Below are 287,622 nucleotides of genomic sequence, written 5' to 3' on the forward strand. Positions count from 1 at the left end.
CACTGAGTCAGTGGACACAAGCCCCAGGTTCTCAAGGCTGTTACACACCACTTATGTTTTTGGCAAGGTCTACTTCAGGTTCCTGTTAGGCAAATGAGATTCATAAAACTTGCTTTGAAACCAAACGGGTACCATTCAGTGGCATATAAAGACAAAGCTTTGAGGGAACGTACCCTCGTTTATTGTTATAGCCCAGAACTTCCTTTTCCTGTCCCATCTAAATCACAGGTATCTACTGTCTAATCCTTGGTATTCCAGAGTGGCTGTGCAGGACTAACTTCCTCATGTCCATGATGAGTTAAAAAGAAATGTGGCGCACTAGGACCCTTGAGCCTTGCCTGAAAGTGAAATATAGCAGTTCAACATGGGTGCCAACATCTAACCAGCCCTCAGATGGATTTACCATGAAGGTAATGAAGTTTAAGCACCAGGGCCCCTCACTTGCTCTGGTCTCTTCCAGGGTCCCAGGAGCAGCCCTAGTAATTCTATATTTCTACTGTAATATTCTTAAAGAAGGCTGCCGAATCGTATAACCCTCAGACCCCACAAAACCTGGATCTGCCCCTGTACCGAGTGAGCCTAAGATCCCCAGCCTGACGATCACAAGGTCACCTACTTGGTGTTTTGGGGCCCATATACTGCCTGCCCCCACGCAGCTCCTAGGAATTCCTACTCACTTCATTGGCAGTTACACTGTTGGGGAAATGAAAGCGGCTCTCCTTTCTCAGGACCTCCATTTGGTCTGAGGCCGTGCAGCATCGTGAGATAGCTGCACTAAGACTGTGACTGTTTTGTCCCCTGAAGTTTACCTTGTTCCTGGCCCTTAGATTTGCGTTCTGTGTAAACCTCCCCAGAGACGCACCTCCCTCTTAATTTGGTTTTCTTTTGCTTTAGCCACTAAGGCACAATTAGAAAAAGCCACAGCCCAGAGATCCCAGTTTTGATACATATAAGGATGAAAATCTCTGTAGTTAAGAGTTCTGCCCCGCTCCGCCCTCAGCATGCTGGTGTGTGACTCCAGCCCGTTTTAGGGCTGTGCTGGCGCTAGCGATGGATCCACACCGTTGATGAGTGCACAGGCAGCACCAGCCTGGCACCTCCTGGCTACATAACTAACTTAAAAAGCCACTTGTGCTGGAAAAGCTCCCGGCAGGACCAGTACCCCTACTATTGATTTCCAGGGCTCTCTCTCTGGGTCATGGCTGTGGCCTGTTCCATCCCCTTATTACTTTCCATTAGTCCTGAGGAAATGGCTTGAAGCCATCATCAGTTTGGCCCACTTGAGCAGACCATCCCAGTCCCATGAACCTCTCTGATAATGGGTCAGGGAGAAGCTCAAAATTCTGACAGAAGCATCATAACAGGTCTTCTCAAGCTCTGCAAGGCCTCAGTGAATGCAACTCGTCACATCTGGTTTCCTTTGGTTTGGGGTGTAGTCGGATCACTCTTCCCAGGGTTTAGCTGATGCTGCCTTGTTTTAAACCTGTTTTTTATCCTGTTTATGAATGAATATCCTGAACTACATTAGTATGCACTGGGAATGAGAATTTGTATGTGACCCTGTGGTGCTGCAAGAACTGTTGCCATAGTTTGAGCTCTCTGTTTGTTGCTGTTTCTCAGCTAGCTTTATCTTGGAAATGCGGAAGATGATTCTAGCACCCAAATACAGAATATTAGTCTTTCGGTAAATTGCCCTTTTTAGGAGAAGCACGACCATGGCAACCTAGGATTACACTGTGCTCTACAATTTGCAAAGGCCCTTTGAAGACCATTCTCAACAGGCTCCATGAGGTAAGAAGTAGGAATCCAACCTCAGTGAGGATCCTAAGGCTTTGAGGGGTGAAATGATTTGCCCAAAATCACCTGACTCAGAAGTGGCAGAGTCAGGACTGGAACCCTGGCCCAACTCTAAACCATAGGCTCTTTCCATGATATAAAGGGCTAGACTGATGGTAGTTAGTTATTAAAATCAGTAAAAGTCTTTTATTAAAGACATGCTAATACTGTAGCTGAAATCGTTTCGTTTCCTTGCTAAGTTACCCGCTGCTGTGGTCAGGTATGTCATCTTGCTGTGTTTGCCATCTCCCACAAGTGAAAGGAACGCTTTTCTTTTTAAAGATTCATCGTCTGAGTTTTCCGGCCCAGGGGAGGCTCTCTTGCCTTCTCCTCATTCAGTAGTCCTGCACAGGAATGGTGATCTTGCGGATAAATTCGTCATACTTCACTTTGCCATGAGGTTCAATATCTGCTTCCCTGAAAAGATCATCCACTGCAATAAATCACATTAATTTTTCAGTTTGCTTTAGTGTTACGTTATAGGACATCCAGTTGGGGGTTGGGACTCCCTGGAGGTCTTCCCTGAGCGTCTGATTGACTATTCCCGTAGATGAGGAAATAAACCAGTGGAGGGAACAGGACAACCCACCCCCTACCCCTTGGAGACCATGTATCCAATTTTGAGTTCATCAGGCTTTCTGCAGGGGCCAGGGTAGGGGTGTACTGGTAAGGATTCAGTCACTGAAACCATCTTGTGCTTTTTTTTTCCCCTTCAGAAAATGTCTGGCCCCTGGGCCAGTATTTCCAGAAAGCTTTGGCATGAATCTTACCTTCTACAGCCCACCGTCTCAGCCCCCTGCAGAACAGACACCCTCTGTAGCTCCATCCCAGGCCCCCCAGCGCAGTCTTTGGCCTGCCCCTGACCTGCCAGTCTGCCTTCCAACTTGACACCCACCCCACCCCAAGGGGGCTCGGTGACGAGTGGTACCTGCCACCATCACCTCTTTTAAAAAGTGTGCGTTTCGGGGGTGGGGTACTGTAAGAGAAAATATATTCAACTGTGTCTAAGCTCAAAGCCTACAAAAAAACTGCCACTGTTCTCTAATGTTGCTCAAAAAAAGAAAAAACCAAAACCCCAACCTTTACTGGTTCTGGATCCCTGGGACAAAATACTAGCTTCTCCCAGCAGTTGACAAAAAGAGCCATTTCAGCTTACACTTTTCCACGGTGGCTTCTCAGGACCATCCTCACCCTCTTACAAAACTATCACTGCTCTGTGTTAACTTCCCCAGCCCCAGGCATCCCCAACATAATCCTGGGTAGTTGTTAGAAAATATCCTGTGACTTCCTGCTTAACCATCCTCCTCCAAAAATGTAATTACTGTGCTCTGTGCTTAAGCTGATAGCACTTCTGAGTATTTTCAGAATGTTGAGACTGTAATTTATCTTATTGCATAGAGATGCTTCTACCCACCAACCACTTGGTTAAAACCGTCCCAATGGACAGGTCTAACACCAACCACTGCAGCCTCCAACTGTCCAGAAGAGGGGCAGCTGGAGTCTGATGATGCCTTCTGGGTAGAACGGCGGTTCCCTGTGAACCCACAAAGAACCAGGTCGCAAAGGAGGCCTCCCTCCCAGCCATCTCAGCAGCTCCAAGGATGCTTCTGTAGTAAAACTGAAGCTTTTTCTTTCAATCACTGAGGGTAAGGGAGTCTTACTTCTAGTATCATCTTTCCTTCTCCCACAGCCAGAGGAAGGGACATCAGTCTCTGTCTGGGTGACATTGTCAGTTTCTTTGAAATGTTTCTTTACTGGTTAAACAAATGAGAGATATGTTTGAGTTTGGGGGCCATGGTATTGCTTTAGAGATCATTAACCGTAAGAATAAGGCCCCTGCTGGCCCTCTGCTAACAAACACTCCACTTGGTACATAAAAGCCCATGCAGTGTCCTCAGAACCGGGGAGGGAAGGAGAGCCCGTGTTTCCCTGTTCGCATTAAAACAGACACAATGAAAGACGAGATCGTGATAGCTCCCGGCCTGAAAAAGCGGGGGAAGCTCCATCTGCCTTCTGTAGAGCTATTTTTACATGCTTTGCGCTGTGCCTTTGTGACTGCAGATAAAATCTCAGCAGACTGCTTTATAGAATGTTAGCTCTTGGAGGGACCTGAGGGATTGTCTGTTGTAACCTCATTTCCCAACGAGGAAACTGAGGAGGGTGAGAGAGGTTAAGAAACTCACCTGAGGTCCCCCAGAATGAGGGGGAGCTAGGATTCAAGTCTGTTTGTTGTGATTTAACCAAAGGCTAAAGGCCCATCACTACTGAAGCCTTTTTCCTCCTGCCTCAATCATAGGCAGTGGCCCAGCGGCCTAACTAGAAATCCCAGCCTCTGGGGTTGGTGGGTGTGGACTCTGGTAGCGACCTGGCATGGCTGCCATGGCTGGACCGAGGGGCCCACCAGGCAGACTGGGAGAACACCTGCAAAGGGCCCAACATTGGAGTCACCCTTACCATGGACATCAGGCTTTCCTAGAAGACCCAAGCCTCTCATCCTCTCTGAGGTAGGAAGGCAGGGAAGGTAGGAGTCAAAGACCACCACGGACACCCCTTCTGGAAAAGCTCTTAGAGCTGGCTGAGTCGTGGGGAAAGGGAGCAAAGTAACATCTCAATTTAGAAACTTGGCAGCAGTAGCAGCTTCAGAAGACAGCTGTGGTGAGAGGAAAGAGCCTGAGAGGGGCTGGGGGGCAGGGGTCCAAGTGTCTAATAGACCTGCATGTAGCTCCCAGCTCTGTTACTCACAAGCCACTCACTGCACCTGTTTAATCAGTATGAGGGGGACACTAGTGCTCCCAGAGCTGTCATAATCACTAAATGAAGGCCCACAGTGAAAGTTTAGAACACAGTGTGATGCCCAAGTAGATCATAACTGGGTTTCCCCAAGCCGTCCCTTCGCCCTGGCTAATTTCTCCTGCCACCCACAGCGTCCCTAGTTCTTTTCTGGGATCCAATCCAGAGTTCACTAAGCTCAACATCTAGTTACAACCTTCTGGGGCATCCACCAAATGCAATGCCTGCATAACCCAGGTGGCATGGATTGGGCTTTTGTGTCCTTCCCCCAACCCCTTAATCACCTCGTGCTGTTGGGAAAGAGGGACCCAGGCCATTACCTTCTTTATGGGTGAGCTTCTCTCCCAGTTTCATGAGTTTTGACCGCAGTTCAGACGCCATGATGTAGCCTTTCTTCTCCTTGTCCGCCATCAACATGGCCAAAAGAATTTCCTTCTCTGGGTCCTCTTGTTTTATTTGCATGTGCATAATGGTCAGGAAAGTAGAGAAATCCAGCTCTCCATTTCTGTCTAGGAAACCCCCAAACACAGCGGAGTGAGCAAGGAGGAAAAGGCTTCTCTTGAGGAAGGCAGCTGGGTTCCTGCCTTCATGGTCAGCTGAAGGGCCACCTAACTCAGGAAGCACCATGATGGAGGCAGTGGTCATGGGGAAGAGGATGCAGCCTGTCCTGCTGAGTTCCCACCATGGATATGCCTCATTTAATCCTCCCAACAACCCCTTAGTGACTGGTTATCGCATTTTGCCCACTAAGGAGACAGAAGCTCAGAGCGAAGAGTCACCTCAGAGCAGTGGCAGGACTAGGATGAAGCACTGCCTCCTCTATCCCCTTCTGGATGCTTCTCTCCTGCCCTGAACTGGAGGGAAGTGCACCAACATGTCTATCCCCCCTTTTGGCAGCCACTGTAACACATTTACAAAGATAGATGACCCCCACCTGGGGCCTCAAGCCTCTGTCCCACCAGGCTGTTCACCTCACTGCAGCCTCACTACTTCCCTCACTGCAGCTTCCACCCCAGTCCCTCCAGCCCACACCCTTCCTCCAGGCATGCCTGGGGACCTCAGCCCAGGCCCTGGCTGGGCTACAACTGCAGGAAGTCAGAACTGCCTCTGACCACAGCTTCCTGTTTGCAGGAGACAGAAACCAAAGGAAACCACCACCCGTTCGGAGATGGAAGCAGCAGATCTCAGTTGCTAAGCGCCCCATCACTGGGCTTGAGGCCTTCAGAGGCCCACCCCCAGGCCCAGGCTGGCCTCAGGACGGGCTCCCAGTGCTACTTCAGGCACCCTCGGATGGGACCTCAGGTTAACGCTAGCAGATGGTGGGAACCCATCTGAGAGATGAAGAAACTGAGGTCCAGATGGGCTCTTGAGCAAGTGTTCTTTCCAGGCCGCCCTTCTCTCCTTCCTGAGTGTCCAGCCACCAATGCAAACAGCCATCCTGGCCTCTGACATCCCTCCCTCTTTTTCTTTAAAAAATAAAAACCCAGCAACAACCAAAAAAAACTTGTTTTTGGTTATGAAAAGTCCCATATGTTTCCATTGTCAAAAACAGAGGAAACGAGGAGAATGAAAATCCCATAATCGCATCACCAGAGAACCATTTGGAGATCAGAATTGGGTTCCAAGCCTGATTCCACCATTGGCGTAAGCACTTGGGGAAGTTACCTAATGGGCTCTGAATCTTGATCTTTGTCTGTAAAACCCGGATTAGGATAGTGCCCTCCTTCATTGGGTTGTTGAGCTAAGCACATGACAAATAGTTAAGGGACATTGTTCTATCAAAACAACTTTGGGATCACTTAGCACTGTCTGGGCTGCAGGTGTGTGATAACCTTGTGGGAATGCCTAGATCCCTTGGTCCTCTGGGATGGGGGTGTCACCGGTTGCTGTGAGGATTCAAGGAAGCCCGAGTGATACACAGCACCCAGCCAGTAGCTCCAGCTGCAACCTACCCCTCAAACTTCTGAGCTGTTTACACCCCATCATCTGCACCTGCTTGCCGGGCCCTCCCCAGGACCACAGCTGTGGGGCTCAGGGCCCACCCTCAGCCCAGACTCCTCCTTCCCTGGCAACTGACCCGGCCCAGCCAACTCACCTATCCCGTGAGTCTGCAGGTGCCGCTGCACCTCCCCCGGCGTCGGGCTGGCCCCCAGGCACCTCATCACCATCAGGAGGTCAGTGGCTTTCATCTTCCCCCGCTGCTGCTTGTCGTACAGGGAGAAGCATTCCTTGTACTCTGCCAAAGCCCAGAAAGGAGAATCAGGAGCCGCCTTTCACCCTCCACCCCGCCTCTCTGTCCTCTCCCCCCTCTTTCTGCCCCTCCCCTCCCTTTTGCCTGCTCCCCTCTCCTCTTTCCCTCCTAGAGTGGCCAGACAGCAAAGAAAAAGACAGGGCTGCCAGGGTAAACCGAACTTCCGATATTCTAAAAAATGTATTCATTGTTTAAGTCGATCCCAAGTTTTGCATGGGACATACTTATAAAGATATTTGTTGTTTATCTGAAATTTACATTTAACTAGGTGTCCTGTTTCATCTGCCAACCCTCTCCCCTCCCTCTCCTGACTTCCCTTCTGCCTCCTCCCTCTCACCCTCCCTGCTCCCTTCCTCAGTCGACTAAAACCAGAGGAAAGCTCTCTCACCCTCCAGGGCCAGCCCAGGGAGACCAGGAGCTCACAGCAGGGCACCAGACTCCCAGGGGACCTTGGCAAAGACAGCTTATGTGGGAAACAGGGCCAATAATGCCTCGGGGCTACGGGTCCTCCTTTCTGGGAAGGACCAGAAATCCCCTCTGGGCAGGCCTGGCAGAGAGGCTCTCATATGTGATGACAATAATCACAACCGTGGGCACTTCTGAGCCTACTGCTCCAGCCGCTGGCCTCCAGGCTGCTGAACTCTCAAGCTGCTCTCTGACACAGGCCCTGGCCCCCTTCAAGACTTCAAGAGGCGCTGCCAGGAAGTCGTCCCAGGCTCTGCTGCTGCTCTCCCGAAACCCTCTCTACCCTGCTGGGGGCCAAGTAGCCTCCAGATCCACAGCCCCCCCAGGCCCAGCAGAACCGACCCCCACCTGCATCTCCCCCGACCCCCAAGCCCTGGAGGCACAGTGAGGCCAGCCGTGAGCTTGGGAAGATCAGGGGCCCCTCATAGAGGTTCTGACCACGGGCTGTGGGTAGGGCTCTCATCAGAATTGGTCAAAACTCCCCTCTCGTCCAGTCCCTGAGGCCCACAGGGTAGAGCTCCTGGCTTGAGCCCCGCTTGGGAACGTGCAGGGCCCTGTGCTGTCCTCAGCACCCTGCTCTCTCCTGCTTCCCACACCCAGCTGGTTCCTCAGAGGCCTAGACCAGTGGCTCCTGAGCTGATAACAAAACCAGCAACCGCAGCTCCCGCTACTAGCACTTGCCCCCCAGGCCCTTGTGTAATCCTCACTGTGACCCTGTGGGGGTGGTACCTTCGTTGTTCCCATGGTGCAGGTGGGGCGGAAGGCTGGAGCAGCAGAAGACTCACAGTGGGCAGCCTGCTCTGCCCCGGAGACCACACTGGATCTCCACTCCCGGGCAGAAGCCACCAGAGGGCAGCAGAGCAGGAGAGAGAGCAAAAGGAAGCCCAGGCCTAGGGCCCTTTCATGGTCCCTCCTTAAGGCCTCTCCTGGCAGGAGGATTTCAGGGAGGTTGCTAACCAAAGGCAGGCCAGGCAGTGGGGTTTAGAGACAATTAGCTGCTTTTGTGCCTGTGGAGAGGTTGAATGGGAACTTTCCACCCTTTCAGAACTTTGCAGAGCCTGAGCTTCGGAGGGGCAGACCACCAACAGGACCTGGTGGCAGGGGCTGGAGTGGCCCAGGGGAAGCAGGGCCAGAGCCTGGCCTAACCCCGCCTTTGGTTCCTGCAAAACCTAATTTCCTCCAAGAAGGCCCAGTGCCAGTGGGGATGGGGGAAGAGAGAGGGCCACCATGTGTGCAGGGCTTAAACTCAGCTCTCCCCTTCCCCCTCCTGGGGACCGCTCTTGGCCACCCACCTTGTCTTCTGTCTGGTTTGTCTTCTGTCTCTCTGCACGAGGGGTGGGCCCGCTGCCTTCCTGAGACCTCATCCTATGACAGTTGACCATCTTCCGACAGTGGCCAGGTGGGGACATCACATTCTTGGGGCCTGGAATCCACCAGGCTCTACAGGGGGGAACATTGCCCCCTGCCCCCATGCCCTGCACCACGGGGGCCCGTGGTCCCTGATATCAGCAGGGCTAGGGTCAAATGGGGGCCCACCTCCTCAGTTACATATGTGTTCTGTCTTCCTACCTTTAGATACCTGGGAGTCTGGCTCTGAACTTGGAGTTCTGCGCTGGAACAACAGGGCTCTTCTCCTCCCCCCTGCCCCGCCCCCACCCCACCCCCCCCAGACCCGCCCCCACCCCACCCCCCCCAGACCTCCATACCTCCTTCCTCTCCCTGCCTGGCTCTCCTTCTGATAGGCCAGCCGGCCATCCAACATCCTGTTTATGTTACTACTTTCCTGTTGTCGTCCCCCGCCCGCCCGCCATCCCTGCAAGGTGAACCCTGTGAGCACAGGAATTTGGGGCTATTATGTGCACTGCTATATTTTTAATGCCTAGATTTGGGCTGGCACAAAGAAAGGACTCATACTGTTGAATGAAAGAACAAATTGGGTTAAATAAATTGAATTAAAAATCCCCTTTAGGTTTTCCCTTTGAAAATACAAATACCCCAAGGCAAAAAATAATCCTCCCCAGGGCCTAGGATAACACCAGTTGTATGCTCGGAATGTAACAACCGGCTCTGATGATATATGTACATAGTTTAAGTTTTATAGACTTGAGGATGTGCAGCACACAATTTACAAATCATAAAATATACTCGATTATAAATTCCATCTAGCCAATTGACTATCACGGTGAGTTTTGACAGCTCTTGTAGCCATTGCCAACCTACAGTTTTGATTTAACCATTAAGTGAGGTAGGCTGCATGCCAATGAATGCTACTCTTTTCCCAATGACTATACTATCATTACATCTGATAAGTGATCTATTAAACTACTTCTCGGCCTTTGTGCAAATTATATTCATTAAACTGAAATCTTTGAAATCTTCAGCACTATTGACTGCAAGAGATTTTTTTTATATATATATAAATTTATTTTAGGCTGCATTGGGTCTTTGTTGCTGCGCGCGGGCTTTCTCTAGTTGCAGCGAGTGGGGGCTACTGTTTGTTGTGGTGCACAAGCCTCTCATTAAGGTGGCTTCTCCAGTGGAGCAAGGGCTCTAGGTACGCGGGCTTCAGTAGTTGTGGCTCACAGGCTCTAGAGCACAGGCTCAGTAGTTGTGGTGCATGGGCTTAGTTGCTCCGCGGCATGTGGGATCTTCCCGCACCAGGGTCCGAACCCATGTCCCCTGCATTGGCAGGCAGATTCTTAACCACTGCGCCACCAGGGAAGCCCCAAGAGATATCTTTTTAAAATGTTTATACAGATGGAGGGATTGGAGCATTCTTTCATCTTCCATTATTTAATAATGGCTGATTTCAACAACCAGCTCACAAATTTCTTAAAACTGTACCATCTGGCTCACACTAGCAAGAGCAAGCTGGCCCCAGCGTACGTCTGGGTGACACCCAGGCCCAGTGTCAGGCACATGGCTGACATATGCTGTGTCTCTCACAGCAGCCTAGTGAGGCAGTGTCATTAGCCCCACTTCACAGATGAGACAACTGAGGCTCAGAGGTGACTGGACCCCAGGTCCACTGCCTCCAAGGTCCCTGGTCTTCCCACTCCAGTCTTTCATTCATTAACGTTTGTGGTCACTTTCTTTGTGTCAGACATTAACATACGAAGGGGAACTTACCTTATTCCCTTCTGGGAGGTTCAGAGGCCCCAGAGGGAGGGTGAGCCTCAGAGCCAGGTGTTGGTTGGGGGAGGCTGAGGCTGACAGCTGGACTCCAGCCCTGAGACTCCTCAAGTCTTGCCTCAAGACCTGGGCAAGAGGGGCCCCCGCCCTGGGCCTTGTGTTTTAAGAGTCCCTGCTCTGTTCCCCCTCGTGGGGTAAGGATATCAAGGGGTCTGTAGGGAGGTGCCTACAACCCACCCACCCACTCTCCCTTATAGACCAAGCTCCTGGTACACAGAACTCTGGAATCCCTGCCTAGGTAACTCTCAGTTCATCTCCCTACTTGAGCTCGGATGGGCCTCCCCAGCCAGGTCTGGGCCCCTGAGTTCTGTGTAACCCAACCCTGTTGGCTTGGCCTTGTGGAAACAGAACCATGCACTGCGGGAAACTGAAGCCTGCTTGGGGACCAGCAGGTCAGGGGACTCCAGGAACAAAGTGCTCCAAACACCAAGACTAGGCTTGCTGTCAGGACAGAAGGGACCTCAGAGACCACCTAAGCTGACCTTCCCCCCTTTACAGATGGGGAGACTGAGGCCCAGAGCGTAGAAGCATCCTGCCTGAGTGTGCAAACCTGGGCTCTTTTCTCTTTCTCAGCCAGTTACAAAGCCCCCTCCTTTGGTTGGGTCCTCAGCCACAGCCGTGTCTCTCTGTCCATTCCCTTTCCCTCTCCTTTCCCAAATCCAGCTATCAAGTTCTGGGGGAAAACCCAGTGAGCTCCCTCTCCTATCACTCCCTCTTGTAAATCACACCGACAGGTGTGACACCAATATCTCTTACCTCCGAGCTTTGCCCCCCACCTGCACCTCCAACCCAGCCCTTCCCTGCAGTGGCCGGCCCCTTGCCTGTGGGTGGGCCCAGCTCTCCCACCAACCTCCTTCCCTCCCACTAACAAAAAATGAGCAGAGCAAATTGCCTAACGAGACCCACATTTTGCTGTGAGTTGCTAATGAAAGAACAAACCAAACCTACCATTAATTTGGTCCTGGGAAAGAAACTTGGCCTGCAGCAGAGAGAGGAGAACAGTCAGGGAGGGACTCCACAAAAGCCCCCTGGCCACCCCAGCCCAGGACAGCTCGACAGGGCCACACAGACCCTCACTCACCATCGCGGGGCCTCCGGTTGCCACCCGTGCGCTCGCTGCTCCCAGAACCGCCTTCCTGTTCTCCTTCCTCCCGGCTTCAAGTCGAAAGTCCGCCAAGCTGGGTGGAGGCCCGGGTTATAAATCCACGGCTGCCATGGAGACCAGGCCCAACGCCAGGGGTCAGATTCCAGCTTCCCGTGCACTGCTGATGCCCGGCCTGCCTGGGCTAGTGGCAGGTTGGATTCTGAGAGACCGGGGCTGCACGAGGGCTTCCCCAGCACTCAGTCTTGCATCAGGAGGCTGAAGCTCTGTAGCCAGAGGACAAACGCTGCTGTTTCTCCCTGGGAGCCCTCTGTGGACACTAAGAAGGGGTGACACACAGAAAGGGGGTCCCTGGCCCTGCCTCCGGGGGTCTTTCCTCTCTCTCTCCGGGGACTAAGCTGGGGGCTGACAGGCTCCTCCTAGGTGTCGGGCACTTTGCACACCGCCTTACTTAAGGCTCATCACACACCACCTTGCAGGTGGAAGGAAACCCCACTGTGACGGCACAGCCGCCTCCACTGCCAGAGCCTTGGGATGCCTTATGCAGAAGGGACACAGCCACTGTTGCTCTAAGGCCCCTCTGCTGAGTGACTTTGGCGTGTCACTTCACTGCTCTGTGCCTCAGTGTCCTGGTCGGGCCTCGTCACACGGCTGTCGATGGTCAAATGGCTGGTGCACCGTCAGTTCTCGGCATGTGTGTCAGTTCTCGCCCCTCCTTCTGGTGTGGGGGGGTGTGGTTTGGGGTGGGGATGCAGTAGATGCCTGCGTTGCGGTCTCCGGCCACACCACAGGCTGCCCAGGGGCTCAGAGGGAGGCCGCTTAAGTGACTTTCCCGGCCGGGAAGTCTCCCCCCTTTTCTTCCTTTCCCTCCTCTCCCCACCGCAGCCCCCACCCCTTCCAGCAGAAGCTGCTGACTCTCCCCACTTCTCAGTGGTTTGTGCTGCCCCCTACCCCTCCCCACACCCACCGAGGAAGTGAGGGGGCTGGTTCCCTGGAGATACAGTGCTGGGCACAGCTGGGTTCTCCCCGTTCTTCTCCCAGACACCTGTTATATCCCTTGTCCACGGCTGACGGCTGTCCTGCCTGTGGGCTCCGACTCCAAGGTCCAGCCACTTTGTCAGGACCGACACATACGGCTGCACATGTTGTGCACTGCACGAGAGCTCCCGGACCAGGGACAAGTGGGTCCTAGAAAGGGGCTGCACGTGCGCAGAGGGATGCGTTGGTAATTGGCACATGGACAGCTGGGGCCCTCCTTTGTCCCTTGACCACCTCCATGTGGAAGGTTCTCTTTTCCTCCACTTCGTGTCTCCCGAGTCACCTATTCACACCCGTTTCTAGACCCAGAGAATTTCAGCTGGAGGATTCACACTCTTCCCGGTTGGGCTGAGTAGAGGAGACACTGGAGGGAGGCAGGAGAGGAGGGGAACTTCTCACTGACAGCCTCACGGGAGAAGAGGAGACGGGACGTCAGGTGGGGGCTTGGAAGGGTGGGGAGCACAGAGCAGAGGCCTGTGGGGAAGGCCGGCAGGGCCTGGCCAAGTGCTTACTCGGAATCACCCTGTGTCTGGAAAGGGTCCCTTGGAGGAGACATGACTGTTGGGCCTTGTAGTAGCCCAGCCTCGAGACCGAAAAGCCCAGAGGCAGCGACAGAGATGACAATTTGTTGGACAGGGGATCTTACGTGTCTAAAACAACATCCTGCAGCGACTCCCCACTCTGGATGGAAGGTGGCAGGCAGGACACGGCAGCAGTGTTCACTACTCCAGGGGAGGAGGAGGCTACCAGTTACAGGGGGAATTGGCTTCAGGTGGGCTCCTCAGTTACCAGGCAAACCAGCAGCTGGGGCAGGGGCAAGCACATAGGTAGGTAGTGGTTACTGATTAGGGCCTATGATTAAGAGGATTGGATGGTCATGGGAGTGAAGCAGGGCCTGGTGGAGCTGGGGATGTACAGAGAGCAAGAGAACAGCCATCATTGAATGGCCTGACCATACACTCCACCCCTACACACCCTATATGACCCTTACCATCTTGGTCTGACCCCCTTCCGCCATATCCCTGGGGTCAGGTGTGCAGAGGGCACTGCAACCAAATACCACAAAGGCAACAGAGCCAACAGCTGCTAAGGAGTATCAAGAGGCCAAGAGGTGGGCAGACTTTGCAGCCAGGCGCTTATCGGGTCAACTTTTCATGGAAGTCCAGAGGAGGATGACGATAGCATCTCGCTGTAGACCCAGCCGTCAGACTTACCAATGGCGAGGCCACCACTGCTGTCCAGTTCCCAAACACATTCCCTCTGCTCAGGCTAGGCACGAAATATAGAGATGCTTTACAGGCACAAGACGGGGGAAGATCATGACCCTGAAGCCAAATACAAGCAGTGACAGCATTCTGAGATCACACCACCCCTACCTGTGGTCTGCATCTCCGCCGGCACTCCCACGCCGTCTGTCCACCCTCAGTCCCCACAGCCAGTGCCAAATACTGGAGAGGGCGCATAACAGACCATGGCGTTCATATAATGGTGCTTTCTCCAACAGGGGCCTGGACTAATCACCTTAGTGGTGTCAGGCAGGGCCAAGTGGAGGACAGGTGAAGCCTGTAGGTCCCTTTCTGATCCTATTCCCCATGAAGCAGCAAACCCAGAACGCCGGGGTCCTACCTGCCAGTCCCAGGCCATTTTGTACTGGGTTCCCCTAGGAATAGGTCCGGTGGCCAGGGTGAAAACAAGTTATTGTCCTGATCAGTACTGGTCCTTCGGTGGTCAACAGTTGAACTTGGATGGTGTTGCCTAGTTGCTTCTGGGTTAACGTGCTGCAGGCACTGGGTGGACTGCTCCTGGGATGTTCAGTTATAGCTCGGAGGGGCGGAGTTAGCGTCCTGGTCCACGTGTCAAGAGAGCGGGTTTCCAGTTTCACCAGCTGGTTAAGTGGTCCATTCATCCCGCGGCTTAGCCTGGCAGCAGGGGCGTCGTAGCGCAGGGGGAGATGCCAGTGTCTGTCATTTTATCAGCCCATGCCTGAATTGCGTGGCCCATAAAGTGGGTTCCTTGGTCACTATCGGGGTCCTTTCCCCATAGGGTCGCCCCGCCACCATCCACTCCTGGGCTATCCACTGCCTCCATCCAGATGCTGTCCCTTGCAGGCCGGCTGGCCACTGCTGCCCACCTGCACTGATTACCCCGGGCCAACCCATCGGTGTACGAAACCTCCCAGGGGATGGAGCCTGTGCCTTCTTCCACTAAAGGTGGTATCTCAGGAGGATCAGCTGTCTCCGTCAGGCCGGTGGGGTCCTCCGTGGTGTAGGTAACCAGGCCTCAGCGTGTAACTCTGCACTCGGTGGGCCAGTAGGTCAAGGGCTACGTTGCCTTCAACAGACACGCCACTTAGTTATGGTTCGGACTTGTGCGTGCCCGGACTTGGGCTTCTGGAAGGTATCCTTTAGCCACTCAGCTGTGGGATCCTGAGTACGTACAGTCACTGGGGCGCCTCCTGGGATGTCTTTCACCTGTCGTGAAGCATCGTCGATTGCCCAGAGCTGTTGTTCCAGCCCGCGGCATCGTTATTCCGCCCCCTTCCACGGGTGGGACCAGAAGCCCAAGGGCACTCTTGTGATTACGCTGTTACCACAGGCCCCAACCAAACCGTTTCAGGTAACTGGCCACGTCCAACTCACAAGCCTGTCCCTGAGTTCATATCCCTAAAGCCCTGGATCTGTTTAACAGCCACCTTGGCTTGGGTGAAGGCATCTTCCTCCCCCGGGGTCCTCTCCCACTGAGCTCCCTTCTTTACAGGCTTGAGCAAGGGTCAAAAAGGTTGGGCCAGATGCGGGACGAGAGGCCTCCAACAGCCCAACAGCCCTAGCCAGGTCTGTAATTGTTTCGGGGTGATGGGCCACAGGTGTGCTTGCATTTTGCCAGTAACTGCTGACAGTGCCACTTTGGGCTTACCTGACCAGATAACACCCAAGTATTTGACAGGTCATCCAGGTCTCTGCCTTCTGTCTGCATTCTCCAGCCATCCCTCTGCTGTCAAATGAGCTCCAAGCGTGGGGGCTGCTCCTTTGAAACGGGAAACAGACCCTGAGGTTAACAGAATATCACCATTATGATGGGAGAGAGAGGCATCCCTCCTGACGGTCTGCTGCCTCCGCTCTGGGGGAGAAAAGAGCTCTTCATCTGCGCCTGGGGGACAGGGAGCTCGATGACCTCGTCCCAATCTTGTTCCTCTTCATCAGTGCTCTCTGTAGGGTCCCACGCCTTGGGGTTCCCATCTGGATGGGCCCCAACCCTCTGGACTCCCTGTCGGGGAAGCTACCTTCCCTTCAGCCACGCGGCGTGGTGGGCTAAGTGTCTGCTTCCCATCTTGTTCCCTCAATCTGCCCATTAAAGTTCCGGCAGTTTTGGTTTGGGGCAGCCTGGCACCCCACCTGTAGGCCCCTGACCTGAGCCTTGGGCACTTGCTCAGTGTCCGTGGCCTTTCTCAGCCTCCAGAGCAGCAGCCAGCCCACAGCCACGGCCACCCCTTCCACCGTCTGGCTTCTTTCTCCCCACAGTAACGGCAGCGACATCTCTGCAGCACCCTCAGGGTGCTCTGTGGATGCGCCAGTCTCTTGGTGGCCCTCATTCATCAAGGACAGACACCACAGGGCCCCGCACACGAGTGGATGGCCATCCCCCGGATTCCTCACAACGTTCCACTCCCCGTCCTTCTTCCCCGACATCTCGGTGCGCCCGGGAGTTTCCCCGGCTTCTCGGCTGGCTCGCCAATTGTTGGGCTGCACTCCCACAGGCCTGCAAGCCTTGGAGTGGCCCAGCCTTGAGACCAAAGGAACAGCCCAGAGACAGTGACAGAGACATCAGTGATTTGCTGGATAGGGGATCTTACACGTTTGAAGCAACATCCTGGAGCAACACCCCACCGTGTGCGGCAGACGGGACTCGGCAGCCATCTTTGCTGCTCTGCGGGGGAAGGAGGTTACCAGTGTAGGGGGAATTGACTTCAGCTGGGCTCCTCAGTGACCAGGGACTAATGAAGCCCTACAATTAAGAGGATTGGATAGTCATGGAAGCGAAGCAGGGCCTGGTCGAGCTGGGGATGTACAGAGAGCAAGAGAACAGACATCTTGAACGGCCTGACCATACACGTGACATTTCCTTGAGTTTAGGTGAGTGTGCGCTAGAGTTTGGGGCTGTGTCCCCGAAGGCACACCAACGGAGACACCCTGGCCAACTCCTTTTTTAGGTGTTTCTAGGTGTCTCTAAGGGGTGTTTCTCATGACTGAAAACACCTGCACGGGGTGGTGGCTACCTGAGTTCACTGTACAAAAATTCTCAAGGTGTCTGCTTTACCTTGTCGTGTGTAGGCTACACTTCAACTCAGGCCGCAAAACAGAAACCCCCTCCAATGCCACTTGGGGGCTGAGATTTTGTTCACCTGAAGGGCCCCATCACCAGAATTTCTGATTCAGCAGGTGAAAGGGGGGAAGAATCTGCATTTTCTCCTGCCATCTAGATGCTGCCAGCCAGGACCATACTTTGAAAACCACTGGCCTAGAGTTTTCTAGGTGGAGGGAAGCCAGGGTGCAATTAAGAAGTATTTCTAGGGCAACATTTTCAGTAAATTGCCCAAAGAGATCTTGGTCAAGAGGGACATGACTCTCCAAGGCTCCAATAACTTGCTGTGATTTCTTTTCCATTCTAAACACTTGTTTTCATACCTAATTTTTTATTCACTGTTTTTTTTTTAACTGTTTTCTTATCAAGCACCCCCAAAATTGTATAAGCTTCAGACCCCACATAACCAGGCCTATGCCTGCTCAGACGATATCCATTAAGTCCTTCTATGGAGAACAGGCCTGGAGCAGGCTTTGCAGTTAACAGTGGCCTTGAGGTAGGGAAGGGGTCAAACGAGGTTGCTGGGCAGGTGGGGGCCCTTGTGTGCTGAAAGGCCGCAGCTGGCTTATGGATTAAGGATGTACAGACTTGTGACCTGCTGAGTCAGGGGGCACAAGCCACCCACGCAGGGGCAGCAGGCAGCTCCCTCGGCATCCAGCTCCCACTCTGGGGAAATGAAACCCATGGGGTCCTTTTGACTGAAGGCAGTTTCAATAGATCCACACGAAGGAAGTAGAGCCACAAGATTTATTGTTTCAGATCCCAGACGCCAGGGGGCGCAATGAGCCAGGGGAAGGACCATCCTCCGTCCCAGATCCTGAGGGAGAAGAGAGCAGGGTACCAAGTACCTATCTAAAGCGGGAGGGGTCGAGGTCACCAGCTTTTTATGGGTTTAAACGCTGAGTGGTTATTTTAAAAGGTGCCTGGGAAAGGCAAAGTGGGAATCCTAAACTCCAGTCTTTATGTCCACACTCTGGGCGTGAGGAGGGTTACCGTGCTGTAACATGCCTCAGCAGCAAGCCTGAGAAACAAAGCCGCTTTCCTCAAAGGCGTTTCTCTCATCACAACATGGCCGACAATGAGGCGTCTCCTGTTCAGCGTGGCCCTCCCCTGTGTTTTCTAGTAACAGTAGCCCAAAGCCCCCGGTGGCTGTGTGGTGAGGCTGAGACCCTCAGAGATCAAGAGCTGAGGCCCCAAGGGATTAAACAACTTGCCCAAGGCTAAGTGCCAACCTCCCACAAACCAGGCCCGCCACCTTCCCCCAAAGGGCACCCTCTCTGCTTCAGCCCCTGGAACGGGCTGGCAGCACAGCTGGGAGGCTCAGTGGGACATCTCTGAGGGGCAGGTCTGGAGATGCCCTATGCTGGTCCCCACCCCTGTGAACGCCCCCCAGACTCCTCTGAAGAGAGCTGGGACCTAGAGGAGGCCCTTCTTGCTCCTGAGGTGACCCCCAACCGCAGGATCCTACTAAGTGGCACGGAGGGCCAGCGGACAGTGGCAACACCTGCTCTCAGCCACACGGGGCTGAGTGGGCCCTTGGGGTCAGCCCAGGGCTCCTGCCTGGGCCCCAGACCAGCCACTCCCTCCCCTGCTCCAGGAACCGCCCTCCTCCTGCCTCCCAAATTCACTCCCAAAGTAAGAAGCAGCAGCAGCCAGCCAGGCTGGGCTCCACACCGCCTTTAGTCACACTTCTCACCCCTGATGCTGCCAGCAGACGGGGACTGACGGGGGCTGGGGGACCACTGCATGCAGGGTGAAAGGAGGCTCTGAGGCACAGGGCTCCCTGAGAGCACAGCAGAGGAGGCGGGGCCGGGGGAGGCGAGGCAGGCCCCCAAGACCCCTGCGCACACGCAGGCCGGCACTGCTGGGAAATGAGGCCGAGGGCCCGCAGCCGAGGGAGGAGACCGGGCCCCAGTGCCTCGGGGGAGGCGGGGGGGGGCGTCCCATGGGGAACGAGGGCCCCTTTCCTGGGAACAGGCCTGCTGGTGGCAGGCAGAGACTGAGGCTGAGACAAGGCTGACTGAAGAGCCTCACGACGTCCCCACCCCTAGTGAGCGGCTCAGGGAACAGTACAAGTGCGTGAGAACTCTGCCTTCGGCGGCCACTCAGAAACCTGCAGTCAGCCTCACACGAAGGGGTGCCACGATCCTGGAGTGGGGGGGGAGAGAGAGCTTCTGGCAGAGGGAGACCAGAGACCAGGCCGGTGGATGGCGGGGAGGGCTGGCCTCTGGCTGCCCACGGTCAGGTGGCTCGACACCCCGTGCAGCCTGAGGTTGGGCGAGGATCTGGGGTGCACATACCCCTCCGGACTCAGTGTCGGCTGCTGACGTGGAGGGTGTAGAAGGCCCAGGGCTCAGGGACGTAGATGACGCCCGGGTACTTCTTCCTGAGTACTGGGTCATTCCATAGCCAGGCGACCCAGAGCGCCACGAGCAGGAGGGTGAGGGCAAAGGAGGAGAAGAGGAAGAGGCCGTTGCTGTCCAGGAAGAGGCGCTTGCGCTTCTGGTGCAGGACAAGGGCCAGCATGGCGAAGAAGGTGAAGATGAAGAGGATGAAGATCTGGCCCTCGGTGACCAGGTACCTAAGGAGGCCCGTGCGTGAGCGGAGGTGGGTGCCGTGACAGCCCATCCTGCCCGGCGTCCCTCCCTCTACCCAAGTACCAGGCTGCCCACCCAGTGGGTCAGATTAGCACGTCAAGTGAGGGGCTGAGGCAACCACTTCACTCTGAGCCGTGGCCCATACGCAGCATATTGACTTGGCTTGTAGAGTTACTGTTTTTTAAAACATAGAGTTTGTTGCCAGTATGTAAATAGCAGATTACCTGCCAATGTGGAGTTCTGGTTTCCCTGCTCACCTTAGGCTTGTATTCCCACGTAACAATAACGGATGAGGAGAAAGCAGCTGCTGCCTTTAGACAGAGCATTGTTCTGCAGCTTTGCCACAGTCCCCACCACTCCCTACTGCCTCACTTGATGCCTGCTTCATGCATTTCTGTTACCAGCTTGGTTCCTAAAGGCATCTGAGTTTGGGAATGCAGTTTCAGCTGACGGGAGTTGTCATTACTGTCTCGTTGAAGGCTGGGACAGTCTCATCTCCCAGGGTTCTCTCCATCTCTTAAGGCAGTACCTAGCATGTGGCCAGGAACTCAGTAACACTGGCTAGAGGGCTTCTGAGAGGTTATCTCGTCCACTCCCCTGCCTACAGATGTTGACCCATCCCACTCAAGGAACTACATAGCTCTGCAACTTGGTGGCTGTGTCACCTTGGGGACTTTCCATGACATCTTGGAGCCTCTGTTTTCTTGCTAATAAAGGGGGCATAAATGGCCCTATCTCTCAAGAACTACATACTTGGAAAAGCATATTGTTCAATAAATGGCCTCCTGTAGCTATCACTCTGGTAGTGCTATGGGTAAGAACGGGCCGAAGCTCCTTCCCACGTCTCACCTCTTTCCCTCCACCCATTCCTGTTAATCCTGCCCTCAGCGGGCATGCGGATTTGCCCTGGTGGACCCCCACTGCTGGCCACGGGCAGCCCCTGGAGGTGGGCCGGAGCTGGCCCCAGGAGCGGAGGCCCTTTTCATTTGGCTGGAGGCTTCCCACCAGAGAAGGGCTAGTTGTTTCCAGGACACCCACAATCCCCAGGGGAGCCTTTCTCCAGAGCGGAAGTGACAGAGGAGGGGTAGGAGTCTGGCTGAGGCCTGGAGCCCCTGGAATGGGAAGAGAGAGCTGGAGGGAAAAGGAAACCAGGCAGGGAGCCCCTGAGGCCATGGAATTCCCCACATATCTGTCCTTGTCATCTCCATGATGCTCCATAGTTTACAAAGCCCCTTTCTCTCCCCCTGGATTCTCACCATGTCCTAAAAGGGAGACAGGTGGGTATTATTCCCATTTCACAGAGGAGTAAATTGAGGTCCCAAGGCCTTTACAGGGCCTGGTGTCGGAGATGGATTCTATTGGCCCCGAGGTTGCACTCTGAATTTGAAGAGGTCACACTCAGGCCTGGCTTCCTGGTCACAGAGCGGCCACCATAAGGCAGTCACAATCCCCACTGAAAGAGGAGGAAGAAGGGACCTCAACAGGGAGAGTCTCACCTGGGGTCACACAGCAGCCCTGTGGTCAAGAGCACATTTTCACTCCCTGGCTCACTAAGGGCTCCCAGCCTCCCCGCACCCCAGGTCCAGCGTCCACTCACCAGTAGTACAGGCCGCTGGGCACCACCAGGGGCAGGGCTGGCCCTGGCATTGAGCTCTCAGCTTTGGTGGGAGTGAAGCAGCCACTGAAGTACATGAAGAGGATGAGGAAGAAGGGGATGTACCTGCAGCAGGGAAACCAGTGCTGAGCCGCCCGCTGCCCCGTCCAGCTGCCTCTACCCAGGGCCTCTTCCCCGCTCGTCCTTGTACTGGTTCCCTGCACCATCCTATGCACTCACTTCATGGTTCACAAAAATGCCTGGTTCGGGTGGCACTCTTCCCTGGCAGCCTTTCCCGAGCAGGGGGTCCAGGAGGGAAGCAGGAAGATGAGGTCTGCTCCCTGAGCACATGCCGGTCAGAGCCCCGCAGGCTGGGGGGTGCGGGGAGGGGCAGCTCCCTCCCACGCGGCGCTGGCCACCCCACTCACTCCGTGTGTGTGTGTGTGTGTGTGTGTGTGTGTGTGTGTGTGTGTGTATCTGCCTCGTGTACGCACCCAAATACCAGCAGTCCCAGCTCCTCACTGCCCTGGAAAGGGGTGTACCCAGCAGGGTCGAGGAGGGAGAGGCCCGAGGTCCCAGCTTAAAATAAGGTGGGGGGGACAGCACCTGCCAGAGGACTCCAAGGAGCTCTGTGAAGCCCCTTCACCCACACTCAGCTCACAGCCTCACCCCCTTTCCACACACACACCATTTCACCCCAAAGGTACCGCCCTCTCTCCTCTCCACACACAGGCTGCTCTCCCCACGCACCTGTGCCATCACACCCCCCTTCTCTTCCCGCGCACCACCTTGTCTCCTTCTCCACCTTCCCTCCTGCCCCTCATGTGCCCAGTCCTCTCCTGCTCCTTCGTTTCTCCAGCCTCTCTTCCTCTCTCCTCCTCCCGTCCCCAGCCTCCCACCGGAAGGGTCTTCTGGCACAGGCCAGGGAGAACTGGCAAGAGGCCTGCCTGTCCAGGAAGCCCCTGACCTTCCAGGTCCCTAAACAGAACCTAGAAACACAGCGTAGGGCAAGTGCGACAAGAGTAAGCCCACCTCGCTCGGGAGTGGAGCCACCCAGGCCCAGGGCTGGCTCCGTCACTAGCTGTCAACCCAGGGCCAAACCCCCTCCCACCGGCCCCAGCTTATCCTGTGTAAGGTGTGGGCCTGGAACAGATGACTGCCCCCAGCTTGGGCCCTGCATCTGCTGTGGCTGAGCCCGCATTCGTGAGGTTTCCTCCACTGTGGGTGAAGGGGTGGGAGGGAGGCGCTCCCCTGGGAGTTAGGAGGAGCGGGGGCACAGACAGCACCCTGCCCCCGCCCCACCCCCGCCCCAGTCCAGCCGGACCTGCTCATCTTCCTCCCTGCCTCCATGCCCAAGACCGCAGCCCGACCCGGCGGGGTCCCCATCCCCATCCCCATCCCCAGGGTGGGGGAGAATGTTTATCAGCGCTGCAGCCTCGGCCCAGGGAGGACAGCCACTCGCTGCCCTCTAGTGGCCGCCGCGGGCACCGCGCGCTGGCGGGAGCGGAAGGCGGCGCGGCGGGAGCCAGAGCTGAGTGACAGCGCTCCCGCCGGGAAGAGCACGCCATTCCAGCCGCTGCGCTCGACACCTGGAGACCCCAGGCCCATGTTCAGTGTCACCAAGGCCGGCGGCAGAGCTGGCTGGGGCCACGGGCCCCATTACTCACCACATGGAGTGGCCCAGGTACTCGTCGTAGTAGTAGAGCAGCTCAAAGGAGTCGATCTGGGGGCGGCAGAGGCGAGTCAGGGGCAGAATGGGAGGGGCTTCAGGGGGGGCGCGGGACCCACGCAACCCGGCGGCCCCCCTCCCTCCAATGGCCAGGTCTCCCCCAGCTGCCCTCAGTCCCTCCCTACCCGGAGGAGGGGGCCCTGGTGGGAGCCTACGTGCCACTTCCTAGCAACACAGGAGCATCCTAGCTTGGCGGGGGCGGGGGGGGGGGGGGGCTGCCCTCATCTAGGGCATCGTGATAGGTCGGGCAGCCTCTTTGGGCTCCAGGACGGATCGCACTGCCGGGGTGGAGGCTCACCAGCGTCTCCGGCTTGAGATTCTTGATGATGGGGTTCTCGCGGACTGACAGGTGGTTCTGGTAGCCGCTGAAGATCAGGCGGTGGTTTACAGAGTCACCCACCAGGTGGATGCTGGCGCCCATGATGAAGGTGATGATGCTGACATAGATCATGGAGCGCGGCAGGGTGCGTGGGGACCGCTCGATGAGCTGAGGTCAGAGGGAGGCCCGACAGCATGACCCCCGCCTCCACCACGATAGGAGCCGCCCTCTGCTTCCCTCCCTCACACCCAGAGTGGGATGGATGCCACCAGCTGGAACGTCACTCTCAAATTGGTGGGTCCCTTTAGTGGGGCCAGTCCAGCCTCCAGAGTCTCACAAGATCCCTGTGAACCCAGCAGGGGCCAGGGATCAGCACCCTCTTGTGCTGGAGAGGAAACACACTCAGCAGGGCCAGCTCTGCCCAAGGTCACACACACCCACGGGCTGTGCTGGAGGTGACACAGGCATCCAGGCTCCAGGTCCTGCCCTCCCACCACCCCCAGTTCTGCTCCTGGGTCACTGGGCTGGCCTGTTGAGGAGACCCTCCTGTTTCTGAGCAACTGAGCAATCCAAGCAAACAAAAATGGAAACGACAGGGATGCGGCAGGTGCTTCTGAAACTAAATTCTTTTACTAAAGACCCTCTGAATTCTGAGATTACACCTTCCCTATTTTTTGGAGATCTGAAATGTCTCTCTAAAAACAAAATGATGGGGACAGTAAACAGCAAGAGTTTTAAGAGCCCTTATGTGGCACAATGCAAAGCCAGCATTGCCGAGAGCTACCTTGGAGATAGCCATCACCCAGATATCTATCTCCCGCAGCCATCTAGGAGATAGCTCTGTGTTCCCAGTGGTATCTCAAAGTCAGGGATCTCCAGGCCAGAGGAGAGAGTTCACCCTCCTTTGCTGCCCTTCCTGCCACCTGGCCCTCACCTGCCTTCCCAACTGGTCCCTGACCTCGCCCTGGGCGATCCAGCCACTCCTTCCACCTCAGCCTCCCCAGATGTCTTATGGCTCCTCTAGCACGGCCTTGTCTTCAGGTGCTCCTGCCTGAAGGCCTCTCCCAGTTCAACCCCAAGCACACCAGGCGGAGGCCCAAATCAAACGCCCCTCCTTGGGGAGGCCTTCTCCATCCCTCCTGGCCAGAGGCAGTCCTGCCTCTCCTGGGGCTTGACATGTCCCTCTATCACAGCCTTCGTCTCCCAGAGTTAGGCAGGGGACTGTCTGATTCAGGGCACTCCCGGGGCTTGGCACCAGCTCCCTGCCGGGTGGAGGAAGACATGAGGGTGGGAAGGGAGGGCAGGGAGCCTTGGACTGTACCTTGAGCAGGAGAAAGGGCGTGATGATGTTGTAGGCCATGTGGAAGTAGTCCCCCACGCTGGGCTTGTTAAGCGGAAACCACTCGAGAGGAAACACCAGCTGGGGAGCAAGGGGAGGAATGATTTTTACTAGGCACAGCCCCATGAGATCCTCAGAACCTCTTCTGCACACACTTCATTCTTTCTGTGATCTCTTGGGATCCTCTCAGCAGCACTGAAGTCAAGGTGTTTTCAGACAGACAAACTGAGTCCCAGAGAAGGTAAGCACACGGTAGACACAAATCCAGGGCCTGCCCCTGTGTCCCTCTCCCTGTGGGTACGAAATAAAGGTCCCTGGGTACCGGCCTGAGAGTTGGAGGCTCCTTTGGGACTCAGTTGTGCACCAACGTTCTGGGTGACCCTGGGCAAGTTCTTCCCCTCTTCAGGTCTCAGTTCCCCCATCTGTAACACGAAATGTGGCCCAGGTGATCTACATGGACCCTTAAGGATCTGGCACTCCAGGTCCTAGGATGATGACAAGATCTCCTGGCCACCCAGGTATGGAAAACCACTCTGTCCACTGAGCAGGTGGACCACTTCCAAATCAGGTCGAAACTATACCTTATGAAACAAAGGAGGAAATAAGTGAGTTCTACAAAGATTCAATTCTTCCTTTTCTACCTTCCCTGAGAAAGGCAGGCAGGCCAGGGCTGTTCCTCTGTCTAGAATGCCCTTGTTCCTCCTCCTGCTCTAGGCTGTGAATCCCAGCCTTGTCGGTGTCAGTGGGAAAACCCCTATTCGAGGTCAAAACACTTCACAACCTCCGCCCTGCCACACCGTACGCCCACTATCTGTTGATTGAGAACACGTGTAATGACCATAAATTTCTATCAAAAATTCACCCTGCAGAGATAAAACTCTCAGGATATAAGAATCTCAATCTCTTTCTCTTTCTTACTTGCTGGGTGCATGTATCTCTGTATCTTTACCTATAGCAAGATATATACGTTGGCTGAGACACTCTTTGAGTGTCTCAGAACTAGGCGGCTACCTGAATACACTACAGTCCATCTTTTCTACAGGTTAAGCAGCCATTAACAGGAATGACATCTCATGTGTACTGACAGGGAGATAGCCATGACATATTCCAAAGTAAAACAAGCAAGTTGTAAAATAAAGTATAAAGTAAAATCTCATTTTGGTTAGAGAAAAAAAAAAAAGGAGGTATACATATGTTTGCATGAGTAGAGAAAGGAGTGGAAGGATGAGCCTCAAACTGTCAGGGGTGGAACTGGAAACGGAAAGTCTCACACTTCTTTATACCCCTGGGTATGAACTGACTTGTTATAACTATGACATATTACTTTTAGAACTTGTAAAAGGTTTTATTTTGTAGTTATTACAAATTTGGGACTATCATGGGTACATTTGAAAAGCTCCAGTGTATACACGAGTTTTTCAAATGTATATTCCTGATAAGCCCACTTAGGGTTATAGTGGCCACAGCAACTCTGAGCAGGATGGGGGAAGTGATTTGCCCTGCAGGAGACCCCTATTAGACCTGATGAGGCTGAGTCCTAATGAATGAGAAGAGCCATGAGCCTGCCCCTGGCCTCATCTCCCCTCTCCCTGTAACACCAGTTTGATGGGCAGCTCCTTTGTCCCCCAGTATGTGGAACCTTCATGCTGCACGGGGGCTCAGAGCAGCTAGTCCAACCAGTCTTCTTACAGATGAGAGAACCAAAGCCCAGATGACACTGACTTTCCCAAAGTCACTTATGAACCTGACTGGGTGCCCTGACTCCTGGCTCAGTCCCTTTACTTTCACCTACGTTTAAAAAACATGTAAACCTTATGGCAAGCCTGCAGAAAGCCACCATACCTCCTCCCCGACACCACTGCCAGGAAGCTTTTCTTCATCCCCTTCAAGTCTTTGATCCCATGTCTACAAGACTGTTAGGGCCGTTACTAATTGGCAGGCAGTCAATATGCATGACACTTAGGCATGTTTTTTCTCCTTAAACATTCCAGGTTGCTCTAGAGTATTCGTAATTCCTGTCTAATGCCCAGGTAGCATCCTCTGGACTGCGTACAGCAAAGCTGATTTACCCAGTCCCTACTGCCGGACACTCAAGTCCCTTCCAAGTTTTGGCTATTATAACAACACTGCAATGAACACCTTCGGTACAGAGGCTGTCTTCTTGCTGATTACATCTTCAGGGCAGATGCTCGGCAGGGGTCGTACTGAGTCGGGAGGGATGAACATATTAGGGTTCTGGATAAAATCATGATGGAAGGGGGTGGGCTCTGGGGCCAGAGTGCCTGGGGGCAGGTGCTGGCTCCTCCACTTGCTGGCTGGGTGACCTTGAGCCGGTCATTTGCCCTCTCTATCCTCGACTCTTCTCATCTATAAAATTGAGATTCATGATAGCATTGGTGGGAGAACTAAGTAAGTGTAAACACATGAAGAGCTTAGAACAGAGCAAGCACTCCATGTATGTTAACCGCTATTTCTAGCTGTTATTATTCATTCAGTACAAGTATACTGAGCACATATCTTGCTAGGCACTATTCTAGGTACTAGTTATCGCCTTGACAAACTGCTTTCCCAAAGGGCTTTGCTAATTTGCATTAGCACTAGCATGTATGAGGTGTCAGTTTCAGTGCGGGATATTGTTATTTTTACCACCAACATGCAAAACTTAACACCTTAGTTCTTGGTGGGAACTCAATTTTTTTCACCTTCTGTTACCTGTCTGTCTATCTATCTTATTCGTGACCAGTGAGGGGATTTGGTGCTCTTCCAGTATTAATCTCCGTAGAGGCTCCCACTGGACACTGATGCATGAAGTAGCCTTGGAGGGAGGGGGACAGTTTCACCAGATGACACTAAAAATTACCCAAGGCTCAAGTCATACATGATAGGCAAATTCGGCCTATACTCTTCACCTCCAGAAAAACAATACTATCCCAAGGCTGTGGGGAAAGCAGGTGGGATCCTTTCTCATACCCCACTGTCTGAATTGGTGCTTTGGTTAAACCTGGGTGTGAGATATGGGGGGGGGGCGCAGTATGACTAGTCAGGGCCCCCCGGATCCCCCGCTCGCTGGCAGCTGCCGCACTGGTCACAGTCGTAGAACTAAAGGACATGAAAGCATCCAGACCTATTCTCACAGTGTACTGGTAGAGGCAATGACTTGTTTGAGGTCACTCTGACAATTGAAGTCACCCTGTCTCCTCACTGCTGGTCAGGGCTCTGTCCACAGCTTCACACTCACCATGGCAATGGGGCGGCCAAAGTCTAGAATCCAGTTCTGCAGGGTGAAGTAGAACCAGAGATCAAGGTGGAAGGGAGCCGTGCTGGCAGCCTCATCAGCCTTGACGGAGCTGTGCCTGGGAAAGGGGCAGACAAAAGGGGTCAGCTCTTCTCTCCTCCCATGGGAAGCTTCCCCATGAAGATGGGCCACAGAGATTTGAGAGCAGGAGGAAACACACATGATTAAGTTCTAGGAAAAGGTTTTGCTGGAAATACTGTGGTCCATGGGGAGGTATCCTGGGAGTAGACTCCATCTGCCCTGACCTTTGCTCCTCTATGATTCAGGCAGGAAAATGCCCAAAGGGTATAATAACTGTTGGGTTTTCTTACCTATAGGATGATGGGGAAATCAGATGGGGCAAAGGATGCAAATGTGGCTGAAAAGCATGAAACATGGTGATGGATGATGACAGCTAACCTTTATTGAACACTTTCTATATTCCAGGCACGACTATAGCTGTTTGCACGTACCATCTCATTTAACTCTCTTAATTCTCACAGAAACCATCTGAGGTTAGAATATTACCCCCATTACACAAGTGAAAAAACTGAGGCCCAAGATGTTAAGCAACTTGCCCAAAGTTACATAGCTAAATATTTGAACCTAAATGATTAGATTCCAGAGCTTATATTTTTAACCTCTAAACCATCATTGTATCCACAGTGATTGGTCCACGGAATGGGCATGTGACCTGAGCTGGATCAATCAGAGCCCTCCGGTGAGATGTGCCTTACAGACTATACGCTGAGATGAACAGGGGATCTCCCTTTCCCTTGGTTTCTGAACCATGAGGAGGTAGGAAAGGGGCTGCAGGTGTCCTTCTTCTCACCAATCCACAGTGAAACCTAAGAAGGAAGGCAGCAGGGACAAGGTGATGTGAGAGACGTGGCAAGAAGAGGAGAACCATCTGATGACACAACTTTGGATGCCTGTGTCTCCTGCAAAGCAGTCAGCCATCTGCTCTTCACAAATGAGCTGAAGCTAAAGGGCCAGTGCATGTGCCACCTCCTCCAAGAAGGCTTCCCTGATGAAGCTTTTCCCAAAGCCCACTACAGGGAGTGCATCATCCCTAACTCCCACTCAGGCCATGACATCACAGGGCTGGAGTTTTGCTCGTATCTAGACCCTCAAGAAGAAGGGTGATTTTAAGGTTCTCTCAACTCACCAACCTCCCCATCAGAGAACAAATCCTCTTTACAGTGTCCCTGCCACTACTTGCATACTTCCAGTGACAAGCAGCTCACTCCTCCTAAGATGACTGAGGTGTAAGTTGTGCTGCCCCATTAGTGCCAAGACCAGGAGCTGTGTGATGTGAGTCCATATTCTCCAGAGTTTTCAGCTCAGTACCTGATTTATGCTCAGTGATTACTGGTTGATATAAAACAATCTCCGTTACCAGTTATTCATTCGTTTTAGTGGCAAACAATAGCTTAGAGGCACCATGAAGATTTTACTCTGTCAACACTGCTATTGCTTCCATAACTTTCTGGGATCCTTTTTAGCCAATTCCAAGTATGGTCCACACTGGGCTGCTAGAGCAACCCAGACACAGAGAGGTAAGCTCTTGGAGGATCTCATCACCCTCTAGCGGCAGGCAAGGCGGGTTGAGTGGGCCTTTCCTAGGTCAACTAAGTCTTCCTGTCCCCTCTACTCAGTGCTCACCACTTACGGAGTGCCGACTGTGTGCTGTGCTAGGAGCTTCACCAGCACCATCTCATCTAATCCCCACAGCCAGAACAGGAGGCTGTTACCCTCCCATTTTACAGATAAGGATACTGAGGCTTAACCAAGGTTACCCCCGCTAATAAGAAGCTGCATCATAAGGAAAAGAATAAAAAAGAGTGGACATATGTAAAAAAAAAAAAAAAAAAAGGAGCTGCATCAACTATTCCTTTTGTCAGCCTTCCTACTCCCTCCTTCTTCTGGTGAGAGATGATGTATCCTGAGCCACAGGGAGGGCCAGTGACCCAGGCTGGAGCAGTGGGACTTTTCTAACTAGAGTTGAAAAGAGCATCTTCCTTTCTGGTGCTGGGATGCTAAAGATGAGAGCGCGGGGCTGCCTGTGGCCAAGGTTCCAGCCTCAAGGGACAGCCAGGTGAGAATGAAGCAGCCCTGCAGAGAGGAGCAGGGAAAGAGGAGAAGAAGGCCTGAGAGGGTTCACATTCCCAGTTCCAGGCGTTCCCAAGGCAATGGTTTGGCCACAAGAGCCAGTACATTCCCTTTTGCTAAGGGTGCTGCAGTTCACACTGGCTTTCTGTCACTCATAATCCAGGAGTCCTGAAAGGCAGAGAATTCAAACCTGGGTCTCTAAGGATTCAAGACCTGTGCTCTAAGTAGCTTCCTATTTTGTTGCTGATTATTATAAGCTTTGTGGCATATCAGGAGATCAAGATAGAGAGGGATCGGTGTAGCCTGAAGCAGTATGCAACACCTGCAGGAAGAAAGGGAGCCTGGAAGCATGGATGGGTGGATTCCAGTAGGCAGAAAAGCAGCAGGAGAGCAGGATCAAAGGCCTGGAGGTGGAAGTGAGAAAGGTGCTGAAGGGAGCTCAGATGCCTGGCTTATTGGTGGAAGAAGAGGAGGGGCTGCTGGGCCTTCCGACGGGGGCAGACATTCAGTCATTGTCTGAGACAAGTGACTGGTATAGAGGCCCCACCGTGCCCCTTCCCCTTTGTGACCATCAGGGAAAGGCCTCAAAAAGCAGATGGTGGCAACCTCCGGGCCTGAAGAACTTGGATGGGGAAGGAGAATGACAGTCCTCAGTGTTTTATTCTGGAAACCTTCAAACTGGGCAAAGAGCAGGATGTTTGGTACAGGAAGTAAAGGCGTTTTGAAAGCCTGGGAAGCACTTAAGTGTGGGTCTCTGGAAGCTGTGGATACGAAGCACACACTAGGGGCTCAGGGACTATTTCCTCCTCCACCTCAGGAGGCACTCAGTCAAGGGGGACCCCCATCAGGAGTCCAGCCTGGCTGAGCAGAGCAGGAAGAAAAAGGGCAGGTGCAGGGCAGACACCTAACTTGGGAATCAAGATTCGTGAGCATCTGACTGGTTTTCTCCTGTTGGGACTCTGAGCACAGGGGGCAGATCATGAAGGGTGAAGGCATCCTCTCCCCCAGCCCCTCTCTTGGGGATGAGCATCCTCAAACCTAACCCAACTTTCTGACTTCACAGACTTCACACACCTAGCCTCCAGCCATGCCAGCTCTAGGCCTCCATCATCAGAAACTCCTGCTGAGAACAACAGTGAAAGCACAATGGCAGGTAACCCAAGACAAGGATGGCCTTTAACCTCCTCCACGGCTTTACAAGTCTACCATCTGGGAAAACTGATACCACGACAGTTGGGGAGCGCATACCATAAAGCAGCGGTCCCCAACCTTTCTGGCACCAGGGACCAGTTTTGTGGAAGACAATTTTTCCATGGACGGGGGTGGGGGGGGCGGCGGTGGCGGGGGGAGGAGATGGGGGATGGTTCAGGCAGTAATGCGAGCAATAGGGGGGATGGTTCAGGTGGTGATGGGGAGTGGCAGATGAACGACTGCTCACTTGCTCACCTCCTGCTGTGCAGCCCAGTTCCTAACAGGCTGTGGACTGGTACCGGGTATTGGGGACCCCTGCCATAAAGCACATAACATATAGATGAAATATTCAAAGCGGTCAGCAGCTCAGCCATGGTGGAGTCAAGCAGGGACCTTGGGGACTATAGAGGGACTGATTTTGGTTCTATATACACGATGGGGAAATACCTCACATGACGACAAGTTTGAACAAAAAATGAGAAAATGAAGGCAAAAAATAAGAGAAAAAAAGGAAAGGCAATTAGAAACTCCAGGAAAAACAAAAGCAATATAAGAAAGCAAATGTAACTGTTAAACTTACTGGACTCTGTAGGGAACAATATTTACATGGCTTAACTAATAAAAACATTGTATACTGATTTCCAAAGTTCATAATCAATCCACAAACAAAACATGGAAGGCAATTACGGTTAAAAAACAGCAGGTAAATACTACTGTGAACCTTGACAACTTGAAAGTAAAACTACAGATGACAGGAGTTGGGGAAACGGTAAAGAATGCTAGAGATTAGGGTAGGAGACTAATAATCTTTTAAAAAGGAATCAAGAGATACTGCCCTTATTGTAAATCAACTATACTTCAATAAATAAATAAATAGGTAAACTTTGGGGAAAAAAAGATATTGCTTCACAGTTGACCGTAAAAGAAATAATGGTATATACATATTCCTTAAGGCTACAAAGGTAACAAAGAGCAAAACTAAAAATGGTGATACAAAACCATCTTGTGAAGACAGGAGCGGCATAAGTGAACCAAATCATAACAGGAAATTAGTGGGTAAACATTAGCTTAGAGGCAACTGATAAACCAAGAAATAGCAGTTGAGCATAGCTTTTTTTTTTTTTTTAAATAAATTTATTTATTTAGTTTTGGCTGTGTTGGGTCTTTGTTGCTGCTTGTGGGCTTTCTCTAGTTGCAGTGAGCGGGGGCTACTCTTCATTGTGGTGTGCGGGCTTCTCATTGCAGTGGCTTCTCTTGTTGCAGATCACGAGCTCTAGGCATGCGGACTTCAGTAGTTGTGGCTCACGAGCTCTAGAGCGCAGGCTCAGTAGTTGTGGCGCACAGGCTTAGTTGCTCCACGGCATGTGGGATCTTCCCAGACCAGGGATTGAACCCGTGTCCCCTGCATTGGCAGGCGGATTCTTAACCACTGCGCCACCGAGGAAGCCCTGAGCATAGGTTTTGAGTGTGGACTTTGGAGATTGCCTGGGTTCATATCCCAGCTCTACCACTAACCAAATCTTGAGCAAGTTACCTCCTGGGCCTCAATGTTCTCATCTGTAAAATGGGGGATAATACTAGATCTTACGTCAAGAGTTGTGGCTGAATTAAATTATGCAAAAACTTTTTCTTTTTTTTAAATGCAAAAACTTAAGAGCAGGGCCTGGCCCACAGAAAGTGGTATGTACGTAGTATTTGTTATTATTATTTAGAACTATGAATTTAATTCTGGTAGAAACAGTTAAAAGAAGCTAACATGGTTGTCTCTGGTACTAGGGAGAGGTGGAAAAAGGGCCACTGCTTTTTACTCTAAGCCTGTCTGTGCAGTTGTATTTAATCATGGGCATGTATTACTTTGATTACAATACAAAAAACTGTCAACAGAGCAGGTGGAAGCTGGAATAGAGTCCCTTGAAAGGTAGTGAGCACCTTGTCATTAGAGGTATGTAAGCAAAGCATGAATATAGCAGAGGAAATCCAAGCATCCTAGGAGTCAGACAGGATGATTCTGCCTACTGTCTTGTGCAGCAATGATATTGAGAACCGGCCTACAGGCACCCAATGAGGGGGGGCAGAGACACCCTGGAAGACAGCCAGCCTCTCATGCCATCCCCACGAGCAACCTGGATGGTGGGGAGCTCATGTAGGAGTAAAGAGGAATAGCCAGAGTGGAGCAGTAAGAACAGAAAACAGAAGCCCTGGGTTTAGGCCCTGGTTCTTGCCGGCAAATGATGTAAACCTCCTTAGACCTCAGTTTCCACATATACAAAATACAAAAAGACTGAGTAAGATGCTGCATGTGGAAACCCTGCATATGAGATAAAGTGGTGACCATATCCACTACTCACACACTGTTCTAATTGGGCTACCACAGTTCAAGGCAGTCAAAGACTCCCAACTTATAGGTGATCCGGAACAGAGATGTCCTTAGTAGCATGAAAAAGAGCTACTCTCGCCCAAGTCTCTCAGACTTCTTCTCAGATTTCATCCCAAATCATACCACAAACTTCCTAAAACTGAGCACACTAGTGCTCAAAAGCCTTCCATGGCTCCCCCGTGCCCTACAGAACAAAAGCTGCATCCTTAACCTGACATTTAGGGCAGGAACTAGGGTGAGGCAAGTGAGGCACACAGGGCCCAACATTTAAGTAGGCATAGGGGAGCCATGGAAGGTTTTTGAACACTAGTGCCCCAAGAGCATCTCCTTAATTTTTGCACTCAAGGCTCTCACTCTGGTCCCAGCTCTGCTGCCATTCAAGGCCCTTCACAATCCGTCTGCATCCTCCTGCCACTGTACACAAAGAAAGCTCCAGCACCACTGCAGTCTTTGCCTTTCCCAAGCTTTCCCCTGGCTGAAACAGCCTTTCTTCCCCTGTCACCTACTGAGTTCTTTGAGATGCAGCTCAAGCTCCACTTCCTCCAGGCAGCCCTCCAAGACGACCTCTCAGCCCCTGGACTGTTCCTCCCAGGCCCGCCCTACCAGACTGTGGGACCCTCCTAGCTTCACCTTACCCACCGCTTTAGTGCCTGGCACAGCGCTGGACACAACAGAGATGCTTAATGAATGCCTACTATGTGCAATGAATGTCTATAATTTGTAAAATGGTATGAAAGTAGAGTGGAGGGAAAGATTAAAAGGTGGCTTCTGTACCTTTTCCTCTGCCCCAAGCACCTGGTCTCAGCTACATAAACCAATAACTTCCCCTTACTGAGAGAAGGGAACAGCAACCATGTGGAAAAAGCCCTTCCTAATTCTTTCTCTGGAGGGGAGCTTCCACATTTCGCTGTCTGTTCCCTTTACATTCCCACATTCTTTGGTTCCTCGGGGCAAGGAGTGAGTCTCCTGTTAATATCAGAACCCAAGTCAAGTTTAGAGGCACCCCGAGAACTCGGGTTGGCGCCCGGGGCTTGCAGGCGCGTTGGGGTCCCTAGTGAGCAGAGATGTCCTCTGGGCCCGCCGCCGACGTTCCCACCCCGAGTTTCCTGGACCCCAGCTGAGCGACTGTCCTAGAGCCGGCCGGGCCGCTGGGCAGTTGAACCCCGCCGCTGAGCCTCCCTGGGCACGGGGTTCCCCCAGGAAGAGAAAGGAGCGCGGAGGCGGGGCTCAGGGGAGTGAGCGAGAAGCAGCTGCAGGGATAGCGCGTGGACTACCCACCCGGGCCCCGTGGCCCCGGTCCCCCGCCCTCCCCGTCACGTGGCGGGGCTGTGGTTCAGCTCCGCCCGCCGACGCGCGCCCACCTGGCCTGCAGGAAGGAGGCGCCCGGCTGCGCGCCCGGGCCACCCGCCGCTCCCGGGTGCTGCCGCCTCCGTGCCGCCGCCTCCATGGCTGCCCCGCCGGCCGGGCCCTCCGCCCCGCTGCCCCGAGCTGGAAACGGGCTTGGCTGGCCTGACTGCCGAGAAAGCAAACACCCAGCGCCGGTCCGGACCGGCGGGAGAGCGCTCGGCCCCAGAGGCCCGGGCCAGAGGAGGGGCCGGCGGGGGGCGGGACAAGAGACGCGCCGCGGGAGCGCGGGAGGCGGGGCCGGCTCCGCGCGGGGAAGGAGGGGCCCGATGACTGTGGCGTCCCAGGCAGTGGGTGGGGACCGATGCAGGAGGGCACAACGTGTAGCCTAATGGGGCTGGGATCTGCTGGGGTCCCCTGCGTGGCCGGTGGCGGGAAGCTTTGCCTAGGCTGCCCGAGACCCGCATATTAGATATTAGTCTAGGGTGGGCTAGGGACGTGGAGAAAGACTAATTCGACCCAAATGCTCCCCTGGGGAGGAGACGAGACTGGATTTCCGCTGTCCTTGGGGACGGGAAGGCTTGGGGGGACGGGTTCAAAGCCCTTCCCCACTGTGTTATGCACGTTCCTTCCTCAGATGGAAGATAGCACTCCTTAAAATGTCAACTCTATGGCCCTTGACGCTGGGAATCAAAAATCGGTGGGATAGGAGGGTAGGACGCAAAGAAGAGCGAATTCTTTCCAGGTTGGGGAGGAGGGTGATACAGAATCCATTTCCGGCTTTGTCACTTTCTTGGACTCTGTGGTTTTGTAAAAGTTACTTCCCTTCTCTTCCATTCAAACATGTATTAACTCCTGAGCAGCGCCCCATCCCATATGAGAATGGATGAGCCCTACCCTCGTAGGCTTACATGGGGTGTTCGGGGTGCGGATTGGTAAGTGGTGTGCTGGGGAAGGTACTGAGTATTGTGACGGTGGAAACTTGGAGGGGGTGGGGTCAGACAAGGCTTCTGGAGGAGGCCTTAGGAAACTGAACTCCGTTTGCAAACGTTGAGCAAAGCCAATTTACTGACAATGAGTTGTGGTTGTCCGCTGAAAAAAAATGCACAACCTAAAAGTTGAGAATTATGTTTTATTCGGGGACATTACTGAGAACTGTAGGCCAGATAGCTCAGATAGCTTTGAGGAACTGTTCCAAAGAGGTAAGGGAGGAGCCAGGATACACAGGAGTTTTTGCTGAGAAAAAAAAAAAAAATGTAGTCGAACGTCAAAAGATTACCGCTAATCACAAAAAACAGACATCTCAAGTTAATGATTTTAGTGTATGGGAAGATGCAAGAGTCTGGGCTTACTGACCTTTGATCTGCATCTTAACTATCTAGGGCCAGAATCCTGTTTTTCTCCATCCTGAATTCCCCTCAGGGTGCACAGTGGGGGCAGCTGCAGTGGCTGATGGCTTGATGGTGGACAACTTTTTTTTTTTGTCCACTTGGTGAAGGAAAGTACAGTGTTTATTGCAGGGTGCCAAGCAAGGGAGTGGGAGACAAGCCTCAGATCCACTCCAATTTAGTCTTTGAGTTAGGGGGTTTTTTTAAGGGGAAGAACAAAGAGGCTGGGATTAATCATCGTCTTGTGACATTTGTTAATTGTTGTTTCAGGAGTCGGGATATCTCTGGTTATGATTCTCCAACCAGGTGGTCCATGGCTGGGGGGCTCTGTTAGCTCATCTTGCCCTGGAGAAACAACCTGGGTTTGTATGTTAATGATGATACCTATAGTAGCAATTTTAGTACATTAACGATGTTAACAACAACAGTTTTAGTCACCTGACTCTGGCTGATTAGTGTTCAGTTAGCACAGGATTGAGGTCAGAGGGGACAAGAAAGGGAATAAAGTTTTGGAGAGATTAATCATGAATTCAGTTTAGGGGGACTGGGCTTCAGATGGACATCCTAGCTGTGACTTTGGACTTCTGAGCTGACAATGAAGTCTGAGCAGAAGTCCACCAAACACATGAGGAGTGGGGAAGAGTGTTCCAGTCAGAGGGGACAGCCAGCCAGGGGGCTTGGCATCCAGAGAGACCCTGATGTTTGGAGGAACAGAAAGAAGTTCACTGAGAGCAGCAGAGGGCAGGGAGGGAGAGCAGCAGAGGGCAGGGAGGGAGAGCAACAGGAGTTGACCTGGGGAAGGAACCAGCGCAAAGGAGGAGAGCCTTTATCCAGAGAACAAATGGGAAGTAGTTCAAGGCTGTTGGGCAGGGGAGTGGCACCAACATATTTGCATTTTAGACCCTTCCCTCCACAGCATGGGGGTTCGGGGAGGTGGATAAAAGGAGGCAGGACTAGAGACTGGGGCCCAGTTCTTCTAGTGAGGGTCCTGGACTGGTTACAGTGACAGTGGAAAGGAGAGAATTGATGACATCAAGAGTTGTGTGGGAGGTACCAAGGCTGTGCCTTGGATGTCAGGGGTGAGAGAAGAGTTCAGGCAGTGGCCAGTTTCTGCAGCTGGGTGGATGGTGGAGGTACCCCTTGGGAAGCGGGTTGGAGCTAAATGAGAATTCATCCTTGGACACATTAAGCTTGAGGTGGGTCAGGAAGGCTGATGGACCCATGGATCTGAAACTTAGGCCAGACTTGGGAGTTGGGCAGACAGACTTGGGAGTCACAGGAATACAGATGACAATTAGAACCTTAGAGGTTACCTGGGGAGACAGCTTCCCTGTGAGAGAAGAGAACGATGGGCAAAGCCTGAGAGCAAACAACAGAGTCCTACTGTATAGCACAGGGAACTATATTAACCATAATGGAAAAGAATATAAAATATAAAAGAATAAGCAACCTGTAATAAACCATAATGGAAAGGAATATATATATATATATATATATATATATATATATATATATATATATCTGAATCACTCTGCTGTACACCAGAAACTAACACAACATTGTAAATCATCTATACTTCAATTAAAAAAAAAAAAAAAAAGAAGCCAGAGAACAATCTGCAAGGCAGACTGCCTGGATTTCAATCCTGATACCGTTGCTAACTAGCTGTGACACTTGGGTAAATTGCTTAACCCCTCTCAGCCTCACTTTACTCATCTGTAACAGGGAGAAGCTTGTTGCATCTACTGCATTGGGGTTGTGATGATTCAGTGAAATAATGCACGTGAAGCGCTTAGCACAGAGCCTGGCACTGGTGGGTTTGTTATTTACAACAGTCTGTCCTTGGACCTGAGGTTTCCCTCCATGATGTGAGGGGTTTGAGCTATGCCTACTTCCATTCTATTTTCTTTCCTGTCTTTTCACTTGAGAGACTTTTATTGGGTTTATTCCTTCTCCTTTTGATCAGAGCCCGTATGTCCCATCTTGACTGTGGCTGGTGCATGCATCAGGACCATTTTCCATCAGGATCATCCTGGGCTCCAGCAGCCCACAGGTCACACCCCCAATGCCCACCCCAGCCCCACTAAAGGGCACGTTTGCTTTCAGCAAGCAGGGGATGTTCCTGTTTTGCATCAGGGAAAGCCAATGTCCTGAGCTGAAGTAGTGTACCCAAGGTCAGCCAATGACAATGCTCAGACTGGATCCCAGATTTAATTTTGGTGAGTCTGATCTTCCATCTACAGATTGATCTATGCATACACCAGAGAAGAAGGATTGAGGCTGCCCACTCTGACCCTAATCTCTCATTCTCTGATGGCTTTGCAAGCCTGCTGGGCTCCAAAGGTAGGGGTATGCCATACCTGTGATGTAATCATCGATTTAATAATACCCAGGAGTGGGCTTCCAGCCATTAGAGGATGAGGCTGTGCAGTGGGGGCCTCTCTGGCTCACTTAATCCTCCAATCCCTTAAATACCATCAAATCTGCCTCCTGTCTGGAGCCGACAGCTGCTCCTGAGTGGAGGGGAGTCCAGGCTGGCAGGGAGGCTGGGACTTTCGGAATGAACAAGATGAAAACTCCCCCAGCCTGGTGGGATTATCAGCCCCCCCTTTTTCCTGTCCCATCGGAACTCTTTAAAAATACGATCTGTGTTAGCTCTCAAATTGCATGGAAATCGAGGGGAGCAGGGCCAGGGGTGGGGGATAGAGCAAAGTTGGCACCAACTCCTGGGCACTGAGGGATACACATTTCCAGGAATCTTGCTTCCAACTCTCTGGGGACATGGTTCCTGCCCACCAGAAGGGCAAATGGTCTCAGCTGCAATTTCAGTGAACAGCATCAAGGGACTTTGCAGCTGGGAAGGTCCTTTGGGATTACACAGACCAGTGGTTTCAACTTTTATTTTATTTTATTTTATTTATTTATTTTTATTTATTCATTTTTTTTTCGGTACGCGGGCCTCTCACTGTTGTGGCCTCTCCCGTTGCGGAGCACAGGCTCCGGACGCGCAGGCTCAGTGGCCATGGCTCACAGGCCCAGCCGCTCCGCGGCATGTGGGATCCTCCCGGACCGGGGCACGAACCCGTGTCCCCTGCATCGGCAGGCGGACTCTCAACCACTGCACCACCAGGGAAGCCCTCAACTTTTATTTTAGCAGAAGTTCTCACTCTTTTCCAACTAGAGCTGTATGAGCTCCTTTTTAATGTCCACCTAAGATCCTCTCAGCTACACCTGTCTTCCAGGTCTTGCCACTTGTTTCACCAGCACAAGCCAATGGCACCCCCCGATCCCCCAAATTTCTGGCCTGAGACTGCAGGAGTGTCAGACACCCCATGGGGTGAACCTTTGACCCGTAAGAGACAGGGATTGGCAGATAAATTCCTTTCTCTTCCTCTTTCTGGGTGGACTGTCCTAAGCTTCATACAGCCTCATTAAAGAAGGTCCCACAAGATTTAGCATCAGGGGAGGTGTATAGCAGCCAGCTCAGCAAAGTCCTCTGTGCCCTCTCCCTCCTTTCCTCTCTCTCACCTCAGCTTCCCTAGCATCGTACTCCATCATAAAGTGTTAGCACATACACTTCTGCCTCAAGATCTGCTTCTTCGGAAACCTGGGATAAGGTAACATTTGAGAAGGAGGCTCCGTGTATAAAACAGGTACAAGTGGGGCCGCTCTGAGTGAAGAGAAACAGGGGCCCAGGTACCATCTCTCTTTCCCCCCTCCCGTTTCCAAGGCGATGACCAAGGCCTCCTTATAAGGCTCCCAAAAGCCTTTGATCTCATTCAACTCTGCCATTCTGCTGCTGAGGAAACTGAAGCCTGAGGTCACACAGTGAGTTAGAAGCAAAGCCAGGGCTAGACTCCAATCTCCTCACTCCTAATCTGGTGAGACGAACCCTCATCTTTCTATCAAGTTTACATAAGAACTTCTGAAAATTTTTCTTTTCCCAAAACATCTTCCCACGCTGGTCTGCCCCAGGAAGGCTTTCCCCCCCACGCCCGCAGTTTTGTTGAGAAATAACTGTGATACATCACTGCACGAGTTTAAGGCAAACGGCATCATGGTTTGATTTACGTATATTATGAAATGATTACAGTAGGTTCAGCTAATATCCATCATCTCTCTGGAAGGCTTTGAAGTCCCCTGTTAGGCTGTAGCCACCACCTGGGAGGCATGACACACAGCCCTCTGAACTCAGAAGCTGGGACTAAGGAGGGCAGACAAAGAAGAAACGGGACAGGGAAGGGGCAGTTATGCTGGGAGAAAGGCAGTCAGGAAAGGCCTGATTTAGGGACCTCTGCTTGTGGGAAACAGGGGTTACACATGGTCAGACCTCAGAGAAGAGAGGATAGGCCTAGGGGAAGAGGGAGGGACCATAGAAGGAGATGGAGAATGGCTTCCCCTATCAGCTGGTGTTGCCTGTAGGACACCCTCCTCCAGGCTGAGGTCATCCTTAAGGAAGCTTGGAGGGTGACCACACTGTGGGGGAAAGAAACAGAAGGAGGTGTTTGCCTCAAATTGCTTTCATTAAGAGTCTTGTGGGGGCTCCCCTGGTGGCGCAGTGGTTAAGAATCAGCCTGCCAATGCAGGGGACATGGGTTCGAGCCCTGGTTCAGGAAGATCCCACATGCTGCGGAGCAACTAAGCCCACGAGCCACAACTACTGAGCCCGCGTGCCACAACTACTGAGCCTGCGCTCTAGAGCCCACGAGCCACAACTACTGAGCCTGCGTGCCACAACTACTGAGCCTGTGCTCTAGAACCCACAAGCCACAAATACTGAGCCCTGCTCTAGAGCCCGTGCTCCGCAACAAGAGAAGCCACCGCAATGAGAAGCCCGCGCACCACACGAAGAGTAGCCCCCGCTCATTGCCACTAGAGAAAGCCCGTGTGCAGCAACGAAAACGCAATGCAGCCAAAAATAAATAAATAAATTTATTAAAAAAAAAAAAGAGTCTTGTGGTTGTGACTGCTAGAAACAGCTGGGGCCAGGTTAATGGCAAAAAGCGATTTTAAAGGAATCTAAGTACGAGGATGCAGCTGGCCCTTGGGGAACAGTTGAGAACCAGGGCCTGGACTTAGAGAAACCCGAAAGCCACCTCCCTCCAACTCTGCTTCTGTTCCATCCTTCTCTCTGTCTCTGAAACTGGCTTGCCCTGTGTCCTAGGGAGCATTGGCAGCAAATGGCCTCAGCTGACAGCTTCCAAGTTTACCTCACCTTCATCCAGGAGTTAAGCAGAATGAGCCTGGACTCTTCTGGGCCCAATTCTAAGTTCTCGTGGAGGGATTACGATTGGCTCAGCTTGAGGCAGGTGCCCACCCTGGGCCAGTCAGTGAGGCCAGGTGCTGTACAGTCACAGCTGCTCCCTCTCTGGCCAGATAGGCCAGGGAAGAAGGGGACGGTTCACTACCTTAGGCTTCAACAAAAGCCCTAAGACAGGAGATTCTGTGCTCTTTCCCCATGCCTTAATGGAAGAGATCACTCTTTTCTACGTGTGTCATAAACCTTGTCTGGAAGTCTGCCTCCCCCACTGAATTGTTCTCAGCTAGCCCCCCCTCCTTCCCACCTGCTGCTAACAGGGTCCCAGGGCCTGCCACTGCCCTGATGCCACATCCTTAGCTCTTACGTGAACATTAGTGAGGTTTACTTAAGTTTAATCTTAGACTCATTTTTAAAAAAAGGTCAGTGGGCCTCAAAATTACTGCTTCAAATGAATTTCTAAGCACTTGCTCCTGAGCCTGTGGTGGAAAAGGCTGATGTGAGCTTCTAAAACCAGAACTTACGTGGTGTTTTCTGCTTTGGGAGTCCATGGGTTCAAAGCCCAGAAAGGAATTCAGGGTCCTTTTCTTTCACTTTTATTAAAAAATTAATTTATTTATTTGGCTGCATCGGGTCTTAGTTGCAGCACGCGGGCTCTCTAGTTGTGGCACGCGGGCTCCAGAGTGTGTGGGTTCAGTAGTTGCAGCATGTGGGCTCTCTAGCTGTGGTGCGTGGGCTCTAGAGCACGCAGGCTCAGTAGTTGTGGCTCATGGGCTTAGCTGCCCCACGGCATGTGGCATCTTAGTTCCCCGACCAGGGATCGAACCTGCATCCCCTGCATTGGAAGGTGGATTCTTAACCACTGGATCACCAGGGAAGTCCCCCCTTTTCTTTCACTCTTAACAGCTAACATTTATTTTACAACTGCTATGTGCTAGGCCCTGGTCTCAGTGCTTTACGTGTCTGCCCTCATTTAATTCTCACAATAGCCCTTAGGGGTAGGAATAAATTTTGCCTTGCTTACAGATGAGGAAACTCAGGCACAGAGAGGCTGAGTCACCCGCCCAAGATCCCACAGCCTCTCCTGTCAGTGGTGTGGCCATCAATGAACTGGGCAGCCTGCCTCTGGCGCCCGTACTCTTCAGAAACCACCATACAAGCTGCCTGGCCAGACAGGCCATGCAGACTTGAGGGAGGTTTCTCCATGGCCATGGCGAGCAAGGAGTAATATCTGCTTTTAAAAACTATTTAAGAATTGTTAAGCCTGAACTCTGTGTGACTGGACTTTGAAATTAATCATCTATTCAAGAGACCCAGAGCTGTTAGTGTTAGAAAATCTAGGCTTTTCCCAGAGGCATCTTCATAGGCCTGATCTTTAAAAAGTAGAAAAGTCATTCATGTGAGTGGACAGCCATGCTGCAGAAAGAGAGGGCTTTGAAAAGATAAGCCTTAGATAGGCTCTGGCCCCACTGAGGTTGACTCAGGGCTGTGTGCTCTGGGAAAAGCCACCCAAGCTCTCTGTTCTTGGTTTCTTTACCTGTAAAATGGGATTGAGGTAGGAGATAGATGGGCCCCAGGTTAGACATTTACAACTAGCCTCCTGTTTACACTTTGAAAATAAAGATAATAACAGGAACGTGATAAGCAGCTGGACTTTGTCTCCTGTGGACACTTCAAGATGATGGGAATGAGAAAAACAAATACGGGCTAAGCCCTGCTTAGATAAAAGATAGGGGGGTCACATATTTCTCATTCTTGAGGTCAAGGAGACCCCCTCAAGCTACCCATGGACAGAAAAGATCCTCAGGGGAGGGGGCACTGGACTATAATATGTTCTGCTAACCTCCTAGAGACCCTCGTGCTGGAATCCACCTTGAGTAAAAGATTCTCTTGCACAGAGGGGAGGGCCCTGAGCCAGACCAAACATGGACTCAAAGACAGACAAAGCAAGAGGACTGGCCAGAGGAAACCTGGAAGAACTGCCCCCATATAAGTGATTTAAACCACCCCAAAAGCGTGGCTCGCTCTCTCTCTATCTCAGCCCACCCATGCTTTCTCTGAACTTATCTTCTCTCCTAATAAACCCTTTACTTGCCTCGCTACTTTTCATCTCTTTGATGAAGTCTTTCTTCAAAGCAGACAAGAGCCAGGGTCCTGCTCCACTAACTCCTGGTGGTCTAATGGTTAGGATTCAGTGCTTTCACCGCTATGGCCTGGGTTCGATCCCTGGCCAGGGAACTGAGATCTCGCTTCAAGCTGCCGCACACTGCAGCCACCACACAGCCACCCAAGATCAGGATGCTCATAACAGCCCCCTTCCAAGGTTATTGGGAAGCTCTAAGAAGGTGGTAGAAGCCTGAAAACTCATGGTCATTGTCCGGGTGGCAAGAATGTGTTTTCCTGGGTAGGAAGCTCGGGGAAGGCAATGCTCAATCCAGAGGAAGCATCAGAAGTTTAGCACCAACGTGGGGGCCATCTGAAGGAGAACTTTCTGGATCCCCTGGAATCCCACCAGGTAGTCTGTATCCTGCTCCATGTTGTAAGGGTGCCCCTGAATTCCTTTCTGGGCTTTGAGCCCATGGGCTCCCAAAGCAGAAAACATCACATAACTTCTGGCTTTAGAAGCCTGTATCAGCCTTTCCCACCACCAGCTCAGAAGTGAGTCCTTAGGAATTTTTCTGAGGCCCATTGATCTGCCTGGAAAATGAGTCTAAGATCACACTTAAGTAAACTTTGCTAGTTTCAGGTTTAATTGAGAGATAAACATGATAGCTTTAAGTCACGGTTTAAAAAAAATTAGCTATATTGCGGTATAACTTACACACAATAAAATTCTTTAAGTTTAAGTGTAAGTCAATGAATTTTGACAAATGTATAGTCTCATGTAACCACCACCACAGTCATGATACAGAATAATTCCATCACTTCCAAAAATTCCCTCCTGTCCCTTTGCAGTCCCTCCCTTCTACCATCGTCAACCCTTGACAACCACTGATTTTTTTATGTCATTATAGTTTTGTCTTTTCTTAAATTTCATATAAATGGAATCATCTAGCTTTTTCCATCTGGATTTTTCCACTTAGTATGATGCCTTTGAGATTCATTCGCATTTTTGTACATTTCAAGAGTTCAGTTCTTTTTATTACCGAGTAGAATTCTATTGTCTGGATGTACCACAGTTTGTTAATCCATTTGAAGGATACCTGAGTTGTTTCCAGTTTGATAAAGTTGCTAGGAACATTCATGTACAAGTCTTTGTGTGGACAGGTGTCTTATTTCTCTTAGGTAAACACCTAGGAATGGGATTGTTGGCTTCTATGGTAACTATACATTTAACTTTATAAGAAACTGCGAACTATTTTCCGAAGTAGCAATACCATTTCAAGTGATCTTTAATCTTAAAAACTTTAGATGCCCTGCCTTGCAAAAAAGATTACCTTCTGAATGACAGCAGAGGTAACCATGGCAGTATCACCCTGCTGACACATCAAGTTGTACATTTCACTCCCATGGCCTGGAGATTCCTCACCCCTGCGATGTGAGCGGGGAGTTCTAGACTGGGTCATTCACCACCATCCTACGTCTCATCCTCCCCTGCCTTTCCTGTGCAGGGCTCTGGCCTGAGTGCCAAGCGCAGAGGCAGGTATAGGCAGTCTATACATAATGTATGTATTATCTGGGAATTAAGTTTCCACCCAAAGCCAAAAGCCCTCGCTGCCTGACTTTAAATTAACTATTCATTTGTTTGGCTACAGGATCCCCCATCGAACAATGGGCGAGTCATAACTCTGAATAGACCCAGCAGGCAAAGTGGGATCCCTTTTCCTAGTTGGACAACTAGCCAGAGCCTGTTCCCAGTTACCTAGTCAGTCAATAAGCATTTGTTGAGCTGCACCAGGAGAGCACACATGGAACCAATATTTCTTGTAACCTTACTGTCCTTGCTCACCTACTCCGTGGTATTGTCATTGCTCCTTGACAGATGATTAAACGGAAACTTGGAGATGTGAGGCCAAGGTTACCCAGCAGAAGCCAGGATGGACTCCCAGGTCTTCCTGCTCTGCGGTCCCTTCCCTGGGGAAACATGTAAGGTAGCCGGGTTTGGGGTGGGGTGGAGGACAGGGCTAAAATACCTGAAACGAGACAATCTAGTTTGTTCCCCAGGGCATTCTTGAATTGACCATTGCATAAAACTCTGTCTTCCCCATAAGAACATTGTTTGAGTTGGGAGTTTGTTCCTGATTTGACATAAATTAAATGATGAAAATGTCTTACAAGTAAAGTTATTATAAACAAACCCTTATAATAACTTGTTAGTAAAGCCATGCTCAGTCCTTATGAAACAGGCATGGAGTCATTGTAGACATTAATTACACAAGGGGCCCTCTTCCACTGCAAAATTTTTTATGAAACACGAAAAACTTTACTATGTCTTTAATATGATTTAAAACTAATATGCTAGAAACAGTAAACAGTGAACATTTAATTAGAAATGCTTTTATTAATGTTTAGAAAAGCATTGTGAGAAAAATACCAACTGCTTTGGGCTCTTTATAAAAGCTGGACTGGGCTTCCCTGGTGGCGCAGTGGTTGAGAGTCTGCCTGCCGATGCAGGGAACATTGGTTCGTGCCCCGGTCCGGGAAGATCCCACATGCCGCGGAGCGGCTGGGCCCGTGAGCCATGGCTGCTGAGCCTGTGCATCCGGAGCCTGTGCTCTGCAACGGGAGAGGCTATAACAGTGAGAGGCCCGCGTACCGCAAAAACAAAAACAAAAACAAAAACAAAAAAAATAAATCACTGTGTGGTTTGTTTCCTGATTGGACACAGGTGGATACACTTGGAATACATAGAGTGTATGGCTTCTGTTTTCCCCAAGGAGACTGTGACTGATAGAGGCTAACGTAGCCGTAGGTCTATAGGCATCTTGGCACTAAGCAGAAGCAAATGCACATCGTCTCTGGGGTTTCCTTTCCTGCTTAGGTCCTTAGGACTCATTTGTTCATTCAACAACAATTTGTTGAGCACCTGTTACATATCAGTCACTGTTCTAGATGATGGGGATATAGCAATGAACACAAGAAACCCTACCTTATATTTTCACAGAAATATATCATCAAATACAAAAGGAAATGAGCTACCATGAAGAGAAGACAAAATGTTAACACATTTACATCCCTATGGTTTTCAGTTATTGCAATTATCAGATAGAAGAAGATGTAAAATAACTAGATACAAAATGTTTAAAGAAATAAAAGATGGGATCACAGGAATAAGCAAGGGATCAAAAAGACAAACAATAACAAGTGTTGGGGAAGATGTGGAGAAATTGGAACCCTTATACATTGCTAGTGGGATTGTAAAATGGTGCATCCCCTTTGGAAAACCTTCTGGCAATTCCTCAAACTGTTAAATACTGAGTTATCATGTAACCTAGATATACAGGTATATGACCAAGAGAAAAGAAAATATACATCCACACACAAAAAGTACATGACTATTTACAGTAGCCAGGTCATGGAAGCAACCAAACTGTCCATCTACAGATGAATGGATAAAGAAGATGTGGCACATATATACAATGGAATATTACTCAGCCATAAAAAGGAACGAAATTGGGTCATTTGTAGAGACGTGGATGGACCTAGAGACTGGCATACAGAGTGAAGTAAGTCAGAAAGAGAAAAACAAATATCGTATATTAATGCATATATGTGGAATCTAGAAAAATGGTACAGATGAACTGGTTTGCAAGGCAGAAATAGAGACACTGCGTAGAGGACAAACATATGGACACCAAGGGGGGAAAGTGGCAGCAGGGTGGGGTGGTGGTGTGATGAATTGGGAGATTGGGATTGACATGTATACACTAATATGTACAAAATAGATAATGAATAAGAACCTGCTGTATAAAAAATTAAATAATTAAATTAAAAAAAAACAAAACAGGGCTTCCCTGGTGGCGCAGTGGTTGAGAGTCCGCCTGCCGATGCAGTGGACACGGGTTCGTGCCCCAGTCTGGGAAGATCCCACATGCCGCGGAGCGGCTGGGCCCGTGAGCCATGGCCACTGAGCCTGCGCGTCCGGAGCCTGTGCTCCGCAACGGGAGAGGCCACAACAGTGAGAGGCCCGCGTACCACAAAAACAAAAACAAAAACAAAAACAAAACAACTAGTACATGAATGTTCGTGGCAGCATTATTCATAATAGCCCCAAAGTAAGAACAACCTGAATGTCCATCAACTGGTAAATAAATAAAATATGGTAGACCCATACAATGGAATTTTATTCAGCCATAAGAAGGAACAAAGTACTGCTATTTCCTACAATATGGATGAATCTTGGAAATATTTTGCTAGATGAAAGAAGCCAGTTACAGAAGGCCATATATTGTATGACTCCATTCATATGAATTGTCCAGAACAGGCAAATCCATAGAGACAGAAAATAGATTAGTGGCTTTTGGGAGACAGAGGCAGAAGGGAATTTGTAGTAACTGCTAACGAGTATAGAGTTTCTTTTGAGGGTGACAGAATTGTTCTAGAATTCATGATAATTGTTTCACAACTTCTGTGAATATGCTAAAAACCAATGAACTGTACACTTTCAAAGGGTGAATCTTATTATTTGCAAATTATATCTCAATAGAGCTGTTACTTTTAAAAAATAAGCAAGGCAAAGAGACAACTGCAAATGACCAGACACATCTGAAAAGGAAGCAAATAGAACTTAACAATTTAACTCTTGAGATTAAAAACTCAATGGGGACTTCCCTGGTGGTGAAGTGGTTAAGAATCCACCTGCCAATGCAGGGGACACGGGTTCGAGCCCTGGTCTGGGAAGATCCCACACGCTGCAGAGCAACTAAGCCCGTGCACCACAACTACTGAGCCTGCACTCTAGAGCCCGTGTGCCACAACTACTGATCCCACACGCCACAACTACTGAAGCCCGCATGCCTAGAGCGCATGATCTGAAACAAAGAGAAGCCTCTGCAATGAGAAGCCCACGCACCACAACAAAGAGTAGCCCCGGTTTGACGCAACTAGAAAAAGGCCGCACGCAGCAACAAAGACTCAACACAGCCAAAAAAAGAAAAAAAAAAGAGTAGCCCCCACTTGCTTCAACTAGAGAAAGCCCGCGGGCAGCAATGAAGACCCAATACAGAAAAATAAATAAATAAAATAAATAAATTTATTTTAAAAAACCTCAATGGACAGGCTAAACAACAGATTAATTAACCACAGCTGGATAGGGAATTAGTGAACAGGAGATAGATCTGAGAAAACTACCCAGAATGAGGCACAGGGAGTCAAGGAGATGAGAAATATGACTGAGAGGTTAAGAGAAGGGAAGATGGAATGAGGTCTAAAAAATATCCAGTCGGAATCCCAGAAGCAGAGAATAGAGAGACTAAAGGAGAAGCAATATTTGAAAAGCTAACAGCTAAAAATTTCCAGATCTGATAAAAGACACCAACATATGGATAGGAGAAACAGAACATGCATCGAGCAGGTTAAAAAAGACATACACCTGGACATATTGTAGGGAAACCACAGAGCACTAAAGGCAAAAATGTTAAAAGCAGCTAGAGAGAAAAGAAAGATTGTCTGCAGAGAAACAATTGGACAGTGACAGCAACAGTGAATCTATACTTTCTTTTTTTATATATTCTTTTCCATTATGGTTTATCACAGGATATTGAATATAGTCCCCACAACAGTGAATCTAAAAGATAGAAAAATATCTTCAAAGTACTGAGGGAAAATAACTGTTAACCCAGAATTGTGTACCCAGCAAAACTATCTTTCAAGAATAAATGTAAGATAGAAACATGAAGGTAAAATAGGGACATTTTTAGAAAAAAAACCAGAGATTTTACCACTAACAGACCTTCACTAAAACAACTTCTAGAAGATGCACTTCAGGAAGAAGGAAAATGAGCCCAGAAGGAAGGCCTGGAATGCAAGACGAAATGGTGAGCAAAGAAATCAGTAAATATGTAGATAATTCCAAACACACTGTCTGCAAAAAACAAGTAATGAAAGATGGTGATGGCATGTAATTTGTGGGGTTGAAAAATGACAGGCACAAATACTGGACAATAATAATTTATAGGTGGGGGAAGGAGAGTGAGGCTGGTGAGAGGAGGTAGAGTGTTCTGAGTTCTTCTTGAGAAGGTTCAAGTACTGTTGACTTTAGACTTTGTTAAATGTGCCTGGTAAAATTTCAAGGGTAATTACTAAAAACACAGAAAGTATAACTTCCACACCAGTAGAGCAGAAAATAGAGTAAGAAAACAAAAACAAAAAGTCGGTTTAGGGCTTCCCTGGTGGTGCAGTGGTTGAGAGTCCGCCTGCCGATGCAGGGGACACGGGTTCGTGCCCCGGTCCGGGAAGATCCCACATGCCGCAGAGCGGCTGGGCCCGTGAGCCATGGCCTCTGAGTCTGTGCATCCGAAGCCTGTGCTCCGCAACGGGAGAGGCCACAACAGTGAGAGGCCCGCGTACCGCAAAAAAAAAAAAAAAAAAAAAAAAAGTCAGTTTAGAAAAAAAAAGTTGAAAGAAGTTTCGAAAAGAGAACAAATAGAAAATAAAAATTAAGATGTAGAAATATTATCAGTAATCACAATAAGTATAAATGGGATAAACAAAAGACAGATTCTCAGACCTAGATTTAAAAAAAGCCCCTAAAAACTAGACAAACCTAATATAAAAGGACACAGAAAAGATGAAAGTAAAATGATGAACAAAAGTAAAATGCTAATTAAAAGAAAGCTGGTGCAATATATTGGTATTAGACAAAATAGACTATAAGGCAAAATGTATTATTAGGGCCTTTCATCATTTTCATGATAAAAGGTTTGATCCACCAGATATAATAGTCCAAAAGTTGTGGGCACCTACTAAAATAGTATCCAAATACATAAAATGAAATGTATAGAACTATGGATAGAAATTGACTAATCTGGGACTTCCCTGGTGGTCCAGTGGTTAAGAATCTGCCTTCCAATGCATGGGATGCATGTTCGATCCCTGGTTGGGGAACTAAGATCCCACATGCCACGGGGTAACTAAGCCTGTGTGCTGCAACTACAGAGCCCACACACTCTGGAGCCCGTGCGTCATAACTACAGAGCCCACGTGTTCTGGAGCACGTGCACCGCAACTACTGAGCCCATGCATCACAACTAGAGAGCCCACGCACCACAACTACTGAGACCACATGCCCTGGAGCCCACACCCACAACTAGAGAGAAGCCCACACACCGCAATGAAGAGCCCACATGCTGCAATGAAAAGAAAAGATCCCGCGTGCTGCGACTAAGACCCAATGCAAGGACTCCCCTGGTGGTGCAGTGGTTAAGTGTGGTTAAGACTCCGCACTCCCAATGCAGGGGGCCCGGGTTTGATCCCTGCTCAGGGAACTAGATCCCACATGCATGCCGCAACTAAGAGTTTGCATGCCACAACTAAGGAGCCCAAGTGCTGCAACTAAGGAGCCTGCCTCCCACAACTAAGGAGCCCACTGGCCACAACTAAGACCTGGTGCAACCAAAAAAAAGAAAAGAAAAAGACCCAACACAGCCAAAACTAAATACATAAATAAATATTAAAAAAAAAAAGAAATTGATAACCCACTAACATAGTGGGAGATTTCAATACAATGATCTCAATTATTAATGGGTCAAAAAAGATTTGAATAACACAATTAACCAGCTTGATTTAGTGGATATTTATAAGTCACTCTATATCCAACAATCAAGGAATAGACATTCTTTCCAAGTGCACATGGAGCACTTCCAAAAGTTGACCATATAAAAGGCCTTATAGCCGGTTTCAACAAATTTCAAAGAATCTGATTCACATAAATCACATTTTATGACCTATGATCATAGTTATAACTTATGCAATTAAATTAAGTCTTTAACAGAAAGATAAATGACACCCCCCTCCTGAGTTTTGAAAATTAGAAAGTACATTTCTTTTTTAAAAATTAATTAATTAATTAACTTTTGGCTGCACTGGGTTTTTGTTGCTATGTGCGGGCTTTCTCTAGTTGCGGCGAGCGGGGGCTACTCTTCATTGCGGTGTGCAGGCTTCTCATTGCAGTGGCTTCTCTTGTTGCGGAGCATGGGCTCTAGGTGCGTGGGCTTCAGTAGTTGTGGCACGCGGGCCCTAGAGCCCGCGGGCTTCAGGAGTTGTGGCACCCAGGCTTAGTTGCTCCGCGGCATGTGGGATCTTCCCGGACCAGGGATCGAACCTGTGTGCCCTGCGTCGGCAGGCGGATTCTTAACCACTGCGCCACCAGGGAAGTCCCAGAAAGTACATTTCTATATAATATAGGAGTCAAGTAAGATATTATAATAGAAATTGAAAGTTGTATAGAAACAACTATATGATATGTGATGAAAATTGTACATATCAAAACTGGTGGATGCAGCAAAAATGGTAATTACAGGGAAATTTATAGCTTTAGATGCTTACATTAAAAAAGAAAAAAGGCTGAAAATTAATGAGCTAGCTTTCGCTCTAAGAGGAAAAATAACCCCAGTAGAATAAACACAAAGAAAGTTTAAGAAAAGATATAAAGATAAGAGCAAAAATTAATGAAATGAAATGAATATACAATAGAGATGATCAACAAGCCCAGGCCAGATAAAACAGACAAACTTTTGGTAAGATTCATTAAATAAGAGGGTAGTAGGTAGCATGCACAAACAAGCAATAATAGGAATGGAGAACAGAAGAAAGCTGAAAATACAGAAGAGATTAAAAAGATAAGATGAGCGTGCCATAAAGAATAAAACATGAATTAATCAATGAATTAAAAAACTTACTAGAAAGGGAAACATTTCTAGAAACATATAACTTATCGAAGCTGTAACAAGAAAGTTTGAGTTCCCAACAGTATTAAAGAAATTGAATCAGTGGCTTAAAAAAAAAATCAAGCCTTGCTGGTTTTCAGGCAATTCCTAGCAGATTTTCATGGAACAAATGATTCTAATTTCACATGAACAAAGACTATCCAAAGAAGCAATGCTCCTCAACTCATATGAGGTTAGTATAACTTTGAAATAAAATCAGTCGAGTATGAAAAAGTATGAGAAAGAAAATAACAGACCAGAATCCCTCATGAACATGTTAGATGGAAATACTATAAACAAAATACTAGCAAATCAAATCTAACAGCATATATTAAAGGCTATTCATCATGACTAAGCTGGATTTATCCCTAGAATATTTGGATCATTTAACATAAAAGCCCATGACTATAATTCATTGCATTAATGGGTTAAAGGAGAAGTTGTATGATTATCTAAATAGATCTAGTAAAGGCAGTCAGTAAAAGTCAACATTCATTCTTGGTAAAAACTCTTAGTAAAGCAGGAATAAAAAAAAAATCCTAACATTAAGACGTCATCTTTTTTAAAAAAAGCCTACAGTAGTCATCATTCTTAATGATGAATCATTGAAAGCATTGTTCCTTTAAGAGCAGAACAAGGCAAAGGAGTCTGCCATCACCTCTTCTGCTCCACAAGGCAAGGATAAGACAGATATAAGGAGAGAGAAGGAAACAATACTGTCATTATTTGTAGCTAATGTAATTGTTTATGTAGAAAACCCCGAAAGAATCTACAAATTATTAGAATTAATGAGAGAGCTTACCAACGTTGCTAAATACAATTCACCCAGGTTGCTAAATACAGAAACTGATATATATCTCCCTAGATTAAGATCTTAATCTTAAAATTACAAAGAGATAAACCAGTTAAAAATGGGCAAAAGACATGAATAGGCACTTTACAAAAAAGGAAACAAATCTCCAATAAAAATTAAAATACACTCGACCTCACTGATGGCCAGGGAAACATTATACAAGTCAATGCCACAATAAGATCCGGTTTTCCAACTCCATTGGCAACAACTAAGAAATTTAGTAACACCGAGTGCTGATGGAGATGAAGATCACTGGGACCTTTTATATACTACAAATGGAGTGTAAATTGGTACAACTTTGAAAGACACTTTGGCTATATGTATTTTGTAAAATTGAACTAGATATGTTATAAAGAAGTTCTTGCACATGCATAAGAATATTCATTGCCATACTGTTAAAAAATGGAAAAAATTGGAGGCTACCAAATGTCCATTGATAGGAGAATGGATAAATAAATAGCTATCTATTCCCACAGGGAATCAACTCCAGCTACACACATAACATGGTCAAATATAATGTATGAAAAAGGAAAGTTGCAGAAAACTGCATAAAATCATGACAGCACTTTTCTAAAGCTAAAATGAGTAAATTAAACAATATTTCGTTTAGGGATGCATATACAAATGATAAAACAACCTATTTTTTAAAATCAAGAAAATGGTCAACATAAAATTCAAGCCAGTATTATCTCTAATGAGGAGGCAGGATAAAATAGGAAAAAGGCATACAGGTGGATGAATTAATAGGTAATGTTCTAGTTCTTAAGATGGATGGTGCACTTCCAGGTGTTTATTTTATATTGCATTTATTATTTTGATGTTTCAAATACTATGCATAAAATGTTTAAAAAGTGGCCTGTAGTTTCCTATTTTCACCACTACATGGCAGGCTAGTCCGCCAGTAAAGTGACTCCTGAATGGGAAAGGCTGGTGAAGATGAAACTGTACCTAATGACAGTGTTCTAGTAAGCACTCAATTTCCCCTGTAGGAACACATGCAAAATGTAAAACAGGGCTTTTTGTTCTGAGTGTTTACATGCACAACCAGGGCAGCTCAGGTGCACATTACTCTGACCTGGATCTTGCAGCTCTGTTGTCAGGTTTTGTTTTTCCTTTCTTTTTGCCTTATGTAACCATTTTTGAAAACTTAAAAGTGTATCTGCTTAAAAAAAAAAAAAGAAGTGTATCTGCTTAAACGTTGATTTTTATTTTTCAGAACTTTCCAGTATTTCCCAAGGTTTCATTTCTAAATTAACAACATGGAGCATACCGTTGGTTACTTGGTTTCCCTCTTGGCAATTGACACATCTAACTTCCCCTTCTAATGTTTATTGATTAGGGGCGGTTTTGTAGCATAGCGTTAGAACCACTGCCTTAATGAATGTCTGGATAACACTGTTACATACAGGAATATTTAAAAAATCAGTAACAGTGTTAAAATAGCAGCACAATATTCACAATAGTCATCAAAATTACTCACAGGAATTCTGGTGCCAAATTGCACCAGTCACAGGAAGTGACTGACAAACGTTGGTAGGTATTTCTGTTTTAGCAGCCAATGTTATGCCACCAAGTGGCAACAGCACAAACGGTCCTCCAGCCACCCACTTCCTTTTTCATGCTCTAGACCTGCCCTGTCCACTTGATCAGCCACTAGCCCCATGTGGCAATTGAGGTCTTGGAATGAGATGTGACCTAAGTGTAAAATACACACTGGATTTTGAGGACTTAGTATGAAAAAAAAAAAAGTAAAATGTCTCAGTAATTTTAATATGGATTACATGTTGAGATGATAATATTTTTGGATATGTTAGGGTAAATAAAATATATTAAAATTAATCTCACCTTTTTAATTAGACACTAGAACATTTCAAATTACATACGTGACTCGCCTGTGGGGCTCACATTTTATTTCTATTGGACAGCACAGCTCTAGATGTTATCACCAAGACTTGCGATCCCTACCTACCAGGGCCGGCTGCACGGGTGTGTGGCCGGTGCAGTCGTACAGGGGGTCCCATGTTCTGAAGTGCTGTTACTGCCTCGAAATCCTTAATTGTATCTTTGAATTTGCGTCTCAGAAGGAAGTCGCCTAGAACAATGGAGCATGCGCCAGGGGCTGGAAGCCTTGGCTCGTGCACCATCCCGCCTCCCCCCGCCTCCCGGTGCCCCTGGCCCTGCCCGGCGACTGCTGCCCCCTTCCGTCCCCGGCAGGGTTCTGGGCGCGGCTATGGGAAGGGTCAGGGGTGTGATGGTGCCCATCCCTTCCCCGGGCTGGCTGCGCAGGGTCTCTCGCCCACCCCAATCCCGGGGCGAGAGTTTCACCGGCGCAGAGGTCTCAGTACCGTTGGGAGTCGCCTGTCTGACCCGGTTTGGGCAGGGGGCCCTGGGGCAGGAGAGACACCTGGCCTGACCTCTCCAGACTCCGCCAGGCTAGGGCGGTCATCTGCTGGCAGGAGCCGGACCCAGCAGCACGCAGGCCTGCGCTCGCTGCAACCATGCAGGAGGGATGCACCCTGGGGGACCGCTCTAGCTAGAGAGTGTCTGCGTGTTCCGAAAGCGCGCCCTACTCTGGCTCCGAGCTTGGAGGAGGATTGGGAGGGCTCTTTTCCTCCTAACGACCTTCCTCCGTCTTTCTTGTGTTTGTCTCTTATGGACAGCTCAAGGCACCCCTGGGGACAAACTGTAACTCACAAATTATGTAATTCCTGTATTGTGTGATTCCGTGTGTGAGTGAAATACTATGATAGTTGCATTTAAAATTGGCGTTGCACAATAGAAAGATCAATGGTAAAATTCATGTTAGTAATTACAGTTTTAATTTTCTTTATATAAAAGTTACCATCTTAATTAATCATTTTAATTGTACAGCTCAGTACCATCAAGTATTTACATTGCTGTGCAAACAACACCTCCATGTTGCAGTCATGTCAGAAACACCTCCATGTTGCAGTCATGTCAGAATTTCTTTCCTTGTTAAGACTGAATAATATTCCATGGTATGTATATACCACATTTTATCCATTCATCCAGCCATGGGCATTTGGGTTGCTTCCACTTTTTGGCTATTGTGCATAATGCTGCTATAAATGTGTGTGTATAAATATCTCTTTCCATTGTTTTTGCTAAAATAAACAAGACTGCAATTAATACCTTTGTACATACATCACTTTGCATGCTTGTAAGTCCATTTCTAGGATAAATTCCTAAAAGTAAAATTGTTGGGTCAAAGGAAATGTGCATTTTATAATTTGTTAAATATTGCCAAATTGCTGTCCACAGATGTTGAACCATTTTACACAGCCACCCCAGTGCTGTATGTTTTCAAACTTTTTGATCTTTGACAATATGCTAGATTAAAAATGGTATTTCCGTCAATAAGAATGAACAGAAACATGTGAAATACGTTTAAGTCCATGAGTTTGTAGTAATATAGTAAACTTCCCCAGCAATCTGTAATGTTCATTTTTGGAGGATGCTAGGAAAACAATTCATTATTTTGAAACAAACAAATAAAAACAAAAAGAAAGAATCAAGTATGACCTGCCTTTTCTATGTAAACTGTATGTCAGGATAGCTAAATAGTTAACAAGAGGAAGTTTCTCTTTATAAAAGTATTCTCATTATTAAATAAAGAAGAAATAATGCAACCACTAAGGAAATGATGGATGTAGGCAATGACCATCAATGGTTGCAAAGAGAGACCGAGATAAAGCGAGAAAGATGAGTAGACATCCATCCTATGCTTCGTAATAGGAGACCACTGTGCTACCTCTCAACCATTCTTGCCTAAACACTCAAACCTGAATCTGACTGAGTCACCAGGTCTAACTGCCAACAAGTTACAGAAAATATAGGGATGAGAAGAACATGCTAAACAACAAATCAAGGGGATGCAATCAGCAAAATTCAGACTGTAGGAAACTCTACAGGACAAGTGACCTAGTTTCTTCAATAAATAAATTAAAAAAGAAGAAGGAAAAAAAAGGTGGGGGGAGGGATAGGGAATCTCTAAATTAAATTTAAGGTACATAGCCTCCAAATGTAATATATGGGTCTTATTTAGATCCTGATTCAAATGAAAAAACATGTGCTCTCATTTATAAGACATTTAGGAATGTGAACCCTGATTGGATATTTAATGATATTAAGGAATTGTTGATTTTAAGATATTATGGTATTATGCTATTTTATAATATTATATTTTAGATAATATGGTACTATTTTTCAGATTTATGATATTATGGTTAGGTTAAAAAATCTTATCTTTTAAAGATATATACTAAAATAATTATTGATGAAATGATAAAATGTCTGAGATTTGCTTTGAAATAATACAATGGGAACGTGTGTGGGATGGGGTAGGGATGAACCATGACTGACTATGAGCTTACGATTATTGAATCCAGGTGATTCGTACTCCACAATTCTCTCTACTTTTGTTTATGTTTGTGATTTTCCAAATAAAGGAGCTCATTAAAAAAAAAAAAAGACAATGAAAGGGTAATCAGAAACAATGAGTACAGATGGCTCTTTTTGGGAATTTTGATGCAAAAAGGAAAAAAAAAGCAACAGCTATTGGGTCAACAGAAGGGTATCACAAAAAAAAAAACCAACACCTTAATTATTCAAGTATTACATATGTATGGAAAAGTGTACTGCACAAGGAATCCTCACCAAATAAATACCCCCATATATTAAAAAAGGTATTTTACTGGGTCTTTTGGGTAAACATATATAGAAAACAAATGAACCCCACATCTAGGAGTATAACATTTAGCCCCCACACACGGTGAACTCACAGCATGGAAAGGACAGAGCAAAAACAGGTAAAAATAGGCAGGCTTCCACTTTTGTGAGAAAGGGGATTTCAAGCTAAGAAGTTGGTCTTGTTAAATAAGAACTGAGACCACCCATGTCAACATGACACAACTGCTCTAGGAAATTCTAGTCCAGGAGGATAAATAGATTAATTGTTTGTTTCAAGAAGTTAATTTATCTGGGCAAATAGTTTGCTCATCTGGGACAGGACAGGTGTCTCTCAGGACCACAGACTGCTCACACAGACAAAGAGCTCACATGTATGACCAAGTTTATTTAACGAGACTTGCTTCAAGACCCCTGCTTTCCTGTGTCTACGGATCTTAAACTGTCTTAAATGTCACAAACTGTGCCCACTCCCCATCAATTTCTTGCTTTGAAAAACCACCTTAAACCACTGGAGCCCAGGCCTCCAAATCCTATAAACACCCTTTCTTGAAATCCTCCTTCTTAGAAACTACACCAAGTCTCTTTCAAGGTGTTATTCTCCCTTTCTGCAGTAAATACTGAATTAACTTAGACTTACTTTGCTTGATCAACAGGTTTTTCTGGTCTTCTTTTGAGGAGGTGGCAGTAGCCAAGAGTTCTCCTAAAATCTGTGAACTTGAATGAGAAAAAAACCTGCCATTTATTTTCAGAAACGTTTAACTGAAAGTGAGCATTTCCTTCAACTATGAATGTGCACAACAAACCACAGTGACTTTTGCACAAGTAAAAATTACTGGTATTTTCAGTCTGCATTATAGCTGTTGCATACATCTCAAAATAACATTTACGCCTAACACTATTTTGAAATGAATGATAGGGTCAGAATTGTGAAGGCGCTGAGATTGTGCCCTCCCTGCAAGCTAACAAGTCAGCTTGCCACAGTTTCCTGGATAAGGACAGAAGACACAAAACTCCTGGATCCCAAATGTAAGACGTTATTACTCACAGCAAAAGGGGTAGCTAGAGTGTCAGCATATTTGCGCTGTTTCCCTGAGCTCTGATTCCCATCGGGCAATGTGGAGGGCCAGGTGACTCGAGCACATGTAGTAGATTATGTTACATAAGAAGAATTTAGAGCCGAGGGCCCAGCACTTGTTTGAGTAAGCAGCAAATAAGCTAGTCTGTTGCCCAAGTGACTACCTACTGAAACCGCTCAATATCACAAGGGTAAACTCAGCAAGGATGTCCAGGACCCCTGGTGGACTGCCTCTCCTATTTGTAGTACTAGATCTTGTCATTAATGCATTTATAAAGGAGCAGATGTATTACTCTGTCATCATTTTGTTTTTATATTTTAATATAATTCATTTCCTTTATAATCCTATGTATTTTATTGTATGCATACAAATACATTACTCTGAGACGGGGTTGGTAAGCTTAACCAGGCTGCCAAAGGGGCCCATGGCACAAATAAGGTCAAGAAACTGAAGATTTTCAAAAATATTTTCACCAATAAGTGTGGATATAAAAATAAAATTTTATACAACTCCATTACTCAGGAAAACCTTTTCAGAGCTCTTCTTGTCTAGAAGGCAGAGTGGGAAGGGCCCTGGCACCAAATCCAGGGCACTAGAGTTTGACTTTTAGTTGTATGAACCCCAATTTTCCTTATCTGTAACATGAGATGCTTGTTACCTAACTCACTGGCTCAAAACGTAGAGAGGTACATTGTCACACGTTGCTGGTGGGAGTGTAAATTGAATACCTTTTCTGGAGAGTAATTCGGCTCTATGTACTCAAAAATATTCAAATCCTTCGAGCTAGTAGTTCCATTACTAGAAATTTACTATTAGGACATGATCAGATATATAGACAGAAATGTAAGTAAAAAGATGTTCACGGCAGTATTATTTATAGGTATATACTACACTTCTGTAAATATCTGGAATGTCCAACAATTAGGGCATGGCTACAGAAATTGTGGCACTTCTATACTGATAAAGGCAGTCATTATGAATTTTTATAGCTCAGTGTTTGGCACCATTAGAAAATGCCTATGATTTTATGTTAAGTGGAAAAAAAATCTAAAACTCTTTATGTAGTATGCCTCCAATTTTGTTTAAGTGCCCTATATATGTATATAGGCTCAGAAAAAAAGCCTAGTTAGAAATTTACTGAAAACGTTACTGCTAGTGGTATAATAAATACATATTTGACATTTTAAAATTTACATTTAAAAACATTTCCCAGTATCCCTCAATAAGCATGTGATGCTTTGTAATAAGAGAAGCCAATTATTTTCAAAAGCAGCTCAAAATTGAGCTTATTATGTGCAATGCTATGGAAATCATACTGTGCTACACAATTGTGAAATGTTATTAGTGTTTTTCTGGGGCTTCAGAAGCATGGTTGGATTCATGTTTAAATCAATAAATTTGACTGCAAGGAAGATACATTGGTCAGTGGGTGGCCCAGTTTTGTGCAGCTCCTCCAGCAGGCGGGCTCCCTCTGCTCGCTCCTGCCCCCTCCCCCTGCAGCCCAGCAGCTGAGAGACTCCCCTGCTCTAACCTCTGTTTGTTTTTCTTCTCCCCCTCCATCCACCACCAAGCCCTCCTTCCTCCGGTTCAAGTCTGTCTGGTCTTGTCTCCTGGGCTGAATCATGCCTCAGAAATGGAAAAAGCCTCAAGGCCAGGGCCTGTGCCATCAATGTGCATAATGAGAGTTTTACTGCAGATTCCAGGTTAGAGGCCTGTGTGTGTGCTGCCATGTTTCTGGGCTTCTGGGCCTGAGCCCTGATGGAATGCTAAAACCATATGGCCAGACAAAGGTGAGGAAAAAGCCACTTCTGCGCCATGATTTGAGGGCATCCTTACCCCAGAGGTCTCTGGTGCCAACTCACTCTCCTCTACTCTTGAGATCTCCACCATAGGAGAAGGCTCCTGTTATAAAATATACATGGATCACCTGGGGCAGCAACATATCCTAATACTAAGACAGGCGCTGGGGCTTCCCTGGTGGCACAGTGGTTAAGAATCCGCCTGCCAATGCGGGGGACACAGGTTCAAGCCCTCGTCCGGGAAGATCCTACATGCCGTGGAGCAACTAAGCCCATGCACCGCAACTACTGAGCCTGCACTCTAGAGCCCGTGAGCCACAACTACTGAGCCTGCGTGCCACAACTACTGGAGCCCAGTCGCCTAGAGCCTGTGCTCTGCAACAAGAGAAGCCACCACAATGAGAAGCCCGCACACCACAATGAAGAGTAGCCCCCGCTCACTGCAACTAGAGAAAGCCCGCATGCAGCAACAAAGACCCAACGCAGCCAAAACTAAATTAATTAATTAATTAAAAAAAAAGACTGAGGCTCTGGAATCAGACAGACTCAGTTAGATTTGGATCCCAGCTCCACTACTGCTTGGGGATGTCACTTGATGTCTCTGAGCCTGGTTCTCCTCATTTGTAAACGATGACAAAAAGCACTTACATACACCAAGCCTATGCCAAGCACAGATCTATGTGCCTTTCTTATATTAACTCATCTGATCTGTGCAACAACCTTATTTAGGCACATGCTGTTATCATCGTGTTCATCTTACAGATGAGGAAACTGAGGCCCAGGGTGGTTAATTAACTTACTCAAAGCCTCACGGGATCAGCACTAAGATGAACCCCAGCAGTATGGTTCTAGAGTCTATGTTCTTAAGGACCATGTTTGGGAGGCTCACTGTAAGATGGAACGATAGTAATTATGATTTATTAGGAGCTTACTTAGTACCAGGCACTGTGCTAAAGGCTATATAGGAATTTCTCGTTAGTTCCTCCCACCGCCCGGATGAGGGAGGGACTATTGTTACATGCTAACCCTGACCTGGCAGGACAGTCTGCTATATACAAGGCCCTCTATTAAGGGCTGGGCCTTCAGGGGTTGCTACAGCAAAGAAGAACTAAGATGTGTCCATAAATAACCGTGATTCATGGTAGAATCAGAGTTTGATGGAGCTGGCAGAGAGCTTAGAGATTATCTGGTTTAAACTTGTGTTTACTGATGACAAGAACTGACTTGCTTTGTTTTTTCCCACAGGGTTTGGGGATTCAATGATATAATGATAACAATAGCCAACACTTAATGAGTTGCTTGCTGTGTGTGTACGTGTGTTGTTGTGTGTGTGTTTTTCTGTGTCTCTGTGTGTGTTTATCTCATTTAACCCTCACAATGACCAGGTAGAAGCACTGTTATTATCCCATTTCATAGATAAGAAAACTGAGGGAAGAAGCTAAATAGGCAACTTGTCCAGCATCACACAGTTAGCAAATGGTGGAGCTGGGATGCTGGCAGAGTAGATTCCAGACCTTGGGTGCTGAACCACCATGCTCTCTGCCACCCCAGTTACAGAAGGTGGTTAAGAAGCCTAGGAGGTGGGGGCTGGATTGGGTGGATGGGAAAGTGTTGTAGACCACAAAGTGCTATACAGACATGAGTTATTATTAGAAAGAGGTAAGGGACTCCCCTGGTGGTCCAATGGCTAAGACTCTGTGCTCCCAATGCAGGGGGCCCGGGTTTGATCCCTGGTCAGGGAAATAGATCCCACATGCTACAACTAAGAGTTTGCATGCCGCAACTAAAGATCCAGCATGCCGCAACGAAGATTCCGCATACGGCAACAAAGATCCCGTGTGCTGTAACTAAGACCCAGCACAGCCAAATAAATAAACAAATATTAAAAAAAAAAAGAAAGAGGTAAGCGTTCCAAGAGAGGTATAAAGTGGTACAGAGCTCAGGGCAAAACAAGGAAGATCTCTAGGATGAGACAGCGTTTGCTTTGGATTTGGACCTGTGTTCCTGGGTAGGAATGAGGAACGCCCAGGGTGTGTGTGGGATTGCCAGGTGGGGAAGAATTTCCTCTAGCCCTCTCCCATTAACAAAGGATGGATGATCAGATTAGCTAACTAGCACCTAAGCCCAGGAGAAGTGATCAGGACCATAGAAAGCCTTGGGGACCTCCAGCCGAGATCCTAGCTGCAGAGAGCATGTTGGGTGGGGGCCACTCAGAGGGGGATAAAGAGGGAACAGAAAGCTGGTAGCAGGGTCAGGACATGGGGGTCAGACACCCAGCATCCAAATCCTGACATTCTAACACACTCTAGTTATGAGGCCATAAGCAATTTACACATTTCTTTCTTTTTCTTTTTTCTTTTTTAAAAAAATCTTTCCCTGCTCTCCAGTGCATTTTCATTTTTTTGTTTTTGTATGTCCTTCGTGCTATTTTTTTTCTTATTAGTCATCAGTTTAATACACATCAGTGAATACATGTCCATCCCAATCTCCCAATTCATCACACCACCACCCCCACCCGCCGCTGCTTTCCCCCCTTGGTGTCCATACGTTTGTTCTCTACATCTGGTTACACAACACTTCTATCTCAGTTTCTTCATCTGAAGAATGGGAATGATAATAATGGCATGTCCCTCAGAGGCTTGCGCAAATTTAACATGCTAATCTGTATACAGTGTTTACTGTGATGCCTGGCACACAGTAAGCACTCAGTATGAGCTCGCTATTGTTAGTTCTGTTATTGTAATCCCAGGGTACCTGACTGGTACCATGATTCAGGGAGGAATGGGGTCAGAAGAAAGAAGGCACATGTCGACTTCAGTCTACTTTCCTGGGAAACCTAAACCTGGCAGGGGTGAACTGGCTCGGGAAATAACACAGACCAGCTGCCCCCTCTCCTCCACCTTAGGTTTTGTCTTTGACAATTATTACATCTGCTTTTCAGGGCAAGTCTAGGAGAGAGAGGAGGAGGAGACAAAGGCTAGTGGGCTGCCAGTCCCCTGAAACTGGGCTAATAGAGAGACTGGTCGTCAGTCTGATTTTTGACATCTTCCTTCGGAGGTTCTGTTGGAATTTCCCAGCTCTTGTCAATTAACCTCCCCAGCCCCTTGCATACTATGGATTTACTTTCCATATGTGTCCAGAGGCAGACACATCCTGCAGGGAGAATGCAGATGGGGTGGGAAGTCCTTTCTTGAACAGGTTAACGGCACAATGGAAGTATGCCTGGGGTGGGAGCTAGGAAGAAGGGAAACTAATGTGTACTGATAGGCACTCCTTCGCAGGACGCAGGACGAGGCTGGGTGAAGGAGCTTGCCTGTCACCATCACACCAGCCCTGCAAGGAAAGTATTTATTACCCCCATTGTACACATGAAGAAACTTGCCCAAGGCCACAGCTAACCCACAGAGAAGGGAGTCCAACCCAGATCTATTCAACACCAAAAGTCATCCTCTTCCATTAGAGTCTGTGGGAGGCTTACAGGACTAAAACAAGTATCTTTACTGGTGCTTGAAAAATGACATTTTGAATGACATTTTATACAAAATCTGAGCAACTCCATTGATTCAAGAGCTGTAGGCTGGGCTGACCTGGCTTGGAAAAAGGAATATTCTATGGAAGGTACAGCTAATTCTGCTCATAGGTCACCTCCAATCCCCAGAAAAGTGCTGGATGTTGGTCCTGTCTTTTGTCCAGGTAGAAGGTAGCAGTTTGCTGTCATCAGCAAATCAATCTCCATCTGGATACAACTATTTTCAGTTACATTTTACTACTGATCATTTGCTCAGTGGCTTTCTGTCAAAGGGGAAGGGAATAGGTCAGAAGCACAAGGAGCTATTTCTGGGCTCTGGCCTTTGGGAAAGCAGCCTTGTCCTGTTTATACATCCTGTCTCTAATTTGCCCAGCCTGACCACAGAAACATCATCCTCCAAGCCCAGGTAAATACAGGCTACCAAATACTCCCCAGTCAATGGCTATTAAGCAACCCAAGGAGCCCAGAACCCTATACTAGGCAACTGTGATAAATAAAGAAGGTTCTTGACCTTGGGCTGCTGGAGCAGATGTATATTCCCATCTGGGGGAGGAGGCCCCGAAGTGCAAGTTCTGAGCCCCTCTCTGGCATGACTCTTGGTTTAGTCACCCTTTCTAGCACTCATCCAGTTACACAACTAAATTGGGGTGTCAGCACCAGGATGAACCCTAGTTCATCTCCAAAGGGCAAGAGAAGGCAGAAGAAGTTTCTTTCTTTTTTTTTTTTGATGTGGACTGTTTCTGAAGTCTTTATTGAATTTGTTATAATACTGCTTCTGTTTTATGCTTTGGTTTTTTGGCCCAGAGGCACGTGGGATCTAAGCTCCCCTACAGGGATCAAACCCGCACCCTCTGCATTGGAAGGTGAAGTCTTAACCACTGGACCACCAGGAAAGTCCCAGAAGAAAATTTCTTACCCAGTAATGAATAGCTGGATGAATCAGGTCTCTTTCAGAAAATGAAACCAAAGGGAAGAAGGGGCCTGTGTCTGGATCACCTTCAAAAGCTGGGTGTGAAAGGGGCCTGTGTCTGGATCACCTTTGAAAAGTTGGGTGTGAAAAGAATGATGCAGGGCAAAGGGCCGCAAGGAGAGGGAGGAAAGGAGGGAGAGGGAGAGAGAGGGAGAGAGGGGGAGAGAATAGGATGAGCCTAGTTGCTCTGTAGAGCCTAGGAATGAAATCAGTTGGAAGGGAGCCCCCAGGTCCCACATCCGAATATGTCACCGCCAAGTGCCCAGAGGCCAAAAAGCCTGGCTCAGTCTGTCTAGAACTGGAATTTTTTCCAACCCTGAAGCCCCAGAATGAGAACAACCAGCTTCTCCTTCTTTTCCACCAGTTATTTCAGAGACTCTACTGGTAGAACCCCACCTTCAGCTCTGATTTCCAGTGTTGTTTTTGTTTAACATGGGTGAAAAAGTATAGAGATCTGAAAATAGGTAAAGTTGTACTGTAGAGTGGAAGAGAAAAATCTGAGAAGTGGCCCAAACCCTCACCAATAGCTCTGCAGCTAAGATGACGCCTTCACCAACTAGGATTGGAAGGGTGGGGTTCAAATGAAATAATTTATGTGAACTCATTGAGCTCAGCCTGGTCCCTTGGGACCAAATAAATGTATTTGCTCTTTCTCTATGGTAGATACTGTCCTTTGTGTGTGTATGGAGGGAGTGACCTCCATATTGAACTTATACCTTCTGTGACTGCCCCGTGAGATTCATCACCTCCACTCCTACCATCCTAGTCCCAACCTTTCCTCCTAAATGGCCTTCCTGCTTTGACTCCTGCCTACTACAGTTTATTCTTTACACAGTAGCAAAAGTGATCTTTTAAAAAATATAAGTTGTATCTTGTCACTTTTCTGTTTAAAACTCTTCAAATGCCCCCACTACACTTGAGTAGAATTTAAACACTTTACCATGGGTAACTGGGCCCTAAGATGACCTGCACCCTGCTGATTTCCTCTCCTATCACTCTTCCTATGGCCCACTTTGCTGCAGCCACCCTGACCTTTGTTTCTGAACTCACCAAGACTGTTCCCTCCTCAGGGCTTTTGTACTAGCTATTCCCTCCGCCTAAAATACCACCTGTTCTCCTTACTTGTCACGGAGGTCTTGTCTGACCGCCCGAACTAAATTAGCTCCGCCTCCCACCCCCCATCACTCTATTTCATTTGCTTCATAGCAAATGGTAATGATACAAACTCAGCCAGTCTTGTCTATTATTTGTTTACTTGTTTATTGTCTGTTTTCCCCACAACAACACAGTCCCTGAAGGGGCACTGTGTCTATCTGGTCTATCACTGAATCCCTAGGGCCAAGCAGAGCCTGGCACATAGTAGATCTCTAATATTCGTTGGATGAATGATCTTTTCAAACCCTAACAATCTGGTGAGGTCTGTGAGAAAACCGAAGGTCCCGTCAGATTCAGGATTAGAGTCCTGGTCCTTCCCAGGGTACCTCGCCCCTTTCCACAGTTCCCCATCTCTCCGACCTTTCTCACACACTTAATCCTCCTCTCCAGGGAGGGCAGGTCGGACTTCCAGTTCCTTCTCAGAGCCTCGTGCAGACCCTCAAAGTCCTCCCACATTTCGGGGGCTCAGAGACGCCGCCCTGTTCTCAAAACGGACCCCGCCGGGTGCACGCACCCCCCTCCCCGGGCCCCCAAACAGGGGCTGAGAAGAGCCCCGCAATGTCTACGGTAAAACGGGGCAGGCCCCAAAACCCACCGGCAGTAACGGTTCAGCGCCTTCACTCTGTCCCACTCCCCGGCTAGGGACCCCCAGGGCCTAGTGGGGGCGAGTTGGAAGCTCCAGGCATCAAGGGCAATGAGGACATCCCGGGCCGAAGTGGGGATGGGCCGCCTTCGCGCAGCAGAACCTTTCTTCATCGGGCCTCGTTCGCCGGCCGGTCTGCTTTGGAAGAGACACCCCACTTAACCGTCCCCCGCTCGCACCCTCCCCGTCTCAGCCCTGTCTGCAGAGGCCCGCCTTCCTCCCCGTCCAGAGCCCAGGGGTTGCTGTGGCCGCAGCGTTCCGCCTCTCTCTGGGGGCCTCCCCAGGCGTGGACCTCTGAAGCTACCGACAGACAGCGTCTGGCTCTTCTGGGCTGCAGTGGGCGAGGGCCTGCAGGTTTCCTCCAGCTGGGGAGGACGCAGAGCGGAGGCGGAGGCAGAAGCACTTTCAGGCCCTAGGCCCGGCGGGCTGGGTCGGGTGAAGCGCGTCCATCATTCGCCATCCAGGGCGCGCGCGGCCCTCTTGGGACCTCGCCGGCGACCCGTAGCTCGGGCACGCGCCTGTCGCAGCCCGCAGGAAGGAGGGGGTCCAGCCTGAGGCCCGGCCACCATGGAGATCCCCTCGGCCCAGGGCTGGCGTCTGGGGCCTTGGGGACGGCCCTGACCGCCCTCCTCCCTGCCCGGCCTGGATCGCTGACCTGCCCCCCGCGGCATTCGGCCACCTCTGCGTCTCCGCCCTCCCCTGGCCGCGCTGCTGCCTGGGCGCGGCGGCGGCGGCGGCGCCCTGTTGAATGGGCTGTGAGGGCCCAGGTTTGAAGCGCTGGCGAACGCGGCCTCCAGGGGCGCAAGGCAGCAGCAGCGGTGGCGACCAAACGGGTGTTGGAGTTGGCAGCGGCCATGGAGGGCCTGGCTGGCTATGTATACAAGGCGGCCAGCGAGGGCAAGGTGCTGACTCTGGCCGCCTTGCTTCTCAACCGGTCTGAAAGCGACATCCGCTATCTGCTTGGCTATGTCAGCCAGCAGGGAGGGCAGCGCTCCACGCCCCTCATCATCGCAGCCCGCAATGGGCACGCCAAGGTGGTGCGCTTGCTGTTAGAACATTACCGGGTGCAGACTCAGCAGACTGGCACTGTCCGCTTCGACGGGTAGGTACATCCCAACTCCAGCCTCCTCTCTAACGCGCGCGGACCCACCACTTTATGGGTCTTCCCCTCCCTCTCTCTCGCTTCATGGAGGTATCACTTCTCCCATTTTGTACCTCCTGACCTGCCTCATTAATGCCCACTTCATCTTCTAGGGCGAATACTCCATCCCATGTTTTGCTGCTCATCCTCATTGGCCCCTACCCCTTATTCCCTCTATAGGTAAATAGCCACACCCTCTGTCTTGATACCTAATAGGTATTCTGTATTCTTTACTAGATAGTTTGTGAAGAAGCAGTATGGAGGAGGTAGCAGCCTTTTCAGGTTTTCACTGTATCAGTACTGGGGTTGTAACCGAGATCAGAAATTAACGAGGTCAGCAATTAACGTTGAAGACCTTTGTTTGATGAGTTATTTGGCCACCCAATGTTTACCCCTTCACGTGAGTGTCCGATAAAGCCCCTTAGTAGGTTGTGGGACCTTAATGTCAAAATAAGCCCCTAGAACCAGCAGCAGTTGCAGCCTCTTGAGGGGTGGTCACGCAGCCAGGCTTCCCAAGACATGATTCTGACTCTTACACATTGCTGGGGGTAGATGTGTTGGCTGTGAAAATGGCACCGGACCTGGTGTAGGATGAGGTGATGCCATTGTTAAATTACATGTTATTCTGTGATGTTGTGGGGAAGCTTGATGATATACTGTTATTCCAGGTGGGGAGTTCAAAAATTCATATTGTCAGAGTTAAAAGTTGCCCTTTAGGTTTAATTGTACATATTTTTGGGTATGATAGAGTTGAATGCAGAATTGTCAGGTTTGACGTTATCTTTTCTGTGCTGGATGGTTATAACCTGTTTTACAGATTACAACTGCATGAAGATGCATTAATTGTTTTTGTTGACTTGTGCCAGTACATAAGCTATTCTAGCATTTTCTTCTTTTGAGATAGATGTGGTCCTAGCATAAAGATACGTATCTTTAGTTTTGGTGATTGAAAACTGCTTGGTTAAAACCTGATGGAAAAAACAATTCCTCTTGAAGATGACTAGGGCATTGTTGAATTTTGGTTGATTCTTTTTGTAGGTTGAAATAATAAGAGCTTATTCTTCTGTTTTAGATGACAGGAAAATATTTCAGGGTATTACATTTTACTGAAATGATAGCCCACGGGTGGTGGTTAACCTCTGGTACCACCTCTCTAGACGTTAAGGAGATGGTCTTTTTCATATTAATCAAAGATGGCAACCTGATTCTTGTTCGTTTTCTTTTACTAGCTTCTGTGTGCTTTCTGTAACTCCCTGCATTCCCACAGCCTTTTCTCTACGCAGAGGAGTGAAGTAGGATGACCCCTGAACTTCTAGCACCATTCCAGTTGTATAGGCACAAGCATCCATTGAGATAGGAACCTCTGCAGTAACAGCTGCTGGTTACACTGCTGCTAAGGAGCTTGCTGAGGCCTGTTTTGATTAGGAGAGAATAGTGGCGAGAAAATATAGTTTTCTAAAGCATTTGGAAAGGCTTTGCTTATCTTTCTTAACCATCAAAGAGAAAGGTGTTTTGAGGTGGCAATTAAGAGAACCTGAAATGGCTAGGAATGTAGCATTGAGCCTGTGTAGTGGCTTACCTTGCCCAGTATTTTGCACTGGCCAGTGAAATTAAAGGGTTCAATAAGCAAACATATTTTGAACACCTACTGTGTGCCAGGCTCTGTAGTAGGGATTGGGTGTGCAGAGATGAATGCCATACTGTTCCCACTGCAGAGGAAGACAGTCTGTTGCCCTGGGCGGGGGCTGGAGGTGGGGCGTGGTGTGTGGCAGAGGTAAGAAATTGATGAAAATGAGTAAGTGTAGATGCCATGCCATTTAGGGTTATAGAAATCTTTTGGACTACTGAGGGAACACAGGGAGAGGAAGTGCTCAGCTTTGCCTGGGAGAATCAGGGAAGACTTCACAGCTGAGGTGATATTTGAGCTCAGTCTTAAAGGATAGTAGAGAGTGAAGAAGAGGGACGGCGGCATGGTGCTCTTGCAATGACAAATGTTTCAGTGCAGTTTCAGTAAGGGGTTCAAGCCTGGCAAATTAAGAGAGATTGTGGGAGACTAGAGTGAGGTGGAGGCCAGATTTTGATGATCCTTGTGTAAAATGTCAAGAGTCAGATTGGTGAGACTGGAATTGCAAAGATTTCTATCATTTGAGATTTTGTGTGAGGCTTCTTCAATCTGTCTTTTTTTGTTTATGGATTATTACAGTTATGGATTTATTAGCTGCTCTGTCAAAGTAGTTTTGTTTTTTAACTTATTAAATGCCTATGATGGGCCTAGCCCTGTGCCACACAGATAATGTGGAAGATGTAGAAGAAAATGTAAAGTTTCTACTTTCGAGGAGCTTACAGATTAACAAAAGAGAAGAATTGAAATTCATGGCCACCTTTCTGCCCACTCACACCACTCTGTGAGATTATTTTGCAGTTTGTTCCAGTCATTTAGGCATTTCAGAAATAGATGAAGAGGGTGTTACTTGCAAATGTCATGATTTCACTTTACATTCATTCCAGACAGTGTGAAAATGTTAGTCTGAGTGAGGTGTTAATAATATGAAGCTCACTCACCCCTCAGGGACTGGCTTTTGAGAGGTACTTAGCCAACCCCCCTTCTTTAGATTCCACTGGTACTTGAGACCCATGGCCAGATAGGGACAAACAGGTTCTTTGTGGGCTGAAGTAGATTAGTGTTTCCTAATTTTCAGTAATTTATGTACCATCTTCACAATTTTTTGCCAAATCGTTCACCACCTATCCTGTTATTTGCCTAATATTAAAAAAAAGTCTCACTTCTTAGCTTCATCCTAAGCAACAGTATCTGTGTAATTATGGGGTTTGATATGGTACTCTGCGTGTGTGTGTGTGTGTGTGTGTGTGTGTGTGAGAGAGAGAGAGAGAGAGAGAGAGAGAGAGAGAGAGAAAGAGAGAAAGAGAGAGAGGGATAGAGAGACACATAGACATTAAAATAACTTATTTAAATAAGCCTATCCTCTGCCTAAAAACATCTAGAATACCTTAGAAAACTAAAGTATATTCATAATAGAGCCTCAAAAGAGGGATGGTGCCACCCACCTAGATTAAGCTCGATGCTGATATTTGAGTCCTTGTACATATTTTTAGGAGTAACATTTGAGATTATTTTATTTATGGCTTACTGTGTAACGACCAAAATTGACATAGACGAGTGGATAAGAAGAAAAATTGGGACTTCCCTGGTGGCGCAGTGGTTAAGAACCCGCCTGCCAATGCAGGGGGACACAGGTTTGATCCCTGGTCTGGGAAGAACTCACATGCCGCGCAGCAATTAAGACCGGGCGCCACAGCTACTGAGCCTGCACTCTAGAGCCCTTGAGCCACAACTACTGAAGCCCACGCACCTAGAGCTCCGCAACGAGAAGCCACCGCAATGAGAAGCCCACACACCGCAACAAGAATAGCCCCTGCTCACCACAACTAGAGAAAGCCTGCGCGCAGTAGTGAAGACCCAACGCAGCCAAAAATAATAATAAATAAATAAATTAAAAAAAAAAGAACGGGAATTTTTATTTCATTTAAAAAAAAATGAACGGGAATGAAAGAAGAACCTTTAGTTGGAGTATGGGAAGCTGTTAAGAATGTTATAGAAATGGAACATAACAAAGGGGAGGTGTCATGTGACCTTGGAGTTCTGTGCTGGTTTGAGTTCTGAGGGCCTGACTGCTGTGTGCCAGAGTTTGTGGGGAACTCTTGTCCTAGAAGAAGTTTGCTGACATGGATGGGAAGGAGAACAGGACCTCTGGGAATTCTGAGGCTTTTTGTTGAGTACTCTTTTAAAGTCAGTTCTAGTACTAATACTTCTAATAAATGTCCAGGTAGAGGAAAGGTGTAAGGGGCACATCGTCATTTGGCTTCATTTAGAAAGTCATTTCCAGTGTATATTTCAAGGAACTACATAAGATCTGATAAATGATTTTAAGGACTTTGTTTAAAATAAAGTGCTGTCAGTTACATTTAATGAATTTTTATTTCTATTTCAAATGCTTGAACTAGACATTTTTATTTCAGATCGAACCAGGAAATACATGAGTTTAGTTTTGTGATCAGAAATGTTATCTTTTATTGTGAAATGTTTCCATCATCTGATGCATACATTTTGTTTAAAAGGTGAATATCAGATTAAAGTTTGATTTTTTTTTTTTTTTTTTTTTGGCTGCGTTGAGTCTTTGTTGCTGTGCACGGGCTTTCTCTAGTTGCGGTGAGCCCGGGCTACTCTTCGTTGCAGCGCGTGTGCTTCTCATTGCGGTGGCTTCTTGTTGCAGAGCGTGGGCTCTAGGTGCACAGGCTTCAGTAGTTGCAGTACATGGGCTCCGTAGTTGTAGCTTGCAGGCTCTAGAGCGCAGGCTCAGTATTTGTGGTGCACGGGCTTAGTTGCTCTGCAGCATGTGGGACCTTCCCTAGACCAGGGATCGAACCGGTGCCCCCTGCATTGGCGGGTGGATTCTTATCCACTGAGCCACCAGGGAAGTCCCAAGTTTCTTCATTTTTAAGATGAAATACATAATAGCTAGTTTGCATTGCAATTTTAGACTCAATCTAGAAAGATCGTTTTATAGTGCTTCTCCCATAGGCATTAAGTAAATATTGCATTAATTTGATTATATTTTTATTTATTTTCTGTTCATTTTGTTATAAATGTGTTTGGCATTTTGTTTTGAGGCAGTATATGGTTATAATTTTAGCTGTATTTTATGGACAAAAAATGTCATAGATGTTAGGATTATAATTCCCTTTAATCTGTTTAATGTTTTTATTTAGATGTAGAAATTTAAAAATCACTAAGGCTAATGTTTCTGAAGGATTAGTCATTCTGTAACATTCTACAGTGAATATTTTGTCATAAACTATTTAAAAAATTTTACTTGTCTCAATAAAAATAGATAATTGAAACTTTTTTTAGGCTCCTGTCACATCACCATAGGGAAAATGGAAATTATTAGATTACACCAGGAAAAGTATTAAACGATTATAAAAACCAAGTGAAGTATATACTTGTAATTTAATTTTTACTCATGTCATTAGTTCTGGGAAATTTGAGGCCAGAAAAAAATTTTTTTAATTACTTTTGTCTCTTTTTTTTCCATCTTTAAAATGGGGGTCCTATTTATCTTATATGGTTATTGCAAGAGTTAAAGATAATGTATGTGAATGCCTATTTTAATGTAACATTTCTTGAGTTTTTACTTTATGTTCATGTTCTTGGCAAATAATATTCTTAAGGCGTGCAAGGAAACTTTGTAACTATGTAAATATAACTATATGTTAACTATGTATTGATTTTTTGGATAGATTATATTAAGAAGTTTTTTTAAAAAAAGCTTTTAAAATTGAAACATGTTTGAACAATGACATGTATTGTTTCCTTACATTTGATGCATTATATAGTTTCCAAAGTACTTTTGTATTTTTAATCTCATGTAAGCCTTTTAGTTATATGTCTTTAAAATGGGCGTAATAATAGTATTTACCTTATAGGATTATTGGGAGAAGGTTATTATGAGAATTAAATAAGATATACTATATATTAAGCACTTAATACAGTGCTTGGCACATGGAAATTATTTATTAGCTATTTGTGTTTATTTAAACTTTTTCTTTAAATTGATTTAGAAGTTAAATTATAGTAGTAATGTAGTGCCTCTTTTTTTTTTTTTCTTTTTTTTGTGGTATGCGGGCCTCTCAGTGTTGTGGCCTCTCCCGTTGCGGAGCACAGGCTCTGGACACGCAGGCTCAGCGGCCATGGCTCACGGGCCCAGCCGCTCCGCGGCATGTGGGATCTTCCCGGACTGGGGCTCGAACCCGTGTCCCCTGCATCGGCAGGCAGACTCTCAACCACTGCGCTACCAGGGAAGCCATGCATTTTTTTTTTAAATTAATTAATTTATTTTTGGCTGTGTTGCGTCTTTGTTGCTGCGTGTGGGCTTTCTTTAGTTGCGGCGAGCAGGGGCTACTCTTGGTTGCGGCACGCGGGCTTCTTATTGCGGTGGCTTCTCTTATTGCGGAGCACAGGCTCTAGGCACACAGGCTTCAGTAGTTGTGGCGTGTGGGTTCAGCAGTTGTGGCTTGCAGGCTCTAGAGCGCAGGCTCAGTAGTTGTGGTGCACGGGCTTAGGTGCTCCGCGGCATGTGGGATCTTCCCGGACCAGGGCTCGAACCCGTGTCCCCTGCACTGGTGGGAGGGTTCTTAACTGCTGTGCCACCAGGGAAGTCCCCCTTTGCATTTCTATATAAATTTTAGAATTGGCTTGTCAATATCTACACATATGTGGATGCATGCACACATTTGTGCATGTGCACACACACACATCCCTGCTGGGATTTTGTTTCGGATTGCATTGAATCTGTAGATTATTTTGGGGGAGAACTGACATCTTAACATTATTGAATCTCCTAAACAATAAACATGGAATATTTCTCCATTTCTTTAGGTCTTTATCTCAGGAATGTTTTGTAATTTTCAATGTAGAAGTCTTGTACATTTTTCATGAGATTTAGTATCAGATATTGGTATTTTCTGATGCTGTTGAAAATTTTATTTTTTTGACAGTGAAAGAAAACTTTTTTGAACTTTGTGTTTATAATCATGACAATAAAAAATGTAATAAGTGAATTTTCATTAAACTGAATTGTTTGCAAAAGGTACAGTTGGCAACCACTAAAACATTTCAACTGATGTAATGTCTTATTTTCTTGATTCATTCTTTAGTTTAAAAAATCAATTAACGATTAAATGACATTAAAAAGATGAAATTTTAAAAAGAAACTTCAGAAGTCTCAAATTTATTTTGAGGTATGTCTTTCATACAGTAAAATGTACAAATCTTTCATGTACAGTTTGATGAGTTTTTTCCCCTAAATGTCCACCCATGTAGCCACTACCCAGATCAAAATATAGTACATTTCTAGTAGCTTTAAGCCTCATCCGAGTGAATCCTACACCCTCCCCCATAGGTCACCCCATAGGTCACTGTTACCGGGAATGCTTTTGCTTATAAACATTTTGCGTCATTATTTGAAACTGAAGAAGTAATTGCTTGCATGTTTATAAAGTGCGTCTTTTATTTTCAGCAGAAGTGATAGATGGTATTGATAATTGCGGTTAAACTATGGTATTTATATTAATCCAGGTGGATTGTACTCTTTTTCACTTCAAGGGAGATAGAATTTGACCTGTGTTATAAGGTTGTACCATGCATGTTGGGGCAGTAATTGTTTCTTTCTCACTGCTGTAGTAGAGTATAATACTTACTAGCTTAGATAATCTTAGGGAAAAATTATCTGCTTACATACTTTTCTTCCTAAAGCAGTTTCTAACACAATGTTAATGCAGAGATTGGGGTGGCTTTCTCACTGATGTACTGAATGAAACTGGTACCTAGGGGGTGCTGGGAGGAACATGCTGTGCTAAGAGCCAGTGAATCAGCTTGGTGGTCAAGAAGTTACAAAACTCCATACATTTCCTCTTTGTCTTCTGAAATTTATTTACTTTTGCTAGTAGCAAGTCAGTGATTCGTTTTTCTTCTTTTTTTAGTTTTTATACTTTGGTAATAACAACAGTCGCTAACATTTATTGAGCTCATACTAGGTACAAGTACCATGCAAAGTGCTTTACTTAAATTACCTGATTTTATTTTCAGCCAAACTAATGTTTTACTAACGCTCTGTAGATTGAGGTTTTGGGTCAGTGTAAATGAATACATCCTTTAAATTTACGTTAGGGCAGGTAACCTCCATTTTCTAACTGTTCGTTCTTTTCATGAATAGGTATGTCATTGATGGTGCCACCGCTCTTTGGTGTGCAGCAGGGGCAGGACATTTTGAAGTTGTTAAGCTTCTAGTCAGTCATGGAGCCAACGTGAACCATACCACAGTAACTAACTCAACCCCGCTACGGGCAGCATGCTTTGATGGCAGATTGGACATTGTGAAATACTTGGTTGAAAATAATGCCAACATCAGCATTGCCAACAAGTATGACAACACCTGCCTAATGATTGCAGCCTATAAAGGACACACTGATGTGGTCAGATACCTTTTAGAACAACGTGCTGATCCAAATGCTAAAGCACATTGTGGAGCCACAGCACTGCACTTTGCAGCTGAAGCTGGGCACATAGATATTGTGAAGGAGCTGATAAAATGGCGTGCTGCTATAGTAGTGAACGGCCATGGGATGACGCCATTAAAAGTAGCTGCTGAAAGCTGTAAAGCTGATGTTGTCGAACTGTTGCTCTCTCATGCTGATTGTGACCGAAGAAGTCGGATTGAAGCTTTGGAGCTCTTGGGTGCCTCCTTTGCAAATGACCGTGAGAACTATGACATCATGAAGACATACCACTATTTATATTTAGCTATGTTGGAGAGGTTTCAAGATGGTGATAACATTCTTGAGAAAGAGGTTCTCCCACCAATCCATGCCTATGGGAATAGAACTGAATGTAGAAATCCTCAGGAACTGGAATCCATTCGGCAAGACAGAGATGCTCTTCATATGGAAGGCCTTATAGTTCGGGAACGGATTTTAGGTGCCGACAACATTGATGTTTCCCATCCCATCATCTACAGGGGAGCCGTTTATGCAGATAACATGGAGTTCGAACAGTGTATCAAGTTGTGGCTTCATGCCCTGCACCTCAGACAGAAAGGTAACAGGAACACCCATAAGGATCTTCTTCGATTTGCCCAAGTTTTTTCACAGATGATACATTTGAATGAAACTGTGAAGGCCCCAGACATAGAATGTGTTTTGAGATGCAGTGTTTTGGAAATAGAACAAAGTATGAACAGAGTAAAAAATATTCCAGATGCTGACGTCCACAGTGCTATGGACAATTATGAATGTAATCTCTATACTTTTCTGTATTTAGTGTGCATTTCCACCAAAACGCAGTGCAGTGAAGAAGATCAGTGCAAAATTAACAAGCAGATCTACAACCTGATTCACCTTGATCCCAGAACTCGTGAAGGTTTCACCTTGCTGCATCTAGCTGTCAACTCGAATACCCCAGTTGATGATTTCCACACCAATGATGTCTGCAGCTTTCCAAACGCGCTTGTCACAAAGCTCCTGCTGGACTGTGGTGCTGAGGTGAATGCTGTGGACAATGAAGGGAACAGTGCCCTTCACATTATCGTTCAGTACAACAGGCCCATCAGTGATTTTTTGACCTTGCACTCTATCATCATTAGCCTAGTTGAAGCTGGCGCTCACACCGACATGACAAATAAACAGAATAAGACTCCGCTAGACAAAAGTACAACTGGGGTATCAGAAATACTACTTAAAACTCAAATGAAGATGAGTCTCAAGTGCCTGGCCGCCCGGGCAGTTCGGGCTAATGACATTAACTACCAAGACCAGATCCCCAGAACTCTTGAAGAGTTTGTTGGATTTCATTAAGTGACTGGATATGTAAAATCATTTAATGTGGTGCTAAAAAGTAAAGGACTTTAATCACAGACAAGAGAATTATGTGTTCATAAAATGTGCTTTTCTTTCCACTACCCTTCCTCCCTACTCATCCTTCCTTAGTTTTGTATTTGGTCTTCTTGCCTCATATGGTTACTGATTTCAAATACACTTTAAACAAAACCACATTGTTTAGGTGTAACTATAATCTAAGGTGTTTGGATATTGGTCACTTAACTATTTTTCTTTTTTTTAAGGAATGAATATAAAATTTTTTGTTTATGTAAAAAGGGCCCTTATGATTTGAAGTTGATAATGTTTAAAAAAAAACTGCCTAGAAAAGTATTTCTGTTAAGCCTGTGTCAGCATGTTATTCTCTGCAGCAGTTTTGAGGATCATGAAGAAAAACAACGAAAAGGAACATTAAAAGTAATGGAATATCTAGATGTTCTGCACATGCCAAACTGCTCTAGGTAGTTTTCACTCTTCCATTATTTATGTGAAGAGATCAACGCATTATAACGTCAGGAGGATTTTTAAAAATATAACTGCAGATTAATCTGAAAAATGTGCTAACTTAATAATAGTTACAAATTTATAAAGTTAAATCCATTGAAATTGTTGAATTATGCTGGGTGGTACATATACAGCAGTAAATCTTTAAGCAACTTTTCAGAGAATATTGATGGACTATTTGCCTTTGGGCTTGGACTCTAAAATGTGTGGAAGTCTCTGTTTTAATGTAATTAATCTAAATTGCAGCAGTCTGCATTTGACTCAGCTCACAGACATGTAAAAATTATGAATGCTGTGTTCTCTCTTAGGAAACAAATTGTCACAATATAGTTATATGTTCTTCTTTTGTCCCCTTCTCCCTTTCCTCTTGTGCGGTATCTTTTAAAATTGGAAACTACTTTTCCAGAGGGCATTATTTGTGCCTCCCTAAGAAGGTTTTTATGACAGATGAAAAGGAACTGGGATATTTTTAATTTTTTCACTTTATTCAGTCTGTGACAAGTAGAAAAATCACTAGTGTGGTATAGGAAATTAAATGTTTTTGATAATAAAAATAATTCTCAATGCCATTTGGAAAGATATTTCTGCCTGAGGGCAGCAAATTTTGGAACCACAAAATGTCGCTTATTCCGACAGGCTGTACAGAGGTCTTTATGGGTTTTGTTTGTTTGTTTTGTTTTAATGGCAACATTGTAAACTGTCAAAAGAATATTCTGTGATTATCTTTTAAGCATCACAGAAATTCAAGTAAAGGGTACACACCTATTTCTTTCAATGTTAAAAATGATAAAGAAAATAAAATTAGCTATATCTGTATTTTTCTCTCTAGTGCCAAGTGAATGCCTTAGCTACTCATAGTGCATGGTACTGTAAGTGAAGACCTGCAGCTTTTTTTCTTTAATGAAAAGCATTATAATGATGCAGCAACATCAGATATAAACTAAAAAAAACAACAACAAAAACCACTGGTAAGGTTTCAGTTAACATTTTATGTATGGATATTGCTTTGTGAAGTGTAAGAAAAAGGTTGCAGCCGGATCAGTATAAAACATAATGACTAAGCCAAAATCAGCACCTAGGACCTTAAATAAAATAGGTACCCCATGAAATGAAACACTCTGAAGGATAGGAGGGAATGGATGGGGGTACTTTAAAAACTTCTTCCCCCAAGAACGCGAGATAATTTTACTGTGCTGTAGTTATACTTCACGTGTCTTCTTGCTTCAGTTAGGAATGTTTTGATGGTAAACTCTGTCATAGTAATATATTTCTGTTTTCCTAACCTGAGATTTTTACAAGGAAGGTTTTTTAGGATGGTCTAAAGGGAGGTATTTGAATGAGCCCTAATTTGAAAATTACTGGCCTTGACCTTCCTGGTGTGAATCAGGGAACTACTATACCTTGCTCTTGGCAACTCTCATGAAAGAGAAAATGCTCATCCTCCAGGTGAGTGAATCATGCCTTTTTCACAGCTCAGATCAGACCCTGTATTTTTCAGACTTCAAGGCCTGTTTATTTGACAGTCTGAGGAATAGCTATGATACTTGGTATTTACTTGGTTCCATTTTTTTTTTTTTTTTTTTTTTGCGGTACGCGGGCCTCTCACTGCTGTGGCCTCTCCCGTTGCGGAGCACAGGCTCCAGACGCGCAGGCTCAGCGGCCATGGCTCACGGGCCCAGCCACTCCGTGGCATGTGGGATCTTCCCGGACCGGGACACAAACCCGTGTCCCCTGCATCGGCAGGCGGACTCTCAACCACTGCGCCACCAGGGAAGCCCTTGGTTCCATTATTAATGCATATGATTTTTAAACATCAAAACTTAAAATATCAGATAATGTTGCATGTTTTAAAAACCATTTCATCCCTTTGGCTACCCAGGACGAGAACTATTTTAGATATTACTTACTTATAAAACGAGGATAATGATTATCTGTACATATTCAGACATCAAAATTTAATGACACTCAGTGTTTTTGAGAAGGGAGGACTAAATGCTGGAGAGAGTAAAACTGCTGATTGAAATGCTGACAAAGCTGGAGAAAAAATCTGAAGACAGTGGAATGGACTATGAACTTTGCTAATGGTAACCGAGATTTTTTTTTTTTAAACTATGGTATAGCGGTACATTGTGCACTATATTGCTAAGGATCTAATTCTGTCTTGTGAAACGAATCCAAATATGTATTGTGAAACACCTGTATAAAACCATTCTTGAAACAAGTGATTACATGCCTGTTTCTCTTTTTTTTGGTAGAATTATTTTAAAATCTGTTTAGCCAAACCCTTCCCAAACTTAAGTTTTGTTTTGTTTTGTTTTTAAGAAAATAAATAACAAAGGTGATAGTTCTGTATCTCAGCTCTCTGAGAACTCTGGGCTGTTGCCATTTTTTTAGCCACTTTTGTCATTTTGTGTTTATTATTGGTAGAATTATGCTTTAGATGGTATGTCTTCCTTGATAACATTACAAATTCCATCAAAACTCCTTGGTCTTGCTCAGTAATTGTCATATAAATTTAGTTAACTAGAGGCCCAAGTGGATGAATACCTGGGCAAACCATGTGAACCCTTGGGTGGGTTTTGCACTCAAGAGTTGGTAAAATTGAACTCTTGAGTTTAGGTAACTATTTAGGTCAAGGAATGGGCAGCAAATGCATCCTTCAACTGATCAGACAGGAAATTTTGACATAAGAACTCTGACACAACATTGTTTTCAGTCTACCCCGGATTGTTCTCTAGTAGGCCACAGTCCAGCTACCTTCAGGTTCAAACAAACAAACCAAAAAGCAAACTTTGGTCATGCTTGTTTCTGGGAAGGGTTTTACTGCGTTACCCTGATCATTGATTAATAACTGTAATCATGAGAAACTTAGGCACGATAGCACTGTTTGAAGTAAAATGTGATGTGGGGGCAGCAGCTCCGTGAGTGTCAGCTCTGCATTTGGCAAGTGGTTTTGAAAATCAGAATCCCAAGGGAACAGTACCCTGTCACCAGTCTCCATCTCAGTTGAGGCAGCTACTTGAGGAATAAGGCCACTTCAGGTTATTCAAGCAGAAGCATTTCTTTCTGGGGGAATGGGGCAGGGTGAGGAATGAGTTGCTGGACCTTGGATTAGTTTGCTGGTTTTAGAAGCAGCCAGTGATGGAACTAGAGAGTAGATGGATAAAAGTATAAAGGACTTGCTTTTATGGTAGGTTTTCTGTGCTTTTATGGTAAAATGTTTTAAATGCTCCTTTTCAGGCTAGCCAGATGTATCAGTGTACACATGACTATTCCGTTTCCCTCACTGACTATACTATAACATTAAAATGGGTTAAAGAAAACAAACCTCTGCCTTTTGCTCTATGAAAAGTTATCAGTCCATAAGATTCTAAGCTGTGTGTTGACCCCGACTCTGAAAATGCACAGCCCTGCTCTGGATACCTTCTCTGGAAAGTAGAGAGCTTCTAATGTGTATGGTACATTGCTGAGCTCTCTCATACATTCCTGGCAGACTTGCCCAAATCTTCAGATGGGCTGGGTTGTACAGTACCTTCTCCAAATATGGGATCTGAAACAACTACTACATGGATAGTGGTGATATATTAATTTTCAAAACTGTGAAGTAAATGTGGTCTCTAGTCCTAGGTTTGTGGTGTGTTCATTTGTGTTAACATATAGGAAAGGGACACCGACTTGATGGTTATGGGGAGTGTACCTTGATGTGTGTGCAGGGGTGAGAAGTGCTAAATTGTTAACGGCTTTTCATTTAGGGGTGAGTCATGTGGTGAGTGGCCTAATCAGAAAAATGAAGGAGCAAAGATGTAAGCTTCATCCAAGCAATGCACAACGTTTTGTAACTTTTTTTTAATCAGGTGTTGTAAAATTTGTGCATGGCCTTTTTTTGTTGTTGTTGCTTAGTAACTGGTAGAGGAGAAAAGATGAGGGAAAATAACCTCAGCTTTGCTAACCAATCAAGTATATAGCTGGGGAGTAAACTCTGACTGGCTTAACGTGTTGAAAGATCCTATCCTTTATAATAGTCACCCCATCCTGCAATCTTCCACGTAGAGGAATTACATTGTTGTATTCTAGTAATTCACTGTGATTTATAACAAACCAGTGATGTCATTCTATTGTGCACTTTTGTCAAACCATTTACATGACTTTAATAAACATAGTGAACTTGCTGACTGCACCAGAGGCCTGTTAGTGATTTATATATTGCATGACATTTTCTATTTGAGTTTGACATGTAGAATCATTTTTAATTTCGTGGTAACTGACAGTCCTAATAGCCCAGCTAATTTGAAACTAACAATATTGCTGTGTAATAGGAAAAAATGGTGTTTGTGTTCAGTAAATGTTTGAAAAAAAAAACTGCCTTGAAGTGTGTGTCTTTATTGTTCAGTGTTGAGATGATCTTTTGTTGAATTCATTTTTAAAAAGTTGTGAAAGTTACATACATGTGCATGGGGAAAAAAATTCAGAGAGTTAAGAAAAATTCAAATAGTAAAAAAAAAGTTACTTTTTCATCTCTCTCTGCCTGCCATTTGGACTCTTCAGAGGGTACTCACTAGTTTTTTGAGTAGCTTCCCAGAATTTTATGTGTATATATGTGTATTTTCTCCTTTTTTTTTTCTTTAATGCAAATGGACTTTTAACTTTCCTATGCTATTCTGCATCTTGTTTTCATTTAATATATCTTGGACAGTTTTTCATTTTGGTATGTATAGATTTTTTTTTTTTTTTTGCGGTACGTGGCCCTCTCACTGTTGTGGCCTCTCCCGTTGTGGAGCACAGGCTCCGGACGTGCAGGCTCAGTGGCCATGGCTCACGGGCCCAGCCGCTCCGCGGCATGTGGGATCTTCCCGGACTGGGGCACGAACCCGTGTCCCCTGCATCAGCAGGTGGACTCTCAACCACTGCGCCACCAGGGAAGCCCTGTATAGATTTTTAAAAAAACAATTTTATAGCATTTAATTATACGGATGGACTTAAAATTTATTTAACCAGGCCTTAGTGTTGGATTTTTAGGTTTTCAGTTTACTGATATTCCAAATACTGCTTCAGTGAACATCCTTATATACTGTATTCAGAGAACAAATTCATTTCTAGCTCTGGAACTTCTGGTTTAGTGACTGTTTAAAATCTTGACAGAGGTGATCCAGTTGCCTTCCATCTCCCTACATCCTTATTGACATCAAATATTATCTAATCATTTAGTTTTTGCCAAGATGATGGAAATGGAAAATATTTCATGGTTCTGATTTGTGTTCCTTGATTATGAATGAGGTTGACATATATTTACTGACCTTTTTTCTTTCTTTTGTTTGCTTTTGGGTTGTGGTCTTTTTCTTGCTACGTGTTAGAAATTCCTTGCAAATTTAAGGAAATTTTCTGTCGTGTCACAGTTTGTAGTTTGTTTTTTGACTTTTAGTAGTTTTTATATCTATTGAATTTTGTATCTTGTCAAGTTGTCTCCATTCCAAGTTCATATATCTTTTTTACCCATGTTCTCTTCTAGTGCTTTTATGGCTTTTCCCTCCCACTTCTCTCTCCCCTCCCCCTCCTTGTTTTTCCTCTTTCTTCTCCACATTCTTTCCTTCTCGTCTTCTTTGGTTTAAATCTTTTATCTACCTGGAATTTATTTTGATTAAGGATCCAGCTAGCCAAGAACTCTCTTATTTTCCACTGATATGAATCATAAATTCCCATAAAGTAATTGGATCTGTTTCTGGGTTCTCTCTTCTATTCTGTAGACCTGGCAGTGTGGTGGAACCCTGAGGAATACTGTCTGGGTTCTTTCCATCACTTACTAGCTCTGTGACCTCGATCCAAGTCGCAGTTTCTGTACATTGGGACAATAATATTACCTAAGTTGTGATGAGCAAGTGAGAGAATTAAAACGCTTAATGTAGTGCTTAAAACAGTGAAGTGCCTGCTAAATGTTAAGTATTAATAAAAGTGGGGCTGATGTTTCATTTGTCTTTTTTCTCTAACCAGAAAGTTTATTTTTAATAAAGGTCTTGCAAATATCTTCCTTTTTTTTTTATCATTAGTTTGTTTGTTTATATTGTAGAGAGGAGCCTTTCTTCCACTGTATATGCTTCTAAATGTTAATGTTTTGATATAGGCATTTTAATGGATTTCCCTTTTTTTTTTTTTTTTTTGGTGCGCGGGCCTCTCACTGCTGTGGCCTCTCCCGTTGCGGAGCACAGGCTCCGGACGCGCAGGCTCAGCGGCCATGGCTCACGGGCCCAGCCGCTCTGCGGCATGTGGGATCTTCCCGGACCGGGGTACGAACCCGTGTCCCCTGCATCGGCAGGCGGATTCTCAACCACTGCGCCACCAGGGAAGCCCTCCCTTTTAAAAAAAATTTTTTTTTCATTTGCTTCATTTGGATGTCCCAGATACACTAATCATCGTTTACAGGTAATGATGATTTTGCCTTCTCATTTCCAGTATTCATACCTCATATTTCTTTCTTTTACCTAATTACAATAGTTAAGATTACCAGAAGGGTATTAAAGGGTGGTACTGGAGCACATCCTCCACACATGTTTGCATTCAAATTTAGATTTAGTGAGTCCCTTTGTAGAGATCTGAAAAAATCATTTAGGGCAACTCTGTCACTTCATAGTTGAGGATACAGGCTCACAAAGAAGCGACTTGGCCATCCAAGGTTGCACAAGGACCAAGTGTCAGAGCCCGAGGTAGGCTCTGAGTTTACTGACCCGCTGAACAGTGCTCTTTCACTGTAAGACTCTCACACCAGTACCAGAGAAGCTCATCTTAGCATTTCTGCCAGATCTGTGCCTGGCAAAAATATCTGACTGGACTGCAGAAATCATCCAAATTGTAAATCATCTTTTTTTTTTTTTTTCCTGTATTTCAAGTAATGTCTGCTGTATTAAAGTAACAGATGTCCAGACAAAAGAAAATGCTGGCAGTAATATATTTCATCAGATACCTGATCTAGAAAATTTCAGTATGAGATGCAAATTTCAGGTAGCTCACAAAATCTTAGCTTTTTGGCAAGCTTAGACAAAATTATATATTCTAATTTGCCTGTGATTTGTAAATTTGGTTTGCTCAGTTCATCCGGAGAACAGAACTGGGGTTTGCTCTGGCCTCAACCAGTAGGAAGAAACAGTTGGAAATTCCTGTTTATCGAGCACCTACTGTGTGTCGGGCACTATATCAGGGATGTGAATACAAAAAATAAGAATCATGGTCCCTGTCCTTGATAAGCTTCTTGTCCAGCTAGATGTCTCTATTTGAAATCTGATTTTCTATTTTTTCCTCAAATTTTAATTTTGAAAGTTTAAGATGTTACTTTTGAACGCTGGCTTGGGCCATTTTCTGAAAACGTTTCAGAAAACTTTACCATCATCATTTTTAATATAGTACCAGGGAGACAGGAACAAAGAACATGCACAACTGATTAGAAAGGATGAGTCCTTAAGGAATGGTGCCCCCATCTGCTTAAAAAAAATATTTTTCTGCTCATACCCTACTTTGAGTCTTGTGAGTCTGCTAGGTACATTTTAGCCTATATCTTATTGAAGTTTCAGAGGCCAGGTGCCAGGCTTGTAACCCCCCTTCAAGCTACACCAGCAAAGCTCCTACGTTCCGGTTTCAGTTTTTGTTTGGAACATGCTGTCCTACTTTAGTGTGATGTCAAAGCTAACGGAACAGACAGTGACACAGAAGCACTCTGCAGATTTAATGTGGGCGATTAAGCTTGACTGTCCTCTGATAGGGATCTAGTTGACATTAATAGTAATATAAGGATAATTTGGGGGGATTTTTTTTTAAAGGTAAGAAGTAGTGCAGAATAAAGGGCAACGTGACATTAGCTAAAGGTAAAAACAAAGGTCAGTGTGGTGAAGACAGGACCCTTCACTACTAATGGCTGTATTAAGTCAATCACCCAAGGCATATCTGGTGGAGAAACTTGGCCACTTCATGTTTGGGGTGAGGTGTGGTTGCAGTGAGTCATATGCCAGAAAAGAAGCATGATTAAGCCAGCTTCTTCGATTACAGGCTGCCTGGCATCTTAGGGCTTAAAGCCAAGAGTCTCGTGTCTTATTTTGGGAGAGTATGGATGCTAAAAGCTCTTGAATACTGATGGAGACAGCAACTTGTCTTTTATAGACCTCTAGGAAAGGTCTCAGAGAAGCTCTCCCACATTTCCTGGGAAAGAATTATTCTCCTCTCTCTCTCTGTTGTGTTTGTATTAGCCCCCTTCACCTGATACCCATCTTGTTAAGAAGTACCACCTTTCTTAACAAAAGGAAGGCCCAGAAACTCCACTGTTGGCACTGGAAGGACACCCCTTGGGGGGTTTTTACCGATGACTGCTGCCACCAAGATAGGCTAAAGGGCAGCTGAGAAAGGCCATGCTGTAAGAAACTGATGTTGAAGTCTAGAGAATAACAAAATCTTACGGCTCTAGATTTCTGGTTCTATAATTTTAATGTGCTTAAAATTACCTCACAGGAACTGGATCTGTGAGGTCTGGGGTAGAATGTCATCTGAGGTTCTGATTTAGGTGGCCCCAGGACCCCACTTTGAGACGCTCAGCTCTGGATAGATACTCCGCTTTAAGAGGCACACCCTGCCCTCCGAGCTTACACGCCCACACCATCTGACACCAGAAAGAAGCCGCACTCTTACCTGAATTTCTCCTTTTCAACTCTTAGCTGGCCGGAACTGAGGGACAGCACAATTGATGTCCACTTCCCTGCAGAACACCGGATGATGGCGCAAGGGCCTGAGGCCTCTCTCAAAGCTACCCAAGGTCTGCCCCTCAGCTCTTGTATCTTCTCTGAGGGCCGGCGCCCCTTGCGCATGGGGTCTAACCATGTCACCATGTCAGAATCAACATGGGACCCCCCGGAACATCTTGCACATCTCAGTTCACAACTCCCTGTTGGAGGTCCTTTCCCTCTACTAGACAGTGAGCCTAGAATTTAAAAAATCCTGACAGTCCACGGAGCAGATTCTAAAACCGCCTTCTGCTGGTAGTTTGGTTTGCAGTCAGGCCCCGCCCCAGGCATGTTTTCCTCCTGCGCGCTCACCTGCCGTGGAATTGCTTTAGTATCACGAGGCCATCTGGAAATCAGCGCAGCTGTTTTGAAGTAGTGTCTAGGATGGGCCGATAAGGCTTCTAAAAGGCTTTTTAAGTTGGTTATGCTTCATGTTAACACTCTTGAGTTCACTCCTTAGCTCCATCATAAATAATTACACTTAACTACCAGACAGAGAGCATTGCTAAGAACTCCCATCTATGAACCATAATATGAATTTTCATGTTGATTTGAGGTTGCGTTTTGGACAGCTTGCCACCAAATGCTAAAAATGCTAAACATGCTTCAGAGGCTGCCCCCCGCCCGGACATTAGCAAATGTGCCCCCAACTCAAGAACTAGGTGATCTCCTGTAGCAAATTCCACTCTGGAGACTTGCTGCAACGAGAAAGTCTTCTAAACTGCAGGCGGGAGCCAAGTAAACCTGAACAGCATTACGATGACAACACAGTTCCCATTACTCAGCACAGAAGGCCACTTGTGCACGTAAACCCCTTTTTTGTTGTTCGCTTTCTAGCCTACATATTCACCTGCCTGTTGACCTCAACGCTCAGCACACTGGAGTCGCCAGGGGAACTCTGAAACACAAACGATGCCCTGGCCCCTCTCCCAACCAATTAAGTCTGACTCCCGGGGGTGGGGCCTTGTATAGGTAGCGTTTAAAGCTTCCAGGTGATTCTAACGTGCAGCCAGGCCTGAGAAACGCTGCTCTAGCACGAGGCTTTGCTCCATGTAAAATGTATCTTCTCTGCTTGCCCTACCAGCACATTTAAGGCCAGCCATGGACATTTATACCCCAGAGCAAATAATTTCAGAAAGGGAGAACTGATAAGAGAGAGAGGAGAGCGACACAGTGCAAGGGCTGAAGGCCTTGAAGATACAAACAAGCCTCCCATTTTTTCCACCTTTTGACCATTTAGTTGTTCTTGGCCTAGGGTAGGGGAGGACATGGAGGGACTATGACCTCCTGGGGATAAAGGCTGCCTCTGAGTCCAGGGGTTGCAATTCGGTGACCTCTGGGCTGCATCTGACCTGCAGATGCATTTTGTTTGGCCTGCACTGTGGCTGCACATGGCAGATTTTAAAAATGTGAATGCCAATCTCTGAAAGTCTGGTTTCACATGAAAGCATTCTCAGAGTTGACGGCGTTTGACAGAAAGACTTGGTGCCAGACCAAACAATGCCCTTTTGGGTGTGGGGTCATTGATTCTCCTTTAGCCAGACTACACCATTCATGAGGGTAGTGACGCAAATGAAATACAATTTTAAAATGTTACCTTCTGATTTTGGTTTCACCATTTGAGAAAAAATATTCCCATAAAGAGTGACGAGTGACTTCATGTCAATTCCTTCTAATCCTTCACGAAGCCCTTCTAAGGCTGGGCTAGAACGACAGTCTGGCTTGAGAGACAGCAGTCCTGGGATTAGTCTGGATTTTGCTGTGACCTGGGGCTCTCTTAACTTCTCTGGTTCTGAGCGTCCTCATCTATGGGGGAACAGGACCAAATAATTTCTAAGATTCTACTGGCTTCTCGAGATTCCAAAGGCATGAGAATAGAAGGGAGACAACTAATTTTAAGAGTAGTCTGTGGGTAAAGGTGAAGAAACTAGAAGTCAGGGTCTGAAAGTTAGCACTGAGATGCCAGCCTAGAGAAATCTGGGAGGCCTTAGAGGAAAGAGCAGGAACGAAGGGGTAGAAGCTACAGTGACATGTGGGTTTCAACCATCTAAACTGGCCAAAGATGGAACAGGTGGGCTTGGGAGGGAGGGAAAGAGGGAGGGAGTGCTCCATCACTGGAGATGTCCATCCCAGACCAGGCAGCCACTGGGAGGGGATGTTGTGGGGAGCAAAGGGTGGACAAGTCCCTTCCAAACATCTAGAGACAATGGGAAAGAAGCAGGGATCCCCTCATCCACCTCCTGTCCTCAAAGAGTGTGGCTCACTAGGACATGCTCTGCCCACAAAAGGGATGGCAGCCTCTTAGTTGTTTTTAAACACTGTATTTTTAAAAATTTCTTTAAAATATTTACGACAGTAAAGGTCGTACTATGTGACAGGGGACAGATGCCTTTGATGTATCCCCCCTTCATTCCTACCTCACAACAAAGTTAAGGCATAAATTACTCGGCTGGGCACCAGGCATGCCTCTTGTCCTCGGGGCGCTGTCATTGGTAGTACCACTTGTCCCCCGGGCTGGCAGATCAGACATTTGCCACCAAGGCTGCACAGGCTCCGGGGGTTCCCGCACCAGCTTTATCCAGTGCATTCCAGGGAGGACTCCTCAGCACTGGTCCAGCCCTTCTCCCCCATGGGTGATGGGTGATGGGTGGTCGGAAGGGAGGGATGGGAGGCCGTGAGAGGCTGTGTGTGTGTGTGTGTGTGTCGGGAGGGGGTGATGCAGGGAGGGGAGGCCCCCCACCTCTACCCCTGCCCATGGCCTGCAGCCTTGCCATCGCATCAAGACAGGCTGCGGTGGAAGACGAAGTGGGACCGTGGAGCCTGGGGATTGCGTCATCCACACTTCCACCAGGCTCCCAGGAACAAAAGCAGCAAGAGGGGTGGCAGCTGCAGGCCTGCAGCTGCTGAGAGCATGTTGGGAGGGGATGTGGGCGGTGGTCAGTGTGAACGCACGGTGGGGATGCGGGAGAGCCCGCCCACCTCCGCATCTTGGTGGGTGCCCGGTCTCCTAGGTCCCAGCTGCCCGTCCATCACAGTCTCCGCGTTCCAGAGCCTGTCTTCATCCAGGCCAATAGCTGTCACTGCTGGGCCCCTCAGGCAGGGGGCGCTCCGGGGACCTATCTCCGGCCTGGGGAAGGGGTGAGGAGACTCGGGAGCCATGGACAGCGTTGGGGTGGGAGGACAGCGCAGAGTGCAGATCTGCTGTCCCCTTAGGTCCCACTGGAACTAGAGGCCTGGAGAGGGCAGAGTGGGTTTGCATTTGTAGTCTTCCCCTCTGGGTTTCTTCTGAGCATGGGGTGACGACGAATTTCTAGCACCTTAGTGATGGGGGCAGCAAATGCCCCCACAGAGCCTGGGGGCGGCTTTGGGGTATACCTTGGGTGGGGGGGGGTCCCTTTAAATCCCTAGGGATCTGTGTTGGAGGTACCATGGCTCCCAGTAGAACAGTCCCTCTTAAAACTGACTTGAGTTCTTTTCAGAGGGAGCAGACTTGGTCTCTCAGGAGATGAGGTCAAGTGCAAAGCGAGCCGGCGTCCTCTCCACCCCAGCTCGGTGGGCCACGGGCCTGCACACTGCCTGGGCCCGTGTCCTGGCCCCCATCAACTCTCAGCCTCCCCCGGAGCCTCACTCCAGCACTTTGGGGGTGGGGTCCAGGCCGGGCTCCCTCCTGCGCTTGGCACTTTTAAAGAAGCCGAGCTGTGGGAAGGCAAAGGGAGAAATCTCAGGGGTGGGCAGGGTGGACAGGGCCTGTCTCCCCTTCCTGCTCTCCCTTCACTCACTCTCTTAAGGCTTCTTTCCTCAGAAGCCTTCCCCGAATGCCCCAGCTCATGCTGCATATCTCCCCTACCACCGCCAGGCTGCACGACGGGCCACTTAATTGGTGACAGGGAGGCTGGAACCAAGTGGACGGAGCCTGTGTCAAGAGGCAAGCAGTCATGCTCTTTGACGCTGCCCTAGTCAACACCCCTCTCTGGGCCTCCTTCACCTCATCTATAACAGGAAGAGGCTGAGACCAGGGGTTCTTAGCCTGAGGCTCAGAGACGGAGCAGGGCTTTTGGGGGGCTTCTTAACAGTCTGACATGGTTGGGGACATTTTGTGGCTGCGTGTGCTTGCTTTTTTTCTGATCAGAGGAAGCCTAGCTTTCATTAGGTTCTCAGAGGGACCCACAAAAGGGTTGGAGCTGTAGGCTGAGTACCCTTTGGTGGCCCTAGCCCATCTGCCTGCTGTGGTGAGGAGTCGGCAAGTTCTGGGGAGGAGGCTGGGTGGGCCCCAGCTCCCACGCGGAGGAGAACATGGGGACTGGCCACAGAGCTCAGAGGCGGAGGCCCCAGGCCCGGACGGCCAGGATGCTGCCCCCCACCTGCACCCTGCGGGGGCCCTCACCTTCCACAGTGCCAGGACCAGCAGCGCCAGCAGCAGGAGGCCCCCCAGGGAGCTGCCCACGATGATCCAGATGGGGATCTGTGAGTCCTCTTGCTTGGAGATCTCAAATGTGATCTGCAAGGTGAGGGGTGAGGCCAGGTCAACAGCGCTACTGTTCTGGGGCCCACGTGGTAGCCTGGGGAGGGGCAGGAGGGTAGGAGACAGCAGGCACCCGGTGGGAGAGCTGCATCCCCTTCCTCAGGGAGACGCTGAAGGGATGGGTTGCACCAGCCTGCTGAGAGGCCTCAGAGCTCCCAGCCCTGGTGCAGCAGACATCTGACTTAAGTGACCAAGTGATCCCACCTCCTCTTTGAGACGCTTTCTGCCTTGGGCCTGGGGCCACTCCACTCTCCCTGCTTTCTCCTTCTACCACATGGGACACTCTTTCTTGCTCTCTTTGCTGCTTCCTAAGTGTTGGTGTGTCCCATGGCTCTGGTGAGCTCGGGGCTGACTTATGGAGTAGGCACCGTGGGCACGGCGCCCAGGGTCCATGGTGCTTTTAGGGGTCCACAGAAGTGTTCTAGTTTCTTATAAAGTTAGAATAAAAAAATATAATCTTGTCTGGATTATATTTGTCTTTATACAGACCAAGTCAGAAAATAATGCTTTTTAAAAAAATCTTGGTTATGGAGTAAGGCCCTGAAAGCAAAAGTGCCCAGGGCCGTGAGAGCCCTAACGCAGCCCTGGGGAAGCTCACTCAGTCCTAGGGCCGTAACCATCTTTATGCCTGCTGATGCTTTCACATTGCCACCTTCTACCTGGACTCTCCACTGCATTCCAGACTCATATCCAACTGTCTACTCGGCCTGCCTGGCATCTTTAACAGGTCCCCAAGTAAACTCCTGATCTCACTCCTCACCCTCAAACCTGTTCCTTCAACATCTTTCCCCTCAAAGCAAATGGCAGCCTTGTCCTTCCTTGCTCTTGCTTCTTGTATTGGTCACTGACTGTCACTTTCACACCCAAGTGGACTCCGGCAAAGTCTATCTGCTCTACCTTTGAAACACCCAGAATGTGGCCACTCCTGCCACCACCAAGGCTACCTCTTTGGACTGAGCACCCTCATCTCCCACCTGGAGACCGCAGCAGCCACCTAGCTGCCCCTTCTGCTTATAGCCCCCTACAGTCTGTTCTTGGAATAGTAGCCAGAGGCAGGGGATTTATTCTTTGCTCTGCTCTGTCCTCCAGGTTTTCCCATCTTCCTCAGAGTGAAAAACAGAGTCCTTGTCCTGGCCTGCAAGGCCCTGCACCCTCCGGCCCTGCTTATCTCGCCGGCCTCATCTCCTCCTCTGCCCCTTGCTCTCTCTACTCCAGCCCTCAGCCACCCGGCTGCCAACACGCCCAGCACACGCCTGCTGCTGGGGCTTTGCATTGCTGTTTCTTCTGCTGGTGGGGCTCCCCCAACCCGCTTCGCTGCATGACACCACTGTATTTCTTCTAGTCTCTGTCTGCTGTCCCCTTATAGGCTTTCCCCAGTCTCCCTGTATAAAATAACACCCCTCGTCTCCACCCTTACGCACCTGCGTTTTTCTGGGCAGACCTTATCACCACTGACATTGTATGTATTTATGTTCGTTGACTCTTCCCCCCACCCCCATCTAGAGTGTCAGCTCCAGGGAGAGCAGGGGCTTTATCTATTTTGCTCACTGCTCTATCCTCAGTGCCTGGAACAGTGCCTGGGACAGAGCAGGAGCTCAGTCAACGCGCTGAAAGCCTGAACGAACGCACCCACGACAGCATGGCGGAGCCTTGGGCTATTCACCTTGAGGCAAGCCTGCTCCCCTTCCGCCTTACCTCACACAGCCTCCGTTTCCATATCTGAAAAATGGACGTGGGGACGCCCCTCACAGTGCTGTGAGGAGTAAGCAGGGTAACACGGCAAGTGTCTGTTGCGGTGCCCGGCACATAGGTAGGGCTCCACCAACAGCAGGTCCCTTCTATGCTCTTTCCATCCCTGAAGGCTGGGAGCTGGCTCTGCCTTCCCACACCAGCACCTCGCACAGAGCCAAGGCAACAGGGGCTTAAATTTTGGGTTGCTGGCTTTCTAAGAGAAGTGAGGCATCCAGAGCGTATAAGAGGAGTTTTTGGGGGTGGGAAGTGGGAGTGGAAGGAGAAATCACTTAAACTAGTAAATGACAAATGGACTAGTGCGGAGAAAGGGGTGGTCTGTGTGTGCGTGGGGTGTCTGTACCATGCCTCTTCTCGCGTGATTGCCTGGAAAATTCCCACATGTCTCTCAAGATTCAGGTCAAGTGGACCGTCTCCTCCAGAAAGCCTTCCCTGGACATGGCTTGCTCTGACCAACCCCCATGCCAGCACCTGTGCTCTCCCCCAGACTGCACCCACACTTCGTTGTCCTCGCCCCCTTGTCTGCCTAATTCATCTGGGGGGTGAGCCTGAGTCACAGGATGAACACCTGACAAATGCTGAAGAAGGAACAAATAAAACAGCTCCTCGGGTGGATCTGCTGAATGCTGCCCCGGGCTTCTGTGCCGGCTCCCCCTCCGCCTGGCACACCCACACGCTGTTTGGGATCGACGTGTGTGTTTTATGGAGGTCTGGCTTCCTGACCAGTCCCATTTTGCTCTCCAGTGTCTCCTGGGGTGGGGCTGGTGGGTGACTGCGCATCTGGTACAGGACGCTCACCCGGAGCCCAGGCCAGGGCTGGGGATGTGGCCAGTGGAGGGCAGCAGCGTCCCACGCCCGAGACGCCCGGCTCCTTCCAGAGGACCCGCCTTTTTTTCAAGACCCAATTTCTCATTTTCCCAGAGAGCACCACAGGGAGCCTCACCCCTTTCCTAGACCCTGATTCAAGCCAGTCTGAGCTGAGACAGTCCAGTTTTACTCAATTCAAAAAGAGTTCCAGTTCAGAGATAGCTCGAGTCCCTCGGTCTTCACAACTTCAGTTCGCAGCAGACTTCATTAGATTTGAGGCGCGGATGCATGGGGAGGGGAGGTTGGCTGGCCGTTCTAGGCTGCCAGCCTGCCGAGACCCAGCCTCGCCGCCCTGAAGCAGGTGGGCAGGCAGGCAGGCCTGGGTTGTACTTCCACTTCCTCTAGTGCAAAACACGCAGGTGTCCCTCCTTCTTCGCCTCTGGGGGCTGTTGAGGTGCAGCGCTTGGTGCCCCCGAGGGACAGCGCCAATGCCTATTTCTGGCCCTGTTCTCCCCAGTTTTGCCCCTAACAGCCTGTTTGTCTTGATTTTCCCTCACCTCTGATGCTGCACTAACTGCTGGCAGGCCTGTCCATCTCTCTCCTGCAGGGGGCGTAGGAAGACTCTCGGGGAAGGGGCTACCCTTCCCCAAGCTGGCCTGGCCCAGGCCCAGGTCTGCAGGGTTCCCAGTGCTCACCTGGCGGCTGGGATCCTCCTCGCGGAAGATGAAAGGGCTGTGGAACTGCCTCTGCAAGGCTGCGTGGACTGTGATTCTCATCAACTTGTACTTGAGCTGTGTAATCAGAGGCCTTGTCAGGTTCTGGCCCCTCTCCCGGGGGAGACTCCCCAGCACCTGCCTCCTCCAGCCTGGCCCCCGGGGCTCTACTTACTGCTTTTAGGGACCTCAACCACAGGTTCCCCAGCAGATGGAAACTGATTTCCTGGTTGGGGGCCAGCCTCACATTGCAGTTGATGGAAACTACATCAGCGTTGCTGTGATTCTGAAAGAGAAGGTGGGTCTTAGGGTGAGCAGGGGCTTGGCCACCAGAGAGATGGCTCAGCTGCCCAGCTTGACCAAGTGGGGTTTTGTTCCTGAGGTAGGAGGGGCAGAGGACAAGGAAGAAGGAAGGGGATGGGGGTGGAAGACAAGGTAAGGACGGTATATCCGATGCTCCACTTGAAGTTGTGCATAACTGGGTGTATTTCAGGAACAGAACTTTGGGTCAACGTTAGGGCACCTATAAATGTCACCACCATACAAACGCGTTAAAGGGAAAATGATAGTATTACTGCAACAGATGCAGAAAAAAGCCTTTTATGAAATCCAACTTCTGTTTATGATAAAAACTCCCAGGGAATGTCCTGAATCTGAATAAGGGTGCTTATTTTAAAAAGCCTGTGGCAAGTATCACATTTAATAATGAAAAATTAAAAATAATCCCTTTAAAAGCAGGATCAAGACAAGACGGTCATCATTTCTGTTTACCATTGCCCTTACAGCCAGAGCAATAAGACAAGAAAAACAATTTAAAAGGATTGAGTGGTAAAACTAAAACTATCATTACTTGCAGATACCACCGTCCTAATAGAAAACCCAAACAAATCATCAAATAGTTAAGATTTATCAGGTTAAACTTACTTGTGTTGCTCCCTCGCAGCCACCTCACCCCACCCAAGTTCAAGTCTTCAGTAAAGCGCACTACACGCCAAAGATGCTTTGTGTGAGGCATTTGAAAATGAACAAAATGAAAATAGCTAAGATTTTTATTTGGGTAAGGAATAGTGAAGGCACGCTCAGAAATTGGTATGTGGGGACAGAGGCAGCCCTGGGAACAGAAACCTGGACACTAGCAGATGTCTTGGGGAGGGCCTCAGGAGTGGGAGCTGGGCTGCCTTCCATCTCTGGGGGCAGGGAGGCCCCAGGTGATGTGGTCAGTGTCTCCAATACAAGCCCCATGTGGTCTTGCTCCTTCCTCCTCCCTCTGCTTGTCCGTATCCTCCCGGCCCTTTTAGGCACAGGGGCAAGTCCACGACCCCTGCTTCTCTACTCGAGGTTGTCTGCTCCACCGTCCCTCACTTGACACGTATCCCAGCCTCGCTACTTGGCTTCTTTACACTCAATCCCATGTCTCCTGTGAGATGGTGAGCTCACTAAGGGCAAGAAGTATCTTTTTCTTATTCTGTGTCCTTTCAGTTTGAGGTTGGGACATAGAGGTGCTCGACAAGCCCTTCTGGACAAACTACTGGACAAGGAGCTCAGGCAGCCCCTTCTCCTCGTCCCCCGGGGCTCTTGGTGCAGGGGACACTCACCAGCTGTGGGGCACGACTCAGGTCCTCCTCCGTCGGGGCGTGCCGGTACTCAGTGCTGTTCCCCCAGATGTTACAGGACGTGTTTGCCTGCACGAGGACACACGCAACCAGCCTCACCACCAGCACTGGCAGACTCGGCGTCCCGGACACGGTCCTCTCTCCTCCTCTGCCCAGAGAAGGCCCGGCTGGCCCTGGGCTCGGGAGAAGGAGCTGAGGTCTGGGGACTTGGGGGCACACCTAGGGATATGTTTGTCCCCTCCCCTGTGCTGGCCCCCCGGGGCATGGGTACCTGGTCAGCGAGGAAGCCCTTCAGCAGCAGCAGCCGGTTGCCACCCCTGGTTGCGATGGGAACAGTGAACTTCATCATCACCCCGTGGATGGGGAACAAGCCCAAGTTTTGGATCTGTGGCCAGAGTGGGGGGAGGTGTCAGTACACCCAGCAGCAGTTGGGGGGTGGAGGACGAGGCTCACGGGGCGATCCCCCCAGCCAGGCCCCTTCAAGCCCCCTGGCTTTTTCACTGTAGATGCTCCAAAGCTCTTCCAGATCTCAGCGGGGGGCTACAGGATGAAACTGCATGAAAGCTGAAAGGGATGGGCTCCTGGAGGCTGAGGATGGGTCACTCGGGGGCCACGAGGCTGACAGCAAGGGTTACTTCCCTTTTCACCCTCTCTTGGCTGTGGTGCTGGTGGCCTCCCTGGACAGAGGTCGGGGTGGAGGTGGTGACGACAATTCCTTTATTGTGAGAAATAATCAGTAACTGATGCAGGATGTAAATAGTGAGCGTGTGTTGGTTCACATTCTAGCCGTGACACATTTGGTGTCAGAGCCACAGGGATCACAAATAGGGCTTTGGAATCAGAAAGCCTGAGCACATAACCTGGGGCTGCCGCCACAGATGAGCCGTGTGGCCTTGGGCAGGTTACTACATCTCTCTTGGATGAGCCACTGAGGCATCTGCATGTTTCCAGCTGTCTGCCTGCTCCCAATTCTCACTCAGCAGTTCAGGGCTGGGGAGATCTTGGGGTACACTGTGGCAGAGACTCTAAACTGCTTCCTAATTCTCCTTCTCCCTCCTTCCTTAGTGACAGAAAGCAAGACAAAAAGGCATATTTCCTAGCCTCCCGGACAGCTGAATCACACCGTTTTGGACAATGAGAAGTAATTGGAAGTGCAAGGAACTGTCAAGGAGGTTTCTTAGTAGGCAGGGGTCTGGTCTGCTCTTCTCCCCTTCCTTCTTCCTGGAATGAGAACGTGATGGCTGGAGCTGCAGCCACCTTGGACTATGAGGTGAACTTGATAGGCTGATGATTGCATGTTGAGGATGGTGGAACAGACACAAGGAGACCCAATCCCGATGACTCTGTAAAGCTGCCAACTCTGGACTTCTTTTATGGGAGAGAATAAACCCCAGGGCATTTAGACCACTGGTTTTTTTTCATACTTTAAAAATTATAAGCAGCTACACCTAATCTTCACTGACACGTCCTCGCAGTTCAGCCCCATAATTTTCCAGATGAGGACTGAGAGCCCCAGAGAGGGGAAGGGACTTGCCTAAAGTCACACAGTGAATGGGTGGCAGGGTTGAGGCTGAACCCCAGGCGCTAGCAATGATTCCAGATTCCTCCCCTCCCAGATGGGGGATCCTCAGCTCCTGTCTTTCGCTGTCTGCTTGACTCCCTTCCAGACTAACCTTGAAAACACAGTTGAAGGGAGGCCCAATGCCATGGTATCTCTCCAGCGAGCTGTTGGGCTTGACCTCGTAGTGGCTCAGGCTGCTGCTCCTGCAGGGACAGAGGACAGGGTCGCCATGAGCTCAGTCAGTGTAGGCTAGATGGATAAACGAATGGAAGAGGGTGTGGGCATGCACCCGCCTCCCCCTAGACCACAGCAAATACGTTTCCTCTTGTGTCCCTTGGGAGTGCTGTGTTGGGAAGGATTCTGAGGCTCAGTAGGAATAAACTCTGAGATCAATTAGCAATGTCTGCCTCGTGTGTGGGATGGCCATGAACCAGAAGAGCAAGTTATTTGCCACCCCTGCCCTTGCCTCCTGCCCAGGGGCATGACCTCTTTTGATCATGAACTTGCCCACTGTGCAGCGTTCCAGCCTCTAGTGGTGGCCGTGGGAGGGCCTGAACTTTCTGTATGTTTGTGGTTACCTTCTGACTTCTCTGCCCTCCTGGGAGCTCTCAGGGGGCACACTGGGGACCACTGGCAGACTGAGGTGGGTGGGCGGTGGGAGCAGTCTGCCCTGCAGGGAGAAGCATTTTCTCACTGATGCTATTTAGAATTGCTAGTGCAAAGTGGTAATGAAATGCAGATGGACTTTTTAGCAGGTTTGACTATTTTAAAATTCTCTGCAGACCATTCCTCCGCTTATAGCCTGCACCTGGGGTGGATACTGCCTGCTGCTCCAGCCCTTCCCCTCCCCCACTGCGGGGAGCTCCCTGGGGACCAGGTCTGTATCTCTTCTTCCTCCATGTTGATGCCACCTCCCCTCCATGGACAAGGCGGGTGCACTCTCAAGGGGCATACCCGGCTGCTTCCCATAGTCCCTCAGCACGAGGGCCCTGGGGCCGCGGCCCACCTGGTGAAGAGCACGTCAGCCTCATACTTGAGGTGCAGGCGTAGGAGGGCCGTGTTGTCTTCCTTGGTGCTCTCTTCTTCGTCACTGTCACTGCAAGGAGAGCCGGCAGCGCCTGTGGTCAGGAAGGGACAGCCCTCCCTCCACCCAGCTCAGGGCAGCAGGGGGGTTCCAAGTCGGGCTGAGAAGCAGCATCCCCGTGCGTCTAGGTCTGCTGCACCAGAGCAGCCAGCCAGCAGGGTCATCAGAGGTGTCTCCCAGGAGGGGAAGGGCCGGGGAGGCAGGGGACCTGGAGACCTCAGCTTTCCCTGCCCTCTTTCTGGGTGCAGCACATCTGGGCTGGAGGCTGGGAGGACGGCGCCAGCTTGGTCACAGCGGCCTGTGTGCCCTCCTCATCTGTCAGATGGGCAAATCCTATGCTACCTACCCCCCGCCCCCCGCCCCGGGAGATGATGCCTCCAGGGCAAGGGTCTGCCCAAGAGAGGGGAAGAGCATGAGGAATTCACAGCAGAGCGTTTACTGACCCTTGAGCCGACCCCCCGTGAGCTGACTAGGGGTGCGCCAGCTCCCATGGGGGCTATGCTGCCTTGAAAAGGCTGGAGAGTGAAATTCAGAGGCATTAGAGGAAGTTTTGTTGAATATGCTTCCCTTCGCTTCTGAGCACCGTGAACTACCGGAGCAGATCATTTAGACATAAAAAAGGTGTGATTTCTGCTCATGACATACACTGTTTGATTTCCTTCGGAAACCTTACCCCAGATAGGTGCTTAGTTAGAAAAGGGAGATCTGACACACACAGATGCCCAGTGTCCCCTGCCTATATATGCCTAACTCACAAACACCCGCCAGCACCCACACTGCCAAGGACACTGCAGGCAAGGGCGTTCATGGCCCTGTGAGAACAAACTGCTTTCTAAGAGGGAGGCCTTAAGGTATCAACACATCTTACAAACTTCTCCTCGTGTCAAGTGAGGATTCCACCAGAGTGCACAGTCTGGCCAACTATACCTGGATACACGCGCATGCTGCTGTGTTGACCCCCAGCACTCCTGTGACGGCTGACTGGTTTGCGCATGGGTGTGTGTGTTGGAATGTTGGTGCTTGGTTTGCCTGCAGTGTTTATTTCTCAGTGTGGAGAAGTTCTCAGGAGGGTTTATAAGGCTCCAGCCAGAATTCCTCCTCATCTCCGTGTGTTTATTACTGACATGGGCGATTCACGGTGTCAACCTACAGCAAGCTGCCTCAGGGAGGCCTGGGAGACAGACAGACAGACAGACCCACATAGAGTAATGAAAGGTCTTTTAAAATTGGAAGTTTCCAAGGGGAGAGAAGTGACCAGGACATAAAGAGCACTGGATAAGGAGTAGGAAAACTAGTTAGCGCCCAACTGTACTATTTACATGCTGTGTGTTGTTGGGAAATTCACTCAACCTCTCTGAGCTTTCCTTTTCTAACCTGTAACTTGGGAGGTGGGGTGGGGTGGGGAATAAGCCCTGCTTTGCTTGTCTTAAGGCGCTGCTGTGAGGACTGACTGAGATGTTACGTGCATAGTACTTTATAACTGTAGGGCTTTTAAATAATTGCTATATAAAATGCTGTAGAAAGCTGAGGGTATTATTATTTATATCCAAGCTGCCCAGGAACGAAGAATGGCAGCAGCACAGCAGGCAGCAGGTTGGCCCGCACTTGGGGACTGACCCAGGGCCCTCCCAGGCAGGGCAGCGATGGACAAGGCTTGGCGGGGCATTTGGTGTGGGGAGGGGCAGTTCCCAGCAGCAGAACAGGGCCCAGGAGTAGTGAGCAGGGAGGGAGAAGGAGCGGACAAGCCCTGACCTGCCCGCTGTGAGCTGGATCTCCATGTGGTGCAGGAAGACCGATTTGCTGAACTCGAAATCGAGACGGAAAGCCACCTACAAGGAAGAAGTCGCTGGAGCCGGACTGGCTGGGAACTGCCTGTCTGAGCGCTGCCCACACCAGCCCTGGCCCGCCCCTCCCAACCCCTGCCCTTTTGGTGGGCCCTGCTGGCAGGGAGTGGGCTGGGGGAGGGAGGACCAGGTGCTGGAGTACTGTGAGCTGAGCTCAGGGGCCATGGCGGGAAGCAGCCGAGGTCAACAGCTCCCCTGCTGGGGCTTCTCGGCTGTGAGGCCAGCCCTCCGCCCTCTCCCTTTTTGTTTTTAACTACAGGCAACCAGAAGACTGCAAATCCAACTTCAGACTCTTTCTGCAGGAAGTTCTGGGGGGCACTTGATGGTGGGAAGGGGAGATGGCCATCAACATGCATCGCAGGAAGTGGGGGCCAGAATCTAGTGATAAGACCCCCTCATGCACCCCCCGTTCTTGCGTGTGAACAGGTGTGAGGCTGAGAAGGGTGAAGGCTGTCCCAGGCTACCCAGAGGCTAGTCACACACCTGTCTCCTTGTCCAGCGGCCCTCCCACCGCTCTGACTGCCCAGGTCCTGGTGCTTCCCTTGGCCTTCACCCAGGAGTAGGGCCTGGGTCCCCTGATTGTGCCCTTTGACATCTGACCCTCTTTGCTACCTTCTGCCCCACCTGGTGGCGCTACTGGGGCTTCGCACAGACCTCTCGTGCTCTTCCCAGGTCTGACCCTCACAGGGTTTCCCAAGGAGACCTGGTGGCAGGGGTGGGGTGCGGGGATGGCTACTCCTTGAGCGCTGCAGGATGGGGTGGGGAAGCTTGGGCTGTGTGCTGCTCCCCCTGGGTCTTCACCCAAGAGCTCCTGGGTGCGTCAGCGCCTCACCTCAAAAACCACAATCTTGACTTTTGTCGCACTGGGGAGGTTCTTTTGCCAGGAGCCCTAATCTCCCTCCCCCTTCTCCTCCCTTTCCCCCAGCCTTGCAGACCTTGCTCTTGGGAACACACTGCTGCTCTCTAGGTGGCCCCTACCTCAAGCTCCCCTCTGTCTGGTTCCCACTCTACAAGCAGCTCGGCCTCAGTCAGGTCTCCTCTTGCTCTAGAACCTTCAGGGCCTGCCTACTGCCTGGGGATGATGCGCAAACGTCCCCACGGTTTGGAGTCTACCTCTCCCATCCCTACACTCTTTTCACATGTACTTTTTTTTTTTTTTTTTCACATGTACTTTTAAGCACATGGTAGGCGCTCAAGAAACGTTCGTTTTTCTTCCCATCTCTCCCCAGGCACAGCACCATGACAGAGGCTGGACATTCTAAAAACGGGTTAGGATACAGGACAGTGGGGTAAATGGCCAAGAGGAGGTGGGAGAGTGGCGGGTGGGAGTGGTAGGATTCCCCCTGAGGTGAGGGTCCTGGTGCTCTCCTGGGGTGCGCTGTCAGCCCTGGGGATGGCTGGGTAATTGGGTCACTTGAAGGCCATTTCATGGGAGAAAAAACCAACCTACTTAAAAGGCGTCCTCAGGCCTCTCCGTCCCTCCCCAGTCCTGCGCGCTGTTCCCTTCCACTTCTCTTGCCTCCCCTGTGCCTCCCCGCCCCGCCCCGTTCCCTCCCCACACCACCCCAGCGCCAACCTTGGCCTTGGCCCGGAAGAAGGGGTAGCTGACATTGCAAACTTTCTTGTGGAGCCTCTTCTCCTCGTTCACACACTCGATGCTGCCGTCCGAGTCGTCCTGGGGCGATGGGGGCATCACGGGCACCAGTTAGGTGGGGCCCGAGACCCGGGTGGGGGGGCCACCCTTGCCCCTGGCCCCCCAACTGCCCAGGCTGAAGCTGCAGCATAGGCCACAGATCCTGGGACCACAGGGGCCCTGGAGGCTCGGGTGCGGCTTGGCTCCGGGTGCGGAAAACGCAAAGCATGGTGGGAGCCCAGTGCGGGGGCGGAGGACTGGCTCCGCTGTGACGGGTCGTGGAGAGAGTGGGCAGGCGCTCACGTATATGATCTGTCATTCTCTCTGGATCAAGCCCAGAGGTGGGACTTATCATCCAGCTTACAGGTGGGGTCACTGAGCCCCAGAGACGGGAGGTAACTAGCGCAGACCACCAGCAAGTGGCTTCCTCAACTCGAGGTCCCTGCTGAGCTCCAGCTGTGAGCATCTCCCGGGCTGGGGATGGACGCTGGGGAGGTGAAGGAGCCAGGCTGCAGGCTAGCCCTACACACACCACCTGCCAAGTGTGTGTGCTCACGCGCCTGTGTGTGTACAGACACGGCCTTTCACAGAACACGTTTCCAAAGCCCTTCTGCGTCACAGAAACAAAATTCCATGATTCCTTCCCCCTAGGGTTATGAACAGGCACGAGGTTGGTCTTGGAAAGTTCAGGGCCAGGGAAGCAGGAAGAGATGGATGCAGGTTTAGGGCTCAGTTTCCCTTAAATACCCTAAAGCCAAACAGACACAAAGCCTCTGGGAGGAGAGGCCTTTGAAAGACCACCAGGTGGGCTGGTCGTCTTCACTCTGGGCCCTGGAACAGGACCTGGGCCTGACAGAGGGACTGACTTTGCACTGACAGCCCCTCCTTCAGGTCCTTTGCACTGAACTTGAAGTCTGTCTGAGGACACTGGGGGCCCACCGAGGGGAAAGGGAGGACACCGCAGGCAGCCCCCCTCTTTTCTCGGGGGCCTCACTCCACTCAGCTTCCCCTTCTGGCTATAAAACAGCTTGCGCGCGCGTGTGTGTGTGTGCGTGTGCGTGTGCGTGTGTGTGTGTGTGTGGCTGAGGAGGGGCCCGTCCTGCCTCTCTCCAGTCCAGTGAGGAAGGGGTGGTGGAGGTGAGGACAGAAGGGCACTGCTGGCTCTCCTATGCTGCACCCCAGGCTCCAGGTGGACACGGAGATCTGTGAGGACAGAGACTATGTCTGAGGGGACCTGGGAACCCCAGTACACACACATGACAACGATGTCCTAGGATGATTCAACAGACATGCCTTGAGGGACTTCTCTGTGCCCAGCCCTGGGGACAGATGTGGCTGAGACAGGGCACTCACCCTCTGGGAGTTCAGGGTTATAACGGGGCAGCGCTTGCGCTCGACACTGATGATTTCCACAGAGCACACATAGGGCTGCGCCAGGGAGATGTGAGGGCCGAGGGGCCCTGTGTGGCCTTTTGGGGCTTCAGGAAGCCACCCCAGAGAGTGTGGCATGGGGACCATGCTCTCTCGTGAAACGTGGGCTCCGGAGCCAGCTGCTGGGTGGGAATCCCGCTTTGCCACTTGCTGGCTGTGTGGTCCTGTTCAGGCCACTTAACCCCTCTCTGTGCCTCAGTTTCTTCCTCTGTAAAGGGGGATACGATGACCGCCACCACCTCCTGGAGTTGTTGTGAGGGGGAAATGTAAGCAGGCGTTGTAAGGGGTTACCACGAGGAAGCAGGAGCTTCTCAGGAAATGAGGGAGGGGGTCTCAGGCAGGGGTCTGTGGTCGGTAGGGCCTTGGTGTGAAAGGACAGGTGCGCTGGGAAACAGTGGGGGCCAGTGGGACTACCGGTGTTGGGGTGAGGGCAGAAGTGGCAGGTGTGGCTGGGGAAGCAGGAAGGGCCTTGAGTGCAACCACAAGGAGTTCGGGATCTGTTGTGAAAGCAACTGGGGATGATGGGAGGTTTTAAAGTGGGGAGAAATCGGTTCTGATTCTTGTTAGAAGGACTGTTGTGGAAAAGCCTGGAGGATGAACTGTAGGCAGAGGGTGTGTATGCACTAGTGTGCACATGTGCGGGTGTGTGTATGTGTGTGTGTGCCCCTAACAAGGGCCAAGGGCGCAGGCTGAAGGATATTCCTCTCCATGGTCTGAAAGGCTCAGACCACCCTCTCCCCATGTTTCTCAGCCCGGACTGCATAGTGACATCACCTGGGCAGCTTTAGAAGTGGACTGACCCAGGCCCCACCCAGACCACATCAATTAGAAAGTCCTGGAGAAGTCTGAACACAGGTATCTTTAAGCTCCCAGGTGATTCTAAAGTGCAGCCGGGCCCCCTACCTGGACCCCTCCTTTCCCGCCTCAGCCCCTCCCCTGAGGCAGGCCAGGCAGGCCACCGAGGTCTTACCTTCTGGATCAAGCTGGCAAACTGCAGGTTTGCTGACTGTGAAATATTTAGGACTGTGCTGTAGGCGTTCTCGCCCTTGTTCTCCAGCAGGGCCTCCACTGCCACCCGCCGCCGTGTGCTCTCTATGATGAAAACCGTGGTGTCAAAGGACAGTGTGTACGCAGAGCAGTCCTGGGTAGGCTTCCTCAGCACCCTCTGGCAGTACTCCCTGTGGGAAAGAGACCAGCAGGAATCAGGCACATGGAATGGGGAATGCAGGGGTAGACCTCACTGGGCATGTATCACCTCTCCAATCAGCATGTTTTCCTTTTGGCTTTGGCTGCCAGGAAGCTCAGAGCTCAATATGGAGACAAGCCTGATTATTAGCCTAGATGGTTAGAATCTTTGCTTCTTCATCCTTCTACAAGGTTTGGATGTACTATTTCTATTTTTTATTTATTTTATTATTTATATTTTTATTGAAGTATAGTTGATTTACAATGTTGTGTTAGTTTCAGGTACAGCAAAGTGATTCAGACATATATATATATGTATACACACACACACACACACACACACACACACACACACATACACACACACATATATTCTCAGATTCTTTTCCCTTATAGGTTATTATAAGATATTGAATATACTTCCCTGTGCTGTACAGTAGATCCTTGTTTTTTATCTATTTTTATATATAGTAGTGTTGTATTATTTCCATTTATTGTATATGTATCTTCTATCTAATCATTTCATAGTTGAATAAAAGCTGAGCATAAATTATTTAAAAATATATTACATAAATATGAAATAGGATCAGTATTTTTCCTTGTCTGCTAGTTTCTTTTTTTTTATAAATTTATTTTATTTTAATTTATTTTTGGCCGCGTTGGGTCTTTGTTGCCGCACGTGGGCTTTCTCTAGTTGCAGTGAGCGGGAACTACTCTTCGTGGCAGTGCATGGGCTTCTCATTGTGGTGGCTTCTCTTGTTGCGGAGCATGGGCCCTAGGCACACGGGCTTCAGTAGTTGTGGCATATGGGCTCTACAGCGCAGGCTCAGTAGTTGTGGTGCACGGGCTTGGTTGCTTCACGGCATGTGGGACCTCCCTGGACCAGGGCTCGAACCCGTGTCCCCTGCATTGGCAGGCGGATTCTTAACCACTGCGCCACCAGGGAAGCCCTGTCAGTTTATTTCCTCCAGGGGATTGTGAGCACCCTACTCATCCTCTGCTAATCTCCTTAGTACTGAGCCCAAGTGGTCAGTCCATGGACCTTAGAAGTCATCTAGTCTGGGGGTTAGACAATGAACACCAAGAACTCTAGGTCCTCAGTCTCTACCTTTTATCTGTTTTATAGTGCAGGCTCCAAAGAAAGGATTCCTTTTCTAAACAAAAGTTTGAGGAGGTTGGATTAGACTAACAGTATTCATTTTACAGAGGAGGTCATTGAGGCCCAGAGAGGGCAAGGTATTTGCCTGAGGTCACACAGGAGTTAGAGGCAGAGCCTGAGCTAGAACCATGCTCCAAGTTCAGTGTTTGGTCCTCGCTGCCTAGGAGAAGCATGTGCAGGACTGTCATCCAGGGCCCTGGGAGGCTAGATCCACCAGCAGGGAAGGGAAAGGAGTCAGTGTGGGGGTGGGGAGAAGCCTACTCACATGGCTGTGGGCAGGTCACTGCGGGCGTCCAGCAGGAGGTCAGGGACACAGTGCTCATCCTCATTGCAGCCATTCCAGAAGGGTACCTGGGCCAGAGAGAGGGAGGTATGGGTGGCTGGATAGGGCACCCTGAGCTTCCAGCCCCCATCTCTGCTGTGGGCCATCCCTTATCTCCACAGCACGCCAGCTCCTCCTTCTGCGGCACTAGACACTGGCTTTGTTTTTTCTGCCTTTTTCACAGCACCATGCTGCTATTTCTCATGCTTTGGCATAGACAGTCCCTTCTTTGGAACATGGCTCAAAACTCAACTCCTCCCAGGTCCCTTTCAGTCCCTAGCTGAGCTGTTAGCACAGAACACCCACTTACCCAGTGCCAGTCAACACTGATTGATCATTTATAGCGGGGAGCAAGCTCTCTGTTACTGGGTATATAGGATGAGGAAGACACAGCTTCTGTTCTCAGCTCATGGGGAAGATGAGTGTGTGAACAAATAATTATAGTGTGAAATGTGCAAAAAAAAAAATCTGTATGAGGAATAGAAGAGGCAGAGGGGAGGAAACAGTTATTTTGGCCCATAGATGAGAAGGCTTCAGAGAAATGACAGTAGGTCAGAGTTCCAAAGGATGACTGAGTTAGCTGGATGGACCAGAGGGAGAGGGAAGTCTGGGAGGAAGGACGAGTCTGTGCAAAGGGCCTGAGGCATGAAGCAGCAATGGCAAGCTTGGGGAATGACGGCTGTTTAGTGTTGCTGTAGTAAGGGGTACAGGAGATGCAGAGATGGGCGGGGTCATGTCTTAACAGGGTCTTGGGGTCGTGTCCTCCCAGACCCACATATCGAAGGCTCCCTCTGGCTGCTGTGGGTGGATGGACTGGAAGGGTCAAGGGTAGAGGCAGAGAGACCACTAAGGACGCTGCTGCAATGTTCATGCAAGAGATGACGACGGTGTCGGTGTGGTAGTGTGTGTGTGTGGGGGGGTGGGGTGGGGAACAGGTTAGTAACCCCAGAGGTGAGAGCAGCAGGACCTGGAGTTCATCAGGACTAAAAGGGAGGAAAGGGTCCTGGATGTTGGCCAAGTTTCCTTTTGAGCGTCTGGAAGGGTGGCCGCACCATTCATTTATAAATGGAGGGGTTCAGTGGAGGGGATCAGTTTGGGGCACACTGAGTTTGAAGTGCCTGTGGCCCATCCAGGGAGAAGGGCTCAGCAGGTAGGTGGGTGTTCAAGTCTGGAGCTGAGGAGTGGAACTGTCCGCACCAGGAGCACAGCCTGAACCAGGGGAGGGGAGACAGGAGAGGCCAGGCGTACCTTATATTCACTAACTTCTCAGAGGGGAGCACCCTGGCCCTCACTCAGATCCACGTGCTCTTATTTCAGACACGTTTCTATTAAGCCTGCCCCTTGGCTTCCCCATCACATGGTGGATTTGCAGCTCGAAGCAGCCAGCAAGGAAGACAGCAGAGCCATATAAAGGAGGGCAAAGCGAGGCATTCAATGCCAGGACATAGCTCTAGACACTTTGGAAGCCCCTGGGGGCTTCACTGTATTCTAGCACTTACGTTCATCTTGGTGATTTCAAGTCTCTGATGAAATACACCCCAGCCCGCCCAGCATACTGTTCAAGTGTGAAAACTATACAATAACCTTCAGAAAAATTTCTATCCACTTGATTAAAAGGGATAATTTAACATGATAAGTAACTGTTACACTCAACTGTATGGAATGGCTCATTCTCCCAAGAGGCAAGATTTTATGGTACTAGAACAGTGCTGGGCATTGAGGAGAAGCTAAATAAGAATTCGTAGCAGAGAGATGGGAAGAATGTTTCTAATTTTCTGGGGGCTAGAAACCTATTTTAACAAGATTTTTAGACATTTAGCTGCTATCCAAAGCCCTTGGTAATATGCCCAGACTGACTTTTTCAGCTCTATTTCTCATCCTTTCTTTACACTTCCCTTCACCCTGCTTGTTCCCACGTCCATACCTTGGCTATGCTGTCAGCTTTCCTGGAGTAAGCCCATCGTCCCCATCTCACGTCTATTCTAAAGGTCCAGGGGAAAGCTACCTCCTCCAGAAAGTCCCCCCGACCTATCATCTGACCGCTTGATGACACTTCCTCTGAGCTTACTCCCATCTTTGACTTGACCTATGACTCTTATCACCACCTTGCATCCGTATCATCAGCATCAGAGCAGAGAGTGCCCTGCACGTTCCTCTGCATCATGGGCTTCAACATGCTTATAGAATGAGTGACATGTACTCATTCATTTGCTATAGTGGCCTTGTGATGACTGTGATGGGAAAAATAGTAAGATTCAGGGCACCCAGCTTTCCCCCTCTCGCGGCTCACTAACGAGGATTCCAGCTTTGCCAGGTCAGTATCTCTCCCTCTCCTGAACTGCGTTTTCAGACAGCCTCTCTTACACATCTGTGATGCAGAATCAGGAGAAGAGGGAAGGTGTGAAGGTTGAGGGGTGGGTGGTAGGATGTGGGAGCTCTGGGAAGAGGGAGGAGCTGAGGGGGCTGATGGGGGAGAATGAGAGCAGAGAGGGGATTTTCATAAGCCTTGCTCTTGACTATACAGTTCTTTTGTGTAGGAGACATACAGGCAAGCACGTGAGTAATTCTGAAATTGTTGTTTGCTGGCTGGATTCTATATAGTGGGTTGGCCAAACAGTTTGTTTGGTTTTAAGTAAATATAAAAGACACATTTTTCACTTTCACGAAGAACTTTATTGAACAATGTATTCATTAACCGAATGAACTTTTTGGCCAAGCCAATAATTCTCAGAGACACTGCTCAGAGGCTGGGCCTCGTAGGTCACGGTCTTAAGAGCACTGTGGTATATTTGAAAGCTGTTCCTAAATCCCCGGGGTTTATTTTGCCTGCTCTCGTAGCACAGCTCAGGCAGAATGGATAACTGTCTGACGTTTTCTTTGTGTGGGATTTATATGGAGTTGCAGATGCAGGGAGCGTCTGAATATTAGATTACCAGAAGTCTGATGCCCTTAGAGCCAGGGATTAGAAAAGGTGGGTTTGGGGGGTGCAGAGGCAATGATGAGGCTAAAACTACTTATTTTTGGAATACTTGGAGCAGGCTAGGAGGACTGTTTGTTAATTAGTCGATCACTCAACAAGGGCAGACTAGGCTCTAGTGGTTGAATCATCCTCTCTGGCCTCCAGTGTCCTCGTCTGTCAATGAGGGAAGTGGGCGATTGAGAACTAAGGTCCCTTCGGGTCCTGTGAATCTCAGGACCCACTCCGGGCTCACTCTCTGCTGGGGATACGGGAGCCTTGCACAGGAGAAGGCCAGGTCCTTACCTTCAAGAAATTGCTCAGCACGAGTCATGAGGAAGGAGGGGAGGAGCCTGTTGGGAATTTGCGGGGCAGGAGGTGGGAAGGTGGGGCAGGGGAAGAACTCCTTTGTGCCTGTCACAAAGCCTGGGCTTCTGAGAGGAGGCGAGGGGAGGGGGTGGGGTGTGTGTCAGAGCTGCTGCCCTGGACACCAGGACGTACCGAGACTCTGAGGGTCGTGGGCCAGCCGTCATCCAGCATGGGGCCATAGTCGGGGTCCTCCAGGGAGAACTCGACGGAGAAGGTCACTGGCTTCACGTAGTCAGCAGTGTCCTGTGTGGGAGACGAGAACGGGGTGAGGACAGAGGGAACATCTGTGTCATAGCCAGGACCACTGAGAGAACTTCTACCTCCCGAAGCTGGGAGGGTAGCTGCCTCCTCAGCCCTGAGCGTGAGTCCATGGAGCTTAGCGTCCGTGAGTGCACGGAGGTTCCCAGATGGGTCCGTAGCAGGAGAGTGTTGCTCCTGGAAAGGGCCCTTGGCTCAGCATATGCCAACCCCTCTGCCTGCATGTTTCACCACCTCCTGCTCGTCCTTCAAGGTTGGGAACCTGTGTCCCCAACACCCCGGCCTCTAGGAAGCCAGGCAGCACCTCATCCCCACATGCTGTTCAGACCTGTTACTGACACACTTACGTGGCATCCAAACTACCTGGTGGTGTGTCAATCCTCCTCTCTCTGAAGCCTCTGAGCACAGTCCTAGCGCTGTGACAAGGCTTAATAAATCAATGAATGAACAAAGTTGAACAAAAGAGCGGCAATCCAGGGGATGCTTAGAGCTGCCTAAAAAATCCCCCAATCCCCCCCGCCCCCGCCATGGAACCCAAATCGTGACACCAGTGGCTTCCTTGTGTTAAGGCAATGACTTTCAAACTTGAGCTTGCATCAGAATCCCACCCTGGGAGGGGGCGGGGGTTAAAACACTGAGTCCCATCCCAAGAGTTTCTGATTCACTAGGTCTGGAATGGAGCTTGAGAACGTGCAATTCTAAAAAGTTCCTGGGTAATGAAGATGCTGCCGGTCTGGGGACCACACTTTGAGAACCAGCCCGTAAACACATCAGAGGGGCAACACTATTAACAGACACCAGGACTTCCTGTTTCTCTGACCTTTGCCCAGTGACTATTGGGGTCAGGTGGGCTCTGAGTGTCCCCTGCCTGTGTCTCCGAGGCTGGAGCTGTGGCTGGGTGTCTGCAGTTTCTGGGTGGGTGCACCAGGCCCCCGCTGGTTCTCCCGCTCTGCCAGTCTGGCATCTCTCTCTTCCTCCCCGCAAGCCTGTCTATGCCACTGGTCCACCTTACCTGGTCTTCATTATTAGCTGATGCCTACTTATCCCTTCCTTCTGAGCCATGGGCCCGGCTGGCTGACTGCCGTCCTCTCTGCTAGACATCATTGAGCCCACCTCCCTCCTTGAATTTCACCCCCTGCTTAAGAAATGGTGGGCATCTGAGAGCTGGAAAGAAGAGATTTCAGAGGAGGGTAGAGTGAGGTGGGAAGTAGTGTGTCCCAGTGGCCTTTGCTCTGGGGCATGAGTATGGGATGGCCAAGGTCCAGGACACTGCCCCCTTCCTGGCCTCCTGAGGTCTGCTGGGGGCTCAGAACCAGCCTGGCACCAGCTGAGCTCTCTGCCTCTCCCACGGCAGCACCTCGCCCAGCTCCGTCCCCTTCCTGGAGAAGCTTGGGCTCTGTGGGTGGGGCTGCTGGGCATCTGGCTCACCAGGACATGGAAATTGATCCGCTCACAGTGTTCCTGGCTGGAGGAGAGCAGGGCAGCTCTGTTGGTGTACCGGTCCCCGCCCTCGTCCAGGTGGGCCCGCGGCGTGTACCGCCTCTCATCCATGGTGGCGTTATACCTGATGCCTAGAGGAAGGAGAGGGCAAGCCATGGAGGTGGAGCCACATTTCCATTGAAGACTGTTTGCCTCTCTTTAAAAATAGCCTTTGGAAAGTCATCCTCCTCCAGGAAGCCCTCCAGGATGGCCAGGGGAAGTGCTGCTCCTCTCCCCTCACAAGGCTCAGTGTAGGCAGGAAACTCCCACACAGAGAGCGAGCGATACAGTGAGAAAGGGTAAAGGAAGGAACTAAAGGAAGAGGGAGGCAGAAGGAGGAGAAAAGAATATGGAGTTGACAGTAAGGCATAAAGAAAGAGGAAAAGATGGAGGGGAGAGTGAATGCAGTGGAAGAGGAGGGGAGACAGGATGAGGGGTCAGGATGATGCTTCCATTTGAGCCACTCCTGGCATCAACACACCTCTCCACCTCTCCCATCACCTTCCCGGGCCTCGCCCTCGGCTCTAGGATCCCGTCAGGTCTGGGTCCGAGCCTCTGCAGGTGGCAGTTCCCATCACACTAGGGAGGGCTGGCCAGGTCCTGCCCACCAGCTCCTCAAACCTAAGGCTGTTCTGGGGTTTAAGGCCTGCAGCCTCCTCCCCTTCAACTAGGCTGATCTTTTGCTAAATGCTGGAAAGGTTCAGCCCCTTCTCCAGTACCCCAGCAGCACTCTGGGTGCACAGGTTCTTGGCATCATTCTCCTATCATAGAAAGAAGCTGAAAGAAGGACACAACCACCCAGGCCTGCCTTTGTTCTCATCGTCCTTCTGGGACACCCGTTTTTTAATCATCTGGTCGGTCCTGCTCCTTGGCTGAGACGCTCTCTGTGGTCCCAAATTCCTGCACAGGTCTAACCTGGTGCTGGAACCTGTAGCTGCCACTTGCTGGGGCTGCCTGGGCCCAGGGCTGTCATAAGCAGGTGTCTGATCCCAGCCTTGGCTGGGAGTGATGGACCCTCAGAAGGAAACTGCCCTGCTGTGGACTCACACCTACTCTGAGCAATGACCACTGCTACTCGGGTCTTCATCTGCCTGACCCCCTGGTTACTAGCTCCCCCTCCTGCGTCTGACTCTTTCTCTGAATCTGACTTCACAGCTTCCACACCCCAGACTGTTCCACTGCTTCCAGTCCCCTGTTCTGATCCACACACTCTCTCTGACTATTTCCTGCTTCCCCAACCTCTCCCACGTTGGTCACCACTGCTCACTGCCATCCTCGCTGTGGCAATGAGATGCTCTCCCTGCCCCCTGGAATCAGAGCATTGAATGGGCATCTAGAAGTCATCAAATGTGGCTCTAGGTGTGACCTGGCACTTAAAACCCATTTCAGCAAAAGCCCAGGTTTAGAAACAGAGCGAATGCAAAGCCCATGGGGGAGAGATTAGAGCTGGGGAAGTGGGGAGGGGGTAGATTTACCGACTGTTGAAGTTTGGTAATGAGGTGCCAGGAAGACGGGTGTGAAGCAGAGGAAGGCGGCCAGGCAGGTGGCGTCTCTGCCGCTGCGTTTGCAATCCCTGTGAAAGATGTTGATCTTGGACGGCTCAAAGTGGAGGCTGGCATTGATCTGAACCACAGGGCGGGACCTTCAGGAGGAGGGAGAGAAGCAGGGGTTGGGTGGGGTACAAGACTGCTCTGCTGGGACCCAGGGAAAGGTGGAGAGCCAGATGGAATGGGATCTGTAAAACCCCCACTGGGAGTGAGGCAGTGGTGGGGCATGCAGGGAGGGGGTCCAGGTGTCACAGGATTGGGCAAAAAAAGTGTACAGGTGGATGAAGGGCAGGCTAAGCAACCTCACAGCCCCTTGAGGCAGCCCTTCATCATTTTCCTAGGGGCTGTGCTTGCTGCAGACCATACTGACATCCTTTTGCCTTCTCATCACTTCAACCCTGCATGTACATCAGAGTAATCTGGAGAGCTTTAAAAAATCCTGATGCCCGAACTAGAACAAAACATTTTAAAATTTGTATGGAAAAACAAAAGACCCCCAAAAGCCAAAGCAATCCTGAGAAAGAAAAACAGAGCTGGAGGAATCAGGCTCCCTGACTTCAGACTATACTACAAAGCTACAGTAATCAAAACAGTATGGGACTGGCACAAAAACAGAAATATAGATCAATGGAACAGGATAGAAAGCCCAGAAATAAACTCACACACCTATGGTCAATTAATCTATGACAAAGGAGGCAAGAATATACAATGGAGAAAAGACAGTCTCTTCAATAAGTGGTGCTGGGAAAACTGGACAGCTGCATGCAAAAGAATGAAACCAGAACATTCTCTAACACCATACACAAAAATAAATTCGAAATGGATTAAAGACCTAAATGTAAGACCAGACACTATAAAACTCTTAGAGGAAAACATAGACAAAACACTCTTTGACATAAATTGCAGCAATATCTTTCTGGATCCACCTCCTAGAGCAATGAAAATAAAAACAAAAATAAACAAATGGGACCTAATTAAAATTAAAAGCTTTTGCACAGCAAAGGAAACCATAAACAAAACAAAAAGACAACCCACAGAATGGGAGAAAATATTTGCAAAAGAAGCAACCGACAAGGGATTAATCTCCAAAATATACAAACAGCTCATGCAGCTCAATATCAAAAAAACAAACAACCCAATCAAAAAAGGGGCAGAAGACCTAAATAGACATTTCTCCAAAGAAGACATATGGATGGCCAGAAAGATGTTCAACATTGCTAATTATTAGAGAAGTGCAAATCAAAACTAAAATGAGGTATCACCTCACAACAGTCAGAATGGCCATGATCAAAAAGTCTGCAAACAATAAATGATGGAAAGGGTATGGAGAAAAGGGAACCCTCCTACACTACTGGTGGGAATGTAAATTGGTACAGTCACTATGGAGAACAGTATGGAGGTTCCTTAAAAAACTAAAAATAGAATTATCATATGATCCAGCAATCCCACTCCTGGGCATATATCCAGAGAAAGCAATGATTTGAAAAGATACATGCACCCCAATATTCACTGCAGCACTATTTACAATAGCCAAGCTATGGAAGCAACCTAAATGTCCATTGACTGATGAATGGATAAAGAAGAAGTGGTACATATATACAATGGAATATTACTCATCCATAAAAAAGAATGAAATAATGTCATTTGCAGCAACATGGATGGACCTGGAGATGATCATACTAAGTGAAGTCAGTCAGAGAAAGATAAATATCATATGATATCACTTATATGTGGAATCTTAAAAAGTGATACAAAGGAACTTATTTACAAAACAGAAACAGACTCACAGACTTTGAAAAAGAATTTATGGTTACCAAAGGGGAAAGGTGGTGGGAGGGATAAATTAGAGGAGTTTGGGATTAACATATACACACTACTACATATAAAATAGATAATCAACAAGGACCTACTGTGTAGCACAGGGAACTCTACTCAGTATTCTGTAGTAACCTACATGGGAAAAGAATCTGAAAAAGAATAGATATATGTATATATATAATGGAATCAATTGCTGTACACCTGTATAACATTGTAAATCAACTATACTCCAATATAAAATAAAAATTAAATTAAAAACATCCTGATGCCCAAGTTGCTCTCCAGGTCAGATCCAACAAGAATAGGCATCACCATGTCTTAAAGCAGTGCTTCTCAGATTTTAATACATTTGTGCATTTCCTGGGGCTCTGGTTAAAATGCAGATCCAGCATTTCTAGCAAGCTCTCAGGTGATGCTAGTGCTGTTGGTCTCTGGACCACACTTTGGAGAGCGTGGGTGTGAAAGCACCCCAGGTGATTCCAATGTGCAGCCAAAGTAGAGAATAACTCATTGTTCCAGAGACGTGCCCCCAGCCATCCATCCCAACACTGCCCCATCCAGACAGCCAAAGAAATGCCAATTTACACTTCTATTGTCTAAGTCAATCAGAGTTAGGGAAGGGAAATATTGCCTCTCCAAACTATGCATTTATGTAAAAAGAAATAAGTGTAGTGTGTTTTAGATGCTTCAGACTTTTAGCCTGATTATCTGTGCTAATACTCTGCTCTTCGTAGTGGAAGAGGGATGGCGCCTCCTCTGTACTGTGGAGTGAGAAGGACGGGTTTGAGTCTTGGCTGCAACTGGGCAGGTCCCACGATCTCTCTGATGCGGAATTGTGAGAACCAAAGCAGGTAAGTGAGAACGCCTTCTGTTTGGAAACACACACCTGAGGGGCTTTAAAAATTACTGCTGCCTGGGCCCCTGCCCTAGAAATTCTGCTTTCAGTGGTCTGGGTAAAACCCGGGCAATGAGAGTTTTAAAAGCTCCCAGGTGATCCTAAGGGTAGTCATGTTTGAGATCCATGGAGTTTGACTATGAAGTCTTCCCAGAGGGCTCCAGCCCACAGTTTCGGCACTACTCAGGTAGCATTTAGGTTTAGACCTCACAAGCTAGGGCTTGACTGAGTCCTTTCTGTGAGACTGATTCTTTTGATGTATGTGTGCGTATACCTTGCTTCCTGTAAAGGACTTAGTTTATGTGTCACCCTACAGACCCCAGAGGCCATGTCTACCCTCTACCCTGGGTCTTGTTCACCTGAATTGCAACGCAGTGAATACATTTAGCCCAAGCTGCTGTTGCTACCAAAGACCTGCAGAGCAGACCTTCAGGGAGAGGCCGTGGAGCCGGTGCTGGACCTGCAGAGACCCTGCTTGCCTAGAGGGCCAGGGGGCACCACCTGGAGGCGTGGGGCAGCTGATGCTTTGGCCATGACACAGGGGGACATGAGGAGCCCGCAGATACGCTGCTCCCCATTGCTCCCCTAAGGGACTGTTGCAGGAAGCAGAGGCTGTATTCCTTCCTCCTCTCTGGAGATGCTGGAGCAGGGAGCTGCCCCAGGCGTGAGGCTGCAGCTCATTCAGTAACTAACGACCTCTCATATCTCTCTCCTCCTTTCCTGTTTCAGTTTCCCTTGACCCTCACTTCCGTCCCTGGGGCTGAAGCCCCTTCCAGGGCGCAGGCGCAGAAGCTTTAGCCTCAGGCTCTGTTTTCTTGGGAACTTGGACTAAGACATTTCCCGACTGGATCGTGATATTCTTGAGGACCAAGAACATGAAGATTCTCCCTGTGAAGTCACAGGATATCTCTGTTTAACGTCTTTCTTAAGTTGTATGAAAAATGTGATTGCGTTTATATAAAATTATATGCAGGGGGAAATAGGCTGGTAGGGAAATATACCAAAATGTTAATAGTGGTAATGTTAAGGTGATGAAACTCTGAGTGATTTATTTTACAAGTTTTCTTTAAGTTATTGTATTTATAATGAAAAGTATCAACATATAAAAAACTAGCTCAAATTAAAATTTTTTTTGGTTCAAAAAGTGTCTGACACATCGCATGGTAAAATATTTAGATGGACTTTTAGAAAGCGCCCCGCCCCCCTTTTTTTTAAAGCTGTAGACCATTGCTAAGTAGAGACCCTAAGTGCAAATGTATGACAAATATCTGATGGAATGGTGCAGAAATGAGGCCCTGAAAAAGGAAACCAGGGGTCAGATGGGGTTTGGAGGAAAGAAATCCTCTCTCACACTGGGGTAGAAGGGAGAGCCTCCCAGCTGATGAGAATATTCTCAGTCTGTCCTTTAAAGTAGCTTTAGAAGCTGAGTGGAAGAAATGACCAAGTAGCCAGAACTTTTAGGAAAAATTCTAAGAGGGGCTTTTTGCCACTGAATTGCTCTAAAATCTTAGCAGTCCACTGAGAAGAGGGATTTGGACTTCAAAATAACTTATAGTGATTCCACGAAAAGGAAATTTGTAGTCGCAACGGGATAAGAACAGGGTGCGTTTGGCTCACAGCGATTAAAGATAAGAGACAGAGATCCTAAAGCGTATCTTTTAAACCCTGTATCCATCATGACCCTCAGGAGAGCCCAAGAGTCAAGAAAAATGGGGAACCAACCACAGAATCACGGCGTTGCCAAGGGCGCCCACAGCCAGGTCCACAAGCCCGTCCTCGTCGAGGTCCAATTGCCCATGGATGCTGCAGCCAAAATACTGGAGGCCTGGAGCCAGCTCTGAGGCAGCGATTCTCTGCAGGGAGTGGAAGGAAAGAGCTGGGCATGGGCACCCTAAGGGGTAGATGCAATTGGGAGCCCTGGAGACAGCCTGTTTGAAATCATCAGGAAGCTTCCCCAGCCCAAAGCTATCTCCTCTCCTGGTCCATTATGGCACCTGAAATTCCTGCCATTAAGTCATTCTTTTGGATTAAAATAGTGTGTCGTAAAAGTGTTCCCCACTGAACAGGGAAGGGGGAGGGGCAAGATAGGGGTAGGGGATAAAGAGGTACAAACTATTATGTATACAGTAAATAAGCTATGAGGATGTATCGTACAACACAGGGAATACAGCCAATATTTTATAATAACTATACATGGAGTATAACCTTTAAAAATTGTGAACCACTGTGTTGTAACTTATATCGTACATCAACTACACTTCAATTTAAAAAAAAAAGAATTCCCCACTGGGTGTAAATACACATCACCTGGCAGGTAACCCACCATTATCTCTAACTGTGGTATATCTTACTAATAAAATAGGTAGGCAAAAGTGATGACCTGAGGGGACTTGGGATGGGTCACTTTTGGGAAGAGAGTACAGTTTCCAGCCTGAGGCACTTCCAGAGAAGAGGAGCCCAAACAGGCGTTCTCCACGTGTAGTCAATTGCATGAATACATATGAGGGCCAGTGAGGTTTGGGTCCTTGGGATTGTGTTGCTGTTGCTGGGGAGATAAAGTTAGGCAGGGAGAGGGTATCCAAAGGGGTGATGGGAAGGGCTTGAAGACAAATGCACCCATTTCAAAATTTTGATTTGAGGCAAGTTCCCTTTTCCTGTGTGAGGACAGGGCGTGAGCTACCAGGACTCCAAGTCCTAGCTCCATCCGTCTACTGGGGAGGGGGGGCGTTACCTGCTTCGGTGTCTTGAGGATGTTGCCCTGGAAGCCGTGGAAGATATAGATGACTCCTCTGTGGTTGTCCTCCAGAGGGGCTCCCACCACCACGTCGTTGTAGGAATCTTGATTGAGGTCCTGAACCGAGGCGATGGAGGAGCCGAATCGGGCATTCTGGTAACTGTGGGAATCCTTCAGTGTTCCATCGTAAACAAACCGGTTCTGCGAAACCAGTGTCAGGAAGAGGCTCAGGGGGACTTGGCAAGGGCTCTCTGGGTCGTGACCCCCTCTGGCCTGCAGCATCCCCTCTGCGTTTCCCCATTTCTCTCTTGCTATATGAGCCCAATGACAGAAGGGGTTCCCATCCTCCCCCGCTCCACAGGTGTGGACACCTGATCAAGGCAGGGATCAGGTGCCCCTGGAAAGCTGGCCAGCCTCCATGCTCCGTACCTGTCTCAGGTTGTAGATGTACACCCTGCCCCGCTCTCCGCCCTCGCTGAAGTACATGGGTGCGCCCACCAGCAGGACATCAGTCACACCGTCTCCATCGACGTCCACTGAGGTGATCTCGCTCCCGTAGTAAGAGCCTATCTGCGGCACAGGGATGGGGAGAGGGGCGTGGGGCTGGGCTACTGGGAGGCCTCTGCTCGCCAGTGGATGGAAAGTGAGGACAGCCTTTGACTCGGAATTTTTGCCGCACAGATGAGAAGGTCCCTCCCTCTTTTCTCCTTCTGTTATCCATCCCACCCCCACTCCGCTTTCCATTATTTAATTTTATTGATTGCCATTTATTCTGTAAGTGATACATTATAATGGCAAAAAGTGAGCAAAATAAAAGCAACATATGAAGAAGAAAATAAAAGTCACCCACGGTCCCAACAACCAAATGTACCATGGATGTTTCAGTATATTTTTCCTCTGGACTGTTTTCTCTAGGGTGTGTGTGTGTATGTGTATGGTTTTATTTTTACAATCTGGGATCAGACTGGATGTATAGTTTATATATTCTGATTTTTTAAATAAAACAATGGATCATGAGTATTTTCTCCGACGTGTTATATTTTTTCCTACAACATGATCATTGGTGATTCTCTAATATTCCGAATTACACGTGCGCCAAATGTATTTAATCAATCCTCTGTTGCTGGACATTTAGCTCACTTTCAATTTTTTTTTTTTTTTTTTTTTGCGGTATGCGGGCCTGCCACTGCTGTGGCCTCTCCCGTTGCGGAGCACAGGCTCCGGACGCGCAGGCTCAGCGGCCATGGCTCACAGGTCCAGCCGTTCCGCGGCATGTGGGATCTTCCCGGACCGGGGCACGAACCCGCGTCCCCTGCATCGGCAGGCGGACTCTCAACCACTGCGCCACCAGGGAAGCCCGCTCACTTTCAATTTTTTATATTCCAAATACTCTGGGCTTAGCACCTTGGGTGATAACTTATGATTTCTTTTCAGTATTTGAGCACTTACTGTGTTCCTCTCCCACCATGGGTGCCGTGTTCCCCCCTTCAGTGAGGGCACCATCTGACCACTCGGTTAGAAACCTAAGGGTCCTCCCTGGCTCCACCCTCCACCTCGCCTGCAGTCTCCCCGCAAGTCCACCTGGTGGATGCCAAACATGTCCCGAATCCATCTACTTCCCGCCTCCTCCGATGCTTCTCCCCCACGTGAGGCACCTTCCAAAGCCCCACCCCCTCCAGGATGGCCCCTCCAGCCCACCACTGCGGGGAGCTAGAGTGGCCTCCAGCAGCTGACCATGCCGCTTCCTTGCTTTGGGGGAAAATGTCCAAACTCTTCAGTGTGACCTTCCTAGACCAGCCTCTGTCCCCTACCCTCTGGCTCCCACATCCCCTCTCGACATACCAAGTGATTTCTCCTCTCCAAAAGCCCCCCGGCTCCAGCTGGCTTCCCAGCTTCCCCCTGCACAGACTTTTCTCTGGCCTGTACCCTCTCCCCTCCTCTCTCTCCTGGTAATGTCTATCGTCCTTCAGGTCAGTGCCTGTTAGAAGCACCCCTGCCCTTCCCTACTCCACTCCCTGCAACGGTCCCTCCTCCATGCTCCCCCAGCCCCGGCTCCCTCCACCAGCGCCTCTGGACAGTGGGAGCTGTGCCTGTCCTGTTCCCTCCAGGCATGGGTGCCGTGCCTGGCACGCAGGAGGTACTCAGTAAATGTTTATAGGAGCAAGGGGTCGCTCAGGAAAGAAGAGGAGCCCTTCCCAAGGACAGGCCCTGCGTGAGACGCTTTACAGCCTCAGGTTAGCTTGTGTGAGCCTCACGTTGTCTTGGGAGAGATTATCGTCCTTATTTTACAGGGAAGGAACTGAAGCTCAGAGAGTTCAGGTCACTTGCCCAAGGTCAGAAGGCTGGTCACAGCCAAACTGGGTTGGAACTCTGATCCATCTGACCCTCAAGCCAATGCTTCTCCCTCCCCGGCTTAGGGTGTTTTCAGAAGAAATTTATCCTCAAGCATTAAGAGCTTTTAACCGAGGAGAACGATAAAAATACAAAAGAGGGAAAAAGGAAATCATAAACACGGGGTGGGGGGGAAGAGATGTGCCCACATGAAGTAATTAAGAGGCAGACAGAGAGCAAAGAGGGAGGTGGAGGGAGACCCTGTCTAAACATGTGGCCTCAGCTATGTGGGTCATGGTGATTTGGAATCCACTTAACTTAGCTGCCTTCAGCGCTGCGGTTTCTCATTCGGATGTTGGAGATGGGACCAGGCAGTATAAATGTCATAAATTCATCAGCGAATTCCCTTCAGCTCTCAAGGTCTAGCTTAGGGTTCCCGACAGAGCCAGCCCTGGGTAGAGTGTGGGCGGGCAGGGTGGAAGCTGGGGCCAGAGCAGTGCCCGGGTCCGCCAGTGCCCTGGGATCAGAAGAGGAATGGTGGAAGGATGGCTCCCTGTAGCTAGAGGGATTTAGGTTTGACCCGGTGAAGAGCATGTCCTCATGGTGACAGGCCAAGGGCAGTAGAAAACGCAGGAGACAGGGCAGTTCCCAGGCTCTGGAGGGCCAGGGGTGAGCCAAGAATAACAGTAAGGGCCTGGACAGGGCTCAGCTCAGGCCCAGGGCACTATGGATGCCGGATGCTGCCGGGCAGGAGGGGCCATGGCCTGGTCTAGGGATGGTTGGGGGTCAGGAGGTAGCATAATGTAGACAGCCCCACCAAGAGTCCTGGATTCTGAACTTGACCCAGCCGTGAATCTACCCTATAACCTTGGAAAAGCTATGTTGCTTCTCAGGACCACAGTTTTCCTGGGCTATTGAAATGACTTGGATCAGAACCCTGTTTTCTGATCTTTTCACCATCATTGCCTCTTATCATAGCTTTCCAGCTTGCATTCGTGACCATCCAACACAAGACTCTTAGCAGCACAGCCTGGTTGCCCACCACATCCGGGGCGGTGACACCGGCAGCCGTATAGTTCTGCATTGTGCCCATTCTGGGAAAGGAAAGAAGCTGGCATCTTGGTGAACCCGTGGGGCCGTGCCATGGGTGGAGGCATGACTCCTCTCACTTCTGGTAGCGCCAAGGTGGCTTGAGGAACACGAGTGCCCCTTCAGGATGTCTATGGGCCCTGGTAGCCCAAGCTGGGAGGCTATAGCCTGGATGCTGCCTCTGGCCCTGAACTCTAGACATGACCAGAAAGAGGCTGGTAGTTGGGGGCAGAGGTCGGGCCAAGGCACCAGAGACAAGGGCTCCATGAAGTGCGGGCTAGCAAATTCTCCTGGGTTCTCTTGCTGCGGCAGGGACCAGGCCTAGCTTCCTGGGGAAGCAGCAACAGCTCTAAGGCGGGTGTGTAAGGCGGGTGTGAAGGAGGCATATGCCCCCAACCAGGAAGGACGTTGGTGGGTCTGGGGACAGTCCTGAGAGGGAAGAGCTGAGCTGCAGTCCCACCCGTCCGCCCTGCCCCCAGCCTCCCCTGCGTTACCTGCTCGCCCTGCAGGGCCTGGTGGATGGTGAGACTTCGGTTGTTGTGCATAGTGAACAGGATGACTTTGCCTGTGTGGTTGAACCGGGGGGCTCCGGCCACATACACCCGCCCCTGCCTGGAGGACACGACCGATGTGACTGTGTATCCTGCCATGGGAGAAAACAGGCTGGTCTCTGGCCCTGTGGCCTGGCAGACCTCACCAGGGCCCTGTGTGTGGCTCAGCTGTGCCACAGGACTGGCCGCTGAACAGAGAGCATTCAGACCAGGCCGAGCAGATGTGATACCACAGGGCGGTAGTTCCCAGGCGCAGCTGAGGAGGCCTGGAAGAGGCAGGGCCGGTGAAGGGTGGGGAGAACTCACTGCGCCCACCCCCTGCTTGAAGACATCAAGGAAGCCAGGTGGGGCCACTAATAGGCATTGCTGACCTGGAACACGCACATCCCATGCTTCACCTGCCTCACAGGTGAGGGCATGATGGAACAGGGAGGAAAGAGAAAGGCAAACCCTAGCCACATCTCTTTTTATATTGGGCAGGCTTTGTTTTTGATCCCCACCAATAGCCTCTCTGGGGATCAATCAGTGTCCTCTTCATTACTGGAACCCCCTGCTAAGTGGTCCACCGAAAACTGAAGAGTTGGCTGTGCAGAGGCGAGGAACTGCTCCGCTCGGGGCATTTAGGTGGAGTCTCAGGGACCCTTGCAGCCCCAAAGCTTTGCAAACTCAAAAGAGGGAGTGACTAGGCTTCTTTCAGTGCACCCAAAAGAGAAAGAGATGGAAACCCAGAGGCTCTTTGGGAAAGGCCACCAATCCGTGTTCTTAGGATCTGTGCCTGATCTCTGTGACTTTCCAGTCGAGCGCCCAGCTCTGGGGAGTGACTGTGCAGCATCTTCAGGCAACTCTCCTGAAAGTGGGGCCCCAGAAGGTGTGCAAAGCTGTGAGTCCCACTTTCTGCCAGGCAACTGGATCATGGATCCCAGTTTTTAGATGGGTGTCAGGGCTTGTTGGCAGTTCCTGGGCAGTTTCTGGGGGATGCATGTCTCCTTCTGCCACGTGTGCATGCCTGCGTGTGTGTGTGTGTGTGTGTGTGTGTGTGTGCGCGCGCGCTCACGCCCATGCACGTGCGTGCGCCTGTGTGTTTGTGGGTAACACTGTCTCTCGGGTCACCGGTTGCTTCCAGTCTGGCCGCGGGACGCACAGAGGAGCCGATGCAGTGGCCGGGAGGGTGGGTGCAGTAGGGTGGGCTACTCTGGTTCCAGACACACCATGTTTGACTCTTGGAAATGTATTCTGGGAAGTGGAGCTTGAAAGGTAGGTGAGACCAAGATATCCCATGGCGGGTGGCTAACGTGGCCGTGTATTGAGGGTAGAGCGGGGTTAGGCTTGTGGTGCGCAGCAAAGGTTTCTTCTGAGTTGAGCGCTCAGTGGCACTACTGGAAATGTTCTCAGTTGGCCCTGGGCATTCGGGCTTCCTCAGAAGGAGGGACAGTGGTGGTGGGAAGGTCTTGGGGGCTGAGTGTCCTGGGGGCAGGCGTGGGCTGACTCTCAAAGCTCCAAGCTGTGCTGAGAGAGAGCTTCCTGCTTCCCAGCCGTCTGCTGGCAGTGGTTTCAGTTCCCATGTGGCTCCCTGACCAGCAGGCGGGGCCCCCCCGAAAGCTGGACAGCCTCCCTGAAGGGCTGACAGGAGGACCCGTGGCCCGAAGTCCATAAGCTTCCCCAGTGTGGAGGCGGAGAGCCTGGCCGGCCTGTCTCCTTCCCCAAACTCCCCCTCTCCCCTGGGGCACATTGGGAGGAATCTTCCAGAGACCCCAGACACTGCCCTCACTGGACGAACCCCCAGAGGGAAGAGGAAGAAGAGAAAGGCACTCCCTCAGGACTCACACCCAAGGTGGTGACTATAGTTAAGGCGAGACAGTTGGGCCTCATGAAGGCCCTTCATCCTGGCTCTGCGCCCCCCAGGATCTTCTGGGAGGAGTGACCTTCCCACCGCAGAGAGACCCACTGCCAACTCTGGATGGCCCAAGTTCACGGAGAAGTGGAGTCCGAGGCTGCATTAGTGATGAGTAACTTCACAGCTGGTGGGTTCCGTTCAGTAACCCAGAAGGACTCACAGACAACGGGAGCCCTGGGCATTCGCCCCCTGCTCCCTTCGTTCTGGTTCAGCCCTTTCAGAAAGGCCATGGCAGAAGGGCCTCAGCATGGATGGTGGAGGCCCTGCTCCTGCAGAGCTAGAGGTGACTGGGATCTGTCAGGTAAAGGTCTCAGAGCTGGGACCTATCACCATCAGGTCAACGATTCATGCTTTTCTTTTTATGACCACTCTAAGGTACTTAATGGGAACTGACTTCTGCCTTGATTGTAAACCTTAACACATTCTCGACTTGCATTTTGCCTTGGGGAGACAGGCTTCCTGCACTCAAACCTGAAAACACAACAACAGCTGCCCTAGAGTCTAGAAGCATCAAACGAAACACATTTCAGGTTGGGGTGCATTGCTTGTCATTTATTCCGCCTGCTTATCGAGAGCTCGTGACGTGCCAGGTATGGCGCTGGACGTGGTGGATGCCAGGCTGGAGAGGCAATGGCCCCTGACTGTGCCTGAGTCAGCACAGAATATGCACAGCCAGGCCCCTGGCCTCAGGTGTGGGCAGGTTCTGGATCCCTCAGGTCCCCTCCTCGCCCACCACCCGCCAGCCACCCTTCAGCTCCGGCTCTTACCCAGGTATGCGCCGTGGTTCTTGAGCTCCTCGGGGAACTCCTTCAGGTAGGACTCTCGGAGAGGAATGACCTTCCCGCCGCTGGTTTCCTTTAGCACAGCTCCATTCCAGTCATAGGCACCAACGGCTCCCAGCAGAATCCCGTCCTGACATTGGGAAGGGGATGCACATCAGCTCGTGTCCCCCAGGTGCCCCTCGCCGGGAAGCTGCACCACAGCCGCAACCACGAAGCATCCATCTGCCCGTCCCCTCTGGCACCTTCTCCTGGGTTTGTTATTTAATAGCTCAACTTCCAGCCAGGATTCTTGGCTTTTGAAGGTGCCTAGGAACTTTGAAGGAATGTTCTAGAAACAAACTCCAAATCCAGGACCAAAGCTCCATTCCATTTTGGGCTTCAGAACCCCTCTAGGAAATCTCTTGTCGCCATCCCTTCCTTCTGACACTCCTTTAAGTGGTGTCCCTATGCTTTTCCTCCTTCCCATTTCTTTGTAGTGTCTGAGTTGCTTTCCTGAGTGTGTAAATCCTGCTTCTTCATTTCTTCAGTAAAAAGCCCCTGTGTGTCTATCTTGTGTCAGACACTTGCTTGGTGCTGGGGATACTGTTCCTGCCCTCACAGAGCTCACAGATACTAAATAAATATACAAATAAACATAATACTTGCAAACTGTGGTAAATGCCACACAATGAGGGATATGATAAAAGTCATGGTGAGGTTGAATTTAGATTGGGAGGGGGCTCAGGAAAAGCGTTTTGAGCAAGTGATGCTTACCCCGACACCCGGAGGGATGGGATTTACTTATTTCTTTTTAGCGATATTTAAGTTTAATTTAATACAAACATCACATGCTTCTACCTTCTTGGAAATGGTTGCTTCATCTTAACTAAGAAAATGGAAAACTATTATGACGTAAGTCTTCATTCTGTGATTTGTGTGTTTGGACAAGTTTAGGCAGACAGCAAAAGCTCCAGAGGTCCTGCCACCAAACCTACAGCATTGTGCAAATGTCCTGAGGCTGGAGAGAGTTCAGAGCCTTTGGCTTGAGGAACTGAAAGCTGTTTGATGGGGCTGGAGCCTTGAGTAAGAGGGCAAGGTGGCTCAATATGAGGCTAGACAGGTAAGCCAGGTCCACATTTGTGACAGCCAGCACTCCAAGGACAGGAGCTGGTCTTTAGTGGCAGGGTAAGAGGATGCTACGATGCCTGGGCAGGAAGATAGAGAGCTCTGGCTCCTTGAGGGGAAGCCTCCAGGGTCATTTCCAAGGACTGGGTCCACTCACTCCCTGGGTTTCCCCTGCACCCTATCCCCACCCCCACCCCCCCAAACCATCCACATAACTAGTGGGTATAGGAAGACAAACAGCAAGCACTCAGAAGAGGAAGAGAAGTGACTAGGGACAATGAAGGGCTGAGGAGGGGGCGTGGAAGCAGGGAGGGGCTGCCTTCCTGGGTCACCTTGGTGATCATGTGCCAGGGGCATCCAGCTTTGCCTCCCAGCTTTGGGCTGTTAAAGCACAAGCTGGTGAGGTCACCTCTCTCCCACTGAGCCCTCCTTCAACCCAGCTGGTCGGTGGGATTTGTGGTTTCCCCACCACTTGTGGTCCAAGGCACTCAATTTCTCCTTGCCCCCAAAGCAATGGTGACAATAGAAAAACGTGACTCTGGCCTTGGGACAATCAGAGCCACAACTAAACACACAGGCGGAATCCCCAGGCACTATTTCATTACTGGCAGTGGAGAGGGCAAGATTGTGAACCATAATAAGCTAAGCTTCCTTTTCTCATTTCCAAGGTGTCACTTTAAAGAGTAAAGTTGATCATATATAAGGATTTAAAAAGTCCTAATATTCTAGAGGTAGAACTGACTGTTCAGACAGGATGTTTTTACAGCTATAAATAAGCTGCTCTTGGGTGAGTCCGATGTGCTGGGTTGTGTTTAAAGTCTCACTTTCTCATTAGCTTTCTCCCTCCCACTCTGTGTGCCTCAGCCTGGGAGAGTCTGACAATCTGCGGGGTCCAGGATCCGGGCCAGGGCCTCAGAGACTCGCGCCAACATTCCTTGCACTTGGGGTGTGCTCCATTCTTTGAGGGACCCTTTCTCATCCAGTCACTCATTTATGAGAGACAAGTGGGACAGATATTCATTATCTGCACTAATGAGCACCTGAGGTTCAGAGAGGGAAAGGGAGTTGCCCAAGGTCACACAGCAAGTCAGAAGCAGGGCTGGGATGGGGTTGGTCAGAGGAGAAAATGACTATCTGCTTCGCCAGAAGCCCCTAGATTCTGCTTCTGATGCAACAGCAGACCAGTCTCTGCTTCACGGGGAGGCCTTTGAAGATGAATGTCTGGCTTTGTAGATGACCGGAAGCCTTTGCAATGTACTGAGAAGGGCTGGCTCAACCTGGGTGCCTGGGATTCAGCTGGGGAGACCTCATGCTGACTCACCACATATGGGGCTGGGGAATTCCATCGGGATTTCTGCATTTGGCAGCACTGGGCAAGGGTGAGGGTCCCAGGCTCTCACCTTGTGCCATTCTACCCGGCAGTGGCTCTAGGCTTGCGCTCTAGTGAGAGGCCATTTCCTGAGCAGGGTCTCCTGGGGGCCCTGCTGTGCGTGGAGAGGGTGCACTGAGGAGTGGGCGGGCTGAGAGGGCAAGCCACGGCCACCAAGGCAAACCTCAGGTTGTCACAATCTTTTTCCAGTTGGGGGAGCCCAGACATTTTGAGTTGGGAAAAAATCTGGAAGGGTGGAGCTGAAAAAAAGGACAAAAGCTTTGACAGAAGAAGCCAGGCATACAAGCCAAGCTGGAAAACAAACAGCAGGGCATCTGGGGAAGAGCCGTGTCCCATGCCCCAGGCCTGGCACCGGCTCCCTGACTTACGGCCTCCTTTCCTACGAGGCCTCTGGGGCCCCCACCAGATATTACCAGGGTGTAGCTGGGTGGCCTTGCACAGATGGACTCTCGGCACCAGCTGACTTTCCTGGTGCTCTGTGAAGAAATGAGGACACAAGCTGGTGGCCCTCAGGAGGTCGAAGGCCAAGTCTGTGCCCTCCCTGAGGACGACCTGTACCTGTATTTGCCTAAGCCTGGCACTCACCATCAGATCCGGCCAGCTCAGCTCTCAGCTGCCCTCTGACCAGCCCTGCAGCAGTGTTACCTTCCCAGCTGAGCTGAGTGCTCCCTGGTGTGTGGCCATATCTCCCCAAACTCCATGTTCCAGCTAGTCCCTGTCCCCAGCCAGGGTCGGATCACATCCCCAGCACAGGAAGCAGTGCTTCCCAGCTGGGGGTGGTTTAGCCCCCCAGGCAGTATTTAGCAGTGCCTGCAAACAGCTCTGGTTGTCCCAGCTGGGGGTGGTGTTGAGGTTACTATGGCCTCTGGTGGGTAGAGGCAGGACAGCCCCGCAGCAAAGAAGTAACCAGCCCAGGGGGTCAAGAGGTTGAGAATCCCTGGCCTGGGGGTTAGAGCATGATCTCTGGTGTCAGACGTTCCTGAGTTCCACTTAGCTCCAAAACTTCTAGCTGTGTGACCTTGGGAAAGTTCCTCACTCTCGCCTAGCCTAAGGGTCCTCAGCTGTAAATAGTTTTGTGGTGAGAGCTAGCATTTTGAATCCTTGGCAGGGCACCTGGCAGCCAATAAGGACTGGGTACATAGTAGTTCTTCTCATTCATTAATTCACCCATAAAGCGCTTCCAGGGAGGCAGGAGTCAAAGAATCAGATCTCACAGTCATGTTGGACCTACATATGAGTCAGTACAGCCGCCTGTGAGGAATGATCTGATAGAGGCAAGGACGACTTATTCTGAGGACCCACTGGAGGGGGTGACCAGCCGAGGGGGTGGGTGGGTGCATGGTGGAGTTAGGAAAGGATTTTAAGAAAACCTTACTTGACTTATTAGGAAGTCTCGAAATGCACACTTCCAATTCCAAGCCTCAAGATTCAATTCCACACATACTTTTCAGACATCTGCTCAAAGACTGAGGTTCACAGAGGTTAAATGATCTGTCTGAGGCCACACGGCCAGGCAGTGCTTTCCTCCGGCCTGGTAGTAACGGAATGAGAACACCAGATGCTAGCAGTTCTTGGCATTGGAGAGGCAGGACTGTGGAGGCAGGTGGAGGTGGCCCCCGGTGGTTCTGTTCACAGGGAGACCACCTAGAGGGCACCGAGGGCTGGCCTCCTCCCCCAGCCTCCCTTGCCTGCATGTCCATCACCAGAGTGGCCATGGGGCGGGCAGGACTCTGTTCCCAAGAGCCCCTTCTAAGGCAAATGCATCATCAAGAGGGTGGGTTATGCTTTAACTAGCTGCTCAGATTCTCTCAGTAGAAGATGTTTTCAACAAGCCTCAAGTGGAGCCTGAGGAAGGGATGAGTGCCCGGAGGCTTAGATGGGGTTGGGCAGGAAAGACTCAGAAACAGGCCTGCAACGTTTCTGTGGAGAGGGGTCCCGCACCATTCGTGGTGCTGGAAGACAGTGGTCAGGGCACAAGGAGGGGGCGTCGAGAAGCGGGTGTGGAGAGCAAAGGGCATGCTGTTACTTGACTACTCATTCCAGATCAGAGGGTGGGTTATTTCTACTCAGAGGTCCTGGAACAAGGCCCAGGAGTGAGGCGCTGGGCACGAGGGCACAGCCTGAGGACATGGGGCTGGGCTTCGGAGGACCTCAATGAACCAGAAATGATTCCTGCCACCAGGAGTCAACTTGTAAACAATCCAGACCAGCATGGTGGCAGACTTTGGCTACCATGTCCTGGCCTCATATGGGGGCAGCCCTGATTGCCTGCCCCAGAGCTGGCAGGGGCAAGAGTCCACCACCTAGGGCTAAGAGGACTCAGAAGGGCTTTACAGCCTTTAGGTGTCAACCCCTCATTTCACCATTATGGATGAGTTTCTTTTATTTTTGATTGAATCAGATCTGCAAAGCGAATTCAAATGCAAAACTCTTAGGAAAGATGGCAACTTTAAGGCTTCAACAGCTGAGAACCTTACATAATAGCCAGTCCATAGCCCCAGGAGGGCTGCTGAAAAGGGCACAGGCTGAAGAGGCAGCGGGTGGCTGGGGCTGTTGGTCTGGGAATAAGACTCACCCCAAACCCGTCTCCTTGGCTTGTTTCAAATGTAACTGAGGCCGGGCCTGCCGGACCATCAGTGTGTAGTTTAAAGGAAAAATCATCTGTTCCCATCTTGGGTGAGTGGTCAAGTCTTTTGTGTAGACAAGACCCACCCTAATAAAACTGCTTCCTTCTGTAAAATTTTGGTGTTGGGGAGGTTTATGGAGTGCAGTGTAGGAGAGTCCATCACGGAAGGGGGCTCCCCTGCAGCTCCATCCATCACCACAGGCATCAATTATATATGGTCCTCTTCCTTCCTTCACACCTTGTGGCCCATGGGGATTACAGACGTAGAGGTATGGATCCCTTCTGCAAGCTTTCTGGCAGATTCATGCAGCTTTTTCTTGGTTACCCAGCTTGACAGGGAGTTCATCACCTCAGCAAGCAGCCGGCACTTAGCGGCCTTTGCATTCATTTCCAAATGCTAATGGAACCATTGGCTTACAAATCCATTCTGAAATGTGGCCAGGGATCCATAGCTAATTTTCCTGATGGTAATTTCTGGAATATTCTCTTTCCCCTTTTTGCTAATCAGGACTAGAGTTTCCTGGGGCTCCAGGTCCCTGGGTTTTCCCAGCAGCTCTGAACTTTGGCCATCAGCCTGGAATGCAATGCCTGTGGCCTGGAGCTTTAGTGCATCCGGAGGCCAGGGAAGGTCTCGGGGCCTCCTCTCCTAACCTGGGCTCTGGTCCTTCCTTCCTCTTGTTGCTTTCACCCTTCCTAACTTGAAGGCTTCTTTCATTGCTAGGTAAGATGGCAGCAGACCAGGTTATCAGACCCTGGGCCTTTCCTCTGCCATTTGTGAACATTCTACTGGGTCCTTCCCCTGGGACTAGGGATCTTTCCTTCTGACAGCTCAACCGGCCCAGGGCAGTTGAAGACCCTTTCAGCACATTTGTAGGAAACAGCTGCCTGAGGCTGTCTGTGGAGCATTTCCAGGGGAGATGGAGCCCAAGGGTTCACACAGGAGATGGACTCACTTGGGCTCAGGACCAGTTCTGGGCAAAGCTGAAAGGCCAGACCTTCCTGTCTCCATTTCCCAGAGAGGTCCAACTGACCCTGAGAGCTGCGGGGTTGGACTCCGAGGGACAGGACAGCTGTGACCAATTATTTTATTTTATTTTTAAAATAAATTTATTTATTTATTAATTTTTGGCTGCGTTGGGTCTTTGTTGCTGTGCACAGGCTTTCTCTAGTTGTGGCGAGCGGGGGCTACTTTTCATTGCGGTACACGGGCTTCTCACTGCGGTGGCTTCTCGTTGTGGAACACGGGCTCTAGGCGTGCGGGCTTCAGTAGTTGTGGCACGCGGGCTCAGCAGTTGTGGCTCACGGGCTCTAGAGCACAGGCTCAGTAGTTGTGGCACACGGGCTTAGTTGCTCCGCAGCATGTGGGATCTTCCCGGACTGGGGCTTGAACCCGTGCCCCCTGCATTGGCAGGCGGATTCTTAACCACTGTGCCACCAGGGAAGCCCCTGTGGCCAATTATGATGGCATCAGCAGCCTGGAACTGAAAAACCTCTGTGCTCTAAAATAGCAACCCAATGGTCAGTCAGAGCTCCAAACAGCCCACCATCATTGCACAATTCCTTTGGATTTGGAAGGATTTTATTCATTTAGAAAATTAAAAAAAAAAGTATAAAAGAGTCTCAGATTCAAATGTAATCACTGTCTCTTTCAAAGTCCTACCAGATAAAAACTTCCAGATGTCTGTCACTTGAAAACAAGACATGGGGTGATAGAAGAACTGGGGTTTGTATCTACAGGGTGGGGAGAGGCACCCTGGTTTCTCTGATTAGGAGAAGAGAACAAGAGTTGAGCACGTGGAAGAAGCTGCACAGGGCAGCACATGACCTTGACCTCAATAACAAGCTGGGGCTCTGAGCTCCTGGTCTCTCCCCTGCAGCCGGGGAACTCATTGATCCTGCAAGGACTCAACTTGTTGACACAATCTGCTGCTTGGGCCACTGTCAGGGTTCAGCTGAACTCCCCCGAATCCCTGAAGCTTGTCTTAACCTCCCTTCTCTTTAGGTTCCCTGATTCCTGGGCACACACAGATCACAGTATTAGAAGCAGGAGACTGAACTTACCATTTAAGAGTCTTTCTCCCTAACTAGACTGTGAGCTGCTGTCAGCTGAAATGTTACCTTCGTCTCTCTATATATTGGGTTGGCCAAAAGGTTTGTTCGGGTTTTTCCCTACGATGTTACGGAAAAACCCGAACGACCTTTTTGGCCAACCCAATACATCCCCAGTGCCTCGCACAGAGCTGGGCACACGGGGAGATGCTCAAAAAATGACCTCGGAATGGAAGATGGAGACGTGGGACATTCACTCTCTCTGGCTGTCCCCAACATCAGGGCTGCTCCGAGACCTGCTCCCCAAGCCCGTCTGTGCTCAGACTTCCCCCAGGCCTGTGCACACAGCTTCCTCTCTTCTGCTTGCTGCCACCCATGGCTGCTGAAATCCTTGTCCTCAGGGGCCTGCCCGAGTGCCAGCCTCCCCCGATCCTTCCCTGACACCCCTCTCCCCTAGCCTGGACCTTTCCTTCTGTAAGATCCTGATCACATGTTGCTTTAATTACTGTTAGATGAGTCCAGGTGGTTCCCCATTGAGCAGGGGGTCTCCACAGGGGCTCCGTGGATAGGGGGGGCCTCCCGAAGTTGAATGCCTGTACCCAGGAGAAGTCTGTAGTTTCTGTTATCTTACTCACCAAGCTCAGGACTGCGGTTCTGCATTGTTTGCAAACTGACTCCTGTTTGGCAAGAATAATTTCCGCTTCCTTTTGATACCTTAGTTGCATTTGACAAATGCTTGTTGGATTTAATGAAATTGATTTTCCTTGCTGCATTTTCCAATCAGCCCTGACCCCAGAGTCAGGAGACCAGGGCTAGTCCAGCTGGAGCACAGGACTGGCCGCCTGACCTGTACGAATGGATGCCCTCATCCCTCCTGGTACTCGGCCCCTTACCCTCAGACTGGGAGCTCCTTGAGGGCAGGGCTCTCACCTCTGAACCTCCTGGCATCCAGCACAGGGCCCAGCACAGAAAAGGCAGTGAAAAGATTTGCTGACATAACCACTTAAAATGGGACAACGATTACCATCTGCCTACTTTGCAGGGCTGTTTCTGAGCATGAATGAGGCACAGAAATTTTCTGGAAAAATTAAAGTGCTCGGCACATATTACATGACTGTTATCAATATAGGGCAGTTATATTTATATTTTGCTGTATTCAAGCAGGCACGAGACAGTCCAGATGCAGCTCAGGAAACGCTGAGTGTGAGTCGCGTTTCCATCCATCTGCCTGCTGTCTGCTGTGCATCTGTCCCCCTCCCTCCGTCTTGAGATCTATGACTGAGGCCCCCTTAGATTCCAAATGCTCTCACGGAGCAGCTGCTCGTTGTTGGGGAGAGAGCATGAGACTAATATTTCTCTCACTTCTGTCACTTCAGCAGGTCACTCAACCTTCCTGGGACTTGGCTTCTTTATCTGGAAACTGGGAACAAGGAATCCTGCCCTGTCCACCTCACAGAGGAGTTGGGAGAATTCGGTGGGTTACTGAAAGTGATATATAAGTGGGATGGACTGATAGGCATTTTCTGGCAAATTAGGAGGCGCAAGTCCACTCCCATGGGGGCCAGCCTGGGCAGAGCTTATGCACGCAAACCCAGGACACCTGTCTGTCCAAAGCATGCCACGGGGGCATGTGCTGATACTGACAACACAGGCTTTCCCTGCATGGTACTCCCAGGCGGGGCTATACCCCAAACAGCTTATAAAGCATGCAGCCACGGACTCCTCTGTCCCTCTGGCAATCCTATAAGGTTTCAGCCTCATCTTGAGAATCAGAACCAGGTGAAGCACATGCCCCAGACAGAACATGACCCTTGTGACACCATATGTCTGCTTGGGACCTCTGCAACACGATGCTGAGTCCGCAAAGAGAGAAGCCCATGTGGGCTGCCTTCCAGAGCACACCTGGCACATCTGGACACCCTCCCAACATCGTTGCAGGGCCGTGCCCCTGCACACACAGGCCACCTGGGGCATGCAGGGCACTATTAGAGCCCAGGCAAGTGGTTTCGCCATGTTGACCTAGTTTTTGCATGAAGTTCTATGGACTGAATGGGACCCTTGGTCCTGGTGGGACACGTCCCCAGGCATGGGGGGGGCTTGAGACAGCTTATTATAAGTTGATGACCTTGACATCCCTCTTCCACCCACAGAAGACGAGAGGCAGAGAGACCCCAAGAAAGGGGGATGAGAGACAGCCCAAGAACAGGGAGAGGATGACCCAGAGAACTGGGAAGAGTGAGAGGGCAGGAGGGCAGCACTAAACCCGTCCTTACCTCCACTATGTGAGAGGAAAAGCCCGTCTGTGACATCTCCAGCCCGAAGGAGGTTTCATTCTTGTTGGTGCCTGAAACAGAGGGACAGAAAGATGTTAGCTCCGCACCTGATTTCTTAGCACCAGACATGCCTGCAGCTCAGTCCCCAGCACCTGTGACCCGGAAGCACTTGCAGGGAGGTGAGAGGGGGCCCCGGGCCTGAACCAGCTCATCTGCCCCAGCAGCAGGCACCTTCCAGGTGGCCGTGTAGGTTTATTATTAGCAGCTCACTCCCTGCTGAAAAGGACTTGAAACGATTTATATTACAGGGCACGCATACTATAGGGATATCAACGAAGGGGAAAGATCCAGAAAAGTGCACGGAAAGAAATAATCTGCATTGTTGGCAAGAAATGGAATTTCCCACTTTGTTCATTCCTACTGTTCACCAGATTTGGTTCCAGATGCTTCTGGATGGTTCCCAAATATCAAATTGACCCTTAGGAGGAAGACCTGTCACCACCACAGATTTGCAAAGGAATCCCATGCGTGCTGAAAGGTCCTCCCTGCACAGGGCCTCCTGATGTGTCATTGGAGCCAATGTTCTCGTCACGCAAGGCGACCATTTCGAGAATAAACTCACTGATTTGGACGTTTAATTCTAAGGTGAGGGTCAAACAGGTTCATACTTTCTATTCCTTTATCATGGGTTATGAGGGCTTTTCTTCTCTTTCCCTGTGTCTGTGGCTTGCCATTTCCAGTGCAGAGCAGACTGCTTGGGCTCTGGGATGCTGCCCTCTATCTCTTTTGAAAATCCGCCCATATGGTAGAGCCCAATATGGCAAGGGCCCCTCTACAGCAATATATGGTGCAAACGAGACCCACGCAAATCAAAACTGGAGTTTGAATTATTAAGGAGGGAGGCAATCTGAGGAAACCCCGCAAAAAGGTGGAGTGGGAGCAGTGGGACTTGGGGGGCGAGCGTTTCAGGTGGTGGAGCCTGGCTCAGCTGGGCTCAACTCGAGTTGCCAGATAAAATACGAGACGCTCAGTTAAATTCGAATTTCAGACAAACAACTAATGGTTTTTTAGTACAAGTCGGCCACAAATGTTGTATTTTATATTTGCTAAGTCTGGCAATGCTCGTTCAAACCCCAATTCCTTCCTGAGCTGTCGGAGCTCTGGCAAGTCATTTGGTCCCTTCGAGCTGCAGTTTCCTCCACAGTAAAAGGAGGGGCTGCTTGGAAAGTGCAGAGCCTCACATCCAGCACAGGAGCGCTCCAGTGTTAGTGGTCATCACAAAGGGAGGACTCTCGCTAAACCCTCCCATCCCGGGGGGCGGGGGCGGCTGGATTTCGCTCTGTGGGCTTCACCTGCTGTGAGCCCAGGAGCCGTGAGCCCAGGAGCCTGGACCCCTCTCGAGAAGCAGCGCTCACCTTCCAAGCTGAAGATCCTGTCCCCCAGGGCGTCGACAATGTCCTTCAGGGCCGCCTCATCAGTGACGTTGAAGAAGTGCTTGTCATCGGGGTCACTGGCGATGTATTTGATTTCGTTTAGAAAAGCTTCTGGATTGATCCCCCTGCGGTTGTAGTAGCCCAGGACCTGCCAGGGAACAGGGGCAGGGGCGACAAACCGGGACATGGCACAGACCTCCCCACACACCCATGGCCCCAGACTCGGACCCTGTTCTAAGACAGGGTTCTGGGGCTTGGGAGTGTTTTCTAGTTTTCGGAGGTTTCAGAACCTCCCTGGCAATGGAGAAAAAACACCCCACAGCTGTTGCAGATAAACCTGGGCAGGACAGAAAGGAGATTCTCAACCGCTCTTTAGGAGAAGGTGTAACAAGGAGAGGCCCATCTGAGGGCCTGGATGGCTGGTTCACTGCCCAGAACCACCCCCCACCCCAGAGTCCCCAAGGGGTTGATGGCGAAGCCTCTAGAGGGTGGGCAGGGGCAGGACAGGCAGGACAGGACTCACGGCCACAGCGTATCTGGTCACGTTGTCCCTCTCGCTTTGCTGGATCACCTCCTCCAGGTCTGGGCTGTCGTGGGACTCCCCATCCGTGATGACAATCATCACCTTCTTGGCCCCTTTCCTTCCACCCTTCTGGAAAGCCTCTGAGCTGGAACCCAAGCACAGGGGGAGGGTCACAGAGGAAGGTGGGGATGGGGCAGGCCTGGCGCTCCTACTGCCTCGAAGCCAGGGCTAAGCCCCTGGGCAACCCTACACGGTGTTGGGACCTCGAACCAAAGAAGCTGGATTGAGATGCCCAAACTATTCGTTCGCCAGCTGCTCAGATGCGTCTTAAATCTGCTTGTCTTTAAAGAGTGACTTTGAAAAGCCCCTCTCAAGTCCTGATCTTGCTGTTTTGGGGAAGCAGGGGGACGGGGTGGGTCTGGGAGGGGAGTTCAGGGTCAGGTGGAGACCTTTAGAAGCCCTAATTCTACGGTTCAAAAACCCAGCCACACATTAGAATCATCTGGGGAGTTAAAAAAAAAAAAAGGGATGCCCAGGCCCCACCTGGACTCATGAAATCAGAATTTCTGGAGTGTGGCCTGGGCACCAGCATTTTTCAAAAGTTCTAATGAACATCGGAGTTGAGAACCACTTCCCTCAGTTCTGAAAAGGTGACGTGCCAGAGCAACTCAACAGCTAAACCATGCCGTTCCATAAAACGTGTGTGACGAAGCCTGACAAAGTTCCGACGTTTCCCAGGAGAACCACTTTGATTCTACTTTGGGGACTGTTAAATATAAAATTCTATGACAAATATTTCTCTTTCTTGCTTTTTCTTTTGTTTTCAGTGGCTGGAGCAGGTGCTTGGCCTGCCTGCCGGGCAGTCCAACCAGGAGCCGGGGGGCTGGCGCTCTATGGACTCTTGGAGCTGGTGACTACGAAGAAGGAAAAATTGGCTCCTGAACCATCACTGGCTCTTGGTGCCTGTGTGAGGCCAACTCTCCTTCAGACCATGAGGTTCTGAAGTTTTCAATAAGGACCTAAAAATAAATGTTACCTTTAGACGCCGCAGTGAGTCCTCAAAGGTCTGACCCACAGGTTCAAGCACCATGATGTCAGGTTAAATCCCATCACTCTAAGGCTTTGGTTACCAGGGGTATCTTTTGTTACACAGCAAGCTGATGAGCTGGTGTGCGTGATTTAGATGTTAAGGAATTCACAAAACTTGGAATAAACTAGTTCAGAGCATCTTCAAGCTACCAGTTAAGAGAAACAGACCATCTGCCATTCTCTTAGCAATTCTATGATATTCTGGATATGCTGGCTTTAAAAACTCCTCTAAATTTAGTGTGAGGCGTGGACTGAAGGGGGGCAGAGGCACACTTGACATGACAAAATACAGAGAATATTTTGGGCTTAAGCCTGACTCAGTGGAGGGAGAATGCTGCTAGTCCTTCAAAGGACGCTCGAGATGCTTCCGTGACTTCATTGGAGGGCCAGGTCCAGGAACAAAACTCCAGAAGAAAAAATATGGCAGGGGAAGAGCAGGCTTTATTACATATGGAGCCAAGGAAATTTCAGGATCATATTTCCATAGAGTGGAATGGTGTGAATATCTGCAAGAATCTGTAATAGCATAAATATTGGCATGAATCATCAGATTTAAAATTGTGAATTTGTATTGTGTAAAAGACTTGGATTTGTTGCTTTGTAAATCAGACTATAACTTCCTGGAATGCAGTGAAAGCTTTATACTCACGACAGTTTCCATGAACCTGGAAGCCAATGTGACCCCGTGGAGAAAGGTCATATCACGTCTCCTTTCTGCTCAAAACCTGTCCTGGCTCCCATTTCTCCCAGGTCCTGATAATGGCCTGTGAAACCCCTGGTAATCCCTCTGAGCTCCTCCTCCTGCTGGAATCTTCACTGATCCTGGAACCACCAGGCATGCTCCTGTTTTAGGGCCTTTATCTGAGCTGCTCCCTTTTCTGGAACCTCCCCTGCCAGGCACCTGCTTGGCCAACTTCCTCACCTCCTTTAAGTCTCCACTCAAATGTCAGTTCTTGGTGAAGCCTTCCCCGACTACTTGGTTAATGCTGATTAAATACCTGCCCTCCCCAACCTGCCTGACTGCCTTTACCAGACTCTATTTTCCCCCCATAGCTTGTATCTCCCTGTAGCATACTAGCTATTTATTTTTTTGTTTTTTTGTTTTTTTGCTTATTGTCTGCCTCACCCTCTAGAATATCAGCTTCACAAGGGCAGGATATTTATCTGCTTTGTTCACTGATCTATCCCAAGTGTCTAAAACAGCGTGAGGCACATAGTAGATGCTCAATAAAAAGTGTTGAGTGAATGAAGGTGGCATTGCAGCGCTGTCCTGCCCCCTCCTCTCAAAGCCACACATGGCTGCCAGACTCACCTTCATGCGCACATTTGATGATGACATTCAAGAACCTTCAGTGGCCAATCACGCTTGTTTTAGCTACAACATTATAACTCTCACAATCTGACTCCAAACCATCTTTGCAGCTGCAGGGTTTACTACTCCCCAACACGAACCATGCTCAGAGCAAGGCTCTGAACGTAAATGTTCCTCAGCTCTCCCTCTCCTCTGCCGTTATTGGGGCAGAATGTCTTCTGTGGAATGTCTTCTCTCCATCTCTCCCTGCTGTAATCCTGGGGTCTGTCAGATATTCCCCATCTTGGCAGTCCTCTCTGATCCCTCCCTTGGAGCCCTCCTCTCTCATCCTCACTGAGTTAGGGTGACGCTTACCAGGGGTCACGGGTTACCCTCTTTATAACCCCTCAAGTCCATGGCCTGGATCTTTGTACTTTAGTAGGTACACAGAAAAAAAATGCATTATGAATAGCTGAGCGAGGAGAGAAAACCTTTTACCTGAAAAGGCACCAGCTGTAATTTGGGACCCAGACTTGGCTGGGAAGATTAGATTTCAAAGTTCACTTGAGGTGTAGATCGCACACCCCAGCAGTGCTCGTGAGTCATGATGGTTCAAACTACTAGGTGAGTCACACACACTTGACCTGGGGGAGATGGGCTGCGAAATGAGATGGAAGCAGTGTGCTCCATCCCGGTGGGAGTCAGTTAGCTTCTCACTGATAGCTCAGTGGGCGTGGGCTTCCTCCGTTCCCCTGGCCACTTCACAAGAGCTTGCTTGGGGTCTCAGGGACTCACCCCCATGAGGGCCCATTTCTCATGAGGGTGAGTAAGAGCCATCTTTACACAGAGGGATGCTCATTTAGGAAAAATGCTTGAGCAGGTTTTATCAGTGAACAGAAATACACTGGTGGAGCAGTAACTTAATCATAAAGAGTAGTGAAGTTGGGTGACTTTCCTGGTAGTGCAGTGGTTAAGACTCTGCGCTTCCAATGCAGGGGGCCCGGGTTCGATCCCTGGTCAGGAAACTAGATCCCACATGCGTGCCGCAACTAAGAGTTCTCATGCCAGAATTAAGAAGCCCATGAGCCACAACTAAGGAGCCTGCCTGCCACAACTAAGACCTGGTGCAACCAAATAAATAAATATTAAAAAAAAAAGAGTTAATCTTTTGACCACATGAAATCATGTCACTACTAAATAGCTTTCACATTGTAGCATTCTGCTAAATGCTACATTCGACTAACCCTACGTGAGGTGGATTATAAGGTAATGGGACGGTGGTCTCAATGAACATAGCAGAGCTCATATTCGTAGGTGTAAAATTTATACATTTAAAATCGAAATGTCTTGGACACAGTTATCGTAGGAGTTTAGGCCACAGCTGGAAAGATCTGGGGGAATTGACTTTAAAAATCATTCACTGATTCCAGTGGGGGTGAGTACAGTGTTCTGAGCCATGGCAGAGTTACTGGAATAAGCATGTAGCTACCTGTCTGGATGACTAGAGATAGCATTCATTATTATTGTGAGTTCTGGTGTGATGTTTAAGGGAACAGCCTCATTGCTCTACAATCTCAGATGTTAGATTTAACTATGTTCTTTGCATTCTACTGATGACCAACACCCCACAAGAAGATTCTGCCCTCGTACAACCCACACACTTTTCATAGGGTCTCTGTGGCAGAACATATTTCCTGAAGTTGACTGGAAATCCCAGCCCCAAAATGCTCTTCTGTAATGTGACCTTGCCATTCCTCCATCAAGAGGGGAAATTAAATTCTCTTCCCCTTGAACCTGGGCTGGCTTCAGTGACTTGCTCAATCAGAAGACTAGAGCAGAAGTTATATTCTGGGGCTTCTGCAGCTAGGTCATAGGCAGTCTCAGAGTTCCTGGGTGGATCTCCTGGAAAACTCACTCTTGGGATGCTTCCTCTCAAAGCCTGGCTGCCACACGGTGAGAGAGCCAAGCCACATGACTACGTGTGGGTGCTCAGATCACCAGCCTAGGTGAGCTCCCAGCCAACAGCCAACATCCGCTGTCAGCCACATGAGTGTGCCATGCTGGATGTCCAGCCCAGTCGAAACTTCAGATGACAACAGCCCCAGCTGACACCAGCCTTCAACCACACGAGAGAACCCAAGGGAGAACTGATCAGTTGAGCCCAGCCAATGCCCAGAACTTTGAGGGATTAATTATTGCCTCTCCAGATACTAGATTTTGTGGGGCAGCAAAAGATAACTGTAACAGTATCTGAGATTTAGAAAATTAATTTTTTTTTTTTTTACCGAGCAAATTCAATGCCAAATGCCGTCCGGGTCTCTGTTCCTCCTCTCTGTTCAATGTGACTGGCAGCTTCCACCACATCTTTTACAGACCTGTAGTCATTGAGGTGAAATTCATGTACCACGTCTTCTCCGTACTGAACGACTCCAACCTGCAAGTTAGAGGAGAGGGAAACAGGCCATCTTGAGCCCTGAAGGCTGGCCCTTTGGTGATGAGGTTTCCTGGAGTCATCTCTCTGGGACGGTTCAGGAGTGAGGAGGGCTGGGGACCTTCCCAAGGGACAGGAACTAAGCAGAAGGGAAGCAGGTTCTGCACAGTTCCAGGAATGAATGGCTGGCTTGGTGAGGCAGGTGGGAGGTGCATATTGAGAGAGGAGACTGTGATTTAAAGAAAGGCCCAGCAGATTGAGTTTCTTACTTAAAAAGACAAAAGTGGAGCATAGAATTGAAGTCTAAAATCTTAGGAGCAGTGTGGGTGGAGGGCCATGGCATTGTTCACCAAACTCTGGAACTAAGGTTCTTTCAAATTTGGAAGAGAAGTTTGAAATATTAATAAGACTCAAATATTAATAGCCTCGAAATAAAAACCTTAAAGAATAAGCAAAAACCTACCTATAGTAGGACTAGAATGAAAAAATGTCACTGTCGGATGGGCCCACAGAGTTTATTTGGTACAAGTGCATTTCCAATGCTGGACTTTCATCCACCGTACCCTAAAAGATGATCTCCCAGTGGTGGGGAACTCATTACTTCATGAGAGAGCCCACTCCCCTTTTAATGGCTCTAATTGTTACAAAATAATTTCTTAGATTGACCTGAACTCTGCCGCCGTGTCAGTTCTAGTCATCGGTCCTCCTCTGGCCTCTGCCCAAGCGATACGGAACAAATCCACCCCCTCGTTAGCCAGGCAGCATTATCAGATATGTGCCGGCAGCGCTGACCTCTTCCCCTGTCTCTTCTCCAAGATCAAAGTGTCTCATTCTCCCCTGTGCCTCACCCAGCAGGGTGCTAGTGTCTTCTCGCTCTCTGGCTCATCAAAGTTTTTGTTAGTATGTGGTGTCTATCCCAGAGGACAGTGTCTGACCCACTCAGTGATGCCTCCCCTACGCCGTCCCCTGATGTGCCCAGCAGAGATGGGTGTCCTGGGCTGCAGGGCCCTGAGGCTAGCCCTTTCACCTACACCTTTCTAGCACATGTACAGATGCTCCCCCCCACCCCAAGGCAGCATCTGCCATGGGTTTTGGGGGGGCCTTATTTGGAGGAGGAAAGAGTCCCAACCACACTCACCTGGATCTGCCCAGGGCCGATGTAAAACTTCTTCAGGATGTTGATGAGGAAGTGCTGAACCTCCACCCAGGGGTAGATGCTGTTTGAACCATCCAGGACAATGATGATGTCCATGTAGGTCTGGCACCCTGGGCAGTGGGAACACGGTCACAGCTACCCAAGGAGCCAGTGTCTGCAAATCTCTGATCCCCTGGATGACTGTCCAGGGAAGCCTGGCCTGGGAGCTGTCCTTGGGCTGAACATTTATTTGGGCAATGTGAGTGAGGAGCCCAGGAATTCCTGGCTCTGCCCCACCGTTCTGCACTGGCTGTCTGAACAAAGCATGAATGGAGCCCTACTGCCTCTGCTCCTCAACAGGGACTGACCGCCGTTAGCTGGCCAGTGTTTGGTAGGCAGCCAACAGTGCCCAAATCAGTAAGTACCTCATTATTGTATATTTTACTGTAATGGGTAGGTTGGCATTACCACTTTCAGCGCAAATGAATGGGTTTCATTTCTTAGGAGGGAGGCACGGTGTAATAGCTAGGAATGTGGAATCTGGCGTCAGACTGTTTGACCCCCGGCTTTGACCCTGGGCAAGTTACTTAACATCCTGGCATCGGTTTTCTCTTCTGTAAAAGAGGCATAATGATAGTAGAGGATTGCCACGAGGAATTAACAAGGTGATGCTTCTAGGGCTGAGCACAAGTAAATGCTCAAGAATCTTAGCTTATCCTCTTTTTATTATTTTTTTTAACCAAACCACTTTGTTAATGTAACAATGACATTATCAGGTCATTATCTTGCTGCTTTGAGCCTGAAGGTTTCTCTATATTCTTGTAATAGTAATACCAAATTAAAATGAATAATAGAAAGCAACAAAGAAAACATGAAACATTGGTAACCTAACAAATTAAAAAACTTCTTTACATCTAAGTAATTTATTTCTGTTTGTGAAACAGCAGGACTTACCTTGAATAAGAGATGATACAATCTGATACGATATAGACTATACTGTGCCACATTGAAATATTGGGCATATTTTTACTTATTTTTGCTTTCTGCTTATTTTTCTGCTTATTTTTACTGGAGAATTTCACACTGTTTTCAAATCTACTTTACAGCAATACAGCAGGGGCCTTTGTGAGTTAACCATTCCAGTAACTCCTGCATCGGGAAGGTGTAGTATGTCGATGTCAGAGCTCACCAGGAGGGGAAGGTGGTGGCTTTGAGCCTAGGTGCCTGGCACAGGTTCTGTGTCTGGGAAGAGCACTTTAGAAGCGTTTGGATGCTCAGAACCACCTCCGCTTTAGGAGAAGCTGTGTGTACACTCTGGTCTCGTCTGCACGCGCCGCACGCAGCATGTGATGGCCCTATACCTCCAGGCTAACGGTGCCTGATAGCTTTGTCCTTCTCCAGCGTGCTTTCGCCCCACACCTGTGGACCGAGCACCCGCCATGGGCTGCAGCGCCATGTGCTGGAGCGCCGTGTGGTGCCGGCAGCCACAAGGACACGAGACAGTAACTCCTTGACTAGGAGGGGTTTCTCATCTACGGGTAGGGGCCAGGTTTCTTTTATTTTAAAGCCAATTTTATTAGAACGCATTTATTATTAGTGATTTCTTTCTTACGATTTCAAATTTTTCATTTTAAGACACATTGGGAAGAACCTCTGTGGTTGCTAAACATGGCAGAACACGCCTTTGAAACGCACGCACGTGCGCACGTACACACGCCCTGCGGCTGATCCTAGACCTACTGAATTAGATCCTCCGTGGTGTTGGCAGGGGTGGCGGTGGGGGGGGGGGGGCCCTGGGATCTGGATCTGCTGAGTTCCCAGGGCACGGCTGCCGGTCAGCGGGGTGAGGAGGTCTCCGCCACAGGAGATTCTGGGAGGCTGAGATGGTCACACATTGGCCCAGAGGAAAGAACCTCTCTAGGGGGTGACACACCTCCCGTGACTGGCTGCGAGCCTCCTCCCAGCCCCGGCACTGCCTCTGCCTCTCCCGCTGACGTTTTGTAAGAACAGAATCGACGCCTCCTCGTGGCCCCTGAGGGGACCATTTTCCAGCCCTGCTGGACTGACCTTCCTCCTCCCTCCCCCCGAGCACCACCTTCCCGTCTCCGACTGGGCCCTGGTGCTTGGAGGGAGGCTGCCTCTAGCCAGAAGTGCTAATCCCCTCACCCTCAATGAAACGGGCAGCAGCTGCTTGGGTGCTGGTGGTGAGCCCACAGGAAATAGTGAGGCTCGCAGCCAAGCAGTCTGGGCTTGCAGGAAGCAAGGTCTGAGCGTTATTTCCCCAGACTTTCCTGGCAGGTGGGGAGAGACTGGGAGGTTTTGTGTTCCGTGAGGCTCTGGGAAAGCTGGGCAGCGCTTCCTCATGTCCAGGAACACTGATTAGATGGGACTATCACCAGGGGTAGTTCTGTCCTCCTTGGCCCTCCACCTACAGGGCAGCCACATCCCATAACATCAGAGGGCATCACGCACACTATAGTCTAAGGGAACGATGTCCCCAGACTTCGGCAGTATGCAGCTTGCCTGATGGACATGGTGGGCCAGGAATCTCTTCCTCGCTCAGGGTGGGTTTGCAGTGAGCCTCTCTGGCTGCCAGGATGGTCTTCATAACCTTAGCTCATTTGCCCCGGGAGGGTGGGCCAAGATTATGACCCCACAGGTTACCCAGAGAGCCGGAGCAGGGCGGGGCTAGGGTCCAAGTTCTGCTTTGTAGCCATGGGATAGTGGTGATCGGAGCTCGGAGCCTCCCATGGACTGTCGGTCGCTCAGCCCAGGTCTGCAGATTTGAAGCCACTTACTTTGGAGAGCTGGGGCCACGGTCTTGGAGAACCTGAAGTTGGAGTTGACCCGTGAACACATCCCCGTGGTGTAGTAGGAACTCCCACACTCATGAGACCAGAGGGGGCTGCAAGCCTGTGAAGCACAGCACGGACCCCCCGATCAGCGGGGGGCCTCAGAGAGGGTCCGGGCCCAATAGCCTTCGGCCCAGTCCCAACCTCCAAGACCCAAGACAGAATCCTCCATCTGAGTGCTGTTATCCTTAGGATTTAGAGGGTCTTCTTTGAGTCTAACTGAAATCTCTCTTGCTGTAATATGTACTAGTTCCCTTGGTTTCAGGTGAAATGGAGAAAAACTAACCTTAGAGTCCTCCTTTGTTGTCTTTTCAAGGGTCCCATTCTCCACCCCATCATTAGGTTGTGACTCTCCTTCCCCCTGCCCACCACACAGGATGCGGGAAAGCATTGTCATCCATGGGAGTGGACCCTTCAAGGGTCTTTCTGAAGAGGTCGCCTGAAGGTCATTTCTGGGCAGACTTCCAGGACAGGGTACCCAAAACATGCCCATGGCTCTTACTAAGGAAAGGAAAAAGAACGTCTCTGCTCTTTCTCTGAAATTTGCTACCAAAAACATTGATGTCAGCCCCTCATTTACAGACTGAGTGATGAGTCCCTCTCAGAGTAAGGGTCATTAAAAATGAAAGCCCAGGGCTTCCCTGGTGGCACAATGGTTGAGAGTCTGCCTGCCGATGCAGGGGACATGGGTTCACGCTCTGGTCCAGGAAGATCCCACATGCCATGGAGCGGCTGGGCCCGTGAGCCGTGGCCACTGAGCCTGCACGTCCGGAGCCTGTGCTCCGCAACAGGAGAGGCCACAACAGTGAGAGGCCCATGTACCAAAAAAAAAAAAAAAAGAAAGAAAGCCCAGGTTCTGCCTCCATTTTTGTCCTTCTGCTGGAAAACTCAGGACTAAATTTTGTGCTCTAATTTCCCTTGGTTTGGAAGAATAATTATTCCACTTTCCAATCCCTTTCTTTAATTAGCTTTCTTTTTTTAAACTCAGATTTTAAAGGTTTTGTATTATCTGTGGCCTTTGTTGAAGCTCTGGTAAATTATTTTTGGAAGTGGGGGAGAATGAATCATGGGAGAGTAGGTAACGGATAATGGCTGGAGGGCTAGAAGGATGATGGATGGATGGATGGATGGATGGATGATGGATAGATGAATGGATGATGGATGGATGTGGGAGGGGATGGATGCAAGGACGGATGATTAGATGGGAGGATGAGGGGGTGGACAGACATGTAGACAGATGGGTGGATGAATGAATGGATAGATGAATAGAGGGAAGGACATTTGGTTGGGGGATGGGCTGATGAGTGAATGGATGAGTGAATGAGTTAACAAAAGTTGCTATTTATAAACTAGGGTCTTAACCTACCCACAGAGGCCCCAGGGGTTGTATCACACCATCCCTCGTGGACCTTCATCCCACCTTATGAAGTAGGTGAAATCAAGTTAGTAGGCGTATGACAAGGAGCCTCAGAGGGAGAATAGGGTCAGACCAAAGCCCCTGACAAGTACGCGTGGACAGGGCCAGGGGTCCTGTTGCCCTCGGTTGGGGATGATGGGGGCTGTGGGCCAACCATACATCGAGGCACCTCAGGACTTTCCCTGGCAGAGCCACTACGCTCTTGTCAAGTCTCTGAGCATCCCAGTCATCTCACTGCCCTGATGTCTGATGCTTCACACCCAAGATGTCTCATGTGTCAACAGAAATGAACTGATGGGTGAGAACAGAGAATGACACAAGCCCTCCCATCTTAAAATGAGCAAGTGCATTTTACTGGGCGTTCTGGGTAATTTTTCTCGGAAATCTTCTTGCAGCTACTCTAGGAACTATCAGTCCCAGCCTCACCCACATTCGTGGTGGTTCACCCGAACGTGATGGCAAGGGGCAGGCGGTGCCAATCCGTCACGCCACCCGTACTCTCCCACTGTGTGCAAAGCTTGCATGTGCTTGCCTGGGCAGGGTGCAGAGATCTCCCAGCACAGCCCGCTGCTGCCTTTCTGTCCCAACATCATGTTCACATTACTCATTTGCTTATCGTCTCTACCCCAGCCAGAATGTAAGCTCCAGGAGGGCAGGAGCTCTGCTGACTGCTGAATCCCCAGTGCTTGGCATCAGGCTCCGTTCATTGTAAGTGCTCAAAAAATAGTTTAAATCAATGAATGTCTCTACCACCTCAGCCCAAGTACCCCCTCCTCCTTCTTCCTTGCTAAGACTAGCCTCTTCTTTAAAAACAAAACAGAAACCTCCTCTGGGAAGCTTTCCCATCTGATCCTATGCAGTCCAGGTGGCCCATCCCTCTGTACCCTTCCCTCCGCTGTAGTAAATCTGAGTTCGCTCATTTACGGCTTCCCCTCAAAGTCTTCTCAGGGTGTGTGGTGTGTCCTGTTTCTTTCATCAATTCTGGAGCAGAGATTCAGCCTCTGCCTTGCAAATTCAGCTTCTACCAAAGGAAAGGACAGACGCCCCTACCACTGGACTGTTGAATATCTTTATTTATTCTTATTCCTTTGCAGGCTATCTGCTTTGCACTCCCCCCAGCCCCAAAGGGAAGGTACACGAAAGGGCTCAATCCTTTTACCTGCCTGAACTGTACCCCCCTGAAGTTTAGGGCGCAGCAGGCAGAATGGCACAGGCAGGAAGCCAGAGGAGGGGCTGCTCCCCGAGCGCACGCGGACAGGTAGCCCGGTGGGTGGCCATGCTCAGCCACCACACGCCCCTTGCGGCCCCAAGCAGAGGGCCTGTGGGGCAGGAAGGGCTCGGAGGGAGGGTGGGTGGGTGGGTGGCTCTTACCAGGAAGCTGTTGTCCTTGGGGTTGGTGGCCAGGCTCAGGCCAAGACGCATGTTGTCTTTCCTCTCGGACACGTTGGATAGGGTGACCCTTCCTGGGGTGGGAGGGAGAAACTCAGCCTGCAGCCCCTTCTGCCTGTCCTCTGCCCGGATTCTGCTGCTGCCACTGGCCACCAGAGGGGCCCGAGGTCGAGTCGGTACCAGGCAGGGTCCTCCCCCATTCTCCCTGCCCCTCTGGATGTCTCACTCGCCTGCAGGTCAGGGCAGCCTTTCCCAGTTTACTAAGGCCTTGCCCAGATATGGTCTAATTACCTCCTCTCAACTCTCTGTGAGATGAGGACTGCGAGTCTCAGAGAGGTCACGCAAACTGCCCAAAGTCACACAGGAGGCAGATGGCAGAGCCTTCCATCTCCTCGTCCAGAGCTTTCCCTCCTCCAGCCATCCCCCCGTGCCCCACCCCACACAAACCAGGGCTCCCCCAAGGCTGGTTCCTCTATACCGTGCCTCCTCCACGTTTTTCTTTAAGGCAACCTGCCATCACACGTAGCAGTCCCCTGCCCAACTCTCAGGGTCCGGTTCTCCGCTCAGCTGATAAACTGACACGTGATAGCTGACTCTTTCTCACAGGGAGCAAATCGTCAACTTGACAAGAGCCTTCTAGAGGCACAAGGTCTTGCCCAAGAATGCCATTGTGTGGCCGGTCCCCAGAGGAGTGTTCAGGGGCAGCCAACTGGGTGGAGGGAGGGGTTGTGGAGATTAAATTTACTAAGCAGATTATATTGGGGAAGGTTTTACTAGATCATTCTGTCAGGCCCCTGAAAGGAAAGAAATGAGCTTGGATTCCCCAGGAGAGAGAGAGAGAGAGAGAGAGAGAGAGAGAGAGAGAGAGAGAGAGAGAGAGAGAGAGAGAGAGTGTGTGTGTGTGTGTGTGTGTGTGTGTGTGTGTGTGTGTGTGTGTGTGTGTGGTGTATGCGTGCGCACACATGTGCAGACACTTGCCGGGGAGAGTTTAGAGGGAAGTGAGTTGGGTATTTCGTTAAGCTGGAGCGAGCAGTCCTGATCTGCTGTGCGCAGGATCTAGATGTGTTCTCTGCTTCAGGGGAGGGGAGTGATCTCTAAGGGCTCAGGAGCATTTAGCTTTGTTGGCGATTGGAAGTGTGAAGAGTTGGCCGACCCTCTGGGGCCCAGGCCAGCAAGACTTGGGGCCGGGCATGGGCAGAGGCCAGAAATCCAGACCCCCGACTGTACTGTGGGCTAGGGTGGGGCGGCTGTGTTTGTTGTTTGCTGTCCCTTGGTTTCCTTCAGTCTGTAGTAAGGTTCCTTTTGACGTCCAGCCTCTCTTGGCTGTTCTACGAGGGCCTGGGATTGCTTTCTGTTTTGTCTGTCCAAACAACCGGAGAGAAGATAATAGTAATAACCCTGGTGCTTTCACGGTGCCTTATCATTTACAAAGTGCTGCGCCCACCTGCCCTCTCAGGACCCCCTCTTGGTCCCGGGAGACCCAGGGGTCACCATTTTCATTTTACAGAGGAGAGAGTCAAGGCGCACAGAGGGTTAGTGACCTCTATAAGGCCGATCACTGATAAATGACAGCGTGGGGACTTGAACCCAGCAGAGCCAACGTTACATCCCGACTTTCCCCATCTGACAGCAGGGCCGTGGCTGCAGAGGGATGTGGTGAGAAGTCTGGAGAGGAAGCTCCAAGCCCCACCTCGGCAACTTCCTCCCCTCAGCGGCTTGGAGAATTCTGCCCCCCATTTATTTAAAGGGTGCGTCCCCCACCTCACCCCACCCCCTCTCTTCCGGCCTTGTCTCAATGACTGAGGTCCTCAGTGAAACTGTGGGCCAGGAAGCAGATGGCATGGTGGGCAAGACCCTTGCATTGGAGTAAGAAAGATTCAGGTTCAAGTCCAGCTGCTCATGGATTTGGAGCGGTCACTAACCTCCCCTCTGTGACCAGGAGAGACTTACACCTTTCTCAGTGGGTCTGTGTGAGGGCTGGGGCATAAGCCCCTCCTCACACAGGGCTTGCCTTCCAGAATCACATCCCCTCCCCCTGAGCCCCTGCCGCTCAATGAAAACCCTGACTTCAAACAGGTACTGGGAAAAAAAGCACCAGAGGTAGGTAGACCCTTCAATACTGAGGTGTGAATAACTGACACCCACTTCCCTGGAGAGAAAGGAAAGAACATTCCTGGCTGAGTGGGGCTCAGAGCCTGGAGAGGCCATAGGAAAAACTAGGACTCAGGTTTCCTTGCCTTGCGTTTTCCACTGTGGGGATAAACTGACAGATGGTCCTCCTGCCTCCTCAGTGGGAGGGAAAGAAACTCTCCTCAAATGAGGTGCTTCCTGACCAGTACTCTTCCTCGGCCTCCATGCACTTTGCTGCCCACCGCCTCCCAGCTTAAGCCCCAGTTTCAGAGTCTGATGGCATCATGTCTCCCATTGTCAGCAGGGGCTCCTCCTCCTTCGGAGGGAAATTAGGTCCACATTGGAAACCAGAGCGATAGAGGAACCTAAATGATGGGTTCATGGTCTTGGTCCCCACCTGGACCAGGGGCTTTTCTCAGTGGCTCAGGCCCCAAGCTCAGTGCGCATGTCTACCACCACCCCCTTGCTCCCTCTGCCCCAGCCTTCTTTCTGTCCTCCAATGGAGCAAGTTCATTCCTACCTCAGGACCTTTGCACTTGCTTCTCCTCTGCCTGGAATGCTGTGGTCCCACTTGATTCCATCTCACCATCAGACCTTTGCTCAAAAGTTACCTGCTCAGGGAAACCTTCCCTGATCACCTTGCTAAGATAGTACCCGCCCCCTAACTCCTCCCCACCCAGCCTCTCTTATCATAACACTTGGTTTATCGCACAGCATCTCTCCCCACCTGAGATGATCCTGCTTTCTACTGTAGTGTGTCTCCTCGCTTACTGTGCCCTCCCAGCAGAGCCCTTGGCTCCTTGTTCCCTGCTGTATCCCCAGTAACTAGCATCGTGCTTGGCACATACTAGGTGCTCATGAAAGGCTGGGGGACATATTAGACCTGGGATGGATCCTAGGGTCACACATAAGTGAACCTAGGCTCAGAGAGAGGATGTGAGCTCCCCCTGGACACACAGTGAGGAAACTGTACAGCTGGAAGGAGAATCCAGCTTGGCTTGTTTGGGAGCCCGTGCTCTCAGGGCGGTGACGGCCGGGATCCGTAAGCCGCCAGCCGGACTCCCGCCCGCCCTGGACCGTTTCCTCACTGAAGCCTGGGCCCCCAGCTGTGCTGGGGTTTGAACTTCCTATCCACGGCTCTGACACAGATGTGGCCAGCGGGAGCATCCAGCACTATGTGCTGGGACAGCTGGCTGCCCTGGGGATCTGGTTTCACATGCCTTCTCTTTGATGTGGCCTTTTCATCCATCTGCTTATCTCTTAAAGCTCTGCCATCTCCCCCCCACCCCCCACCGCCCCAGGACCTCTTTCCCCAAAGCCTCCCCAGGGGACCCCACTCCACTGGTCTAGGTTGGAGGCTCCCCTCCTGGAAGAGTGGGAGGCTGAGGGTCCTGCCCTGGGGAAGGCCAGTCCTGGAATCGCAGCTTCTCAGCCCAAATGGGACATTTGCTCCCTTTTGAAAGCAAAGTGATGGCCTGGCCACTGTCTGACCTTTAGGACAAAGCAGAAGTGCTTTAGAGGAGTGGTGCGTGTGCTTTAGTAAACGCAGGCTGTGCGCACACGTGCGCACGTGTGCACGTAGATTTACAAGGACTTGGAAGGCCTTGAGGCTGCTCAAAGCGTCTCCCCTGTGCCCCAGAGTGCTTCAGCGAAGAACAGAGTCAGCATTTCAGAAAGGCAGTGCTGCGCAGTGGTTAAAGGGTGGCCGCAGATGGCCTGGGTTGGAATCCTGGCCTTGCTGCTTATTAGCTGGGTGACCCCGGGCAGGTCCCCTCACCTCCACAGGCTGTCGTTAATGATTAAATCTCATACGGCTGTTGTGGGGATTCAATGAGTCAAAAAATACCTAAAAGTGCTTAAACCAGTGCCTGGCACGTAGTGAACAGTATATAAGACATATGAATGTTGGCTATTGTTATTATTTCCAAGTCAGAAAAAAAAGATAGGAAATGCTCCTGGCTCCCCTGTGCTGAGGGGCCGTGGATGAGGCAGAAAGAGCCATGGCCTGGGACACTGGAGACCTGGGTGTGAATCCTGGCCAGCCCCTGACAAGCTGTGTGACTGTGGGAAAGTCACTTCCTCTCTCTGGCCTCAGCTTCCTCATCTGTAAAATGGGGACAGCAACACCATCTAGGTAACCTCACAGTGTGACTGTGGGCAGGGACGTGATTCAGCACCTGCCCCACCCTGGACAATGGCTGGCCTCCTTGTGGAGAGACCAGTGGCCCAAGTTACCCAGGTTGAGCTTGGTGCAGTTCCCTTGGGTCACTGGACACTTGTACACGTCTCCTGTCTTCTGGTGGCCGTTGGTTTCCAGTGGAGCGCCGATGACCAACCTGGGAAGGAAAAGAAGACAAGTCAAGATGCTGGGGGAGGTTCTCCTTCCTGGCAAAGGATGGAACCTGCGGGGCAGTTCCGAGGGGAGAGTAGGGTAGGGAGGGCGGGAGGGAATCCTGGAGGGGCAGCCCACACATACCCTCACACTCAGACCTTCGTCTCCCTGGAAGAGGGATGCTGTGGCCTATCCAGGCCCTTGCCAGGATCTGGAGACACAGAGATGAAGACCACATGGGTCTGGCAACAAATGGGATGGAGGCCATCCCTGTGAGAAGAGGGCAGGGCAGACATCATGGAGGAGGTGTTCTTGAGCTGGGTCTTAACAGATGAATATGAGTTTGCTAGATGGTGGGACTGTGGTAACAGGGGTCATTCAGGCAGAGGAAGGATGATTTTGGAGTGTTGGCCATCTGCCACTACCCGTGGGTGGCCTCATTCCTCATCTTACATGAGTCTTTCAGCTGGTGACCCGGGGGCTGGGGCATGTCGCACAGTGTTCATGGCTGTCCCCTGAGGCACTAAGTCTTTGCTCAGGGTGGGCAAGGCAGCCAGCCGGGCTAAAGAATGGCAAGGGGCAACCACCCAGCTGGGCCTTCTGCCTTGAGCCTCTGCCTTTGTGACCTTATTTGGAAAAAGGGTTTTTGCAATTGTAGTTAAGGATCTCAAGATGAGGTCATCCTGGATTACCTAGGTGGGCCCTAAATTCAATGATGTGTCCTTAAGGAGACACACAAAGGAGAGACCCAGAGAGAAGAGGAAGCCATGTGAAGATGGAAGCAGAGCTAGGAGTGAAGTTGCCACAAGCCAAAGAATGTCTGGGACCATTGGAAGCTGGAAGAAGCAAGGAAGATTTCTCCTAGATCCTTTAGAGGAAGCACAGCCCTGCTGACGACCTGATTTTGGAGGTCTGGCCTCCAGACCTGTGAGAGAATAAACTTCTGTTTTGGGAAGCCATCTATCAATACTTTGTGCTAATTTGTTATGCACCCACTGGAAATTAACGCATGTTGCTTACATACACGTATTTCTAGAGAAAGAGCGGCCACTCCCTCCTGACCTGGCCAAGCCCCGTTACTGCCACCTCCCTCGGGGCCAGGGGGAATCCCACCACAACCTGGACAGCCCCCAGGCCCTCTCCTTAGAGTGCCCCAAAGCCCCCTCTATGTCTTATCCCTGGCCCACCAGCGGGCAGCACCAATGGAGGTGACCCAGAGTGGCCCAGCCAGGCGGCTGGAATCCCAGTGCTGACGTGAAGCAAAATCCTGAAATTGGGCACCGTGTCCCTTCAGTGTCACCTGCCTCTGGCATACCTGGACCCCTCTAGGCTTTGGGTGTCAGTTCTGCTCTCAGCCACCATCCGCCTGCTTGGCTCAGGCCCTGGTGCTAACAGCGAGTCAGGAACCACTCTCCCAGGCACAGCTGCACTGTCATGGCAGGAGATGCCATGGCTCACACAGCCCTGGAGGTCTCCCAGACCCCGAGGGGCACGGGGACATGTGACACATCGGGAGCGTGCAGACCTTTCCATAGCCCTGCTCTCACGACAACTTGCCACCCCCTGGAAACATGACCCAAAGAAGAAGCAATTGCTTGTTTTCTGGTTTAAGATGGTTGAGAGGGACGGACCCGGAGGTTCAGGCAACACAGGACTTAAGTAGCTTCTTGTGGTCAAATATCTCCCTGCCCCACTCCCACCCACCTCTCTGTGCCATCAGGAAAGAACTAAGGTCCGGCGTGGGAGTTAATAGAGCTCTGTTTGAAATTAGAGTCTATGTAATAAGAGCTGAGGTTTCTCCCCTGGGGACCAGATAATGACAGATTCTAAATATATCCACTTATTAAGCATGTCTATTTTTGACTGGCAGGAATTAACTGGACTCATAAAATCTATTTGTCTAGACAATGTGAGTTTTGGCTACTTAATTCTGCGAGTGATTGTGTGGTCAAGGCTGCTCCATTTTTTCCAGCCAAAAAAAAAAAAAAAGAGAGAGAGAAGGAGATGGGAGAGAGGTCAGTAAGGAAAGTTTGGGCTTCAAGGTTGCTTTTCTGGCTGCTCCCATTTTCAAGGTCAACCTGGTGTGTGACCAAGTGTCCCAGAGCGATGTTCCTTCTAGGATACCATTGCCTGATGGTGAGTGCTTTCTGGAAAGCATGCCTTCGAGGAACACCTCGCAGGGTGCCTCCGGAACAATCAGGCACAGCAAGTTCTAGATTAGAAAAAACAAAACCTGGCCATCTTCTAGAAAAGCGATCCCCGTGTGTCTTCTAGAAAACACTCCTGCTGCCTGACAAGGCAGACTCCTCACAACTCTCCCCATTTTACAGAGTGGAACTCTTGAGGCCCCACAGACAACTTGGTGGAGTCCCAATTACAGGGCAAGATCTTTGGGCTGAGATTCCAGAGCTGGGTGTTTCTTCATCCTCATTCTGTCACCAGCTTGCTGTGTGGCCTGGAGAAGTTCATTGACCTTGGTTTTCTTGGTCATGAAATAGGGTTAACAATTCCACTATGGCCTACCTCCTAGGGTCACCTAGGAGGTCACCTAGGGTCGTCTGGGGAGCCACAGATGCCACAAGGCACTGACAACCAGAAAGGGGTATATCTAGGTAAGCTCCTAGATATAGGAGAGTCCACAAAAAGTCCACACAGACTGGAGCCTTCCTAGAAGTCATCTGTCCTTGAAGTGGCCGACATGTCAATCTGGCAGTAAATACACCAAGTCGTCATGACCCCAAATTTGCCTCAAGACCAGGCTGTGTCCTTTTCAAAGAACAAGGGCCACCCCCTACGTCCTATCCCCATTCTCCAAACCTGATTCCTCTGGGGATCCTTGGCACTTTATGAGGTAGCAGGACAGGGCTTACTGTTCCCATAGTACAGATGCAGAAACTGAGGCCTGGAGAGGTGAGCTGACCCAGGCCCCACAGTTTGTGGCAGAGTTGGCACTAGTTCTCCTGGGGCAGCTTTCTTTGTGTTGTCCCAAATATTTTTTTGCCATGAAGGGAGGGCCTGGGTTAGCCCTCTTTGCTGTTCTTGATTCTTGGCATTACGTCTGCCCGTCGGGCTTGAGGTTTTGAGGATATGATTCAGTCTTGCTGTTGGGGGATGATGGCAAAGCACAGGGAAAATGTCTGTGTCACCACTGAGACCAGCCAAATTGCTCCTGGGGTCTGGCACCCCTGTCCCTCCCGCGGCCTCAGCCTTATATAGCCATCTGCAGCCTCAGGGCCCGCTGTGCTTCTCAGGGGCTGGACACCCTATACCCTCTGGCACGGGAACCAGATGGCAAACCCCAAAGGTTGTGGTGAGCATCGGGCCCTCTCCATGGGCTGCGCGCCGTGACTCACTGGCTGTGGGCTCCCGGCCTTCCTCCTACAGAGGCGGGGAGCAGGGCTGCTGCGGATGGGAGAATTGGTGGCAGGCTTCAGCCATAGCCCTGGAGGACCCTTCTCTAGCAGTTGCTTTCTAAGCAGGGCCTTGCCAAGGGAGGAGGCTCACTGTGGGGACGGCCACCTGAGGATGGCAGGATGTGGCCCCTCTGCATGCTGGGCTCCTGAGATCCCAGCATGACATAGCGTAAGAGAAGGGGCACCTGCATCCCTACCTCACACCCTCTCCAACAAGGCCCAGTGGGGACCTTAGCCCTGGTTCCATCCTTCAAGGCAATTTAATCTCCAAACCTTTTAAACTGCACACTCCTATAAGGAAAAAAGGTAATGTGTACTCCCAATATATGTACATTTGTATATAAGTTATACCAGTGTACAGCTGGCAATCTGTGCATTGAATATCAGTAATCCTATTTTTTTTCAGATAAAAGATAAACCTAGATAGAACTTGAGTCGTTTTATTTCTGTGCTCCAGTATACTGTCCTGTGCATCCACTATGGTGTGCAGATCCCACCCTGTAAGACCCAGCACACCAAGTCCCACCTGCTCCAGGAAACCCTCAATGATTAGCCCAGGCTTTCCCACATAAACCAGTCTGTGATCCCCGCTGACTGCTGTGGCCAGTGCTTTAGTGTCATAATTCCTTGAGGGCCAAGATGCTCTCATCTGCCCTGCCTCACTAATGCCCAGGGTAAAAGGTCCCCGGGGACTGTTCTGACCTTCTGTCTGACAGTCTACAGCAGCAGCAGCTTCCAGAGCTTTTAGCTTTGCCTCAGGCCTAGGAGGAGCCTCCAGATTCAGCGCCTGGCAAAAAGGTTGCTGAGACATTGAATAGTTTCTCTGCGCAGAGGTTCAATGCAGTGACCCAGCTCCTGTTTAAAGTCACTGTTGCTTGATTTTCCATTTCCCTCTTCCCAACAGTCCTCACTTCTGTTTGGGGATCTAGGAAATCTGGCTTCCTGCCCAGTTGTAGGGACTGAGCATACACTGCAGGCCAGGCCAGTGTTATCCTTGGACTGAAGGGACTGAGTAGGCCAATGACGTAAGTCACCCCAATCTCAGGACCTCCTCTTGGGCTTTAGGGACCAAAGTGGTCCCTTTTCTCTGGATGCCATCGTGTACAGATGTAGAGCGTGGAACTGCTAGCAGCCACCTTGTAATGATGAGGGGTACGAGAGAAGGAGGACTGCGAGAAGCATCAAGAGAAAAAGCTGAAGTCCCACCGATACTGTGAACCCCTGGATCAAACTATACCTGAAGTGTGACTGCTGCTGGACTTTTCAGATATATAAGCAATAACTCCTTTTTACTGTATAAATCTGAGTTAAGTTTTCAGGTATTTATAACTGAAAACATCCTAACTAGAATGAGCAAGGCAAAAAAAAAAAAAAAAAGAAGCACATAGTTAAAATTACCCCTAGAAATTCCATATATTACCATGCTATAAGAGGAACACAGTATCCACGACCAATGAGAGAGGAGCAGATTCATAACCCCCTGCTCACGTTCCATCTGGGGTATATACTTACTGTGTGAGTGGTGGGCAGACTTGCCGACACCATGTATATTATTTTTCTCTGGTTGTTTAACTGAATGCATAAAACTGTCCCCTGGTCCAGCCTTGTGGGAACAGATATCCTTTTGTTCTGTGTGCATCCCACTTAAAACAGCCCCTTGGACAGGGAGCCCTGCACTCCAGATGTTTCTAGTTACCTGGTAACTGGCCTTGCAGACCATCAGAGCTGGGAGGAAACGTGGAGGCTACTCTGTCTAGGCTTGTCACATATCAACGAGGCATAGGAAGTATTGTGCGTGAGGACTCAGACGAGATGGTGGCAGAGCAGGACTCGTGCAGGGTGTCCTGACTCCCAGGGCAGTGCCCTCACCCAAGCCGTGGAGGCTGGAAAGCCTGGAGGCAGAGGCTGGCTCTGCTCGGCCTTTTATTGGCTGTGTCTGGGAAGGCAGGTGTGAACAGTTTAGCTCCCCAGCAGATGGGGCGGGCAGAAGCCATGGGAACAAAAAGGCCATCAGCTGTTGGGGAAGGAAAGAGGATATTTGCAACTGATGGGCCTGCCCCTGGAGAAGGTCCTGAGCCCAGGGACCAGCACGGACTGCCTAGGAAAGGCAAGATGTGGGTTGCATCCCCTCCCTGGTCAGCCTCTTTGCTCCTCTCCTCAAGACCTGGACCTTGCATCCCAGGAAATCCAATTATTACCAACAATTCTTTTCATTTTAGTGAATCCCTTTTGATGTGATTGACCTGCATTTGATTTCGATCACCAGGACAGCTTTGGAGCTGGAAGGGCAGATTGTATCTGAGGCTCAGAAGGTGGATGTAGCAAGCCTGTGGGGAGACACTGGTCAGTTTCGGAGCTGGCACTGCAAGTCCAGTGCTTTGTCCCCCATTGTAAAGGACTGGGAAGTTGAGAAAGCCCAGCTCCGGGGGCTGGGCAGCACCCAGCACGGAGAGAGGGCCACCCTCCCTGGAGCCTGCCGGACCTGCTCCCCAGGAGCCTCTTCCCTTTCTCACCTGTTCCCCTCTCCCAGCACCCCTCCTCCACTCAAACCCACTCCAGGCCCTTTGTTCCATTTCTCTCCTGGCTTCATTTCCTTCCCTGAAATCAGATCGGGGCATCAGGGAGGGGCTCCCACTTGAGGAGCAGAGAGCTCAAGGGAACAAAGAGAGACTATTCCTCTAGCGAGGCTGTTTCTCTCCTCTCTCCACGGAAAATGTAACCTCTTTCAGCCAGCTGAGTATGGTGCCTAATGTGTTCAAGATGGGGCTGGAGAAGTGCTGAGTGCAGCAAACCCTGGTCCTGGCTGGGGGCGGGGTGCGGAGGGAGAGCCGCTGACCCGGGACCTGTCGAGGGGGGTTGGCACCTCCAGGTCTCCCTGGGCTGGTTGGAGGGGCTTGTGGTTCACTGTGGCTCAGATGCCTGGCAGGGCTGGACTCCTGAGGAGGACGAGTCCAGGAAAATGAGAACCCCTCTGTTTGCCAGCACATTCCTTACTCTCCCTGCCTCCATAAATCCCTCACCAGAGATGAGACTCCACTGGGTGTATTTAAACAACTATGTGTACCGTGATGGTTCACTGCATGTGTCAACCGGACTGGGCCAAGGGCTGCCCAGATATTCGGTCAAATACTCTGCTAGGTGTGTCTGTGAGGGTGCTTTTGGATGAGATTACCATTCAAATCTGTAGACTGAGTAAAGCAGACTGTCCTCCCCAATGACGGTGAGCTTTGTCCAATCAGTTGAAGGCCCGAATAGAACAAAAAGCCTGACCCTCCCCTGAATAAGAGAGAATCCTTTCTAACTGACTGCCTCCGAGCTGAGGCATTGGCTTTTTCTTACCTTGGCTCAAACTCAAGTGCTGGCTCTTCCTAGGTCTCCAGCCTGTTTGCTTTCAGACTGGAACTACACTATCAGCTCCCTTGGGTCTTCAATTTGCTGACTCAAACTGCAGATCTGGGGACTTGCCAGCCTCCATAATCCTATGAGCCAACTCCTTACAACCTCTTTCTTTTTCTATCTATTATCTATCTGTCTATCTATCTGTGTGTCTATCATCTATCAGTTCTGTTTCTCTGAGGAACCCTGACACAGTTACATAGTGCTCGTATGTTCTAAGGCCTTTACAGATATTATTTCTGTCGCTGATAACCCACACCCTCATTCATTCACTGAATCTTAAGCATCTACTGAGCTCCTACGAATGCACCAAGCACAGGGGGCACAATGGTGACCATGATGTGGTCTCTGCCTTCAGGAGACCTCCAGCCTCATAGAGGAGACGGGCAGGTCGACGGGCCGTTACAACACAGCAGTGGTTCTCAGAGTGGTTCCCAGCCCAGCAGCATCCACCTCCCCTGGGAGCTTATTAGAAATGTAGCGTCTTCGGCCCTACCTGAGACCAACAAGGAAGGGAATCAGAAACTGGAGGTGGGGCCCAGCATCTGCGTGTTGACAAGCCCTCCAGGGGATGCAGATACTCACTCATGTTTGAGAAGCACCGCGCAGGGGAAGCAGAGGCATGGCGACCACAACCCTCGCTGGGCTCAAAGCCCCAAATCCATTTCAGTATAATCCATCCCCTTCATCATGTCTTCTGAGGCTCTCTATTATTCCACTGCTGCTCCCCTGTCTGTCCCCGCTTTTACCAAGGCTGCTATGAATGCTGGGCACAGGCAGGTCATCATTTAGGGCTCAGCTCCAATGTCACCTCCCCAAAGAGGCCTTTCCGGACCACCTGTCACTCCCCACCTCCCCACCCTGCCTTATCTTCCTCATAGCACTTTGCATTCTCGGATGCTGGCTTCTTCATATGCCTTTTAATCATCCTTAGCTCTCAGAATTTGATACGCAAGGGAGCTAGGACCTTGTTGGTCGGGTTTGCAGCTCTAAATACCCAGAACAGTGCCTGGCACAGAACAGGTCCTCCAAATACAGTTGTTGAACAAATTAGCTAATCACCTGGCATAGTGGGACCGCTGCAATCTGATAGCCTGCAAATTGGGACCGCTGACAGCAGGCCCCCTTTTGTCTTCCAGTAGCTGTTAACTCAGCTGGGAGAGAAGAAGAACCAGCTCTAGCAGAAGAACCAACAGACTGCCCATCCTGCCCTGAGACAAGGCTGTTAACTGCCCTGGGCCTCAGTGTTCTCATCTACCAAATGGGACTGAACCGTTGCCTGGGCTACTTGCCACCCAGGGTTTCGAGGGTCATCAGAATCACCTGGGGAGTTACAAATGCAGATTTCTGGGCACAACCTCCAGAAGATTCTAATTCAGCCAGTTGGGGGATGGGACCTGGGAATCTATTTGTAGGCAGGATTGGGAGCCCTTGTATGAAAGATCTGCTGAAGAAGCAGATAGGACGCCCTTTGGACATGTGGAGAAACGTGAATGTCTGGGGAATTTTTACTACATCTGGGGGTCATGACCACAGCAACCTCCTTGACTGTCTAGGAATGATCCAGGATTGGATTTTCAAAAAATTTTGTTTTGTTTCTTTTGGTCACAAGAAAACACATAAGAAATACGTTAACTGGTACAAAAAAGTAGTAACATCTAAAAAGTATTCTTTAAGACTTTTTTTAGATTATAAAAATAATACATGCTTGTATAATGTTTATAGCATAGAACTGTGCAAAGTATAATATGCAAGGCTTTTCACTTCCCTTCTTAACCCAGCCCTCTATAGATCACTACCATTAGCAGCAGGGATGCAGAAAACCTTCTAAGTGTTTATGTAGGAAATTTTAAAAAATGAAACCATTCTACACACATGGTTCTTTCTGCAGTGTGCTTTTTTCCCTTAATTGTTTTATACTTTCCATGTCAGTATATATCAATTCCACACTTAGACCTGGCCACTGGGGCCCCTGCCCTGGGTCCTGCACTGACCCTTCTCTGGCTGTTCCTCTTTCTATGGGGTGAGGAGTCCTAGGGGTCAAGGGGACAGGCACCTAGAGCTCACATCCCCCCACTCTGGGTCACTGGGATGCCAGCGTCTCCTGCTCAGGACAGGCTTCTTCCCTGGATCTGTCTTTTTGATGGCCAATCATAGCACTGATGGGACTAGCCAAGGAGCGGCTGCTTGCTGGGGATGTAGACAGAGCTTGGATATATAGGGTGGGGTGTCCAAATGTGTGAGGCCCCTTGATCACCAAGAGGGAACTATAGGTGGGAAGAAAAGATGGTGGGCTGTGGGCTGGAGCCCCCGTTTGTTTTCTTGACTCAGGCCCCTTGGATGTGAGGGGCGGCCCTGGTATAGATGGATAGTATAGCTCTGCCTCATCCTTTATACCGTTTGCACAGTGTTATTTTTTTCTTTTTAATCATTCTCCTATTGATGGATATTTAAATAGTTTCATCCCTTTTCCTACTGATAACTGTTTAGGTGCTTTAAAAATTTTTTTTCCCATTGCACAAGGCCTTTATCAATATGAATGAATAAAAAACCCCCTGCGCACCAGTGGCGATGCATAGCAGTTCCAGGAGTGGTTACAAAGTGCGTGCCTGTCACCGTGCAGGCTGGCCCTGGAGCCGCCCTGTGATCTTGGGCACAGAGCCCGCTGACAAGCATCATCTCAGCTGTTGATTTCACAAGCTTGGCTCTCTGCCTTGTTCCTGGAAAATTCTGGGTCCACCTCAGCTTACATCCAGACAGCATTTTTCCCCTGATGTGCAGAAGTACTTAGAACAGAAGAGCAAAGAGGGAGGGAAGGTGACTGCAAAGCACATTTTCAACCCATTTGATGGGAAAATGAGATCCTGACACATGGACCGTCAAAAGAAGAGTGGCCAGTTTGTGCCCTCTAGCTCAATGCCCTCCCCTCCTCACAGCCTGATGCCAAGTCTCACAGGGCCGCTGTCCTTTTTTCACCACACCTGGCATTCTCATTCCTGCCTCTGTGCGTGCGGTCCCCTCGTCCCAAACCGCTGAACTGGCTCCATTCCAGTCCAGTTCCACTGAACTGGCTTCAGTGCCTCTTCCTCCAGGAAGCACCCCTTGATCTCTCAGCTGAAAGCTTTCCCTTAGTTCCCATGATGCTTTGTACTTCTCTTGTCTGTTTTTTTCTCTCCTTTCGATAATCTGTCTCTAGATAGCAGAGAGAGACCGTGATCCATCTTTAAATTTCTCCCTCAGTGCTGGTCAAAGTACCTTGAACACAGTCAAGGCTCAATAACTGTTTGTTGAGTGAAAATGAGGAGGCTGCTCATTTTTCAAAGACAAGCTGAATCTTCACTCTGCTTGGGATGTAGCTGGGAGCAGAGCTGGGCTGAGCTCTTCTGGGTGCCATCTACAGATGGACCACCAACCTTGGGGTGCCCTTGGCCCAGCTCTCCCCAGGAAAGTGGCTGTGGTCTGATGTCCCTCCAGAGAGGCTGTGTCCACAGTGTAAAAATCCCTTGTTTTCAAAATGTCTGATAAACTCTTGCTTGTTTTTCCAAGTCATGCTGAGTCTCCCCTCCCCCCGTCCCCCCCAGTTTTATCACAACTCTTTCCTCTGGAAATGAAACATAAACATAGCAATAGTGTGGGCAGACGTTTCTCAGTGGAATGTATAGCTTTAATTTCTTGGTATGTGCCCCTTCTGCATCCTGGGCGGGCCTGTTTCCTTTGGCTCATAATTAGGATAGTAATAGTTTGTATGTGACCAGTGTACAGGCCGAACAGCTTGTTTCATCCTACCCACAGCCAGGGGAGGGAGCCAGACAAGGAGAGGTAGTCCCATCAGACTGCAGAAGAAAGCAAGGCCCAGAGAATTTCCAGATTCTCTGGGTAGAGGCTGAGGCATGACTGGGACACCCGTTATTCTGATTGTGTCCACGGCTCTTTCCACCAGCCACGTGGACTCAGATGAGGTCAAACAAGAGGAGAGGGCCTGGAGGCGAAAGGACAAATACTCTTTTTCGGTCCTGGACCTCTTGATCTGTCAGTGGTGAGCTCTGATCTATTCCTGGATGGGCTAAGTGACCTGGGGCGATCTACCTGCCCTCTCCGGGCATCAGTTTCCTCGTCTGTAAGAAGAGATGCTTGGACAATTTCAATCCAAAGAAATAGTCATTGAGCCCTTGCTGTGTGCCAGGCACTATGGACTGAAGGTGAATGAAGCATAGTTTACACCCTTAGTGGTGTGGTGGGGCTGAGGGTGTGGAGAACATTGCTGCGAGACGGGGCAGGGGTGGGGCACAGAGGAGGCGCCCTCGCTCAGACATCTGGGAAGGCTCCCTGGAGCAGGCAACTCCTGGATGAAGGCTTCCGGGTGGATAGATGTCATTCAGGTGAAGAAGGGGCTGAGCCCTGCAGGGAGGACCGACAGCTGGGTCCTGATGGTGCCAGCGCTTAGGTGCGTTATCTAACGTGTCTTCCGTGGTGAAGGCTAGGCCTGGGAGGGACAGACAAGTCCCCGTCTTCACAGAGCTTGCAGTGGAGTCATTGTCAACCCAGGCTCGCATCACTCATTCCTTGTCTTCCTCGCCACCCACACCTCCCTGACATACCAAATCTTTTCCATTCTCCCCTCACTCGCCCAGAGGACTCTACATAAGTGGCCTGAAGTCTAGACAGACGGTTAGATGCCTACCTGGTTGAGAAGCATCACATTGTCCCCCCTCATCAGGTCATCCCTGCCTGCTTTCTGGTCTCTATATTCCTGCCATTGGTCACTCCTTTGGATTCAGGCAGTGAGGGTCACTCTCCACATAAGCCTGGAAAGGAGCTAACCTCTGAATGCACGGGAACTCACAGACTTTTTTTTTTTTTTTTAAAGAAGATGTTGGGGGTAGGAGTTTATTAATTAATTAATTAATTTTTGCTGTGTTGGGTCTTTGTTTCTGTGCGAGGGCTTTCTCTAGTTGCGGCAAGCGGGGGCCACTCTTCATCGCGGTGCGCGGGCCTCTCACTATCGCGGCCTCTCTTGCTGCGGAGCACAGGCTCCAGATGCGCAGTCTCAGTAGTTGTGGCTCACGGGCCTAGTTGCTCCGCGGCATGTGGGATCTTCCCAGATCAGGGCTCGAACCCATGTCCCCTGCATTGGCAGGCAGATTCTCAACCACTGCGCCACCAGGGAAGCCCTCACAGACTCTTAAAAAAGGATTTACTGGTTCCAGAATCTGGCTGGGCTTTAGACTTGCCTGGGGGTTTTTAAAAGAATAGATTCCTACCTCTAGAGAGTCTGATTTTGTTGTCTTGGATTGGGCTGAGGAATCTGTATTCTTTTTTTAACTTTCACAGGCAATTCTATTCTGCCAGCTTTGGGAGTCCCTAGATTATATTATCACGTGATCATCGGGCTTTGAAATAATGGAACTGGGGACAGCGTGCCCCAATAAGAAGAGCTGACAAAAGTGGGTCATGTGTTCATCTACTTTCAAAGCACTTTATATAAAGAAGTAAATAAATGAAAGCATGCAAGAACGAATGTCTGGGGGGCTGTGGTTAGTATGTGTCAGGGATCATGCTAGGTGCTTCCTCTGACATTAACTTACTTAATCCTCACAAGAGTCCTGTGAGAGAGAGACAGCAGTCTTGTGTTGAAGCTGAGGAAACTGTAGCCCAGAGAAGCTAGGTAACTCACCCAGGTCACACAGCTGGCTAAGGGGCAGCTCCCTGGCCTCTCTCTCCCTCCTGGTCCTCTCCCCATCTCTGCGGAGTGGATGGGGTGCAGGAGAGCAGAGTACACAGAAGCCAGCCCTGTGTTCCATCAGGGAGCCCTGAGCTGCCTCGGGGAATCATTGACTCTGCCGAATCCTTCAAAGTACTTTCTTCAGTCGGGTTAAAGCTCAGATTGCTTTCCCTCCTCCCCCTTCCGAACCGTGAGTAACGTCTACTCTGACAGCATTACTCTCATTCTGAGAAGCCATGAAGAAGCAAAGACTGAGGACTCACTTGAACCACTGGAGAGCGAAGCCTGTCATGACATTTTTGGAAATGTCCTCCTCCTTGGGTTACAAAATCCTTGGCTCACGTGTGGCTGACAGGGTCTTGGTGCTCTGGCCAGGTGTCAGGCCTGTGCTTCTGAGGTGGGAGAGCTGAGTTCAGGACATTGGTCCACCAGAGACCTCCCAGCTCTACATAATATCAAACGGCAAAAGCTGTCCCAGAGATCTCCATCTCAACGCTAAGACCCGGCTCCACTCAATGACCAGCAAGCTACAGTGCTGGACACCTTATGCCAAACAACTAGCAAGACAGGAACACAACCCCACCCATTAGCAGAGAGGCTACCTAAAATCATAATAAGTCCACAGACACCCCAAAACACACCACCAGACGTGGACCTGCCCACCAGAAAGACAACATCCAGCCTCATCCACCAGAACACAGGCACTAGTCCCCTCCACCAGGAAGCCTACACAACCCACTGAACCAACTTTAGCCACTGGGGACAGACACAAAAAACAACAGGAACTACAGACCTTCAGCCTGCAAAAAGGAGACCCCAAACACAGTAAGATAAGCAAAATGAGAAGACAGAGAAACACACAGCAGATGAAGGAGCAAGGTAAAAACCCACCAGACCTAACAAATGAAGAGGAAACAGGCAGTCTACCTGAAAAAGAATTCAGAGTAATGATAGTAAAGATGATACAAAATCTTGGAAATAGAATGGAGAAAATACAAGAAACGTTTAACAAGAAGAACTAAAGAGCAAACAAACAATGATGAACAACACAATAAATGAAATTAAATATACTCCAGAAGGGATCAATAGCAGAATAACTGAGGCAGAAGAACGGATAAGTGATCTGGAAGATAAAATAGTGGAAATAACTACCTCAGAGCAGAATAAAGAAAAAAGAATGAAAAGAATTGAGCACACTCAGAGAGACCTCTGGGACAACACTAAACACACCAACATTAGAATTATAGGGGTTCCAGAAAAAGAAGAGAAAAAGAAAGGGACTGAGAAAATATTTGAAGAGATTAGTTTAAAACTTCCCTAATATGGGAAAGGAAATTGTCAATCAAGTCCAGGAAGCACAGAGAGTCCCAAACAGAATAAATCCAAGGAGAAACATGCCAAGACACATATTAATCAAACTATCAAAAATTAAATACCAAGAAAAAATATTAAAGCAGCAAGGGAAAAACAACAAATAGCATACAAAGGAATCCCCATAAGGTTAACAGCTGATCTTTCTGCAGAAACTCTGCAAGCCAGAAGGGAGAGTTGAGGACATATATGGCAGGACATATTTAAAGTGATGAAAGGGAAAAACCTATAACCGAGATTACTCTACCCAGCAAGGATCTCATACAGATTTGTGGAGAAATTAAAACCTTTATAGACAAGGAAAAGCTAAGAGAATTCAGCACCACCAAACCAGCTTTACAACAAATGCTAAAGGAATTTCTCTAGGCAGGATACACAAGAGAAGGAAAAGGCCTACAATAGCAAACTCAAAACAGTTAAGAAAATGGTAATAGGAACACACATATCAATAACTACCTTAAATGTAAATGGATTAAATGTTCCAACCAAAAGACATAGACTGGCTGAATGGATACAAAAACAAGACCCATATATATGCTGTCTGCAAGAGACCCACTTCAGACCTAGGGACACATACAGACTGAAAGTGAGGGGATGGAAAAAGATATTCCATGCAAATGGAAATCAAAAGAAAGCTGGAGTAGCAATTCTCATATCAGACAAAATAGACTTTAAAGTAAAGACTATTACAAGAGACAAAGAAGGACACTACATAATGATCAAGGGATCAATCTAAGAAGAAGATATAACAATTGTAAATATTTATGCACCCAACATAGGAATGCCTCAATACATAAGGCAAATGCTAACAGTCATAAAAGGGGAAATTGACAGATTTCATAGTAGGGGACTTTAATACCCCACTTTCACCAATGGACAGATCATACAAAATGAAAGTAAATAAGGAAACACAAGCTTTATATGATACATTAAACAAAATGGACTTAATTGATATTTATAAGACATTCCATCCAAAAAACAACAAAATACACTTTCTTCTCAAGTGCTCATGGAACATTCTCCAGGGTAGATCATATCTTGGGTCACAAATCAAGCCTTGGTAAATTTAAAAACATTGAAATCATATCAAGTATCTTTTCCGACCACAACGCTATGAGACCAAATATCAATTACAGGAAAAAAAATCTGTAAAAAATACAAATACATGGAGGCTAAACAATACACTACTAAATAACCAAGAGATCACTGAAGAGATCAAGGAGGAAATCAAAAAATACCTAGAAACAGATGACAATGAAAACACAATGACCAAAAACCTATGGGATGCAGCAAAAGCAGTTCTAAGAGGGAAGTTTATAGCAATACAATCCTACCTCAGGAAACAAGAAACATCTCAAATAAACAACCTAACCTTACACCTAGAGCAATTAGAGAAAGAAGAACAACCCCCCCAAAGTTAGCAGAAGGAAAGAAATCATAAAGACTAGATCAGAAATAAATGAAAAATAAATAAAGGAAACAATAGCATATTTCAATAAAACTAAAAGCTGGTTCTTTGAGAAGATAAACAAAATTGATAAACCATTAGCCAGACTCATCAAGACAAAAAGGGAGAAGACTCAAATCAACAGAATTAGAAATGAAAAAGGGGAGGTAACAACTGACCCTGCAGAAATACAAAGGATCATGAGAGATTACTACAAGCAACTCCATGCCAATAAAATGGACAACCTGGAAGAAATGGACAAATTCTTAGAAAAGCATAACCTTCTGAGACTGAACCAGGAAGAAACAGAAAATATGAACAGAACAATCACAAGCACTGAAATTGAGACTGTGATTAAAAATCTTCCAACAAACAAAAGCCCAGGACCAGATGGCTTCCCAGGCGAATTCTATCAAACATTTAGAGAAGAGCTAATATCTATCCTTCTCAAACTCTTCCAAAATATAGCAGCGGGAGGAACGCTCCCAAACTCATTCTACGAGGCCACCATCACCCTGATACCAAAACCAGACAAAGATGTCACAAAGAAAGAAAACTACAGGCCAATATCACTGATGAACATAGATGCAAAAATCCTCAATAAAATACTAGCAAACAGACTCCAACAGCACATTAAAAGTATCATATACCATGATCAAGTGGGATTTAGCACACAAATTCAAGGATTCTTCAATATATGCAAATCAATCAATGTGAGAAACCATATTAACAAATTGCAGGAGAAAAACCACATGATCATCTCAACAGACGCAGAAAAAGTTTTTGACAAAATTCAACACCCATTTATGACAAAAACTCTCCAGAAAGTAGGCATAGAGGGAACTTCCCTCAACATAATAAAGGCCATATATGACAAACCCACAGCCAACATCGTTATCAATGGTGAAAAACTGAAACCATTTCCACTAAGATCAGGAACAAGACAAGGTTGCCCACTCTCACCACTATTACTCAACATAGTTTTGGAAGTTATAGCCACAGCAATCAGAGAAGAAAAAGAAATAAAAGGAATCCAAATTGGAAAAGAAGTAAAGCTGTCACTGTTTGCAGATGACATGATACTATACATAGAGAATCCTAAAGATGCTACCAGAAAACATTTAGAGCTAATCAAAGAATTTGGTAAAGTTGCAGGATACAAAATTAATGCACAGAAATCTCTTGCATTCCTATACACTAATGATGAAAAATCTGAAAGAGAAATTAAGGAAACACTCCCATTTACCACTGCAACAAAAAGAATCAAATACCTGGGAATAAACCTACCTAAGGAGACAAAAGACCTGTATGCAGAAAACTATAAGACACTGATGAAAGAAATTAAAGATGATACAAGCAGCTGGAGAGATATACCATATTCTTGGATTGGAAGAATCAACATTGTGAAAATGACTATACTACCCAAAGCAATCTACAGATTCAATGCAACCCCTATCAAACTACCAGTGGCATTTTTCAAAGAACTAAAACAAAAAATTTCACAATTTGTATGGAAACACAAAAGACCCTGAACAGCCAACACAATATTGGGAAAGAAAAATGGAGCTGGAGGAATCAGGCTCCCGGACTTCAGACTATATTACAAAGCTACAGTAATCAAGGCACTATGGTACTGGCACAAAAACAGAAATACAGATCCATGGAACAGGACAGAAAACCCAGAGATAAACCCACACACTTATGGTCACCTTATTTTTGATAAAGAAGGCAAGAATATACAGTGGAGAAAAGACAGCATCTTCAATAATTGTTGCTGGGAAAACTGGACAGTTACATGTAAAAGAATGAAATTAGAACACTCCCTAACACCATACACAAAAATAAACTCCAAATGGATTAAACATCTAAATGTAAGGCCAGACACTATGTAACTCTTAGAGGAAAACATAGGCAGAACACTCTATGACATAAATCACAGCAAGATCCTTTTTGACCTACCTCCTAGAGTAATGGAAATAAAAACAAAAATAAACAGATGGGACCTAATGAAACTTAAAAGATTTGGCACAGTAAAGGAAAACATAAGCAAGAGGAAAAGACAACCCTCAGAATGGGAGAAAATATTTGCAAATGAAACAACTGACAAAGGATTAATCTCCAAAATTTACAAGCAGCTCATGCAGCTCACTATCAAAAAAACAAACAACCCAATGCAAAAATGGGCAGAAGACCTAAATAGACATTTCTCCAAAGAAGATATATAGATTGCCAACACACACATGAAAGGATGCTCAACATCACTAAACATTAGAGAAATGCAAATCAAAACTACAATGAGGTATCACCTCACACCAGTCAGAATGGTCATCATCAAAAAATCTACAAACAATAAATGCTGGAGAGGGTGTGGAGAAAAGGGAACCCTCCTGCACTGTTGGTGGGAATGTAAATCGATACAGCCACTATGGAGAACAGTATGGAGGTTCCTTAAAAAACTAAAAATAGAACTACCATCAATCCCACTACTGGGCATATATCCTGAGAAAGCCATAATTCAGAAAGAGTCATGTACCAGTGTTCGTTGCAGCTCTATTTACAATAGCCAGGACATGGAAGGAACCTAAGTGTCCATTGACAGATGAATGGATAAAGATGTGGCACATATATACAATGGAATATTAGTCAGCCATAAAAAGAAACAAAATTGAGTTATTTGTAGTGAGCTGGATGGACCTAGAGTCTGTCATACAGAGTGAAGTAAGTCAGAAAGAGAAAAACAAATACCGTATGCTAACACATATATATGGAATCTAAAAAAAAAAAAAAGGTTCTGAAAAATCTAGGGGCAGGACAGGAATAAAGATGCAGACATAGAGAATGTACTTGAGGATATGGGGAGGGGGAAGGGTAAGTTGGGACGAAGTGAGAGAGAGGCATGGACATATATACACTACCAAATGTAAAACAGATAGCTAGTGGGAAGCAGCCGCATAGCACAGGGAGATCAGCTGGGTGCTTTGTGACCACCTAGAGGGGTGGGATAGGGAGGGTGGGAGGGAGGGAGACCCAAGAGGGAGGAGATATGGGGATGTATGTATATGTATACCTGATTCACTTTGTTATAAAGCAGAAACTAACACACCATTGTAAAGCAATTATACTCCAGTAAAGATGTTAAAAAAAAAAAATCGTTGGCTCAGAGGTTGGGGAGAGGCAGAGGGGAGAGCACAGAGGGGAGCTGCTCTCGCAGGTAGAGCCATCCCAGGTGGGCCAAGCCACTGTCCACCACCCTCCTGCCCTCTGCCCGACTTCATTTCAGCTGGGCCCTTCTAAGGTTTGCAGGGGAAAGAAAAAGACAGGAAATCTCCACCTCTCCCACGTGCGGCCATCATCCCCAGACTCTTTATAACGACAATGTCCAGCTTTGGGCTTCCCTGAGATTTAGACTGCAGACTCCTAGAACCATTCTCTCCTCCTGTGGGCCTGCACCTAGCACCAAAGATGCAGAGATGAGTAAAAGCAAGCCCTATCCTTGGGGCCCACAGCCCCCTTTCTCTCCTTACTTCCTGAGCTTTTTACTCCCCATCCCGTCTTCTCTCCTCTTCCCTCTTCCCCATTTCATTTTCCATTTCTCTTAACTGGCTTTTTCTACTACTCTCTCTCTCTCTCTGTGTCTCTCTGCATTATTGGCTCAGGGTGACTCATCACAGCTCAATCAGGAAGAAGTGATTCAAGAGAGAAAGTGGGGAGGATTTAGGAACTCAACAGAAAATGACAGAAACCTTGTCAAGATGGTCTCAAATCAATAAGAAGCCTTTGCCATTGGCTGTGTATCTGAGTCTTGCTGCTTTGTGGAAGAGAAGTTGCTGAAAGAGAAGAAAAAAACACCTGCAAGAGTTTGAAATCCCGAGGGGCTCTTGGTTCTTCACAAAACAGTCAGGGAAAGTTAGAAGAAGGCATTCTATCCAAGCCTGGAGAAAACAAGGGTTAGGTTAGGGATGGATCACAGTTAACATTAGTGAGGAAAAAGCACGTATAGCATGCTGATTTGATTTTCTAATTGTATATAACTTTAAAACATGTTTATTTCTCTTTGTGGTTTTCAATAAGGAATTTAGTTTTTCACATTTTGTAGCCTAACCGAATGGAAGCAGGTGTGGTTCTTAGTGGCATCCATGGGAAGCTTAGATGACTGGAGAGAAGAGCTGTTACCAGGCAGCCTTGCTCCCCCTAGTGTCAGCTATGATGACTGCAGATAAAGTGCCAAGGAGCGATTAAAAACTGAATACCAGTCGTAAAAATTCAAGCCTGTGAAATTATAAAGCTATTCTCAAGATGGAGTGAATTTCAGCATTAGTTTATTTTCCACCTCACGTGAGGAGCTCGCCTTCCCTCTCCTGTTCTGGTCTTAGGAAGGACATTGGGGTCACAGAAGGAACAGTGTTGGTGGCAGAGGAGGGAGGGAGGTGGAAGAGCCACAGGGTGCTGAAGCGGGGGGGAGTGGGGGGATGGCGGGGATGGCAGGTGGAGGAGATGCTGAGCTGGCAAATCCCTCTGGCTTCCCCGAACTGCCCAAATTAGATTTATTTTCTTTCTTAGAGGTTAGAAACCAGGAGACTTTGCTTTCAATGTTTCCACTACCGAGATTGTGCCTCTTACCCCCAAAGCACATAGAAGTTGGCTCTCTGCCCCGCCTGGATCAGCACAGCACTATGGTCATTCTAGGGCCCTGAGGACTGGCCTTGGCTCTGACTCTGGTTGACCAGGTTGGGAGTGTGTCAGAGGTTACCTGGGCCCTCGCTGACATACTCCTCAAGTCTAGGACTTTCCCGTGTTGGTTTGGTATTTAAAAAAAAAAAAAGGAGAGAGCATGAGAGAGAGCTAGCAGAGAAGAGAAAACAAATCTCCTGGAGATGGGGGGTCATTTGCAGGCTGCATCTTAAATACTAACACTGCCCCAAGAATTCTGGCTCGTTCTGGGGCCAACACGCTTTCCTTGGCTGCTCTCAATGCTGCTTTGTGTTTTTGAGGGCTTGAAGGAGCCCCCAGCTCCTGCCTGTGAGGGTGACTGTCTGCATAACTGTCCAGCCCTCTGTCACTCACTCTCTTCTTGTCCATGTGCTGCCTGCCTGCCAGGGTCTGCTGGGTGGCTTGGCCCCGGGCCCTGGGCCAACATGTCCCCAGCGACTACAGTTTGTCTGTCTTTCTTCCTCTCTCTCGTGTGTTGGGTGGTTTCATCCTATCCTGGGCTTTGCTTCTGTAGTGATTTATCTGTTAACCAGCATGAGTCATGGTGCCGGATTTTATTTGTTCCAAGAGAAAATAGCAGAGGGCACTTATGCACTGTGGTGTTGGGAGCCCGCTCTGGGGGCCCAAGCCAGGAAAAGAGCTTAGGATGTTCCTTAGTGAGATTTCCACAGCAACCAAGTCTGAGGCTGCCCCAGCCCTGACAACTGTCACCGAGGAGGGGGGACGACTTGGATAAGATCTGTCATTCTGCCCAGAAAACTGGCCCCAGGGGCCCTTTTCCTGGAAACCCCTCCTGGACACCATATCCTTTCTTGAGGAACAGGCCCGCAAAGGGAATACCCAGCATCTGCCCACGGTAGACACTTCACACACCATCTCCTATTTCTTCCTGAAAGTACTCTTGGGGGTTTGCATCATTGTGCCCATTTTACAGATAAGGAAACTGTGGTCCAGTACGTGGATGTGATGTGCTCAAGTTACCGTGGCTTGGAAAGTGGCTGAGCCCAGGTTTGTGTGGTTCTGAAGCCTAGGCTTTTCCTGCAGTAAGGGCAACCCTAGTGTGCCTTCACTTATCTGCTGAAGATCTGTGCCCATTTTGTGACATTGCTATAACCCTGCAGCAAAGGGCCACAGATGAGAGGCTGGGAAACCTTGGGGTTGGTAAGGAGGAAATGACAGGGCCCAAGGGCATCACCCCCTGGGCCTAGGCTTGCCAGCCAATTTTTGTGGATTTATTCCTCATGGATTTCCTTTCCGGTCAACCCTAAATTCCACCATCAGTGGGTTTTAGACATGAAAGATCCTAGTGAAAATGCAAACTTGTTTCCTGGGAAGGTCAGTAGATGAAGGTAATGGTAGAAGAATTAATGCCTTACCCAAATTCTACTAGTATTTAGTTTAAGTAGATATCACCTAGTGATCTTGAGACAAGGGACCCAGGATGGTGGGTGGACTAATGCTTTGGCAGTTTTCGCACATGTAGCAGGTGGAAGTACTAAAGGAAGTAGAAGCAATGCTGGACTGGGCTTTAGGAGACCTGGGTCTCAAGGGTGACCTTGGTGTAGGCTCTTTCTAGCTCTGGGCCTTTGCCTTCTTTGCTTGTAAAATAAGGAATTGGGGCTAAATAATTTCTAAGACCCCTCTCAGCAGGGGGAGCAGTCCTGAAGGCCAAGCCCACCCATGTTCACTGTGTGTCCACCTGTACCTCGTGGGCCTGCTCCCAGCCACCCTGTCCCTTCTCAACCCATCTCTGCCTCTGAGAATCAGGGTCCCCTGAAGACCCCAGCAATGGTGACCCTGTTTTCAGGCTAAGGAGATAGCCCTGTGTGTGAAGATACCATGTCTTCAGTGAGGTCTCCGGGGAGAGATGGGGCGTGAACCTGTGTCGGGCAGGTGCATTCCAAGCTTATCCACCTTAGGGGCTGAGGGTGCCCATCCTGTGTGGCACCAGGCCTCTGGGAGGAGGTAGGGGTGGAGGTGGAGGTGGGGCAGGGTGCTGGCAGGAGCTGCCCTGGGGGGAGGGTTTGCTTCCGAGCCCGAGCCCGGCAGGTCTCTGGATCTCCCTCCCTACCGCCTCAAGATCCGTCCGCAGGGCACCCAATCACACAGGCCCTTCAGCATCTGACTTCACCAACTCTGAGTTCAATTATTGCAGAAGAATCCAAAAGGATCCTTCAAAGCGGCAGGAGGCTGTCTAGGACCCCTCGCGACTTTGGATGAGCCAAGCCACCAAGTCTGTCCTTCCATTGCAGAGGGTGAGGACAGTTATGTTTAAGAGGCTCCCTTTTGCCCAAGAGAAGCCTCTGTTTCCCATCATGACACCCCAGAATCGGGGAGACCAAGGCTGTGGTGTCATTCCGCAAGAGCCAGCGCACCTAACTTCCTTCTCAGTCTCCCCTCCACCAGATCGCCTTTCTCCGTTTTCTCTTGGCTTCCAGGACCCACCCTCTCACTGCCCTGTCCCTCTCTGTGTGCAAACTCTCTCGGCCCCAGCCAGGGTTGCCGCCAGGTAGTGCCCTGCGGATGGTGCCTCAGGTCAGGTGGACAGGTGCCAGGAAGCCTGGGCTGGGCTCCTTCCCCTTCCCTCAAGGGTGCAGTCAGGCCCGTGAAACTAATAACATTGGTGGCTACGTGCAGAAGCAGGGCGGGCAGCGGGGTACAGGGACAGGGTGGCCTCCCTTGGCTTTGGTTACCCTCTAAACCCCTATCTTGCCCATTTCCATCAGAGATTCTGGTGCAGGAGCCAAGAGGGGAGTGGAAGAAGTGAGGAGGGAGGAGGGGAGAAGGGATGGGGAAGGGAAGGGGGCTGAAGGGGCAGAGGGGAAGAAAAGTTGAGCAAGTAAGGAGCGGCGAAAGAAATGCAGAAATCAGGACAAGGAAATGGGCCAAGAGAAGAAAAAAGAAAATTGAAAAGCAGGAGAAAGCAGAGGCAGGGCTAAGAGAGACGGGAGCGGCTTCAGGTGGATGACAAGAATGAGGTGTGAGCAGCTCTTTGCAAAAGCAGCCTCCTCTCTGTCCTCCCAACCCCAGCTCCAGCCCCTTCCCAGGTGTCTCTGGGTCACCAACTTAAGAAACCGGGGATAGAAATTTCTAGGGCTGTGGTTCTCAGAGTGTGGGCCCCAGCAGCACCAGTGCCACCTGGGAACTTGTTAGAAGCAAATTCGCAGGTCCCACCCTAGACCTATGGAATCAGAACTCTGGAGGCGGGGCCCAGTGATCCGATTTAACAAGCCCCCCGGGGGATTCTGATGCACACCGAGGCTTGAGGACCAGCGCTCTAGAGTGGTACTGCAGATGTTTCGCATACGTTGCAATGAGTCTTGGCAGGAGCTCTAGACTTATTCTGTGCGCATGAGTGTACGTCATGAGTCTTTCGTACATCTCAAGGGCTGGTCCTGTAAGCATCTGCCCAGAGTTGCAAGCTCCCAAGCTAGGCCCCTTCGGCGGCTTCTGGGAGAGGCACACACAGATAAGCCCTCACAGCACTGCACCCCAACCTCCCTGTCTGGGAACAGGCAACCTGAAGGCCCCTGTCCCCTGCTGCCAGCTGTCCAGCTGCACTCTTTTGACCCTTGGATACTTCAAACCAACGGGACCAAAGATTAGCTCACCCGTTCCCCCAAAGTCTGTCTCCTGTTGCTGGATTTTGCTTTTTCACTATCTTCTCAGTCAGCAAAACAAGTCCTCAGTCATCCTTCATCCTGGTTCATCTCTGACCCCGCCCCCCTCCATTCTTGCCCGGCTCACTCTGCTCCAGCCACACACACTGTTCCTGGAACATCCCAAGCATCTTCCCACCTCAGGACCTTTGCCCTTGCCATTCCCTCCGCCTGGAATACTCTTTTCTCAGATATCCATGATTGTCTCAGATTCTCTGTTTTCTTTAGGTCTCTGACTGCTGTCACCCTAGCACTGAGGCCCTGCCTGATGGCCTGTATAAGGGAGCAGCCCTCCCCCCACCTGCTGCTCCCAAGCCCCCTTGTCCTGCCTAATGCTTCTCCACTGCACACATCATCATCTGACAGATGATGGGCAACTTCATAATGTGCCTTGCCCCACCAGAAGAAAAGTCCCATCAGGACAGGGACTTTGAAGTTTTGTTCACCGTTGAATTCCCAGGACCTAGCACAGGTTCTCAAGAATGAATGAATGAACTATTGACACTCATACAGCAGGCCCCTTCCTCCAAGCCCCACCCCTTAGGTCCTCCACCCACCTAGACTTCTATAGCCTTCCCACCAGACTCCTCACCTCCAGGATCTCCTCCCATATGGTAGCGTAAGTGATCACCCTAAAACTTAGAACTCTAGTGAACCACCCTCTTGCTCTAAAACCTCCAATGGCTCCCCACTGCCTCCCAGATATAATCCCCGCACTCTGGTATTTCAGAAGCTCTGTGGTACTCCCCTCCCTCTCCCAGCCTCTGGTCTGGTCTACTGCTCTGCTTTCCATACTTTCTCTTCCAGACACATGGGACAGTGTCCTTTCTCTAAACGTGACCTCTTCTTTTCCAGCCCTGTACTCTTACCCATGCTGTTCCTTCCATCTGTTATACTCTTCTCATCCCTGTCTATTCTACACATAGAAATCCTACCCAGGTGGAAGCCCCCTCCTCCACAACCCTCTCCCGATTCCCTCCCCCACCTAGTCCTGCTGAATTAGAAATTCCCTCCCTCACGTGAACTCCTGCGATCCTTTCTGTGTGTCCTCTCTTGGTATTTATCATCCGGGCTTGGGGTTCTGTGCATATACACCCTCTCTTTCTGGCTGGACTCAGCATTTTTATGTGAATCTGCTAGTGCTGGGTCTTGGGTCATCATAGCCTCGACTCTTATGGGGCCAGCAGTGTAGCTGGGCAGGAGGGGCACCACTGCGGTCTGACTGTAGTTTCCCAGTCGGTCTCTGGGCTGGGGCTGCTTCTGCCCTGTGCTGTCTCGGGCCTAACAAGACCTGGGCTCCAGATGTAGCTCAGACACTTACTATGTTATCTCTCTTGGAGTCTCAGTTGCCTCATCTGTAAAGTGGGGACAAGCCTATTTCTCTTACAAGTTGCTCACATCCCCGAACCTGTGGCCCAGGGAATTCACATGCCCTTTTGTTCTTAAAGCCCACTGAGTTCCAAAGGGTTCCCCTGGTGGAACCCACTGGGGCTACCAGGTTCCTGCTTCCCAGCACCCTTGAGGGGAGAGGGTGAAATGCGCCACCTCCCTGAGAGCTGAGGCTTCTTTCTCTGGGGTGAAAGCTTCAGTGACATATTGGAAATTTGTGGGGCCCAGCTCTGTTTTTTCTCAGCACCAGGAGGCTTCCTGCTCCAGTGGACCAAAGCCTTGGTGAGGCCCTCTGCAAACCCTACACTGGAGTTTCTGGGACATCAAACGGTCTTGAAAACCAACTGACTTAATGATTTCAATGTACATACATTAGAGTCATGTGGATTAAATTTCTCTGAAAATACACAAGGGCTTAAAAAGCAGGGGCGGAGAATACTCAGCCCAAGAAGAATTTGTCTTCTCTTTTCATTTTTGTGTGTCTGTGAGTGTTGTTACTGTTGCTGAAAGCAAGGCATGTGGAGAACCGTTCAAGATGTCTGAAGCACAGTTAGTTTTGCCGAGTTTGAATTCTGAGTTGGGAATGTGGTGGGCAGGAGAGGAAGGGTTAAGAGAATAAAGTGGCAGCCCCACTAGGTCTGTCCCCTTGTCCTCCAACCCATTTACATCAGGGTCTGGTGCCCTTGATGTTCAAGGAGGCTCACGGCCTGATAAATGAGGGCCCGACCTCATTGGTGCCTGTGGTTAGAGACAACTGGTGGGTTCTTCTCTGCGGCAATGCTGGGACCTGGATTTTTGGGCAGGGGCTGGGGGTGATGTTGTTTCCCACTGGCATCTCCCGATCCTCAGTGAAAATGGTGATCCTCAGGAGGCCCCAGTCTCCCTGCTAGAGTCCTGGGGAATTCTTTAAAACACAGATTCCCTGGCCCCACTGCAGGCCCAGGAGATGCAGACCAAGGTGTGCCAGCTCTACCTTAAGGGCTGGAAGCTGGGTCCACACCCAGGAGACAGAAGACCCTGGGTCAAAGTGAGCCTCTTGACCAAGTCACCAGGGGTCTGATTTTAGATTTGGCTGCTTGCTGGGTGAAAGCAACCCAAGCCTCCATTTCCTGCTTTACTTATTATAACATTCAAGTTTTAGGTATTTGTTGATCTTTCCTAGCACCCTGAGATAGGTAATTTCATATCCATTTTGTGCATGAGCAAAGAGAGGTGTGGAGAGGATGAGAGAGCTTGTTCCAAGGTCTTCCTCCAAGTGGCAGTCTTTGGACTTTAAACCCTTGCTCTTGTCCTTCCTTTGAGGTACCTCCTGGCATGGGCTTCAAACAACATGTACCACTGGAGTCACCCCTGTGCATAACTGCCAGGTGGTGTCCCCCAAATGACATTGACATCGACCTGTCTTTTCCCCTGATCCACATCCACGGGTCTTAGGTCTGGATAAAACTCTTGGAACGCTGCCTATGGGATGAGAAAAAATGGGGGCCTGGGGAGAAAGCAGAGAGGGGAAGCAATAAGTAGGGTGTGCAGTGGGGTCTATGCAAGTGAGGACAGGGATTCCTGAAAGGTCCTGTGTGCTCCCATGTATTCTGCAGGAGGTGCAGCTCCCTGGGTCTCCAAGGCCTCTCTGTTTCTCTCAGCCGGAAAACACGCTCTGGTCCAGCAGCTCCCACGATGTTTCTGGCTGCACTCAGATCAGCAAGAGTGGCCATGAGTCAATTCTATTGTACCATTCTGCTCATCTAAGCCCAACCTCCAAGACCCCATTCAAATGCGCCTCTTCTATGAAGCTCTCCCAGAGACCTCAGCCACAGAAATTTCTCCTTTCAAACTCTGGCTGAGCTTCTGCTGTGAGTGAGACAACTTGCTGGCTGCTCTCATGCACGGGGATATGAGGCTAGTGTCCAATGAGGGAGGTGAGCCATGGGCATAAGTGACTCCAACACAAGGTAGGAAATGATATGGGCCATCAGAGGGAGGACTTAGGAAGGGTAAGGCCGTTTTAGGCTAGGAAAAGGATCCAGAAAGCCTTCATGGAGAAAGTGGTCTTACAAAGACAAACATAATTAACACCAGGTTGTATTTTGTCTTGCATTATTTTTAAATTATTTCAAGGATATTAGTGTCGACTCCTCAACTGGTCGGTGAGTTATTTGAGAGTGAAACCATACCAAAATTTTGCAGAGTCTAGTAAAATTTATTAACAGAAGCTTAATAAACATTGGTCACAACAAATTCAGTCTTGGGAAAGTCAGTCCCATTTAATCTTTGACCATTCATACCATGTATAGAATACAGATGCTGTGCATCTGATATCTGGGCTGGTTGAGAGAGACTCATACCATTAATTCAGTCTCTCAAAGTATGTTCTTTTGAGCATCTACTAATTTCCCGGGAGCGTACCCTGATTTCAGGAAGAAAGACAATGAAATAGGCAATTACTATCCATTTTGATAAATGTTATGAAAAGGAAAATCCAGAATTCTATGGGTACAGCTAATCTAGTGATGGGAAGGGATGGTAGAGGAGGTTTCTCAGAGGAAGTGATACTTAAGTTGATTAAAGAACATGAAAGAGGGCTTTGGGACTTCCCTGGTGGTCCAGTGGCTAAGACTCTGTGCTCCTAATGCAGAGGGCCCAGGTTCAACCCCTAGTCAGGGACCTAGATCCCGTGTGCTACAACTGAAGATCCCACATGCCATAATGAAGGTCCTGCATGCCACAACTAAGACCCGGCGCAGCAAAATAAATAAACAAATAAATAAATATTTTTTTTTTAAAAAAAGAAAGAGGACTTTTAATTCCAGCCATAAACAACTATGAAAGCTAGATAAAATACATGAAACAACTATTTTCAGGCATTAAATAGCACTAGAGAGCTCAATACTTGAGCAAAGGTAAGTACAGGCACTAAACCCACATTTACCCAGTTTTCTCTCTGAGGGCATTTTCCTATTGCAGCACAGGGAAATAGAGTCCAGTCAGATAGCAGCAGTCTTGCTGGGTAGAGGAAACAGTGATTGGGGCTGAGGCTGCAAAAATAACTAGGATTTGGTGGAAGCAGGCAGAAAGGAGAGCACCACAGAGAAAGGACCCCCAAAACTCTGCTAACATTTCCCCTTAGGGTCTTGGCTGACCCCTAAGCTGTGCATGCGTAGTGTGAGCTTCTGGAAAATCTATCAGAGAAGAGCCACAGGGAGCAGAGATTTTAGAGGTTGCCCAGTGCTTAGGAGATGTTGGGGTTCATGCTCAGTCAGAATAGAGACATTTTAATGACTGCTGTGGGCTTTCAGTTGAGACCTCAGGAAATCTATGCCCTAGGAGTAAAGGCTGCACCATAGAAGTAAGGGCAAAACCAGATACCTGCCCTAACCAAGGCCCAAACCAAGCTGTGGTAAGTTCTAGGTGGTTTCACCAGTATTTTAATTGCTCATCAGAACAAAATGTATTTAAAGGAAGGTAACACAATCTATAGCCTCTACTGTGTACAATTCACAATGTTCAGCACAGAATAAAAATATATATATATTAAACAGGCAAAGAATCAGGAAAAAGTGACTGATAACCATAAGGTAAAACAGTCACTAGAAGCAGACCCAGAGATGATCCAGATATTGGAGTTAGCCTTAGCCAAGAAGGACTTCAAAATAACTGTGATTAATATGTTTAAAAAAATGGAGTCAAAGATGGGCAAATGGGCGAAAGATAGATTACTTTAATAGAATTAGAGTCTATAAAAAGAATCAAGTGGAAATTCAGGAATTGCAAAACAAAATATTTGTAATTAAGAATATATTAGATGCATTTAGCTGCACAATATACCTCATGTACATAGAAATAAAGTTCCTGAGAATATATTAATAAATAGAATCAATTTATATATATATATATACGTATATATACACACATATATACATATATATATATGAATATGTGGTGATCAAGTTTATCCCAGGAATACAAATTGGGCTTAATATTCAAAAAAATCAATGAATATAATTAATATTAACAGAATAAAGGAGAACCATATAATATCTCAATCTTTGCAGAAAAAGCATCTGATAAAATTCAACACCTATTACATACACACACACAGAGACAAACACACACAAATAAACCTCAGAAAAGTAGGAACAGAAGAAAACTTTCTTAATATGAAGGTATATACAACAAATAAATCAATAAACTACAGTTAACATCTTATTTAATTCTGAAATATTGAAAGTTTTCCCTCTAATAAGGGAAGTAAGAAAATCATGTTTGGGATCACAACTTCTATTCAATCATGTACTGAAGGTCCTGGCTGTTGTAATTAGGCAAGAGAAACAGAAATAAAAGCTATGAAGGTTGGAAAAGAAGAAATAAAGTAATTACTTCAGATGATCTGCTTGTATACATAGAGAATTCAAAAGGATCTACAAGCAAACTATTAGAAATAATAAATGAATTTAGTAAAGTTGCTGGATATAATGTAAATATAAAAAAGTCAACTGTATTTTTCTATACTAGCAAAAGATTGGAAAATGAAATAAGAATATTCTATTTTAGGGACTTCCCTGGTGGTGCAGTGGTTAAGACTCCATGCTCCCAATACAGGGGGTCCGGGTTCAATCCCTGGTCAGGGAACTAGATCCCACATGCATGCTGCAACCAAGAGTTTGCATGCCACAACTAAGGAGCCCACGTGCTGCAACTAAGGAGCCGGCAACCTGCAACTAAGGAGCCCCACGAGCCGCAACTAAGGAACCTGCCTGTTTCAACTAAGACCTGGCGCAACCAAATAAATAAATAAAAAATAAAAAGAATATTCTATTTTTAATTAGCATAAAATATTGAGTACCTAGGAATTAATATAATAAAATGTATGCAAGAGTTTTACACTTAAAATTTCAAAGCACTGTTGAGAGAAAAATTTTTAAAAACTAAATAAATGGAGGGATATACATGTTCATGGTTTGGAAGACTCAGTATTATCAAGATTTCATTTCTCCCCAAGTTGATCTATAAATTTAATGCAACCCCAATCAAAATCTCAGCAAGTTTGATTAGGGGAAATTGACAAGCCTATTCTAAAATTCATAAGGAAATAGAGAGGACCTAGTATAGCTAAAACAATCTTGTCAAAGAAGAACAAAGATGGAGAACTCACACTAACTTCAAGACTTGCTTTGAAGCTACAGTAACCAAGGCAGCTTTCTATTCTATGGAGTAGAATAGAGGCTAGAAATAGACCCATACATATAGGGTCACCTGATTTTCAACAAAGATGACACTACAATTTAGTGGGGAAATAGTCTTTCAACAAATGGTGCCAGATCAATTGGATATCCATATTAAAAAAAAACCTTAGATCTTTATCTCACATCTCATACAAAACTTAATTTGAGATGAATCACTGACTTAAATGAGAAAGCAAAATCATCAAACTTCTGGAAGAAAACAGAGGAAAATATCTTCATGATCTTGGGAGAAGCAAAAATTTCTTAAATGGGACACACAAGAAACACTAACCATAAAAAAGACAGATAAATCAGACTTCACTAAAATTAAGAACTCTATTCATAAGAAGATACCATTAAAAGGATGAAAAGGCAAGATATAGACTGGGAGAAGTTCTTTGCAATGCTTTTCTCTGACAAAGGATTTGTATTTAGAATATATTTTTTAAAGTCCTATAAATCAATAAGAAAAAGACATACAACACAATTTAAAAAATGGGCAAAAGACTCAACTGGACATTTCACAAAATAGGATACCAAAATGGCCAATATATTTACCAAAGGTTACTCAACATCATTAGTCATTAGAAAAATGCCAATTAACCCCACAATTAGATACCACTACACACCATCAGAATGGCTAAAATTAACGATTGATAATACCAAGTGTTAGCGAGGATGGGAAGCAACTAGAACTCTCATGTTACTAGAAGAATTTAAATTGGTGAACCATTTGGGGAAAAAATGCTTGGCAGGTCCCACAAACATATACCTTCCCTTTAACTCAGTGATTCTATTCCTGAGTATATACCAGATAAAAAATGAGTGCATATGTTCATCAGAAGACATGTATAAGAATGTTAATAGGGCTTCCCTGGTGGCGCAGTGGTTGAGAGTCCGCCTGCCGATGCAGGGAACACGGGTTCGTGCCCCGGTCCGGGAAGATCCCACATGCCGCGGAGCGGCTGGGCCCGTGAGCCATGGCCGCTGAGCCTGCGCGTCCGGAGCCTGTGCTCCGCAACGGCAGAGGCCACAACAGTGAGAGGCCCGTGTACCGCAAAAAAAAAAAAAAAAAAGAGAATGTTAATAGTATCTCTACTTGAAATAGCCAAAAATGGAAACAATCCAAAGATCCATCAATAGTAGAATAAATAAATAAAACGTGGTGCATTGCTACCGTAGAATATTACACATCAGTGAAGAAACATCAAGTATGAAACATTCAACAGTAATAGACATAATGTTGAGTAAAACAGGTCAGGTACAAATCCGTACTTAATGTGTGATATCATCTATACGAAGTTCAAAAACAGGCAAAATCAATCTATGGTGATAGGAGTCAGAACAGTGGTTACCTGGAGCGGTGGGAGGCACAAGGAGCTTTCCAGGGAGCTGGAAATGTTCTCTATCATGTTCTGGGAGGTGATCACAATGGCCACATACATGTGTAAAAGTTCACCGGTTTGGACACTTAAGGTGCCTATGCTTTGCTGTGGTATAACTTTGCTAAGTTATACCTCAGTCGAAAGATAATAAGATACTCCTTCACAAAAAAATGTATGAGAGAATTTGTCAGATCTGAGTGGTAGGGTAGGGTGAGTCGGGAAGGTAGGAGAGGACATCACGGGAGGAAGGAACAGCATGTGCAAAGAAGCTCTGGAGAACTGGAAAAATGGAAATAATGCAATGTGGTGGAGTGTGGAGCGCAGGAAAGGAGGTGGCGGAAGCAGAAGGAGAAGAGGGTGGGAGGGTAGGCAGAGGCCAGATTGGGAAGAGGGCAGGTAGGATATTTATCGTCAGTGTTCACATGGTCCCTTGACTCGGCAAGGGCTTCTAAGAGGGCAGATCAAAGGGCTAGTCCTTTCCATCTCGGGAAGGAAGGAAAGCCTTGCCTTCTGACAGCTGAAAATCAGCAGAAGGAGAATGGCAATGAACAGTACACGTGCATGAGGGATCTTACCGGGGCGATGAAATTGTTCTACAACTGATGAACTGCACAACTTGGTAAATTTACTTTAAAAAAAATCACCGAATCGACACTTGAAATGAGTAAATTATATAATATGTAAAATATAATCCAACAAAGTTATATTAAAAATCAGACGCGGACCCTTCCCGCCTCTTGATGCCCCCGTCCCAGAGGGGTCCTTGGGATCTCTCTGGCTCTCTCCCCGCCACTCGGCCTTGCTCTCACTTCCCTTTGCCCCACTGTTCCTGTATTTTAGCTTTGAGCACACTCACATCTGTCTGCTCAGAGACATCCCGCTCCCCAACAGCTCTCCCAGCCGCCAGGACCAGAGGCACTGCCCCCACTGATGAGACCCTGAGGCCCTGAGAGGGGATGGGAGGGGCTCATTATTGGTTCTAGGTGCCTGCTACTTGTGCTGTCCCATAACCCGGAGAAGGAGGGGTGCTCGTTCCCATTTCTCAAATGAGAAGATCAAAGCCTGTGAAATGGGATGCTCATGATTTCATGGACAGGGGCAGATCCTAGGCAGCCCCTGACCTGCCACAACAAGAAGTCAAGTCCCCAGCAAGGGGGGCGTCTACATATGAGGGCCAGTGCGGCCAGCCGATGGAGGGGCTGGGTGCGGGGCAGTGCAGGGCTACGGTGGAGGCGGCAGCTCTCACTCACCACTTCTTGCCGCTGATGTCATGCTGCTGCACCGTGTAGCCAAAGAAGGCGGCTCTGGAGCCGGGGATGACTCGGGGCTTCTTGATGTCCATGTTGAAGGTGTCCGTGAACCCTGGGTGGGGAGGAGAGGAGTCAGGCAGGTGGAGGTCCAGCGTCTTGGCTGTGGATGGAGTATGTTCCCCTATCCCTGGGGAGCCCCAGTTCCTGTTTGGGGAGCCAACAGTCTGATGGGAAAGGCCCAGCCACTGCCCTGGGGGAGCCAATCTGATAGGGGAGGCATAGGCATAAAACCTACTCTTAGAGAGACCAGGCGGGTCTGAAAGGGAAGACCCAGTCCCTTCCCGAGAGAATTCCTGCTCCCATAAGGAAGAGACAGTCCCCGTCCCCCTCCATCACTCCTTCCTCCAACCCTGCTTCTTCTAGCTTCTGCTGGTCTCCTCTTCCGGTTTTTTTTTTCTCTTCCCTCCTTTCTCCTCCTTCACTCCCCACTCCTCCCTCTCTTTCTCCCTTCTCTCACCTCTGCCTGCTAAAGAGTCACGGAGCTGATTTCCCACCTCTCTCGCCTCCCCCCACCGCCCCACCAAGCCTGGGGTCCTAGTGGCCATGGCTCCAGCGCTGCTGGCTGACCACCTCCTTCTGAATCCATATGCAAAGCTCCGCCTGGCATACTGCTCGGCTGGAGCAGCTGAGGCAAAGCAGAGAGAAATTCCCGTAACCCTTTCACCTTGGCCCCTAATCGGTCAATTAACCGATTCCACCTAGTGGAAAGCCTTGGGGCAAAGAGCTTTACCCCTTTGGCATTCTTGTGCTGAATCACAAGAAACAGCAATTCACACTTGTACGCTGCTTAGGGCTCTGGGTCTCCTCACATTTGCCACCATTTACCCTCACAGGACTTGGGGGGAATGGGAAGCATCATCCACATTTGGCAGAGGGGGGTTCAGACCCAGAGAGGTTAAGAGGCTGTCCAGGGGTACACAGTGGGTCAGCAGCAGCAGCAGAGCCAGGACCCCAGGTACCTGCTCTGCTACTCCTTCCCTCCACGAGGCATTTTCAGGCACGTCTGGCCTCGTTACGTATCAGTACCTACCGGACCACCAAACTTGGGACCCATGGGATTTAAGGGGTGGGATCCTACCATGAGCCAAAACTCTCAGATAAGTGAAAACCAATCAGCAGAACAAAACAGTCGACAGAATATCATTGTCGTTCCTTTCATGTGTAGGGCACTTTATAAATTTCACAGAACACTCACATACCTGCTATCATCTGATCTCCACTACAACCCTGTGATGTGGGCAGCAACAGGAAAGCCGAGGGTCAGAGAGGTGAACTGACCTGCCCAAGGTCCCAAAACCTGCTGGATAGGGACTCTGAATCTGAGGCTAGTACCCTTGAGCGTCCCTCTGTCCTTCCCTTGGCACGGACCCCCTGAGTCTGAGTGTTCAAGAGGGATGCCCTGGAGTATGTACTTGAATAAGGCCTACTGTACAGGCAGGAACAAGAGGTTTCTGCTACGCTTTCTTTTCTGCTCAGCAAATGGATACAGTGGCCAAAAATTCCATCATTAGAGTCCCAGAATTAGAGTCCCCTGAGGTAATGCTAGAATACCTTAGATTAGGGATGTTAGACATGTGTTCTCACTCATCCATGTCAATTGATTATTACTGTTGCCTGGAGCACTGAGTTAAGAAGGATTCTGAGGTCAAGTCTGGGCTCAGTGGGCAAGACTAGTGTGATCAGTGAGCAGTACCTGCTGGGGATACAGGAGCAGACAGTGACAGCGAGTGGCTACGTAGCTGCCAACCCTGTCTTCATGACTGCTAATCTGCCACATGAACTTAGTGTCATAGCCCTAAGTGGGGGTGGGGGAAGAAGCGTATGTTATTTACATACTCTTATGTACAAAGCCCAGCCCACGAATGGACTTATCAGCCTGGTTAGAAGCAGGCAGCCTTGGGGAAGAGGGGCCTGGTCGGGTGAGCACAGATGGATGAAGGGGCACAGTCCTTGGCCAATGACGGCATGTCACAGAGCAGAGAGAGATACTAGTGTCACCTGTGTACAGCTGGGAGGTGGACAGAGAGAGGTCAAAGAAGAAGTGGAGTTGCAGACGAGGAACTCTCCAACTCTGTCCTAGGAATGGACACACACACATGCACACGCACATATGTACACACAGAGAGGCACACATGTGCATGCACACATGCCCACACACACACATCCATGCACACACACGCACAGGCCACGCACATTCCCTGACTGGGGGGCAACACTTTATCTGGCTCCCTGGTGCCCCCTGGAGATGTCCCCTGGTGGTCCTTGGTCCTCCCTTTCCTGCATCTGAGCCCAGCAAAGGGAGGTGACCTTGACAAGAGGAAGGCATGTTGGGCAGTCAAGAAATCCAGACCCACCCGCCACTCCCAGGCCAACAAGGGGGTGAGGGCCAGTGAAGCTAAGGCCATAAATTGTGTCTTCAGGGCCTTCTCTACCATCAGTGCTTCTTGGGCAAACATGGCCAGAAGGATCCTTCCAAGACCCGTCAGATCCAATCACTCCTCAGCTCCATATGCTTCATCATTTTCCCACCAACTCACAGTCAAAGCCAAAATCCTTACCTGCAAGGCCCTGCATGATCCCACCCGGTTCCCTCTGCCCCTCATTTCCTGTCCTCCCCCTCCATCCCTCTGCTGCAGCCACTCTGTCCCCTTTGCCGTTCTTAGAATGTGTCAGACCCGTCCCCACTTAGCATCTTTGCCCTGGCTGTTCCCTCTGCCTGGAAAGCTCCTCCCTGGGTCACCCGCGGGGCTCACTCTCTCAAGTCATTCGGGTCTCTGTTTCAATGCCATATTGTCCCTTAGCAGGACACCCTGTCACTCTTATCCCCCTTATTCTCCTTCATTTGCCCTCATAGCACTTATCACTAACATGTTACATATTTATCTGTTTATTGTCACGTGGCTGATATTCTATAATATTCTTATGTCTTCTAAGTGCCGAGAGACGCTGCTCACTGCTGTATCCTTACCGCCTTGAATAAAGATCTAGCTCAGAGTCAGCAGTCAATAGATACTGAATGGTTAGAGACCAGGACCCACATTTGGCTGGGACGCTCTCTCCCCTCAACGAGTAACAGGGGAAAAAATATTCACTGAGCACTGATATGTTCCAGGCACTATCCTAGGTATCTCAGCAGTAATTTTATAGTACTTAGTTAAATCGCACACCAACCCTGTGAAGTAGATATTATCATACCTCTGGGAGGTGAAGTAATTTGCCCCAAATCACTCAGCTGGGAGGAGGTTAGAGCAAGCCCATGATCAGGTAGCTTAGGGCACTGGGGTGATGTGCTACCCCTGGGAGAGCAGCTTTTCAGAGAAGGACCCACTGGAGGCAGGGAAAATTCTTTTCAGAGAAACGGGTCTTTCCTCTTGCCCTCAGGTCCCACACCTCCTCTGTCTTTGGGTTTGGTCGGGGGCAGTAGATGGGAGAGGAGGCCGGCAGCCCTGTGCTCCTTCCCTCCCCCAGGGGGCTTTGTCTAGGACTAGTCCTGTCTCCCCCAGTCCCCACCCCCCAACCCCCTGGACAGGATTAGTGAAATCTGGCCACAGGGAAGAGGACAAAAGCTCTCAGGGACGGGGCATTAAGTTACAAAGTGCTGGTTTCTTCCCCGAGTCGGCATTTGCTTCTGACCAAACCGAACCAACCAGAGAATGGATTTCCTAAAGGTGATGTCAAGTCTGACACCCTGACCTTGGCCCCCGACAAGATCTCTGGCCCGTTCCCCTGATGGCAGGTGGCTTTCATGCTTGGGGAATGTACTCTCCTCAGAGATTTATGAACCCCAAATACCAATAAAAGAAAACAAAGTTGTTTTTGATGGGAGTCAACAGGCCGATTGCAGAGACAGTGGGAGCCTGGTTGGGCAGCTTGCCACTTTACTGCCCTTGATACTGATGACAGAGGGGGAAAAAACCCACAGTTCCTGGCCTGTTCTCCTGTGGACTATGGCCAAAGTTACATCAGCTGCTGCTCCCTTTCTCAGAATCTTATCTTTTAAAAAAGCATCAGCCAGTCCCAAGAAAGCACTGAAACCACAGCATGATGTTTGAGCATCGCTTGATCTCAAACCCACCACTCCAGGCTGAGGTGGAGGCTACTGTGCTATCACCAGGCAGGGTGGTGACAGTCCCAAATGCTGAGGCACACTGGCCAACACGTGTCTGGAGCTCCTGTGGACTCAACAGCTCCACAGGGAGTGCTCGCTAGAGCTCAAGGAGACTCAGCTGAGCACCCATGATGGGCTGCTCCACCCTCGACCAGTCACACCCCACACTGCGGCCATTAGCTTCCCAAGGATCTGGGGAGAAAGTCCGAAGGCTCCATGTGGCCCCTTTTTGGTACCAGTTTCATGGAAGACAATTTTTCCACGGACGATGGGGAGGGGCTCAGGTGGTAACGCAAGCGACGGGGAGTGGCTGATGAAGCTTTGCTCACTCGCCCACCGCTCACCTCCTGCTGTGTGGTCTGCTTCCTAACAGGCTAAGGACCAGTACCGGTCCTTGGCCCGGGGGTTGGGGACCCCTGTCTTAAATGATGGACAATCAGGGAAGGGGAGGAATAATTACACAATGGGAACTCATGGTTTCTGGGGTGGTAACCCAGTCATTCCCTTCTCAAGAGCTCATGGGGAGGCCTGGACCTAGCGTGTCAGGGAGCAGAGTGGCCTAGCAGGCAGGTCATGACCTCTCCTGCCTGAGCCTTGCACCAAGAGCCTTAGAGCTGGGCTGTCCTGCCTCATCGGGACATAGGAATGGCAGACACAGGAACAACAGACATACAGACAGACCCCTAGCATCAATGCTGGGCTCAAGGGCCCTCCCGTACCTCATTTTCTCTCTGCCCCATGGCCAGGGGACGTGAACCCTGGACAATTTAACACAGGGTCAAAAATGGTGTGCAGCAAATATGTTATCAGGGAAGGGTAACTTATTAGGATTTTATTTTCAAGAGCAAACAGGGATCTTATAGATCCAATAACCTAGTGGTCTCAACACTTTGTTTTTCTGCAGTGAATCCCACCTTTTGGAAACAAAATCTATACAATGAAAAGCAGACACAGGAAGCTGAGGTTGGGGTTAAGGATGGGGGCAAGGAAACTCCCTACCTGCAGTGACAAGCCTAAGACATTTCTTTGGAACCCTAGGGTGTCCTGGAACATAGTTTGAGAACCACTTGATTGGGTTTAAGACCCTTGTGAATGAGAGAACTCAGGCTGAGAGGGGTGGGGATTTGTCCAAGGTCACCATGCCCATCTTTATTTACCACCACTGCCTCTATACCCCTGCTCTATAATCCTTCACTTCCATGAATGTCTATTTGGGGCTACGACGCTCCAGGTTCCATGCTGGGTAGTAGGGTCATGACTTGCGGTCTTCAGAGTCTGCAGCCACATGCGTGAGCCAACAGACATGTTTGCATGTCACCAGAACCCAAAGTGAAGCCCAGAGAAGGCTGGCCCAGGGCAGGGTGACCTGCGTTCTAATCTCAGCTTTGTCACTAAATTGGCCAAGTGTCCATGGAGAGTCACTATGGCTTTCTGGGCCTCAGTGTCCCCATCTGTCAAATGAGAGGGTTGAGCTCTCTGCTACTAAGGCCCAGCCCTGGCACATGTCAGGGAGGTTCTCTAGAGCAAACACACAGCCAGCTTCCAGTTGTTGGTACACGAGCATCTGTCTTGAGTCTCCACAAACAATTTAGAATTGGAGGCCAGGCGGTATGGAGGAATGCAAGCTCATCTTAATGTCAGTTGAAGCCAAACACACTTAGGAAGGGGAATTCTCCAGGCAAAAATGATCATATTTTGCATTCCCAATCCAAAAAGAAAACTGTCATCTAATGCTCTGTATTATCCAGGCCCCAGCTGCCTCTCCCCTTGCCTGAACTGTGGAGACCTGGCCTCAGGGCCCTACTTCCCTGGATGTGGCTTCTGGGCACACCCAGATGTCAAAGGGACGAAGGCCTTGGTGGGGGTCCAGGCAATGTGATCACCTTTCCAAGAAAGTCCAGCCTCGTCCTGGAGCTGGACTGTGCTGCTAAAACCTCAGCGAGGAAATTCAGAGCTAGTGGGCAGGGGTACCACAGTTCCCTTCCAGACTCGTCTTATTTCAAAAATTGAGGATGCCAGTGGTATGCACTGAATCCTTGAGTACATGGCTATATGGCCTTGGAGCGACCAAAGCTTCTCTCTCCCTGGGATCTTCTAGGCATGGAAGCCATGATCCCTCAGGAGGGAGACATGGCTGGAGGACCACTGCCAAGGTCAAAGGCCAGAGGATGGACTCCTGACTTTAGGACAGCTGATTCTAGGACTCAGAAAGGGGGACATGGGAATACAATGCCCACCTCCTGAGAGCTAGCGCTGCTGTGATGAGTAGAACTAGGTTGGGCACCAGGAGACCTGGGTCCTCCCCTGGGTTCTGTCACTGGCTGGCTGAACCTTGAACAAGTTACTTCTCCCCACGCCTTAGTCTCCAATATAGAAAAGGAGGAAGCTAGATCAGGTGGTCTGAAAACCTTAACAGTCAGGATGTTCTGAGTCTGTGTCACCCTTCTCCTCTGGATTCATTTCCAAATTCATCTCCCTTCGGGGGGGAGGAGTAGGCAGTTGAGCACTGGGACACCCCAAGGGGGCAAGCAGATGGCCATTGCCCCTGCAGGTCTCTATCAGGTTGGCTGTCAGGAGCGGGGCCATTCCCTCCCTCCTCTCTAGCACTTGGGTCCAACACAAGTGCCCCTCAGCTTCAAGCCACTTATGAAAGTGAGCTGTAACACCCTCCCGGCTGCCCCCCAGTGGCTTAGCCCTGAGCTGCCACTGCCCTGCTGCTAGAACTGGGGGCCATGATCGGGTGGGGGCTGGTCTGGTGATATCAAGCCAGTTCTTACCACCAGGCCCTGCTGCCCCCCTGGTGCTTTAGAGCAAACCTGCCCACACTTGGGTCTCCCCAGGAGAGAGACAAATGCGTCCTCCCTACTCTTGGCAAAGACCACCCTGTTTCCTAGCTTCTCTAGCAGCTTAATCAGCATCTGACTCTTTTACACAATGACTGCCTTCTGGGTGTGGCTTCATGTCTCTCTGCTAACTGGTCATTATCACACTGCCTTTTTCCTCAGAAGGAAACGCTATGGAGTCTACCCTGCTTCATACTCCTCCAACCGCTAATATCACCAGCACCACCGTTCTTCCTTCTCCTTCCCTCTGTTGAAGAAGCAGGAGAGAACCTGATCTCTGGATGGGGTGTCCTATCCTTGGCTCCCCTAGCTTCATGCAGGTCAGAACACGGCTCGCTGGCAGCAACTGGTGTGTGCTGTGTGTGCTGTGTGTGCATGCGCGTGCACATGTGGCCAAGGGATTAGCCAGAGAGGACAGGGTGGGGAGGGGTAATGACAGGTGGCAATGATTTCTCCCCACTGGAGTCCAGAGAGAGGGGCGGGTTTAGGGGAGGGAGGTGCCTTCAGTCTGAAGGGCCAGCTCGTTGCCCAGACTGGACAGAGAGAGAAGGCAGAGGGAACTGGAGAGTGACTTCCGTGGAAAGCCGTTGTCCCTCCCCACGGAATGAGCACAGCACTTGTTTCTTAGGGGAATCTCAGGGAAGTGATCTCATCTGGGAGCCAGAGCATCCCTGGTCCACACCCACTGCTGCTTCTGGCCACGAGCAGCTCTGAGCTTTCCAGCGGCTGTGCCGTGGGTTTCTGTGGCCACATGTCCACCTTCCAGGGAAGGTGGTACTTTGGTGTCCCCTGAATGTTAAATGTGTGAAAAAGAACACGTAAGAATCAGAAAGCTTCCTCGTGTGTGAGATGAGGCGGGGGACCACCGTGGCTGGAGAGTTCTGGGTCCCACTAGAGCCGAGTCTGGAGGAAGCCCTCACGTGTGCACAGAGGTGTCAGCTGGGAGAGAGCTCGCATATTCACCAGTTCATCAGGTCCCTGCAGGCGGCCTCTTAACAAGCAGTCCACACAGCAGAGGGAGTGCTGGCTGCCCCTCTCCCCTCCAAGGTTTTGCTCTCAGTTCCCTACCCCCGAATGCCTTCTCATATTGTCAGCCCCATCCTGCACCTGCCTGTCAGGGGGCCCAGGGCATGTCCCACTCACCCTTTCCATCTACGCACCCTGTGCCCTTCTCTGACTGTCCTGCCTCCTGAGCCAACCCTCCCCACCTGGGGCGGAGAGTCCAGGGGACAGAACCATGCCATGGACTGCACCTGCATCCCCTTGGGGCCTAGAGTTACAAACACTAGGGGAAGCAATGGACAAATATGAAGTCAACACACACAAAGTGTGGGCTTGGGGCCTCTTTCCCCAATGGGAAACGGAGGCTAAGGAAGGTTACCTGCCGGGACCCAGTCTTCTAGCCGGTGGGGCACATGTAGAGTGGGGATCCAGCCCTCCCCAGTCCCTGGGCAGGGTTTTTGTTCCACTCCTTCCCCGAATCTCCCAGCGGGATTCAGCTGCCACTCTCAGAGCACCTACCAAGTGCCAGGATGGGCCAGGTGCCTTAGGAGAGTATTTCATTTAATTCTAACAAGTGATTTGGGATTTCTTCCCCATTGAACAGGTGAGGAAACTAAAGGTCCAAGACTGACTTGCCTGGGGCCCAGGTGCTGGTGCCGAGGTCTCATCCTGTCTGCTTCCTAGGCTACACATCTTTTAGTGCTTTTGAGCATCCTCATCAAAGCTGGCTGTGTCTGTGAGAGGGCAGGCAGGGCAGCTGAGAGCTCTCCTTGGTGGGGTCAGATAAGACCCCCTACTCACACCTGAAAATGACACCCTTCCAGCTGGACCAGGGATAGCCCTCTCTGAGAAGCTTTCATTTGAGTTGAAGCATGGAAGACCCTATGCTAACCTTACATTTGGTGCCAAAAGGGAGGCTACTTTAACCAAGCTGAGGGGGTTCTGTCCCTCCTCACCTCTGCTCCCTGCACAGTGTCTGGAATACAACAGGCTCTCAACAAAGTGGACAGAACAAATTCATGAATGAACAAGTGAATGAATGACCATGGCCAAGCTTAACAAATTAACTCAATATTCATCTGAGTAGAACATGAGCAGATGGGACACAGGGCAGCCCTCCCTTTACCCTCGGCCCTCTGTCAATTCACCCTCTGCACCCCAGCCAGGCTCCACGGGGCCCTCATGATACATGCTGGGTGCTGACAGTCCCACCCTCTTCCCTGGCCTGCCAACCTCTCCCCCCTACTTCAGTATCCTTGTCTCATCAAAAACCGGTTCTGGTGTCCTATTTTGTGCTAGATAAACACATGCTTGCTGATGTGCGACTTATCACGACATGCTTCAACTCTCCAAAGCATGTGCAGCCCTACAGAAGGAAGAATTCTCTAAATCAGAAACCATCAGACACAGGCTGGGCAGCCTCCTGCAGTGGAGAGGGCCCCATCTCTAAGATCTGTGGTGGAGACCAAACGCTTGCAGGGGCAGGTGGATGTGGACTGAAATAGAGACACTGCGTAAGCATCCAGAGGGGGGAGATGGAAAGACAGCAAGTGCTGGTGAGAGCAAAAATCTGCCCTTTTTATTATTTTTTCAAGAAATCAGGAGTTTGCCAATATGCTGTTTAAACAGATGTCAGGTTCATGGAAAACAGGCCTAAAAATTGAAAAGGGAAACACCAGGCTGAAATTTACTGTAATTAACATTATTTTCACTCCCAGCCTTGGACAGCCATCCCAGGGATCACCTCCCTCAGGAATAACGCGTGGATCACCTCCGTCAGGAACAAGACGGATGTCTTGGTGATGAAAGCCAGTGTATTTTCTGCCTTACATCATTTTTATTTCTCTCTAGGTAGAGACATTGATCAAAATGGAGCTCTTTCTTTAAGCTTTCAGGAGCTACCATGATGGATTTTAAAACACACCAACAGTGATATTATGAATCTGTGTTGTAAGTTCATTTAAAGTGCAATGAAATCTTGATTAACACACACACACACACACACACACACACCCCCAAGCTGCGTGGAAAAACTGGAGTCAAGAGATGTGACCCCAGCATCCACTTTAGGATCCGGCTGAGTATTTGGGGCCTTGGGCTGCTGCCTTCCTCCACTCACCTCAAAGTGGCCCAGGCTCCCAAGTACCTCCAGTCATACCCCAGCCCAGTCTTGCCTTCTGAGTCCCACAATCAATGTCCAGCTGCCCATAGAACATTTTCACTTGGATGGCTTCTAGCATCCCTCACTTCACATGACCAAAGAGGTGCCCTAGATTTTCCCTTCCACACTGGTTTTTCCCCAAAGTCTCCCCATCAATGCACTTGGCAGTACCACCCTGATTGCTCAAGTCAGAAGCTTGGAGGTCCTTCCTCAGGATTTTCTGTCACTTCCCATCAGCAAACCGTGCAGGTTCTACCCTCTCCATCCCTCTCAAGTGCGTCCACTCTTCTCTCTTTCCTCTGACATCACCCAGCCCAAGTCATTCTCATCTTTTTCTGCCTGGACTTTGGCAAGAGCCTTCTAACTGGTCCCTCAATTCTAATTTTGCTCAGCTGCAAGCTATGCTCTTCACAGCAGCCACAGTGATCTTTTAAAAATGCCAATCAGATCCTGGAACTTTCCTGCTTCAAACCCTCCAGCTTCCTCGCATTGTATGTAGGGTAGATTCCAGACCCTTCCTCAGGGCCCACCAGGCCCTGCAGGACCAGTCTGCTCCTGTGCCATGAACTTCACCACTTCCTGCTTCCAGCCACACTGCCTTCCTCTTTGCTCCTCAAACCAAGCTCTTTCCACCTCAAGGTCTTTCCCTTTGTGTGGAACAATCTCCCCCCAGTCTTTGCTCAGGCAGCTCCTTCTCCACCTCCAGTTTTAATGTCACAGCCTGGGAGAAATCTTCCCTGACCATGCTATGGAGAATCCATTCCTCTCCCTCAAAGCAGCTTCTTTGTTTCTTTTATTATGTAAACATAGTAACAGATGGCTACAAGAGCTATTTGCTTATTCTCCCCCTAGAGTTTAAGTTCTACAAGGGAAGGAACGAGTGGTGTGCTGGTCCCTGCTCACAAGAGACAACTGTGTGCAATCTTCCCGTTCAGTGATGCCTGTTGGTCACTTAAAGCTGACCATGGTGGGAGGATGTACACCACAGTAACTGGCCAATGGCTACAAAGAAGGACTCTCTCCAAGAGCCAGAATCGGTTGTTAACCATTTACCAGCACTCCACTGGAAGGGACTGTATCTTTATCCTCGGGATCTAGAACAATGCCTAGTATACGAAAGAGGCTCAAAATGCACCTCCTGACATAAGACAATATGAGACCAAAAAGAGAGAGAAAGAATAGAAATATTCAGGCCTCCAAGAACCTCACTAACCTCACACACTAACCTGCTAACAAGGAGCAGACAGGGAATGCGATACTCAGAGCCTCAGGGAGGGAGGGAACTCAGAGCACTGAATTTGGCTTCAGAAGCCCTAGTTTTAATCCCAGCACAGCTTCTAACTTGTTTTGCGACTTTGGGCCAATTCCTTCTTTCTGGCCCTCAGTTTCTTTATCTGTAAAAAGCACACACTGGACTAGATGCTGTATCTCTAAGTCCCTGTGTTGGATTTAATGAAGCCCATTTATGTACTCGGTTACCAATTTCTGCACCACCCACTCCCAGGTCACTGCACTTCACTACACAACTGTAGAGGGGGCTGTTTACATTGTAGTTGACTGAGTTCTGAAGTGCACAGCCTGCACAGCTGTACGTGGCGGCCCTGCCCACTCTGTTCCTGGCCATTGGCCATTTCTAGGGGAGACGAATTAGACAGTGAGTCCCTCCCTTTCCTGACATACTAACCAGCTCAAAGAGCTCAGACAGTTTGGTTTTGGTTTTCCACCTCCTAAGATTGTCTCCTGCTTGTCATGAGTGTGTGGATCAAGAGCCTTGGGCATCTGGGGTTAGCCCCAGCCCAGGGGGTGTTTGGACAAAGTAAGAAAAGGACAAAGCTCAGGATATGCAATTTGTGGCAAGGCTTTCCCTTGAAGAAGAGGAAGTAGGGCAGTGAGGACCCAGAGAACTGCTGGGCCTGTCTGTCCCTGGTCTTTGAATGCAAACTAAAAAAAAGGAATTGCGAGGGTCCATCCCTTCCAAGCCTGCAGGGCCCGCCCTACAGTGGATACACCCTACCCATTTGAAAAGTTCTCCCTCTGCACAGAGCTCCACATAGATCCACCAGAACACAAGCTAAGCTGGATGCTATTGGCTAGGCTTGGTGGGGATGGAGGATGCTGGCGAGTGGAAGTGCTTTGGTTCTCTGAGGGTTATGCAGAACCCTTTGGTTTTTGGTATATGTCAGTTACTCATGCTTTCAAAACTATCCCAAATGTTCACTCCTACTTTTAGGTCCTTAGGAGAGTTAAGGGCTCATGATTCCCTCTGCCTTTGCTAGAAAACAAAGTCCTGCCTTGTGAGGTGGTGAGCCAACTGTCACTGGAGGGATGCAAGCCAGGGAGAGCTATTTATCTGGGATGTTCAGGTTCCACGTTCCCCCCCAGGCAGACACGACGCTGAGGCCTCTCAAGAGGCCTCTGAAGCCCAGGAATCCTCATGAACCTGCGGATGATGAAGGGCCACCCATGCTCTAGATGAAGTTGTTTTAAAATAGAATTCCTGTGTAAACTGGTGCAGTCACTATGGAAAACAGTGTGGAGGTTCCTCAAAAAACTAAAAATAGAGTTGCCATATGACCCAGCAATCCCACTCCTGGGCATATACCCAGACAAAACTATAATTTGAAAAGATACATGCACCCCTATGTTCACAGGAGCACTATTTACAATAACCAAGACATGAAAGCAGCCTAAATGTCCATCGACAGATGAACAGATAAAGAAGATGTGGTACATATATACAGTGGAATAGTACTCAGCCATAAGAGAGAATGAAATAATGCCATTTGCAGCAACATGGATGGACCTAGAGATTATCATACTAGGTGAAATAAGTCAGAAAGAGAAAGACAAATATCTGATATCACTTATATATGGAATCTAAAATATGACACAAATGAACTTATCTACGAAACAGAAACAGACTCACAGACATAGAGAACAGACTTATGGTCGTCAAGGGGGAGAGGGGGTTGGGGGAGTGATGGATCGGGAGTTTAGAATTAGCAGATGCCAACTATTATATATAGAATGGATAAACAACAAGGTGCTACTGTATAGCACAGGGAATTATATTCAATATCCTGTGACAAACCGTAATAGCAAAGAATATGAAAAAGAATGTATACATATGTGTAACTGAATCACTTTGCTGTACAGCAGAAATTAACACAACACTGCAAATCAACTATGCTTCAATAAAATAAATTTAAAGTAAAATAAAATAGAACTCCTGTTGTCAACTTCTTTCTTGTGTTACACGTGGCTTTATACCCAGAGTCAAAGTTCTGGCTCAGGAAATGTTCACAGAAGCATGGAAGCACAGCCGCTGAAGACCTTTTAGAAACATGAAGGCCAAATATTTATTTTAGAAGGGACTGAATGGACATCTCAAGAGGGCACATGGCTCACTTAAGTTTAGAATTGGAGCCTGAACTTGACCCAGAGGTCCTCATCCACAGTCTAGGGCTTTTTCATTACCCTAGGCTTGGAGGGTCCAGTTAGTGAGAGAGGTAATCCAGTCCCAGGCTTTGGTTTCTACTTCTGCTCCATTCAGGGTTGGCCCAGATTGGTCCATTTGGGCTAAGCCATGGCTGATTTCAAACAGCCCTTCCTATAACATCAGGAAGAGGCAGGGTAGGTCTAATATTCAGTTAGCCACGAACTCCTCCGTGTGAATTAGTCTGCAGCTGCTTTACTGCCCAGCAGGCTGAGCGGAGTCAAGGTTTAAAGAAGAGGGGCGCGGGCTGGCATGAACTGCCTGAGGCAGTGTCAAGACCCTAAGAGTTGGAGGTAGGGCAGGATGGTGGGACGCTATACAGGGGAGGAGAAGGTAAGAGGGAAGGTAGTGAACAGTGCCCACTGCCCGAGGGACAGGCAGCTTTGTGGAGAGGGAGGGTGGAGCTGATAAGATGATAGCTGATGAAATGCAGCTGATGTGATAGAGAAGCTCACAGAAATATGATCATCACTTTGACAGTGATCCAGGAGGGCTTCTTGGAAGAGGAGGCCTTTCTGGAGCTGCTAGGGCCCAGAGAAAGCAGCAACCTCCTCTCCACTTTAACCTACATCCTCTAAGGACATTTGTTACTGAGAGGATTGGGGGTTTCCTCTTCTTTCATGGAGACAACAGACTTATTTGGACTGCCCTCCCCAGTGGTTCCTTGCTCTCCCCCTAACACATCCCTCCCTGCCCCCTTCCCAACTCCAGGCCAGTGCAATGCTCAGCAAAGCTTTGATGTGGGGCTTTTGGCCTCTGCTTCCACATAAAAGCTCCCTCCGCCCTCATGAGTGGGGCACCCTGGGCAGACTCCTCTTCCCTGGCCCGTCTCCATCAGCAGTGGGCACCAGTCCAGTGGGGCCACTGCCAAGCCAAACAGCACTGCAGAAACACTAAGGGACCTGGCTACCAGGTGGTGTGAAAGTGCCCTCCTGGGCCTCACCCTGGGGTGGGCTGAGCACGACAGAAAATGGCCACACCTGCCAACTTCTCTGGACTCTTCCTGGTGTGTGCCAAGGGGATACTAGCCCTGGAGGGGGCCTTGACTAAACCTCCAAGAAGACAGAGCCAGGGCAGCTGAGAAATCATGCCACAGATGAATGGAGTCTAGGTGTGTCTCGTCAAAACGTCCCCCAGGCAAACCTGAGCCCCGTCGCACTTCAGTTCTGGATGAGTAGGGACTAGGGGTCACCTGTCCTTGCTGAGGGCCGCACAGGGTGACCTAGTGTCTCCTAGGGCATAATGGGTGAGAAAAGTTTACGTGGGACAAGGGTGAACATTAAAACTTGACAACTCACGTTTAATGGATATTAAAAAATTACAAGCAAATCAAAACTTAGGTTTCACAGCAATTATTGCTTACGATGAAGGTAAGTGAAAAGACTGAGTTTATTTAAAGTCAGTTGAATGAAAATTATTAAGTGAAAGTACTCCAGATGTTACACAGATATGGCCAGAGCTGTGTGAGCAGTACAGGGAAAGCAGGAAAGAAGATGGGCTTTGGAGATGATCAAACCTGAATTTGGAGTCTGGATCTCATTTTTATCGGCAGCTGCAAGACCTCAGTCAAGTCACGTGACCTCTGGGAATTGCAGTTTCTGGAGTCAGACCCTCTGGGTTCCAATCCCAGGCTGTGACTTTATGACCCTGGTGACCTTGGGTAAGTTACTTAACGACATGCATCCGTTTCCTCATCTCTAAAATGGAGGAGATAACAGCACCCCTCTTTTAGGATTATTGAGAAGACGAGTGCTCAGAACAAAGTCTGGAGCTTCCCTGGTGGTGCAGTGGTTAAGAAACCGCCTGCCAATGCAGGGGTACACGGGTTCCAGCCCTGGTCCGGGAAGATCCCACATGCCGCGGAGCAACTAAGTCTGTATGCCACAACTACTGAGCCTGTGCTCTAGAGCCCGTGAGCCACAATTACTGAGCCCACGTGCCACAACTACTGAAGCCCGCACGCCTAGAGCCTGTGCTCCGCAACAAAGAGAAGCCACCACAATGAGAAGCCCGCTCACTGCAACTAGAGAAAGCCCGCACACAGCAACGAAGACCCAATGCAGCCAAAAATAAATAGATAAATAAATTTATTAAAAAAAAAAGAACAAAGCCTGATTCATGGAAGCCCCCAATGACTGTTAGCAAGTAGTACACGTTTATTGAGCACGTCATCCCTGCCAGACATGTTGTTTGGTAATCAGTATTATTTCTATTTATTCATACTAATCCTACAAGGTAGGCGTTATAATTCCCATTATACATTCTAAAGAGAGGATGTGAGCTGCCCAAGGTCACACACTTAGTAAGTGCCAGGGCCGGTATTCAAACCTCAAGTCAGTGGTTACATGCCCCAAATATGAACCTCACTGGGCTCAGACTCAGTCTCCCCACATGTACAATGGGTTTATTGTCATCTCCCCAGTCACCAGGGCAGAATCTGGTCTGGTGGTTCCCAGGGATTGGACCATAACCTGGTCCACTATTGGGGTCTACTGTTCAGCCCCTGCCATCTTCTCTGGGCACTCCCAGCTCCTTCTGGGGTACCGGAGGACACATCCACATTCTGCGGTCCGTGGAGGATGTCTGAATCACTACCCTTCTGTGGGAAACGAGGCATTTTAAACTTCTGCTCCACCCCGCTGTTCCCTGGGAAGTCCATTATATACCTAGGTTTTTTCTGTGTCAAAACAAGGTCTGTCCCATGTCTCCTTGTGTCCTCTCTGAGTCACAGTAAATAACACTGAACAGCATGGGGCCAGCTGGGCTGGCCTGGGCTGCCTGCTCTGAACACTTTGCCCCTTTCAAGGCCCTTCTCCCTTCAAGATCCCCTCCTCCGCCTCAGCAGCCCGCCAGCAACTACCACCACACTCTTGTCCGGAAAGAAAGGCTTTACTAACCAATGGCCTGCGAAGTGTCAGGACTGAACGCCTAGGGGACTGGTATCCTAAGAAAGGTGACTGGGGAGAGGGTGCTACTTATCTCAAAGGGGATTAACTAATGGGATTTCAGGCCTGCTGCAGGCTGCGGGGAGGTCTTCATTGATTCATTCATTCCACGACTACTTATTACTTGCCTCCTCTGGCTGGGCACTGCTCTGGACCCTGGGATACACACGTAAAACAACATATAGAAATTCTTGCTCTCATGATGACACTCCGTTGGAGGAGACAGACAATAAACAAGGTTAATAAAGAAAATTGGTAATAATGCTCGCTAGTGAGAAATACCTCAGCGGGACTAAAGCAGGCACGGGGGTTTAAATAAGGGGGTGCATGCAGGGGAGGCTGACATTTTAGTTAGGGGTGTAGGAAAGGCCTCCATGAGAGGCGGGTGTTGGAGTTAAGACCTGAAGGAAGCGAGAGAGGCTCTTTGGTGAAGAGCATCCAGGCAGAAGGAATAGCAAGTGCGAAGCCCAGGGCGCCAGGTATGTTTGAAGAACATTCCAGAAACTGTGTGGGTGGAGCCGAAGCAGCAAGTGGGGGAGGAGTAGAGGATGAGGTGGAAAAGGCAGGCGAGTCAGATCACACAAGTCTCTCACCCAGAGAAGAAGGGGAGCCCCGGAGAGTTCGTGGCAGAGGGATAGGACATGATCCCATCCACATTCAAGCAGCATCCCTCTGGCTACTGGGTGCAGGAGCTCAAGGGACAGGGCGGATGCAGGGAGACCAGTTGGTTGCCACAAGCCACGGGAGCCTTTCTGGGCACCCCCAGAGCAGCCCCCAGACCCCTGCCTGTCTCCTGGTCCTAGTCCTCCGGGCTGAGCAGAGGTGGGAAGATGGATGGCAGACCAGAGCTTTCACAGCAAGGATCATGGGGACCAGTGCAACTTACAGACTGGGGGTGGGGGGAGGGGCTAGTTTTAAGATGTGCTCAAATGCAGAGATGCACACGGAAGAGAGAGGGAAGAGCAGGGATCATCTCGGTGACCATTTTGACATATTCCGGACAACCGGAGGGGCCTCTTGGCAAGCCGGCCAGCATGTCTGCCCCTGGCTGGCCTCACCGTCATTAGCAAGCACATTCCACAGCTGATGTTTGGCTTGTGGTCTGGCCTGGCCTTCTCGTTGGTTTCTTCTGCTCTGAAAGGCTTTTAAAATCAGAATCTGGGTTCTCTTTAAGTTTGGGGCATGAATCACTGCTTCTGGGCCTGGAAAGGGGATAGAGGGACAGGAGGGCCCATGCCAAGGGTTCTCCCTCTCTCTCAGGCCTGGCGTGCCACTAAGCATGTATACGTGACAGGCTCCCAGTCAAAACATTCCAAGTCAGACTCGCTTCCAAGCTCCCAGCCAACATTTCCACCTGCCCAAGAGCCCCGCAAAGTCGACATGTCCAGGATCCACTCACCTTCCTGGTCCTTAACACCCCGCCTCCTCCATATTCTCTCCTTTTCCTTCCCTGACCAAGGATGTTCCATTCTGCCCCTCACAGGTTCCCTCTTCCTCTCTCCTCTCACCACCTTTACATCAGGCTCTGGCATCCTCCTGCCTGGGTTGCTGCAGTAGCCATCTGAGCAATCCACTTGCTTCTAGTTGTTGTCCTGTCACATTCAACCTACACCCATATCCCCCTCCCCGCCCCACCAAGGAGCTTCTCAAAACATACATTAGAACATGCTCTACCCTCCCTCAAAAACCTTCAGTGGCTCCCATCTGCTATATCCAAATGCCTTAGTTGGCATTCGGTCCTCTCTCGGTGGCCTCAGCCCATGTTCCATTCTTGCAGTTCTGCACATACTCCAGCATCCTGCCAACCAAACATCAGGCTGTTCTCCAGATATATTCTCTGCTCTTCTTGCAGTTACAAATCATCTCTTTTTCACCTCTCAAATTCCAGAGTCTTTTATCTGTAGCTCTCTTACAGCTTTTATTACTTCCTCCCTTGTATTAGTTATTTTATTTTATTTTATTTTTTTGGCTGCATTGGGTCTTCGTTGCTGTGCGCGGGCTTTCTCTAGCTGTGGCGAGCGGGGGCTATTCTTCGTTGCGGTGTGCGGGCTTCTCATTGCGGTGGCTTCTCTTGTTGCGGAGCACAGGCTCTAGGTGCACGGGCTTCAGTAGGTGTGGCACGTGGGCTCAGTAGTTGTGGCTCACGGGCTCTAGAGCGCAGGCTCAGTAGTTGTGGCTCACAGGCTCTAGAGCGCAGGCTCAGTAGTTGTGGCACACGGGCTTAGTTGCTCCGCGGCATGTGGGATCTTCCCGGCCCAGGGCTCGAACCCGTGTCCCCTGCATTGGCAGGTGGATTCTCAACCACTGCGCCACCAGGGAAGCCCTGTATTAGTTATTTATCCAAAGATCTCTCTCCTACTAGACCATAAACTCTTAGAAGGACAGGACTTATCTCTTGACATTTATCCCTCAGAGCCCCTAGCACAGCACCTAATACAGGCCACTGTGTTGGGACCTCTTGGCGGTGCATCTGCAAAGAAACATGAGACATCTATCTTGCCCTTAAATACCTTTCTGTTGACTTAGACAGTTCTTACATTCATTCAACACGTATTATTTGAGCAGTACTACGTCTGGCACTGTGGGAGAGCTGGCAATACAGAGACTGATAGGAGATGTGGTCCCTGCTCCAGTCCAGTGGGCAAAGCTGTCCAGGCTATTATAATACCGTGTTGTGTATGGGGTATAACACTGTAAGAAGTATAGGCATCTTGAGATCACAAAAGTAACTGATCCAAGGTCTGACTGAGTCAGGTGAGGCTTTCGGGAGGAAGACCTGAAGAATAAGTGAGAGACAGCCAGGAGAAAGGAGGGGGTCGAATGGGATATAGGGAACAATGTGAGTGAAGGACAGAGACAGCTGGTGCGTTTGAGACACTAAGAAGCTCAGTTTAGTGGAGCTGCCATAGGGGTGTAGACGTGCCCATGCACATGGTGCTGCTAGAGGGGAGTCCTGAGTGCAGGCTATTCAGGGTCTGGTGAGCTCTATTAAAGAGGCTGGACTCAACCTAAGGCAATAGGGAGCCACTGAGGGTTTTAAGCAGGGGAAGTGACTACACAACTCAGTTTGTGTTTTAGCCTCACTTTGTCTGCTATAGAGGAAGGTCTGGGTGGAAGGGGGCAGGAGGGAGTTTGGGCCTCAGGCTGGTCCCAGGGGCTTCCTGCTCTGCCTCTCCCAGGCAAGCCTGTCCTCTTTTTCCTGATGGAGCATCCCTTCCCCACCCGACCTGGGCTTCTCTTTAACAGTCCCCATCCTGAGTCAGGTGCTTCCTTAACCTGAACACTCACAACAGCTTCAGTGGGGCCCGGAATCGCAGGGTTGGAATGACCCTGATGGGCTCTGTTTAACCCCTGCTGGACACCTCCTGCCATGCCAGTCCATCTGTCTGTGAGCAGTTCTGACCAGGATCCTCAGCTAAACTGGTGTCCCCATAGCCCCTCTCTGGCTTTCCTCTGTCCCACCTGGGGCCACACAGTGATCAACAGCTTATGGTCTTGTGGGGGACACAGACAAGGTCACTAAATTAATAACCCTCCAAATACCAACTCCCATCTCAAATTCCCCCTTGTGCCTCAGCCTCTCAAACTCTGATTCCATGCTGTGTCTCCAGCCCAGCCTGGCTATGAATCCTGTGAAACTGCAGGCTGGAGAGGTGGGCTGGAAACCTGGGAAGCAGGACAAGTGGTTACATCTTGGTTTCACCACTGACTGTTTGTGACCCTGAGAAAGTCATTTCCCTTCCCTGGACAGTGTTTTCTCTTCTGCTTGACTGGGGATTGGGTTTAGATGACACCGGTGAGTCTCAGCCTTGGCTGCCCATTAGAATTACTGGGGAGCTTTAAAAAATGCCAAGGCTGGGCTTCCCTGGTGGCGCAGTGGTTGAGAGTCCGCCTGCCGATGCAGGGGACACGGGTTCGTGCCCCGGTCCGGGAGGATCCCACATGCCGCGGAGCGGCTGGGCCTGTGAGCCATGGCCGCTGAGCCTGCGCGTCCGGAGCCTGTGCTCCACAACGGGAGAGGCCACAGCAGTGAGAGGTCTGCGTACCACACACACACAAAAAAAGCCAAGGCCAGGCTCCATCATGGAGAGTGATGGTGTGCTCTGGTGGGGTCAGTGAAGAGTTTTGTTTTATACCATAATTCTCTTGTTCACCCATGAATGAGGACCACTGGACTTGCTGATTGTCTGCAGACCAGGAGGGGAGGCTGAAGTGGGCAGGTAAAGAACCCGAGGAGTGACCCCCTATTTAGAAGGATTCGCCCAGCAGGACCACGGCAGCACCAATACCCGTGGCTGTGGAAAGGCCAGCATTGCAAGTTCTGGCTTCTTGCTTTCGCCAAGAGGGCTATTCCAGAGCCCAGCATCAAATGCTTGAAGGTCGCCCCCAAAGGTTCTCAAAGGGGTCTTGAGGCAGTAACTGGAGACAGAAGCATCTTCTGAATTCCATGGCTTAAAAATCATTCCACAGCCCTGGCTGTGTGCCTTCAGAACTGCTCTATGGGCACCCCTGCATCTACGGACACCAGCACTCTGCATGGGCCCTGCAGCCCATGTGTGATCTGTGCCTTCCTGCCCTCACAGAGGCTGAGCCTCATCTGATTTGGAATTTCCAGAACCTGGAGATGCCTGAGATTTAGTGGGTGCTCAGTACATACTGGCCAAATGGACGAGCCACACAGTTTCTTCATGTGTCAAGAGGGATCCTGGCGCCTTCCTTGCCAACTCACAAGCCTGCAGGGAGAACTCTGTGAGCAGTTGCTCAGCCCCACACTCAGAAGGGCCCCCGCTTGGTTTAATGCTCTGCCATGGCCACCTTGAAATTCTTAATAGTCTTTAAACAAGGAGCCCTGTATTTTCATTTCACACTGGGCCCCACAGATTATGTAGCTGATCCTGCATATGTGGTAAGTGGTGGGAATAAACTCAGAGAAGAGCTCTGTCTACATACTATTTATGGGACCTTATGGTTGCCACCAGTCACCAAATATGAGAGGCTATGAGCTCCAGGAAAAGAGCAATTCCAGTAGAAGGAGAGGAGATGGACCTCACTTTGTGGTCTTCTTCCTGGCAGTAGGAGAAAGCAGTAGTCTGAGGGCCTGGGGATGGGCAAGACAGAAAGGACAGGCGGTGGAGACTGCAGACACCCCCAGTGGTCTACAGAGAATGATTTCAATGATCTTGTCCTACCTGCCTGCCACAGATGTAGAAAACCTACCATTAGAACTTCATTCCTTTGGCCGAAGCACTGCTTGCTCCGTAAGTTCCTCTGACGAGTGCAGCAAACTAGGTTTCTAATCTCCTCTTTGGCCAGAAGATCTGTCCCTGAATTCCTATGTGATCTTGGGGAAATCACAGGAAATCATTTCACTTTGAAAAGCCTCAGTTTCCCCCTCTATCTAATGGACCTACCAGCCTCGACAGGACCTCTGACCTCACCTGGCCTATTCTGACTGACAGAACAAATACCCGGGAGCGCTCTTTGCAGACTGTTGGGAGCTGCATCCACTTACTCGTTTCATGGTTTCTCCATGGCCTTCTTGAGGCCCAGTCTGCAAAGAAACAGGTCCTGGAAATCTGCAGGGTCAGGATTCCTGTAGCCTGGCCCAGCTGGGTGATGCCGCTGGGGGAAGAAAGCTGTCAGCCCCAGCTACGGAGGCAGGAGCCCCTTCTCTGTGTCATCCTGTTTGGAATCCTGGAGCACACTGCTATAGCAACTTGCCTAACTCACCCCACATGCCACGTGGAAAAACCTCTGCCCGCTTTAGGGTAGCATCACCCAAGCCACAGACTGGCTTCTTCTATGTTACAGGATGCCGCCCATCATCACAAGGGCCCAGGTGGAACCCATCTGATCGGCGATGGAGTAGTGGGGTAAGGGGCCGAACCAGGCCAGGCAGGTCCCTTGCCTCAACTTTTTGGTCTCACCTATTTCAGGTCCTGGCACCTGAAATTCCATCATTAGCCCCTCGATCCTTTGGCTCAAGGCACAGCCCAGTTAAAATGCAAATCACTCTGAAGGACACATGAAGCTGTCATCACTCATTAGTGCTGTGCAGCATGAATTAACTCGTTAGGCCTGGAGCTCAGAGCAGGTTTTGATTAGGGGAAGCAGAGGCAGGGAAGGGAGGAGAGCAATGCCCAGCCTAGACCCTGAGGAGGTTGGAGAGACAGTCAGAGTGGCCCAGAATATTGGGACTTGGGGGCAGATGGTAGAGCCCCACTCGGCCCCGAGCAGGGAGGCAAGTGAGGGAGAGAGGCTCCCGTATTAAAAGGCAGGGCGTGAGGACCACTTCTCACCAAGCCAGCACCTTGAGTGGGAAATCGCTGTCTAGCTGAGTCTGAAGGAGAGAGCTGCTTCTCCTGGACCCGTGCCCACGTGAGGATGGCCATTTGCGTACAGATCTCATTTTCCCTGCAGACAGTATCTTCCAGCAAGGGCATCTTATTCATCTTTCTGTGCCCTCCTGAAGAGACATTATGCGTGGATTAAGGGCAAACACCAAACATCGCCTCTTACTCAGTCAGCATGACCCTGGATGAACCATTTAACTTCTCACGTGTAACCTGGTGATTGCTGTAGTGACTTCCATGGCGAGGCCTAGCTGAGATGTGAGAAGATGCTTGACGCAGCGCCTGGTATCAGGCACTGAGGGCTTACTGGGTGCCAGATGCTGTTCCAAACACTTGATATGAGTGAACCACGTAGAGATCATCTAAAGCGCACATCAGCCTGTGAAGTCGTTATTCTACCCATTTTACAGATGAGGAGATGAGGCCCAGAGGGACTTATCCAGGGTCACCCAAGCAGAAAGGATTTGAATCCAGTTGGGCTCCCAGGCCACACACGTAATGATCATCACTCCAGCTCAGTAAGCTCGAAGGTGGAGGAAGTTTGGGATAGAGGCGGTGGGGGTGGAGATGGGGGCGTGTTTGACCACACTGACGTCTTCCTCCAGGAGGAATTTTATTCATCTCGTGAAGGTCATAAGTACAGAGTATGAAAACCCTTCATGGAATTTTGGGGGAGCTTATTTATTTTTGGCTTACGAGATGACTGACTCCAGTCTCCTCCCCTTCTCCCCTGGCTGGTAACCTTCTGGGCTCTCAACTAAGAATTGGTACACTCAGGATTTACATGTTGGGGGATGGGGACCCTCCTTCCTGGACCACAGCTCTCTAGAGCAAGCACTCCACACTGAGGGCGTGTGGGTGACTTTGGAGCTCATAATCGTTTTGGGGAAATAGTTTCAAATGGCTATGAATTCCTGAGGGTAGCCCACGGTTCGGTGGTGTTGGGATAGGGGCATTAAGCTATGAGGGCCAGACGAGACACCGTTTTTGGAATGTGTTAGTGCATGTTTAAAGCTTGTTTTGTAGCTGACCCTCCCTGAGCCGGCCAGAGGCTGTCACTACCTGGGGAGGATGGTGACGGATCCTTTCTCTTTGCAACTGCAATAGAACAATGTAAGATCTGGAAGCCTATGGTGAAACAAGAATCTCCAAAGTCAGGCATTAAGGAGAGAAAAGAGGGCTTTTTAATTCTCCAAAAACTCCCTCCTATACAGCAAGAGCCAAGCTAGGCCAGCTAAGACCATAGTTCCGTCCTAAGCAATGAGGGGAGAGGATGGAAGGGAAGTCCCTGCTGCTGGAGGAAGCTGTCACTGCAGGAGGGGAGACAAAGAGGTTCACAGAGGGCAAAATGAAGGTGAGCTGCTGTCTGAGTTTCTCAAGGACCCACAGCCCTGTGGGTGGGCTGGGAACAATGAGGATGTCTAGCTGAGGGGATAGACATCCCATTTCTGGGGGATCCACTGCAGGGTAGAGATAGGGGCATGGTGAATAAGAAGAAAGAGGGTCATATTCCATTTTCATCTTGTTAGGGCCCCCAGGGTCTGCCTGTGCAAGGGTCCAGAAGCTCCACGGCTGATAGGCTTGGCTGACAAGCTCCCAGCAGGGCTGGCACTGGGGAGACAAAGTGACAAACTTTATCTCCTTCCCTGCTCTTCCCAAGCTAGAGAGCAGGACTTGGGTCTTTTTAGTCTTTGCACACCTGTGGTGCCCAGTACTGTGCCTTTTCCATACAAGGTTTTTCTGCTGAATAAGACCCCCACCCACAAGGACACACAAGGGAGTGGTATGGTTCTTCTCTCCAACGACACAAAACACTCATGCCAGGATCATACTGACTTCAAGACAGCCTCAATGGCAAAAACAAAAACAAAAACAAAAAACCCTGAGTTCCCATTATGACCAAGATTTTGGGCCAGGCCTTTGGGAGAAGGGATTAGGAAAGTTTAGGTTTATTTATGAGTATGAAGTATGAAGGTTACATCTCTGCATCCTTACTTAGATCCCTTACTCAATGGCCAGTAATGAGCAATGATGATGATGATGATGGAGAAGAAAGACAAACTCCTAAATGCTCAATATGTGCCTGCAATTTTCCAAGTACTTTATATACATCATAAATCTTTGGATACTCTTTAAGTTCTATTGTTATCATCCCCATTTTGCAGATGAGAAAACTGAGGCACAGAGCTGGTTGGTAACTTGCCAAGGAAACAGAGTCCCAATTAGCAGAGGCCAGACCCATCCCAGGCAGTGAAACCCCAGGGCCTTCACCCCCACGCTCTGTCTGATCTCCCTATGTGTCTTTATGTCACCTGTCAGGTAACAAGTGCTCAGTAAAGACTAAGTTTTTTTTTTCTGCTTCCAAACTGGGAGGATTTCACTTTTATTTTATTTTATTTTTAAAAATTTTATTGAAGTATAGTTGATTTACAATGCTGTGTTTAATTTCTGCTGTACAGCAAAGTGACTCAGTTATACATATATATATTCTTTTTCCTAATCATATGCATTACAATAGGCAAGTTCTGATCAATGGGTCTGTTCTCTCTGAACGTCAGCTATAGAAGTCTTTGGACCTGTCTACTTTTTTTCTGGCTTTCTTGATAGTGCTGCCCATCTCATCACCCTTCACAGCCTGCAGCAGAAGCTCTGGAAAGATCAAGGCTCTGAACTCATAATGGCCTTAATGAGGACTCCCCCACCAACGTGGCCTGTGACAAGTCCCTGCCCAGCCAAACTGTGCCATCACCAGTAGGCAAGCTTCCTGATAATCCTCACGTTGAATCCGTGTGATGCACAGATGAGACATCAACATCAGTCCTGCTCTGGAGCTGGGGGAATGGACCCAATGACCTCTGTGACCCTTCTAATCTCCAGAGTCACTACTGACCACAGTCATCTTTGTGGTTTTCAAATATTCATCTTTTTGTTCTTTAACTACTGTAGTTCCAGGAAATAACACTCTAATGTACAAACAGTCCCACTTTAAGGTCTAGCCACACTCTACACACTCCTTTAAGGCCCAGTCCAAATGCTATCTCCTCCTGCAGGAAGCCTTATTCAAGTGGAACTGAACTTCTCCTGTTCGAATTGCAGCCCTTAGCTTCTCTGTGCCATTCACTCCCCAGCGCTTCTATTTAGCTTTCCCTGGTCTCACCTTGTTCTCAGCTACAGGCAGGGCCCTGACTGCATACGTGCTTGGGCCCCACCCCCAGTTCCTTGCAGGCAGATGTTGTTCCAACACTGATTGATATGTTTAATGAATCCCACATTTCAAGAGCTCAGACTGACCAGACATAACTCAGGAGTGGTTTTCTCCATATGAAGGGAGCTCTGAGTCACAAATCCTGTCCCTGTCCTTCACTGCACGCCCTTACCCCCCTCCATCCCTGCTTTATCATTATCAACCACCGATTCAGCCCTACTGTGTACCAAGCCCTGTGTTAAGAACTTTTCTTACAGGGCCAGCCTGACTTAATCATGCCAACAGCTTTATGGTCTCAGAATATCTATTTCCATTCACAGAGGAGGATACCTGTTGTAGAGATTGCATAACACGCCTACGGCTGTACGGCTAGTGGGCAGCAAAGCCAGAACGGGAAGCCAGGTCTGATTTCAAAGCTTTTGCCCCTTGAGGTCTGGACTGTCTCTAGCCCCTAAAGCAGCCACTTCAACTCAAGTTCTGGTGGGGCCACATATCTGGGGTCACACAGGAGTGCATTCCCTTTTTCTATGGCTGGGTCTCCTAGTGATTTGAAGGCAGTTCCTAGAGTTCCCCCTCTTGCCTACATGACCTAGAGAGGGCTTCATCACCTCCTCCGGCAGCCAGTTTCTAGATATATGCTGGCCTGGTCGCAGCTCTTCCCCCACTGTCCCCAACGCTCTCTCCTCCCCAACTTAAAGCATCAATGTTTGTTTTCAGTTGTGACTCTACGATCTGAACTGAACCCCACCAGCACAGCCCCTTTCAACTACAGGCCCTCCCAGAAGCTCCACTACAGACCGACGCTGGGTGCACTTGTTTCCCGTAGTACCCCTGGACTGGGTGAGCTTGCTTGGGCTGGGGGATCTCCACCTGTGCTCTTTGAGGGCGCCTCTCCCCCTGCCACCGCATCTGACTCCTCCTACTACTGGCCCCAGCCCAGTCCTGGAGCCCACGCAGAAGGGGAGGCTAGGCCCTTCGGCCAGTTTCCGAGGTGCTGGTCCCCGCCAGAGCACTCGGCCACGGCAAGGAGGGGTCCCGCAAGCTTTCCCGATCCGTAGAACAGCGCCTCTGGCCGCCGCCACCAAGTGGCGGGTCGCGCCGGAACTCGGAGTGTGGGGACTCCCGGGCCGGGTGCCCCAGTGAGGATAGCCCAGGGCTGGCCTCTCGCTCCGGGCCCCCCGCCCCGCCGGCCCGGGGTCCCCGCCGCGCCGCGACACCTGGAGTGCATTAGGCGGCGGCGCACGTCTCAGCGATGGCGGAATCCCCCGCATTATTGAATGAGCGCACAGTTCTGAGCGCGGGCTGGGGGGCGATGCCCCGTCCCTATCTCGAGGGTCAGGTAATGTTTTCGGGAGCCTTGGACTGCCGAGCTGCTCTCCGCAGCCTTCCGCTAGGCCCGCGACGGCTCACCAGAGCCTGGGCGCCGACCGCCTCAAGGCTGCGCTCCGTTCCGGCCCGAGGGACCCTGGGCGGCTCTTGGCTCCCGGCTCTCCCCCAGCACCCCCCCCTTCCCTGGGACCGCCGCAGCAGGCTCTCCACTCTTAGGGATGCTTTCTCCAGGCGCCCTGACCCCTTCCCTCGCTCAGGACGCGCGCCCTCGGCGCTCCCGGGACCGCGAGTGACCCCCGCGGCGGCGCGGAAAGCTCGGCGGGGCGCTTGGAGGTAAGCAGGGCGCCCGGCGGGGCCACCAGCCCTCGGCGCTTTTCAACTCGAGTCTCTTCAACTCCACCAAAGTCCCGGCCTCTGGCCGCCTCCGCGCGCCTCCCTCTAGCGCGGAACTTGGCGGAGTCGCTCGACTGCAGCCAGTTCCCGGGGGACCCACGTCCCCGAGAGCCGCCGAGGTCGGACCCTGGGAGCGCACCGCGACCGGCTCCTGGCAGCTGTATCCCAGGCCTCGGCGGGTCAGGGAGGGGCTCCCGGAGGCGGAGGGGGGGGTATAAGGGGGCACGTACCTGGCCACAGGCTGAGGGCCCACGCCACCAGGAGGCCCCTGGTCAGGTCCATGGTCCGCGGCGCGGCGGCGGGGCGCGGTGCGGAGCAGCGGCGGGGGGCGGCGAGCCAGAGCGACAGCCTCCTCTGCGAGGCGCCCCGAGCCTGCACTGCGCGCGGCGCCCGGCTCCCTGACAGCCGCGGCTCCTTCAGAGGAAGTGGGAGGGCTCGAGCGGCGGGGAGGGGCGCCCGGACACCGCTGGGCTCTGGCTGCGGGCCAGTCGCGGCCCCTCTGCCACCTGGGCAGGCGGCGGGCTGCGGCCTCGACGCCGCTCCGGATCTCTCCTTCTGCCTCCACCCCACCTCTGCCTTAGGAGAAAATTCCAGAGAACCGCTCCTGGGAACCACCTCACCAGTGGAGCGCCTGCCTCCACACCACCACTACCACCAAATTCAGAGTCTGTTCAGGAAGAGTGGCTTCTATTCTCATGTCCCAGAGGAAGGAGCTTCCGAGAGCTCAGAGGGGTACCTAAGGTGACTCAGGGACACGGGCCATGACTCGGGTCTCCCTTGGCCAAGGGGAGTGGATGTCCGTCCAGCTTGCATTCTGAGACAACCCCCTGCTCTCCTGCACCCTGGGGCTCGGAATGTAAAGGCCACAGTGCTTCTCCTGGCCCTGGAATAAATGCAGATCCCCCTTCCACCTCTACGCTGTCCACCCCCCACCCCTGAGGCATTCCAAAGCATGCAGGAGGACCCTGTGCCCACTGTTACCATAACAGTGAAGCTCTTCTTTGGAACCTAGCCACCTTCCTTCCCAGCGCTTCTAACCACTGACAATTAAATTCAATGCACATTTGTTGCATAAGCTTTAAATCAGGCCCTGGACCAAAACCCATGGGTGTGGAGGCTGGCCTTTCTAGCAAGGGAGACAGCTGAGGCAGAGGGTAGGATGGCCTGTGTGGTGAAAACTAGAGCAGAAGTCCCACATCACTTTCTCGGGAAAACCTTCCATGAAGCCCCCCTCCCCAGCCCCGCATCCTTAGCAGGTAAGGTGCCCAGACACAAGCTCATTCTCTCCCCCACAACTCTCATTTTTTTTCCTTGTACTTACTCAAGAAACCAGACATTAACTAGTGTAATCATTTGATTAACTTTTCTCTCCTTGCCCAGATTGAAAACACCACTGGGGTAGAAACCTCTGGCTCACACTGAGCACTTAGCCCCCAACACCCCAGGAACATAGTAAGTGGGTGGATGGATAGGTGGATGAGGGCAGGTGGTGTGTGGGTGCACAGAGTGGGGGAGGGATTGGAAGGTTTCCCAGAGGAGGGGACTGGGTTTTGAGAAGGCCCAGGTTCACGCAGGAATAGTAGTGGGCATTGTGCCTGGCTCCCCGACATCGCTGTCCTCTTGCTAGCTACCCTGGTTTTTATTCTGGTATCCTCACCTCTCCCATTCAGCCACAGTCTTTGGAGGAAGCTGATTCTATCTCTGGTGTGTGTGTGTGTGTGTGCGCGCGCACGCACGTGTGTTGGGGGAGGCATGTGGTTTAGGCTGAAATGAATCACTGTATTGCCATCCCCGGGCCATAGTTTAAGAAAGGGCAACATGACCAAGGAAGAAGTTTTTCTGGGAATAAGCATTCTTCCTCTTCTAAAAGAGCCACTAGAATTAACTAACGAACTAAGTGTCTCCTCTCTTACCCCCACGTCCCTTCCCTGGCTGGGACAAAGAATCACGTATGTCTGGAAGTTGATAGGGGTCTGGGTGGCAAGGGAGATCTAGCCTTGGGATGAGGCAGATGCTGGATGACAGAATGGAGAAACCAAGTCCAAGAGGGTCTTGCTGGTCCCCTGAATCAAGCCACCCCCTCAGTCCACTCCCCCAAGGACTTTCCAGTTACGTGACCAATGAGTCCCCTTTATTGTTTAAGCCAGTTTGAGTCAGGATGCTTTGAACTTCGAGCATTCTGATAACAGCTATCCAGCAGGCTGCAAACCACTTCGCCGCCTCATACAAATTCACACTTTCCGTAGTGTTCTCAAAGTCCAAGTGTATGGGAATTGCCTGGAACACTTGCAAAGAATTTTCTCCAAGATCAGGGAGTCCTGATGGGCACTGTGGTCACTCTGCTGTGGAGGTGGGCTGAGGACCTCACTCTGAGACTGCATGCTGCTTGCTGAAGGGGCTCTCTGCAGTGGGCGTGCTGGTCCTCAGGTAGCAATTCTGCCATTCATTAACTCACATTGTACTCATCAGGGGCATGGGGCTCCTCAGTACATGATGGGTGCCTTTGGATAATCTGGGAAGGTGGGGAGGGGGAGAAGTGTGCCCTCACTTATTCTTTCAACCCAGACTTAAGTGCCTACCGTGCCCCTGTGCTCTGCAAGTCACACAAGAGAAGCTGAGAAGACAAAACCTCGTCCCAACAAGGACCTGCTGTATAGCACAGGAAACTCTGCTCAATATTCTGTAATAACCTAAATGGGGAAAGAGCTTGAAAAAGAATAGATACATGTATATGTATAACAATCACTTTGATGTACACCTGAAACTAACACATTGTTAATCAACTATACTTCAATATAAAATTTTTTAAAAAGAAATTAATTTTCTACAATAATGAATCAAAAAAGATATAACCTCGTATTTATTGACATAATCATTGTTATTTAATCATTCATTTAAATCATTTATTATTTAATGATTATTGAACGTTATTTAAATAACACAAGGCAGCAGTGTGTGAGGAACACATGCAAAATCCCGATTCAGTCTGGAGAAGTTCAGAGAATTGGACGAAGGGCTTTATGGAAGCTGGGCTTTGAGTTGAATAATAATAATAAAAATCATCCTTTATATGTACATAGCCTATTTATTTTTTTGTTGAGATGTAATTTACGTACCATAACTCACCATGCAATTAAGCATTTTTTAGGATATTCCCAAGGTTGTGCCCCTCTTACTACTAATTTCAGAACATTTTCATCACCCTAAAAAGAAACTAATCATTAGTAGCCACTCTCCACGCCTTCACTCAAGCCCCTGGCAACCACTAATCTACTTTCTGTCCGGATGGATTTGTCTATACTGGACAGTTCATGCAAACGGAATCATACAATATGTGGCCTTTTGTGTCCGGCTTCTACCACTTAGCATAATGTTTTCAAGGTTCATCCGTATTGTTGCATATCAGTATTTCATTCCTTTTTATTGCCAAATAACATTCCATTGTATGGCTCTATCACATTTTGTTTATCCACTCATCAGGTGATGGATATTTGGTTGTTTCCAATTTTTGGCTATCACGAATGATGCTGCTATGAACATTTGTGTATTACTTTTTGTGTGACATATGTTTTCTTTTTTTAAAATTGAAGTATGGTTGGTTTACAATGTTGTGTTAGTTTCAGGTGTACAGCAAAGTGATTCAGCTATATCTACATCTATGTATCTACAGATATAGATATATCTATTCTTTTTCAGATTATTTTCCCTTACAGATTATTACAAGATGTCAAGTATAGTTCCCTAGGAGTAGGATTTCTGGGTCATATGGCAACTCTATGTTTAATCATTTGAGGAACTGCCAAACTATTTCCACAGTGGCTGTACCATTTTACATTCCCACCGGCAATGCATGAGGGCTGTATATGATATTTTACTAATTTTGAAATCTCTTTCACACCTGTGATCTCATTTAATAATAACAAAATAGTAACAACAATAATAATAATAAAGAGGGTCAGATGTGTCCTGTAAGGAATTATATTCATTTTTATAGATAAAGAGATTATATTGGTGAAGATTCTTTCAGTTGCAAGTAACAGAAACTCTACACAAACTGACTGAAGCAGAAAAGGGAATGTATAAGTTCATGTAAATAGGAAGTACAAAGGTGACTGCTGCAGGTATGGCTGGATCAAGAGTCCCAAATGAGACACTTGTCTTTTTCTCTCTGTCTTCTCTTAGTTTTGCTTCACTCTGCTCTCCTTTCCTGCAGCATACAGGATTTCTCTGTCTACTAGAAAAATGTAGCCAGCAGACCCAAGCTTATACTTTGTAGATTCTAAAGGGAGAGAGACAGCCTTCCCCACTAGATCCAGCAGAAAAGTTCAGGGTTTTGGTTCATGCCCACCACTGAACCAATCAGTGTCTAGAGACTATGGTATTATAATTGGCCCCATCTGGGGCACACACCCAACCATGAGGAGTTGGGAAGAGAAGGGCAGTATGACTGACAGCCCCACCAAGACCACATATTATAGGAGAGGAGTTCCCTAAAGGAAAAAGAAAAAAGGGGATAACAAAGTATACTGGACAGACAAAATTTGTAGTTACTAAGTCCGCTTTAGAAATCTAAGCTCAAAGCAGCAAGGGAGTCACCCAAGATCCCACAGCACACACATGACAGAACTGGGATTAGAATCCAGGTGTTCTGGTAGCATATTCAGAATTCATCATAGCATCACAGCTGGATGGGGGAAGCAGGTATTTCAGGCCAGGAGTGCACGTGCAATGTTAGTCCAGAGAGCCCTGTGGGCAGGTCCTCTGACTCTCATGCTCTCAGTCTGAGCACCCTCCTCTGGGGATGTCCTGGCTTCTCTAGGAAGGAAAGGTAGGGGAGATGCCATTCCCTTCCAAGGAACCCAGCAGCTCCTGGGCACTGATGAGAGGCCGGGTTCAGTTCGGACTCACACACTCTTCTTCCAGGCAAGTACTTGGGGCAGCCCAATCTGCTTTCATTTTGGAGGGCACCACTCTCTTTTTGCCCGTTCTCTGTGTTTTCACCTCGAGGGTAATCAACTGTCCTGGTTTGCCTAGGACTGAGGGGTTTCTGGGGTTGCTGGACTTTCAGAGTCAAAACTAGGGCAATCCCTGGCCACCTGGGACAGACTGGTCCCCCTAGTTCTGTCTGTCTTGGACCTCTGCCTCATTTTCGTCCATTTTTTTCTCCAACACTTCCCTTTCCACCCCCTCCCCCTTAGGTATCTGTCTCTCCCATTCTCTGGTTATTTCTTTCTGCCTTCTCTGCTCCCACGTGCCTCCAATGCAGCCACTATCCATGTGAACATGTGTGGGGTCCACCTTGAGGCACACCCTGGCTCCCCGGCTCCTCCCTGGTCCCGCAAACCTCCCGCACAGAAACGGCCTCTTCTCTATGCCTTGTCTGTCGGTTTGCGCTTAGAAAATGCAAACTCTTTTTTTTTTTTGAAGATAAACTTAAGTAAACTTAAAGTTACTGGGAAGGCACATCTTCTGCCAAAAAAATGATATAATAAATTCCAAAGCCAAAAAGAAAGGACAAAAAGATGTAGAAAAGAAAGCTACAGGATTGCTTTCGTTATCTGCTGTTTGAATGACACGTGTCAATGTTCTGGGCCAATAACGTGGATGATGGGGAGGTGACTGCATTTGTCACTGTACATAGAGGCTTACAGGGCATCCCTTGGTTTCTGTTTGTCATGACAGGTCTCATCTCTGCCAACAGAGTAGAGGATGTTAGCTTTGAACAAATGTGTTTACAACAGTAGCTTACGTTTGCCTCAGGCACTTTCCACTTGAAGTGCAAAGTCCGATCCAAGACATTGGAGTGGGTAGATGCCGCCTTCTTCCAAACGCTGCGCCTGAGCCCCAATCTCAGTCCCGTTGAGAGAGTCAGTGACTGGGATTTCTACTAGATCAAGCCCTGTATCTGACCTATACCAAATCCAGGAAGTTATTTTCTGATCTCCATTTCTCAAGCCACAAGTATGTACAGCATTTGCAGTAAAGATATCAAAGGGAAGGAATACGGCCACAGCACAAACAGACATGCAGAATGGATAAGGAAACATCCTTCTGAAGAAAAAGTATGTGAAAGTGTATGGGAGAATACCAATCTTCAAAGTCTAGAGGTAGCAGACAATATGCTAGCTGAGAGGCCATTTCTGATGAAGCTAGATGAGCAAACCCTTGACATTGGACCAGACTGTAGAGCCACATCAGAAACAACCATCCCAGCGACAACAGTATGAAGAATAACTGCCTTCCACTGAGCACTTAATATGGGCTAAATGCCACTTTTCCATCATTGCCTTTAGTTACCAGCACGGTCCAGGTGGTTGTCCAGAACTTTCATCCTGGCCCTGGCTGGACTGAGATGACAGGGAGAAGCTATGAGAGTTAGGGGCTGGATGGAATGCATAAGGGTTAAGATGGGCTTACAGACGGGTCCTGGGAAGCAGAGTCATGACATTAAACCAAGACAGGCAGCGGAGAAAGGAATTCCCACAGCACATGGACCAGGGGCAAGAGATCAGACGCTGAGCCCTTGAAGAAGTATTTTACTGAGCACCACGCTGGGGATGGAATGACAAACCAGATGTGGTTCTTGCCTCTCCACGAAGCTCCTAATCTAGGAGCAGAGGCAAACATGTACAGTAATAATCAGCGACCACTTATTGCACTGGACACATCATTTCCTTTAATCTTCATGACAATCCTACGAAGTGGTATAATTACAATCTGCCTTTTACAGAGAAAGAAAGAACTTGAGGCTCAGAGAGGGGAAGTTCCAGAATTTGTAAAAGGCAGACCCTAGGATCTGAACCTGGTCTTGACTGATCCTAGATTCTGAGCTCCTAATCCCTTGGTTTCATTGGTTTTCGGCACTGGATGGTAGATGGCACTGTGACAAGTGTTATAATAGAAGTGTGACCAAATGCCAGAGGAGGGTCAGGGAAGGAGGTAACGTCTGAGCTGGCCTTGGAAGTAGGAGTTTTTCAGAAGGGAAGTGAGGAATGGCATTCTGAGTAGGGGAAGCAGCAAACATACCTGGTCTGTGCAAGAGAGTGGGAATTCAAGCTGTGCCCAGGGACTGGTGAGCAGCTGAAAGTGTAAGAACAGAGGAAACCCCAGTTTTGAGTTTCTATCCCTTCAAGGGTCAGCTCTCTCTGGTGTATTTGGGGAGAGGGAGTTTGCCTCACGTCTGTTCCTGAGTTAGCCTGGGGGAACCACTTCTTTGGTCTGAGTCTGGTTAACTTCAAGTGTGTCCTTCAGCCGGGTCGGCGATGTGAAGATATGCACCCTCTCTGTGGGCTTCCAGTGGGTGTGACTGGGCCATGCACACAGACACCAACAATGAATAACACTCTTCCCGTTATTTAGCACAATCCAAATCCACATTAAGGAAGAGAACCGTCTCTCTCTAAGTAAATCTCAGATGTACAGATTACCCAGTGGATTCTGGAGACAACACTTTCCATTATTTCTCAGAGCAGTGTTGGTTCTCATGGTTCTTTCTCCCACTTTCAAATGAAGCTTAAGTGTTATAAGTCATTGCATCCATGTCTTAAACGCCAGGTACAGAGCCCCTGAAGGACACTCTTTGGTTAGAAAAAGACCCAGATAAAGCTTCTACATTTTCATCCTTTTCATCCTTTCTTTCCTTTGGTCAAATTCCAAAGGGGTAAATCCTAATTTTTTTCGGGGGGAAGGGGTAGTTAAGAGACAAGGGTGGAAAAATAGGCTGGGGGCACATTGTGGGGGATTTTTTTTTTGTGGTACGCGGGCCTCTCACTGTTGTGGCCTCTCCCGTTGCAGAGCACAGGCTCCGGACGCGCAGGCTTAGCGGCCATGGCTCACGGGCCCAGCTGCTCCGCGGCACGTGGGATCTTCCCAGACCGGGGCACGAACCTGTGTCCCCTGCATTGGCAGGCGGACTCTCAACCATTGCGCCACCAGGGAAGCCCATGTGGGAGACTTTTAATTGGTCTTCATTTGATAGGTCATGAGAAGACTTCAGAGGTTTTTGAGTAAGATAGGGGAGGGGAAGGGAAGTCTGTATCCAAACTAGTCAGGAGGACAGATGCCTGTGGCCCTTTGACCAGTTCAGGAAGGTTCTGTGAAGGAGGTGCCACTGCCTCACAGATCATCTTTCAGACACCTCCTCACGGCCCCCCAAGATGTTATGTGCTTCTATGTGCATTCCTTGAGCTTCCATAAAGATACTTTTTCCCACCTTGGCCTTGGCAGGCGTTCTGCTCACCAAGGAGCCCCACACCCCCTGGCCCTGTTGCCCACTGTGTCAAATCCATGCCCTGCCTGCCCTTCAAAGCCTTACTCCTGCTTTCCTTACTTTGTCTCCTACCTCTCTCCCAAACAAACCAGTTTCTCCCATCTGGTGGCTAGTACTCAGCATGCCCAGCACGCGAACAGGACCAAAAGCCATCACTGGCCATCACTAACCGTGGACTAGGCACTGTGCTGAGTGCTGACACGATCTCAGCCAATCCCTCAGCATTTGGGGGTCCCTCTATTCCCACTGAATGGATGCTGTTACAGTCACTGTCGATACGCTAATGTGTGGGCTTAGCACGTACCATTCCTGTGACTGCTTCCACCTGCAAGCCCAGAGGTGTCCTCTGGCCCCTGGAGCTCTTACAGCAGGCTGGGCGTGCTTCAGAATTAGTGGGAGCAGTCCTCAACCAATGACTGATAGGAGCTGGTGGATGAATACCAGAGCTCCCACACCCCTGCTGTGGGCTGAAATTTGTGTCCCCCACACCAAATTCATGTTGAATCCTAACCCCCAAGCTGATAGTATTAGGAGATGGAGCCTTTTGGAAGTGATTAGGTCAAGAGGACAGAGCCCTCATGAATGGGATTGGTGTCCTTATGGAAGTGAGCCCAGAGAGCTCCCTTACCTTTTCTCACCATGTAAGGTTACAGCTAGAAGCCACCATCTATGGACCAGAAAGCAGGCCCTCACCAGACCCTGAATCTGCCAGCACCTTGTTCCTGGACTTCCCAGCCTCCAGAACTATGAGAAATACATTTCTGTTGTTTAAAAGCCACCCAGTCCAGGGAATTATATGCAATATCCTGTGATAAACCATGATGGAAAAGAAGATGAAAAAGAATGTGTATGTATGTATAACTGAATCACTTTGCTGTACAGTGGAGATTAACACAACATTGTAAATTAACTATACTTCGATAAAAAGAATTTAAAATTTTTTTTTGAAAAAAAAAAAAAAGCCACCCAATCTGTGGCATTTTTGTTAGAGCAACCCAAATGGAATAAGGCATCCATCCTGAGGGGCAACTCTGAGATGTTCTACAGCCTCCCAGGGGAGCCCAGGGGAATTGAGCCCTTGTCACCCACAGTAGCCACTTGCACACTACTGCACCCGGTATAGACATCCTTCCCATCCCTGTCTTACTTCCTCATTCCCTTGACAGTGCTTCCTGGGATCACCTACCTTTTCCACCCCCCGAACATTTGCACTTAAATCCTTGCATCACGGTCTACTTCCGCAGATCCCAACATAAAGCAGATGGTTTAGACAGGTGAAGCAACTTGCCCCAAGTTTCATAGCTAGAAAGTGGCAGCATTAGGATTTGAACCTGGGGACATGGGTGGAACACAGATAGTGCCTCCAAACCACTCTAATTATACTGCCTCCAGACTGTCTCACACCTGTCCAAGCATCTGGAATGCGTGGGAATGCCGAAAGTGCTGCCACTTGAATTTCTGGCTCCAGGTATACTCATTGAAAAAGAAAGTTCCCCTTGGGAAGTAAATAAACCTATTAGCTAATTCAGCCATTCACCCACAGTATGAACTTACCATATCATTTTCCTCCCCAAGGTCGCTGAACAGGATAGGAGCTTCAATAGGAAAGAGAAAGGAGTATGATTTTGTAGGGAATGTAGGTAAGGAGCGCTAGCTTTCATACTGCTGGAGGGCCCAGGAGGAGAAGGCAGACCCTCAGAAAGGCAGCTGAGAGGGTGATAAAAATGAGTGCATCCTGTTTCCCCATTTAGCGGAGAGCCAGTTCTAGCCCTCTGGGCTGACGTCCTCAGCCTTGAACCTAACAAGTTGCATAACTGCTCTTGAAAGTTAAAAGAGGAGAGACAGGGGAGCACAGCCCAAGACATACCACAAAACACATTCATGACAACGTGACCACTGACAAAACCCACTATCTAATCTCTATCTCCAGCCAGTCTCGCTCAACCCAGTGACTGGAATGTTAAAAGGATGCTCCCTCCCTCTCCCTCCTCTTCTGCCACAGGCTTGAGTGGTTGCCCTTGTCCCCATGATCCAATGCCAGCCAGGCTGGGGCATCCACCAGTGGGTGCTTGCCTGGAGACTCTGCTTGTCTATGCTTATTTCTACAAAGAGGATCGACCTCCTGCTTTGCCAGGGGAAGTTTTCCCCAGACTGTTCCAGCTGCTGCTCATCGTCAGGCATGTACCAGAAATAAACATTTGCCAGGCAATCTGCAGCCACAGGCGCAGGCCAGGTGGTGGTGTTTGGGGATGGGGAGATAGGTATGGCGAGTGTGGACGTTTTCGTTGATGTTTGGGTAACAAATGCCTCCGTGAGCACTTTTTTTTTTTTTTCACCGCTGAGCATTAGTGAGAAAAATATGGATGCAAGTGCTGGGCTTAAGCCCTCTTAAGAACTTCCCCCTCAGTGAAGGCCAACGATTAAGCATTATGCAGAGGATTGTTGCAAGGAAAATGGAGAAAGCCGCATCCTTGGTCTTTGCAGAGCTTCAAACCAGGCTTTGCAAATGGCTGGTGACCCCTGCAGTTGCTCATGGGACTGTGGGGGTAGGAAATGTAGTGGTTAGACACGTGGGTTCTGGGCTCAGAGAAACCTGGGTTAGAATCCCTATCTGGCCCTTCATCAGCTGGGTTACTTGCTTCTTACAACCATTTCACCGCCTATAAAATGCAAATGAAATGGATAAAGAAGATGTGGCACATATATACAATGGAATATTACTCAGCCATAAAAAGAAACAAAATTGAGTTATTTGTAGTGAGCTGGATGGACCTAGAGTCTGTCATACAGAGCGAAGTAAATCAGAAAAAGAAAAACAAATACCGTATGCTAACACATATATATGGAATCTAAAAAAAAAAAAAAAAAGATGGTTCTGAAGAACCTAGGGGCAGGACAGGAATAAAGATGCAGACATAGAGAATGGACTTGAGGACACCGGGAGGGGGAAGGGTAAGCTGGGACAAAGTGAGGGAGTGGCGTGGACATATATACACTACCAAATGTAAAATAGATAGCTAGTGGGAAGCAGCCACACAGCACAGGGAGATCAGCTCCGTGCTTTGTGACCACCTAGAGGGGTGGGATAGGGAGGGTGGGAGGGAGACACAAGAGGGAAGAGATATGGGGATATATGTATCGCTGATTCACTTTGTTACAAAGCAGAAACTAACACACCATTGTAAAGCAATTATACTCCAATAAAGGTGTTTAAAAAATAAATTTAAGGGCTTCCCTGGGGGCGCAGTGGTTGAGAGTCCGCCTGCCGATGCAGGGGACGCGGGTTCGTGCCCCGGTCCGGGAAGATCCCACGTGCCGCGGAGCGGCTGGGCCCATGAGCCATGGCCGCTGAGCCTGCGCGTCCGGAGCCTGTGCTCCGCAACGGGAGAGGCCACAACTGTGAGAGGCCCGCATACTCAAAATAAATAAATAAATAAATAAATTTTAAAAATAAATAAATTTTAAAAAATGCAAATGATAAAAAAAGCTCCTGGAGATCACTTACCAAGTACCAGACACACTTCTAAGCACTTGACATTTATTAACTCACTGAATCATCACGACAGCTCTATGAAGTTGTTGCTCTCATTATTCCTCATTTTACAGATGAGGAAACTGAGGCACAAAGGAGGGTCATAAACTTGCTCAAGGACACTCAGCTGATAAGTGGTGGAGCCTGGAGATGGCCTCAGGCAGTCTGGCTGCAGTGCCCTGGACCACTCTGCCTCTTGGGTTGCTGTGAGGAGTGGATGGAATGCAGCCTATAAACAGCTTGGCGCAGTGCCTGCCACATGGCAAGCTCTCAATAAATGTTAGCTTTTATTATTAACAACATATGAAATGGCATTAAAACAGACTAGTTGAGCTATCCGCACCATTTGAGATTCTTCACAATGCCTGACATTTGTTTAGCCCTGTGTATAATTCAAAGAGCTTTCCCAATTATGTCCCCTCTAACCCTTCCTGATGCCCTGTGAGGGCAGGGGGCCATTTAGAGTGGCAACGATTATTGGATGAACGAGGACACGAGGCCCAAAGGTCAGTGACTTGCATGAGGCCCCACACTAGCTCTCTTGTCATACCATCCTTCAGCAAGCCTGAAGTGATATACCAGAGCCTGAATCACATATGTGCGGGCTGCAAAAAAAAAATGCCCAAAATGCCAAAGAACCATCAGCAAATGGCCTTTTATTAAGTTTAATTCAGATTCTATATAGTCAAACATTTTTATACCCAACTGTATAAACAGTGATACAACAATAATTTAATTGTTTATACTCTACCTTTTTATAATAGGGATCTGAAGAGATTACAATAAAAAGTAGATACGAAAAACCCATAAAATTGCCAAAAAATAGAAAAATAGACATAGAAGACCAAGAGTCAAACAATAGAACTAATATTTGTACAGCGTTTTCCAGTTTATAAACATGTGCGATCTCATTTCAACCTCCCAACAAGCCACTACCAGAGAGCAACAGCTTCATAATTGTGCCATAAAACTTGGGCTGAGAAGAGCTACGGTAATGGAGAATCATGTGACTCTACTCAAATCTTCTACTCTTGTTGAGTTTTGCCTGCATGTTCTGTCAGTTACTGAAAGAGCAGTGTTAATGCCTCCCACTACGTTTCAGTAAGACTCCAGAGCTGGAATGCTTGGTTTCAAATCTCAGCCCTGAAATTTAGTAGTTCAGTGACATGTAAAGTGTTTGGAAAAGTCCCTGGTATATAGTAAGTGCTATTTGCTTTTATAAAAATAAAAACAAAAATAATCTCCCACAATGATTGCACAATCATGTACCCCTCCTTGTAACTGTCAGTTTTTGATTTATAGATTTTGAGGCTAAATCATCAGGTCCATACAAGCTTAGAACTGTCATATTTTCTTAATGACTTGAACCTTTCATGTGTCTTTATCTTTTTTTTTTTTTTTTTTGCGGTAAGCGGGCCTCTCCCGTTGTGGCCTCTCCCGTTGCGGAGCACAGGCTCAGCGGCCATGGCTCACGGGCCCAGCCGCCCCGCGGCACGTGGGACCCTCCCGGACCGAGGCAGGAACCCGCGCCCCCTGCATCGGCAGGCGGACTCCCAACCACTGCGCCACCAGGGAAGCCCGTGTCTTTATCTTTAGGAGTGCTTTTTCCCTTAATATCTACTTTGTCTGATATTAACATAGCTACACAGGTTTTCTTTTGGTTAGTGTTTGCATGGAATATCATTTTCCATTCTTTCGCTTTCAACCTTTCTGTATCTTGATGTTTTAGACCTATCTCATGTCAGCAGCATTAAGTTGTTTTTAAGTTTAATCTGTTAAACTGTTTTTTAATTAGAGCACTTGGTCCATTTACATTTAATTGTCACTATCCTTGAGTTTAAATCTGCTATCTTAGTATTTTCCTTCTATCTGTCCTGTCTGATTTACATTCCTTTTTCTTTTTTATTGCTTGATTTCTTTTGGATAGGTTATTTGTAATGATTCTATTCCCCCCTCTGTTAGGTGGGAAGTAACATCATTTGCTATTTGTTAATAATTCCCTAGAGATTCCAGCATGCATCTTTGATTTATGAAAGTCTAACATTAAGAAGTGCTTTTATCCCCTCTCAGACAACGCAAGGGCCTCAGAACATTTGCACTGCAGCTGCTCTACTCCTGATTTATATACAGTTGATTTTATTTTAATTCTTTTTATATTTTAAACACCATGAGACTTTATTTTCTTACAGCCAGTCATTATTTAGATTTATCCACATATTTACCATCTTTGTTGCTTTTTCTTTCCACATGGAAACATTTTCCTTCTGCCAGAAGAATACCATTTAGTATTTCCTTTAGGAGTGGATTTTCTGGTGTCAAATTCTGTCCGTTCTTGTTTGTATGAAAGTAACATTATTTCATTTTTATTCCTAAAGGATGTTTTCTCTGGGCATTATTTTTTTCTTCCATCACATTGAAATTATGATGCCATTGTCTTCTGATTCTTGCTGTTTCTGATGAGAAGTCAGTTTCAGTTTAATCATTTCTTCTTTGAAGGCTAAAATGTCTAATTTTCCTATAGCTGCCTTTAACACGTTTCCTTTTCATTTTGGCTTTAAGAAGTTTTGCTACAGTGTAGATTTATTTTTATTTATCCTCCTGAGATTAATTTGGCTTCTTTTACCTATGAATTTAAGCTATTCATCAGTGTGAGGAAACATAAGCCATTACTTCTTCAAACATTGTGTCCATCCCATTTTATCTCTCCTTTACCACGGGGACTCCAATAAACATGTATTAGAATTTATCACTGTATCTCTTAAAGACTGAATGTTGTGCCCTCTCAAAATTCATTTGTTGAGATCCTAACCCACAATGTGATGGTATTAGGAGGTGGGGCCTTTGGGAGGTGATTAGGTCAACTGTGGAGCCCTCATGAATGGGATTAGTGCCTTTATAAAAGAGACCTCAGAGAGTTCTCTTGCTCCTTCTGCCATGTGAGTACAGAGTAAGAAGGTACCATCTATGAAACAGGAAGCAGGTCCTCACCAGACACCAAACCTCCTGGTGCCTTGATCTCAGACTTCCCAGCTTCCAGAACTGTGAGAAATAAATGTTTGTTGTTTAAGCTACTCGGTCTATGGTATTTTTGTTATAGCAGCCTGAGGGACTAAGATAGTTTTCTTCATATCTCTTATCTTCTCTTTGCGTTTTTCAATCATTTTTTCTCCTTTTGGTTCATTCTGGATTTTTTTCTGCCTTATATTCCAGTTTATAAGTCTTTCCCTAGCTGACTCAAAACCTATCCTTTAAGTTCTTACTTTCAGTTATTTATTTTCAGAATTTCTATTTGGTTCTTTAGAGTTCTCTGTTAAAATTTTAAATCTTGTCTTTTATCTCCTCAAACACCAGAAGAATCATTATTTTAAAGCCTGGGTTTGCTCAACCAGAGTCATTATAGTCTGTTTCTACTGTGCATTGTTTCTCCTGATCCTCACACATAATGTCTTGTCTGCTCATGGGACTGGTTATCTTTGATTGTACATAGGTCATCGTACTTGAAAACTGTTTGTAAAAATAGATTGAGAACTTAAATTTTATCTTCCAAAAAGCATGATTTGCTTCTGCTAGGCTCCCAAGGCCATTCAGTCACATGAACACTGTTAATACTGTAAGCAATGTTTTGGGATCGAGACTTTCTTGGGTACCCCGACGTCTAGGAGCTGGGCTGTAGTCTATGGGAAGGCTGGTTTACTGATAATTCCCCCTTACTCTTAGGGTACAGCCCTTTAGGGTTTAAATGTGTTAGAGGTTCACCATGATCCCTACTTCTGCAGACCCTGAACTACAACTTTTTCCCCCACCCACAAACATTGTCAAAAATGTTTCCCAGTTTCTCAGCTGCATCATTTGCAAATGCCCCAAATGCCAAGCCCTCTTTTCTGGAACTCCTTCCCCTTTCACACCTCAGTCCGGTCATTTTTTACTACTTTAATAGCTTTCCCATATTTTCAAGCTGATTTTTGGAAAATATTTTGTCCAGTTTTTTGAATTCTCCTCAGAGGGAAAATTTTTCTACATTACTCAACCTGCCAAAATTGGAAGTATAATCCAAAATATGACAATGTCATTTCCTCAAGATGACCTTTAATAACATCTCATAAAACTTAACAAGAATTTTCTGGTGAACCTCCTAGAATTTCCTATTCAAAAGCAAGTTCCCCTGGAATGGTGATTTTATCCAGTCTTATCTAATAACAACGAGAAGACTAAGAGATTAGTTCATTCATTTATTCGACAAGTATCTATTGAGTGTTTGCTCTGTCCAGGACACTGATCTAGGCCCTGGAGATATAATGGCAAGTAGAGCAGACACCTTCCCTTCTCTCCCAAGGTTTAAGGTGTAGAAAAAGAGAGTGGGAGAAACAGAGAGAGAGAGAGAGAGAGAGAGAGAGAGGAGAGAGAGAGAAAAAGGGAAATTAAAAAATAGCTGCACTAAAAAGTGATGCGAGATTGAGAAGAAAATTGAGAACAATTGATTGAAATAGGAAGAGCAGGAGGGTGCCAAGTATAAGAAGAATTACATCAATGGTGACACCTCGTCTGCAAGCACCAGGAAACCGGACCCAAATGGACTTAAATAATGACGGAATGATCTATCCATCACAAAATACTAAGTCTAGAGGTGGAGGAACATCAGACAGAGGTCTTGAGGACTCAGCTGCTCCCCTGCCTCTTCCCTTGTTGTCCTCAGGCTGGTACAAGGTGGCAGCTGAAGCTCCACTTGTCTCATCCAGCCATGGAAACATCCAGAGTAAAAACAGGAACCCCCTGAGCACCTCTCTTCATTTTTCACTGGGCAGAACAGGGTCAGATGCCCTCTCCTATACCGATCACTGGCAAAGGAAATAAAATTACCACAATGGACAATACTAGTCACAATCTGTTCCTGGCTGGGAATGGGGCCATCTTCCCTTGGGTCATGCAGCGGAGAGGTAAATTCCTCGACAAAAATGGGGTTCTGTTAGGAAGGAAGAAAGAAAGAAGGAACAGAATGGATGCTGGACAGACAGCCAGCAGTGCTCACCACAGGGAGTTGGTAGTAGAGGGAGGAGGTCACCAAAGACAAACCATCCATTCCACAGTTCCTCTGGAGTCTTTTCCATATACATTCTATTCCATAAACTAACAGCAATGACTAATATTATTCAGTGTTCATATATGTGAATTCATTTCGACCTTATGGAAGCCCCACAAAGTAGATCCTATTTTATAATGGCAGAACTGAGTCACAGAGTGTTGAGGACCTTACCCAAGGTTATGTGGTTGGTGGAACCTGGATTTAAACCCAGGACGTCTGGTTCCCAAACTAATGATTTTATTCTCTTTGATAAAAACTGCCTTTAGCAAGGTAAATGGAGATGATTATTCTGATATTTCAGGTGAGGAAGTGGAAGTTCAGAAATGTTAGGTTCGTTTATCCACTTACTTAACAAAACTTTATCGAGTCCCTTAATACTCCTGGCACTATGCTAGACTCTAAGGATGCTGTTCTGAACAAGACACTGCCCTTGACCCTATGACGCTTACAGACTAGTGGGATCGTAATGATCAAATGCTCACGGTGAGCAGTGTGGCACAAAAGTAAAGGCTGTAAGGCTCTGGCACCAGATGCTAGGGTTCAAGTCCCAGCATTGTGGCTCACTAGCTGTGTGACCATGGGCAAGTTTCCGTTTTAATCGCCTCCTCTTCACCCCATCGGTGAGGGAGAGATTACCATCCTAGGGTTATGGGGATAGAAGGAACACATAATACCCAACACAAGGTGCATGAGATCAACAGTCATCTTCAAGTCACCTTTACTGACAGCCTGGGGAGGACACCCTACACCAACCGGGCCACATGGGGGTTCCACTCGGGAACAGGGTGAACAACTGGGGGCTGTGGGAGGCAGGCTTTGCAGTGTCAGCAGGGTGTGGTTCTCCAGGTTCCTACAGGACAATGTGACGGGCTTGTGTGAATAATTCTGCGAGCTGGCAGGGAACTGGAACCTGCTATCTGGGGATAAGCCAGAATTGCACATCTGATAGACCTTCCCATAGACTAGAGAACCTTACCCCCAAGAGCAGAGTGGAGAGGGAAGCTTGCTGTTTGGACACCTGGGGCCCTCTTAATTTCACCAGACACTGAGACAGTACATAATATTGAACCTTAATTTCAGGGAGTACTTCACTGTTTCTTAACCTTGTTGCACCTTTGTTTTTTTATCTGTAGAATAGGGACAATAGCGCTTAATTTATTCGTTATTTGTGAGTTTCGAATGAGGCAATGTGGGTGAGGCATTTGATAAAGGGACTGGCACATGAGTGCAGCCATCGCCACGTGCCAGGCATGGGCTGAGAGACCTGCATACGGTCCTATGGCTGCTAAACAGTGAGCTCAGATTTAAACATCCACCTTTTGTTTCCAGATGCTGGGAACTTTCTACAATTGACCTGAGATTTTGTTCACTGGGAAAGTACTGGTTTGCTTATCCATTCATCCATCTTAACACACATGCATCTATCCACTTATCTGTTCATTCATTCAACAAACATTTACTGAGTGTCACCACGTCGCTTGGTGCCAGCACCATGAAGATGGCCTTTAGAAGCTCGCAGTCTGATGGGGGAGACAGACATGACAGGAGTGCAGTACAGTGTGATGGATGCTGTACCGCAAGAGGTCAGAGCCCAGGACAAACCAAGGGAAGAACCCCTAGAGGTGGGATGTGGGCCGTTAAGACCCTGGGAATATGCCCAAATCAGCCCACTGAAATATCTCCAGTTCCCTCCCTGTCGACAGTTGGGGCTGATGACCCCTGTGTTCACACTGGAAAGGAATTTCCCACTGGGGTTCCTGGTTGACAATTGTCAGACTTTGAATAAACCAAGACTTTCCCTGAGCAGGAGACTCTTTCTGGCTCCTACACTGTAGCTGCCACTCACTGGTGATGTGATCTCAGGCAGGTCCCTCTCCTCGCTGGTCTCTACAAGTTTCTTTACTTGTAGAATAAGGACACTGGGCTAGGTGGTCTGGTAGGGTCCCTCCAGCTCGCCCTGAAGTTATGTTTTTAAACACCTTGTCTCATGAGATCCCTCCTCTATGGAACCACTGCTGTTCCCTGAACTGGCCCCTGTTTGCCCTCCCCCACCCCATATAAACACTACCCACATCCTTCTAGTCTATATTACACACTCCTCTGGGCAGGGACCAACTTCTTCAAACAATTGCATCCAGGAGGAAAGTGATAATGAAACAACAGCAACACAAACAACAAAAGCCAGCAGAAAGAAAAGGCCGTTGCTTGCCCCTTTGTCTGTCTTTGGAGGTTGGCATGCTTCATTCATTTTGGACAGCTTGACTTTTCCCCAAATGGAGCTCTCATCTTTCAATCAGACTGTGCTACAGCCTGGCAGCTCAGGTCTATTTTTTACTCCATGCTTGGTACTCCACAGGATTTCAGAAAGGAGAGCCAAATTTTGCAATTTTCTCCAAATTCGCTTGTTGCCCAAAGATCTGGGAGGGGACCTTCCAATGCTGGACAGCAAGATGGAAATCCAGCAGCATCTGATACTTCCCAGGCTGGCCTGACCACAGCCCTGTGGGTAGGCGGCAGGCAGGCAGCTGCGGGAGGATCCAGAGAAGGAGGCAGGGAATTTGCTTCCTCTTCCCACTGGGTGTGTAGGAGACGTGAAGGAGAGGGCCTGGGTCTGGGCTCTCTTGATCCTGTGTGCCTAGAATCTGGCTGGCGTCAGGGCTTCATAGGGGCAATATTGTGGGACTCTCCCCCAGCCTGTGCTCTCCTTCTCTCTGGAGGAGAAACGGGTTCTTTTCATCAATGAAAGCACTCAGGTTCCTACAAGGCGGGTGGTTGAAAAAGATTTCAAACTGTCCAGACAAAAGAATGTGGTTCATCAAGAGCCAGACCCTTGGAAGATACAGGGAGGGCTTCCACACCTGCCTATTGCTCCTGGGGCATCAAGGGGAAAGTCATGCAAGCTTGGCACTGCCACTGATAAGCCGTGTGACCCTGGGCCAACTGCTTTACCTCTCTGAGTCTCAGTTTCCTTCTTTGCAAAAGGAGAGTATTAAATTAGATTATTCAAATGGTCACTTCAGGTTATAAAGTACCATAAGGGGGTTAGGATCATGGTCTCTAGAATCAGATGGATCCAGTGTGAATCCCAGCACCACTTACCAATAGAGGACCTTGGGTAAGTGAGTTAACCTCGCCTAACTCCAGAGTTGGCTTGAGAATTAGATGAATTACTGCATGTTAAGAGTGTGGCACAGGGCCTACTGTAAAGTCAGCATTCAGGAAATAAGTTATGAGCTCTCGAGACGATGAAGGCAGTGAGTCTGAGGGCTCAGCTCAACTTCATCTATTGCTCTTCCTTGGGCAGAGACCTGAAAGCAAGTACAGTGAAGTGATCAGGAGCCAAAGGTGGCTCTTCACTTCCCCAGGCTGGGATTTCCTCCCCAGGCACCCAGGCCAATGTCAGGAGGGCCAGAGGCTAGACCTTAGGTGGCTGCTGCTAAGTGGGAGGCCAGGAACCAGGAGAGGCCAGCTGAAACTCAGCAAGTGCCGATGGATGCGAGGAGAAGGGGCAAAGGCCATCTTCTGGAGTGGAGCATAATTGCAAAGAAGCTCATGGTTCTGCCTCCAGTTAGACCGGCCTTGTCCTCCTGCTGAGTCCCAAGCCATCCTCTTGAGAACTGGAAAGTGATGGTACGCACAGTGGGACAGAAGTTTGGTAGGGAAAGAGCAGACTTGGAAGGATAGAAGGGTGTTGGGGATACTTCACCCTCCTTGACCATAAATCAGAGACTTCTCCTGGCCACCCTGCCAACGGCGGCCATGGTAAACAACCTGCTAGGTGAGGCCTGGCCCTGGGGATGCTTCTATGAGCAGTGCTCTCGGTGGACTCATTTAACTGCTGTGACAGTGTCAGCATCTGTGTGCCTGGGAGCTGGCTTCTTCTCCCTCATCCTTAGAATCCTCTTTAGCGAAATGGTAAGACTTCTTTTTCCTGCATGATGGCAGATGAGAGAACGTGAATGACTCTACCAAGTGAAATAATGGACAATGCTGTATAAAGAAAAAAATTTTTTTGAATTTTATTTATTTTATACAGCAGGTTCTTATTAGTCATCCATTTTATACACATCAGTGTATACATGTCAATCCTAATCTCCTAATTCATCACACCACCACCCCCCGCCGCTTTCCCCCCTTGGTGTCCACATTTTTGTTCTCTACATCTGTGTCTCAATTTCTGCCCTGCAAACCATATTATCTGTACCATTTTTCTAGTTCCACATATATGTGTTAAAATACGATATCTGTTCTTCTCTTTCTGACTTACTTCACTCTCTGTGACAGTCTCTAGATCCACCCATGTCTCTACAAATGACTCAATTTTGTTCCTTTTTATGGCTGAGTAATATTCCATTGTATATATGTGCCACACCTTCTTTATCCATTCATCTGCCGATGGACACTTAGGTTGCTTCCATGACCTGGCTATTGTAAACAGTGCTGCAATGAACACTGGGGTGCATGTGTCTCTCTGAATTATGGTTTTCTCTGGGTATATGCCCAGTAGTGGGATTGCTGGGTCATATGGTAGCTCTATTTTTAGTTTAAGGAACCTCCATACTGTTCTCCATAGTGGCTGTTTCAATTTACATTCCCACCAGCACTGCAAGAGGGTTCCCTTTTCTCCACACCCTCTCCAGCATTTGTTGTTTTCTGATGATGCCCATTCTAACTGGTGTGAGGTGATACCTCATTGTAGTTTTGATTTGCATTTCTCTAATAATTAGTGATGTTGAGCAGCTTATCATGTGCCTCTTGGCCATCTGTATGTCTTCTTTGGAGAAATGTCTATTTAGGTCTTCTGTCCATTTTTGGTTTGGGTTGTTTGTTTTTTTAATATTGAGCTGCATGAGCTGTTTATATATTTTGGAGATTAATCCTTTGTCTGTTGATTTGTTTGAAAATATTTTCTCCCATTTTGAGGATTGTCTTTTCGTCTTGTTTATGGTTTCCTTTGCTGTGCAAAAGCTTTGAAGTTTCATTAGGTCCCATTTGTTTATTTTTGTTTTTATTTCCATTACTCTAGGAGGTGGATCAAAAAGGACCTTGCTGTGATTTATGTCAAAGAGCGTTCTTCCTATGTTTTCCTCTAGAGTTTTATAGTGTCCGGTCTTATATTTAGGTCTCTAATCCATTTTGAGTTTATTTTTGTGTATGGTGTTAGGGAGTGTTCTAATTTCATTCTTTTACATGTAGCTGTCCACTTTTCCCAGCACCACTTATTGAAGAGGCTGTCTTTGCTCCATTGTATATTCTTGCCTCCTTTGTCATAGGTTGGTTGACCATAGGTGCGTGGGTTTATCTCCGGGCTTTCTATCTTGTTCCATTGATCTATATTTCTGTTTTTGTGCCAGTACCATATTGTCTTGATGACTGTAGCTTTGTAGTATAGTCTGAAGTCAGGGAGTCTGATTCCTCCAGCTCCGTTTTTTTCCCTCAAGACTGCTTTGGCTATTCATGGTCTTTTGTGTCTCCATACAAATTTTAAGATTTTTTGTTCTAGTTCTGTAAAAAATGCCACTGGTAACTTGCTAGGGATTGCATTGAATCTGTAGATTGCTTTGAAGAGTATAGTCATTTTCACAATATTGATTCTTCTAATCCAAGAACATGGTATATCTCTCCATCTGTTGGTATCATCTTTAATTTCTTCCATCAGTGTCTTATAGTTTTCTGCATACAGGTATTTCATCTCCCTCGGTAGGTTTATTTCTAGGTATTTTATTCTTTTTGTTGCAATGGTAAGTGGGAGTGTTTCCTTAATTTCTCTTTCAGATTTTTCATCATTAGTGTATAGGAATGCAAGAGATTTCTGTGCATTAATTTTGTACCCTGCAACTTTACCAAAATCACTGATTAGCTCTAGTAGTTTTCTGGTGGCATCTTTAGGATTCTCTATGTATAGTATCATGTCATCTGCAAACAGTGACAGTTTTACTTCTTCTTTTTCAACTTGTAGTCCTTTTATTTCTTTTTCTTCTCTGATTGCCGTGGCTAGGACTTCCAAAACTATGTTGAATAATAGTGGTGAGAGTGGACATCCTTGTCTTCTTCCTGATCTTAGAGGAAGTGCTTTCAGTTTTTCACCACTGAGAATGACATCTGCTGTGGGTTTGTCATATATGGCCTTTATTATGTTGAGGTAGGTTCCCTCTATGCCCACTTTCTGGAGAGTTTTTATCATAAATGGGTATTGAATTTTGTCAAAAGCTTTTTCTGCATCTATTGAGATGATCATATGGTTTTTATTTTTTCTTTTTTTTTTTGGCGGTACGCAGGCCTCTCACTGTTGTGGCCCCTCCCGTTGCGGAGCACAGGCTCCGGACGCACAGGCTCAGTGGCCATGGTTCACGGGCCCAGCTGCTCCACGGCCTGTGGGATCCTCCCGGACTGGAGCACGAACCCGCGGCCCCTGCATCGGCAGGCGGACTCCCAGCCACTGCGCTACCAGGGAAGCCCCGATCATATGGTTTTTATTCTTCAGTTTGTTAATATGGTGTATCACATTGATTTGTGTATATTGAAGAATCCTTGCATCCCTGGGGTAAATCCCACTTGATCATGGTGTATTATCCTTTTAATGTGTTGTTGGATTCCGTTTGCTAGTATTTTGTTGAGGATTTTTGCATCTATATTCATCAGTGATATTGGTCTGTAATTTTCTTTTTTTGTAGTATCTTTGTCTGGTTTTGGTATCAGGGTGATGGTGGCCTCATAGAATGAGTTTAGGAGTGTTCCTTCCTCTGCAGTTTTTGGAAGAGTTTGAGAAGGATAGGTGTTAGCTCTTCTCTACATGTTTGATAGAATTCATCTGTGAAGCCATCTGGTCCTGGACTTTTGTTTGTTGGAAGATTTTTAATCACAGTTTCAATTTCATTACTTGTGATTGGTCTGTTCATATTTTGTGTTTCTTCCTGGTTCAGTCTTGGAAGGTTATACCTTTCTAAGAATTTGTCCATTTCTTCCAGGTCGTCCATTTTATTGGCATAGAGCTGCTTATAGTAGTATCTGAGGAAGCTTTGTATTTCTGCGGTGTCTGTTGTAACTTCTCCTTTTTCATTTCTAATTTTATTGGTTTGAGTTCTCTCCCTCTTTTTCTTGATAAGTCTGGCTAATGGTTTATCAATTTTATTTATCTTCTCAAAGAACCAGCTTTTAGTTTTATTGATCCTTGCTGTTGTCTTCTTTGTTTCCATTTCATTTATTTCTGCTCTGATCTTTATTTCTTCCATTCTGCTAATTTTCGGTTTTGTTTGTTCTTCTTTCTCTAGTTCCTTTAGGTGTAAGGTTAGATTGTTTATTTGAGATTTTTCTTGTTTCTTGAGGTAGGCTTGTATAGCTATAAACTTTCCTCTTAGAACTGTTTTTGCCGCATCCCATAGGTTTTGGATCATCGTGTTTTCATTGTCATTTGTCTCTAGGTATTTTTTCATTTCCTCTTTGATTTCTTCAGTGATCTCTTGGTTACTTAGTAATGTATTGTTTAGCCTCCATTTTTTTTTTTTTTTTTTTTTACGTTTTTTTCACCCTGTAATTGATTTCTAGTCTCATAGCGTTATGGTCAGAAAAGATGCTTGATATGAGTTCAATTTTCTTAAATTTACTGAGGCTCGATTTGTGACCCAGGATGTGATCTATCCTGGAGAATGTTCCGTGTGCACTTGAGAAGAAAGTGTAATCTTCTGTTTTTGGACATAAATATCAATTAAATCTATCTGGTCTACTGTGTCATATAAAGCTTGTGTTTCCTTATTAATTTGCTGTTTGGATGATCTGTCCATTGGTGTAAGTGAGTTGTTAAAGTCCCCCACTGGGCTTCCCTGGTGGCGCAGTGGTTGAGAATCTGCCTGCCAATGCAGGGGACACAGGTTCGAGCCCTGGTCTGGGAAGATCCCACATGCTGCGGAGCTACTAGGCCCATGAGCCACAACTACTGAGCCTGTGCATCTGGAGCCTGTGCTCTGCAACAAGAGAGGCCGCGATAGTGAGAAGCCCGTGAATCGCAATGAAGAGTGGCCCCTGCTTGCCGCAACTAGAGAAAGCCCTTGCACAGAAATAAAGACCCAACACAGCCAAAAATAAATAATAAATTAAAAAACAAAACAACAACAACAAAAACCAACTAGAAAAACAAAAAAGTCCCCCACTATTATTGTGTTACTGTCGATTTCCTCTTTTATAGCTGTTAGCAGTTGCCTTATGTATTGAGGCGCTCCTATGTTGGGTGCATATATGTTTATAATTGTTATATCTTCTTCTTAGATTGATCCCTTGATCATTATGTAGTGTCCTTCCTTGTCTCTTGTAACATTCTTTATTTTAAAGTCTATTTTATCTGATATGAGTAGTGCTACTCCAGCTTTCTTTTGGTTTCCATTTGCATGGAATAGCTTTTTCTATCCCCTCACTTTCAGTCTGTATGTGTCCCTAGGTCTGAAGTGGGTCTCTTGTAGACAGCATATATATGGGTCTTGTTTTTGTATCCATTCAGCAAGCCTGTGTCTTTTGGTTGGAGCATTTAATCCATTCACGTTTAAGGTAATTATCGATATGTATGTTCCTATTGCCATCTTCTTAATTTTTGGGGGCTTGTTTTTGTAGGTCCTTTTCTTCTCTTGTGTTTCCCACTTAGAGAAGTTCCTTTAGCATTTGTTGTAGAGCTGGTTTGGTGGTGCTGAATTCTCGTAGCTTTTGCTTGTCTTTAAAGCTTTTGATTTCTCCATCGAATCTGAATGAGATCCTTGCCATGCAGAGTAATCTTGGTTGTAGGTTCTTCCCTTTCATCACTTTAAGTGTATCATGTCACTCCCTTCTGGCTTGTAGAGTTTCTGCTGAGAAATCAGCTGTTAACCTTATGGGAGTTCCCTTGTATGTTATTTGTCGTTTTTCCCTTGCTGCTTTCAATAATTTTTCTTTGTCTTTAATTTGTGCCAATTTGATTGCTATGTATCTCGACATGTTTCTCCTTGGGTTTATCCTGCATGGGACTCTCTGCACTTCCTGGACTTGGGTGACTACTTCCTTTCCCACGTTAGGCAAATTTTCAACTATAATCTCTTCAAATATTTTCTCAGGTCCTTTCTCTCTCTCTTCTCCTTCTGGGACCCCTATACTGCGAATGTTGTTGTGTTTAATGTTGTCCCAGAGGTCTCTTAGGCTGTCTTCATTTCTTTTCATTCTTTTTTCTTTATTCTGTTCCACAGCAGTGAATTCCACCATTCTGTCTTCCAGGTCACTTATCCGTTTTTCTGCCTCAGTTATTCTGCTATTGATTCCTTCTAGTGTATTTTTCATTTCAGTTATTGTATTGTTCATCTCTGTTTGTTTGTTCTTTAATTCTTCTAGATCTTTGCTAAACATTTCTTGCATCTTCTCGATCTTTGCCTCCGTTCTTTTTCCGAGGTCCTGGATCATCTTCACTATCATTATTCTGAATTCTTTTTCTGGAAGGTTGCCTATCTCCACTTCATTTAGTTGTTTCTCTGAGGTTTTATCTTGTTCCTTCATCTGGTACATAGCCCTCTGCCTTTTCATCTTGTCTATCTTTCTGTGAATGTGGTTTTTGTTCCACAGGCTGCAGGATTGTAGTTCTTCTTGCTTCTCCTGTCTGCCCTCTGGTTAGAAAAAATATTTTTAATTGCACCACTAAGCTGGCATAAAAGTAAGGAATCACAAATGAGATGAAACCAGAACTCATTGGATGTAAATTGGTGCCAAAGCTCTCTTTTGAATTGTGGACGTCTGTCAAAATTTGGGGATCTTCAGCTTCTGTTTCATGGTTTTACAGAAGAAGGGAATAGAACAGAAAGCCTAGGGGTCACCCGATATAATGGGAGATCTCTTTGCATAAAGCTAGGACATCCCTAAAAAACTTTACCTGCAGTGTAAATGAATAAGAAGTGAACTCTGCAAAGAGGCTTGAGCATGGAAAGTAGCCTTTAAAGAAAAACCTTGATTGTGGATAAAGAGGAAAAAACTCTAAAAATTCAAAATTATAAAGTGAACTTTAAATGACTTTGCCACCCAAATTCATACTCAGCATGGTTCAAAAACCTCAAATGGAGAATTTAATTTTAAGTGGTCTTACACTGGAAGGAGCAAATATAAACACTCTCTGGAGGAACTCTTTAAACTCAGCCCTCAAAGAATTCCCACAAATAAACTTCCAAGGAAAATAAGCAACTCTCTTCCAAGGAAAATGAGCAACTTTTGCCTCAGTAAAGACAAGATAAAACAAAACACACAAGGAAATAAGGTACCAAAATGTAGGGTCAGCAGAAAAATCACACAGCAGGGACAGATCTATAAAGACTTCATATTCTGGAATTAGCAGACAGAAAAACTAGGTTTAATATATTTGAAGAAATTTTAAAGTATTATAAATATGAGCAAGAAACAAACAGGTCTGAAACAGAATCAAGCAGATTGAGAACTGAAAAATGTAAAAACTGAAACTACAAACCCAAGTGAATTGGTTAATGAGCAGATTAGACGCTGAAGAGAGAATTTGTAAATTGGAAAATAGTTTCAAAGAATAGCCAAGTGTAGTCTACTAACACAAAGAGCTAAAAAATATGAAAGAGAGGGAGGTGTCAAGAGATGTGGAAGACAGAGTGAGAAGTTTTTTTTTTTAATTTTATTTTTATATAGCAGGTTCTTATTAGTTATCTGTTTTATACATATTAGTGTATATATGTCAATCCCATCTCCCAATTCATCACACCACCACCACCACCCTGGCTTTCTCCCCTTGGTGTCCACACGTTTGTTCTCTGTATCTGTGTCTCTATTTCTGCCTTGCAAACCAGTTCATCTGTACCATTTTTCTAGATTCCACATATATGTGTTAATATACTATATTTGTTTTTCTCTTTCTGACTTAACTTCAGAGTGACACATTTTAATATATTTTGAATTTATTTACAGAAAGAGGTAATAGAGAAAATGGGGAAGAGATAAAGTTTGAAGAGATAAATACTAATAATTTTACAGAATTGTTGAAAGCTTCTATTCTTTATATCCAGAAAACCTAATGAATTCCAAAAAATAAACACACACACACACACGCACACCCCACCGAGACAGACAGTAACTATTGCAAAAGCAGCCAGAGAGGAAAAGACAGTTTGGCAGCTGATGTTTAACAGAAAAAAAAAAAAAGGTTGAGAGAAAATAACTACCAATGTAGAATTCTATACATAGTGAAACTACCCTTCAAGAATTAGGGTAAAGTTAGACATTTCTTTACAAACAAAAACTAAGTTTATTATCAAAAATCTTCACTAAAGGAAATTATAAGGTATGTACTCCAGATGGAAAAAAATAGTTCTAGATGGAAGGTTTAAGATTCAAGAAGGAATGATGGGTAAAGATATTTGTAAATATGTAGGCAAATAGAAAATAACTGTCTGTTTAAAATATGAATAATATGGACTGCATAAAATGTCAATAATATGGAGAAGAAACAAGATAAAAATAGAATATTGAACAAAAATAGCAAATGAATTGGAAAGAGGTAACTGGAGTTAAAGAATTCTAAGATATTTATATTATCTGGTAGGAAGGCAGGAAACATCTTTAGCAAGTGCTAAGTTCAATATGCATATACAGATAACTTCCACAATCACTCAACAAATAGACAAAGAACATACAGCTTCTAATAAAGTAAAGGGGAAAAGGAAAAAACTCTCAATGTGAAAGAAAGCAAGAAAGCAGTGGGGAAAAGAGACAAAAAGCAGGAAAAAGAAATAGTACACAAGATATTAGGAGTAAATCTAAATATTTCAGTAAATACAATAAATGTAAATAGACAAAACTCAAAAGAAAAAACCTGTCAGACTAGATTAAAAAGGAATATGGCAATCATATGCTGTTTACCACAGGTGTATTTATAACAAAGAATAAAGAAAGATCAAAAGTCTCAGCATGGAAAAAGATATGCTAGACAAATACTAACAAACTAAACCTGAAATGTTTGTGTTAATAAAAGACAAAAAAGAACTTTAAGATCAAAAGTAATTGTAGAGTTAAAGAGGTACAGTATATAATGATAGAAGAAAACTACCAAGTAAATATGAAATTCTACATCTGTATGCATATAACATATCCTCAAAACATATAAAGCAGAAATTCATAGAGCTACAGTGAAAAATAGACAAATACACCCTGTAGTGAAAGATTTTAAAAACACTTCTAGTCAACACTTCCTCTAATAAATTTTTTTAAAAATCAGTAAGCACAGTATACAAATTTTGATCTAATGGGCATATATACAACACTGTAACCAATGATTAAAGAACACAGAAACTTTCAAGCATATATGGGAAGCATTTATGAAAACTGACCATATATCAGGTTACAAAACTCATCTCCAAAAGTTTCAAAGAACTGGTATCATACAGGTCATATTCTCTAAACACAATGCAATGGAGTTAGAAAAAAACCCAAAAGATTATTAGAAGAAAACCCATGTATTAAAAAAATTAAATATACCATGTTACTAAACAATTCATGGGTCAACAAAGAAATCAGAATGGAAATAAAATACTTATAACTGAACAATAGTGAAACTATTATGTATAAAAACTTGTAGGGACTTTTTTCTAAAAAGTTGATTCATAATTTCTAGCTCTAAATTAGTTCCTTAGAAAAGAGAAAAGACTAAAATTTAATATACTCTTCTAACACAATTATTAAAGAGATCAGCAGAAAAATGCCAAAGAGAGCAGATAGAAAGAATAAAGGTAAAGGCAGAAATTAATGTAATAGAAAATAAATTACAATGTGAAAAAAAAAACCCCAAAACTTGTTCTTTGAAAAGATTAGTAAACTGATAACTCCCTAGCAAGACTGATCAAGAAAGAAAGAGAGAAAACATAAATTCCAACATCAGAAATGAAAATCTAGACACCACTATAGATCTTAAAATATAAGAAGATATTATGGACAACTTTATTCAAATCAATTAGAACGTTCAGCAACATGGATGGACCTAGAGATTATCATACTAAGCGAAGTAACTCAGAAAGAGAAAGACAAATACCATATGATATCATTTATATGTGGAATCTAAAATATGACACAAATGAACATAGCTATGAAAGAGAAACAGACTCACAGACATAGAGAACAGACTTGTGGTTGCCAAGGGGGAGGGGGGAGGGGAGGGAAAGATTGGGAGTTTGGGATTAGCAGATGCAATCAGTATATATAGGATGCATAAACAGCAAGGTCCAATTATACTCCAATAAAGATGTAAAATAAAATAAAAAAGAGGGAAAAATCATATGATCATCTTGATAGATTCAGAAAATGCATTTGACAAAATTCAACATTCATTTATGATAAAAATCTCATATGAAACTATAAACAGAAGGGAACATAATTAAACTGTTAAGGAATATCTACAAAAAAAAATCTCCAGCAAACATCATGCTTAAATGTTGCTATTATAGAATTGTTTACTAAGCTGTTATTACTGATATTATATTATCAATATAACATTTTGAAAACTTTCTGCCTGAGATTACGAAAAAGACAAGGATGTCTGCTATCACGTCTCTTCAACATTGTACTGGAGGTTCTGCCAAGTGCAATGAGGCAAGAAAAAGAAATGAAAGGCATAAGAACTGGAATGGAAGAAATGAAACTTTCTTTATTCACAAATGAGATGAATGTGTGCCTAGATAATCCAAAAATAACCTATAGACAACCTGCTAGAATAAGTGAATTTAGCTATGTCATTGTATACAAAGTTAATAGTAAAAATCTACTTTATTTTTATGTACCAGAAAAAAGTAGGAAATGGAATTCTTTTTTTTTAGAAAATGGAATTTTAAAAGACAATTTACAATAGTAAACTGTAAGAAATATCAGTACCTACGAATAAATCTCACAATATATGTGCAAGGTTTCTATGGTGAAAAGTATAAAATAATACTGAGAAAAATGTTAAAGTCCAAAAAAGAGGGAGGAATATACCATGTTCATGGATTGAAAGATTTAATATTACAAAAATGTCAATTTCCCCAAATTAATCTATAAATTCATCATAATGTGTCAAAATCTGTATGCGTGTATGTGTGTGTGCATTTGTATATTTGGTGAACATAGGGAAGTTGATTCTAAAATTCATACAGAAATGCAAAAAATCTAAAATATTTAAAATAATACCAAGAAAAACTAAGCTGGAAGACTTTCCCTACCAGGTAACAAGACCAATCAAAAAGCCATAGTGGTTAAAACAGCATGGTTGATACACAAGCAGATTAATGGGACAGATTAGAGAGTCTATTTACTGATCCACAAATATTCTGTCACCTGATTTATGATAAAGGCAACACTATAACATAGTATACGAACAGCCCTTTTTTTCAATAAATGTTGTTAGGTTGATTGGTTATCCCCGGGTAAAAAAATGTATTTGCTCCACTAGCCCACACACACAAATCAAATCCAGAAGGATTACAAATCAAAAAGTGAAAAGCAAAAAAGTAAAGAAGAAGAAGAAGAAAACATTCGAGAACACTTTCATGACCTTGGAGTAGGCAATGGTCTCTTAAATAGTACACAAACAGCACTAACTATAAAGGAAAAATGATAAATCAAACCATGTTAACATTAGAAATTTTGTTCATCCAAAGGTACCATCAGGAAAGTGAAAATGAAATCCACAAAGTGAGTTAGCCCACAAAGTACTCATACTCAGAATATAGACAAAACTCCTATAAATCATTAAGATAAAGACAAAAATCTTAATAAATGGACAAAATACTTGGTGAACAGAAACTTTAGAAAGAGGAATCCAAATCACCAATCAATACATGAAAAGCTGCTCAACTTCATTAGTCAAGAGAAATGCAAATTAAAACCATAATGAGAATAAATTTGGACTGCTACTTCACCCATACACAAAAATAAACTCAAAATAAATCACAGATCTAAGTGTAAGTTAAAACTATAAAACTCTTAGAAGAAAACATGGGCATAAATCTTCATGACCTGAGTCAAAAAATGATTTCTCAGAGGTGATAAAAGAGAAGGCTAAATTGTGCTTTACCAAGATTAAAAACTTTGTGTTTCAAAGGACACCATCAAGAAGGTAAAAGATAATTCTCAGAATGGGAGTAAATTTTTGCAAATCATAAATCTAATAAAGGACTTATATCCAGAATATATAAAGAACTCACAACTCATTAATAATAATAAAGACAAATAACCCAATTAAAAGTGAGCAAAGGATTTAAACAGACATTTCTCCAAGGAAGATATATAAATTGCCAATAAGCACAGGAAAAGATGTTCAACATCATTAGTTATTTGGGAAATGCAAATTGAAATCACAATGAGATACAACTTCACACACACCAGAATAATAATTTTAAAAATTAAAAAAATAAAAATAGACAATAAAAAGTACTGGGACTCTCCAACACTGCTGGTGGGAATGTAAAATGAAAATGAAACAGCAATCATGCAAAAAAATGTCTGGCAGTTCCCAAGTAGTTACCCTATGATTCAGCAATTTTACTCCTAGATATCTATCCAAGAGAAATGAAAACATATATCCACACAAAACTTGTACATGGATGTTCATAGCAGCATTATTAATAACAGCCAAAAAGTGGGGGGAAAATCCCATATGTTCATCAACTGATAAATGGATAAATTAAACTTAGTATGTCCATACAATGGACTATTACTTGGCAATAAAAAGGAACAGAGTACTGACATATACTACAGCATGGATGAACACTGCAAACATTATGCTAAGTGAAAGAAGCTAGTCATAATTGACTACATATTTTCGGATTCCACTTATATGGAATGTCCAGAATAAGCAGATTTTTAGGGAAAAAAGTAGATCAGTACTGCCTAGGACTGAGGTAGGAGGGACAGGAAGTGGAGGGAGATTAGAGAGTAAGTGGTAAAGGGCACAAAATTTCTTTTGGGGATGATGAAAATGTTCTGAAATTAGATTATATGGTGATAGGTGCAAAACTCTAAAAAACAGACTAAAAACCATTGAATTGTACACTTGAAATAGATGACTTTATTTATTTTTTTAAGTGAAAGCAAGTTTATTTAGAGAGACACACATTCCATAGGCAGAATGCAAAATGCCGTCTGTCTCAGAGGCGAGAGCGGCTGCTAGATGAACTTTATTGTATGTAAATTGTATCTCAATAAAGTCATTCAAAACTAACATACAATGAGATACAACTTCACTCCTACCAGAATTTTAAAATGAGAAAAGACAAAATATCAATTAGTAGCAAGGGCGGGGACCACCCAGAACCCTCTTACATTGCTAGTGGGAATGTAGGTTGGTAAAATCACTTTGGAAAATTGTTAGGCAGAATCTCCTAAAGTTGAACATACAGCTACTCTATGATTTGGCAATTCCACTCCAGAATACATTTCCAAAAGACATGTATCAGAATGTTTTTAACCACACCATTCATAGTAGGCCCAAACTAGAAACTACGGGATGCTCATGAACAGGAGAATGGATAAATGAATTGTGGTATATTCACACAATGCTGCAATGAGAATAAATGAGCTACAATTACACATAACAATGTGAATACATCTCACAAGTATAATGCTGAGTGAAGAAGCCAGACCTCAAAGAGTAAACCCTATATGATTTCATTTAAATGAATTTCAGAAACAGGTGGCATAGACTGGTATCTAGATGGGTTAGAAAGAGTTGGGTCAGTGCTTAACCCTAGAGGGTAGTGACTGACAGGGGGCACAAGGGGATTTTGAGGATGCTATTAACGTTCTACTTCTTGATCTTGATTAAATGGGTGTGTTCAGTATGTGACAATCCAGTGGATTATTAACTTAAGATATATGTACTTTTCTAATGTATATTATACAGCAATAAAAAAGTTATAAAAAATACCAAATACAAAAACAGCAAAAAATGTAAAGAGTTTAGGAATAAATTTAACAGAGATGGGTTAGCCTTTTATGGATAGATCATAAAACTTAACTGAAAGACATTAACAAAGACCTAAACAAATGGAAAGATAGACCACGTTCTTGGATAGGAAGACCAATATCATCGTGATGTCAGTTCTCCCAAAGTAGGTATGTAAATTCAATATAATTCCAATGAAAATCCCAACAGTACTTTTAAAAAGACTTAAAAAAATTTTAACAAGCTGATTCTCAAATTTATATGAAAGAGCAAAAAAGTCAAGAATAGCTAAGACACTCTGATTTTAAAAACCTCAACAAACCAGATGGTGGACTCATCATGCCAGATATCAGGGTTTATCATAGCAATATGATAAACACAGTGTGATATTAGCATAGCGATGAAATAGAATAGAGAGCTCAGAAATGAAGTCTCACATATGTACATGCTTGATTTATGACAGACCAGACGTTGCAGAGCTGCAGTACTAGGACAATTGGTTATCCATATGGAAAAAAATGAAATTAGTTTCCTACCTTACACAGTACAAAAAGAAATCAATTCCAGATGGAATAAAGGCTTAAATATAAAAGCAAAAACTATAAAAAGATTAGAAGATAATATAGGAGAATATCTTTATGACCTCAGGGTAGGGAAAGATTTCCTGAATAAGATAAAATAAGTGCAAACCATAAAGGCAAAGACTGATAAATTTAACTGCATTAAAATTAAGAAGTTTTAGTTCCTTTGCCTATTTAAAATTAGGTTGTTTTTTTTTATTATTGAATCGTGATAGTTCTTTATATATTCTAGATACAAGTTCTTTGTCAAATACATGATTTGCGCAAATTTTCTCCCACGTTCGCTTTCTTGATGGTGTTCTATGAAGCACAGAAAGTTTGAATTTTGATTTTGTTCAGTGTACCTATTTTTTCTTTTGTCATCTGTACTTTTGGTGTCATATCTAAGAAATCATTTTTAATCCAAGGTTATGAAGACATATACACATCTTCTGAGAGTTTTATAGTTTTAGCTCTTATGTTTAGGTCTTTGATCCATTTTGAGTTCATTTTTGCATATGGTGTAATACAGGAGACAAACTTCATTCTTTTGCATGTGAAAATTTATTATTTAAAAATACATATTGCCCAATTTAAAAAATAAGCACAGGATGTGAACAGGCATTTCTCCAAAGAAAATACACGAATGGCCAATAAGTACTTGAAAAGATGCTCAACATCATTAGTCATTAGGGAAATGCAAATCAAAACCACAGTGAGATACCACTTCACACCCACTAGGATGGCTATGATCAAAAAGACAGACTATAACAAGTGGTAGAGAGGATGTAGAGAAATCAGAATGTATATTGATACATTGTTGGTGGTAAAATGGTGCAGACACTTTGAAAAACAGTTTGGCAGTTCCTCAAATGAATAAACATAAGAGTTACCCTATGACCCCCAAATTCCACTCCTAGGTACATACCCAACAGAACTGAAAATATGTTCACACAAAAATTTGCACATGATAAACTGTAGGGTAGCGGATGGAAACTAAATTTTTGTGAGCATGCTGTAGTGTATGCAGAAGTAGAAATATAATTTTGGCCACATGAAACTTATACAATGTTACAAACCCATGTTACCTCAAAAAATAAATAAAAAAAATTTGTACATGAATGTTCATAGCAGCATTATTATAACAGCTATAGAGTGAAAACAACACAGATATCTGTCACTTCCTGATGGACAGAAAAACAAAATGTGGTACATCTACACAACGGAATATTACTGGGCCTTGAAAAGGAATGAAGAACTGATACATGCTACAACGTGGCTGAGCCTTGAACACATTATGCTTAATGAAAGAAGCCAGTCACAAAATATTACATATTGTATGATCCATTTATGTAAAATGTCCAGAAGAGGCAAATCTACGGAGATGGAAAGTAGATTAACGGTTCTAGAGATTATGGGGAGAGAAGAATGGGAGTGACTGCTAAGGGGTACGGAATTTCTTTTGGAGGTGATAAAAATGTTCTTCAGTTAGATCGTGGTTGCACAACAGTGTAAGTACACTAAAAACTACTGAATTGTTAACTCTGAAAGGGCAAAATTCATGGTATGTGAATTATATCTCAATAATAATAAATATATATTAGGTGGGTAAACTGTTTTCAAAATTAAAGATTTATTAACCCCAAATCAAGACATGATTACCTCTAGTGTGTATATTAGGGGGAGGGGGTTATTACTACATGGAATGGGGGTGGGCAGTTCTAATGTACTGGTAATGTTTCATTTCTTAATGTGGATGATGTGTACATGATGTTCCTTTTTATGATTCTATAAACTATACACACATCTCTTGTGCACTTCTGTATATGTGATATATGTCACAATAAATAAAAATAGTAAAGTGAGGGAGTTGGATTAGATGATCTCTGAGGGTCCTCTTTGCCCAGATGGCCTCCAGCTCTGGGGAAGTGATAGAGGAGTAGAGGCAGTTCTTAAACATAGAGGTGATAGTGCTCCAGAACTGGGGAGCGGGCATGAGCCTGTCCTGGTGTGGACACTTAAGTGGAGAGGTTTCCCAGGCTGACCCTGAGCGTGGTCTCTGGGGATCTCAGGTTAGCCATCTCCCAGAAGGCCTCAAGGGGACACTCATTACACTGACCCGCAGCCAGGAAACACCAGACATCTGCAGCTGTCAGCCCCATCCTCCATCCAAGGGGGTGGGGGAGGGGCAAGTCCTCTTGAACAAAGCACATGAATCTCGTGGATAAACCTAAATACTACATTGTTAATTTGAGAGTAGAACTCAGTACTCCTGTCAGTGTGCCCACATTTTCTTCCTGGAGGGGGGCTAAGTGGGGGCCCTTATCTCCAGTAGGAAGTGGCTCAGGGCACTCACAATGAGGACAGGGGGACCATCACACCTGGATGGTCTTGCCAGTGAGGCTGGAATCGTCACAGTCTATTGATACAATTTCCTGCAACTCTCATCTCAACAGGGTGACCTGTCCTATACTCAGTCAATGAATATTCATCAAGTGCTACTCTGACCCAGATCCCATGGTAGGTACTGGGGATACAGCACTGAGCAGAAGAGAGCTTACAGCCTAACAAGGAGGCAGGACATATGTACTAATAACCACACAGCTAAAAATAAAATTACAAATTGAGATAAATGCAATGGAAACTCACCAATTCTGCTCACCAGTGAATGCCTGACACTAGAGGAGCGTATGGCACAGGTGTGTTTGATGAATAAATGGATGACTAGAGATTGAACGAAACGAATTTATGTGAATAAAAATGCTTCCAGTCCATGGCCCAGGGCTTCCTCTGCCTGTATTTCCAGGCACTACCCAGTGGTGGCCTGAGCACACCACCAGTCTCTCTCCTGTGATTGGCCAACCCCTCCCCACGTGACCTACACATTCTCTCTTTAGACCTTTCCATCAGGATGCAGCTCAGTCTTGCTGACATGGGACCAGTCTGTCTCTGAAGGTAACTTTGCTTACTACTGCCCTGATCTAAGTTATTGGCAAGCAGGTCCCTGAGGTTGCCAGCACTGACAGCACTTACATGGCTATCACGGAGCAGCCAGGGGTGGTCATTAGAGTAGCATGAGGGTGAGATGCTGATTACCTCCCATCTGGGGGAAATGCCCAGGGAACTGGGAGATGCCACTTCCTCTATGTAGCAGGCATGAGCTTGTTCCCGGTGCTGTCTAGACTTGCCAGGCAGAGCAATGATTGGGGCCTTGGGGGCAGTGAGGAGCTGTCAGTCTACAGACAAGACAGACGGAGCAAGGTCCTTGGAAGTGCTCAGTGGTGATGAGAGAGTAGAAGGGCGCTGCTGAGAGTCAAGGAAGGAGGAGAAAAAAGTAGGGAATTCTACAGGCAGCTGACCCGAGAGATTTACAGCATGGAATGGGAGGAGACCACTTGCTCTGCTACTGCAAAAAAGAGACCCTGGTCTTCTGGGAATGTGGAAACTGACTAGCGGATGGGCCAAGCTGACTTAAGTCTGCCTGTTTCCCAGAAGCAGAGTCCTTCTCTGGAAGGCAAGGTAAGGATGGTCTTTTTTTGAGAGCCAATTCTGCCTAATTCTCTAGGAGCCAGGGAGACTGAAAAGAGCACATACTTGCCTATTCTTCCCTTGAGAGGTCACAGTCTAGAGGGTCATTCAGGGAAATGGACACCAATGGGATAGGGTGTAAGAAGCTGCCAGGATGGGTGGTAGAGACTGAAGGAGCTGCAGGCCCTGTCCCCAGAGGCAGTGAAGCAAGATGGTTAGAGCAAAGCCCCTGACTCACACAGCCAGCCCTGGGCTTGCGTCCCAGCTCTGTCACTGACAAACTGTGTGACCTTGGGCAACTTACTTAAACTCTCCAGATCCCCTGTATCCTCCTCCCCTTCAAAATGGGGATAAAAATAGTACCCAGTGGGGAGTGAGAACGCACCTAGGATTTATGTGAGGTGATCTCTTAGCGTAGCACTTGGCATGTTTGAAACCTCAATAAGTGTTAGTTACTGTAATAATAATTATTATTATATATTATCACTATTATTGTTACTATAATAATAATAATTACCATTGTTATTACTATCCTAGTTCAGAAAAGAGAGAGAGGGCTAGAGAACCTGAGATAAGCTTCACAGAGCAGGCAGAATGTCTCCCTTAAAGGAAGAGTAAAAATTGGATACATAGAAAGGATGGCATCAGTGGGGGAAACTGAGGCAGGCAATAGGGAGGAGTGGGTGGAGGTGGTAGCTGGCGGACAGGACAGAGCACAAAGATGGAGCTGGGGAGTCTTGAGGGTTGAAGAAAGATAGTTGATGGGACCTGGTGGGGCTAAGCATGGGCCCTGAACTTCCATCTACAGAGCCCTTAGCACCTTAGCAGAGGCAAGGACCCCTGCGACCTGCTGAAGGACTCCTTGAAAATCTCACCCCTCCCTTCCTGAGATCATCACCCAGTCACATGCGGTGAATTCGTGGGGCAGCTGCTATTTTGGAAAGATCATCACTGGAGAATAGGGAAGACTCCCAGCTCTGCCTCTAGCTGGCCAAGGATGACGCTGTGCTGGTCCTCCCTTCTTGGGACCTCAGTTTCCTTATGTGTAAAATGGGGGTGGGGGAAATACCTGATCTCTAAAGTTCCTGCTACTTGGTGATCTCTATCAAAAAAAAAAAAAAATTCCAACTTTAACCATGCTACTCTTGTTTCACAGATCTGGGGGGACAAACCTCCAGATATTTTATTTAGTTGGAGTTCATGGAGAGGTTGCTATGAGCTGACCCTAATAGTCTCGCTTACTTTCAAGTCTGAAAATTAACAAGGCAACTGTTGCCTCTGGTTCTGAATTTCAGGACTAATATTTTTTTAAAAACCTCTTTAAATGCAAATTGGCTCGAGACTAACCCACAGACACCTGTGGGGGTGGGGGATGGAGGAAACCTTTGTCTTGGGGTCGGTGGATGTGGCTGGAATGCTGGCTCAGCCGCTCACCATCCACTTTATCTTAGATACTTAACCTCAACGAGTCTCTGCTTTCTCTAAAATAGGGTTAAGGGTCTTTTTCTCATGAGGTGAAGGGCAGTTGGGATGTTATCACGGTCATTATATTCTTACCTTGCTTTTCTTCCATGTGTTGAGCTTTGGCCATCACAACAGTCTTGTGAACCAAAACAGATGCTATTGTCTCCGTTTTCTGGATGGGAAACTGAGGCTCAGAAAGGGGGAGTGAATGTTCCAAAGCCACACAGCAAGGGCAGAGCTAGGATTGGAGAGCCACTTCCCATCTCCTTTGTACCATGGTGGCACCTACACAGACCTGCATTTTTCATGACTACCGTGAAGGAGACTTAGAATTCACCACCCTTGTCTGGTGGACCCAGGTGAGGCCAGGATAATCTTGCAGTGGGTTGCAGATGCAGTGTTCTCTGACATCTGTGCTGCTGGGGCAACCCTGTCAGGGCCTTCATGGGAGCAGCTCTCCAGCCTGGACCGTGAGTGAGACCCCCCTCCTCCAATCGATAACCATGGCCCAGTAAGGCGAGGCAGGGCCATGTGGCTGTCAACCACAACTACCAGCAGGCCCCTGATTCCAGTAGCTGTCCCGGAAGCTGCAACCCAGGCCTGTAATTTCCAGACTGGGCCTGGACCAAGAACAACCCCATTGCTGAATCAGTCACTCGATCAGTCCTATCTTATTATTTCTTGGCTCCCTGGCCAAGCAGCTTCGCCTCCAGGAAGAGGCACACAGGAGCCTGCCTTCTGCTTGGCATGCCTGGGGCACTGGCCAGCTTCATTCTGGCCTCCTCACTGTCTCTGCCCTGTTCTCCAGAGCTCTCTTGCCTGGAGGAATCCATGCCCCTCACTCCTTGCCCCTCACCCCCAGCATCCCTCCAGCCTCCTCCATCAATTGCAAACCTTCCTGGCTCCATCTCACCGGCTGAATCATGCATTTCTTCTCCCCAGAGGGCCCCAGCTGGTGTTCCTGCCAGACAATCTGACAATCTGTGCAGATAACTGTAGGGCACTTTCCCACAAAAAAATGGGAAAATGGCCCAGAAATTAGAGAACTTGCCTCCCTTTTTCACCCTCCACTACTCCCCTACCACTTAGCAAAATGCCTGAGCTCGGCCAAAGAGGAAATGGTTCTTAGGAGGACAAAGCAGGGACTTCTTGCTACCTCCAAGTGTCTATTTTGTTCTCAGGTGGGCCAAAAGGCTGAGCATCCCGTCCTGGACCCCAGTGCCCTGCAGAAGTGGCTGAGGACTTGGGCCAGTGAAGTCCTGGTATTTACTCCTTAAAGACCTTGGCATCTGTCACCTTCATCTCTGGTGGTGATGGCTCTGGACTGTACAGTCACCTCCCAGCAGGGCTAATTGCATCCCTGCTAGGTCCTCTCCATCTCTTTCCCACAAGGAAGCCAGGGCCCCTTTCTGAAATGTAAATATGTTACACTCCTCTGTGCCCCTTCTTTAAAGCCCATCAGTGGCTCCTTACTGTTTTTAGGGAATTGTCACTGTCACATCTCCAAAGCCCTGCCTGGTCAGCCCTCTCTCAGGCCTTGTTCCACCTCCATCACTGCCCAGCTTTTATCAGCCTGCCTGCAGTTCCCCAAGGCCACACTCCCTCTCACCACAGGACCCTTGCACATGCTGTTCCTTCTGCCTAGAGTGCTCTTCTCTATCCGTTACCTGACAACACCTGTTTATCCTCAGACCTCAGTCCATGTGTCCTCAAGCCCAGCTCCTTCAGGGGACCCCCTCCACAGCACCACGGACCTCCCCATGACAGCAGAATCATGATGCAATTGTATGTTTGTCTTTGTGGTTATTTGGTTAATGTCTGTCTCTTCCACGAGAGCAGGGAGCTTATCTGCTTTTTTTCAGTCCTGTGTCCCCAGTGCCTAGTACCCTGCTGGGCACAGGGCAAGCGTCCAGTCGTTATTTGTAGAGTGGGGGAAGCAAATGCTGTATCTTCCTGGTGCCAAACTCCCATGGCTCAGGAGCTTCTGATGGAGGCCACACAGGGCTCAGAGAAAAAGACATGGCAAAGTTGAGGGCTGTGGATGATTCAGTCCCTTTGTAAGCATGGAAAGACATATATGTGCATCCTTAGAGTGTGTACCTGTGTGTGTTCACATCCAGTGTAGTTATGTGTAGTCATAATCTCATGGCCCAAACTCCTATCAGTGCAGAAGTCCCTTTACCACATACCTGACAGAGGGTCACCAGCCTCAGACTGAACATTCCAGTGACAGGTGAGAGCAGTATTTAAAAATACAGACCTTCAGGTCAGACAGGCCTGGGTTGGAATCCCAGGTTCCATCACTGAATAAGCCATTTGACATTTTGGACCCTCGGTTTTCTTCCTTGAAAAACAGATGATAATTTCTACCTAATAGGATTATGGTGAAAATTAAATGTAATATTGCATTTGACGTAGTTAACACATGCTGGGCATACAGGAGGAGCTTACACTAAAACCCATATTTGACTCTTCTTCTCTGAGTAAACTTTGATTTTGTTCCAGGTCAGTCTTAATCAGGAACCAAGAGTTTACCATGTCCCTCAAAAGCAAATTCACTGTCCAAAGCATAAGTGAAAACAATGAAGCTCAGTGAAGATTTTGAGGAGGGCTCTATTATATGTTATACTCTACATGAGAACAATAAAAGCTTCCAGACATCCTTCTCATCAGATTTGCCTCCACCCACCATGCTACAGTGTTATTTTTCCTCTACCCTTTCTCCATACAGCTCCTAATTACTCTGCCCAGCAGTTCAGCTCCAGCCCAAACTTGCATTCACCATGCAGGGAGGTAAAAGCTCACAGTTTCCCAGACCTCCATTCCCCAGCAGTGATTTAACACCAGTGATCACATTCGGTTATGGAGGTGGTCCCCTTGAGGTTTATCCAACTCTTAAGTCCAGCTGCTGGTCATTACTCCTCTTTCTAGCCTTGTGGAATGCTTTCTCTAAGAGGAAATTGTGGTAAATAAAATATCTCTAATTTTTAAGCAAATCATGAAGCCCACTCCACTGCAGGGTGAGTCTGTGATAAAGTTCTTTCGTATGTTGAGCTGAAATCTGTCTCCTTGTAACTACCTACCCCCTGGAGCAGCTCCCCTGAAGTTCATACTCTCCTTCACAGGGCAAGTCTTCAAATACATCAATTTCCTTTAGGAAACACCTCTTAGTCTACTCTGGCCTTCAGCCTTGTCAAGAATTCTACATCACGCTTTTGCACTTGTCCTTGGCTGTGGGTCTGTCTGTCCTTTCAGTTTTCATATACGTCCCTTTCCAGTTGTGGTTCATAGAGTGTCTGATGCCACCATATTGGCATCAACTAGCTCCCCTTAACCTCCTCTGTGTCAGGTCACATCTGACAACACTGGTTGAATTTTCATAACTCTAAGATACAGTCTCTCAACGTGAGATGTGAGAGCCACTTGCCTCTAAGTCGTCTAGAGAGGTTATTAAAAACACAGATTCTGGGCTTTATTCCAGACCTACTAAAACCAAGCCTCTGGGGATAGGGCCCAGGAATAGTGTTTTAAACAAATTCCCCAGGACTTATGATGCACAGTTAAAATAGCAAACCACAGTTCTAAGGCAACCAGAGATGCACCTAGTAAAATTGGGACCCCTTGCACATTCTGTTGTGCTTACTCCCCAAGTAGATTTGTCTAAAAAAGGATGAAATTCTTGATGGGGTTGGTGGTGGGGAGGAGAGAAGTGGGTTTTTTTCTTTTCTTTTTTTTCTTTTATGAGCGGAGGCTGTTTATCATGTAATAGAATGTTCCTTTCCTGGGGCTTTAGTAACATCATTTCTGGAGCTACTAGGGTTTCTAAAAATGCCCCAGAAGCTGATGAATTGAGCTAGTTCCAAACCCACTGGCCAGTTGCTCAACAATGCTATGCATTTTTGTGTTCAGTAATATTTATTGACTGCCTACCTTGTGCCTGGCACTGGGGATACTTTGGTGAACAAAGCAGACACATCCTGCCCTCAAAGAGCTTAATTTCTAGTGGAAAATGAATAATACCAAAGGACAAAGAAGAAAGGAGATAACAGTAGCAGGTAACTGATGTTAGCTTTCCTTTGCGGGGAGAAAATGCAATGGGAGGTGGGGTTGATACATAATAGATAGAGGTGACCTATGAGGTCATAAAGGAGATTTCCAAGGGTACAGGAGGGATGGCAGAAGTGGGGGAGTCTGAAGGCGATTAGGACTGTGCCAAGGAGAATCTGGGTCTTATATCACACTACAGGGGGCCAAGACCTATGCAGTAGGCTGGCAGCCTATAGACAGGTAGTAACTGTAGCTGGGGGGTATAGGAAGACAGAGAAAGAAGTGAATGTCAGGGTGAGGCGGTATAAGCATGATATTTAGGAACATGAGCTATAAACCTGGGTATACAGGAAGATGAGGTTTCAATGTGGATCTAGGCTGGGGAACCAGCGAGCAGATAATTTGTAGGTTTGGCTCATCCTTATGTGGTTTCATGTCTATTGAACATGGTGCATTGGTCCCTCTCCTGACAAACGGCACATGACAGAGCGGAGGGCCGGGCTCCAGGGCTCAGCAGAGGCACAAGTGAAACATGCATTCTGAACATGTGATGGGAAAAGAGACGTCACACACACAAGCACACACAGTCACCCTCCTTCCTTTGTTACACTGAGATTGTTAGGTATGGAGTAGGGATTAGGACTACAGAGCTGCTGGTGGGGTTGACTGGGACACCTGAAGTATGGAGGTTACAGGAGGAAAGAGTATCTGCTGCTTTATGACATCTGCACTGAAGATCTATAACAATCTCATTCTGGGCAGCTTTCTGCTTCCCCTAGTCTGCAATCGAACTTTTCACAGTGAGTTGTAATAAAAGCATCATCATCATCAACAACAACAACAACAAAAGCATCAACAAAGGAGAGAGCTCTTCAAATAGCAGCAAATTGGCATTTGTACTCCTGAAAAGTGGAAAACACATTTTTGAGGTCAGATTTTTTATAGTTGGGAAGTCATTTTAACCAAAGCAACTAGCCTGATGATGTGTTATTTTGACAATACAGTTTTATGTTCATTATATTTTGCAGTACTGTAATAACCTGTCCCTCCATCCTTTGATAAATATTTATCTTGCCCCATTATGTTCCAGGTACTGTCCTAGATGCCCAGTGGGGAGAAGGACTAGCCCCAACCTTTCTGGAGCTTTTGCTCTTGTGTTAAGATCAGGCCTGTGGAGCAGAGAGGCTTGGTGGGGACCAGAGGGCTGGGAGTTCATACCAAGGTCACTCTGGCCTTTCTGGATGTGTAGCCTTCCCTCCACCCTCCCAGGAGACATGGCTGGGCTGGCACCCATCACTGTTCACAGAGAAGAAGGTCATAAGTGTGCAGGGTACAAGGAGGCCCTGGGGCTGCTGAGTAGTGAGGGGGGAAGCCTCAGTACGACGTTATCTACTCCCAAAGACCAGACGCCGCCGCTTGCTTCACCCCTCTCCCCTCCTCAGGAAAGTTCTGCTTCCCTGCTTTGATTCCCCATCATTCCGGGGATGGAGTGGAGTAGAATCCACTTTGGTTGTGGCCAGGTTCCTGTGGAGCGTCAGAAGCCAAAGTCACACCGGCCTGGGAATGCATCTAAGGTCAGTGCTAAAGCCCAGCTCTACTGCCTTCCCTGGGGCTCCTTCAAAACATGGCCTCCAGTCCACCTGCCCTGGGCTTTTCTGGCTGCCCCGCGCCATTCAACATTGACTCCCGCTGCATGCTGAGCAAGTGTGCTGGGCACTGGGGACACAGAAACATGAAGCATGTGCCCAGTGTGCCTGGGATGGACATGTGATGGTTTGACGGAGTAAGAGCGGGTACCTGAGGAGGCCTAACGTCAGGAACACTTAACTCTGAGAGGGAGATGTGCCCAGACTTAAACTGATGCCATCTTCTCTTTAAGGATGCTCCCACAGGGCAGGTCCATTGTGGTACTCCAGTGCCTAGCACAAGAGCCTGTTGTATCTAGCACAACAAGCCTGATGCTTGTTGTATCTTTGTTGAGTAAATGACTAAATACAGCCAGGCAGTAAATGTGGGTAAGCCATTGGGCTTGCAGCTCTCTCATGCCCTGGGTTGTGTGACCAAGAAAGTTTCCCCTCCAGAGGGAGTTCCAAAGAGGTGCAGCAACCACCACTGGCTCGGCATGGAGGATCTCACTATTAGTGACCTCTGAGGAGTCTTGGTTCCAGATGTGATGGGCAGTGGAGCTAATGAAGCTGAGGCTTCAGGACTCCTCTCTTGACTGGGCCCTTCCAAGGCTGGGCATTCTCTGCTGGGGGTGCAGGATGCCTGATTACCTGTGCACTGGTGGTGTCAGCATGACTCCATGTACTGTACATAGAGCTCCCCAACACCTATCCCTGGGGGACATCACCAAACATGTGAACCCTGATTTTAAAGCCCATGGAGAAGACTCTGAAGGAGACACCACTAAGATCCAGCCTTTACTGTCACCATCCAGCCTTTACTGTCACTCCTTGGGTACCTGTCTGGCAGGTGGGAGTGCTGGTGATGACTGGACTGAGCTGGGCCAGATGCCCGGGGAATAACCTCTGGGCATAAAGCATCAGCTGAGCAGGAAACTTCACGGGAAGATATATGTGCGATATTACTAGTAACAAGCTGTGAAGCCAATTTTTTCAAATTACCAACAACACAAAACATATTTTGATAACACGTGCCAGAGTGAAAATGGAATTATCTTTCCTCTCTTTAGAAAATCCATACTATATAAATAGAAGGTCAAACAGGGTGCAGTCAGAAATGTTAAAATATAGGGGATACCACCAGACGTGGACCTGCGCACCAGAGAGACAAGATCCAGCCTCATCCACCAGAACACAGGCACTAGTCCCCTCCACCAGGAAACCTACACAACCCACCAAACCAACCTTAGCCACTGGGGACAGACATCAAAAACAACGGGAAATACAAACCTGCAGCCCGCAAAAAGGAGACCCCAAACACAGTAAGATAAGCAAAATGAGAAGACAGAAAAACACAGCAAATGAAGGAGTAAGATAAAAACCCATCAGATCTAACAAATGAAGAGGAAATAGGCAGTCTACCTGAAAAAGAATTCAGAGTAATGATAGTAAAGATGATCCAAAATCTTGGAAATAGAATAGACAAAATGCAAGAAACATTTAAAAAGGACCTACAAGAACTAAAGATGAAACAAACAATGATGAACAACACAATAAATAAAATGAAAGATACTCTAGATGGGATCAATAGCAGAATAACTGAGGCAGAAGAACGGATAAGTGACCTGGAAGATAAAATAGTGGAAATAACTACTAAAGAGCAGAATAAAGAAAAAGAATGAAAAGAACTGAGGACAGTCTCAGAGACCTCTGGGAAAACATTAAAAGCACCAACATTCGAATTATAGGGGTTCCAGAAGAAGAAGAGAAAAAGAAAGGGACTGAGAAAATATTTGAAGAGATTATAGTTGAAAACGTCCCTAATATGGGAAAGGAAATAGTTAATCAAGTCCAGGAAGCACAGAGAGTCCCATACAGGATAAATCCAAGGAGAAATATGCCAAGACACATATTAATCAAACTGTCAAAAATTAAATACAAAGAAAGCATATTAAAAGCAGCAAGGGAAAAACAACAAATAACACACAAGGGAATCCCCATAAGGTTAACAGCTGATCTTTCAGTAGAAACTCTGCAAGCCAGAAGGGACTGGCAGGACATAAAGTGATGAAGGAGAAAAACCTGCAGCCAAGATTACTCTACCCAGCAAGAATCTCATTCAGATTTGATGGAGAAATTAAAACCTTTACAGACAAGCAAAAGCTGAGAGAGTTCAGCACCACCAAACCAGCTTTACAACAAATGCTAAAGGAACTTCTCTAGGCAAGAAACACAAGAGAAGGAAAAGACCTACAATAACGAACCCAAAACAATTTAGAAAATGAGAATAGGAACATACATATCGATAATTACCTTAAATGTAAATGCCCTAAATGCTCCCACCAAAAGACACAGATTGGCTGAATGGATACAAAAACAAGACCCATATATATGCTGTCATCTACAAGAGACCCACTTAGACCTAGATACACATACAGACTGAAAGTAAGGGGATGGAAAAAGGTATTCCATGCAAATGGAAACCAAAAGAAAGCTGGAGTAGCAATTCTCATATCAGACAAAATAGACTTCAAAATAAAGACTATTAGGGCTTCCCTGGTGGCGCAGTGTTTGAGAGTCCGCCTGCCGATGCAGGGGACACGGGTTCGTGCCCCGGTCCGGGAAGATCCCGCATGCCGCGGAGCGGCTGGGCCCATGAGCCATGGCTGCTGAGTCTGCACGTCCGGAGCCTGTGCTCCGCAACAGGAGAGGCCACAACAGTGAGAGGCCCGCATACCGCAAAAAATAAAAATAAAAAAAAATAAAGACTATTAGAAGAGACAAAGAAGGACACTACATAATGATCAAGGGATCGATCCAAAAGAAGATATAACAATTGTAAATATTTATGCACCCAACATAGGAGCACCTCAATACATAAGGCAAATACTAACAGCCATAAAAGGGGAAATGGACAGTAACACATTCATAGTAGGGGACTTTAACACCCCACTTTCACCAATGGACAGATCATCCAAAATGAAAATAAATAAGGAAACACAAGCTTTAAATGATACATTAAACAAGATGGACTTAATTGATATTTATAGGACACTCCATCCACAAACAACAGAATACACATTTTTCTCAACTGTTCATGGAACATTCTCCAGGATAGATCATATCTTGGGTCACAAATCAAGCCTTGGTAAATTTAAGAAAATTGAAATTGTATCAAGTATCTTTTCCGACCACAATGCCATGAGACTAGATATCAATTACAGGAAAAGATCTGTAATAAATACTAACACATGGAGGCTAAACAATACACTAGTTAATAATGAAGTGATCACTGAAGAAATCAAAGAGGAAAAAACAAAATACCTAGAAACAAATGACAATGGAGACACGACGACCAAAAACCTATGGGATGCAGCAAAAGCAGTTCTAAGAGGGAAGTTTATAGCAATACAAGCCCACCTTAAGAAACAGGAAACACCTAGAATAAAAAACCTAACCTTGCATCTAAAGCAATTAGAGAAAGAAGAACAAAAAAACCCCAAAGTTAGCAGAAGGAAAGAAATCATAAAAATCATATCAGAAATAAATGAAAAAGAAATGAAGGAAACAATAGCAAAGATCAATAAAACTAAAAGCTGGTTCTTTGAGAAGATAAACAAAATTGATAAACCATTAGCCAGACTCATCAAGAAAAAAAGGGAGAAGATTCAAATCAATAGAATTAGAAATGAAAAAGGAGAAGTAACAAGTGACACTGCAGAAATACAAAAGATCAGGAGAGATTACTACAAGCAACTCTATGCCAATAAAATGGACAACCTGGAAGAAATGGACAAATTCTTAGAAATGCACAACCTGCCAAGACTGAATCAGGAAGAAATAGAAAATATGAATAGACCAATCACAAGCACTGAAATTGAAACTGTGATTAAAAATCTTCCAACAAACAAAAGCCCAGGACCAGATGGCTTCACAGGCGAATTCTATCAAACATTTAGAGAAGAGCTAACACCTATCCTTCTCAAACTCTTCCAAAATATAGCAGAGGGAGGAACATTCCCAAATTCATTCTACGAGGCCACCATCACCTTGATACCAAAACCAGACAAGGATGTCACAAAGAAAGAAAACTACAGGCCAATATCACTGATGAACATAGATGCAAAAATCCTCAACAAAATACTAGCAAACAGAATCCAAAAGCACATTAAAAGGATCATACACCATGATCAAGTGGGGTTTATTCCAGGAATGCAAGGATTCTTCAATATATGCAAATCATTCAATGTGAGAAACCATATTAACAAATTGAAGGAGAAACACCATATGATCATCTAAATAGATGCAGAGAAAGCTTTTCACAAAATTCAACACCCATTTATGATAAAAACCCTCCAGAAAGTAGGCATAGAGGGAACTTTCCTCAACATAATAAAGGCCATATATGACAAACCCACAGCCAACATCATCCTCAATGGTGAAAAACTGAAAGCATTTCCACTAAGATCAGGAACAAGACAAGGTTGCCCACTCTCACCACTTTTATTCAATATAGTTTTGGAAGTTTTAGCCACAGCAATCAGAGAAGAAAAGGAAATAAAAGGAATACAAATTGTAAAAGAAGAAGTAAAGCTGTCACTGTTTGCAGATGACATGATCCTATACATAGAGAATCCTAAAGATGCCACCAGAAAACTACTAGAGTTAATCAATGAATTTGGTAAAGTTGCAGGATACAAAATTAATGCACAGAAATCTCTTGCAGTCCTATACAGTAATGATGAAAAATCTGAAAGTGAAATCAAGAAAACACTCCCATTTACCATTGCAACAGAAAGAATAAAATATCTAGGAATAAACCTACCTAAAGAGACAAAAGATCTGTATGCAGAAAATTATAAGACACTGATGAAAGATATTAAAGATGATACAAATAGATGGAGAGATATACCATGTTCTTAGATTGGAAGAATCAACATTGTGAAAATGACTCTACTACCCAAAGCCGTCTACAGATTCAATGCAATCCCTAACAAACTACAACTGGCATTTTTCACAGAACTAGAACAAAAAATTTCACAATTTGTATGGAAACACAAAAGACCCCGAATAGCCAAAGCAATTTTGAGAATGAAAAACGGAGCTGGAGGAAATCAGGCTCCCTGACTTCAGACTATACTACAAAGCTGCAGTAATCAAGACAGTATGGTACTGGCACAAAAACAGAAAGATAGATCAATGGAACAGGATAGAAACCCCAGAGATAAACCCACACACATATGGTCACCTTATCTTTGATAAAAGAGGCAGGAATATACAGTGGAGAAAGCACAGCCTCTTAAATAAGTGGTGCTGGGAAAACTGGACAGGTACATGTAAAAGTATGAGGTTAGATCACTCCCTAACACCATACACTAAAATGAGCTCAAAATGGATTAAAGATCTAAATGTAAGGCCAGAAACTATCAAATTCTTAGAGGAAAACATAGGCAGAACACTCTATGCCATAAATCACAGCAAGATCCTTTTTGACCCACCTCCTAGGGAAATGGAAATAAAAACAAACAAATGGGACCTAATGAAACTTCAAAGCTTTTGCACAGCAAAGGTAACTATAAACAAGACCAAAAGGCAACCCTCAGAATGGCAGAAAATATTTGCAAATGAAGCAACTGACAAAGGATTAATTTCCAAAATTTACAAGCAGCTCATGCAGCTCAATAACAAAAAAACAAACAACCCAATCCAAAAATGTGCAGAAGACCTAAATAGACATTTCTCCAAAGAAGATATACAGACTGCCAATAAACACATGAAAGAATGCTCAACATCATTAATCATTAGAGAAATGCAAATCAAAACTACAATGAGATATCATCTCACACCAGTCAGAATGGCCATCATCAAAAAGTCCAGAAACAATAAATGCTGGAGAGGGTGTGGAGAAAAGAGAACGCTCCTGCACTGCTGGTGGGAATGTGAATTGGTACAGCCACTATGGAGAACAGTATGGAGGTTCCTTAAAAAACTACAAATAGAACTATCATATGACCCAGCAATCCCACTACTGGGCATATACCCTGAGAATACCATAATTCAAAAAGAGTCATGTACCAAAATGTTCATTGCAGCTCTATTTACGATAGCCGGGAGATGGAGACAACCTAAGTGCCCATCATCGGATGAATGGATAAAGAAGATGTGGCACATATATACAATGGAATATTACTCAGCCATAAAAAGAAACAAAATTGAGCTATTTGTAATGAGGTGGATAGATCTAGAGTCTGTCATACAGAGTGAAGTAAGTCAGAAAGAGAAAGACAAATACCGTATGCTAATACATATATATGGAATTTAAGAAAAAAAATGTCATGAAGAACCTAGGGGTAAGACAGGAATAAAGACACAGACCTACTGGAGAACGGACTTGAGGATATGGGGAGGGGGAAGGGTGAGCTGTGACAAAGCGAGAGAGAGGCATGGACATATATACACTACCAAACGTAAGGTAGATAGCTAGTGGGAAGCAGCCGCATAGCACAGGGATATCAGCTCGGTGCTTTGTGACCGCCTGGAGGGGTGGGATAGGGAGGGTGGGAGGGAGGGAAACGCAAGAGGGAAGAGATATGGGAACATATGTATATGTATAACTGATTCACTTTGTTATAAAGCAGAAACTAACATACCATTGTAAAGCAATTATACCCCAATAAAGATGTTAAAAATATATATATAGGGGAAAGAAAGTATCAGTATCCTTGAGATGTGTTAGGGTGCAATTATTAGTAATGAAAATATTATAGTATTGTTTTGGATTTTGTAATGTTTGCATTGTCACATTTTTAAAATTTACAATTTGTGATTTCTAGTTCTAAATACTTTTATACCTGATTTTATATTTTGTATATTTTTTTCTTGCACTGTCTCTCCTTCCCCAAATTAGATAAGCTTCAGGATCTGCACAACATGGATATGTCAGTATGGTTCATCACTGCTGTAGTCATTGCTTATTTTTTTATGTAGGTGTTTTAATAAACATCCTTGAACCTACCATCTAATACCAAGAAATGAAACACCGGTAACATATGTATTTCTCCCATCCCATCTTCCTGCCTCCCCCTCCCGAGTCAACCACTGTCCCGAATCTTGTATTCATCATTTTCTTACTTTAAAAATGTGTTCACCAAATATGTGTGTTTAGTTTTAGTGTGTTATTGTTTTAAATCTTTATAAAAGTGGTATTGTGAGTCAGAATCACTAACTCAAATCGGATCTGAGAGAACATGTAGGCATCTTCTCCACTGTGTTTCTTCTGTGTTTACCTACTAAATCACGTATCACATAGTACTGGACGTTTTAGTTAACATGAATGTCTTCTCTGTTTATCTTAGAAGCAGAGACTAGGTATACCCAATTCTAAATGCATGTGAAATATAAGTAGACATATGTACATTGCTGTTATTGTTGAGTGAACACCTTATTACTTACTTGATCCATATGTGTTATAGCTGCTGAGATGCTAATAAATAAAAATGGAAAGAGACCAAAAAAAAAGTGGTATTGTGCTGTTTGTGTATTTATGTTTGTGTTCGTGGACTGAAGACTCAAAATAGTAAAGATGTCCATACTCCCCAAATTAATATATAGGTTTAATGCAGTTTCTACAAGATACTGTGTCAATATAGATAAGCTTATTCTAAAATGTATATGGAAAGACAAAAGAACCAGAATAGCAAGAATAATTTTGAGAAAGAAAAATAAATTGGGAGAAATCAGTCTACTCAATTTCGAGACTTACTGAATAGCTATAGCAATCAAGATTGTGTGGTATTGGTGGCAGGACAGACACACAGATCAACAGAACAGAATAGAGAGCTCTGAAATCGACCCACACAAATATACCCAACTGATTTTTGACAAAGCTGCAAAAGTAATTCAACAGAGAAAGGATAGCCTTTTCCACAAATTGTGCTGGAGTGATTGAACATCCAAAAGCAGAAAAATAAACCTTGATCCAAACCTCACACCTTCTACAAAAATTAATCCAAAATGAATTGCAGACTTTAATATAAAGCATAAAACTATAAAACATTTGGGAAAAATAAAATAGGGGGAAAATCTTTGTGATCTAGGGCTAAACAAAGAGTCCTTAGACTTCACACCAAAATCATGATCCATAAAAGGAAAAAATCATAAGTTGGACCTCATCAAAATTAAAACTTTTATTCTAAAAAATATTTTATTTCACCCTGTGGGTGAAAAACAAGCTATAGCCTGAGGAAAAATACTTGCAAACCATGTAACTGACAAGAACTAGTATTTAGAATATCTAAAGAATATCTAAAGCATTCTCAAAACTCAACAGTAAAAAAACTCAAATAATCCAGTTAGGAAAAGGGCAAAGATAGGCACAGACATTTCACCAGAGAGGATATTCAGATGGCAAATAAGTACACAAAGAGATGTTCATCATCATTAGTCACTAAGGTCATGCAGATTAATACTACAGTGAGATAGCACTACTCTCAGGATGGCTAAAATAAAAACAGTGACAGTATGGAGAGACTGGATCACTCACACATTGCTGGTGAGAATGTAAGATGGCACAGCTACTCTGCAAAACAATTTGGCAGTTTCTTCAAAAGCTAAACATGTAACTACCATATGACCCAGCAACTGCACCCCTAAGCACTTATTCCAAAGAAACGAAGACTTGTGTTCACATAAAAACATGTACATGGGGCTTCCCTGGTGGCGCAGTGGTTAAGAATCCTCCTGCCAATGCAGGGGACACGGGTTCGATCTCTGGTCTGGGAAGATCCCACATGCCGCGGAGCAACTAAGCCCATGCACCACAACTACTGAGCCTGCTCTCTAGAGCCCACGAGCCACAACTACTGAAGCCCGCGTGCCTAGAGCCCGTGCTCCACAACGAGAGAAGCTACAACAATGAGAGGCCCGCGCACCGAAACGAAAAGTAGCCCCCACTCGCTGGAACTAGAGAAAGCCCGCGCACAGCAACAAAGACCCAACACAGCCAAAAATTTTAAAAAACCAAATAAATAAATTTATATAAAAAAATAAATCTTAAAAAAACCCCAACAACATGTACATGAATGTTAATAACGTTTTTATTTGTAACAGTCCCAAACTGGAACCAACTCAGATGTCCCTTAACAGGTGAATGGTTAAAAAACAAGCTGGTGGTATATCCACATCACGGAATGCTGTTCAGCAATAAAAAGGGATAAGCTATTGATATATGCAACAGCTGTGCTGAATCTACAGAGAACTTTGCTGTGTGAAAAAAAGCCAACCCCAAAAGGTTACACACTGTATGATTCCGTTTACACAACATTCTTTAAATGACAAAATTATATAAATAGAGAACATGTGGCTCTCCAGTGGTTGCCAGGGATTAAGGAGGAGATGGGGACAGGAAAGAAGTGTATAAGGCTATAAAAGGGCATCATGTAGGATCCTGTGGTTGGAAATGATCTGTGTCTTCTCAACTGTATCAATGTCAACATCCTTACTGTGATACTGTGCTATAATTTCACCAGATGTTACCATGGGGGAAACTGGGTGAAAGATACATGGATCTCTCTATATTGGTTCCCACAACTGCATGTGAATTTACAATTAGTCCACATGTCTCAGTTTTCTGAGGATGAGGAAAAAGAGAGTGTTGGTCAAAGTAATTTGAAAAGTTAAAGGTGCCCTTTATGTTAAAAACTTAACAGCTGCCATGGCTGCTAATGTTGACTGTGATGGTGCCTCTGGTACTGGCTAGGTACTGTGGATCACAGCTGTGGAATAAAGGAACCAACTCTCTACATCAAGACAAAAGACCTGGGTTCAAATCTTAACTTTACCACTTACTAAGCCCTTGACCTTTGGCAAGTCATTTGTGGTTCAGTCCCTTGGTTTGCCCTGATTCTCTCTCCCATTCCCCTGTGATTCAGATGGGGCTGACCTATCCTTCCTGGCCAGGTATGGGCACAAGGCTGAGGTCTGGGCATTCAAGGACTCATCAACCTAGCCAAAATGATTTGTTCTGGTATCAGGCCATGATCAAGGCAGGGCCAATTAGAGTCTTCCTTAAGCCTTCTTCTTTTCTTCCCCAAGAGCTATCAGAAAGGGCACTCTCTTTTCCTCTGGGACTAGGACTCTAAGAATGACATGGGAACTGCTTGGATTCTTCTTTCCCAGACACATGGAAGAAGCAATAACTTGATATTGTTAGAGTTCCTAGATCCAGCCAGGCCTGAAGCCAGATACTGCAATAAATATTCTTTTCTATTTATGTTAATTTGAGCGAGATTTCTGTCACTGGCCCTTAAAAAAGTACAACGATTATTATTTCATTTAACTGCTCTGAGCCTGTTTTATTATATACTTACATATAAGTATATTTATTTATCTATTATACGAATAGATGTAATAATAATAACAATCTCATTGGATTGTCATACTTAATAGATCATACACACACATCTTTGTTCCTTTCCTCCACTCCTAACCAGCTGATTAACTTGAATAGAGACACAGAGAAATTAAAACAGAATAGACTAAAAGGTCATAGTTGGAGGGGTCTTAAAGGTCATCTAGACCACCCATTCTACCCTTGAATCTTTTCTACCCCTCCCATTTAATATTCTTGAGTCTTGCTTGTTCACAGTGAGGATAATAATCACTTTTTAAATTTTTTTACCACATGGTGCGGTTGGGAGGATCAAATGGCTTGATGCATATCAGAGCATTTTGCACAAAACATTAAGAAAATAGTTATTATCTTACAAGGAGTTTGTGGTCTGGCAAAAGAGATAAGGAATACTCCAAGAATCCTCTATACAGAGGTTCTTAAAATATAGCGCGCATAAGAATAACGTGAGGAACAGGGCAGGCTGATCAAAATGCAGATCTCCTCCTTCTTACAAACACCCAGGTCATCCTGGAGTCAAAGGAACACAGCACTTAAATGCTTGCTGCCAATAATCAGAGGAGAGTTCATTAGGAAGGTGCAGAAAAGGCAGCTGGTCTGGAGTCAGGATGGGCTCCCGGAGGAAGGCTTCATAAGTGGGGTTGTCCCTGAAGCAGACTCAGAGCTGAGGTGTCAGGAGCGAAGGACTGGTTAAAGGTGTGCTCCCAGGGAAAACTGGTAAGGGAGGGGTGGAGCAGGTTGCGTCAGGGGAAGAAGCCAGGCAGGGTGGAGTTGCAGGTGGAGTTCCACGCTCAGCCCGATCCCAGGGGAGCTCTGAGGTGTGAATGACACCTCAGTACTCCCTCTCCGGTCAGTCACTGGCTATGGGGTGGATGGATAGGGATCAACTCCTACCACGTGCAGCTTCCCCTGGACGCTTGTGTTCCAGTGTCCAACAGCAACGTGCCGAAGGTCACAGGTGCTAGCCATTAGCAGCAAAGCTCCAAGAAGCTAGAGGATGGGAGCTTTGAGAATCTGGGCAGGGCACTGATGGTGTCCATGACTGAGGCCTGGGGTAGCACCTGGAGGCTGGGTGCATGAGCTAGCAAGGAGGAGGAGGAATCAGAATCCTGGACTGAAAGCTCCATGGGATAGATTCCACGTGGCCAGAGCTCCCACTCTCCTGTTATTTCTTGTATTCCCGGCTGAGCGCAGATAAAAATCCAGAGCATTTGGCAATATGACCCACCTTCCCACAGCCCCTCCTTCTCTGCCCCACACCACACACACGAAAATGAAATATTTTTAGCCGTGCTCATTTGCTGTCTGTCTCTCCAGACAGGGTTGCATAAGAAAGGCTGTTTTCCTCTCTGCGGGACTGCAGAGGGATGGTTAAGCTGCACATGATGGTAAAGCCATTTACACATAGAGAAGTAGCCAGTGTGGCTCGGGGTGGTGCAGGTTGGCAGGTCCCAACACTCTCCGCACACAAAGGGAAAACCTGACAAACGCCGGGGAGGTGAAGTGACTTCATACAGGGGCTGATTTACCACAGAGAACAATACACAAGCCCTCCAACTGCCCCTATCTTTTTGGATTTTTTTAAAATCAGAAACTGTTACAGCTGTGAGAAGGACTTTTACAAGCAGATCACCTGGCCTGAACTGGCCATTTATAAAGATGAGAAAACTGAGACCTCAAACTGAGGAAGGGAAAGGGACCAATACTTGTGAAACGGCCACTACTGGTACCAGGCACTGTGGGGGATGCTTTTCCAGACTGTTTCATCTTAGCCCCACAATAGCACTGTGAGAAAGGGTTACAAGCACCACTTTTATAAATTAGGGTGCAAGCTCAGAGAGGTGAATAGCTTTCCCTAAGTCTCACAGCTAAGCAGGGAGCTGAGATTAAAACCCAGGTCCAGTCCTTGTTTGTTCTGCCCAATCTTCAGGGTAAGCAGGGGAATGAATTTAGCCAGCCATGCGAGAGCCTGTGCCTGCTGCTTTTCTCTCAAGTGTCAGTGCCATGATGGAAGGACACCATCTCTTTATTTCTGTATCCCAGAGCCAGGAGGAGCTCAATAAGCAAGCCTTTATTTATTTTTTAAAGCTTTAAAGCTTTTTTTTTTTTTTTTTTGGCTGCGTTGGGTCTTCGTTGCTGCACGCAGGCTTTCTCTAGTTGCAGCGAGCAGGGGCTACCCTTCATTGCGGTGTGCGGACTTCTCATTGTGGTGGCTTCTCTTGCTGTGCAGCATGGACTCTAGGGTCGCGGGCTTCAGTATCTGTGGCACATGGGCTCAGTAGTTGTGGCGCATGAGCTTAGTTGCTCTGTGGCATGTGGGATCTTCCCAGACCAGGGTTCGAACCCATGTCCCCTGAATTGGCAGGTGGATTCTTAACCACTGCGCCACAAGGGAAGTCCCAAGCAAGTCTTTACTGCACATCCCCTTTATGCAGCTACCTGTCCTACGAAAGATGAAATAGTGCTGTCCCTTGGGGTGCTCAAGCTAGAGTTAATAGGACAAGATGCACACATGGAAAATGCTGGAAAAGGGTCCTAGGTGACACAGATGCATGTATGAGCTGGTGTGGTCCAGATGGGTCTGGGTCCAGGGCAGCTTTGGGTGTGTGTGTATTTCACCACTGCTCTACCCACCTCCACACCACCATGTTCTAGCTGAAAGGAACTGTTCCTCGCGCCTTTCCAACCAGAGCCTTGGCCCCAGATGGGCTCCTTCTGATTCCCCAGGTTCCACCAGCCTTCAATGATTAGCTTTAGTGTCATCTCCTACAGGGAGCCCTTCCTGAACCTTTCAGCTGGAGATTTCTCCCACCTCTGAGTTCCCATAACACTTGACCAGTACCCATTCTGTGGCATGTGCCTTGTCTCCTTTACTGGCCCCCAAGATTCAGGTATTTGGTTCACCACTGTAGCTCCAAACACCTGACAAAGAACCTGCACACTTTGGCGCTCCCCAAGCATGTGATGAGTGAGCCAATGGAGGAATGGGTGGAGAGATGGGTACCAGACAGACAGCGGCGCCTGGTGCTTTCTGGAGTATGTGGGTGTCTCCATGACATGGTTCGAGGAACACAGGATCCACTCACCCTGAACTGAACAACCCACCCCAGTGTGGTGCCGCCCCTCACATCTACTATTAGCCACTTACTCCTTTGAGTTAAGGTAGAGGTAGGAAACTCCCATCTCCCTGGCTAAAGGAAGCCCTTGGCTTAATTTCAACTCCTGTGGAGCAAGTAGCAACAAGTGATGTCCCTATTTGGCACTTATAGTTGCAAACAGGCAACATGGCTATAAACACCTTTGCTATAGTATCTTGGAGAAGTGGTTTTCAAACTATGCTCTGAGCCACCCCCAGGGTTCTATAAACAACTTGCTTCTATTTCTCTTATTGATTTTATGTTTCTCCCATTCAATTTGTTTGAACAAATTTCAAATTAAGAAGTTTATGGATCCAGGACTTCCCTGGTGGCGCAGTGGTTAAGAATCTGCCTGCCAATGCAGGGGACATGGGTTTGAGCCCTGATCCAGGAAGATCCCAAATGCTGCAGAGCAACTAAGCCCGTGCACCACAACTACTGAGCCTCCGTGCCACAACTACTGAAGCCCGCATGCCTAGAGCCCGTGCTCTGCAACAAGAGAAACCACTGCAATGAGGAGCCCGCGCACTGCAACAAAGAGTAGCCCCCCCTTTGTCACAAGTAGAGAAAGCCCCTATGCAGCAACGAAGACCCAACGTAGCCAAAAATAAATAAATTTATTTTTTTAAAAAAGTTTATGGATCCATAAGATGGAAACATCACACCCTGCATCCCACCTGCCTGTCTTTCTCTGTGTATCTGGGTTGCCCCCCAACCCAGCCATCATGGGTGCCTGGATCCATGTAGAGTTCAGAAAGCTGCCTCGAAGCCCAGTTTCCTTCTCACCAGATTGCAAGCCCTGGAGGACAGGAGCTATGCCTTGCTCATTGCATAGTCCCCCGGCACCTAGCACATTGCCTTGCACTCAGTGGGTGTTGAGTGTTTCTTCTTTAGTTTCTTTACATAAGAAGGGGGAAAACAGAATAGATGGATTAGGTGGTTTGAGGGAATTGGAGCATTTGGTAAAATTCCTGATGAACATGTGACAGGTATTTTTGGAACACTAAGGGGAATAATGGGAATATAGAAAACCAAGGAAATGGAGGTGGGTGGGAGACAGGAAGAAAGCCATTACTAAGTCTAGTCCTGCCCCCTGGCTCAGGCTCTCCCCCACAGCCTGCCACACGTGGGGCCCTGTGCACGTGTGTGTGGACACACAGCCTTCATATCTGCGTTCCATCCACACCCCACCAGAAAAGATCTGCCTCTTGGCCACCCCCAGGGCTGAGGGGGGTGCACCCACCAGTGTGGACCGTTCTTGGGAGAGACGGTTCTGGAGAAGATTCCCCGGAAGTGGGCTTGGGGCCATTTGACTAGGGAATTTGGGGTCCCAGAAACCCAAAGCATGGTCTAGAGGGGAGGGATGTGGGCCCCAGGAAGGGACATCACTTTGGCCCTGTGAATGCCTCGGTCCTTCCACAGAGATGTAGCCACAGGAGGGCCAGCATGGGGCCCAGGACAGGAACCCCAGAGGCCCAGGTCTGAGGGATGAACTCCAGGCGGAAACAGAGTTATAGGCCAAAGCCAGTAAACACTGTCACTACTTGACCCGTCATGAACAATTTCTACACAGGTCTAATAATGGGAACACTGCTTACTACTTCCACTAGAATTTGTGCTTTTGAAAATATGGGAGTAAAGCAAGTGGGAGAGTCATGGATAAAAGTGTTAAATCCCAAACTACCATGACAGGAAGCCAAGAGATTTTGCTAAAAACAAACTATTCAAGAAATAGCGGTGTACACACACACACACACACACACACACACACACACACACACACACACACACACATTTCTTTTCAAAAATCTAAAGTCCCAACCAGAGAAAGAGCTGAAAGAATTGAAAGCTGGTGTCGCTAGAGAGAGGGTAGGGGGCAGAGGACTACAGTCTTTCATCGATTTTTAGCACAATTTTAAAAAACGTGTATGTGGTACTTTGGTTAAATAAAAATTAAAACATAAAAGATGACTCTGGTAGCTCTGTGGAGGATGGACCCAGGTGGAAGATTGGAGGCAGGGAGGCTGGGGGAGGGTCACAGGACAGGGCCTGTGGGGGAAGCTTTCTGGGAAAGGCAAGGCCTGAGTGAGGAGCTGCAGGTCTGGGACCCTGGAAGAATCAAGTGGTGGGGGACTGAGGGGTCAGCTGAGGGCAGGAATGCCATGGGGCAGGCAAGGCAAGCATCCTGGGCTGGCCTCAGAGTGAGGCTGGGGTGTGCGAGCTCAGTCCTGCCTTGGCTGCAGCTGCTGCGGTGGCCGTGAGCCCCTCCATCAGCTCCCTGACCGACACGCAGGCACCTTCATGACAGCTAGGGAGGGGGCCCAGGGTTCCCATGGCAATGGGACAAGGAGAAAGAAAATGATGAAATTGCATCTGGCCCCGAAATAAAAATAGCGAATAGCTGAGATTGTTAAGAAAGAGGAAAAACAAAAACAGTGTTTGGTACATGAGTCACACCAATTCCTCCCAATTAGCAGCTTTTAGGCTCCAAAGCAAGCATCTGCTGGAGGAGCCTTGGAATGTCATGGTGGGGAGGCTGCAGGGCCCTGACTCCTCCTGCCAACCTCACAGTAGCCTCTGGCCAGTAGGAGTCATCACCTGCCCGCAGCCAATGGCCCTGCTGGCAGCTGGGTGCCAGGGGAAGACCAGTGCACTGGGAGCCAGGAGAACTGGTGTGTCACGTCCCTCTCTGGGTCTCAGCTTCTCCCTTCGCAAAGTGAGGAGCTGGACTGAAAGACTTCAAGGCCCCACTGGCTGTTTTCTACATGGTCTGCTGTGCTTTGGTATGGGGGAGCAACAGAGGTGGCTATGGCCATGACCCTGGTGCTTAGATTATTTAGTTATGTTTCAGGGGTGTATTCCTCTGTCAACAGACTATAGAGAGAATGCTGAACCCTGGCAGTGGCTCCCATTCAGAAGACTGGGTGGAACTTTTGGCAAAAATCTATTCATCTATGAGTCTGGAGGAGGGAGAGAAGGCTGTCTGTGGGCTTGGCTGGGCACACAAGGGAGGCTTCCTGAGGTGGTTTCTAGCTTGGAGAATCAGATGGATGCCCAGCTGCTCAGGCTGGTTCAGGAAAGGGTACCTAGATGCACGGGGATGGGCCAGATGGGGATGGAGTTCTACAGAACTCCCTGACCTATCCAAGCTTAGTAGTAACTTTCCCTCGCTTCTGGGTCTGCACCACCTTGCTACATCTGCACACTCCCTTTCTCCATAGAGCAAGGGCTTCGTAACTACCAAGGATTAGAGTATGCATGCTTGGACGATTGACGGTGGGAGAGAATTTAAGTATGCAGGGAGACTGTGGCTGTCATTTCACTCAAGATGAATGGCAGGAATGTTCTGGACCCTTGGTCAGTCTCAAGGCTGCAAACCTCACCTGGTGAGACACTGACCATACCAAGCCCTGCGAGATTCCATTCTATAGACCCTGGTGTGCAGCAGGGCCATGGGCCATTGGCCTTTTTGATGAGTGGCTCCTGGTAGCCTGCAGCTGGGTTGCCAGGGTTTGAACCTGGTGGTGCCTCTTACGAGATGAGTGATCTTGAGCAGGGTCCCACAGGAAACAGACAGCCCCTCACAGAGTTTGCAGAAGGGGTTATTTACAGCGGTGTGCACAGGGGAAAGGGAACTCATAAAGGATGGGGCAACTCCTACAGAGGAGGTTGTTCTGCCTCTAGGACTGAAAGGGCTGGTGGGGAGGGAGCTGGGCAAATACTCTGATCTCCCTGTCTTCCCGCCAGAGGACAAGGGAGCAGGTAAAGTTGACTGTAAATCAGCCCCTCAGGGCACAGACCATCCGGGAGAAAGGTGAAGGGTGGATCTGGAGGGACAAAGGCCAGCACACATGACCTTTCTGTGCCTCTGTTTCCTAATTTGTAACATTGTGATGATAACACCTACTCCTTAGGGCTACTGTCACAATTAAATGAGTAAATCCCCATCCATATCTATATCTATTGCTTAGAACAGTGCCTGGCACATAATGCATGATGTATAAGTATTTGCTATTACCCATCTTATTATCATGCTCCCACACAAATTTGTTCCCATCCTCTAGGTACTTAAGTTTCCTTCCTCCCTTTTATCCAAATCTGTTCCCTGCCAGCTGGCTCTTGGGAAGGGCCTATTTATCAATTCATAGAGAGTGTACCTAACTGATAACAGCTTCACAAGTTACCTTGTGAATGCCTGGGGGCATTTGCATTTTAATAGGAAACACTGCTTCATCCAAAGGTGTGAAGCTCTAATGGTGGAGCTGTAGGTCTTTAGTTGCTGCTGCAACTGCAGGTGAGTGGTCTTCTCTTCCTACACCGAATACTAATGACCTGTGGGGGATACTGGGGAGCAGGGAGGCTTCCTGTGGCCCCTGACCACAGACTGAGCTGTGACCATCTGACAGAAGGGGGTGGTCGCGCTCCACCTGTCAGTCACTTGCCAGTGCCCCAGAAGCCAGCCCTGACCCTGAGCTGGCGGAGACCTCTGTGTGAGGCCCTTCAAAGCTGGGAGAGTACCTTCAGTGCCCAGTACACAACGTGCCCAGAGAGGGGTGACCTAGCCTTGGGTCACCTAGGTGGCTGACAGTGAGGCCAGGACTTGAACCAAGAGTCCTGACCCCAGGCTGAGGTCCTTCCTTCACCCCTGACTGTCCACTTTGAAGTGTACACCCTTGAGTGGCCAGAGACATCCCTGGGCAGCTGTCTGAACTCACCAATCGGCCTTGGAGCAGCTCGCCCTTTCAGCCAGAGGGGAATGTATCACCCAGGAGAGGCTCCACGTGTGACTCAAGCTGAGAGTCACATTTGAAATGTGAAGCCCCTCCTGTTCTCAGCTCTATCCGGTACTTGTGACCCGCGATCCTGCGCATGTGGCCTTGGCAATGACTCTCTCTTCTGTTCCCACCTATGGAGATGCCCCTCAAGTGAGGTTTCTGTTGACCTCAAAATGCCCCTCCCTCCACCTCATAGCCTGAGCCACCTCCAAGCCATTGGTCACATGCTCTGGGAAGCACATGCATGTGAGCTGATTGTTTATGCAGTGTTTGCTCACAATAGCAACAAGCACCACTTCTTCTGCAGCCCTTTGATAGCAACATGTCGTCACACTAGGAGGGGCTATAATGTAGCTGGCAGCAGAAGGCATTCAAAAAAGAAGCTTAGGCTAATGAAAGCATCTGTAAAACAAGCTCAGACTCAAGAAAGCATCCAAAAAGACCAAGTTTGGACTCAAGCTCTCTCCCCAGCTCCTGACTCATTTGTACAACTCGAGCCTTGCTCCATGGTGACAGGGTCAGTCCCCCTCTGCCATATCTTAACCTCTCAAGCCTTCATGACCCCTGACCCAGCATCACTCACACCCAGGTGCCCCAGATTCCAAGGCTGAGAGGAGGAAGCCATGTGGCATCAAGGATCTTAGAAACAGATGAAATCTTATGATATTGAAGTTGAAAGGTTCTAAATTTTGCATGAATATGCAGTTTTCTTGTGGTCCAAGCTTTCATCAGATTCCCAAAGAGGTCCTGTATTAGTCAGGATAGACTAGGTAATGTTGTGGTAACAAAGGATCCCCAGATCTCAGTGGTTGATGACAACAGTAAATTTTAAGAGAGCCCCTGGTTGGAGTCTATTCCCTGTCCCTGCTCTCCTTCCCTAACATCCAGCTGCCCATCTTTGTAAGAACAAACTAAAAAACAAAAGGCAAACATAATCAAGTTGTTTTACTAGATGATCCTTTATGTGTCAGGCACACGAAGAACCAGGTGTTTTATGAAGTGCTGTCTTATTGGATCTTGTGAGGTAGAGGAAGAAACAGGTTCACAGAGGGGAAGTGACTTGTTCTAAGCCACCCAGCTAGTTGTCTAGCCAGAAGCGGGGCTGAGATTTGAACCCAAGACCTCCCCAGTAGCTTCAGTGACTGAACCCTACCACGTGCAACCCTCCCAACCACAATGCTGCTAGTCCTGGTGCTTTCAAGTTTCTGTAGCATTTCCATTTGTTTGGTAAATATTCATTGAGCCCCTCCCATGTGCTGGGCACTGTTCTAGGTGCCAGGATTCCAGGGGCAAATAAAATCGACACAGGGTACACGCAAGGGGAGAGAATGGATTGGAAGTAGCAAAGAGAGAACTAGACCAGTGACTGATGAGGAAAAAAAGCTTTAACTGGAAGGAATGGTGCCTGTGGGGATTCAGTCTCCATCCAGATTGGCCAGAGCTATTCACAAGTCTTCACAGTGAACCAAGTACTCTGCCTCCAGCATGGGGGATGCAGTGTCCTGGAAGGAATTCTGGGGATGTCCCTGCACCACTGAGCCTGGACTGTTTGTTTGTTTTTTTAAAACTGTGGAATCACATTCATTTTCTCTCCAACAGCATGGGATCTGGTTTGTAGAAGATGTTCCCCAAATGTTTATTGAATGAGTGAATTAACAAGTGAACAAATGAAGGATGACTGACAGTGGGCAAGCCCCTTCCATTCTCTGGGCCTCAGTTTCCCCATCTGTCCACTGAGATATTGTCTAAGGGCCTCATCACGGCCCACATCTGATGACTAACGTGATGGCAGCATGCCTGTGTGGTTGGAAACCCTGCTTTCTGGATCTGCCCAAATGGGGCCTGTGTGTCAGTCCCTAAAGCTGACTTCTGGACTGGATGGGTGATTTTGCCCCAGAGACAATGGCAGTATGGGAATCAAATCCAGCAGCGTGTTGTGGAGTGGTGGACGAATTCTCCGGGGCCAGGGGAGCTGGATTCAAGGACTCTGTGGCCAGGGATCATAGTCAGACGGGTGTGACCCTCGAAGCACAGACAGGAAATATCTTTTCCCAAATACCTCTCCTGCTGGTGCCTGAATTTCCATCATTTGTGATTTAGTCCGTTGAGTTCAGCATCGTTTTTTATATGTTTTGTTTGTGTACGTGTGGGTCCTCTTTATAAATGCTAACCCCCTTGGCAGAATGATGGAGCTTTTAAATAAAATTCAATTCTTGTTTGCCTTTTAGGTTCCAGCCTCTGTACAGGGGTGAAAGGTATATGGAACTCCTCTACTACCCTTGCAACTTTCCTGTAAATCTAAAACTATTCTCAAATTTCAAATATTTATTTAAATAAATTAAAAATTCCCTCTGCAGGCATCATGGAGGATGGAGTTGAGTGGGGAGGACCACAGCATCCTTGTGGCAGTGAAGACCTGTGCTCTGCTAGTGGCAGTGTGGCTGAAGGGAAGGGGACATAAATGAGGGACACATAGGTAGGAGGCGAGACAGGACTTGACAACTGGTTGGATGTGAGGGCTGAGCTGGAGGCAAGAGTCAAGGTGATGATCCAGTCTGAAGACCAGTGCCAGGCATGGAGGACACCCCAGGAAAGGAAGGGGGAGGCTGCCACAGACCAACCTGGACAGCTGGGGCCAGGGGAAGTACACCAACCCAGTGCTGCTGGAGCATTCCCCAGTTCATGTACTGGGAGGCCATACTCTTTACAACAGTGCTTACCAAACTATCGGTGGTGAAGGACCAGATTTTTGTTTTTAGTTTTTAGAATGTATTTCCAGTCCAATGAAGGTCAATATTTTGGTCCACACCCTGTTCAGTGAGGCAAGTCCCCTGATCACATGCTTGGATGTCAGGCAATTTCAAACTCTACAAACATTTCTGAACACTTACTCCCCCGTTGCTGTTTTTACCTTGCTGCAGGCCAGTAAAAGCACAGTTGATGGACCAGCACTGGCCACTTCCAACCTCACAACTACCCAAGAGTTAGGGTCTATGATTCCCAATGTACAGATGAGAAAACTGAGACTCAGAGAGGTCTGTAACCTACCCAAGGTCACACAAAACCAGTAAATTGCAGAGAGCAGAGATTTAATCTGTCTCTAAAAGCAACAATGTCCCTGCTTCCATCATACAACCCCATCAGTTACTCAGGCAGACCTCTTTTCCTCAGGCACTTCCGGCTGTTTTCAATGCTCCTCTTTACTCCTTTTCCCTGGAGGTTGAATCACGGGTTGCTTTGACTCAAGAAAAGGAGGATGTGGAGGGGAATGCCTTTGCCAGAAGTGACCTCACAGCCCTTCTCCCCAGGGCCTGGAGGGATGGCTGGAGCGTGCAGAGTACTCAGAGTGGAGACGTCGCCAGTGTGGCCAGGAGCACTGACCTTGACCCGGCATCGTTTCCGGGGCTCTGCTGCCCACAGGCTGGGAGGGCAGGGAGGGTCCCACAGCATCCCGCCCAAGGACAGCCCCTTGGGTGACTCCAGGTAGCACTTAGCGCTGATCACTGATAACAACAGCATGGTCCGAGGGCCTGTCACATGTTAGGCACAGGGCAAAGTGCGAAGATACTCATTTGTGATTATTTGTGCTCCATGGAAGAATCGGGACGATGCTATCTCCTTGGGTTTCTATTTTTCACATAGAGTTCTTTCCCAATCTGAGACTGAAGCTGGGCTTTGGGGATCCCCTTCTTCAGAGATATTTGCAGGGACGAAAGAGGAGTGGATTTGAAACAATCTCCTTTTCAGGGTCTGAGAAAGCCTAAGCTTTCAGAGGAGATGGTGCCAGAAAAGAAGACAAGCAGTCCCTGCGGGATGGGTAAGGGGGCAACAGATGGTGGAGATTCCCAGCTCTCGAGAAAGGAGCTGGAAGTCGATGGGTCTGTGGGTAGTGGGGACCTGAGGTCCACTCCCTGGGCCAATGGCTGAACTATGGGCCTAGGGAGATTCATGCATTTATTTATCAAATATTCACCAGCACCCACTGTGCACACACACATCTAGGTTCTAAGGATACCGTGGTAAATAAGACAGACTTTAAGAAAATAACAACACACTTCTTGCACGCATCTCTCCTCCAGCTCCTGGCTGTGGTTATTGTCTTGTCCCTGAATTCTCCCCTCTGGCCTCTGCTTACTCGTCCTGTCCCACAGCAGAGGGACACTCTCTTACTCAAAACCTTGATATTCAGTGCCTCCATTTTAGCAAAGGATAAAGTGCATGTTCCTTGTCAAGCTACAGGCCATTAGAATGAAATAAACAAGACCATGTGTGACTACTGCTGGCATACCCTCCTTGGCACCCATGTGTGCACAGGTGCCCTCACCCTCTGCATCTAGGCCAGCTCTCACCCCTCCAGCCTCATTCCCAGTGCATCCGTTTCATGCTCTGGCAACACACAACCACTCCTTACAATTCACTTTCAGGTCTCTGCTCTCCCTTCCTTATACTCTTTCCTCTGCTGCAAACGATTTTGGGATTTCCCATTCCTCAGCATATTGAAATGTTATTAACTGCCCAAGGTCCAGCTCACTGGCCACCTCCACTGGGAAGCCTTCTCTGATTACCATGGTCAGAATGAATGCTTGCTGCTCTCTGTTCCCAACGGCCTGACACACATACTCATTATAACCTCCCCACTCTCAGCCAGCCCCTTCCGTTTCTTCTGCAGAGCACGCTGCTTGGGCTACTCTCTGTTGGCCCTCACGCTCTGCCCCTACTATGCAGCGTGTGCTCACCAAGGAGTTGTTCTCAAACCTGTTTACCTGGCTTGTTCTTGTTATTGCCCAGATGGCAGATCCACACAGGCTCAGCCATAACCAGATTGAAGCAAGAGGACAGGGGCCCAGACAGGGCTGGCCCCAGCAAAGGAGAACTGAGCTTACAGGGTGTATTGAATTTGATGGAGAAATGTCTATGGTCCTGACTGAAAGTTAGGGGCTGAATTAATCGTAGATTCATGGAAAGTAAACAACTGAAAAAAGAAAAGCAATTACTGACTCCTAAAAAAAAATCCCCAAAAGCTCTTCAAAAGAGAGAAAAATGTAAACATAGTAGACTGTGTGCTATATGTATTATTTACACACTTACAATCATGTCAATACTGAATAGAGATTAAGTAAAAATTGTGATACAACTATATTAAAGGGATGGGAGTTTGGGAAGCATGTGTATGCATGTGTGTGTGGTGTGTGTGTGTGTTAGGATTGGGACAGAGTGTTAGAGAGCTAAGTTGTCATTTGACAGTTAATGGCTAAATCTAAAGCTGAAAAATCAAGAATCAGAATTATAAGCTTATTATATAGAAGTATGCAGGTACATGCACTCCAAAAAGTACTGAAAGTTGTTGCCTCATTTTCAAAATCAGGACACTGCTGGTTTTGCTATAAATTTTATGGTACTATTTGATTTTTTAAAACTAAGAACGTATATAGCTTTGGTTAGAATTTTAAAATGTTCAAGATAGGTAAGAGACCAGCTGACTCCTGTTATTGCCACACAGCAAGCTCCTCCTGAGGAGACAGTGGTGGAGTGGGACTGGACAGAGCAGCCCTCGGCCCTCTGGGACCGTTCGCTCCCTAGGGAAGGGTGTCGAGGAATCTGCTAGGGCACAGCTGCTGCATCTGGTCGTATTTCATTTTCATGGCTCAGGAGCACAGGGTGAAGTAGCTCCTCATTAAATGGTATGTCTCCTGTTAGGAGGGCGCACGGTGGAAGGCATTAGTTGGAAGGATGCTTGGAGAACAGGGGCAACCCAGGATTAGGGTATTTGTTTTTCCTCTGAGACCCAGACACTTCTGGTAACTATTGTTTCCAAATGTGGTTTTTTGAAAACTTATTCTTTTCAAATTCCATGAGCAGCCCAGACTGATTCGTCGGTCTAGGAATTTGAAGGGCTGAGAGCACAAATAACATTTTATAAGAGAAGAGGGATCAAAGCCAGCAGGCTTTTTGCAGAATCCACTCCGGTCTTGCACTTTTGGGATCACACCTCATTAACAACCCCATCCCTGAGCCTCACCAGGTTGTGTTTTTTTGTCTTGTTTTGTTTTGTTTTGTTTTTAACATCTTTATTGGAGTATAATTGCTTTACAATGGTGTGTTAGTTTCTGCTTTATAACAAAGTGAATCAGTTATACATATACATATGTCCCCATATCTCTTCCCTCTTGGGTCTCCCTCCCTCCCACCCTCCTTATCCCACCCCTCTAGGTGGTCACAAAGCACCAAGCTGATCTCCCTGTGCTATGCGGCTGCTTCCCACTAGCTATCTATTTTACATTTGGTAGTGTATACATGTCCATACCACTCTCTCACTTTGTCCCAGCTTACCCTTCCCCCCTCCCTATAACCTCAAGTTCATTCTCTAGTAGGTCTGTGTCTTTATTCCCATCTTGCCCTTAGGTTCTTCATGACCTTTTTTTTTTTTTTTTAGATTCCATATATATGTGTTAGCATACGGTATTTGTTTTTCTCTTTCTGACTTACTTCACTCTGTATGGCAGACTCTAGGTCCATCCACCTCACTACAAATAACTCAATTTCGTTTCTTTTTATGGCTGAGTAATATTCCATTGTATATATGTGGTTTTTAACAAGCTGCCCTTCAATGTGCTCTGGCTTCTTGTCAATGTTTTCCAGGCAAATTGCTGTTTTCTCCTGTTGCTGGGACCAGTCCCCAGGGCCCAGACCCCAGCATACAAGGGGTCTTGTGCTTTGCTCACATACAGTGGCCCCTCAGTATCCAAGGGCATTGGGGGATTGATTCCAGGACCCCTGTGGGTACCAAAATCTGCAAGTCCCTTATATAAAATTTGGCATTGGCTGATGGGGCTATGGAGGGCCGACTGTATATAGGACTTCTTTCTCAGTGTTCTTCCTCCCCACCACTTAAAGCAATTGTTTTTTTGTTTGCGGTACGCTGGCCTCTCACTGTTGTGGCCTCTCCCATTGCAGAGCACAGGCTCCAGACGCGCAGGCTCAGCGGCCAAGGCTCACGGGCCCAGCCGCTCCGCAGCATGTGGGCTCCTCCCGGACCAGGGCACGAACCCATGTCCCCTGCATTGGCAGGTGGATTCTCAACCACTGCGCCACCAGGGAAGCCCAAGCAATCGTTTTGATGTCTCTAATGCTTTACAGTTCATAGAGCACCTCAGTTGATCTATGTAATATCAACATGAATGGGCAAGGATTACTGTTTCCATTTTACAGGTGGGTTAACAGGCTCAGAAAGGTTAAGGGACTCGCCTATGATCACACAGCTAGAAAGAGCAGAGCTGGGAATTGAACCCAAGTCTCCTGAGGCCTCAGTCAGAACTCTGCCCAGCATCAGTCACTTCTGAAGGTGCCAGCTCTCAGCCTCCATGCAGTAGCCCCTGCACCCTCACCCTCACATGGAGCCAGGTCTCCAGGCCTGTCAAGCTCCTGTCCTCCTACTCCCTAACCCTGGCCTGTTTCCTAGAGCCTAGGTTTCAACTATGACCATCAGTTGGACAGTCTGAAGCTAACTCACTCTAAAGGGTGAATGAATGCTACTCAGCCCCGCCCAGGTGAGAGTGGACAGAGCCCAGGATTTGATGTTAAGTACACATCCCAGCTCTATGACTTGCCAATGGGGGCCTTGGACAAAGCTTAAGACACTCTGGACCTTGGTATTTTCTTCTCTGAAATGAAGGCAGTAATTCCTATCTCAAAAGGGTTTTATAGATCAGACAATAAAAGTGATTTATCAACTCTACAAAGGAAAGGAATTATCAATTTCAGCAATAATAACTGCCTGAGACCCTTTTCTCCAAAGGGTATTTCATTCTCCCCATTTCACAGATGGGAATACTAACACTCAGAGTCAGTATTTGACTTGTCCAAGTCACACAGTGAGTTGGTAGCAGGTTCAGGTCTAGATCTTAGCTCTGCTCATTCCAAGCTCAATGTTCTTCCACTTGCCAGAAGCCCAATAGTTACCTCCCCATGTAAATATCCATCTTGTGGCTGAGACAGTCACATCTCTCAGCTTTCTGAGAGTAGCTAGTGAATTCTTTCATTAAAAACTGTTGTATGTTTTAGGATGCTTTTGGCTGTAAGTAAAAGTTCATAACTAAAACATTAGGAAAATGTACAACATCACACAACCAGCAGTCCAGGGACCCCAGAACTGGTGGATTCGGGGCCCATTGCCACTGCCAGTGAGTGGCTGGGTAGATGTGGCAGTTCTGGGGGATTAACACAGGCAGGATGGAGCTCAGGGAAGGAGCAGGCATTTCCTGCCAGTACCTCTAGTGAGGAAGATATTCTAGAAGCTACCCCCTCTCCCCTAGCAGAATAACCCTATATCTCATTGGCTAGGGCTGCGTCGCAGGCCCAGACTAAACCCATCACTGAGCAGGGAATTACCAAGATTGGCTTAAGCTAATGAACACCCCCCTCCCACCCTGCTCCCGAGTGTGCCTGGGGCTCTGCATCACCTTCCAGAATAAGTGGGAAAGTGAGCACCTAAGCACAGGCAGGGCTTTGGCAAGAGCAGTGCAGTCTAGTAGAGCTTTCTGCAATGATGGAAGTATTCTATATCTGTTCTGTACAACACAGAGCAGCATGCCTACCATATTCGGCTTGGCAGGTCTAGAGGGCTACGTAAGTGTACATGTGTGCATGCATGTGCATGTGTGCATGTCTGTCTATCTACTGGATAGGTAACCAACTGCTTCCCACAGTTAATGACCTCTACTTTTCTGGGAATACTTATATTTTCTTTCCCCCAAAATGGAAAGAGAAGCTTTTTTTTTTGGCAGGTAATAAACTGGTGGGTAGAGGGAGAGATAAAAAGCCCCCAGCCCAGAACCTTGGAAGAGGAGTCCCCACTGAGAGGCACTGGCTGCCCCCGAGGGCCTACCACCAGGACACCCAGGACAGAGGGCAGGCCAGGTCCTGAAGACCTGCCCGCCCCATGTTCCTTCTGCCTCCTCCTCTCCCTCCCCCCTTCCAGGTTCCCTTCTATCACTCTCACCCCTCTTTCCCTCCCCTCCCTCTCCCCCCTTTCTCCTTTCTGACCCCTGTCTCCTTGTTCTCATTCCTCTGTTTTTCCTTTCCTTCTCTCTCCTACTTCTCCATCCCTTCCCTCCTGCTCCCTTTTTACTTCCATTCCTCTCTTCTTTACTTTTCATCATCCTGCCAGATTTTAAATTCTGGTCAAAAACTTTCTCCAAACCCCTCTTCTTTCCTGAGTTTGCCAAATCCTCGCAAGTCCTGTCTCCTTTGCCTGGTTCCCTGCCCCTAATTCACTCCCCCCCTCCCTGGCTTGTGATGCCTACTTGGCAGGGGAGCCTTCTGGAGACACAGACCCTGGAGCCCAAGTGATGATTCTGACCAGGGAAATGCCTGACCATGGCAGGGGTTGAAGGCACAATTTGGGAAAGGAAAGAGGTTTCCTGGAGCCCCTCAATCACACAGTGCTGTAGGAAGTGGGGACAGCTTGGGGCATGCCCTGGCGAGGAGAGGGGTGCTAGAGATCACCCATCTCTCTGCATGGCCTGGGATCCTTGGGTGGCCCATGGAATGTGAGATGAGCTAAGGCCTTCAGTCTGGGCCTCAGGGTCAAAGGGACAGCCATGGCTCCCAGTAAGGAGAGTGGCAGTGGCTTGAAAATCTTCTCAATGCCCCACCCCTACTCCCAGCTTGCTGGCCTGAAGGGGCTTCAGAAGAGGTTACAGCATCAACACAAGGGGAGCCCGGCTAGTCCCTCAGCCCCATCTCCTTCTGCAGGTGGAGCACCTGGACAGGAGACCGGAGAGGGACGGGCCCCAGCACACTTGGGCAAGGGCCTGGGGGTCTGCTCCCCGCCTCCAGCAGGCTGGCCTGGTGCTAGGGCACCACGGGTCTCCCCTGTCCTGGAGGACGGCTCTTCCTGACCAAAACCGCCATTCTCTGTGGGCTTCCCACATTTCTGAAATCTGGGAGTCCCACCAAGCCCTAAGTAGCTCTCTGGAAGGAAGAATGACTTCATCAGGATTCTTTCATTTCTGGTCTTCACTGTATTTTTAAGGGCAAAATGCCATCACCCAGCCCCTTCCCAAAAGCCCAAATGGCTTTCAAATGGGACAGAAAGGGGCTTCTCCTCTCCAGGAAAATCCTCTATCCCAAGTCATAAACAGCCCGGGTAACCCTACCCTACAGTGCCCGAGCTATAAATGCTGGCTTTGTTCAGGGACGGGGCCTGGAAGAGGAATCAAGTCTGAGCAGAGTGACTGCTTTCCCTCCTGGGGTCTGTGTGGGTGGGGGTTGCCACTGATCCTGGGCGAAGCAGCATGGCCCACCCAGGTGGCGGCAGATGGGGCTGTGACCCCCATGGGTCCTAAACACAGAGACGAGGTGGTGGGGAGCGTGGCCCAGGCTGCAGGACGTTATCATAAACACCCCTGTTCTGCTACCAGGCAGACCTCCTCCCCGAGCCACACCTCCAAGTTCCTGCGGGACCCTGCTGGGCACTCTGGGTTCCTCCCCCATTTCCAGCCCTCCCTCTATACTTCCCTCTTTCCTTGTCTTCCAGAACTGACCCTCCACTCCCATGCCAGGACTCCACACCCTCCTTACTTCCTTGCCTCTTTTAAAAATGTCTCCTCCTCATCTATCTA

At 47.8% G+C, this 287,622-nt stretch overlaps 3 protein-coding genes and 1 long non-coding RNA gene across 13 annotated transcripts; 1 reads left to right on the forward strand and 3 right to left on the reverse strand.

The window, feature by feature from the left end:
- Positions 1-1,956: 1,956 nt before the first annotated feature.
- Positions 1,957-67,267, reverse strand: LOC137231346 (ceroid-lipofuscinosis neuronal protein 6 homolog). Of its 6 annotated transcripts, none has more exons than XM_067751814.1 (12): positions 67,107-67,267; positions 27,850-27,964; positions 24,938-25,033; positions 24,594-24,692; positions 23,252-23,440; positions 22,892-22,947; positions 21,228-21,350; positions 11,616-11,712; positions 11,483-11,513; positions 6,722-6,862; positions 4,947-5,135; positions 1,957-2,269 (listed from the first exon to the last, which is right to left on the reverse strand). In XM_067751814.1, exons 1-12 carry the CDS (start codon positions 67,265-67,267, stop codon positions 2,172-2,174), a joined length of 1,395 nt encoding a protein of 464 aa, XP_067607915.1. In that variant the 3' UTR covers positions 1,957-2,171. The 6 variants fall into 6 exon arrangements, with proteins under 6 accessions (XP_067607915.1, XP_067607916.1, XP_067607918.1 ...); XM_067751815.1 differs by lacking the exons at positions 24,938-25,033; positions 67,107-67,267 and adding exons at positions 3,498-3,590; positions 34,927-35,162; XM_067751817.1 differs by lacking the exons at positions 1,957-2,269; positions 4,947-5,135; positions 6,722-6,862; positions 11,483-11,513; positions 11,616-11,712 and adding exons at positions 17,767-19,181; positions 19,334-19,614.
- On the reverse strand, positions 36,028-37,052 carry LOC137231412 (uncharacterized). The gene is made up of 2 exons (XR_010946537.1): positions 36,266-37,052; positions 36,028-36,145 (listed from the first exon to the last, which is right to left on the reverse strand). It is a non-coding gene; the product is annotated as an uncharacterized lncRNA (long non-coding RNA).
- A 741-nt stretch (positions 67,268-68,008) lies between the features above and the next one.
- FEM1B (fem-1 homolog B) lies at positions 68,009-117,983 on the forward strand. Of its 2 annotated transcripts, XM_067751812.1 has the most exons (3): positions 68,009-68,256; positions 115,787-115,903; positions 116,677-117,983. In XM_067751812.1, the coding sequence occupies exons 1-3, from the start codon at positions 68,009-68,011 to the stop codon at positions 116,684-116,686; spliced, it is 375 nt and encodes a 124-aa protein (XP_067607913.1). In that variant the 3' UTR covers positions 116,687-117,983. The 2 variants fall into 2 exon arrangements, with proteins under 2 accessions (XP_067607913.1, XP_067607912.1); XM_067751811.1 differs by lacking the exons at positions 115,787-115,903; positions 116,677-117,983 and adding an exon at positions 76,089-82,971.
- On the reverse strand, positions 75,070-214,031 carry ITGA11 (integrin subunit alpha 11). 4 transcript variants are annotated; one of them, XR_010946445.1, is made up of 31 exons: positions 213,879-214,031; positions 185,754-185,865; positions 152,696-152,796; positions 148,313-148,404; positions 145,471-145,585; positions 142,676-142,803; positions 141,392-141,540; positions 136,727-136,871; positions 136,186-136,351; positions 134,771-134,841; positions 125,314-125,458; positions 122,596-122,744; positions 119,111-119,251; positions 118,679-118,882; positions 117,670-117,800; positions 113,163-113,329; positions 111,637-111,779; positions 110,083-110,193; positions 106,569-106,654; positions 104,930-105,137; positions 102,472-102,570; positions 100,804-100,880; positions 98,974-99,063; positions 98,080-98,170; positions 96,678-96,791; positions 96,389-96,475; positions 94,969-95,079; positions 94,776-94,871; positions 91,387-91,500; positions 86,911-88,808; positions 75,070-77,419 (listed from the first exon to the last, which is right to left on the reverse strand). XR_010946445.1 is itself a non-coding variant. In XM_067751790.1 (30 exons), exons 1-30 carry the CDS (start codon positions 213,928-213,930, stop codon positions 88,707-88,709), a joined length of 3,528 nt encoding a protein of 1,175 aa, XP_067607891.1. In that variant the 5' UTR covers positions 213,931-214,031; the 3' UTR covers positions 75,070-88,706. The 4 variants fall into 4 exon arrangements, 3 of the variants coding, with proteins under 3 accessions (XP_067607891.1, XP_067607881.1, XP_067607885.1); XM_067751790.1 differs by having other exon boundaries at positions 75,070-88,808; positions 119,180-119,251; XM_067751780.1 differs by having other exon boundaries at positions 75,070-88,808.
- Positions 214,032-287,622: the final 73,591 nt, after the last annotated feature.

The sequence above is a fragment of the Pseudorca crassidens genome, chromosome 1, assembly GCF_039906515.1.
Source record: "Pseudorca crassidens isolate mPseCra1 chromosome 1, mPseCra1.hap1, whole genome shotgun sequence".
Lineage (NCBI taxonomy): Eukaryota > Metazoa > Chordata > Mammalia > Artiodactyla > Delphinidae > Pseudorca > Pseudorca crassidens.

Excerpts from the sequence above, each read along its gene's own strand:
- ITGA11 (XM_067751780.1), bottom strand. The coding sequence starts at position 213,930 with ATGGACCTGACCAGGGGCCTCCTGGTGGCGTGGGCCCTCAGCCTGTGG. Across the intron at positions 136,352-136,726 it reads TGACCAGATACGCTGTGGCC|GTCCTGGGCTACTACAACCG; the intron begins GTGAGTCCTGTC and ends GTTCCCTGGCAG. Across the intron at positions 95,080-96,388 it reads TGAGTCGTGCCCCACAGCTG|AATCACAGCAACGCTGATGT; the intron begins GTGAGTGTCCCC and ends CTTCTCTTTCAG.
- FEM1B (XM_067751811.1), top strand. The coding sequence starts at position 68,009 with ATGGAGGGCCTGGCTGGCTATGTATACAAGGCGGCCAGCGAGGGCAAG. Across the intron at positions 68,257-76,088 it reads GGCACTGTCCGCTTCGACGG|GTATGTCATTGATGGTGCCA; the intron begins GTAGGTACATCC and ends TTTCATGAATAG.
- LOC137231346 (XM_067751814.1), bottom strand. The coding sequence starts at position 67,267 with ATGAAGAAAGGTTCTGCTGCGCGAAGGCGGCCCATCCCCACTTCGGCC. Across the intron at positions 23,441-24,593 it reads CGCCCTTTCTCCTGCTCAAG|CTCATCGAGCGGTCCCCACG; the intron begins GTACAGTCCAAG and ends CTCTGACCTCAG. Across the intron at positions 22,948-23,251 it reads ATCTCAAGCCGGAGACGCTG|ATCGACTCCTTTGAGCTGCT; the intron begins GTGAGCCTCCAC and ends TGCCGCCCCCAG.